At 33.9% G+C, this 288,358-nt stretch overlaps 20 protein-coding genes and 11 long non-coding RNA genes across 58 annotated transcripts in view; 15 read left to right on the top strand and 16 right to left on the bottom strand.

Annotated features, from left to right (window-relative positions):
• The window catches only part of LOC149491035 (protein zer-1 homolog), a 23,194-nt gene extending 20,768 nt beyond the window's left edge, over positions 1 to 2,426 (bottom strand). Inside the window, exon 1 of the mRNA XM_089698045.1 lies at positions 1,113 to 2,426. Coding sequence (XP_089554171.1) covers positions 1,113 to 2,126 — 1,014 coding nt within the window. The 5' untranslated portion in view covers positions 2,127 to 2,426. The remainder of the gene's footprint in view (positions 1 to 1,112) is intronic.
• A 6,528-nt stretch (positions 2,427 to 8,954) lies between these two features.
• On the bottom strand, positions 8,955 to 37,042 carry ltl (leucine-rich repeat-containing larval translucida). Its single transcript, XM_089695851.1, has 8 exons — positions 36,662 to 37,042; positions 18,098 to 18,266; positions 17,096 to 17,302; positions 16,591 to 16,779; positions 11,264 to 11,494; positions 10,714 to 10,935; positions 10,420 to 10,618; positions 8,955 to 10,033 (listed from the first exon to the last, which is right to left on the bottom strand). The coding sequence occupies exons 1-8, from the start codon at positions 36,985 to 36,987 to the stop codon at positions 9,684 to 9,686; spliced, it is 1,893 nt and encodes a 630-aa protein (XP_089551977.1). The 5' UTR covers positions 36,988 to 37,042; the 3' UTR covers positions 8,955 to 9,683.
• LOC149491034 (uncharacterized) lies at positions 11,793 to 12,928 on the top strand. The gene is made up of 2 exons (XR_016315944.1): positions 11,793 to 12,420; positions 12,775 to 12,928. It is a non-coding gene; the product is annotated as an uncharacterized LOC149491034 (long non-coding RNA).
• Positions 22,910 to 36,494, bottom strand: LOC149491033 (uncharacterized). Its single transcript, XM_089700055.1, has 4 exons — positions 36,418 to 36,494; positions 23,921 to 24,154; positions 23,733 to 23,794; positions 22,910 to 23,658 (listed from the first exon to the last, which is right to left on the bottom strand). Exons 1-4 carry the CDS (start codon positions 36,492 to 36,494, stop codon positions 23,618 to 23,620), a joined length of 414 nt encoding a protein of 137 aa, XP_089556181.1. The 3' UTR covers positions 22,910 to 23,617.
• A 24,382-nt stretch (positions 37,043 to 61,424) lies between the features above and the next one.
• LOC149491031 (uncharacterized) lies at positions 61,425 to 69,421 on the top strand. The gene is made up of 2 exons (XM_089697880.1): positions 61,425 to 61,467; positions 66,766 to 69,421. The coding sequence occupies exons 1-2, from the start codon at positions 61,453 to 61,455 to the stop codon at positions 69,352 to 69,354; spliced, it is 2,604 nt and encodes an 867-aa protein (XP_089554006.1). The 5' UTR covers positions 61,425 to 61,452; the 3' UTR covers positions 69,355 to 69,421.
• A 7,247-nt stretch (positions 69,422 to 76,668) lies between these two features.
• On the top strand, positions 76,669 to 138,053 carry LOC149491026 (ras-related protein Rab-21-like). 4 transcript variants are annotated; one of them, XR_016315746.1, is made up of 7 exons: positions 76,669 to 76,751; positions 76,849 to 76,890; positions 77,602 to 77,740; positions 80,046 to 80,213; positions 82,578 to 82,696; positions 84,444 to 85,180; positions 137,995 to 138,053. XR_016315746.1 is itself a non-coding variant. In XM_089696426.1 (5 exons), the coding sequence occupies exons 2-5, from the start codon at positions 77,609 to 77,611 to the stop codon at positions 84,652 to 84,654; spliced, it is 630 nt and encodes a 209-aa protein (XP_089552552.1). In that variant the 5' UTR covers positions 76,710 to 76,890; positions 77,602 to 77,608; the 3' UTR covers positions 84,655 to 86,332. The 4 variants fall into 4 exon arrangements, 1 of the variants encoding a protein (XP_089552552.1); XR_016315745.1 differs by having other exon boundaries at positions 76,707 to 76,751; positions 76,829 to 76,890; XR_016315742.1 differs by having other exon boundaries at positions 76,710 to 76,890.
• Positions 94,612 to 103,444, bottom strand: bor (ATPase family AAA domain containing bor). The gene is made up of 10 exons (XM_089695869.1): positions 103,130 to 103,444; positions 101,676 to 101,830; positions 101,255 to 101,367; positions 100,458 to 100,664; positions 99,540 to 99,697; positions 98,760 to 99,019; positions 97,917 to 98,040; positions 97,064 to 97,355; positions 96,561 to 96,759; positions 94,612 to 95,021 (listed from the first exon to the last, which is right to left on the bottom strand). The coding sequence occupies exons 1-10, from the start codon at positions 103,314 to 103,316 to the stop codon at positions 94,866 to 94,868; spliced, it is 1,851 nt and encodes a 616-aa protein (XP_089551995.1). The 5' UTR covers positions 103,317 to 103,444; the 3' UTR covers positions 94,612 to 94,865.
• Positions 106,526 to 109,945, bottom strand: LOC149491029 (LITAF domain-containing protein). Its single transcript, XM_089697780.1, has 4 exons — positions 109,768 to 109,945; positions 109,440 to 109,585; positions 107,532 to 107,685; positions 106,526 to 107,186 (listed from the first exon to the last, which is right to left on the bottom strand). The coding sequence occupies exons 2-4, from the start codon at positions 109,576 to 109,578 to the stop codon at positions 107,081 to 107,083; spliced, it is 399 nt and encodes a 132-aa protein (XP_089553906.1). The 5' UTR covers positions 109,579 to 109,585; positions 109,768 to 109,945; the 3' UTR covers positions 106,526 to 107,080.
• Positions 110,276 to 115,464, top strand: parvin (beta-parvin). 3 transcript variants are annotated; one of them, XM_089697550.1, is made up of 8 exons: positions 110,276 to 110,420; positions 110,512 to 110,631; positions 110,750 to 110,839; positions 111,327 to 111,598; positions 112,156 to 112,346; positions 112,945 to 113,059; positions 114,046 to 114,289; positions 115,181 to 115,464. In XM_089697550.1, exons 2-8 carry the CDS (start codon positions 110,514 to 110,516, stop codon positions 115,255 to 115,257), a joined length of 1,107 nt encoding a protein of 368 aa, XP_089553676.1. In that variant the 5' UTR covers positions 110,276 to 110,420; positions 110,512 to 110,513; the 3' UTR covers positions 115,258 to 115,464. The 3 variants fall into 3 exon arrangements, with proteins under 3 accessions (XP_089553676.1, XP_089553737.1, XP_089553802.1); XM_089697611.1 differs by having other exon boundaries at positions 110,283 to 110,436; XM_089697676.1 differs by having other exon boundaries at positions 110,288 to 110,310.
• LOC149491027 (uncharacterized) lies at positions 117,511 to 119,845 on the bottom strand. The gene is made up of 3 exons (XM_089697427.1): positions 119,611 to 119,845; positions 118,348 to 118,860; positions 117,511 to 118,090 (listed from the first exon to the last, which is right to left on the bottom strand). Exons 1-3 carry the CDS (start codon positions 119,651 to 119,653, stop codon positions 117,762 to 117,764), a joined length of 885 nt encoding a protein of 294 aa, XP_089553553.1. The 5' UTR covers positions 119,654 to 119,845; the 3' UTR covers positions 117,511 to 117,761.
• LOC149491025 (ecotropic viral integration site 5 ortholog-like) lies at positions 122,103 to 182,911 on the bottom strand. Of its 3 annotated transcripts, XM_089695770.1 has the most exons (17): positions 182,755 to 182,900; positions 165,825 to 165,879; positions 150,703 to 150,800; positions 144,715 to 144,882; positions 141,538 to 141,770; positions 140,831 to 141,022; positions 139,792 to 139,956; positions 139,258 to 139,452; positions 136,055 to 136,213; positions 135,541 to 135,774; positions 134,058 to 134,276; positions 133,597 to 133,704; positions 132,856 to 133,047; positions 131,638 to 131,805; positions 131,108 to 131,203; positions 130,447 to 130,545; positions 122,103 to 126,460 (listed from the first exon to the last, which is right to left on the bottom strand). In XM_089695770.1, exons 3-17 carry the CDS (start codon positions 150,776 to 150,778, stop codon positions 126,311 to 126,313), a joined length of 2,454 nt encoding a protein of 817 aa, XP_089551896.1. In that variant the 5' UTR covers positions 150,779 to 150,800; positions 165,825 to 165,879; positions 182,755 to 182,900; the 3' UTR covers positions 122,103 to 126,310. The 3 variants fall into 3 exon arrangements, with proteins under 3 accessions (XP_089551896.1, XP_089551903.1, XP_089551897.1); XM_089695777.1 differs by lacking the exon at positions 150,703 to 150,800 and having other exon boundaries at positions 182,755 to 182,911; XM_089695771.1 differs by lacking the exons at positions 165,825 to 165,879; positions 182,755 to 182,900 and adding an exon at positions 156,922 to 157,390.
• A 4,790-nt stretch (positions 182,912 to 187,701) lies between these two features.
• Positions 187,702 to 190,379, bottom strand: LOC149491024 (uncharacterized). The gene is made up of 3 exons (XM_089698851.1): positions 190,311 to 190,379; positions 189,046 to 189,558; positions 187,702 to 188,791 (listed from the first exon to the last, which is right to left on the bottom strand). Exons 1-3 carry the CDS (start codon positions 190,351 to 190,353, stop codon positions 188,463 to 188,465), a joined length of 885 nt encoding a protein of 294 aa, XP_089554977.1. The 5' UTR covers positions 190,354 to 190,379; the 3' UTR covers positions 187,702 to 188,462.
• A 1,194-nt stretch (positions 190,380 to 191,573) lies between these two features.
• On the top strand, positions 191,574 to 193,548 carry LOC149491023 (uncharacterized). Its single transcript, XR_016315867.1, has 3 exons — positions 191,574 to 192,123; positions 192,529 to 192,594; positions 193,533 to 193,548. It is a non-coding gene; the product is annotated as an uncharacterized LOC149491023 (long non-coding RNA).
• A 1-nt stretch (position 193,549) lies between these two features.
• On the top strand, positions 193,550 to 195,473 carry LOC149491022 (uncharacterized). 2 transcript variants are annotated; one of them, XR_016315876.1, is made up of 3 exons: positions 193,550 to 193,627; positions 194,276 to 194,415; positions 195,368 to 195,473. It is a non-coding gene; the product is annotated as an uncharacterized LOC149491022 (long non-coding RNA). The 2 variants fall into 2 exon arrangements; XR_016315875.1 differs by having other exon boundaries at positions 193,550 to 193,707.
• A 1,551-nt stretch (positions 195,474 to 197,024) lies between these two features.
• Positions 197,025 to 199,659, bottom strand: LOC149491021 (uncharacterized). The gene is made up of 2 exons (XM_089697140.1): positions 198,094 to 199,659; positions 197,025 to 197,839 (listed from the first exon to the last, which is right to left on the bottom strand). The coding sequence occupies exons 1-2, from the start codon at positions 198,461 to 198,463 to the stop codon at positions 197,511 to 197,513; spliced, it is 699 nt and encodes a 232-aa protein (XP_089553266.1). The 5' UTR covers positions 198,464 to 199,659; the 3' UTR covers positions 197,025 to 197,510.
• Positions 199,660 to 202,048: 2,389 nt separating this feature from the next.
• Positions 202,049 to 205,558, top strand: LOC149491020 (uncharacterized). Of its 3 annotated transcripts, none has more exons than XR_016315822.1 (4): positions 202,049 to 202,672; positions 203,611 to 203,712; positions 204,361 to 204,500; positions 205,453 to 205,558. It is a non-coding gene; the product is annotated as an uncharacterized LOC149491020 (long non-coding RNA). The 3 variants fall into 3 exon arrangements; XR_016315820.1 differs by having other exon boundaries at positions 203,611 to 203,792; XR_016315825.1 differs by having other exon boundaries at positions 203,611 to 203,792; positions 204,350 to 204,500.
• A 956-nt stretch (positions 205,559 to 206,514) lies between these two features.
• LOC149491019 (uncharacterized) lies at positions 206,515 to 208,388 on the top strand. The gene has a single exon (XM_089696904.1). The coding sequence runs from the start codon at positions 206,703 to 206,705 to the stop codon at positions 208,122 to 208,124; it is 1,422 nt and encodes a 473-aa protein (XP_089553030.1). The 5' UTR covers positions 206,515 to 206,702; the 3' UTR covers positions 208,125 to 208,388.
• A 720-nt stretch (positions 208,389 to 209,108) lies between these two features.
• LOC149491018 (uncharacterized) lies at positions 209,109 to 211,425 on the bottom strand. The gene is made up of 3 exons (XM_089698841.1): positions 211,360 to 211,425; positions 210,089 to 210,601; positions 209,109 to 209,834 (listed from the first exon to the last, which is right to left on the bottom strand). Exons 1-3 carry the CDS (start codon positions 211,400 to 211,402, stop codon positions 209,506 to 209,508), a joined length of 885 nt encoding a protein of 294 aa, XP_089554967.1. The 5' UTR covers positions 211,403 to 211,425; the 3' UTR covers positions 209,109 to 209,505.
• A 282-nt stretch (positions 211,426 to 211,707) lies between these two features.
• LOC149491017 (uncharacterized) lies at positions 211,708 to 215,649 on the top strand. Of its 7 annotated transcripts, none has more exons than XR_016315765.1 (5): positions 211,708 to 211,795; positions 212,698 to 212,763; positions 213,702 to 213,883; positions 214,452 to 214,591; positions 215,544 to 215,649. It is a non-coding gene; the product is annotated as an uncharacterized LOC149491017 (long non-coding RNA). The 7 variants fall into 7 exon arrangements; XR_016315794.1 differs by having other exon boundaries at positions 214,441 to 214,591; XR_016315778.1 differs by having other exon boundaries at positions 211,709 to 211,795; positions 213,702 to 213,803.
• A 1,546-nt stretch (positions 215,650 to 217,195) lies between these two features.
• Positions 217,196 to 219,604, bottom strand: LOC149491016 (uncharacterized). Its single transcript, XM_089698829.1, has 3 exons — positions 219,536 to 219,604; positions 218,265 to 218,777; positions 217,196 to 218,010 (listed from the first exon to the last, which is right to left on the bottom strand). The coding sequence occupies exons 1-3, from the start codon at positions 219,576 to 219,578 to the stop codon at positions 217,682 to 217,684; spliced, it is 885 nt and encodes a 294-aa protein (XP_089554955.1). The 5' UTR covers positions 219,579 to 219,604; the 3' UTR covers positions 217,196 to 217,681.
• A 710-nt stretch (positions 219,605 to 220,314) lies between these two features.
• LOC149491015 (uncharacterized) lies at positions 220,315 to 223,824 on the top strand. Of its 4 annotated transcripts, XR_016315744.1 has the most exons (4): positions 220,315 to 220,938; positions 221,877 to 222,058; positions 222,627 to 222,766; positions 223,719 to 223,824. It is a non-coding gene; the product is annotated as an uncharacterized LOC149491015 (long non-coding RNA). The 4 variants fall into 4 exon arrangements; XR_016315748.1 differs by having other exon boundaries at positions 221,877 to 221,978; positions 222,627 to 223,824; XR_016315741.1 differs by having other exon boundaries at positions 222,627 to 223,824.
• A 1,637-nt stretch (positions 223,825 to 225,461) lies between these two features.
• On the bottom strand, positions 225,462 to 227,781 carry LOC149491014 (uncharacterized). The gene is made up of 3 exons (XM_089698818.1): positions 227,713 to 227,781; positions 226,442 to 226,954; positions 225,462 to 226,187 (listed from the first exon to the last, which is right to left on the bottom strand). Exons 1-3 carry the CDS (start codon positions 227,753 to 227,755, stop codon positions 225,859 to 225,861), a joined length of 885 nt encoding a protein of 294 aa, XP_089554944.1. The 5' UTR covers positions 227,756 to 227,781; the 3' UTR covers positions 225,462 to 225,858.
• A 710-nt stretch (positions 227,782 to 228,491) lies between these two features.
• On the top strand, positions 228,492 to 232,001 carry LOC149491013 (uncharacterized). 4 transcript variants are annotated; one of them, XR_016315732.1, is made up of 4 exons: positions 228,492 to 229,115; positions 230,054 to 230,235; positions 230,804 to 230,943; positions 231,896 to 232,001. It is a non-coding gene; the product is annotated as an uncharacterized LOC149491013 (long non-coding RNA). The 4 variants fall into 4 exon arrangements; XR_016315733.1 differs by having other exon boundaries at positions 230,054 to 230,155; positions 230,804 to 232,001; XR_016315727.1 differs by having other exon boundaries at positions 230,804 to 232,001.
• A 1,637-nt stretch (positions 232,002 to 233,638) lies between these two features.
• On the bottom strand, positions 233,639 to 235,958 carry LOC149491012 (uncharacterized). Its single transcript, XM_089698806.1, has 3 exons — positions 235,890 to 235,958; positions 234,619 to 235,131; positions 233,639 to 234,364 (listed from the first exon to the last, which is right to left on the bottom strand). The coding sequence occupies exons 1-3, from the start codon at positions 235,930 to 235,932 to the stop codon at positions 234,036 to 234,038; spliced, it is 885 nt and encodes a 294-aa protein (XP_089554932.1). The 5' UTR covers positions 235,933 to 235,958; the 3' UTR covers positions 233,639 to 234,035.
• Positions 235,959 to 236,559: 601 nt separating this feature from the next.
• Positions 236,560 to 238,136, top strand: LOC149491011 (uncharacterized). Its single transcript, XM_089700492.1, has one exon. The coding sequence runs from the start codon at positions 236,560 to 236,562 to the stop codon at positions 238,018 to 238,020; it is 1,461 nt and encodes a 486-aa protein (XP_089556618.1). The 3' UTR covers positions 238,021 to 238,136.
• A 13,020-nt stretch (positions 238,137 to 251,156) lies between these two features.
• Positions 251,157 to 252,957, bottom strand: LOC149491010 (uncharacterized). The gene is made up of 2 exons (XR_016315757.1): positions 252,419 to 252,957; positions 251,157 to 252,320 (listed from the first exon to the last, which is right to left on the bottom strand). It is a non-coding gene; the product is annotated as an uncharacterized LOC149491010 (long non-coding RNA).
• On the top strand, positions 252,957 to 254,234 carry LOC149491009 (uncharacterized). The gene is made up of 2 exons (XR_016315752.1): positions 252,957 to 253,364; positions 254,129 to 254,234. It is a non-coding gene; the product is annotated as an uncharacterized LOC149491009 (long non-coding RNA).
• Positions 254,235 to 255,780: 1,546 nt separating this feature from the next.
• On the bottom strand, positions 255,781 to 258,189 carry LOC149491008 (uncharacterized). Its single transcript, XM_089698795.1, has 3 exons — positions 258,121 to 258,189; positions 256,850 to 257,362; positions 255,781 to 256,595 (listed from the first exon to the last, which is right to left on the bottom strand). Exons 1-3 carry the CDS (start codon positions 258,161 to 258,163, stop codon positions 256,267 to 256,269), a joined length of 885 nt encoding a protein of 294 aa, XP_089554921.1. The 5' UTR covers positions 258,164 to 258,189; the 3' UTR covers positions 255,781 to 256,266.
• A 338-nt stretch (positions 258,190 to 258,527) lies between these two features.
• On the top strand, positions 258,528 to 266,843 carry LOC149491007 (uncharacterized). Of its 4 annotated transcripts, none has more exons than XR_016315720.1 (4): positions 258,528 to 258,555; positions 265,084 to 265,265; positions 265,834 to 265,973; positions 266,738 to 266,843. It is a non-coding gene; the product is annotated as an uncharacterized LOC149491007 (long non-coding RNA). The 4 variants fall into 4 exon arrangements; XR_016315712.1 differs by lacking the exon at positions 258,528 to 258,555 and adding an exon at positions 264,099 to 264,145 and having other exon boundaries at positions 265,084 to 265,185; XR_016315711.1 differs by lacking the exon at positions 258,528 to 258,555 and adding an exon at positions 264,099 to 264,145.
• A 1,638-nt stretch (positions 266,844 to 268,481) lies between these two features.
• Positions 268,482 to 270,801, bottom strand: LOC149491006 (uncharacterized). The gene is made up of 3 exons (XM_089698783.1): positions 270,733 to 270,801; positions 269,462 to 269,974; positions 268,482 to 269,207 (listed from the first exon to the last, which is right to left on the bottom strand). The coding sequence occupies exons 1-3, from the start codon at positions 270,773 to 270,775 to the stop codon at positions 268,879 to 268,881; spliced, it is 885 nt and encodes a 294-aa protein (XP_089554909.1). The 5' UTR covers positions 270,776 to 270,801; the 3' UTR covers positions 268,482 to 268,878.
• Positions 270,802 to 271,768: 967 nt separating this feature from the next.
• Positions 271,769 to 275,028, top strand: LOC149491005 (uncharacterized). 3 transcript variants are annotated; one of them, XR_016315703.1, is made up of 3 exons: positions 271,769 to 272,142; positions 273,081 to 273,262; positions 273,820 to 275,028. It is a non-coding gene; the product is annotated as an uncharacterized LOC149491005 (long non-coding RNA). The 3 variants fall into 3 exon arrangements; XR_016315682.1 differs by having other exon boundaries at positions 271,772 to 272,142; positions 273,831 to 275,028; XR_016315689.1 differs by having other exon boundaries at positions 271,777 to 272,142; positions 273,081 to 273,182; positions 273,831 to 275,028.
• Positions 275,029 to 288,358: the final 13,330 nt, after the last annotated feature.

Genomic DNA, 288,358 nt, shown 5'->3' with positions numbered 1-288,358 from the left:
CTAAAACTTAACAAATTCAAATTATGTACTAAAACATTATTCTTGAGCCACTCTATCTACTAAAATTATTCCTATACTAAAATTATTTATCTTTTAAACTACACAACATATCAAAATCTGTTGTGTAGTTTAAAAGATTAAGACACAGGAAGGAACTTTGTTTTGTTTTATACTATGAAGTAAAGTATTAAGTTAATATTATCTATACTAATATTACAAAGCTGAAGAGTTTGTTTGTTTGTTTGTTTTTTTGAACGCGCTAATTTCAGGAACCACTGGTCCGATTTGAAAAATTATATTGGTGTTAGATAGCTCATTTATCGAAGAAGGCTATAGGTATAGAATATATAACATCATGCTAACACCAACAGAAGTAGAGTCAAGAGGGTGAAACTGCGGAGCACAGCTGAAGTTAATATTTATTGGTCCAAGTGATTAAAGAAATCATATAATAATCATGTGTAAAGGTTGACAAAAAAATCTACCTGTCATATTATATGATGGCCTGTAATATGTACATAACGAACATAATTTTATGATCAAAACCTTTTCAAATGTGATAATAAACAAAAAAAATCAAAAAACTTTCTTTTGTCATCTATATTTTTTTTAATCAATTAAATGCTTTTTTAATAAATATAGATTACTAGTTCACAACGAGTTTCTAAAACTGTAGGCTATTTAGGACTATGTACCTAATAAGTCAGTTCAATCTTTGGAAATTATTGAGTTCCTGGACGTGATTCTCAAACAAACATACAGAAAGATTGATTTTTGTTCACGTTATCATTTACATCTTTAAAAAGTTGACATTTTAGTTTTATAGCATTCAAATGCTTTATTTTATTTTAACATACTTTTCATCTAAGTGTGCTCAAAGTTGAAAGGTTATTTGATGGGTTTTGATAAACACAACTCAGATAATTGAGTTTTAAAGTTAAATTGTGGGTCCACCACCAGTACATAAAGCAAATACATAGTGGTTGTAGTTGCATGCCAAGTTGGTAAGTAAATAATTTTATATTATAATCATATTAATATCATACATAACATTGAGTACAGTGATTGCTTATAAAACTGAAATGAATTTGTATATAAAAAAGCATACTCACCACTTTAGCTGGGATGTCATGTCTCTTGCAAGCTCCATGATGAGTGCCGTACAAGCCGAGGAACTCCAGTGGCTTGTGCACGCGAGTCACGAGCCCCGGGATGTCACAGCGAGCCTGCACCTCCATGGATTCCTGCTCTCCATCTTTCACTATCGACACAGCAGCAGCTCCATTCCCAGCCAGATTTGTACCAGAAATATCAAGTGACTCCAGATGTGGCAGTCTGCTCACCAGCTTCAGCAATATCTCATTTGGATTGTAATATTTCCCATGTCTGTCATTAGAGTGTGATAAATCAAGGTGACGCAGATTGTGTAGCACGCAGATCCAGTCAATGATCTCTTTTGACCAGAGCACATTGTGCAATATCAGCGAGCGTAGACATTTCAACTCGCACAATGAGTAGGCTCCGGCAGATGAATATTCTGATAGATCGAGATGAGTGAGGTTCTTCAGTGGCTTCAATAGCATAAGCGGCATTATCAGCATACCTCTGCATTGGACAGTCAAACGTCGCAGCTTGTGTGCCTCCGGGCGGCGTTTGTGGTAGAAACTGTCCGACGAGTATGTTGGAGTGGGTGTAAAAGTGAGCGGGCCAAATTTCAGAGCCACTAGATTCTCATTATTTTCACTGATGATGTCTATGGATGCCTGCGACAAGTATTCGCACTGCACGAGCTCCACTGTGACCGGCTTGTGCTCCATCAAACATCGCAGGCCTTCATCTGTGATCCTCGCATTCCGCAGTTTGACGATTGTCAAGCGGGTGCGATCACGGTCACGAAATATATTCGCGACGTTGTCATTGACGCGATTCTTCTTCTGGTAAACTTCTAGAAATCGTTCACATATTTCAGCTGGCAGGATAATATTATCTCTCAACTTACGCCATCGACTGAGTTGATCTTGTGTTGTGATTACATCCAAGTTGTTGACCACATATCCCATGCAAATGTCGTAAAGGCTGTCCGGGGAGCTGTCGCACAAAGAAAACACTTCCTGATCCATCCACATTTTGATCGAGTTCTCGGTTATTCCTTTCAATTGCCAAATCAAAACACACGCAATTACACCATTTCTACTGCTTACTTGTCAGATTCTATGTACGTCGTTATCAATACAATACGGATCATAATTTTTACACAAGGTCGCGAAATATGTCCTTACAGGGAGGAGATCTGAACCGGAGTGATAAATGATGACTGAAAACGCAATATTTCACATTTCATAGATATAGTAAACTACGAATCTAGACGGCAACCTATTTTAATACCATTTATACAGAAGTTGGCCACAGTGCAGTGCGCTCAGCGCTGTGCGATGTACGTACGACTATTGTTGCCATTGAAACTTTCATTTTACCGAAAAAAACTAATTATAAAATTACAAATTTTGACACAATAATTATTAAAATAACTAAAAAAATTGGTCAACATATAGATGAAAATAAAGTTTTATTAAAAAATAATAAAGTGAATAAAATAAAAGAAAATCATATCTCACTATGCACATATCTTTACAATACATACTTTTATTACAACTTATGCTAGTCTAAAACTTGTACATATTACATCTGCGGCTTCACCCGTGTTGTCTACAACTTGATAAATTATAATATGTTTACAGCATTCCTCTTATTTAACTTTATAGTATAAAAAAAAATATTTATTTTTTAACAAAAAATAAGCCCCCTTTTATATATAGTATGTATATTGGTCGATTATTTTACATTTAAAGAGCCCACTATTTTCTATAAAAATAAAATAAGTATAAAACTTGTTTTAGTTTTTCTATAGCTCTTCTATATTTTATTTTATTTATAAAAAGCATTATAAATGTCCTGTGTCCTTCTCTTTGTTATTTTTAGTCGTGAAACCTTCTATTTTATCCAATCTTAAGATTAAAGACACATTATACACATAACAGTTTCAATACTTTTCAATAATCAAATTCCCATGCATTTCCAAAAATAGCGTGGTGATATGATTAAAACAATAAGGCACTGGTATGATAAAATTTCCTATTTTGGGGTAAAATCTTTAGTTGCTGGTAACATTGAAGCAGGGAAATGGAAATGACATTTGTAAGTGCTGTACGAATTGAAGCTTTTAACTCTACATTTCATTGTTAAACTTTGTTTATATTATTCCAATAATCATTTACATGGTATTTTGTTCAATTATCCAGTATTTTTTAAAGAATTTGGCCAAATATTGAACATATTTTTCGAATTGTCAATGTCATTCCGCTGACGTATACCATAGACTTAAAAACTTCTAGACGTGTTCATGAATTTCATACTCTATCTATCTCTTTCGTCCGATGTTTTCTATCTCGCCTCTATGTTACTCTCCGTCACAATAGCTGTGGTAATAGTCCGCCTCCCGCGTAAACTCTTGGAGTTTTACGTGCTAACTTTACGTACTAACTGCGACTTTGTACGTGATAATATTTGATAGAAACTATTAGTTATATTTTATTCTATTAATTCAATGAATAAAATATTAGAAAACAATAGAAGTTGAATTATATATATATTTTTTTTTTTTTTTTTTTTATTTATTTATTTATTTATTTATTGAAATTATTCTTACAAATTATTACAATAACTTAAGTCTAAGTCCCACAAAACTGCACATGCAGTTTGTCTGTGGGATCAATCCTATAACTAAATATATTATATAAAATATCTATATATCTATCTATAACTAAATATATTATATCATATTATTATCTGTTATAAAATATAATATTAAGTGAATAGGTATATCTATTTATGAGCTTGTGTTTTAGCATTCTATTGACTGAAGAAGGTGTTTCCTTAATAATCTTTTAAATTTGTGAATATTTGCTTCTTTTCGTATGTACTCCGGTAAGCTATTGAGAAAATATGGTAAACGTTTATCTAGAGTTCTAGATAAAACTGGTCCTAATGAATCAACATTTTAAACCTACAGATTCAAGATATTAAAATCACCTATCTTTCACTTAGCGTTTGCTACGTCTTGTTTGCTACGTACTATTTAGTATTCTGTGCTTATACCACAGATTAAGGGCGTGTCCACATGTACACGGCACGGCGCCGTCAACGCGCAACGATGCGATGTCGCGGCGCGGTGCGTTGCCGCGTCGTAGAAATTAACGTTGCCGTATCGTAAAAATTCACATCACTATGCCGCAACGTTACAGGGCACGGCAGCCTTGGCAGAGAAGTGGCAGTCTGTAGCACAGTGTGATCAGATTTAACAAAATTCTGCGATTTTAGCAGAATATGACCCCCGCAGAAATTCTGCTAGTTGCTTGGTTAATCTGCTAAAATATGCTAAACATTTAAAAAAATCCTGAATTTCTGCTCTGCTGAAGGGTGGCCAAGGCAAACACACCAACAAAAACGTTACATAAAATGGAAATGATCGATTTTTCTATGTTTCTAGCACAACTATTTCAATGAAACCTAGTTAACTTACAATAAATGTTGAATTATGTTAAGATTATTAAGATTCTGCTAAAAATTGTCAACTTTATCTATTGTGCGGCGTATTATGCTAAGCCCTAAATCAGGGTTCATATTCTGCTAAAATCACAGAATTCTGGTAATTCTGATCACACTGTGCTACAGACTGCCACTTCTCTGCCAAGGCTGCCGTGCCCTGTAACGTTGCGGCATAGTGACGTGAATTTTTACGATACGGCAACGTTAATTTCTACGACGCGGCTACACACTGCGCCGCGACATCGCATCGTTGCGCGTTGACGGCGCCGTGCCGTGTACATGTGGACACGCCCTAATAAATAACTAATTACTCTTACACCGGATAATATGCGTAAACTTTCCGAGTCTGAACCTGAATCTCGGTCCTATCTCCTAGGTGTTAACAAAATTAAGCATAAAAACTAAAAAGCTCTGATATTATTATTTTCAATTATGATCAATGAACGATTTTTCAATATAGAATATCACGAATAGTCGCCAAGATTTATTTTATATTTATGTCGTCATACCAGAAGAGGGAAAGACAATCTCTATTTAGCGTATTTCCATTCTATACATAGCGAACGCAACCATAGGAAACTGCTCGTGTATATTTTGTAATGCTGTTTTTAAGTCTGTGATTACAATATATACACGAATTTTGATCGTGTACCTATACTTTGTACCGAAGATGCTTGCGTCTTCGTTGCGTCTATAAAACACAAAAACTATACAAGGCCAGCACGCAACGGTGTGAAACTAATCACGTATAGATTGGAAATAACTTCTTACAAAGTTCTTCCAATGTACCTATACAATAGCAGGGTACGCAAATACTCTTGTATACTTTGTAGTGAAGTAAGTATGAATAGCGCTCCAAAACATACAGCGCCAGTACGCATGCGGACTAATTGTGGACTAATCGTGTATGTTTCGGAGTAAGCTCGGCGTCTTTCCATTGCTCGCGTATATTGTATTGCTGTTTTTAAATCTATGCTTACAATGTATACACGAATGTTACGTACTGATCGTGTATAGTTTGTATCGTGGATGCTTGCGTCTTCGTTCCCGACTATACTACATAGACCGGGAGATACTGACACAAAATTTCGAGTCATTTGTAACAAGGATGGCGGTTCTACAGGGGTCTTAGTACGCAATGACAAAAAGAAAAATGATGGTGTGAACGCTGGTACCGGTGGCTTAGTCGCGTGGGCGTTTGTCGAACTCGTCGGAAAAATAGCGAAAGTCAAACGATTTGTAACACAAAAATTTTAGAATTTACCGATAGCCCATAAAAAAGTAGTAGGCGGTAGTGTCATGCCATACTTTTCCGGTGTGACTTACAGCCCGCCATACCGACGCGAATGTGTTGATTTAAATAAAACAATCATTCAACCATTTGTACCAGGCTAACTTTTGCACAGGTAACTATCGTCGTGCAGCCATTTACGAAAATCGCCATGCCATACTTTTCGGACGATTCCAAATGGTCGCCATACCGCCGAAAATCTGCAAAAAAATTTTATTTCGCCAAACTTTTTGTACCAGTATTGCATTTGGATTTTTGGAGAGTATTTGATAAAATGTGACCATTATTATATTTGCCATACTTCTAGTAGGGGGAAAAAGTGCTGTTATACTTGAAAACTTAATTTATTATTAATTTATATAAGTGAAGATTTCCAACACTTAGATCTTTGAAATTTTGTATTTATATTTGTTGATCCTCAAACTTACAGGAAGAATAAGTGCCATACTGTTACAAATCGTTTGACTTTCGCTATTTTCCGACGAGTTCGACTAACGCCCACGCGACTAAGCCGCCGGTACCAGCGTTCACGCCATCGTTTTTAGGGTTCCGTAGCCAAAATGGCAAAAACGGAACCCTTATAGTTTCGTCATGTCCGTCTGTCCGTCTGTCCGTCTGTCCGTCTGTCACAGCCGATTTACTCGGAAACTATAAGTACTACAGTGATGAAATTTGATGGGAATATGTGTTGTATGAACCGCTACAAAAATATGACACTAAATAGTAAAAAAAAGAATTGGGGGTGGGGCCCCCCATACATGTAACTGAGGGATGAAATTTTTTTTTTCGATGTACATACCCGTGTGGGGTATCAATGGAAAGGTCTTTTAAAATGATATAAAGTTTTCTAAAAAACATTTTTCTTAAAGTGAACGGTTTTTGAGATATCAGCTCTCAAAGTCGTAAAAAGTATGTCCCCCCCCCCTCTATTTTTATAACTACGGGGTATAAAATTCTAAAAAAAATAGAGGTGATGCATGCTAATTAACTCTTTCAACGATTTTTGGTTTGATCAAAGTATCTCTTATAGTTTTTGAGATAGGTTGATTTAACTGTAATTTATTATATTTGCTGCTACGGAACCCTTTGTGCGCGAGCCCGACTCGCACTTGGCCGGTTTTATTCTTTTTGTCATTGCGTACTAAGACCCCTGTAGAACCGCCATCCTGTTACAAATGACTCGAAATTTTGTGTCAGTATCTCCCGGTCTAACACGACTTACTTACACTTGACAATAGTGCTATATAAATCTAATAAGTCCAGTAGGAGACGGTTGCGGGGCTCCTATTTTTGTGTAGTTAAAAAAAACACGAACCTAACCTAACCCACCCCCTTATCTGTTGTTTATTTGAGTACCTAAGCTTACCTAATAATATTTTTATTCCATGCTAGCTTCCGCCCGCGACTCCGTCCGCGTGGAAAAATTAAGATTTTTTTCTACGTATTTTTCCAGGATAAAAAGTATCCCATTTTATGCCCAGGATAATAAGGTATAATTATACCAAGTTTAATCGAAATAGAACTGTTAGTTTTCACGTGATGCCTGACAGACAGACAAAACAGACAGACAGACAGACAGACAGACAGACAGACAGACAGACAGACAAAAATTTTACACGCTTTATATTAGCTTCACCTGTATGTTTGTTTGTTTGTAACCGACTTCTTTGGGCGCGATTTTGACCCACTTTATACGGCCAGATTTCGTTCAAACTTTGTAGATTTATTGAGGACCGATGACAATACACTAATTTGATAAAATTATTCCATTTTTTTAGTTCGGTTTCTATAAAAAGCGTGTTTTTTAGTTTTTTTTTAACTATTATTATTTTTAAGCACATATTTGGGTTTGGTATCGATCCAGTAACACCCCCTGCTATTTATTTTTTCAATATTTTCAATGTACAGAATTGACCCTTCTACAGATCTATTATATTATGTATAGATAGATAGATTTTACTTGAACGAAATATATTTATAGGTAATCAAAGACTTGTATACAGCTATATCTATCTACTTTTATTCTTCTTTATTATTATTGATTAAGTAAAATATGAAATAAAAATATTATTAGGTAAGCTGAGGTAATAAATAACAGATAAGCAGTAAGGTTAGGTTAGGTTCGTGTTTTTTAACTAGTTACACAAAAATAGTCACCGTCGCCTCGTAACCGTCTTCTTCTGGACTTATTAGATTTTTAGCACTATTGTCAAGTGTAAGTGAGTCGTGTAGTATATTCGGAAAAGAAGACACAAGCATCCACGATACAAACTATACACGATCAGTACGCAACATTCGTGTATGCATTATTGATAATCAAAGATTTAAAAATAAAAACAGCAATTATACAATATAATATTATATATACACGAGCAATGGAGAGACGCCGCTGCCACGCCGCGCTTACTCCGGAACATACACGATTAATCCGCATGCGTACTGGCGCTGTATGTTTTGGAGCGCTATACTTACTTACCTACTTCACTACAAAATATACGCGAGTATTACTGTACTGCTATTGTATAGATTGGAAGAACTTTGTAAAAAAGTTATTTCCAATCTATACGTGATTAGTTTCACCACAGACTAATAATAATATACTACGTATACAAGTTTCACAGCGTTGCGTGCTGGCCTCACGCCTGTATAGATTGCCTCACGCGGTCACGCCTCTATTTAGTTGAACTATTAACTTCTGGTGTTTTTGTAAATATGAAACGGCTCGGCCATTATTAATTTAGTCTAGTTATAACGTGCCTTATTTAGAAGCTTTTAAACAATTTCGTGGATGGAACGAATTAGATATTTCGAAAGGACAGGATTTCTCTCGGAGATTATACAAGAAACGGCGTTTTATATTTTTTTTTTTATATGTATAGGTCGGCAACACTGCACGGTGGTTATTAAAAATAATAAGACTTAAAAAGTCTTTGCTTTTTGAGACACAGACTAGACACCTATAATATTCTTTTACTAGAAATAGGTATATTGTAATCAGCGGTCTTAGCCCTAGTGAATCATACGATATAATTTTATTCGAAGGATAAATAACAGATAATACTATTGGTATCATTTATTGGAAACAACAAATACAATCGTTATCTTTCGTACAGCTATTACGTAAAGCTAAATCTCCCGGTACATTCAACCGGGTCGTAGGATACTAAAAAAATCAATTAATATATTATTATAATAATTATATTGTAAGGAACTACGAATAAAATTAGTTCAGAAAATATTGGGCGTATACATTTTTATCTGTTAGTATTTTGAATTATAATAGGACAATATTTTTATATTATTACGTCAATAGCTTTGAGTATTGTTAATTGCCACATAAATTATTCTATGAACTACATAGTAAAATTAACAATTATTACGATACATAAATTATTTTAGGTACACCACAATCACTTAAAAATAAAGTCGAATAGGGCATTTAATATTCTACGGCTACCAGATATAATAAACAATATCGCGAATAATCATTACACATTACTCGGTTTACTAAAACCGTAAATTTGGAATTACAAGAGAAATACTTTCACATTCACACACTGACATTCGGCAACATCAAACATCTATATTCGAATTCTACGCTATACTTATATTATGTAGGTACACGGCACGTCACTATCGAGAGTGCCATATAAATTTGAAATATCGCTTTGGTATAGTAGTAACGATGGTCGCTATGTACATTGCAATGATAATATCATCCGATCCTCCGTGCTTGGAAGCGGCGGTCGCCAGCGAGGCACTAAGTTCGTGGGCGTCGGGCGCCGGCTCACTGCGGGGAGGCTTTGAGATCGCGCAGGCGGAGGTGGTCGGCGAGCGGGTGGGGCTGCTCGTCGGGCCACTTGACGACCACGTTGGAGCCAGCGGGCGGCACACCGGGCCCGAGCGCGCCGACCCGCTGGTACGCGTGCTGCGGCAGGCCGTCCAGCAGCCGCGCGCCGGCCACGCGGGCGACGAGCACCACGGGCGCGTCCGGCACGACGTCGTTGAGCGCGCGCATGAGCACCGGCGCGCTCGTCTGCGGCGCCACGCACGTCGCGTCGCCGCTCAGCCGCGCGTTCAGCCCCAGCAGCACCGTCTCCAGCTCGTACAGCCGATCGTCGCACAGCACTGGATTGTCTGCAACAAACGAGTACCGTCTTATCGATGTATGAAAACGAGGTGCGTATATTAATTACGATATACACGAATTTAGAAATTTTGTATTAAAGTATCACTGATAAAAAATGTGAGTATGGTATGACATGTATGTATTTATTTCGCAGAGCAATAACACACATATTTATATGTATAAAATCATAAAGCATTGCATTAAGTAAATAGATAGTTCATCTCCAATATGCGCAAATATGTTAAAAGAAAAATTTGCTAAACGTTCACACAAAGTTTATAAAAATATTAAAAATCGCTTCGCTCAATTTGACACAAGATCGCATAGCCTATACGTATAATAATACGATAAATAAATTGGACATTATCCATCAAGTAATAGAAACCGAACCAACCTTGAAGATAAATCTTCAAAATACTGGGCACTCCGTTGATGGTACATCGCGATTTGGACACGACTTCATAATTCACAGTTTGAATTTTATTATACGAAAGATCAGCCGTGCAGAGAGACGGGAGGCCGTGGAAGTCCTTGTCGAGCGCGGTGATGTTGTTGTGGTGAGCGATCAGCTCCTCCAGATACGGCAAGAAAGTCTGAAAAAAGCACGTTCGTTAAACAATAGAATTAGTTGGCTCGCAATTTTAGTTGGTGCAATTCGCAGCCGCTCGCTAGCATAACAGCAACAAACCTTCGATGTTTCTTCGAGCGTGGTTATGTGATTGTAGGACACGTCGAGTAGTCTGAGTTCCTCCAAGCCGATGAGATCGTCAGGCGAGATCTGTTGTATTTGGTTATTGCTCAAGTTCAGTCGCAGCAAGCCATGCAGGCCCATGAGCGCGCCTCCAAGGTTGTGGAGGTTGTTGTGATCGAGACGCAGTTCTAATACCCTTGTTTCTACGTCAACGAGATTCTGGAACAATATCTTTTTAAATTACATTTTTTTTATTTCTAAGTTTTATCGTGCGTATTTTTCTCTTCTTCCGAGTATATATAATATACCAAATATATATTATATAATAAACCAAACTTGTAATTAAGTAAAAATTGAACGATAAAAATATAATATGTTTGATTAAAGTAATTATTAAACTAATTACTAACATATTTACAAGCAATACCTTTAATGAATTATATTTAGTATCATTACATTCATAAATTACGCTACATGTTATCTAAGATTAATTAAACAACAACTATAAAAAATTGATATATTTCAGCGAAATGATTATAAGGGTTACCTCCATATTTCCAGTGATGAAACTAATTTTATTATGGGACAGATCGATAACGGACAACCGTTTAAGGCCCTTTATCTCTTGCAAGGAGAACTCTGTGAACGCGTTATGTGTCAGGTTCAGATACCGAAGGGATTTGAGACTCCTTAACGAGCCGTTTAGCGATCTTAACTGGTTGTATGCTATATCTAGATCTGCTAGTATTTCCGCTTCAGCGAAGTCATCTTCGGCTAGCTGTAAACAATGGGATTGTGGCTTTATATTGTTCGAAGTTTTGTGTTCGTGGTAAGCATTTGTCGAGCGACAATTGATTAACAATGTTGCTGGAAACTTTGTTGCCGCTCCTCGGGGCACTTTTTCAACATAACGTTAACTCCGCAACTTAAAATGATGCCAGCAATAATAATTATTAATTATGTTAACAGCGATTATACAACTATTTGAATCAACTTTGTTTCTAGACAAAAGTTTACCATGAACTCAAGACTTAAGAGGCAGGAAAGCTTTTTTATTTGTAATCCTGTAAAATAATGTTAATGGGTAAAACCGCGAAAAATTGTACATGAATTATTTTTTCAATGTTCCCATTTTATTTCTCATATGGCATCAACGTTTTTTGACAACAAGTGTTTTGTTAGATATGTAATAAAAGGTATGCTTGTGTTCTTTTAGATTATTTCATAAAACTCAATCTATCTCTTGCAGAAATATTTTATTTTATATTTTTTTACTGGCTCCACTTTTCTGTCCATATAAAAAATATTTGTCCACCTAACACCCTTGTGACAAAAACTGATAACCCCTACGAAATGGTATGACTGACTCGCATTTTTATGAAAAATTTAAGTTATTCGGTTCTTATTCAACATGTACATAAAAATCTTTTAATGCACAAGGCCTTAATCTTTTTTTTATTATTATTTAAAAAACTGTCCACTTTTTTTATACGTGTGTAACGTCACGTATGTAACGTCTCTAACTGCCATACTATAAGAATTATCAGAATCCTTCTCTTATTTTATTGAGTGGCAACACTATTTGGCATGCTGGCAAAATTTAAAAAACAAAAGCAGCCATTTTTTCTTTGAGAGAAATGGTGTTTTGTATTGATGTGAGATTTGTCGCTCGAAAAAAGGGTATTTAAAGTGTTCGATTGCGAGGTAAGTATATATATTCTGTCTTATTATTATAAATCTTTACGTAGGTTTACTATAAAACTAAAGAATCAGACTACTTCGTGGTTCTTAGCATTCACAATCGAGTAGTAATTTTAATTTAAGGTTATGTCGCCCGCATTTTTTGTCATGATTGTAACGATGTGTAACGAAATGTGTTACGTTACAGTCATGACATATTGTTAGGCTTAGAACACATAGGTCTATTAAAAAATTGCGCGAAAAAAGGACGATAATATTTTCAAATCTAAATGGCTGAACGGATTTTGATGTGCAAGATATCATTGGATTATATATATATTATTAATTATTTTTTCAAATGAGAAAATCAAATTACAGATGGCGTTGACGAATGCCGAAAGGCAAAAAAATATCGAGAGAAGTTACAAGTTCAAAATCCCGAGAAATATAAAGAACTACAAACGAAAAATGCAGAAAGGAATAAAAAGCGGAAAAAATATCAATTTTTTTCAATACAATTTTGATTTATGCATCATTTTGTTTTAATTCATTATTTTATGATATGAATTGGTTTTACCTACCTATATCTCCATTTTTTCCTGTCGTGTGAGTGTAAGACACCGTGTCGACGTTAACTTTTTAATGCTAGGAAGAAAAGATAACTGATATATGTACTAAGCTTTATAATGGTCATGTAAGTAACATTCAGTCATGTATGTAACGTTTGTTATGATGTCATGAATGTAACGGTACAATTTTTCGCGGTTATACCCTAATAACTAAGAAACTGACAGAAGTAAAAAAAAATATAAAACAGGTACAAAATCTATATTGTAACATTTTAGTTTACTACACAACGGATAGATAATTAGGCGCGGGACATATACAAGCGGCGCGGCGCGCATCGGGCGCACCGCGGGCGCGCCAGCCGGCGCGCCGCGGGCGCGCCAGCCGGCGCGCCTCGGGCGCGCTGCCGGCGCGCCTCGGGCGCGCTGCCGGCGCGCATCGGGCGCGCTGTTGGCGTCCGAAAATGATATTTATATAGAGAGGTTAAATGCATTTTCTTCATGCATAATTTAGTAAAATTATGTTTTTTGTGCTAAAAGAGATTTGAAAGTAACGTTAATTTGAAAGTAACGATTTTGTTTTGATAATTCCTTGTAAGTAAATAGCGAGGATAACCCCACGATTGCAAATATATCTTTGTTGGAAATGTTGGAATTTACTTGGAAAATTTTATAGTACTTTTAAAGTAATTTTAAAGTAGTACTGGTGTAATGATGGAAGAAAAGAAGGTTAAAATAACACAAAATTTATATTGTACTAGCGGTCCGCCCCGGCTTCGCCCGTGGTACATATTTCGCAATAAGAGGTAGCCTATGTTCTTTCTCAGGGTCTAAAGATTATCTGTGCCAAATTTCATCAAAATCGGTCCAGTACCTAGTTTATGCGTGAAAACCATACATACATACATACATACATACATACATACATACAAACCTTTCCTCTTTATAATATTAGTATAGATAAAATATGGTTTTCAAACACAGGTTTACATTTAAACCATATAAATCTTATCATTAAAATCTCAGTTCAAAAGTATATTACAGTACTGATCATTCCACAATATTATTACAATTACAAATAAATAAAAAACACAATCAAAATCAGGATTATCTTTATTTCTGACATTGTAAATACATGGGAACTTTCATTATGCTCTTCTTCATTTTCACTTTCCCTACTGCCATCACCTGTGTAAATCATTTCATCGATTAATTCAATTCACCTTTAAAAACAAAACGAAGAAGGGTATGTAATAGCAGCTCTATATAATTCCACACAGAGAGAACACATTTTTGACTGACAGGCTACCGTCTCCTACTATAGACCGGGAGATACTGACACAAAATTTCGAGTCATTTGTAACAGGATGGTGGTTCTACAGGGGTCTTAGTACGCAATGACAAAAAGGAAAATGATGGTGTGAACGCTGGTACCGGTGGCTTAGTCGCGTGGGAGTTAGTCGAACTCGTCGGAAAATAGCGAAAGTCAAACGATTTGTAACAGTATGGCACTTATTTTTCCTGTAAGTTTGAGGATCAACGAATATAAATATAAAATTTCAAAGATCTAGGTGTTGGAAATTTTCACTTATATAAATTAATAATAAATTATTTTTTTAAGTATGACAGCACTTTTTCCCCCTACTAGAAGTATGGCAAATATAACAATGGTCACATTTTATCAAATACTCTCCAAAAATCCAAATGCAATACTGGTACAAAAAATTTGGCGAAATAAATTTTTTTGCAGATTTTCGGCGGTATGGCGACCATTTGGAATCGTCCGAAAAGTATGGCATGGCGATTTTCGTAAATGGCTGCATGACGATGGTTACCTGTGCAAAAGTTAGCCTGGTACAAATGGTTGAATAATTGTTTTATTTAAATCAACACATTCGCGTCGGTATGGCGGGCTGTAAGTCACACCGGAAAAGTATGGCATGAGACTACCGCCTACTTCTTTTTTATGGGCTATCGGTAAATTCTAAAATTTTTGTGTTACAAATCGTTTGACTTTCGCTATTTTTCCGACGAGTTCGACTAACGCCCACGCGACTAAGCCACCGGTACCAGCGTTCACACCATCATTTTCGTTTTTGTCATTGCGTACTAAGACCCCCGTAGAACCGCCATCCTGTTACAAATGACTCGAAATTTTGTGTCAGTATCTCCCGGTCTATACCACCCGATTTGTTTTTGATTGTGTATGACCGTGAATTGACCTCTATTTGGATGCGATGGGGGAAGCGCGCCTGCGGTACGCCTGCGGTACGCCCGCGGCGCAACCGTGGCGTGCCGCCTCGTCGCCTTTCCAAAATTCTTTCATACAAAATGTATAAGAAGGACGTGGTGCAAAACAGATTCAAGAGGTGCGCTTATGGCACGCCCGCGCCCGCGCCGCTTGTGTTTGACCCGCGCCTTAAACAGAAGGTAAGTGAATAACTATGAGAAATACTCGAAAGTTCGTGATGATACTATAAACAACTCCGACGCAAACAGTCTAGCGTAGCTAAATTATGCAAACAAGTAACTATCACGGTTAAAGTTCTAGAGCTTTCTATCAAAAAGTTTGATGAGTTATGAAGCGTATTATAGTAAACACCGAGATACGGTGTAAGGAGGTATTAATTAATACAAGAATTATACAAGAAGATAAGTTTTAATAGTCTGGTGTTTTTATTTTATGAAGCGCTTAAGAGCGCTTATTCAATTTAACGCAAGTCAAAATCTCCGCGATCTATTACGATAGATCGCGGCTTGCGCTATCCTTTTACTATGAACAGCATAGGTCCACAGGAGAGCGCCGAGCAACATGTCCTCTCTCTGGAAAGGCTCGCTGCCGACTGATTTGAATCGGGTCGCGCGCAGTGTTTTATAGTACTTTAAAAAAAATTGTAGAAAAATAATAGAGGTACCTTAGTTGATTTTTTAAATTTAATCCTATAAGTAAGACATTCTTTTATTGCAATATGTATAAATTATATTCAATTAAGTCAAATATCTTGGTGAAAATAATCATTTTGTCGACTATAATTTCTAAAAAAATTCACATTGTTCGGATTTTAATTTCGTAAGTTAGGAGTCCAAAATAAAAAAATCTTTTAACTAACTATTTTAATAAGGATTTTTGCAGTTAGTTAAAAAAAATTGTGTGTTAGATCTGTCAGCAATTTCGGATATTTTTAGCTTCGAAATTGACACTAAAAGTGAAATCAAGTAATCATCGGCTCAGTTATCTTGATGGTATTCACAAATACTGTATTAATTGAATAAAACTCTTAACTAACTACATAGACAATAAAATTTCCTAAAATTATTAGTACTTAATTCATATGTTTGTAAGATAAGTGGTTGATGGACAATCTGGTTTGAAAAATCACATATTTGAGCCAAACAGCGCACGGACCGCGTACACGGCCTTAAGTTTAAAATTTAAGTATATTTATCAAGGGAAGTCATTGTTTTATAAGCGAAATATGTTAACAGCTAGAGCTTTTATGTTTTCAGTTTAAGTAATATTATGTAGGTACTACTTAGTTATGTTATTTCGGTTATACCAAAAAATCCTTTTTTTTAATTTATTAAAAAACGACCATTCATTTAATTAACATGAATTATACCTACTTACCATCTCAATTTTGTTGAAAGATAAACTAATAGTCATCAACCGTCTCGACTTTTGCAAAGCGCCGTCCAGTGATTTTATGTGATTGTCGTAGAAATAAAGAGACTGTAGTGAAGGCATCTGTTGTAAGTCTTTTGGTAAACTCTGCAACTCATTGTGCGCGGCATGGATAAGTACTAGCTTTTTGGCTTTCTGGAAATAATCCGACAGAACAATTATTTGTAGAAAAATATTATGAAATACATAAATAAATACATAACTCGATTACTTGAAAGATCCTAATATGATGCATATTTATGTTGTTTGTCAATTTGTAATACTTACATTTAAATACTGAACCGACTTTGATAAAACATTGCATTATTAAACTTATATAAAATGGGATAACTGAGATAGGTTTTCAATAGCGATGGAACCATGGAACCGTCTTTCACTCGATAATTAAAAGGTAAGGACATTAAAATATGCTCTTTAATAAGGCTCTTTGTAGCTAGGAAAGTACTCCTACCACAGGCAGTTCATTGTCAATTGACTTGAGATGGTTGGCGTTGATAAAGATCCACTCCAAATCATTGAGATCCCTTAGGGCTCCGTTGAGACTGCTCAGTTTGTTGATGCCCAAATGCACGTGGATCAGACCTTTGGGTACTGCGTGTCTTTCGATCTTGGATATCTGATTGTCAGCTACCAATAGATGCTCTAAGCCTTGAATATCCTGGAAAATGAAAATATTTAGTTCCTTATCACGTTTTTCAAATAATCTAACGATTTTCTTGAACTTGATCATTTGATATCCTACCTATATTTTCTTCATTAATTCATTATAATGAAGAACTACATTCCCTATCAAAGCTCTATTGAAGTTATGTACATATTATTAAAAAAACTTTAGCATTTTTAAATTCCACTCCTCATTTTGAACTAAGATTTTAACATAAACCTCTTTCTTGTTTATTTACTAACATTGTTAGAGCAGAAATAGATTAACATTGCATAATTGATTATAAATTATATGTAAGCTCCATTAGGATTCAATCCATTAGCGTTTATATTGAAGACATTTTTTGCTGCTTGTAGAATACGTTTAAAATTAATTTTCTGGTCACTAAGTATAAAAACCAGGCATATTAAAAGTTAAATATTAATTTGAATACTACCTACTAAGCTTTTAGGCTACTACCCTCAAAATATATTTGGATACAATTTTCAAAATAGTTGGTAAAGGGTAGCCTACCCTTTAGGGTTTGATTTTACAAAGTTTTAGCCCTTGTTTTTTTACCGCGAATAAATACGTTAACCAAATTGTTATATATATTTATAAAAAAACTCGTGAATTAACGATAAACACGAAATAAAGAGATAGTAATACAAATTACAATATACGTTATACTTATATTAACGCACAGAATTAGTTCATACTTTGTACAAGGATAGGAGAAAAAACAACATGAGTTTATCTTCTTAAAGCGTGTTTTTTAAGTTTTCTTTTACAATATATGTTTGTACCTACCTTAAAGTCTTCCTCTGTAAGCTTAGTGATCTTATTCCTGCAGAGGTCCAGGGTCAGCACATGCGGTAGATGCCTGAACACGTGACGCGGCATTTCCGTCAGCGCATTGTCGGCCAGGCTGAAGAATTCCACAAGGTCCAGTTTGGTGAACACACTCTCTTTTAATTCACTGCAATTTAAAGAATATATTTATTTACATGCTTATATTAGCTTCGTATGTTTGTACACAATCGATTTTTTTAGCGGCAAGATTGAAATTAAACTTTGTACATATAATTTCATGAGTTTACGTGATTTTGCGTCATTATGCCTTATAGTTTTTATGTAAGTTCTATTTGGAAAGTTACAACGTGAATTTCTTTGTCCTGCCATAAATAGGTAAATTGAATTGTATGTGAGTCAGGTATGCGTATGGCAGTCGCCCTTGCGCTGCTAATCTAATGAATTGCACTTGGTTTTGCCAAGAAAATTATCTAGAGATTAAGTTGCTACGAAAAACCAATGAACGCATACGTTCGATAAAAATTAAAAAGTTAGCAAAAATTATGGATCCGTAATAGGTATTGTGAAACCCCTCATGCAATTTGAACATCAAGAATCAATAAATAAAATTGGATGATCAATTTGTTCTATAACAAGCTTTTTATAAGCGTTGCTCAAATAAAAGGTTTTAATTGTGAATTAAAACGAAAATGAAATGGTATTTAATCATTTTTATCCATTCATTAATGATTGACCGAAGAATATAAGTACATATTATTTATTTATTTAGTTTCTGGGCGCAACAAATAATAGAGTGGCTTATATTGTTAGTAAAATTTTGCATTTCAGTAAGTCATCAGTAAGTAAAGTGTACATCGAATACTCGTATACTTCAATATCGATACACACGTATGTATTTACATAATTTAGGGCTGATTTTTCAATCCTTGGTTACAACTTAATCGTCGAATCACTACATAGTATAAAACAAAGTCGCTTTCTCTGTCCCTATATCCCTATGTCCCTTTGTACGCTTAAATCTTTTAAACTACGCATCGGATTTTGATGCGGTTTTTTTAATAGATAGAGTGATTCAAGAGGGAGGTTTATATATATAATAACATCCATTAAATAGTGCAGAAGTACTGTTATTTTTGAGGTTTCTAATGTGATGTCGTAAATAATTACATTTTTTCCGCTAACATTGCAAACGCAGGCTGAACCCTACGTGTTTTATCAAAATAATGTAGTAAGTATTGTACACATTGATCGCGGTCTACAGAAAAGTCCGCGATGGTATATGTCTATCTCTTATGGATAACCCACAATAACTTTTTTTTTTGTCATTTACTTTTTACGACAAATTTTCTAAGCGATTTTAACCAATACAGCATTAATCCTTAACCAATTAAATACCTTGAATACATTGTTCATTTAATATAGATCTATATGGCCCTATACACCGTATGATTTAAGTGAATATTTTCGAAATATTACAGATTTAAAAATTGCGGGATGTAGCGTTTGCGGCGGTACCGGCCGGCCGCCATTGCACCCGTGCGAAGCCGGGGCGGGTCGCTAGTAATGTATAAAACTACGATTTTATAAACGTATTCTAATTGCCCGTATTTGACAGTTTACGTAACATTTTAATATTATCGTGTTTAGGGCCGATTTTTCAATGCTTGGATAAAACTTATCCGTCCAATAAAGTATTACATGATAATATTAAAATGTCACGTAAACTGTCAAATACGGGCAATTAGAATACGTTTTTAAAATGGTGGTTTTATACATTATTCGACGAATAAGTTTTAACCAAGGATTGAAAAATCAGCCCTTAAGGGGGCGCATAAAGCAAAATAACCAATCTTCTATTAGATGATACGTGTAATATGCAAGACCAAATCTAAAAAATAAAATATATATCAAACTAGATGATATGTTCAACGATTCTGTTTAATCAAAAACATAAAATATTAAAATTGCTCGATAAAAAAAAATCACCAAGTTAGCTCTAATTTTCACACTTTTACGTTTTCTACTTGACATGGTAATACTTATTATGATTTTTTTTTCATAAACAATTATATTAAAACATTTGCAAGATATTTGGCGCTCTTTTTTTCTCGAGATAAACGTTTGATTTTGTCACGATAAAAGTGGTTTATCGCAGATAAAACCAAAACTAAAAGTAATTACACAAAATGCTCTGACAAATATCTTGCAAATGTTTTAATATAATTGTTTATGAAAAAAAAAATCATAATAAGTATTACCATGTCAAGTAGAAAACGTAAAAGTGTGAAAATTAGAGCTAACTTGGTGATTTTTTTTATCGAGTAAATTTTAATATTTTATGTTTTTGATTAAACAGAATCGTTGAACATATCATCTAGTTTGATATATATTTTATTTTTTAGATTTGGTCTTGCATATTACACGTATCATCTAATAGAAGATTGGTTATTTTGCTTTATGCGCCCCCTTAAATAACTACTTTATTGGACGGATAAGTTTTATCCAAGCATTGAAAAATCGGCCCATAATATATTATATAAACGTATCTAGTATTCCTAGTATAAAATATTTTCAATCATTTCACCAAACAAAAAACAAGAGGAAAAGTATTTTTAGACTACACTATAGATAAGGTATAAATTAAATAATTTAATGTCCGTCGAGTTTTATTTAGCTTCAGATAAACGTAATTGTTGAACGAAATACAAATGAATTAGAATGAGACGGCCGAGCCAGCGTAAACAACGAGATAGGTATGTATGAGTTATCATTGTGATGAGTACATTGTTGAAATTCATTTATTGTATGGCTCTATTCATTATCGTATCGCGTAGAAATTAAAATGCAACTTGTATCATGTACGCTAGCTTCCAGACAGTATTGTTATAATAGGAGGGTACTTGTTAGGTTGTGTAGGTTTAGTAAAAGCTCAGTTTCCGCGAAGTAGGTAAGTAGTAAGTAGGGTTGTATTTTTTTCAGTACTTTGTGTAGAGATTTGTTAGATATATATAATAATTGACGTTTTTAGAACAATAATAATATTATTTAGAATTGATATATTATTTTATATGATAATTTATATGTATTTATTGACCATGTGAGAAAGATAAACTACATTCACTTTTAATGAAAACGTAAATGTAGTTTATAAAAAGCAAATGAAATATAGTTTATGTTTTATTATTGTATTTATAATATTAGTATGGATTATAATATATTGTTTATGTTTCATTAACCTATTTTACTATCTATTTTTTCATTTATAAAAAAATCGTTATCGAAATTTGCCGTCAAAGTAGAGATATAATAACTAATATTTAATTTCTTATATTATATTATATAGGCTTCGCTGATGATTTTATTTATAATTATCTATTTACTCTTTATTGTACAAGATCTTATAAAATAAAAGTAACACAAAACCAGTCAAAATGTTCAAATGGCGGCCTTATGGTTCTAAGCCATCTCTGCCATTTATGATAAACTTTTTAGGTAAAAAAAGTATAAAAAGTGCCAATAAGTAATTTTTACCCATATTTTTTAGTAAAATAATTTAATTAGAAAAGTACAGGTTCTTAAATATTGTATAACAAGGAAAAAGGTTGAAACAACCAAGCATTCGTTACAGAACAGAACTATCGAATAGGTATAGATAGACTATCTACACTCGAAGAAGCTTATATTGTTGTAATAGATCCAAACACAAAATTAGGTTGACTATATGGTGATATATTCATTATTATCAATTCATAAGTGATAACTATAAAATGTAATTGAAATATTGTCTTTACAATTGATAAAGAATTACAAGTAACATTTGTAGTTACAAATTAATAAGATATTCTTCATACTTTTAAGTGTTTAAATTAGGCACTTACACTTTTTAAGAAAATTACTTTAGATACATAGGTATTAACCAAATTTGAGTGAAAATTACATAGTATGATAGAAATAAGGAAAAATAAAATAAGTGTTTATATATGATGACATATTTGAGTCTTCATAACCCTTTGACCTTAACCTGAATTCCAATTATATTATTTATATGACAGGAGATCAATATAAGACAGTGGAGGTATTGGCCTTGAATGAACGAGCGATGTTCTTAAGACGATACACAAAAAAAAATCTACTGCTTGGCGGGCGGAGTCTAATAGCTCGCTATCGCGAACGCGGGTGTGCGCGAAGTCATTCTTGCAAACTCGCCGCGCTGCCGCTGGCTGACTCGGGACAAACATGTATGGAGTCGTCATACAGTTATAATATTCTTTTATACATATATTTAATTGTTGATTTATTGGTTTTATTTTCTTGCTTATAAACAAATAATCTTCTTTTTAACAACTACTTAGACATTATTAATAATTATTATTATTTGGTAATGTTTACTTTATTACAAAATAATACAGGTTATAAATAATCTTTAAAATAACAAAAAATATTGTTACTCTGAAAAAATGAAATGGTACTCAATAACGCGGACTACTGAATGGATTTAGATAGAATTTGATGCTGACGTAGATATTACGTCATGCCCAGAAATGAAAGGTAATATTTCTGAAAAAAGTTATAAACCCTAATTCTTCTCAGTCAAAGTCAAGAGTGGAAGATATCACTAATACAGTAAAACTGATGCGAAACTTTGGATGTTAATTTGTATATTTTTTTGTTAGTTGTTACTTAATCACGTCAAGACTACATTACCAATTTTGATAAAATATAGCTAATTGCCTGGATTTACACATAGGATACTTTTTATCCGAACTGAACACTTCTGTGGGATAAGACAGGATTCACGATATAATCTAATTCCACGCGGGCAAAGCCGCGGTCGGAATGATATTTTTTTAAATAAAAAAATTGTTTAAAAAAAACACAAAATATATTGACGCATGTATTTATTTTTTGCACTCTATTATAATTGTAATTATTCATTACAAATAATCAAAATAAAATAGCCAGAACAAAGTTAAGCCCTGGTAGGGTAGGTAGGCAGGTACAGCAATGTGAGACAAACACTGGCTTATTTATACTAATAATAATGTATTATAAACATTAAATTAAGTTTACTTTCTAACAACAAAAATACATAATATTAGCTAATGTGAAAGCGAATCAACCAATCATCCCACAAAAATGAAATGTGCACACAAATATTCATCCAAATCGGTTCATGTCATTAGGAGGAGTGACTGCAGCGCCATCTTCCGGGCCCAATTGTGTTTCCAGATCACCCAGGAACTCAATTTAATATACTTACACAAAATTTTTCGAAATGAAAACTCACATTACTATATGTAAATATGAATATAAACCTGTTTTATTACTAAGCAATTTCCCGCACAGGTGTAGTAAGTATAAATGAAATAAATATCAACATCAAATTCTTTATACAACATACTTATCTACCACCTTCTAAGAAATGTAATTCTTGAAATTATTTCGTATTTTTTTTAAATATAATACTACTCCAATGAGCTCCTGTTCCATATTATATCCACCATACTTCCACTAAGTTCACCATGATTTTTTATTTCTTTGCACTTTGTTGCTTTTTGCTAAAAATGGAATCATGCGATAAAACCAGTAGAGCTTTGATAACATACATTTTTGACTGAATAAAGGTACTTACGAAGGAGTGGGTTCACATTGTGAACAATCAGTGGGTTTATTTTCCTTCTGGATTCCGGATTTCTGAACAGATTATTTATGCTATAAATGATAAAATCTTACACATTCGTTATGTACTTAAAACAGGGGTACATATCAAACATCGTCTATAATACAATTATCATCAAATTTAAAATAAAACCAACTTACTTCATTAATTTGTTCCAATTGTAAGCATTCTTTTTCCTCCAACCTTTATGTTTCTTCTTCTTATTTTCTTTATTGTCCCCATTTGTCTCATTTTGTCTTATCGTGTTGTCACCCTTTTTTACGATTGCGCGAGCGACACAAGTTCCCCGTGTGACGGCCGTAGCGGGAATGACTCGTGCAGCGATCGGGGTAGGAAGGTACAGGGCGGCTCTCGCTATATTGGTTGGTCGCGCGCTAATTTCAAGTATTTCTTGTTTATTTCAAAACCATCGCATATTTCAAAATTCTAACACGGTAGACGTATAGGTTGTATATTTTATAGTTAATATCCAAAAAGTCGTAACTTTACGTTTGTTATTTTGAAGATGCCAGAGATTAAAAAAAAATAACAATGATAACTTTGTATTTTTTTTCTATCGAGAAAATATCATGGAATCATGTTTCTAAAACGGTAGACGTATTGTGTTACTATTGAACTTTCTTGTCAAGAATTTTCATCACGACAACTTTAATAATATAAAAATTAAGAAGGTTTGAAAAGGGCCGTAAATGTTAGAAAAATTAATTCATCACCTTAACGTATTTAATCATTTTATACATTTTTATATTTGTTCTTGTCTTGCAGCCAGCTCTGGGATAAAATAAGAAAAAGTAAGATTTTTTTAAATATATTGTTAGATTAAAATATGTCCTCATGCCCGAAAAACATCTAAACTACAAAAATGCAACTGTTCCGATTGGTCAAAAGCTCTGCTCATGTGACGTAAAAAAGTTTGCACACAGATGAAAACAATCGTTATTTTTTTAATCTTTTGACAGTTTGTTTTTTTTTTGTCTATAGTTATCTATAGAAAGTACACGATCGATGTAAGTGCATGTAGTTTAGTACACAAACGTAAGAGGTCAACGTTCCTGGGTTATCTAGAGGGCCGGCGCCAAACGGTCGTAGGGTCGTCTCGACAACCCTGCACGGGGAAATGTGTGCATTCGAAGTGTAAATATGATGTATTATGCAACTATTAGGTACTTGGTTTGGTTAGTAATTTTTGTTCTATTTAGACATTAACGAGAAATAGTTTTAAGTGGACACGGTTGTTGTGTCAGGTCGATTCTGTAGTGCGATTTCTTTTTGATAATACTTATGTGGTATTTTTGTAATAATATCTAAGGATTTTTTCTTATTTACGTAAATAGAAGTAACTAGATAGACGGCGGAAGAGTTCATGAAATAATAATAGAATTTTAAATAATATTGTCGTGCCCTTTGCGACATATGTAAGTAGGTTAACCAAAATCGAAAGTATAAGTACATAGTAAAAGTATACTAACAAACAGAACGTATTATACTCTGGATTTTTATTGAAAACGAAAATATTCAACTCCCATATATTATGTTATATACATTTTATTTAGAAAACGTTTCCGAAAACTATTGTATACTTAACTAAGGAAATACACTATCACTTATCAGTTATTCGATAATTCCGCAATCAGACATTACAAATGAAACCATTTTTTAAATAATTAATTCCGATTTTTAATATGATTATTTATATACGTTACAGTCAAAACCCTAAACCAGTCAATAACCTTATTGACCGGTAAAATTATTCAATAAGGTTATTGGCTAAGACTTATATGAAAAACGTTTATCTAGTAGGTAAGTACGTAGTAGTGAACAAGGTTAATATTGTATCTATCAGTCAATTAGTCTTTACTAAATGGCAGATAGTAAACAATGCTTTTATTGTAAAAATAAACAATTAACTATGTAGTATTGAATATATATTTATTTATAACGATAACCAGATGGAATAACACGACGGATCGGACATAGCCGTTGGCAAAACATTCACAAAGCTTTGTGCTATCTGAGTCGGAATATTTATTCAAAAATAAATTTGAAGACACACTTTGTGTAATAAAAATGCATTTTGATATAAAAGTAAATGTATATACCAAGAAATGTTAATTTTATTTGAAGACATATGAACTATTCAACAAATTACTTTACGAGTATGTGGAAAATTAGTAGTTAGGTTGCCAGCAAAATGTAGAGCTACCTTTGCTACGATGAAACGTGGACGAAATCGCAGGCATCATCTACTTAGGTATTTTCTTTAAACGCTAGATTTCTTAATTTAATACTAATTTATTATTTCATGATGCGTTATTTTAGTACAAAAGCTTTTTACAAATTACCAGAACCTATATTTTTTGTATTAAAAAAATTATCATTCGTATCAACTAATAGACCGGGAGATACTGACACAAAATTTCGAGTCATTTGTAACAGGATGGCGGTTCTACAGGGGTCTTAGTACGCAATGACAAAAAGAAAAACGATGGTGTGAACGCTGGTACCGGCGGCTTAGTCGCGTGGGCGTTAGTCGAACTCGTCGGAAAATAGCGAAAGTCAAACGATTTGTAACAGTATGGCACTTATTTTTCCTGTAAGTTTGAGGATCAACAAATATAAATACAAAATTTCAAAGATCTATGTGTTGGAAATCTTCACTTATATAAATTAATAATAAATTAAGTTTTCAAGTATGACAGCACTTTTTCCCCCTACTAGAAGTATGGCAAATATAATAATGGTCACATTTTATCAAATACTCTCCAAAAATCCAAATGCAATACTGGTACAAAAAGTTTGGCGAAATAAAAATTTTTTGCAGATTTTCGGCGGTATGGCGACCATTTGGAATCGTCCGAAAAGTATGGCATGGCGATTTTCGTAAATGGCTGCACGACGATAGTTACCTGTGCAAAAGTTAGCCTGGTACAAATGGTTGAATAATTGTTTTATTTAAATCAACACATTCGCGTCGGTATGGCGGGCTGTAAGTCACACCGGAAAAGTATGGCATGACACTACCGCCTACTTCTTTTTTATGGGCTATCGGTAAATTCTAAAATTTTTGTGTTACAAATCGTTTGACTTTCGCTATTTTTCCGACGAGTTCGACAAACGCCCACGCGACTAAGCCACCGGTACCAGCGTTCACACCATCGTTTTTCTTTTTGTCATTGCGTACTAAGACCCCTGTAGAACCGCCATCCTTGTTACAAATGACTCGAAATTTTGTGTCAGTATCTCCCGGTCTATAATACTAGATACTTATTGTTTAATTACACTGAATAAAATTGCTATTTACTATGTACAATTAAGCATTAGAAACAAATAATTCCGTGTTTTCCGTAATCCCACACATTATCGATAATCGAATATCCGTAGTTTATAACGATACAAAACAACATTTAACTAACATTAATTCACCTAATGAAATGTAATCTTAAACATACTCTAGCCTTCGTTTGACTTTCTTCAAAACTTACACAGTATCAATGACACAAGTTCTATGAGAGTATAAACCTTGGTATAAACTATAACCCAACATTTAAAGTTCGGAAATGTCTCACGTTATCAAAGCTTTTGAAACATTCTAGTCTCATTAGAAGTTTCCACTAATGATCGGAGCACCATGGATAATATGCATACTATTTGGAGATCAAGTGCCTCAAACAATATGAAGGTCTTCAAGAGAAGAGTGAACAGGTTCTAGGGAAGCACGCTTCCTTCTTAGTCCACATCTAAGCTACCATCAAGCGAGATCGTGGTAAAGAGCTTCCCTAACTTGCCTGCCTAGCACACGTATCAGAAGAAACTTTGACAAGATTCCAAGATACCTTGAAATTTTACTCTCAACGCGGCTGAAGGTTCACTTAAAAAAAATCAACGCATCAACATTGATTACTGTTGGATGCCGGAACCAATGCAAGAGATGGATCTACGACTCGGAAAACTTAACATTAAACAACGTTATTGAAATTGCAAATCCAGCCTATAAATAATATCTTCAAGTAGTTGAATATGAGTCGAGTCGATTCGTAATTGTCGTTGGCCCGGGCCATAGGGTTAATTAAATTACAAAATGGGACCAATTACCCGTTGGGCCGAGCTCGCGCGTGTCTACGCGTTTTTACGTGTTCTACGTCAAAACTGAAAATGTGTGAATTTCACATTTGTAATAAAAATACAGGTCACTTGTTTTTGATAACTGTTTCTTTATTTTTTTTAAAGGGCTTTTTTAATTTTGACGATGAAAATGTAATACTTTAAAACGAAATATTTAAAACTACTATATACAATATTCAAATATTTATCAAATATAATTTACATAACCGTAGGAATTTTTCAGATTTTTGAAAACTTTAATTACGTTATGAACCATGTTGTAAGTACTTAGGTAGGTACCTACATACTAAAATAAATAAGTATTGTACCTATCGATTTAATCTATGCATTTACTGTTTTTAACTATATTATCGATAACAAAAAAAAAATTTGATGGCAACCCTACAGTCGGGGAATTCTAAATAGCCCTCCACAAACTATATCGTGAACAAGCTATCAGGGTGCAGTTTAAGGTTATTAGACTTGAATAAGTAAAGCCTTCATAGAATTTAGAAATTATTAATCAATAGTATCGACAAGGAAATAAAGAAATCAACGACCTTTATGTCGTCATTGTATATAAAATATATGATTTACATAGAAAAAAAAAGGTATTTAAAGAAAATCTCAAATTAATTAACTCTTTAATGTTGCTATGAAAATTTATCGTGAGAGAGAACGATTTGACTAAAAATCAGGCTCATAAATTATTATATATTAAATACTAGCTTTCCGCCCGCGGCTTCGCCCGCGTTTTCAGAGAAAATCCCGTTCCCGTAGGATTTCCGGGATAAAACCTATCCTATGTCCTTTCTCGGGTATCAAAATATCACTATACCAAATTTCATGCAAATTGGTTCAGTAGTTCAGGCGTGATTGAGTAACAGACAGACAGACAGAGTTACTTTCGCATTTATAATATTAAGTATGGATTTGTAATTTTTTTCTTTTTAATTCTATAATCTTTTACTTTTCTCATGAAAGACACAATTTCAATGATTGATGGAAAAAATGTCACATATAATTTACATTCTTTACATCTTAGCTTTACATCTTATTTTAATTTTAATTTATTTTTCAGGAAAAACCATTACGAATCAAATTAAATTCACTATTCATTCCTGTTTAAACCACTTTAATACCTATAGGTACATTATCTGCAGTTGTCCCGACTTCGCACGCGTGGTTATGAAGATCAGTGAACTATCAAGATGTCTTTAACACAAGCTAATTGGCCTCATCGTCACTCATTTCATTCTTTTGTAATCCTGTGATGTTATAGCGCCAACATTTTACATTAATATTATCGAATTGAAATGTGGATTAAAAGTAAAAAATTATATATCTATTATCTTATTCTACCTCTATATCGTATTTGGCTACAGTAAGAGTTTTAAGTTCATAAAAATACTTTCAAATCTATACTAATTTTATAAAGCTGAAGAGTTTGTTTGTTTGTTTGAACGCGCTAATCTGAGGAATTACTGGTCCGATTTGAAAAATTCTTTCGGTGTTAGATAGTCCATTTATCTAAAGGCTATATTATCATCACGCTAAGACCAACAGGAGCGGAGCAATGCGGGTAAACCGCGGGGAACAGCTAGTGTTTAAATAATTTTAAATAACCAAAAATTCTAGTAAGAACTTTATATTTATAAAAATGTTAAGAATACTAGAAGATTAGAAACGCAATAGGTAGATGCTGTTGGCGGGAAATGAAAACGGAAAGCAGAATTGGGAATGCTTGAAAGCATGTTATGTATTACATTAGGAGATTGCACTGAAGCGAATAAATATAAAATATTCTTTTCCATTTTTCTCAAACATTTTATTTCAATTTTAAAGTTACAATAAATGTGTTCCCAACATGAAGTACATATAATGTAGACATAACACGGCGATTTCAAAACATCTTGCTTATCATAACCTACTCTACTATATACCGGACTGATGTTTATATTATGTACTATGTAAGTATATGATATAACTGGAGTTTTGATTATTTATCATCTATTCGCGCAGGACTTTACAGTTCTATAAGGTTAGATTGGATAACTGTTTATATCAATCTTTAATATATGATTTAATACAGGCCCATACGTAAATTTTGTGGGTAGGTTTATAAATGGGTAATATTATTAACGACAAACTAATATATAAGTTTGTCGTTAATAATATTAGTTAATAGTTCCGTTGTTGTAATTGCACTTTTGATCTTATTAAAATACGCCATTTCGAAAGTCATTAATAACAAAGAAAAAACACTGATCAAAATAAACACGTAGTTTAAAGGGAAAACAAATCTCTACATAAACAAGACATAAACACAATTTATCACGCATTATTTTTTCTATCCGTGCTTATACTAAGTAAATAGGATCTGAAGTGAACAAAATAATATTTTTGCCCAGAACAGTCCACCTGCACCGTCGCGCTTTTTACGAATTGTTTTTGCTATTTCTGAGCATAACATTTTCTCTGTTCCTTGGATATTTTTCATATTATTATTTTTTGTTTTTTCCCTTTTTTTTAAGTGGGGTAATCTTCCAAAGATACCCACAACCCCGGGGAAGGAGCCGTGGGTTATGTCGGATTCTTACCGACTAAAACCCCACTGTGTTCCGTCGAGCCGCTTTAATGATGGGGCCGCGGGTATTGGTTGGAATTCCTACAAAAATTTATAACTATAAAAATTTTACTTTGTAGGTACATTCACTGATCCGTACAGCTTTTTTGGCAAGGTTATTGGAATCTGATAGAGCTTGGTCATTCCAAGCCTTCTGTCTGTTCTTTTAAATCAACACGGGAATAATATTATCACAAACAATATTTGATGATTATTTATGAAATGAATTATGAAAATTAAATATTCAATTACGAGCATATATAGGTATATAAATCAGCATACTGTATTTATTTAAATAAAACCTAAACCAATATGTATTTGCATTTTGCATCAAGTAACTTATAAATTGGTACTAAGTGACTACATAAGTGGTCAGTATAACAATGAAACGGCTAACTAGGACTCATAATTAACGTTGTAATTAAACGTGTGAATTAGTAATCAGCTGTTATATTGGTATAACTCCGAATTGATCCGGCTCTTAGGAGCAAAGGGTAAGTCTCGCGTCGCGTTGCCAATAGCAACCAGAAATGTGATACTCACGCTGATTATTATATTAAACAGTTGTTTTCAACAAACTTAAAGTTATAAAGTTAGAGAATTTCTTTTACTGTGTGTTTTTAAAGTGATTCTTAGCCAAATTGGATTATAAAGTGTTATTTTCCATTCTGAAGTATTTCAAAAACAACAGGTACCTAAGTATTTGTTAATTAAAAGGTTTCCTTATGCTTAATAATAAATAAGAGTGACTGATTTGTACTAAATCTTGCACACACCCACACATACAAACTCATAAACACACACCCGTATGTATAAGATATATGCTCAATGCTCATGCTACGCAAGCTGTTACGAGTAATTAAATCACTTCAAATGTATGGAGTGTCGTCAGTGTAATATGACGATACTTGATGACAAACTCCACTCATCATTTAATTAAGGAAACGATTATTTCACAGTGGGTTACGAAGTTCAAAAATTACGTCTTCACTAGTCCAAATATTCGATGAGCACAGAAGCGTCCACAAGTTAGTCCAAATAATATTTTTCCTTACGGTCTACTTATTGACTTTCACGAAGCTTTCACCCAACTATTTCACGAGAATCTATATATATAAAACTCAAAGGTGACTGATATAGTGATCTATCAACGCACAGCCCAAACCACTGAACGTATCGGGCTGAAATTTGGCATGCAGGTACAATAGATGTTAGGACGTAGGCATCCGCTAAGAAAGGATTTCCCGAAATTCTTGCGGGAACGGGGAAAAACGGGGATGCACGTACAAAGTCGTGGGATGCTCGATCGACTCATATACGCATTTTTGGTTTACCATATTATGAAAATGAGCAATATAGCAATATAGGGCGACCGACTTAGGAAAAAAATGCAAGAGCGAATTTTTATAAGTGGGTAAACAAATTGTCTGGTTGTAAGATAAGTTTGCCGCCCTAAGATTTAAAGTTTCTTATTTGACAATTTCTCTTTCCCTTCCTATAAAGAGGCCCTTCTGCAATGGTTGTAAATGTTGCGGTGGGCGGTAATCGTCCATCAAGCAAACCATCTCTATGACCCGCTTAAAAAAAAGAAATAAACACAACAGCTACCCGGAATTATTGTTCCCTCACATAAAACCATTTCAATTATCTCAAGAACTAATAATAAATAAACAAATTATAAAATTGTTTACGTCAGTACACTTGCTTCGATAACGTTATCTATTCACCCATTAGTGTGCGACAATTGCAAAAGCATGTTTATTTCAATTACACGGTAAATTGCTGAATCGATATTGATGTGTAATTACAGAGGTGGTGCTTGTATTTTATTTGATAAAGGTAAAAACTTAAACCTATATTAAATTTACTTTTTATATATGGTTTTAATTGTTATAATATATGAACCAACGAATATAAAATAGTTAGGTATGTTACTGGGGGTAACGAATGCGACTTTATTTTATTTTACAAGCTTTTCGCCCTTGGCTTCGCCGTATAGGAAAACTCGTATAGTTCCTGTTCACGTGGGATTTACGGGATAAAACTTATCCTATGTCCAATAGGTGCAGTGGTTTAGGCATGGAGAACAGACAAGCAGATAGACAGAGTTACTCTCTCATTTATAATATTAGAATGGATAGATATAGAAGTTCTACAACAAAATGTTGAAATAAATAATGACCTTCTTTCTCAGAACAGCATCATTAATTAGATCATTTTAGTAAAATTATTTTATCATTTTAGGTTATTCCTTGCGCATTTAAAACGATTCAAATTATTTGTTACTCCAACAAGGAATATTCCTCGAAGCTCGATTCCTAACAACTACAAAGGCAATACAGTGCAGCAATTTGGATTTACCAGAGCTCTAACCGGGTTATTTCGCGCTATGCAGTTGTAATCCTCACTCCAGCGCACTATTGGAAATTCCTCCATACGCTGTGCCATAAAGCATTGTTTGAACGCCACAGAACATACCTTTGCAAATCCAATTTATTAGCCAAGCAATGCTGGAATTTATTGTACTTGCATTACTCCATTTAATTTTATAATTGATTTAGTTAGGCTTATTACGTCTCTCTAAGGTCTCTCTATCTCTCGATTTTCGTCAGGAAACAAATTCATCATCGCTATCGTTATTTAGAAATAATGACTTTATTGTATGTAATTTGAAAAGATGGAGATCATTTAAACACAGTAACAACGATCACAGTAATAAAAGATATTGAAACCAAATTAAGCACGGTGAAAAATGAAAAAGGAAAGAAAATTCAAGCAATTCGGCAATATTTTTATTTCGATAGTTTGTAGACGATAGTTTATAAGAAATAATTACGTTATCATATCTATACGTATCTGGTAAAGCTTTTTTACTAATAGTAGACGACCTAGCAAATTACCTATTTTAGAACACTATAATCATGGGTATTAAAAAAAATTGACGATCCATTCTCAGACCTTCCGAATTCACATAAAAGCTTGTTTTCGATATTTATACAGAGGGTATGTTTTTTCTGACCGTTATCATGGCGAGATGGTAGTTAAATATTATTAAAGCCCTTGCTTCCAAAGCAATATTTCATTTAAATTCTCAGAATAGATTGCAGTTTTAATTACTTTGAAAGCTTTGATCGAATTACGCTGCGCTTCAATATGGATTCCAGATGAAACTTAATAGAGGAATATCACCGTTTCGAGCGAAATTTAATCCTTTGATAAATTCCCAGTAAACAAATAAATTGGAATCCATCTCTCGATATTAAAATTGGCTCTCCACTACTTTCCAAAGAACTCCGGTTCGTGTTACTGATACTTTCTCATAAAGTCTTCTTCATAGTGCGAAATAAAAATGTGAATATCTCTGGGCTCTTATTAAAATTAATGAGAGAATAATTTAAAATTAAAGACATAATAGAAAATTCTATATTCAGTTCCTTTAGTACAATTTAGATGTCTTGTTCAGAGGTCCATATTGAGGACCGTCATTCTGCCCCGTCACGTAGCAAAGTTCAGTTTTGTGTTCAGAAATATTATTCCTATGCGGATCAAGTTTGATACAACGCACGTCCTGTTTTAATGTCACGTTACAAATGGTTGCATTATAAGTAGGTAGATTCTTCCCCATCTATCGCTGCCTGATAAAACATATTCTCTCTCCCTCTTGGAGGATAGAACAGTCCATTTACTTACATTTATTGAGTTTACGTATTCATAAGGAAATTGAAAGCTTGTCGGAGGGATGGCGTCAATTTCGGACGCGGTTCTGGTCTATTAAAAGACAGGTGTATTTCGAATAGTTTTCTACCAATTTTCCACAGAACTGAGCGTTACCATAATATCCTATAGCAGGATGTTCCAGTGTGGGAAAGTAATGGCGCTAGCCGACCTATAGTGTAGTGGTATGCACGGGGCGTCAGCAAGTGTCCATCAAAGCCAGTAAATATGGCTTTCATATGATCTAGTGGACATAGTAGAGCGTTGCATATACGTTGTGATGGGTAGAGTCCTTTTAAGTTATAAGAAAAGCAAAGGCTCGTAATAAGTTTAAGGATATGAATATAAATTTTAAAGCTCAGAGAGCTATAGTACCCTCATAGGAGGTCCATGTCCCAGCAGTGTGAACATATACGGGTTGATGATGATGAAGCTCATTATGTATACTTTATTTGTTTAAAGTTTCAAAATATATTTGGAAATAATTGAGGTCGAAGTGAAAATATGCAGGGTATGCGATTTTTTTTGCACCCGTGTGAGGAATTTATTGCTCAATTAATTATTTGCTTACTCTTTCTCGTAATATAGTCCACCTTAATATTTTCAATAATATGTATTTGAATACGTTTCACGACTAATGTCTAATGTCCCGACAATAACGGCCGACACACCAATGAATTTACAAAAATATTAAATATGTAATTTGTTCCTTCGCTTACAGGATTTCCTTACTTAGGACAATGTTATGAGATGTGGTCATGACAACCTAGTTACTATACCACAATGTTAGCAATAAATGTAATTTTTAACGAACATAATTTTAAGAAATATATAATAGAAACAAAAGAGGAATACTTACTTAGACATAGATACAAAGGAGAAAATATATTGACATAAAATATATCGTTGTGACTTTGAAAAGCAACGCAGATTTGTTATTTTATAATATTCCTGATTTCTTGGAAGTCCTTTCGCTGCCGGATGCCGGTTCTTCGATACAATTTATCTTATTACACACAATATTATTCTGTAAACATCCCTCGGGAAATATATTGTAATATTATGTTCAGTGCTATAATCTAAGGCTATAATCTACCGAACTTCTTACGTTTCTGAGAAATAAAAATTATCTCCAGAGGTTTAGGTATTCCTTTGATTTTCCGTAAGTACCAACCGATGAAATAGGTACAGATTTGTGTTTTGACTGACAAGACGTAATAGTGATATTTTTATAATTCAAGAATTCTCTTCTCTCTCTCATCTTCCAAGCCAATTTATATGACTAATGGGCAAAAATTCTGTTCGAATTCAGTCCAACACAAAATAAAACAATTAGGTACAATACGCAATGATGCAAATAATTTGTAAGCGTTAATTATTGAGCTCTACAATTACGACACTTTACTGTGATAAGTCTAAAGACCCATCAATATGGGTTAAAATGTATCAAAATAGACTTTATGTACAAAAAATGTATATTTGATAAAAATCATACATTGCATTTAAGTATACTTTTTTGATAGTACTTTTTACAAAGTACATAAAGTCTTTTGAATATTGAAGTCGCATTAGCTAATTTTTCAAACGACCGCTGTAATTTGTTAGCATACCATTAAGGGTAAATGTAGTAAATACAACACGGCCAATGCGATATCATTCAATTTTACTGCTTTAGAAGCGACCTAAGATAACCCGGTAAACTATCGCACTGCCCCTCCTAGATGTTATCCCCAGAACGGCTATAACTGGAGCCCACACCAACAAATATACTCGTAATCCTTCACAAAAAACACATATTCGCTCAAACTTATCATCAATGAATTACTCCAATTGTACTTAAAGTTAAATAATAAAAACATTGTCACAAAAACATAAAGATCCACGAACGAGAGCGATAACTTTCTGATGATTCATTATTTAGCAAAATTTCATTGCGATTACGTTAAGGGGAAATTCAAAGTACTTTTGCCGATCGATTACTTTAAAATTTCGGATCAATTGTGGTCAACGAGGATCGAGGTGATGGGTCACGGGCGCCCTAATTGCTGACTATCGAAATTAAAAAAATCAACCGTATCTCGACAATATCGCTCGTAATTACATAGTCCGGGTTCCTCGTGTTTGCGTACACTAATAATAATTGTAGTTACTGATAAGCACAGCTCAATAATAAACTCATTCCAAAGGGAAATTTACTGGGAAAAAATTGTGTTAGAGTCACGCTTTCGACGCTCGCGTTCCGCGTAGCCGAGTTGGTCGATCAGCTGGGCCATGGCGAACCCTGCTGGAGCCGCCCACTGCGTCGATAACCGATCGCTGTCGCTCTTATCATGGACCTGCCGTTTCTCTCAACTCACGCACTGTTTTGTATTATCACGTTTTAATGTGTCGAAGATCATTCACACAAAGAGCTCGCACATACATTTCGCGTGAGACTTGCCTTAGGTTGTCGAAGTTGAGCTTTAGCCGGGTGATGGAGAGGCCCAGCTCGCGGAAGGTATGGTCTGCGAAGTCGGGCAGCTGGGAGTTGGCCACCTCGAGCACGATCTTGGTCTCCGGGTTGAACTTGTCGGTGAGCGCTCGGGCGATCTCCTCGTAGGTGCTGATGCTCTTGCAGACGACGACGATGGCGCCGGTGCCGTTGTCCTCGCGGCGGCAGGTGCAGGGCGAGATCTCGCGGCGCATGGCGCAGTGGAGGCTGGCGCCCGCGCCGGGGCGGGAGGACAGCGCGCACAGGGCGACGGCGGCGAGCGCGAGCGCAAACATCGTGCGTGCCAGGCGGGGCGGCTCGCGCTACTGACTGGCGACTGCGCGCTGCCCGCTGCCTCGCAGGCCGCGCTGCTCCCGGCGCGGCGCGCACGCACCCGCTGCCTCCTGGACTCCCTCCGACCCCTCCCGTGCAATTGCACTTCTAAGCTCGCCAAATTATTGATTACATCGACCCGTTTTATCGATCCGTTTCCGGCACTCGAAATGCTTTCGGTAGATACGGCGGTTCACTTTAAATTTTTGGCAACGTAAACACACTTGGGCTGAAAGCGAAAATTTGAACGTTAAGGTCGAGTGCGAGTTATGAATAAAGGTAACTACTTATTATGTTGATGTTTTATGAATTGAAATATTTCTGAATGGCTATTTATAAAATTTTTATGTGTGAGTATTTACGCAGCTTTGATATTTGGTTCATAGTAGTTTGATAGTAAGTCTGTATGATGAATTTTTATTTATTTATACCTAGTTACTTAGTTACCCTTATTTTAAAAAATAAACTGTGTGTAGGTGCGTCTCAATAAAGTGCTATAAAAGTAAGGGTATCATTTAAGCTATCATCAATTTAATTAGTTTTGTGTTTCTTAAATAATAGGGTTTGTCCTCAAAATAGTAGATCTGTCACCAAAATGTAGTCACCAAACAATCAAAAATCAGTTCCACAATAAATCACCTAAAATCCTGAGATATAAGGTCTAGTACCAAATAAATGTTTTTGTATGTATTATAATAGGTGTGTCCAAATAAGTATTTAAGCAAACTAATTTAAAGAGATCACCAATAAATCATATTATGTTACTAGAAAATAGCATTAAGTTCAAATAAAAAATTAGGGTTGTCATCATCGTTTCAACCAAAAGATTCTGCTACTTAACTAGACTCCCAAGTTTCTAAATTTACACTGGTAGTATAAATTATATTTGAATAAAATTTTTAGCAGTGCATAGTAGTAAATAAAACAATTATTATAGTCAAAATAATCAATTTTTATTGTTTAAAATAATTACCACTGAACAATCAGCGCTGGTTTAAAATAGCTGGCTTATGGCTAGCAGAATAGTAGATGAAACAGTTAAAATAATCAATATTTATTCTTAAAAATAATAACCACTGAATAATCAGCTCTGGTTTAATAGCTAGCTTATGGCTAGCATAATTGTAGCTAAAACACTTAATGAAAGTTAAATAATCAATTTTTAAAGCGCGCCAATTTGTCTCCGCCCTTTGATCATTTTTTCATTAAAATTATAAATTGATGTATTAAATTGGTAACGAATACAATTAATTTAATAACTGAACGAAATAAAATGTTACTACTGTATTGGTAAAAAAATATCAAATAAAAAGGAGTCGCAGTCAGGGATCGATAATCGATTTATTTGGTGACAGATCTACCATTCTGAGCACAGAGCTATTATTTAAGTAATAAAACTGTTATTATAAGAACGAAGTTTATATTCATGTAATGCAATATAATTTTATTGGTTATTGATCTCTTATTTTACACATAATATATTAACATTAATTTGATAATTCATACCTGGGAACAATTTTTGTTTATCTGAGAACGAAAATATTTCGTGGTGATAGATCTATTTATTAGGTGATACAACTTGATGACAAATATAAATTTTGGTGATAGAAAATAAAGTTCCCTAAAAGTAATATGTATTCATAACTTTAATAGTAGTATTAGTTTTCACAACCAAATCGAATAAAGATAGATCAATTAATTTTTAAACAATCTAAACAAGTTGAATACAAACACGGAAAATCAATCAACAATTATAATTGTAGAGAATAGGAAATGTTTTTAGTAGGTACTTACATATAAGGTTTTCTTATACCTAAGGCAACACATTTTTTACAATACAAAAAAATTGCCTTCTTTATACAGGGTGTCCCACTATTGGTATACTAAGCGCGAAGGGACTTGTAGTTTTGCATACACTGATCACGTAAAAAATACTTAAACAACAAAATTACGTCATAATTTTTTTGCTAAATTTTTCCTGAAAATCTATGTTTTCTTCTCTAGCTTCGCGCAGCCGGCATATACCGCTTCTCTAATGTGAGCATTTTGTCTATGAAAACATAATCTTAAACGATATCTCACGTGCGGATGGCAAATTTGGGCGTGTTGCTTGTTAGGGGTGTATACATAGAGTTTTAAGAATTCATCTATCCGAAAAAATAATGCGTCTGGAATTTTATAAGTATTTTTTACGTACTCAGCGTATGCAAAACTATAACCTCCTTTGAGCTTAGTATACCAAAAGTGTGACACCCTGTATACCTAAGGGCCGATTTTTCAATGCTTGGATAAAGCTTATCCGTCCAATAAAGTATTACACGATAATATTAAAATGTCACGTAAACTGTCAAATACGGGCAATTAGAATACGTTTTTAAAATGGTAGTTTTATACATTATTCGACGAATAAGTTTTATCCAAGCATTGAAAAATCGGCCCTTAATCAATTAATAATGATAGGTATAAACAAAAAATTGCGTTTATTTTATATGAGGAGTATTCTTTTTTTCTGAAATTCTTAATATTCATAAAGTACCTACATTACGATCTATTCTATTTGTAAAATATTATATTATATTTTATTTATATTCTCTATTTATAAAAATAAATGCCTTTTTGCTTGATAACGCTATCACGCATGAACATCTGGACCGATTTTAATAAATCTTTTTTGTTGTGTCCTATTTCACGCGTTTGACAGTTAGCGCGAATTCAGAATAACGTCTGTTGCGTCATGGTTGCGTCGTTGCGTCCACAGGTTGCGTCAACTTGTTCATCCGCACTCATTATGAAGAGCAAAGTATTTTTTGTTTGTTTTTTGTTTCCTTGTATGCTAATATACATAATAGGTACCAAAAGATCTACCGATTTTAGTGATTTTTTCACTAATAGAAAGCTACATTATTAGGAAGTAACATAGTTAAGCCTTATTTTAGAAGAAAGAAAGAAAGAAAGAAAAGACATTTAATTCAACACACACATAAAGACAAATAAAAATAAAACAGAAATTAAATAGAAAAACACATTGAAATTACGATATAAAACATAAATACATATTAATAAGGTGTGATCCTGTGTGCTGAACAGGGACCCCACTCAGGAATTCTGCGGCTTAAGAGCTGCAGCACTGATTTTCAGTGGTTCCCGTGTTCCCAAATGACGCCTATAGTGGCAGAAAATTAAAAATATGAATAAATTAAAATAGATACCTATACACATATATACACTACATAAATATCAAAACAAAACAAAATTCATCAAAAGAAATAATAATAATATGATTTATTAATAAATAAGTTAAATATTAATATACCTAAGGATAACAGAAAATAGCAGTATAAAATTAGAAAAATAACCATACGCTAACGAGCCAAGCAACTAGTGTTGATTGATTTGCCGATGTAAAATGGATTTTTTAAATTCATTACGGAAGCTTAGTACACTGCATTTATTACGCAATGGTGGAGGCAAATCATTCCAACACTTCGTTGCTCGGTACCGAAAAGCACCCCGGAAAGCCATGGTATGGTGTCGAGGCATAGCTAACCTAGTCAGTGACGCCCTGGTTCTGTACACAGTGTCAGAATTCCCCAACCATGATAGTTTTTCATAGAGGTAAGCGGGTACATTTGACCGTATAACTGCAAACAGCAAAACGGCAAAATGTAATCTTCGACGGTTCTCCATGTTTAAAATCCTCGCATTATTCAGGTAAGGTGTTATATGCGATCGGGGAGGTAGGTTTTACTTTTTTGGTATATTTCATTTCGTTTTTATCCTGGTCAGCCCAAACGGAGACGGGTGGAGCTGCTAGTATTAACATAAATTAATTCTAAAATCTATGGTTTGCTTTCCTTTAGATTTCTCTTCGCTCATAACATTTGACCAGTTGCGCAATTTCCTGAAGTAAATTGTGATGAAACTGAAAATTAAACATCCGTTATCCGACTTCTGAAAGCTTGTTAGCATGGGCGACAAATTTGTGACAGGCTCGTATTAATTCACGTTTGAGCATTATTTCGAGAACTTATCAAGTTTAGCGTGCTTTTGAAGTAAGGTTGTTACTACTAAACACTTATCTTAGGGCCGATTTTTCAATCCTTGTTTAAATCTTATACATCCAATGTCGTATTAAACAATCATATCACAAAATGTGTTAATTGCCCAATTTCGACATTTTACAGGTGACATCTGTATATTATTGTGTACCTAATACTTTATTGAACGAATAAAATTTAACGAAGGAAGGAAGAAGAAAGGAATGAATTTAGTCTTACGAATATCACAGAATACTTACTATAGTTGAGCCAATTTAATAGGCAACATTTGACGTCTATCAATTTTATCTTCATAGGGTGGTAACCTGCTTAAAAACATCGATTAAAGCGAATTAATCGATACGGACTTGAAACATTTGTCAATCGAACTTGAAACACATGTCAATAATTTATGATGATTTTTATTCCCAAGTAACCAATGCATTCGATTCTAGATGTCAGATTACGATTTTTAGAGTAACGTCTCTGGTATTTATAAAGAAAAAAGGTTTATTGACACAAAATTGTAGCGACGTCAGTTCTTTAAATAAGAAAATGTTTATTATGTTTAGAATGGTTTATCAGTAAAATCAAATCTTAAAATTAGTTGCATCGGTCATTATTATTATAAATATGTAATCGTAATTGAAAAAAGTTAAGCAAATGTGCAGTTCTAACAAAACGAAATATCATGTTATTCTATGTCGTCGTTACTAGGTTACGTTGTTGAATTTTGTTGAACTGTCAAATGTTGCCTATTAAAATGGCTCTACTTTAATATTATAAACGTCAAAGTATGGTAGGATGAAAAATTTCTGGACGGATTTTGATGATACTTGGCAGTGATATAGCTTATGTACCAGAATAACATAATATAACTACCTATAAACATACTTGCGTTTGCTCGCGGGTTTGTCTCCGAGTGAAAGCAAGTATAAATTAATGGAAATTATGAATAGGCGGTTTTTTTTGTAAAATAGAGAATTATAATATGATATTGACGCCCTATTTTTTTATTCCTCATACGAAACTAAAAGTTCTCGTTTCAGCCGTGGGACGTCCACTGCTGGACAAAGGGCTTCATATTTTCAGTGTAACTTAAATATTTTATAAATTATTTTATAAATTAAAAATTATAAAATCTTTATGTTACACTGAAAATGTTTTGTACAATCTACAAAATACCTACAAATATACAATATATAGGTACTTGACAACAGCTTCAATTAATAATTGTAATAATAATTGTATTGTATTTTAATAATTGTATTAAAAAAATACGTAATGTCCAGACGAACAGAAAGAGGAGGAGTTAAAAAAAAGAGCGTGTTTGAACACAATATATTATCAGAAGTCAAACTTCTTTGTCAAGATTCAAGGATACCTACCAATTGTCGCCTTATTTGATGACGGGACGGTATTGTCATGACGCGACCTTGAAATTTAAATCTCAACGCGCCTTAAAAATGAATAATTATAAATATGAAATAAATTAACACAAATATGAATAATTCTTATACTTAAACGCCTACAATAGCTGATATGAGCTAGCTTGATATATACAATGTTGCTATTAAGTTTTAGTAGGTGCTCTCAGTTTCTTTATTGCGCCTACGGCAACGGAACATGCATGAATCATGGGCAGACCTCATGGAAACTATATTGTTTTTTTTTTTATTTTAATAGATAAGTATGTATTATTATCTAGGTGCAAGAGAAAAAAGACAACATATTAATTTTTACAGGTAAATGCACTTATTGTAGTTAAGTACAAGTTTTTATAACAATCAAACTTGTACAATAAGTGCAGATTTTGTAAAACGAAAGCGTAACAGAAATTTAATTTAAAATGGAAATAATTATTCCATTTTCGCATTGTACCGATGAAAGGATTGAAATGCACTCAAAGTGATTAAGTTAATCTCAACTATAATATATCGAAATCGTAGGGCTGGCACACGAATTTTTTTAACTAAGATTCCTTGTATTAAATAACGTAGCGGAAATAAGAAAATTACCTTCGGCTCTCAATATAGGTTTGATAATAACTAGACATCGGATTATATACATTTGCATATTTGCATATGCAAATGCATAAAACTCTATAATTACGGCGTTAGTGCATATTTTAGCCTTTTTCCCCAATCGTGCATATTTCGTTAAGTAGCGGGAGTTTTGATTGGTCGACTAACCTTTATTAGCCAATCAGAACGCTCAGCGAGTAAACAAACCCTATTTTGGCTTGGTAAAATGGCAAAAAATTACAAAATGGGCTCCATTTTAATTAAATTTTGAGCCATTCAAAATAGGGCTAGATTACCTTTTTAGGGCTAAAAACTTAAAACACGGGTTGAATTCCAAAAAAGGGCTAGATTTAGCCCGGAAAGGTCTAAGGTGGCAACACTGGGCTCGCGGGTGACTAACGTCACAAATTTGCGCTCGAAAATTTAGTAAAAATGCTTAATAATTGTATATTGGCACAAAAACTATACTTAATTTCAAGAAAATTTTAGTTTTTGTACAATCTTTGATTTAAATATATAAAAATAATAAAGGTTTTTTTGATTTTGTATTGTGCATATTTTAGGCATATCAGTCGTTTTTAGTGCATATTTCGGCCTTTTTTAGTGCATATTTGCATGCATATTTTAGCATTTTGTTAGTGCATATAATCCGATATCTAATAAGTAATAACATTTACAGCCGGTACAGCAACCTTTTAAACAGCCCCGCACTACGATGCCCTAAAGCTGTCTTTTTTATTATAGAAAAATGGAAGCAGTCTATAATATTAAGTCTATATGTATAGGTAATCTAATGCTAGTTTTTATATCTACACTGTGTTTTTATACACCATGGCAACTCCCAAATAGCTATTCTAGATATTATATTCAGATCAATACGTCTACATAATTTCCGATTCATCTAAAATCGGAACTCCAAAATACGCTTTCGAAATAGGATTGTCTGTGACAGTCAATTTTGCAACGTCCAATAAAACCGCTTAAAATAGAGGCGGGAATATGTCTTTGTATTTATTTATTGTATTTTGTATATGGAAAGGTATAAGAAAAAAAAAATTGTTTCTTTCATCTACAAGTACTTATATAAATAATATATTAAATACATTAAACGAGTATACCTCACAGCTATTTGTATGTTGGACTAGGTTTAAAAAAATGTATGTTTATAAAGTATACACATTTTAATTGGAGCGCGAGCGTACTGTTCTTATAAAATAGAAGTCAATTGCTTGTTGTTTCTAATATTATGTTGTGAGTGATTAAATTATAATGTATAATTGTATAATTTGTGGAACTCAAAGGAAAGATTTAGGAACACTCATAAATTGATATAATTTATTGAAGCCATAGAGCTACGGTAAGTAATAATCAAATTAAAAATGTTATACATATAAGACTCCATATTTTGACCTTACTTTATTGCCCATTCGCCTACGCATGAGCGTAGAACGTGGATAGTAAATAAGGAACGTCGGTTCAATCCCCGGTGGGAAAATAATTTCCATCTAGCAGAACACAGAACGGCTCATGTAGGTACTTGTCCGTAAAGAAAATCGATCACTGAATCAAACGTATATTCCAACTATGCAATATCCCACTAAATGCTACGGGAATTCACTATAAGATGTACTTATGTAAATATTTTTAATACAAATTTGTACTTGCTCTACAGATCACTTAATTAAGAGGAAAACATTTATTGATCACATGGCTTTTACTTCTATTTATGAATTTTTGTGGGCGTCGATGGTCCCTTCTCCACGTGGGTGGAGATTGGAGATCACGTTATTTGTGAACGTGATTTCGGACAAAGAGGCGAGGTTTGTAAGACCCTCACGTGGACCCGATGCGCCCACGTCTTTCTGAGCGTCATCATCGTATTGCGGAAGTCGCGACCCGCTTCCTTGACGATGGGCGCCGGGGGATGGAACGGGGAATGTAATCTTTGAACAAAGCTTTGACCGCCGTCAAATATGCCCAATGAGCTTTTTAAGACTTTACGTGTCGCATTTTATGTTTGGTAATAGTGATATAAGGTACATTTTACTGCAGCAAAATATAAAGCACGTTACATCACGGTGACATAGGGTACCTATAGACCGGGAGATACTGACACAAAATTTCGAGTCATTTGTAACAGGATGGCGGTTCTACAGGGGTCTTAGTACGCAATGACAAAAAGAAAAATGATGGTGTGAACGCTGGTACCGGTGGGTTAGTCGCGTGGGCGTTAGTCGAACTCGTCGGAAAAATAGCGAAAGTCAAACGATTTGTAACACAAAAATTTTAGAATTTACCGATAGCCCATAAAAAAGAAGTAGGCGGTAGTGTCATGCCATACTTTTCCGGTATGACTTACAGCCCGCCATACCGACGCGAATGTGTTGATTTAAAAAAAACAATTATTCAACCATTTGTACCAAGCTAACTTTTGCACAGGTAACCATCGTCGTGCAGCCATTTACGAAAATCGCCATGCCATACTTTTCGGACGATTCCAAATGGTCGCCATACCGCCGAAAATCTGCAAAATTTTTTTATTTCGCCTATCTTTTTGTACCAGTATTGCATTTGGCTTTTTGGAGAGTATTTGATAAAATGTGACCATTATTATATTTGCCATACTTCTAGTAGGGGGAAAAAGTGCTGTCATACTTGAAAAATAAATTTATTATTAATTTATATAAGTGAAGATTTCCAACACCTAGATCTTTGAAATTTTGTATTTATATTCGTTGATCCTCAAACTTACAGGAAAAATAAGTGCCATACTGTTACAAATCGTTTGACTTTCGCTATTTTCCGATGAGTTCGACTAACGCCCACGTGACTAAGCCGCCGGTACCAGCGTTCACACCATCATTTTTCTTTTTGTCATTGCGTACTAAGAACCCTGTAGAACCGCCATCCTGTTACAAATGACTCGAAATTTTGTGTCAGTATCTCCCGGTCTACTACTTTTTACGCAGCAAAATTAATAGAATGCACATTACATCACGGCGACATAGCACAAGACAAATCTTTGACCGCCGCGGCCGTCAAATATGCCCAATGAGCTTTGTCTAAGCTAACAATATTAATTACTTACGAATAAATTGAATAAAATTAAAATTAAAATATTCAAAAAAATAATGTTAAAAAGTGAACACAGTAAGTTTTGATATACTATATATTCACTATGTAACTATTAACTATAACAATGTAAAATCTTTGACTATAACAAAAATGCATATGGTATGGTATATACCTTGGTATATACAATACAATACAGTGTGGGCAGTTGGGCACCCTTGTTATTTAGATTTCTATGGTGGGCAATAGACTTGCACTAGACGACCTATGACGCTGTAATTTTTCCACGCAGGAAATGATACTGTTTTAAGCACAGGTTTTAAGACATCATGGTACAGGGGAAGGCTGGAAGCTTAAAGGTGTCATGATTCATAAGAAAAGAAAATAACAAAAGTGAATACTCCATTGTGTACTTCAAACGACTTTTACATTGAATAAGAAGTGACAAAACACAATGTATTGAGAACCGGTTGAGTTCTATATACCTCAGCATTTTCATGAATCTTACTAATATTATAAATGCGAAAATGAGGTTGTTTGTTTGTCTTTCTTTCACGTCGTATCGGAACCGTTTTATGATTTAATTTTGGTGACGAGATAGAATACGTGGAACGTAGAACGTAGAACGTTTAACTTAAGATTACCACGGATTTGCTGCTCTAGTTGGGCCGCGGGCAGAGAGCTAGTGAATATATTTTATGTAAGCATCTTTTCAACGAAGATTAATTGGTAATTAAAATACCGACCATTTTTCTAATAAGTCGATCTTTGTAATACAGCCCCGTTTTACTTTCATGAAACCCAAAAAATTAATCCTTCTCTCAAAAGCTCCAAATCTTCCACCTTTATTTCAAACGGTAACGACATTGATTCCTACCCACATAGAGAGTATCAAAGGCCTTGACTGATCGTCCTCCCTTGTGTTTCCCCCTCATATCACCTACATTTGAGGTGCATTTCTGGGAACTCAATCTGTATGCTATCATGTGTGGATAATTAATTTCGAGCATCCACAGGACGCATGCGTTATTGTCATGCAGATATCGATCGGATATGCGATGCACGTTACTCAAATAGGTACCGAGAACGGATTAATTGCTTTAGTTTGGGACCTCTGTTGTCAATCAGTAACCAATAACAAGTACTAGAAGTTTAAGGTGTGAACTTTGTTATCTAATACAACGTAAATACACGAAAGGGGAACCTAAATTCCATTATTTGATCAGAATAATATAATACGCATAGAGTATGGACTCTATGTATTGGATGTCAAAATGACGTTTCAGCGTCCGCCATGTTGTATTGATGTGTTGCAAGGTTTAAAATGTAATATTAACGTGTACATTATTAAAATAAATCAAATAAATACTAGCTAACCCGATAACGGATAAACGTAGTCCTGTCTTCGCGCGACTATCTCGTGAACTTTAATTAGCCGTTTACTTGCAGTTAAGTTCTCTTTTCCCTTACTAATATATTTATTATGTAGAGCAGTTGAAGTTTGCTAACTGTTCAAGAATACCTGTAGTACTGTAGTCTGTAGTACCGACGTTATTAAAATGTACAACATGTTTTGCTTACCCGCTTTGTGGCGGTGTGTTTAGGTACTGAGGTAGAGTTCAAAATTATTTTTTAATAAATTAAAGATACAATCTAGATTAAGCATATTTATATAAGACTAGCAATCCCGGCGAACTCCGTTTCGCAACCAGAGACACCTTTTCTTTGCTATAAACCTCACGGAGCCCGAGATCTTTCCAACGAATGCAAAACCGTGGAAATCGGTTCGTGCATTCTGGAGTTATAGCGTCAGGAAGGAAAAAACGACTTATTTTTATATATGTACAAGACTAAGAGACTCACAAAATCCCAAAAATCGTATTTATTTTATTCTGAAATAAGTAGACCACGTACCTAAATATCGCAATGATATATATTATTATGTAAGTGTATTTTTAAAAATTCACATGAAAATAGAACACCTCACCTAAATACTATACATCACTCGGAACTTTCGAAAAAAACTAATTTATGGACATTAATAACATATAGAATAGATAAATGAATCGTTACCTACATTTAAAAATGTCTGTTTTTACAATTATTGAACTTTGACATTTCGAGAATAGAGGAAACCTGTGGAGGAAACATATTAAAATGTAAATTCCTTTGAGAAACTTTATATGTACCTATAAAGAAAAATTGAAACAATCAAGTTAAATAGTTATCATTTTCTTTCTTCATTTAAATATTACAAGCTACCTTCTTACTTATAATTTTTTGATATAAATCTATAAGCAAAGAAAATATAAATATTAAAGTTATGAAAAGCTCTTAATAAAAATCATACCAATTAAAAAGCATAAACAATCGTTAGCAGAAAAATATCATGCGAAAAATTAATCTTATGAGTTCTACCTACACGATTGTTTAATGTTTTCAACGTATTTTCTTAGTTCAAATAAACATCGATCATTCTGGAAAATTCTAGAGTAAATAAATAAGCAGAGTTTCTCGTGAAATGTAAACAATTACTAACGAAGGGTCAATTAGAGGATCGCTAATTACTATTGCATCCATTAGTCCCAAACTCCACGTTGACTATGTTGGACTTAATTAACTGCCATAAGGGAAGTCGATTCAATTATTATTACTGAGTAAATGTTAACTATAAATAAACATATTTTATTGACCTCTTTCTAATAGGTATCAGGACTCGATGTCCGTTTTGTTTCGTATTTTTTTTCTAGGGAAATTATGAGTTAAATTATATCCTGCTATATTAGCTTGATTATTATCAATGTTGTATTCGATATCATAATATATTTTTGATTATTTTTCATTGTAGTTAACTTTAAATTTTAAAATAAAAAAATAAATATAATTTTAGTTTGTTAGTAATATTATGTGGATGTGTTATAATATGTAGGTTCAATCAGTTTTAATTATAAAACACAAGATAAAAAGTAAAACAACTAAAACCCAACTACGACAAAAAACGACGCTGAAAAAGTATAAAACAAAAGTTAAATTGATGAACTAATAAAGAAGCTATGAACGAAAAGATGTGAATTATATGCAATCAGCCCATGAATACAGGTAAAGTCACAAGCAAATGCTAGTAATATATATATATTCAAAATGTGCAAGTAAAAAGCTTTCAAATGATACCAAACACGGCATATTTATCTTAACTTTATTTTTTTACTCTGTATGTTTTGTCCGCTAGAGGGCGCCACATTAGATTTTGTGAAACCCCATATAGCCTATAACCAGCGGACAATTAAGACGCTTCTAATGATATGTCATTTGTCGAATTCTGATAAGTAGTTTAGAAGTTACGAGGGAACAGATGAACATACATACATACATACATACATATATACATACATACATACATACATACATAGCCTGTCAAAATCATAACCCTCCTTTTGCTTTGCCGTAGTCGGGTAAAAATAACTTGCATGCAAATTGATATACTAAAATAAAGTTTACAATCTTAAATATCTATAATCCATTTTAATTATATTTTTCATTTAATAATTTCGTTACAAACTAGTTATAAGTATAGAAATATATCTTATATATTATATGAGTGTATTGACCTTGTTTTCGACGATCGGTGGCTCTATCAATATTTATAGGTTGGATACATTATATACTAAGAACGAACAAAGAAATGGGATTTTATATAGGCTAGCGTCAAAGATAATTAAGGGGGGCAGCGTACGCAGCGACCGAGTAACTTCTGGGAAATACATGACAATACGTGTTTTTAATATTTGTTTAAAATTGAAAGACAATGTGGTTCACAATGGACAAAGCTACTCAACTAATTGAGATTTCTATCCATTTAAATCATCATCATCAACCCGTTAGGTACTTTCCCACTACTGGGACACGGGCCTCTCTTAAGGGATCAGGCCATAATCCACCACGCTCGCCACGTGCGGGTTGGCAGATATCACATGTCGTTGAACTTTTGATTCATCGACATGTCGATTTCCTCACGATGTTTTCCTTCGTCGTTAGAGCAGCAATCTCATCTAATTAATGATTAATCAATCTACATCCATCATTAACCGCTTCTTCTTTTTGTTGCTTCACATAAAAATGTAGTGAGAAAAATACGCTAAAAGCCTGTTATGCCGCGTGTTTACCACCTTCCGAACAAAGGCAGTAAGACCTAGAACGTAAACAACAACGCATTATGTTTTGCACAAACATGGTGCAAACAAAAGAGGGATGAGAGTAAATCAATACTCCCAATTAACGATGTGAAAGCCGCGCTAATGGACGTCTGGGAAAAAATAATTTACAACTTTTATACTTCTTGTTCGTATGGTTTCCTAGAAAAAAGCAATCAATGTCAAATGTCAATGTTATGTGCATGGTGATATGGATTATAACACTATCTAAAAAACTTAACTAAAGGCTCGATTCACAACTTCTTTCTGTTGAAATTACACATAATATTATATGAAAATATCAGAAATTGGTGGTGGCCATATTTAATTACTAACCATATTTAATCATTTGTAATGATAATTCTTTTTTTTTGTATTTTTACTATTCCGCCCTTCTAAGCGCTTAAGCACTTCTAAGCGAAGTCTAGTTGAATAAATGTTTGAACTTTGAACTTGAGAATAACAATTGTTGCCCAATAGTTTTTCAATATCGCCTCGTTTGTAACATGCCTTATACTTCAGTGGAATAAAATCCACCCGGATACTAAACTAGTTTTTATATTACCGAGAACAGCTTTTGAATAAATTATAAGGAAGATGATAAAGAAAATAAAAAGTTACCTACTAATTTAAAATATTACCTAAGGTCTATTAAAAATGTCGTTTGCCAAATTAAGTAGGTATGGGTTAATTTCAAGTTTAGGACTGGTTTTATTATTTAATCGACTATACAATAAGTTATTTATTGAAACTAAAACCCAACTGAGGGAATATAAATATTTATTTATTTATTTAATTAAGGTCAGCCGACAGTTGTTTACATCAACACAAACATACAGAAACAAGAACACAAAATCACTTATATAAATGCAACAGCTACTTAAAGGCTAACACCACATGCAAAAACTTTTTTTTTAAATACTTAGTAGATGTTTTATTTCAAACTCTATCAAACTGTATCTAAGAAAGAATAGAATTTAGAAGTCACTTCTATAGAATGATTGGAAGAATTTTCGTTTAATTTAAAATAATGAATTATCAACAAACTTTACAATTTTATTTCTATAAAATTGTTTATATCTACAGGTATAGAACGTAAGTTATACGTGGATGTAAATCGGATCGCCTTCGCTTGAAGGCGGAAATCCGCCCTCAGAGACTCTGTGTTAATGAAAATTTCATGACTATTAGATAGATATTAGATAGTACATATTATAGACTAAATGAGTGTGCAAAAGCTTAATATTATTTATATATTAGCCGTCATATCAACATTTTTTATTTGGATTTTGATTTAGCTCTTGCCTAAAGCTCTTGCCCATTTGGCGGAATTGTAGCTAATTGGCCTAAACTGATGCTATGTTTATTTATATCATTAGTATCATTTACACATGTAAAGTGTACATATTTTTTAAGAGCCTGGTTTTATCGAATATTGCGTAACATTTTTTTTCTTTTAGTAATTAACAGACATAATATATTCAACACAAATTGACAATAAAAATAATACCAACTCTATTATATGAGTCGAACTTGATATCCAAATGAGCTGCCAATGATTATTAGATGCTCTAATAATAATAAAATAAACGCCGGGGCTATATAATTATCATATATTCGCATTATTTTAACAATCGTTTCATTTAGATCTCAAAATGGATAATTGAATTGGGGAAATTCCGATTGTTTGATATTTTCATTTCTTATTAATTTTGAAGAATAATAATTATAAAGGAACATGCAATATTGTGTACATTATAAGTCAAAAACTGTTGTGCCTTTAGCCAAACGTCAAAACGCAATGGAATAGAATCCGCTAGCGATACTTTTAGACCGGGAGATACTGACACAAAATTTCGAGTTATTTGTAACAGGATGGCGGTTCTACAGGGTTCTTAGTACGCAATGACAAAAAGAAAAATGATGGTGTGAACGCTGGTACCGGCGGCTTAGTCGCGTGGGCGTTAGTCGAACTCGTCGGAAAATAGCGAAAGTCAAACGATTTGTAACAGTATGGCACTTATTTTTCCTGTAAGTTTGAGGATCAACGAATATAAATACAAAATTTCAAAGATCTAGGTGTTGCAAATCTTCACTTATATAAATTAATAATAAATTTATTTTTCAAGTATGACAGCACTTTTTCCCCCTACTAGAAGTATGGCAAATATAATAATGGTCACATTTTATCAAATACCCTCCAAAAAGCCAAATGCAATACTGGTACAAAAAGATAGGCGAAATAAAAAAAAATTGCAGATTTTCGGCGGTATGGCGACCATTTGGAATCGTTCGAAAAGTATGGCATGGCGATTTTCGTAAATGGCTGCACGACGATGGTTACCTGTGCAAAAGTTAGCTTGGTACAAATGGTTGAATAATTGTTTTTTTTAAATCAACACATTCGCGTCGGTATATATCGGCTGTAAGTCATACCGGAAAAGTATGGCATGACACTACCGCCTACTTCTTTTTTATGGGCTATCGGTAAATTCTAAAATTTTTGTGTTACAAATCGTTTGACTTTCGCTATTTTTCCGACGAGTTCGACTAACGCCCACGCGACTCCCCCACCGGTACCAGCGTTCACACCATCATTTTTCTTTTTGTCATTGCGTACTAAGACCCCTGTAGAACCGCCATCCTGTTACAAATGACTCGAAATTTTGTGTCAGTATCTCCCGGTCTATTTGTTACGATATTTCGCTAAGGATTTGTTCACCCTACCAACGACGAAGACGACCACAAACAAAATTTTCATCTAGTCGCAATTTAACAAAATTGTGAAAAACACACTTAAAAATAAAATATTAAAAATTTCCTGTCGTTCTGGTGATTGGAATTTTTTTTTGAGCTCAACGAATGAAAAAATAGATTTTTCGTTGAAACGGTGGCTCCTAGATAAAAATGAATTTGAAGTTTTTTATAGATAATTTTATGAATTACAATTTTGGTAAAAGGTAATTATATGATTAACTTACTGTCTCGGCGAAAATCGCAAAAAACCTATTTTTATATTAACTGTACTCAATTTTTTTTTCTTTCTGAGTACCAGTATGACGGGAAATTTTAATATTTTATTTTGAACAAATTTCGGCAAGATTGGAATTTTGGTCGTGGTCGTCGTCATCGTTGGTAGTGTGACCGAATCATTACCAAAATGTCATGAGCTTATGTCAATAATTAGCGTTAGCAGTTTCTATTCCATGGCTTTAGGTACGTTTGTCTAAAGGCCCTGACCTGTTGCATGAAATTGGTCCAGACTAAAACTATAAAACTTGATCAATTTAGTAAAAAAAACATCAATTTTAATGAAATCAACAGACATTATAATCAGAATCGTAGCGTGCCTTGGCGGGGCCCCGTATAAAAATTTGTTTGGGGGCCCTTAGGAAGTAAAGATTTCTCACAAAAGCGCACATTGGGGGCCCCCTTGGCGCGGGGGCCCCGTATAATTGATACGGCAGATACGGCGGTAGCTACGCCCCTGATTATAATAGATCTGATAATGTTCAACTTTACCATTTGACTGCTATGTTTTTTTTTGTGTTGAAAAGAATGAGCAAGCGGCTTAACAGGTGCATTTCATAGCTTCCGTTTGACCGCCAAAATGCGGTCAAGATAACATATTTTTTATTATTATGATATTTATTAGAGATTCGTCATACTTTAGGATTATCAACGAATCATCCGGGTAGGATATAAGTTCGTAATTTACATGTATAATAAGGATAGAACGAGAATTACAAAATCGATATTATTCTTTAATATTTTTATGTACATTCAATGGTTGATATATTTCATAATAATAAAAAAAAATAAGAAGGAATCAATTACTCATCACACTTTACAGATTGATTAGAATAGAGAATAATAATTTTTCAAAGCAATTAACAAACATAGACATCGAGTATCGACATAACTTTTAATAAGCTCTACATTAGATTCAAGGGCAAAAAATATTTTCAAGAATGACGTATTTTATGTATATAGAGGGCAAAGCAGTTTAATATATTTACATACTACAATCCCACAAAAATATAAACTATTTAACAATGGTGTTCTTATCAAGGTAGACTTTTTAATACTTGAATTTCTGGTCTTTGAAATTTTAAAAGAAAAACTAAATTATCTTAAATAAAACATTAATTAATATAACGTTTCTGGTATTATTTCTTAGATATATATACATATTATTTATAAAGAATCACGTAATTTGATATTATATTAATGTCACATCGAAACCTTAGGCGTCCTCTAAAAACGACTCTGTGGGTTCGTAGACTTCCGTAGCGTTTATATTTTCTTTATACTTTATGAGTCCACATAGAAATATTCTTATCATATAAGTTTATAATAATAAAAAAGCTATATATTATGACCAATATGTATAATATGAAAGATATATTATATTTAAGTAAATATATAAGTATAAGTACATATTTTATCCCATTTATCTTTGAAAATTCTGTATTATTTTTAAACGAGGAAATATACTTTGAACAAACATTATAAAGAAAAGCAAAATAATAAATATAAAACAAGTTGATAATATAAAACTAATTAAGCAAGCACAAGAAATATTTTGCACTAAAATATGGGGTAACCTTTGTTTTGCACTCTATTAGATAAAATGCTTGCATATACAAGACTTCCGTGTGTATTTAAATAATAGATAAGTATATTATTAGACATTTTTATAAGTGATTTGTTATAAGATGCACGGTCTCATGAATTCTTAAAAGTTTTAAATTTGTTTTGTCAAAATCTTTTAAAAGCAAATGTTTGAAATAATTCAATGCTAGCTTTTTTGATTTCCTCGTGGGGTAAAGAAATTCACTATAATGACAAATGAACCTCTCTCCTTCTAAAGGTTAAATCTATAAATCGCCTTCACTCGACATCAAAATCCTACTAATATCGTAATTATGGGATAGTTAGAAAGGATTGATATATTTAATATATTTGTTACACTTTCACGGGAACTCACCACTAAACGGAAATAATACTCAATCAGAATGACACATAAGCTATATAAATACTTTCTTACCCCCCCCCCCATATTCGCTCGCAGGTGCAACCGCGCGGCACAGCTAGTAATCAAAATGAAAACGTAATGAAAAATCTTTACACCGAAATTGAACCATTATTTCAGTAAAAAGCAGCACGTGTTCTCTACAGCTTGGAGATTATATTATGTAATAAGATAAAAAATAGTAAAAACAAATAAACATTCAATTAATATATTTTTACTTAGTAGATATACACGCGTAAAGTTTGATGACCTCATATTGATGATTTACTAGTATCATCAAGCCTATGTGATATTCTCCACGTGATTATAATATTATAAAGCGTTGTTGTATGCTGTCTGTGCATTGCAGACATTCAAATGATTTTTTACGATTTCGTAAGGAAATCTTGCATTAATGCCCATGACCCCCGGGGGAGGACCGTGGGTAATGTCGAAAACACCACTGTGTTCCGTCGCAACGCTTTAACAGGAGTCACTGGGTCATTCAAAGGACCCCAGGCTATCATTCCAATTTTGTCGTATTAGATAATATTTAATCTATACCATATACATATAATATCTCGATGATCTATACTAATATTATAAAGCTGAAGAGTTTGTTTGTTTGAAGGAGGTAATCTCAAGAACTACTGGTCCGATTTGAAAAATTATTTCGGTGTTAGATAGCTTTAATGCTGTAAGGATAGCCCATTTATCGAGGAAGGCTTTAAGCTATATATCATCACGCTAAGACCAACAGGAGCAGAGCAAGCAATGTCTGAACCAATTATGTATATCTAAATCGTTTTTGGTTTTTGAAGTGAAACTTCTTTAGGCGTGTTGAGAGTAAAATTTCAAGGTCACGTCATGGCAATACCGTCACCTCATGGAGTAGGTTGACGATTTTGGTATCTTTGAATCTTGCCAAGGAAGTTTCACTTCTGACACGCTCGGCACACACGCTCTTTTTTTGTAACATTAGAGTGACTTAGGGCGGGTCACTAGTATCTGAATACATTAGAATTCGAGACTGTTTATTATCTAAGAGTGATTTACGCGCTTCACCTTTAGTTTTTTTTTATTTTTATTATGAAGTGGAAGAAGTAATTATAATTCCAAGATGCCGCCGGGTATATCTTATAAATAGATCGACCTTCAAAATTAGTGCATTTTCCGTCCTACTCATGTTATAAATGCGAAAGTTTGTGAGGAATTTCTTACGGGAAAGGAAAGTAACTGACAGACAGACAGACGGTTAAACAACATAAGCATATCATTTGTGTCTGATTCAACTATAAAATAATATTTAAAAAAATATGCATTGATACTAGAAAATATAAACTTATAATTAATTAAAGCAAGCTATAAAAAACCGGACCTTCAAAGGAAGCGTCTTGATATTTTTATTTCTTTTGTACTTCCATAAAATATTAGAATCTTTTTCATTCTTAGATATGCTTTTAAAGTCATATAATATGTTGTAGATTTTGCAATGAAAATAAAACCGGCCAAGTGCGAGTCGGACGGTTGAATATATTCGTGCGGCTGTTTGAGAAATATAAATCACTGCATTTGTATAACTATAAGCTTATTATGATGTCTATATCATAATAAGCTTATAGACAAATAGACAGACTGATGATGATCAACATAATGATTATTTCATAAAATGAAAACATGAAAATAGGTACAACATTATAAAAAATCCATTATATTTCCTCGTTATATTATTTACTGTCCCAATACTAATTGGCACTCCCGTTTCGCATAGGTACCTTTTAAGAACATTATTATATTAATAATAAAATATATATTGAAAACAAATTAATGAGTCAATCTCACACCGCATCTGTATCCGTATACTTGGACTGGACAACAAAAAAAAAACCCGCGAATAAGAAATATTATTAATATAGTTTGCTTCACAAATATTTGCCGCAGACGAACCAACCGGATCACTAATACTGCTCCATTCCTTGTTTCTCAGATTTTTTCGGTTTGTCCTCGCCGTAGATAATATCCATATTATAGAATTACTATTTTTCGAACTCACTCCTCTTTCGAGAATAAAGTAAAAAGTTAAACTTGTTTGAATTTTCATTGTTTTTTTTAATATCTATACTAATATTATAAAGCTGAAGAATTTGTTTGTTTGTTTGTTTGAACGCGCTAATCTCAGGAACTACTGGTCCGATTTGAAAAAATATTTCGGTGTTAGATAGCCCATTTATCGAGGAAGGTTATAGGCTATATATCATCACCCTAAGACCAACAGGAGCGGAGCAATGCGGGTGAAACCGCAGGGCACAACTTAGCTTATTTAATTTTAGCCTGTAAGTATGTACCTAAAACCAATGAAAATAATGTAATCTTCTATAATATAAAAATGAATCCCAAAATGTGTTGGTAAGCGCATAAGTAAATTGAGAACGGCTGAACCGATTTCGTTAATTCTTTTTTTATTATATTCCTTGAAGTACGAGGATGGTTCTTACGTAGAGAAAACGTAAATATGTACCACGGGCGAAGCCGGGGCGGACTGCTAGTAGGTAATAAAACAACTCCTTAATATTTTAATAGGACAGAATTCTCCTATTTTATCCATCTGGGACTCGCAAGATAATTTATAGCCATCAAACACAGAGTCAAAGTTCCAAATAACTGATATGCACCTTTGACCTATACGAGTTCTACACGTAAATTCACATGCGATCAGCAAAAAGTTAACAGAAATTAATTATATTCCGTGAGGATATTAACAGTTGCGTATTACGCGTGTCATATTATGCGAATATAAATTATAAGCGAATCGTTTCACCGACATTTATAAAGAACAAAAAGCTTCTGCCATAACGAGCGTGTCTCAGGGTCAATAGTTAGGTGCGGAGTGAATGAAAAAAGTAACAAAAGAACATCTATACCTACTCTATAGTAACTGTAATTTCCCCGGTTTTGATTTATGAATAAATATTGATTTTGGAGTAACATACAATTTAAGTACGGACTCCAGATTGTATTTACAAATAATAACAATTAAAAATGTACAATTTTTAAATTGTTAATTAAAATAATTTAAAATTGTTAATTACAGTACATTCCGGTCTGAAAATATGGTTTGCAATATTATATTCAATTTGAAATAAAATACTTTTCATCCTTTAACCGGGTGAAGGTCGTTGTATACCGGGATCCATATATTCTCTATTAATAAACAGATTAACTAGTGACTAGATAGATCATCACACTATATAAAATGGAATTAACAGATTACAATATGCTAATAATTTCAATATAATTCGTACGAACAAGTATAGGATTTCTTATGTAAATCCATAGAATAACATATTGAAAATCGATAACGTATTTTGTTAATTAATTATTTATCATCAAAGGTCATTGGCCGGATTAAAAATATTTAATAAAGGTAATAAATATTTCTTAATATTTTCTCGGCCTCTGACTGTTATTGAATTACAGGACAAATTAATACACTAGACTCTATAGAGTATTCAATTCAATACAAAAAAAATTGGACGACATTGAAAATTTGGATTTTCATTATTAAAACCAAATTTTATCTTTTCCAGCGCGTTGAATATTATAATTAACTAATATAGGGAATTAACGATGACTTCATATTTGTGACCAATTTGTAACTTATATATTTTGATATCTTTGCAAATCCGCAAAAAATGACGTCATAGTTTTTATATCAGAAACAATTTAATCAACTATAAAACGATGATGTAAAACAAAGATATACATATGTATGTATATTTTTTTTTTAGTTTGTAGTGTTTTTTAACATTTTTATAGTTTTTTACATCAATAGCAGGATTCATGCCAAGGATTGTTCGCGTTATCATGATAATTATTTGGTTAATTTGAAATTAAAACATTTCGGGCCATAACATTTTCTGACAGCCATTGGCGGGAAATATCGTTTTTTTATTAACATAATGACTATTAATAACATATTAGTTTAGAACCGAAGAGGTGTTTATAAGCTTTTTAAGGGGGCGCATAAAGCAAAATAACCAATCTTCTATTAGATGATACGTGTAATATGCAAGACCAAATCTAAAAAATAAAATATATATCAAACTAGACGATATGTTCAACGATTCTGTTTAATCAAAAACATAAAATATTAAAATTTACTCGATAAAAAAAAATCACCAAGTTAGCTCTAATTTTCACACTTTTACGTTTTCTACTTGACATGGTAATACTTATTATGATTTTTTTTTCATAAACAATTATATTAAAACATTTGCAAGATATTTGTCAGAGCATTTTGTGTAATTACTTTTAGTTTTGGTTTTATCTGCGATAAACCACTTTTATCGTGACAAAATCAAACGTTTATCTCGAGAAAAAAAGAGCGCCAAAAGTGGTTTATCGCAGATAAAACCAAAATTTAAGGGGTTCTGGGTTCGAATCCCAGAGAGGACAAAAAAAATTAGTCTGGCAGGATCGTAAATAAGTCGATCAGTAATCAGTATACAGACTGCGTAATATACAGGTGTCCCACTATCGGTATACTTAGCGCGAAGGGACTTGTAACCTTGTAATTGTTATTGTGTTATTGTAGTTTTGCATATTCTGATCACGTTAAAAATACTTAAACAACAAAATTACGTCAAAAAAATTTTCCTTACAATAAAATCCATGTTTTCTTCTCTAGCTTCGCTCAGCTGCCATATACCGCTTCGCTAATGTGAGCATTTTGTCTATGAAAACATAATCTTAAACGAGAGCTCACGTGCGGGTGGCAAAGTTGGGCGGGTTGCTTGTTAGGGGTATACACATAGAGTTTTAAAAATTCATCTATTTGAAAAAAAATGCGTCTGGAATTTTATTAGTATTTTAACGTATTCAGCGTATGCAAAACTATAACCTCCTTTGAGCTTAGTATACCGACGCGGACGGTGAGACCCTGTATATGCCCCACCCCCGCAAGCGGTCATAGGAAATCACTCTAAGGTTACGTAGAAGAGGTGGCTTATTAGAGAGCCATAAAGCAGCTCTTTTTGTGCACGTATGTTTCATTTATTTAATAAACGGATTAGGATGTGGATGATCAAAAAATAAGGCATTAGAACCGAAAAGTATTGTATTATGCATGTATTTTATTTCTATAATATGTAACGGTCAGAAACTGTACCTACATTCATGATATAAAATTTACGTCATATGCGTGAGAGTTAACTTAAAGCTCAAATATCATTTCGAATACTACTTTTTTTTTTTTCAAAATATATACGTGTAAGTATTATAATCTATAGTCACACCAAGTGCTTTAAATATTTTGGAAATACATATTTTGTGCAAATGCCAAATAATATTTTCATCTCAAGTCTATAAAATATATCCTATTTTATAAATCCTAAAAAATAATAAGCACTTAAAACAAATGTTCCGTGTTCCACTTTCGAATAAGATCAATAATTAGTATTTGGACTATAGGTACATATTATGAGTTAAAACAAATGCGAAGAAGTCACCTTGATGAATATATACAGAATATTCCTTTTTTATCGAAAGAATATTTTAAAATCTCTCACAGATGTTTGGTCTAACTCAGGCTGTGGTATTACGAAGATTAACTGTAATAGGTACCCAATAATTTATAAAATACCAATATTATTATTTTTATTATCTTTAAAAACTATTTATTAATATTTTCAAATTTCTTATATTAAGTAATGATTAACTTATTTTATTATTTCTATAAAATTTCAAAGATTCCGAAACTTTAATCGTCCATACTACATTTTATCAATAACAATGTAAAGCTCAGGCTTCACCATATCAGTACCTATGGTCCTGTCTAAAGACTAAAATATCTAACTTCTAACCTATCAACAATGCAAAGTTATAACATAACGAAATAATCTCCATTGCGTAATTGCCTATAGCACAGTGTTAGATAATAGATGACACTTATTTCGTTGCATTTTCACGGCGAGAGCTTTCGTTACCGGTTCCTCATGACCTTGTACTTGAGATGAGCACCAGATCTCTATATAAGTTGGATTTCGACACACAAACAACATTCACGGGTCGGTATTCGTCTGTGACCCTCAAGATGTTTACTATCTGGGTGCGTAACTATTATTTTCTCAGTTACATACTAAATATTATCTGTGGTATTGTGTTTGACATTTGACAATTACTTTTATTTTCAATATTTAATCTGCGCTAACTTTGTAGTGTTTATTTTTTAAATTAACTGTCGGTTGTGTGTTTCAGTGTTACCAATTTATGTACCATAGATAATATTTAGCGTGCATAATTTAGTTTAAGTTTAGATATTATGTAACAGTTTTCAGTGATATATTTCATTTGTGATCGAACCGCGACGGTTATTGCTAAGCGAATTTAATTTTGTTTTTTTTTTTCTAGCTGTAACAATAATATAAATGTTACCTGCTTTAAAATTTTTGTTTCACTGATAAAGAACTAAGATATTTTTTTTGGGGTTACCTACTAATGGTTTAATTTTAATAATTATTTTAAATACATGATATGTGAACTATTTAACCGATTTGATAAAGAGGCAATAATACATATGTGCTATTAAGAAAATCTGAAAATCTCGTAACAGTGTCTTAGTTTAAAATACCTACACCCGATTTAGATTATGGATCCTTATCACTAACATCTAATTGTAATTATGTGATTGTTTTTTAAACGTGCTTTTTATATCTTCACCTGTATTTTTATAAGTTTGTATGCAAATATAACTGACTCCTTTAGACTCGATTTGGACCCATGAAATATGAACGTTTAAAACGTTCAGATTTAATCAAACTTTGTGCAGTTATCAAGGATCGGTGACAATATAATAATTTCATTAGTTATCTTAACAAGGCGTCAGTATTTACAAAACTAATTTTATTTCAAAAATTAATTTTGCTGCGTTGATTGGTAGGTAATTGAAATTAATCTAGAGGAGCAATTTAAAAATTTCGCTGATTTTTATAGTGTGATAAAAATCCGAATGAAATTTTAATCGTAAAAAAACTAAATACTAATTGTAAAATTATAACAAAGAGGTTGACTTAATTAATTTTTTAGTTTAAAAAAATTAATAAAATAAAACTAAAAATTATGTAATTTGCGGAAATAATTATTGTAATAAAACCCACCCTAACTAAAAATAGACTAAGCAGATCTAGCAACAAAATACCGACCGATAGTAATTTGCATTTACCTACCACGGCGGTCACTATAATTGCTCAAAAGAGCTAAAGCTTACTAGTCTTAAAAACTGGATCACGGCAAAATAAACCACTTCTAAGCTAACCTACCGCGAAAATATAAAAAAATGCTGTAAGATACGATAAAATAAAAAAATTATATATAAAATAACCCGATTACGAAATAAGGGCGTTCAAGAAAAGAGCATAGCTACGATTTTAAGTCTACAAAAGATCGGTATCTAATTGGTAATTGGGGTAGTGGCCACCATAGAGTACATTATTACAAATGGTGGCCACTAAAGGCTTTGCCAGATAGAACGCGTAGCGCGCATCAAAGCGCCTACGTGATGACGCACTATGACGCGTAGTTGTGTACTACGCGGTACTAGGTATAACTTCATACAGCTCGACAACGTTCTGACGCACGCTAAGTACGCGTTCTATCTGAGAAAAGGCTCGATAGTAGATAATTTATTACCTTTTATTATCCAAACGAAAGAATTACAAACAGAAGAAAAACCCGCATAGTTCCCGTGGGATTTCCGGGATTGCGTCATTTTACCGGGATAAAAAGTAACCTATGTCCTTTCTCGGGTATCAAAATATCTCCATACCAAATTTCATGAAAATTGGTTCAGTGGTTTAGGCGTGATTGAGTAACAGACAGACAGACAGAGTTACTATCGCATTTATAATATTAGTATGGATTGTAAAAGTTATTATCACATAAAGAGTAAAGAAACTTTTTCACTATGTATCATTATATTTTTTTTTCTAGTATATGTTCTGGGAAAAGCAGTGAATTTTATTGTAATATTTACTATTATTGTAATATAACTTTGTGAATAAGAGGAGAAAAATTACAAAAAATGTATAGATGTATTATGCTACGTAGATTCCAAAAATCGCATCACATTAAAACTAAGGTAATAGCAGTTATTCTCCGGGGACGGCGAAATATTATTGTGAATAATCTATTTAAACTTGGACTCAGGCTAGGGAAAGATGCCCATAAAAAGTAAGTGGCCCAGAAAATTCCTAGCTACATTTCGAAAATCTCGAAGTGTCAGGGTAAATAATAAATCAAAAATTAACCATCAGGATCATAGTAAACTTCCTAATATTGCAGTCTACAGTCTGACACACGAGAATAATGTACGTTTAACAAGCTTCATAATATATAATATCTATTTCCTATTTAATTTCCGCCCGAAAACACGAAAACATTTTGCATATTGAGACAGCAATAAACTTAATGAATTATTAAATTGGCCTTGGTCACATTGTTGTTGAAATATTTAAAATTTCGGAAATCCCCGATATGGTTTATACTTTATGGCGGCATTAAATATATTGTCTGTGGTAATTGCCCGATAAATAATTGTTGTCTGTGGTCACTTAGCCCTTTTGAGAATGGGGAAAAACCTTTATATAAAATATCAACGACGTTCTTTTATTATAAATTACTTCCGCATGAAACTCCTTCCCTTAAATTTTCACAGTGTGTGTATAATCGTGTAAGTGCATAAAACTATAATATTATTCGTAAGATATATATTTCAAATGACTGATGAAATTACATTTATATACTCAATCGATTGGACGAAACGTTAGAGTTTGGCATAAGATTTTAATTTAACTTAAATAATGGGGATAATAAAACATTGTATAGATTTTCAGAAAAAAAAATCATTACCATCAATAAAAAACATGCAGGGTCAACCGGTTAGTTTTTAATGAAAAAAAACACAAACGAAAAAAAACACGTTTAAAAATATTTATACAAAAATTGAATTAATCCTTCCTTATATAGACAAATTTATAGCTGCATGTTAGATAATTATGCGTGGGTGCATAAAAATACTAAATAAATATATTTCTTGGGCAAGAACAATCATAAAAATCTTTACAAATTAATATTATGTTTTGATTGCGAAATAATTACATATAAAATTGCAATAAATTATAATCAATATTCGTATACATATTATAATAAGATACATTTGGCATTTGGTAACTTTAATATCAATTATGGATAAAAATTATTGTAAAACCAATGTAAAACTTAACAACAAAATATACATACGTAGTAAGTAAGAATAAAAAACGTAACTATTAGAGTTTCCGATTCTTTAATAAATTTATAATCGCCGTAAACAAAGAAAACGTACGTAACCTTTGTTATAATTTCAATTAACTAGGCTGTAACTTTAAGAAAGTACCTAGAATCTAGATATTATGTAGTTCAAAATTCCATCTATCTTTATAAATCACAAACATTTTCCTACTATGACAAAAGGAGGTAATGCCAATAACATATGTACATAAACTATAGGTTTCTGAACGTAAAGGAAAACAAGACATTAATTTACGTATTTTAACTCGCTTAAATGGAGCCGTAATTTAGCCCATGTTATTACAGTGAAGTTCAATGCTCTGAGACATGGGTTGTGCAATGTCCAAACCTCACCGAGACCCACCTTGAACTGACCATAAACAAACACATCTTTTACCACAGATAATATAACACTATACAATATGCGTTTTTAAATACAGTGCGTTTTTTGAAATGAGATTTACAAGTGCACGCGTTAGGTACGCAATAGGGGTATAAAAATAATTACGTTAAAAACAACCGACTTCAAAAACGGAAAAGTGAGAAATAAAAAAGATTTGATATTATTAATTACTACATATTACATATTTAGATGTGCTATTTACTAAAAAGGTTTGATGTCGGTGCACGGGCTTAATACTAAGTGCTTATTGCTTGGCACCGACTTCAAACCAATTTAATAAATAGCACATCTAAATAATATGTAGTAAGTAATTATATCAAGTCCTTTTTATTTTTGAAGTCGGTTGTTTTTAACGTTTTATTTAATACTTTTTAGTGTATTTTTCAACACGAATCAAACCAAACTCGATAAAGTTGAGTCAATATATTACTGAGTTCCTATGGCCACCTTCCGATTCCATCATCAAATCAGCTCTATGTCATGATCATGTTTTATCGCAATCCAATTTATATACGTATACAAAATTTCAGCTCAATCGGTTACCGGGAAGTGAATCAAAGTTACTTGCTACATTTCAATTAAGTCATCGAGATCAGACAAAAATGCTCATAAAATAAAAACTACTGGGCCTATCCGAATAAAATTGTTATGGGACCAATTCGATACCATTCCGCATCAAACAAAAAAAGAATCACGTAAATCGGTTCAGAAACCTCGGAGTGATCGGTGTACATACATTAAAAAAAAAGATATACCGGCCGAATTGATAACCTCCTCCTTTTTTTTGAAGTCGGTTAATAAAATGATGCATTTTAAACATATCGACATTAGATTTTTAGGTAGTGGTGACACTTATCCGGTTCTGACCTAGGACTTATATGTAAAAATAGTGTAAAAAAATAATGTTAATTAGTTAATGTCCTATGTCCTATTTAATTGATTTTTAACAAATTGATACAATTTCAATCGGAACAAAACAGTGTACTTCGAGGACAAAAAGTCAGGTGTGAACAATCACAGTGAACAAAGGTGTGAATCGATTCATATTCACAGGAACTCATTGACACTGAATTTTATTTCAATCCATACTAATATTATAAATGCGAAAGTAACTCTGTCTGTCTGTCTGTTACTCAATCACGCCTAAACTACTGAACCAATTTTCATGAAATTTGGTATGGAGATATTTTGATACCCGAGAAGAGACATAGGCTACTTTTTATCCCGGGAAAATGACGTAATCCCGGAAATCCCACGGGAACGGGAACTATACGGGTTTTTCTTTGACTGCGCGGGCGAAGCCGCGGGCGGAAACCTAGTTAATTATATCTTCAAAAAATATACATCCGTGACATTTGCGGTTGTATTCATTGTTAAAAATTTAATTTGCCAAAAGATACGTGAAAACGTAGTTACATATCTAACTAGTTATCAAACGAATAAAAAAGGATATGTATGAATATCCCTTAATTAAATTCAATATTTGTAGAAGAGATATATCTGGAACATAAGCGCAAAATACAAACTAACTTATTTAAAATGTCAGTAATTTCTCCAATATAATAATAGAAAAGTTCCATTGATATTTTTATACGGGAATTACCTTATTCCATACCTGCATCACAATTGACAGATATCTTAACGTTATTATTTTAATTGTCCTTTTCGTTGTTTCAGGTGCTCGCGGTCGCTCTTGGAGCTGTGGTTGCTGATGTCAACCAAGGCTACCAATACAAAGCGCCGTCGTTCGGCTTGCCTACATACCAATTAGGAAGCGGTCAATACAACAGCGGGCTGTCCGGCTCTGGCTACCAGTCAGGCTCCAGCTACTCGAGTGGCTCGAACTCCTACAGCTCCGGAGGCAGCGGCTCTTTGGGTGGCATCGGTAGTGGCTACCAGAACGGCTACGCCCTCGGCCTCAACTCTGGAAAATACAATGCAGGCAATGCCGCCGGTTCTGGTTATGTTCAAGGCTCGTCCAACAGCGGCAAATACAGCTCAAGCAGCTCCTCATCTGGTTTAGGATCTGGTGCATTAAACAATCGCTACCAGTCAGGAGCTTACCTTACTGGATCTTCCGGCAGCGGCTCTGGAAATGGTTTCGGATCATCTGGAGGCAGCAAATATGCCTTTGAATCAAACTCCGGCCAGTACAACTCTGGTTATTACAACAATGGTGCTTCACAAAGTGGTTCTGGATATAACGTTTTCGGTTCCGGCTCAAACAGTGGATCCAACTACAACGCTGGATCAGGATTGAATTCCGGTTATTACAATGGTGCACAAAGTGGTTCAAATTACAACGTTTTAGGAAATGTACCCGGAGCTGTCAGCAGTGTGGGATCTTCAGGTCATCAACTAACTGAATATCAATCTACTTTCCAAAGTACATCTGACACGAGTGCTTTAGACAATGTTGGTAGTCACTATGAAGCTGCAAGTAAATACCAACATCAACATTCGACAGGCGTGAAAAACGAATATTACATCCAAAATTCGAACCAACCAACACAAGTGTTTAAGCACTTCTACGTATGGTCAGCACCCGAGGAACCAGAAATTGTCCAACGTAAACCTATTGTGCTGCCACCACCACAAAAACACTACAAGATCATTTTCGTCAAGGCCCCAACACAACCCGCTCCAGCTCCACAAATTATCACAGTGCCAGAACAGAAGGAAGAAAAAACTATTGTATACGTATTGGTTAAGAAACCAGAAGATGCTAAGAACATTGCTCTTCCTCAATTCGAATCAAAGGCACCATCCAAACCTGAAGTATTCTTCGTTAAATACAACGACAAGGCCGAGTCTCAAGCTCTTATTGATAACATTGTTAGTGATTATAACAAGGGTGGTATAAAAGCCTCCTTTGAAAACTTCAACATAGGTTCCGGTCAAGGATCCCCGTACACCATCGTAGGCTCGTCTAACCAGGGTATTGATGAATCCAGCTCTGGATCACTTGACTCCTTGATCGGATCGTCCCAATCATCCGTAAGCAGCTCATCAAACTCAGGTGCAGTATCCTCTTCTTTTGGAGATAAATTTTCTTCAGTAAGTGAATCGCCATCAGCTGTCAGTCTTCAATCAAACTCAAATAAAGGATCCGGGTTAATAACTGTAAACAAGTTATCCTCTAATAATATTGATTCTAGTACTGGTTCCGCTTCTAGCTTTGGATCTTCATTGTATAATAAGGAATCTTCCGTAATCAGTGTAACACCCAGCTCAAGCGTTTCAACTGTAGCTAGCGTCGTCAGCTCTAGCGAGGACGAAGAAGATCAAGAGAAGATTAACAACAGATTTGGCGCAGAATCAAACACTAATGAAAATGATTCAAAAATTTCAAGCAGTTCCTCTGTAGCTGGGTTGGAATCTAGTTCAGGAAGTGATGTAGAAACCAGCACAGCAAGTGGTTTAGAATCTAGCGCAGGAAATGTTTTAGAATCTAACAAAGCAAGTGGTCTAGAATCTAACTCAGGATCTGCATCGGACTCCAAGAGTGGTTCTAGCTCTGCGTCAAGCAGTGAAGACTCAAGCTCATCCTTTGTTTCAGGTTCAAGCTCAGGATTAGGATCAAGTTCAGGTGCTTCCTTTGGGTCAAACAGCGGAACTGGATCAATCAGCGGTGAGAGCGCAAATCAAGGTAGTAACTTCGGCTCTGGTTATTACACTGCTCAACCCGCTGTATCTTTCGGCGTCAACAGCGGTTCTGGATTAAATAACCTGGGATCATCATCAGGATCCAACAAATACTCATCATCATCAAGCTTTAGCTCTGGAAGTGGATTATCTGGTGCTAGTGGAACTGGCAGTGGATCAGTATACAACTATGACTCTTCTTCAAAAAAGAGTTCATCTTACTATAACACAAAGCCACTTGTCTACTCTGGTTCTTCATTAGGTTCATTAGGTTCAGGCAGCAGCTTTGGATCATCTAAATATTCTTTCGGCAGCAGTGGTCAAGGCACAGGTTCTTCCTACTACACGCCAAAGCCAAGCGTAAGCTTCGGTACTTACACTGGTAACGTTGGATCTGGATTAGCTTCCAACAGATTTGGCTCAACAGTCTCCTTCGGATCTGGAAGCGGTGTTTCTGGTTCAAACGGTTTATCATCTGCCAGCGGATCCTCCTTAGCCGATTTATACGAACCAACTACAGTGAGCAACTTATCTGCCAACCAAGCTGGATCAAGTTTAGTCTCTACTAGTCAAGGTGTTCCCCACGAAACTTACGGAACACCTCAGTTCAAAGTATTGTAAATTTAACGCTATGTAACGACGACTGTTACTTTTAATTTTGGATGCAAATAAATGACTATCCAAAAAATCATGTTTTGTTTAAATATTGACTCATAATTTATTTAAAAATCTAATCATTTACAACGTTCTGACACTTATCAATTGACTTGAAATTATGCACTTATTTACTTTAATTGCATTGTTTCGTTATTAGTTGTCCTATAAACATTCATAGATTAATCATATTATGAAACAATTAATCATATTTAAATAGTTAAGATGTTTTTATAAAAGATTTAATGTTAAGAATCTTAAAAATTCAAGAATTTACACCATATAATGATTTTAACTATCACAATAAATTAACTCTGACTTGGAGTAGGTATTCATTAACCTTGCTTTATATATTCATGTCTATTCATGAATTCATATAAGTTAAAGACGAGAACAGAATATTAAATAGACGTTTACACATTAAACCATTCGATATACACTTTAAATACCATTTCCACATTACCACAGATGATATAATACTAATATTATATATTATAGTAATACATATATAATACTATCTATTAAGTATTACTATAACGTAAATTACTGTTTTTCCTGTGTGTGTACGTAATTATGTAGGTACACAGATTCCATAAATTAAAGAGAAAAAAATTAATTATAAAAAGGTGAATAATATTAAAGAATGAAGATGATTACTTTAACTTATATGTATATATCTCGATGAATTTCGTATCACCTATTTATTTTTGTTTCACACCTTTTCATTCCCGTAACTTCCTTGAATATTTCAATAGTAAAATCAGCCGTTAAGCTATTCGTGATTCAAACGAACAATAATCAATCATTAGGTACCCTAATCTAAGCTGTGACGATTTCAACGAACCAGAAATAATTATAATACCTGTTCTTGAGTTATAATATGTGTACCTGAAATTCATTTTTTTATTCTATAGAAATAAAATAAACAATTATCACTAGCCCATGTCTAGTACCCACTACCATACAGACATCATACACAGGGACTGTCTCAGTCTGCTGAGAATACAAATTCCACCAAACCGGCCAAGTGCGGGTTAGTGTAAATCATAATGAACTCAATCATTAATTATTTATTCAACTAGACAAATTATTGTAGAAGCATTTTTCAACCAAAATATAGAAAAATAATATAATTTACCTACACCCAGTTATATTATGTCAATAATCATAATATGTTCAACCGATTGAAACAGCGATCTAGTGAATTATTAATTGTAGTAAAAAAGTGAAAAATATATAATACTAGTGGTCCGCCCCGGCTTCGCCCGTGGTACATATTTTGCAATAAAAGGTAGCCTATGTCCTTTCTCGGGTATCAAATTATCTCCATACCAAATTTCATGCAAATTGGTTCAGTAGTTTAGGCGTGATTGAGTAACAGACAGACAGACAGAGTTACTTTCGCATTTATAATATTAGTAAGGATTTTAGTAATTACGAATTGCTATGATTGCATGCTCGTCTAGTCTTGAACAGAACTTTTTCGACTGAGCTCTGTGGCTAACCAATGCAAAATATTACTAAAAATTAATTTCTTAAATTAATTTATCCCTTTACCCAAAAAAATATAAAACACACATTGTACACGGCAAAAATAACACCAATAAAATACATAGATACGTTAACAGAAGCCAGAATCACATCTTTCATAAAATATGTAACTGCTTAATCATTTATAAATATTTCTGACTCTCAAAATATATCGATCATTTCATTGAGGAACATCGTTATAAATAAACTCTAATCCGTACATTACGTGTACACTGTACAGAGTACGTACAAGATGAATGGAGGCATAATATCAGTTGTGGAATGTACAGCAATTTCACCTGTTTCCAATACGCAAAAGCGACGTCAGATGCTTCTTAATATAACTATTAGCTGATTGCAAATGAAGTTGGCACATTACTGGCATTTTAATGTTGCCCATCCGCATGCTCGATCTGTGTTATCTTGATTTATCGAATTGCGAGCCATAATATCGAATTCCCGAGTAATTTAACTGTAATGCGTTGATGCTAGGGCTGCGAGATGCATGTTTTAAATATTATAAACCTAGGTATGCCATAATATACTGAACAATTGATGCGTTGCAGTCTTGTAGGTACAATATTCTAACCGTAGTATGTGACAAACGCTATCCCATTACGCACTTGCCATTACAATTGTTGTCAACAATCAATAGCATTAGATCTCAGTCAGCTTTATCACAGACTAATAATAATATAATAATATACTACGTATACAAGCTTTATGTTGCTCTCTCTTTATTGGTATTACTTTTGAAGTCCAGAATAGTTAAAATCTAGAATTCAGACAGCAAGACCAGCACAATAACATAGCAAAACAACAATTATTAGTTATATGCCTTTATGAAAAATGTCTAATTTAATTATTCACATTACAGTCCATTTATCTTTAAATCAAATAAACTTCCTATTATTTGATAACATTAAAAATATCTATAACTGCAAAGTTGCAATTGTTGGAATTCCAACAATTGTTTATTGTTTATGGAACCTAAATATACGAATATTTTGTAAGGAAAAGTCTGCGAGAGACAGCCCTAATGACGACTGATAGTAAGTTTGATAGGCATTGTTTATGAATGAAATGCCTCTATTTCGAGGCAAGCGCGCGTGACGTCTTAATGCTTATGCACTTTTCTTAGGATTGCTTGGAATGTTCACGGCGCCGGCGCCGAGCGCTAAGGTCATTACACATTGGCACAATTTCAATGTATTTAACTAATAACGTATTTAACGTTTATGTCTATAATTTATAACTCCTCGATTTAGGTTAGCGTCAATCGGATGGATTTGGAATTGATTCCTGTTTGAATATCGCTCTTCTGTAATCTGTTCTTTGATCTTTCATTGTTTATTTTTGTTTGCCCTTTACGAAATCTCACTTTAGTGAATGTACAAAATCAATTTGCTCGTAACTAAAGTGAAGGGAACACAATTGTTAAAGTTGATGTTTTTTTTGTACATAAGTATATTTTCAACATTGCCGTACCTATGTCCTAAAAAATAAAACTTGTATACATTATTATCACAAACATAAATAGTAACTATCTATCTGTATTTTATAATAAATGAATAAATAAGTTCAGTGTGACTAGTCTGAGCAAAATTCGCAATAAGAAGAAATTCACATTCAACTAAAAAAATATTCTCCTAGCTGAATTTAATAGCAATTTCTAGCAGGGTTTATATCTTACCAAAATAACTACTATGGGCAGTTTGTATGCTAATTTAAATAATTTCTTTACGTTTTCTAAGTAGATATATTAAATGAGATAATATTATATTAGAAAAATATATCAGTATAAACTTTGATGTATAAACAAGTACATTACTACGTTATTTTTAACAAATGCAAAGAAATACAATATTACCACTTCACTAAAGACTAGATATGTAAAAAATGTATACCTACATATTAAATAAAGGCTAAAAAAAGGTTATGTACAGATCAACCAGCTTAATGTATTTAAACATAAATCAAAAATAATTTGTCTAACTAGTAATAATCAACACAATCGCAAAATAATAACTAAACAACTCGATTCTATGGGTAGATACATAGAAATATTACGTAATCATCTGCACAAAACATAATAATACGCTATAAAAAATAAATAACTTCAATCATATTATATAATAATTTATGGCTTAAATAAATTGAAATGTATTTTGTGTATTGTGCTTTATTTTATTTATATTTGGAAGTCGGATTTGGGATTCACCCAAACTCAATAGTCAATTTATATTGTAACGAAACAAAGAAGACTAATTGTTTCGGGGCCGTTTTAAATAACCACAATATTTTGACAACATCGTCTTGCGCTAGATCCTGCGAATCTATTATAATTAACAAAACCAAAATCGGTATCGTAAAAGTATTCCAATATCCGCATGTAAAATTTTTTATCCAAATAAATAAACCTCAAGCTAATAAAATTGCGATATTGAAAATACATTCAAATACATATTTTAATAAATATGTGAGATTGCTGGCTGTCGAAATGGAATCCGTAATAGGATTAAAAACATCAATGCCTATTGTGACAGGAGGAGCATATTATACGACCCAAGACATGATATTAAAATTCTGTGAATATGAAATGAAAAATACGGGAGGATATTATATTTGTACATCTGTAATGAAGAGCACCAACTGCGCATTCGAGGGAATACCATTATTTATTGGAGAAAAGGTCATAGGTATTTCTGATAAACAAAATATTTGTAATTTGCAGAGGGTATTTATATCGGTTGGTCCAGTGATCCCTTGGATAATGTCAGTTATGAGGTACGATAAAGTTAAGTTTATCAAAACGAAATCACAACTGAAAACTGCTACATTAACAAAACGAAAAAGAGCTTTACACAAACAAATACCATTTCGAAGTAAAACGAAAAGACTAACACATAAATCCAACAATTTACACTCCTTAAAAAATATTGCAAGGCAAAATAAAGAGAAGACTTTGAAAAATACAAAAAATAAAACAAGTATTAACAATAAACTCAGTAGAGAATTTAAGGCAACTAAAAATAAACAAAAGGCGACTACTAAATCATCAAGTAAAAAAGGAAATAGTTCGTGTAAGCATAATTCTAAATCGTGCTCAAGATACCAATCCAAAGTTATTACAACAAAAACCACAAACATCACAGCGAGGGTACAAAATATATCAATAGGGACAAAACGATTTAAAACAAAATTAAAATTAAAATTATCATCAAAACTATCAGTATCACATACAAGTCCCACGCCGAAAAAGATACTTCCAAAAACCAAACCGACGACAAGCAAAAAAACTAGCACAACAAAATTTACAAAACCACCGAAAATAATCAAAGCTTCATTTAAAACGACGAAAAGAACAAATCCAAAGATAATTACTACGAGCCGTAGCACCTTTTCGACGGTAACTGGAAAACCAAACAGAATTTTATCGACGAAGGATTCGACTGTCGTTGTCAGTTTTAAAACTGTTTCATCACCAAAACCTACCACTATCCAATTTTTGAACTTAACAACAAGCTATGATAATATAAGATTAAGAGAAGACAACATTAATGATGGAACATTAAATGTGTCTGTATCTTCAGATGAGAGAAGTCAGTTGAAATTATCAACGAATGCAGTAGACTGGTTCATGAAGAAATTCAGTGATAGACTCAAGAAAGGTCCTCCGCCGATTCTTATACTAACTACACAAATGACCACGGAATTTATAGATTTAACATAACTATATAATAAAAAGTAAATTCACACTGTACGGTCTACGTTATACGACTTCTTAATATAATATAGCCTTAGGTATAAAACTTATGACGTAACCAAATTCCTCACAAACGACTGGACTATTTTTTAGGAAATTTTGCGTGTATATCAGGAAGGTCTGAGAATTATTGGCTAATGATGAATTATTAGTAAAAAGGTGTACAAAAGTTACTGACGCTTCGGAGTGGCACGTTGAAATCCATACTAATATTATAAATGCGAAAGTAACTCTGTCTGTCTGTCTGTTACTCAATCACGCCTAAACTACTGAACCAATTTACATGAAATTTGGAATGGATATATTTTGATACCCGAGAAAGGACATAGGCCACTTTTTATTGCGAAATATGTACCACGGGCGAAGCCGGGGCGGACCGCTAGTGTGGCTATATAGCCGTTGCAGTCCTTTGACACTATAATTTAATCATGCTTCTTTGTCATGTCATAACCTAATCTACAAATTTTTACTTGCCTACTATTATTGCCCCTAGATGACATGGGGTCGAAGGCCGAAAAACGTTTACCGTGCAATGTTTTTCTAGGTTTTTCCATTGATTTACTCGATGATAATAATGAACCTTTTTTTACGTTGGGAGATGCCTTATTACCATCGACCACACAACCACTGTGTGGTCGACGCTTATTACGCATCCCCCTCTACAGTTTTACTGCACGAGGAGGTATGTGGGACTCGCTTGAAGCCATACCCACTAAAACCCAACGGTGGTCACCGTTCATCTTCGGCGACAGGGGTTAACAGCCAGGCCTTGTACCCCGCGTGAGTGCCGCAACTTGGCAACTCGCCCAAGCCCATAATGTGGCAATAGGCGACGGTATCGCATATTATAACGCCGTCCTTTTACTGGGCTATCTGCCTTCTGTCGCAGGAGGGGCCGGTTTACTTGCAGCGAGCATATCTGTAGTATGCTTGTCTCTACGTAAACCTCCCCCTGATCTAGTTTGTTGGCTCTTGTTTCAGGGCAGACGCAGGACATACTGACGCCTGCGTCTGCCAGGTCTAAGTCAATGCAGGGTTAGCTCGTTGTTCGCTCCCAGCAAGCCCTCGAGAGGCCTTCTTTCAGATGTCCAAGCTGGACATGATAATAAAGAACCTAATGTACCTATATGAAAACATATAGATGTTTCAAAATAGATCTCCACTGGGCAATGCCTAGTTAAGGCCGTGTACGCGGTCCGTGCGCTGTTTGGCTCAAATATGTGATTTTTCAAACCAGATTGTCCATTAACCACTTATCTTACAAACATATGAATTACTAATAATTTTAGGAAATTTTATTGTCTATGTAGTTAGTTAAGAGTTTTTTTCAATTAATACAGTATTTGTGAATATCATCAAGATAACTGAGCCGATGATTACTTGATTTCACTTTTAGCGTCAATTTCGAAGCTAAAAATATCTGAAATTGCTGACAGATTTAACACACAATTATTTTTAACTAACTGCAAAAATCCTTATTAAAATAACTTAGTTAGTTATAAGATTTTTTTATTTTGGACTCCTAACTTACGAAATTAAAATCCGAACAATGTGAATTTTTTTAGAAATTATAGTCGACAAAATGATTATTTTCACCAAGATATTTGACTTTATTGAATATAATTTATACATATTGCAATAAAAGAATGTCTTACTTATAAGATAAAATTTAAAAAATCAACTAATAGAGGTACTATTATTTTTCTACAAATTTTTTTTGAGTACTATAAAACTCTGCGCGCGACCCGATTAAAATCTGTGCCCACTTGCCAAGTTAGGTGTGAAAGGGATAAAAAAACATACAGGCGTCATTCAAGGTCATATTTTCTTGTTACAAGTTAATGTTCATACTGAAATCTCCAGTATATTAGATATAAGCTTCTTGGTATTGAGGCAACTCTAAAGACATTATACTGGCAACTCATGTATGCAACTTTTATCTACTGTCTATGACTTTCGATGAAGACCGTATGTCAAAATCAAAAATGCAAGATGACATCTTTGTAAAAAATTTCAATGTCACCTGTCATATCATATCAGGAGAGAAATATTGACATTGCTCTAACTTGTAGCCGTAGGTATTAATTATTATTGTAGTTGGCAGCAGCTATTGATTTTTATGTAGATTATTACATGTGTTTTTAGACTCGAATTGTGGGTTTCAGAAGTTACCAAGGTTTCCTTTACGTACCGGTTAATAATTGTTGGTAAGTATTTTTCAGTATAATACAGTCTCTACTTTCTAGACGGTAAATAAAAAATCGTTTGCGTATAAAAAATATAGTGTGGCGTTAAAGGCGGACATATAAAATCGAATATTTGCTAATATCATAACTTCGTGTATGCATTGTTTTATCTTGGACTGTCAAAAGCAGATCCTTGATACAATGTAGATTATTGTAAAATAGTACCTACATAATATCTTGTTTTGACTGAGGTTCAGTAATAAATTTGAATGTTTCTCAATATTACACAAGGTTATTAGGTCTACCGTTTTCAAACTAAGTACATCAATTCAAATCATTTAAACATTACTGAGGAATGTACACATTTTGTATTTTCACATTTTGTATTTTTTAACAGGTTCCTTGGTATTACAAATATATCTTGCATATTCTACTTTGTAAATATCAACAGAGAATGCCTTTTCTAAGACAATTTATATGTCAATACACAGCCAAAAGTCGTATTTAAAATCAAAATTGTTATATTTTCCTATATGACTAAACAAAAAGAAACAAACAGTCTAAAAGAAGCTTTACTTAATATTCAATAGACCATTCGGAATGGTTTATTAAAGTCATTCTTTTCTTGATTCCTAGAAACTGATTACCGCACCTCATTTTCTCTTTCACGCGAAATAAGAGCTTGTTGTGGATTTGCATTTACTTTTATGTATATTCAAAGGTTTTTTTTAGATTGAGAATGGCAAACTCACCAAGTGGAATCAACAATTTCAAAGTAGTTTTACTGGGCGAGGGATGTGTCGGCAAGACGTCCATATTGCTGCGGTATATTGAAGACAAGTTTAACGACAAACACCTGACTACACTTCAGGTAATTTAAATTATAAGTTTATTTATAGTTAAATATGGTGATTTGCAAGTTAATTCTATAATCTTCAATATATAGTCAGTAGTATTATTAAAAAAATACAGATACTCTGTCTTTAAACATAATCATAGAAATAAATCATGAAATAGGTTCAATGGAGGAAGAAAACACTTAAAATTATGATGATACTAGCTTTCCGCCCGCGGCCTTGCCGCATTTTAAAAAGAAAACCCTGCATAGTTCCTGTTCCCATGGGATTTCCGGGTAAAACCTATGTGTTAATCCAAGTTACCCTCTATATGTGTGCTTAATTTCATTGTAATCGGTTCAGTAGTATTTGTGTGAAAGAGTTGTTGCTTTACCTGTATTTTTATTATTTGTTGTTATAGTGGCAATACCTCTGGGTACGGAACCCTAAAAAGCAGTTTACACATGAAGATTACATTTCTAATTTCTTTGGTTAAAATATATAAGTACTGATGACATAAAATACTGTATTTCGTAATTAAACATAACTTAATTGTAGTTGTAAAATTAAATGCAGCTAAGGAAACTGTAACATTCCCTCGATAACACAGCAAAACTTTGAGCAAGTATACAATTATGAGGATTAGTTTCCTAATTATAATTATTTTATGTTCAATAATTTCAATGTTTGAATTTTATTAAGTACAGCTTTGCATGTCAAAATAGTGAAGTTAAATTGGTATACTGAACACCTACAATAATTACAGAAAATATAACTACTGTCTCGTAATTATGCGGACTGGTAGCAGTACTATTATATATTCTGTGCTGGTATTCCGATTAACGCATTCAAACAAACAAAGAAACTTAAGTAGGTGTGAAATAAAGGTACAACAAATTTAATAATTTACACTGAAAATAGCATACGTATAGTTTCAATTGAGCAAGTATGTCCTTAAAGGTCAGTTGAGCATCCATCAACTTTTGGTTGTTGCTGATGTTCATTGATATTTTTATTTTTTTTAATAGTAAAATATAATGTTGTTTAAAAATCATGTTCAGTGTCAAGAAAGCTGAAATAGATTGAAAAAAAAATCAATAGTCATTTGTAAATATTTAATCTGAAATTATTTTATTCAAGAGAAATTATTTCAATACCATGAATTATTGAATAAATACTATACAATAGAAGTAGAAAAACATACAATTTACAGTCAATAATATTAAGGTTGATGAATACCAATAAAATTTTGTCTTCAAGATAATTACTAAAATTTGACTAAGTACTGAGCAATAAATAAAATATACTTCCACGTATTGTTAAAATATTATGTCTACAGTAATTTTCCATTGGCTCACAAATCAATACATCAACCCACATAGACTAAAACGGTCTCTGCTTACCAAGAAATTAATTTAATTACCTTCTGCATACTTATCATCCCACTTATGTATAAGTAGCTTTTCAACAGAACTCAAGGAACGTTCTAGAAAAATTACGGGCGGGGAACAAGTGGATAGTGTTTACAATTTTATTGGATTTGTGAATGCTACACAAATATTTGCGAAATGTTGAGATGAAAAAATAACTAATAGCCGCAACACCGCGGCGTAGTCAAAAGAAATTTCCACGGGAATAAGGTGTTTCACTGCGTTAAAAGTAAACACCTCTCTGTATATTTTGCAGACACAAAAATCATACAACCCAATCGCATCATTGCGTCGTGAAACAAAGATAAACATAGCATGTAGGTATAATATAAAGTGAGGATTCTTATCCTCTAATCTACACTAATACAGGAAAACTTGTTTGTTTGTTTGTTTGTAATTAATAGGCTCATAAACTACTGGACCGATTTTAAAAATTCTTTCACCATTCGAAAGCTACATTATCCACGAGTAATACAGGATAGGTTTTATCCCGGAAATTCCACGGGAACGGGAACTATGCTAGTTTTTCTTTGAAACCGCGAGCGGAGCCGCCGCGCCGGCAGAAAGCTAGTCCAATAATAAAATGGAATGAATAATGAATCAATTCTTTATTTCAGGGGAATAGTGTCTATAAATTATTGCGTGGTACGTCAGGGTATTCCAAGGGTATTCCTTGATGTATCGTTATGATTTAATTATGTTGTTGTTTTCGTACTCAAATGAAGTATTGCAGATTAGGTTCATGGGCATATGTAAAGCGTAGCTATCATCATCATTTATAAGATAATGTCGAATGTCCAATTTTTTGAGATTTAAAAATGTTATTTGTCACGTATAGTTAGTTACAATAAATAAACAAGGAAATTTTTTATTTATTTATTTTATTATATTTTAATTACTTGTCTCACAGGCGACGTTCCTCAACAAAAAGCTGAACATAAACGGAAAAAGGATAAATCTCTCGATCTGGGACACTGCCGGCCAGGAGAAGTTCCACGCTCTAGGACCAATCTACTATAGGAACTCGAACGGCGCCATCCTCGTGTACGATATCACCGATGAAGACTCCTTTGGAAAGGTAATGTTTCCTTATCATTGTAGTTATTTTAATATAGGATAATAAATTGTCAAATGGACCGCCCCCATGGCACAGTGGTGTTAACCATGTTGAGCGTAGAGCCGAGGCGTATTTCCAAACTATACAAGGCTAGCACGCAACGGTGTGAAACTAATCACGTATAGTTTGGAAATAACTTTTTTACAAAGTTCTTCCAATCTATACAACAGTAGTACGCAAATACTCGCGTATAATTTGTAGTGAAGTAAGTAAGAATAGCGCTCCAAAATATACATCGCCAGTACGCATGCGGATCGTGTATGCTTCAGAGTAAGCGCGGCGTCATTCCATTGCTCGCGTTTATATTATTGTATTGCTGTTTTTAAATCTATTATTACAATGCATACACGAATGTTGCGTACTGATCGTAAATATTTTATATCGTGGATGCTTGTGTCTTCTGTAGAAGTATCCTATAGGAAGGCCTTTTTTTTGTTTACCATTATGATGACTGCCTCGTGACTTTGATGTCTTTTGAGATTTTTTATTTCAAATATGAATTAAAATTTATTTCTTCACAAGAAACAGGTACTTACAATGTAAATATGTAATGTGTAAACCCTGACCTTCGAACTAGTGGCTAACTATGAAAGACAGTTTCTTCAGAATCTTTATATCGAATTTATTTGTATTTAACTTATAAATATCGTTAATTAAAAAAATTGCTTAGTTGCTCAAATTAAATTGAAACAGTAGTTATATAGTTATCACAAATATTATACGGTTACGGACATGAGAATGTGTATAATAACAATCCAATGCCTATTATTAGATCCGAGCGAACTGTTATTCCCTAGTGGGATACGGGACAAATGCATTCTATATCTGCTTCGATGCTCTATTTCTTTGATACTTAACGCGTGAGCCAACAATCGAGGAGGCCTCTTTAGTTTAGCATAGCCAGAAAAAACAAAAGCACTAAAGATTACTTTTTACTTAAATTTTAACCACGAGTTTATACGATAGATATAAAAACCTGGCTATTCTTATTCAGTACCTAATAACATTTTTTTTGACGAGCCCTGAAAATATTTTCTACACATTACTTCTATGGCGAAGATGTTCAAAAGCAGACGCCTTATAAGTTAAAAGGCTGAAACGAGTTTACGTTATAGTTGTAGAAAGATCGAGATTTTCAAATAATAAAATTCTCGCGAATGGTAAAGGTATACATTTCAAAACACAATGCATATCGACATTGTTTGAAGCTTTTATTCTCCGTGTCCTACATAAAGCGAAAATTTATAAATAACACACGTACAATACAGTTCCTTTGAAATAGTTTTATAATACTTGGCTACAATTCCTTTATGAACTATAAACTTGCAATAGAAAAATACTAAGTTTCATTGTTGCGGTGACTGCTGAGTGGCATTATACAATTACAAGTTTACAATAACAAGGTAAATAGCGAAGACTTACGCTTTCTTGGTAAAGAAATGTCGGTAGGTTTAATCAGCTAGATGTTTTCAAAGGGACAGATTTTAATTAGCAATGTTTTCAAAGAAACGAGAATGGTTGTATTTTATAGGTCGTTTTTTCCGCCTCTAATTTTTCATCAGGTGGGCGGTATTTTTCATTTAGCTGAATTTGAAGGAAAGTAGACGTTTACTATTACTATACATATATATATATATATATACAGGGTGGAAATTTTCTGTATAATGGTAATATACGTACAATTTAATTGTATTAAGTAACATTGATAAAGATCTGTATATTCAGCCTTTGAAAAGCCGCAATTGAATTCGATAAAATATATAATAGAAATATATAATAGATTAAATATTGGATTTCTACAATGAACTTTAAAGATAGATTTACCCTCGTATTATATGTATAACGTTTCATGTATGTACTTTAAAACGCACTGAGGATTGTACTCTATACATTCGCAATTGGTGTCATCCTGTTTGTGATATGTGAAGACTTTTTGTATTCACTCGGCACATTGTATGCATTTTATATAACCAATACATATTATTTATGCTAAGGTAACTACTATGCATCTCATATTAAATTAAAGTTATTAAAGTTATTCTTCAAGTTTTTTGGAATGGAAGGGGACAGTAGAAGCATAGAATGGGGACATCATAGTGATCGGGTTACGTCTCCAATTAAAGTATACAATAAACAGATGAAGTTAAGCCCCGTGTCTACTGTCCCATTGAGCAGATGCATTATAAAAAAATTGTTTAAACGTATTGTTAATTTTTGTCCGAATGAACTGATAATTTTTCAATAACAATTCGCAGTATCTCAAGAAAATTTTAAATAATGATCTATAAAAAATACACTTATAATTATGAAGTTTGGTAATTCCAGGTTAAGAATTGGGTAAAGGAGTTGAAGAAGATGCTCGGCTCGGACATTGTTCTGGTGATAGCTGGTAACAAAATAGACTTGGAGCATGAGAGGACGGTGCCGCTTGAAGAAGCCGAAAGGTAAAAGTAAAAGGAAATATAAAAGTAAACTATTGCCAAAAGATTTGCTGCCTCCTTGGTACAGTGGTTGATAGGGTCCTGGGATCGATTCCCGGTGGAGACGAAGAAAAAAAATGTCTCTGTCTGACAGGTCACAGAAGGCTGATCACCTACTTGTCTCCTAAAATCGATCAGTGAAACAGATGAATAATACATCTGTTTCACTGATCCCTTACCCCACTAGGGGACATGGGAGTCATGGGACTCCACTTATTGCTAAAAAAAAGTATAACTTATTAATAATAATTTATAATATTTAATTACAAGCAAGCACTGAAACACTAAATAAAGAATTGAAAGTTAATTTGTAATAGTCATGGTCTGAAAAATATTATTTTCAAGAAGTTATTACATAATTTAATAAATCTCTAAAAGACTTTTCTCGTCGGTATTCGTGCGTGCATAAAATGAAATAGTAAAATTAAACCAACAATTATTATAAATCTTTAAGTACCTCACCAACTGACTATTTAAAAAAAACACAGGTGAAAACTGAAGAAAGATAAAAATCTTCTAGATTGGACAGCACCTTCGTCTAATATAATATTTTTAAATTAATATCTTGCTATTAGTGATCTCTTTACGCGTTGTATTCCGACTCAGTGGTTATGTCGGTCGAGTGCTTAATCGAATATAAATACTACAATCTAAAAACATTTCATTTTAACTAGTGATCGCCCACTTGTCAAATTTTAACTTTATTATTTATATATTAAATTTTTCTTATAAATATATTTTTCATGAGTCAAATGGACACAAATTTGTAGCCTATAAAAATTGTTATCTCTAAAAAAAAACTTCGTGAAAATTCAGAGGACCTCTTTTGTTTTCTGCAGCTATTATACTTCAATGTTAGGAAAAAATATTTAATAACAATACGTTAACATAATGTGTCGTTTTAATAGGTTTTACTAGCCTTGAAAGAAATGTAAATGTTTGTTGTTTTGACAAATTCGTGCATCAGATAAGATAATATGTGGCTTTGCTTATCGTTATATGTTAATAATATGTTGACAATATTTTACTTTTATGAGATATCTACATTCTAGAGTAAGTCTAAGTTTTGTACGGATAAAATCTGTTTAGAAAATCTTTAAATATGATCACACGAATGCGGAGCATGCATTTGGGTTTTAGGAGCCGTAGAATTTGAAACACTTTCTTATGTCAGAACAAGCAAAGGGACAGATGGGCCACCTGATGTTGAATGGTCACCACCGCCCATAAACACTTGTAGCATTGGTAGTGTTACAGGTGCTTTGGCAGTTTGGGACAAGTAAGCTCTTTTCTTGAAGGCCTCAATGTCGTAGTAGCGTAAAACTTTCTTTCTAAATGATGCTTAATAACTCAGGCCCCGGAATCACAGACAATAGAAAATCTATTGAGTCGTGGACCGATCGGGCCGTTCGGGGCTCAATGGGTTAACATATTATTTTAATAACTATTAATTTTTCATTTAACTTTAATTATGATTAATTCTTACTCATCTAATGTTCACGCTCATTGTTTATCTGATAGATGTGATTGTTAATGCTTGGGGGCCTGGTGACCCGTAACACAACTACTTACCCGTAACACAAGTATTTTATACTTATCGCGGGCACCAGTCTCTTACAAATGTTAGTGTTAAGATATATAGATTAACAATGTATGTGTTGATTGTACATTTGTGATGAGAAAATAAATAAATTTAATTTAATATTTCCAGCTATGCGAACACGGTGGGAGCGAAGCACTACTACACGTCCGCGAAGCTGAACCAGGGCGTGGAGGAGCTGTTCCTGGAGCTGACGCGCGAGATGGCGGAGCGGGCGGAGCGCGGGGCGCGGGCGGACGCGGGGCGCGGGTCGCGCGTGCTCGTGGTGGACGACGAAGCGCCCGCGCGCGGCTCGTGCTGCGGGGGGGCGAGGAGCGCGTAAGTGCGGCGCTATACCCACCGGTACCTCGCCACCAGTGCCGGCGTCAGGGCGGGCGAGAGGGGGCGATGGCCCAGCCCCCCTAGACAAGTGGCTTTCTATTAGCGTAAAGTTTAATAGAATAGATTATGGATGTATGAGATTGACGTTTGATTACGACGACGACGACTTTACGCTAATAGAAAGCCACTTGTCTAACCCCCCAGGGTTACAAATTCTGGGGGGCGCTGAGATCTGAAGTTTGAGTCTCTTGCCTCTCCTGGTGCAAACCTTCAGAACACGACGTGGGCGCCACAATATTTTTGCCTGGGGTGTCAGTGGCCCTTACACCGGCACTGCTCGCCAGCTTCTACCTTATGGGCGTTCGTTGACTCGCGACCAAGAAGCTTATATCTAATACACTGGATATTTCAGTATGAACATTAACTTGTAACAAGAAAATATGACGTTGAATGACGCCTGTATGTTTTTATCCCTTTCACACCTAGGTAGTTAGTTAGGTGTGAAAGGGATAAAAAAACATACAGGCGTCATTCAACGTCATATTTTCTTGTTACAAGTTAATGTTCATACTGAAATATCCAGTGTATTAGATATAAGCTTCTTTCTCGCAACCGTCTCTAGTGGCCCCGATCTACGCAGACGTACACTGTATGATCGGTGGGCGCGTTCGGACTCGCGATCTAGCTACAATTTCTTTAACCTACGCAAACGTACGCTACGTTGTATGACGGGGCTTTGTCGATCATAATATCGAGGTTTCTTAAGAGTCCTTATCGATTTTAGAGTGATTTTTACTTGTTTCTGTAATTCTTCAGAAGCTCGTTTAACAACACTAAAATAGTAACAATGTGTGATGATATCTTAAATTAAAGATTCATTCAATATCTAAAATACGTTCGAGACAATTTATTGATATTCATTGTCCAGTTTGTTTAATAGCCAATAACCTAAGGCGTGTTTCAATTTTTTCCATGCGGGACGTTCGTGTCTTTGTATTTTACACGGAATTTAATAGAAGAAGTTTTCTTATAAAATATACTACAGTAAAGACACTGAGATATCCTAAAATATGTTCGAGGCAATTTATGTACTTTTATATTATTAAAATCACTCTTAAAATCGATACGGCCCCTTAAGCGCTACCACAAATTACGCAGTACGTTACGTTGTATTGCGGGCGCGACAGTCACCATGCGCAGAAATCCTTTGCGCATTTCACTGAGCACTATAGTTACGTGCCAACTATTATACATCTGATCTTAGTCTACATGCATTGTGCATCTTATTCGTCGGTCGTTCTAGTGTTCGCTGTTTCTAGAACTTCCGCTTTCGTAAGTGCATCTTTTATTTCGGCTTGAAAGAATCTAAATAGTACTACACTTTTTGTACTATAACATCACTTTTTTTTTTTCATATATATTTTATTATATTTTCAGTTTATACGTATATTCAAAATGAATGAATATTTCTTATTTGCGTTAAATTTAAAAAAATAACATTTTATTATATTGTTAGTCTTAATTAGATATAAGGTATTCATATTGTCTATTATTCGAAATTGCTATTTGAACAAAATTTAACAACGAAGTGTTTGGTCGTCATCTTATATTTTGTCAAAGGGTTCTTAAACTGTAATAATTCTATTTTTTAACCGACTTCAAAAATAAGGAGGAGGTTCTTTATACAGGGTGTACCAAAAAGTAGTGATGAACGGAAGCTGAGAGGTAGAGGACCTAGAGGGCTATCCGAATCACCCCCATGTATGTAATGCGATTTTTCGTATTTTCGGAGTTATGACGATTTTTTCAATTTTTCACCTATCGCCGAGTACGATGATATTTTCACTCATGCTGACGTCAATGATTGCGGAAGATGCTTGATTTTTTTTGTGTGCTAAGCTGAAAGATAGGCCAATTCAGTATGGTAACATTTACTATCGTTAGATCTTTGAATGGAATAAAAAAAAGAATGAAATGGCAAGAAAGATAAAATTACCCAGTATGTTCACCACTTCAAGGGCCCGTAAAAAAATAAAATCACATAAAAAAAGTTTTCCGTTTGACTTTTAAAAACTTGCTCTATCTATCAGATAGCTACCCTGAAAATTTCATTTTATTATTCAGAAGGCTTCAATCGAAAAATTTGAATCTAAATGTGGTAAGTGCAAAAATTGAATTAACATGATGATCATTAAAACCAATAAATAGGTGTTTAATTACCAGAAATTTTTAAAATAACCCCGCTGTTGCTCAATGCAAGTGCGACATCACCGTAAAAAGTAGTCTTTTAAATGTCTGAATGCCCTTTTATCATTTTTAATGGTTTCTTCTGCTACTATGAATTTCCGGGTTATTTCGTCCAAATTGTGGCAGTCTCTCGTCTTTGTAGTATCCCCACGGAAAATAATCAATAGGGTTTATGTCCGGGGACCGTGCAGGCCAGGCTAAAGGGCCAAGATACCCTGAAAGATGGATTGGTCGTTGCAGCCTGCGCATGCGCCGGTGAAGCCTGCCTTAAAGCCTGGCCTCCACGGTCCCTCGACCTAAACCCCATTGATTTGTTTCAATGGGAATATTAAAAAGACTTCGGCTACTTGAGAGAATGCCACAATTTAGACGAAATAACCCGGAAATTCATAGTAACAGAAGAAACCATTAAAAATGATAAAAGGGCATTCAGACATTTAAAAGACAACTTTTTACGGTGATGTCGCACTTGCATTGAGCAACAGCGGGGTTATTTTAAAAATTTCTGGTAATTAAACACCTATTTATTGGTTTTAATGATCATCATGTTAATTCAATTTTTGCACTTACCACATTTAGATTTAAATTTTTCGATTGAAGCCTTCTGAATAATAAAATGAAATTTTCAGGGTAGCTATCTGATAGATAGAGCAAGTTTTTAAAAGTCAAACGGAAAATTTTTTTTATGTGATTTTATTTTTTTACGGGCCCTTGAAGTGGTGAACATACTGGGTAATTTTATCTTTCTTGCCATTTAATTATTTTTTTTATTCCATTCAAAGATCTAACGATAGTAAATGTTACCATACTGAATTGGCCTATCTTTCAGCTTAGCACACAAAAAAAATCAAGCATCTTCCGCAATCATTGACGTCAGCATGAGTGAAAATATCATCGTACTCGGCGATCGGTGAAAAATTGAAAAAATCGTCATAACTCCGAAAATACGAAAAATCGCATAACATACATGGGGGTGATTCGGATAGCCCTCTAGGTCCTCTACCTCTCAGCTTCCGTTCATCACTACTTTTTGGTACACCCTGTATATAATATACATGAATAATTAGTAAATAGAACGAATTAAATATTTTCCATGCTTTACGACTTCTAAAAATGTTGTCCAGTCAACTTTTATTCTAAATGTTATCGAAATGAAAATTTTGTATCGCTCATTTAGTAACGGTGTTAATAGTTAGGTATATTTAATTATAAGATATGTCTTTTATAAATGGTAAAGACATTATTAGGAATTAAAATTAGTTCTCATTTTAGGTAAGGTGGATTGTAAATTGTAAATCTACTTTTTCTCCCGATGTCGGTTGAAATCATTAAATTATACATGTTTCCATGTTACTTTGGGATAATTTCTCACTACTACTGTGTTCATTGTTTATCCAATTTTACTGAATAAATTCATCTTTTTATGTTAGCTGTAACGTGTTACTACATATATCGAAACTAGGCCACACTAATCTAGGTATTTTCTAAAAATAAATAGAGGATATGAATGACGTCATAACGGTATTTAGGGCCGATTTTTTTATGCTTGGATAAAACTTATTCGATAAAACGTATAAAACTACCATTTTAAAAACGTATTCTATACCCGGCGCGGCGTAAGATGATCCCTATGACAGTTCGTCTTAGTGATTGCTCGTATGATGGATCGTGTCGATACTTTACTATTTTATAGGCAAAGGCGTGGTTTGCATTCAGCCACGTCGGTAAACATGTTTTTACAAATATTATAAAATGAATTTTTATCGTCTATTATGTAAACGAAACGGTAAGTAAAACGAAAGTTTTCCAAAACATAAAAATGCACCTTATCATTTTCTCGTAATTTTTAACCCGTTTAACACAGTGTAAGTATATTATTTTATCATGAAAATGGAATCCCCCATTTAATTTTTCTAAAAAACTTATATTATCATAGGTAAGTAAATTAACGCGAACGGTAATTAATTAATTAATTATGCTGCGATCTTCTGTTCCATTCAATAGTGAATGAACTATAGCTTAAGCATGGAAAAAATGTGAACTCGTTTCCATTATCGAAATTTGTTTATCGATACTTTCCGCACTAGTCGATAAATGCCAACGATGTAAGTTTTGAAGGACGTAAACGTAAAGTCAGATTGATATAATTTCTCGTAAATGTTAAGAATTGTTATAATTCCAACGGAATATCATTGTAATGGCATAAAGCTACGTAAAAATTAATAAATGCCATTTTTAGACGCCTCCAATACGTTTCTAATTTAATAGTGACGCCATTACAAGTTTGTCTCTTGAAAATAACTGTCAGTGTCATAGGGATCATCTTACGCCGCGCCGGGTATAATTGCCCGTATTTGACAGTTTACGTGATATTTTAATATTATCGTGTAATACTTTATTGGACGGATAAGTTTTATCCAAGCATTGAAAAATCGGCCCTTAGTGATATTAAATGTTATAAATGTGGTCTTCTTACTTCGGACCAGTAAGCTTGTGATATATGAATAGATGTGAATATATATTCAGGTAAAGATAATTTTCTCTTTAACGAACGTCATGATAACGTGACGTGATATTTATATGACAACATTTGAAACAATTCAAATATATTTTAAAGGGTTTTTAAATGTTATTCAATTAACTTTATATTGTTCGATTGTAACTAAAGTTTTTCTTATTATTCGTTAATGAAAAGGACTGTATTATTTTCGATATATATTTCATATTGTGACTGTGTGTGGGCCCATTGGTGTATATTGATTGGTCCGAAGGTAGCTATGCGTTATAAGTTTTAAAATATATAGATGTGCATTTGTCATCGATTAGATTAAACATTAAATTTTAATTATTATTATATACATTTACGGTACTTTAGTAATGTTAATTAGGATTAAATACTGTTTCTATATAAATATAGGGTTATAATTGTATATAAGGTCAAAAAAAAAACAAAGACCTATGGAACTTTTTTAACGTATAGTTATACTTATTTGTACTGATAATATTTTGACTATGATTTGTCTAATAATATATTATGTATTATGAATACCTTTCATATATTATATATAATTGAAGTATTTTCATTGTTAATCTATTTTGCTGCATAATATTTTGTTGGATTAACTAAATTAACTTTATTTTGAATATTTATACAATAAATATTATTTTATGTATTTGAATAATGCATGTGATTAAAAGATATAACTTGGCATAATAATATAGTAGGGGAGCCCAAGAGGGGATTTTGGGATTTACTCGAGCGCGTCAGATTACTATAAGGGACGGAACCTTAGCTATTCATTAGTACCTCTAGTCAATATGAGCAGTTATGGTTGGTGGGTGCGCTCAGGGGCCCCGCTGGAAAATTTGAATAATCCATAATTCCCTAAGGTTGAGCTCGAATCGTCAGATTAGCGAAATGGGGACTTCTTATATTGTAATTAACCCCCCCATACATTAATCTGACGCGCTCGAATAATATTACTTTAATTTTTTACCCTTTCTTCATAGCGATTAAATCGCCACTTAAATCGTCAGATTAACGTATACTTTTTTTCAGTGACGTCCTGGAGCATGCAAAATATCAATATCTAACGCGCTTGAGTATTTCCAAGCCAATTTTTTTCTTTTTTAAATTAAAAAAAATCAAAAAACCCTTCCCCACCGCTAAAAGTGAAAACATTATAGGACCTTTTTTTCTCGCTATGGTCTAATCTACCAATTCTAATAGGTTCCCGTGACGCTCGAGTAAATCCACATTTAGCATCCTGGGCTCCCCTACTATAATAATTGATGTTTAAGATTTTAAATATCAAATTTTGGAAGAACTTTCGATGGTTGTTTCTGTTTCAACATCGGCTATTTTAATTTTATTGAGATGGAAATTTAGCTTTTTGAATATTCTTATGGGGAACAAATTTTTATTATTTTTTTTTATTATTATTAAATTATAACATCGTGTGGTAAAGTTAAAATATCTTGTATTGTAGTATTCTGTATAAAAAGGGTGATGAAATTTGAGATTCATTTAAATATTGTAAGTATTGATTATTGATGTTATCTATTAATAAAATGTTCGCTTAAAAAACAATAATTATGTCAACATTTTCTATTCAAGTCATTCTTTTCTTTATAAACATAGGAGAGAGTTATTAACGTTATTATAATACCTATAACATCGGATATAGGTACATATTATAATAACGTTTAATTTTTTATCGTATTTGCTCATTCTTTAGTGCCTATTTTACTGACATAATTTTATCAAGTAAAGCAACGCATTTCTTTTTATGATATTTCTTCTAGGGTATATAGAATATAAATGCCTGAAAGAAAATTTCCTATTTAGATTGTGCTATTGAGAGTAACTATAAATGTTGTTCTTTATTATAATTTTTAAACAATTCAGAATCGTTTACAGATATTTAATTAGACTATCATTCATCAATAACGCATTTTAGATTTTCACGATGTTAAAAAATATCTAATATAGATATTAGATATTATTAAATATTGGGAAATTTTTTGACAACATTATTTTTCTGCCTGTTCGATTTTTAAGCTTGAAACACTCGCATCTGATTAATTTACGACTCATTAGTGCAAATGGCTTTTTAATTTGCAGATACATATTACATTTGCCATTTTTACTATGTTTTAATTAATAATTAATAGTCGGCATTAATTAATTATTTATGCATTAAGTGTCGTAGAAATTGTTTACCACATATCTTAAAAGATAATTTATTTTTAATCAATTATCTTGCATCACTATTAAATAAATTCAAAATTAATCACATAGTAGCGTACATACTAGATAGTTTAACCTTAGTTTTGTTAATAATTAAGTATATTTATGTATAACTTATAAAATATAATGTTGGTGATTATGTATCTCAATTTTAAGCTGTGGTCTATTTATTTAATTTGTAATTAAACTAACATTTGTTTTACATAGTATTGTTTTAATACTTTCATTTTAGTATCGGTTAAGATTAATTAATGTTTAGACCACAGCCTTATAAATTATATTTAGTATTTACTAGTCTTTTTTGTATAATTTCTTAGGACTTCACACACGAGTCATATGTTTCGAACATGCAGTAGTTTATATTCATTTAATAATCATTTAATATTTAAATTTAATTTAATCGCATAGCATTGTGTTATTCAAAATATTATCTATACTTACTAATATTAAAAAGCTGAAAACTTAAAAAAAATATTTAACCGGCATTTGCGGTAATTTTTTGCCATAATCTACAATATATTATAACTTCATATTACATATTATGTCATATTATTTTTTTTTTAATGGAGACTCGTGTGTGAAAAGCTTTAAATTATGTTATATTATGTAGATGTTCGTAAACTCCGTGGAATATTATTTAATATCTACACTACGCTTTAACAAGGAATTGTGTTATTTCAATTTGAATTTATTGTAATGATTATATTGTAACATTAATTATTAAATGTAATAAAGGTTTTGTTAAAAATTCGTTATTTTATTTGTATACTAACTTTCCGTCTGCGGATACGTCCGCATTGTCTAAAACTAAAAAAGAATTATTAGAATGTTCCTATATCACTATATCTACTATAAAACCCGGATCAAAAAATCCCTTGCGTAGTTTTTAAGAACTAAGCATAGATAGGGAGATACTAACGGGAAGCGACTTTGTTTCGAACTAAATAAAAACGAATACGATAGCGATACATATAAAATTTTAATTTAAAACTAAAAAGATAATTTCGCAGATGCAATTAAAAATGGATATATCGTTTCGCTGAGCAAAATGCCACATACACCGTTAAACTATGGATAGCAATGTACTTTAAATAATTAAGCGCTTACCAGACCGACATTTTTTTCAATCTCTACCAAACTCTTTCTAATACAGCTCGGTATAGCTTCATCCCTCTTTAACCAGAATAAAAACTAAAAATATGTAACCTTTGTGCCTCAGAGATACTTGTGTTAAGTTTTTAACTCGGTTATGTAGTTCTTGAGTTAAAATTCATTATAAAAATTCATAAATATCGGTATCTCTTCCTTCAATTTTACATTTATGTAAACAATTTTTCAACAACACACTCGCTTTGCCAATACAATCGCATGCACAACAATTGATTGCAATATATTTAAACAACATTCGCAAAAAAATCAATAAAAATAAAACAACAATACGTGATAACAATATTTTATTTATTTCTACTGAATAGCAATCCGAACACTATAACAAAATAACGTACCCCGACTTTTACCAAAACTTATCATAAAGTCGTACAGAATAATCATATAATATATAAAATATATATTTACTTCAAACAGAAATACATCATGTGAATTTTTGATAATGGTCTCCTTAAAGCATAATATGATTTTATTTGTTCTTACCTATTATATTATTAACGATTATTTTTTTTTTGAATATTAAAACATGAAATTTGAATTCGGCTGTCGCCAAATGTAACATGCAAAAATAATAACATAAAAAGTAAAATACAAAACGACCAATTTATGATTGATATAAAAAGAATGTTATATCACTGCTTAACATGTATACATATTTTTCATCCAATATATTGAATAACATGTAATATTTTTTCGCAGTATTGTAAAGATAATTAACCACTGAAGTTCGCGCAGGATTCATAAAACCACCAAATCGAATAATCCCTCAACTATATATATTATCGCTACAATCTAAATTTCTACAGCCTTAACAAAATTCATTTAAAATAACATAGTATAAATAGCATAATGCTTTTGCAATTCACAACAATACCGAATTTTAAACAGCATGCAACATATTAGGGATACACTTAAGTTGCACTTTATACGTTACATCAGTAATTTAAGTTATTTTCACATTTATATGAATCTATAAATATATTTTTTTCATTAGTTGTAGAGATGGTTTACACAAAACATTATACACATGTAATATAACATATATATTGTACTTTTAATATCTTTTTCACATCCCCAAGTGATAAGACTAAGGCAGAACAACGAAAACCCGGTACAATTACTAGTCACATGTAAAATTTATAATTGGCAATAATTACCCAAGAGCATGGGTATCCACAAGATTCATTCAAGAATCATACCTTATATTTATAAATATTAAAAGCACATATTTTCCTTACATATTCGATACACTCACACAGTAATAGTGAAATTTTATAAGCAAATACATAAACTTCGTACTTAAGGCTACAGTCTAAAAGCCAAAGTGGTTGCATAATATTCACAGTTTCTAGTGTGCGTTTATACGCAGTAAAGAGAAATGCTCTATAAATGTATCAAAAACTTAGTGGCAGTGATTCCCACTGTTCATTCTAAATGCCTTTGTACAACAATTATTGCTATAGATTTGAATAACACGTTTCATAAATGTAGTTTTAATATTCTATAATAGAGACATTTCTATTGGCATCACTTAATTCCTCAGTAACTTGGCACTAACGCGAACTGAAAAAAATATTTGACATTAGTGCCAAGTAATGTAGTCATAAAACGAATGTAAGCATATTTAAATTCAATATAGAATTTAAATTTAAATAGTTTTATGAATGGTGATTTTGGAACAAATATCATCACCATGCATTTAGCTGCATTACGTTTTATGACATTGGTCTTATACAAACACACCATGTATTCATTTGAATTTGATATTTTTGTTTTTATGGCATTCAAATGCTTTATAAATATATATGTATTAATTTGCTAGTTTTACATAAGACCGGTGAAAAAAAAAAGTGTAACCAAACAACAATAACATAGAACCAATTGCGCTAAACACCACCTATAATCTATGGAACTTATTTGTTAACACGGGTAGCCAACGTCCTCAACACTATCATATGACTATCTGTGAGCGTGATAAACTTTTTTGGTCTGGTAACAGTGAAGTCGAAAGTTCTATCACAGTCTATGGTTGTATTTTTTATCTGTGGTCACTTGTCCTGGTCGACGTCTTTCTTTGATCGCTTATTCTCTGGCAACTCCTTGATTGTGGCTTTTTTTGGTTCATCCGTTGTATCTAGAGGCGGCAAGTCAAGTAGATACGGCATCATGCTGCGAGATTTCTCCTCAGCGGATAGCCATTCCATCTGAAATTTTCGGGATATTAAATATTAATATCGACATATTGCTTTTGTCATCAGTACACACACGCATTGTTCAACATTATTACATTCATCATGTATATACATCACGCAAATAAAGTTTACGTTAGTGCGTATCTTATCTTACGGTACAGGGTACTAATATAATAAATGTGAAAGTTTATCAAGCTATGCTCATATATGTATGTATACATACAAGGTACGAACGAGGCCATACTTAAGTCACAGAATACATAATAGTAGCTAAACGCTACAGAACGGACACTCTCCGCCTCCCGCCAAAATTAAACACTTACCTCACCCCGCACGATCAGTCTAAAAATGGTCCACATTTTTCTACAAGGACGATACGCAACGAAGATTGACAACATTAATCAAATTGACTTAAAGTAATTTTACTATTTTGGATTTGTGATTATCGTTTTTCGTAGAAAATGGTTAGATATTGTGCTGTTTACGGATGTATTTCATCAGAAAAACGCGAATTTTTTTTTACGCTAGTCAAAAATGTGCCGTCACACACATTTGCAGTCTCTACAGTGTGACTGTCAAAACGATAATTTTGTATGGAGTGTCCGGGGTGTGGTTAAGTGCGCTGGACTTAGAAGTGGCGAGCAACATACCCGTGACCCGGCTGCGTGTCGTCGTGTATGTATATACATACCTCACTACTGACGACCCCATGTTAACCGCCTTGTGAGCATGAACTGCAAGGTTTTCTCAGGGAGTCTCGTTCTTGAAAATAACAATCTAGCGACATCGCCACTCTACCTCCTTTCTTTAAAATCTTATTTCACTGCAACTTTAGAGATCTATCTGGACCGCCCTTCTCAAAAAGTTTAGCCTATTATTTCCTCGTGACTCGAGACTGCCTTTTTCCAAGTGACATTTGTGTTGCGAATTGCGGTACGATATCAAACTCAAACTCAAACATTTATTTATTCAATTAGACTTCATAAAGAAGCACTTTTGAAACGTCATTACATATTTTTAACATTTACCACCGATTCGGAAAGCAGTATCTACGGAGAAGAACCGGCAAGAAGCTCCATAGTTGCTCTTTTAAATCATGTCAGTTTTACAATTTTATTTTACAAATTGCCCGCAGCTTCGCCTGCGTGGAAAAGATAAATAAACATGATACAAATTTTCATCCGCTATTAATTTATCCCCTTGGGGGTGGAATTGATCAAAACCCTTTCTTAGGGGACGCCTCCGTCCTAATATCTACCTGCATGCCAAATTTAAGCTCGATCCGTCCAGTGGTTTGGGCTGTGCGTTGATAGATCACTATATCAGTCACCTTTGAGTTTTATATCTATACTAATATTATAAAGCTGAAGAGTTTGTTTGTTTGAACGCGCTAATCTCGGGAAATACTGGTCCGATTTGAAAAATTCTTACGGTGTTAGATAGCTCATTTATCGAGGAAGGCTGGCTATATACCATCACGCTACGACCAACAGGAGTGGAGCCACGGGGGTGAAACCGCGCGGAGCGGCTAGTATATAGATAATGGTATACCTTCTGGCGGTGGTCGGCCACCGCGTCGTCGCAGATGGCGATGCACATGCGCTCGGTGAGCCGTCCGTCGTCGGACGCGTAGGCCGCCGCCTGCCACGCCACGCCCAGCTTGGACAGCGCGCGGCCCGACATGCCCGCCGTGCGCGCCGCCAGCGTGGAGCACAGCGCGCTGTAGTCGAACTGCTCCACGCTCAGCCGCCTGCGCGAATTGCAAACAAACACACTCTAAATAAACCATTGAGATATACATATGGAGACGACACCGCCTACATCACTTATGTTCTCAACATACGCCATATGGCGTAACTGCACGCTCATTTTTTATTTGTTTTAAAGTGAAACGCATCAAATATGCCTTCGTGTGTGTTACGATATTGCACAAATAATACAAATAATACGGAAAAGTGCAATGGAATAACTTTTATCGGTAAGTACCTTACTAGCTGATAATAATTTTTAAAACTTAGTTAGAGCAAAAACAACTTAATCAACTAAATCCTCACCTCTTGCCCTCCGACGCGGGGATCAGCACGAACTTGTCAAAGTAGAGCCTAATCAAGCGTTCCCTTTCTTCTAATCCGGGCAGACCAAACTCGATCATCTTATCGAGCCTATCATTGATAGCCGAGTCGAATTGCTGCGGGGTGTTAGAGGCTAACACTAGCATGATCCTGCTGCTTTGGTCTGATGTTCTGTAGAGGAACGCGTTGAGAGCCGCACGGAGGTCTTCGCTTATGTGCTCTGAGGAACGCTTGCGGAGGAACGCGTCCGCCTCGTCAATGAATAGAAGCACACCTGTAAAGTAATGTGTCACTGTCTACTAAAACTTCTACGTACTTTCGGACACGAAACTCTTAACATAAGGTCGCTCCGTTGCATCGTCATAGAAAAACAAACACATTTTTGCATTTCATTATAATTTCTTTATAGGTTTAAAATTGAAATAGTAAGAAATATGCTGAAAACTGTGTCTAATTTTTTTTTCTAATAGGAATACTTCCATACCTAATAATCCCATCCCATCCCTTACTTTTTGTTTAATTTTATTAGTATAGAGTTATCAGTTTGAAAATATAAAACAACAACTATTGTAACAACGTAATTACTTTTATATTTACAATGCTAAATATAAAGTCCTAATAGCTTAGTAATCCATACTAATATTATAAATGTGAAAGTAACTCTGTCTGTCTGTCTGTTACTCAATCACGCCTAAACTACTGAACCAATTTGCATGAAATTTGGTATGGAGATATATTGATACCCGAGAAAGGACATAGGCTACCTTTTATTGCGAAATATGTACCACGGGCGAAGCCGGGGCGGACCTCTAGTGAATTATCAATTTAACTATACCTTTTCTGCTAGTGTTGGCCCAGTCGAATACTTTGTGAATGGCCGCAACTGCATCTTTGCCCATCGGAGCGACGTCACCGCCCGTCATTATAGCGTACTCCATGCCCGAATGTTTCGCCAATTTCTATAATCAAATTTATTCATTTTATATTGAATACATATTCTCACGAGACAAAATCACATAAGGAATACATAATTATTGTTTGGTACATCAATATATTTGAATTTATTACATTTGTGTACGTAAACGGTTTTGAATTATAAACAAAATATTAGGTGGTTATTTTTACATAATAATCTTATATACAAAAAGTAACAAAAATGATATACAATTTGATAATATTAACTACATACTATGATACTACAAGTCATACCACCACTAAAATCAGGACATCATGGGCTGATTGTTGATGATTGATATTTTGTGTCAAATAGTTATCGAGTACACTGAAGCCAGACACGCTGAGCACGTCACAAAGGAATAAGAAATAAAAATAACATTTGATGATTTGTTTAAGTTCTGTTTGATTAAAATATATGACGCAAATGTGTGACTCTTGATTTTTTCCTTTTTTAAACTTCTAAGATATAAGACGCAGAGAGAGAATATAAGAGATCGAATTAATAAATAATAATGTTTAAAAAAACTAAAAAACACGCTTATAGAAAACCGAACTAAAAAATAGAAAATTTTATCAAATTAGTGTATTGTCATCGGTCCTCAATAAATCTACAAAGTTTGAACGAAATCTGGCCGTTTAAAGTGGGTCAAAATCGCGCCCAAAGAAGTCGGTTACAAACAAACATACAGGTGAAGCTAATATAAAGCGTGTAAAAACGAACCTTCGAGAACAGCGTTTTGCCCGTCCCAGGCGGTCCATACATCAGCAGATTCCTATAAAAGCCGCGATTTAGGCGCGTATTCTTCGTTGCTATGGCGATATCTCTCAGTCGTCGTTCCAGGTTCGGTGCCAGTACTACTCCGGATAGTGCGTCGGCTGGTTTCCGAAAACGCGCCACGGCTTTGGAAGCGCTCAGTATCGGGTGCTTCGCCGCTTCTAGTAGCGAGAACCGGGATGTCTCGTTCACGAGTGTTGGCTTGCCTATATCGATTTATATTATTCGATAATTCAATCTTTAGATCACAGATATAATGCTACACTTTAAAATTATTTTTTGTTAAACTTAACCACCTTCAAATGGTTAGAATTGAACCAAATTATCTGAAAGGCTTTCAAATAAGTAAGAATCATCTGACGATCGACAATCTGACATCTGTTAGTTACGTATATATATAGCACGAAAGTTATTTGCTGCTTATTTTATTTTTGAAGTAGGCTCTCGAGTCGTGGCCTCGCAACTACATATTTGTTTTTCTTATACCATAACACCAAATAGACCAATAAATCGCCAATGCGCAGCTTAACCGTCAGCGTTCTTTTTACATGACGCGACCTATACTGCCCCCCTAGACAACGTTTGTTTACGTTTACGTTTGATTACGACGACGACGACGTTTGATTACGTCAATCTCATACATTCATAATCTATTCTATTGAACTTTACGCTAATAGAAAGCCACTTGTCTAGGGGGGCTGGTATGTTAATCATGTATACACTCACCAATCCTAGCCTCAATGAACCTAGCGGTGACCGAAGTAGCCCCCTTAGCGGCATACACCCCCAGCGCCAGTAGGGACAGTCCCCCGGCCGCGGCCAGTGTCTTGTCCCAGTCAGTTAGGAGGGCATTCACCCCCGCGCCTATTACGCTCCCAGCCGTTCTGCATGTTTCAAGTGTTTATGAGTAACACTATAAGTCGCAATAAGTGTGTGCCCTATGTATGCTTGAATCTATAAAACTATGCAAAGGATTTTGATGCGGTTTTTGTAAATCTATACTAATGTTATAAAGCTGAAGAGTTTGTTTGTTTGAACTCGCTATAATCTTGGGAACTACTGGTCCGATTTGAAAAATGATTTCGGTGTCAGATAGCCCCTTTATCGAGGAAGGCTATAGGGCATAGGCTATATATCATCAGGCTAAGACCAACAGGAGCGGAGCAATGCGGGTGAAACCGCGGGGAACAGCTACTACATAGATAAAAGGCGGGCGGCACAATTAATTGAATTATGTGGGTTTCCAAATGAAATAAAAAGTAGATAAATTTTAAAAAGAAAAAGAATACAAAACCATTACAAATAATATAATTTAATTACTAATAACACAAATAAATACAAAGTCGCTTTCTCTGTCCCTATGTATGTTTAAATCTTTAAAACTACGCAACGGATTTTGATGCGGTTTTTTTTAATAGATAAGAGTGATTCAAGAGGAAGGTTTTAGTACATATGTCATTTATTATGTTTTAGACAAAGCGGGCGAAGCCGCGGGCAGAAAGCTAGTTTGTAACTAAGTTGTGTAAGTGTAAGTGTGACACTTGAAATTATTCATACATAATCCAGTATTAGTGCTAAATTTCATTTAAAATAAAGAGGAATGCAAATATGAATAAAAATCACTAAATGAAACCAAATACATACTGTATGCTCTCCAAAATGGTAGTCCTGTTCTCCGTGGCCTTCAGTCTGATCTGCTCCAGGTTGATGTCTCTGTTCTCTCTGTCGGCCTTCGCCCTCGCCCTGGCCTCTGCCTCTATGGCCTTGAGTTTGTTCTTTTCGCGCAACTCCATTTCGTGCTCTATGGTCGCGCGGCGGAGGGCCTCTTGTTTCGCTACACTCTCTTCTTGTCTGGCCACAAACAAAACAAGGTTTAAAACAGACTTTTGCCTAGTCGGGGTCACCAATTTGCCTATTTCGTTGCTGGTTGTTGCAGAAAGAAAAGGCAATTAGAAGAATATATATTTTTTTATGTGTAGATGATATTACATTGATTATTGACGTGATTACATTTGGTTGGTTGGTTAGCGACTGGCTGCTGTATGCCATGTTAAGATTCGCAGATCGGTTTCGCATCCTAATATGGTTACACAAATATTGCTGACATATCTAAACATTATATTGGTAGGCACAGATTTAATAACACATAATAAAAAAACTGGATAGTTAAGCATTAATATGTGAGTTTTCAAGTAATAAAAAAAACGCACATGTTATTTTGTCGTGTGTTTATGTATTTATTTAGACTTCTTTATTGACCAATGAAAAATTTGTGGAAAATAAATGAAAAATACAAAAAAATGTATAGCAGAAAAAAACCATTTGCATAAGAAAGGAAATATGGTATATTATGCTATGAATTTTGTAGTTACAGATAAAAGGTGGAGATAAGGGATTTTTATTTGGGATAACATTATAGTGGAATACTTGTGATAACTCACTTCCTCAATATTTCTTCTTGAGATCTCTGCTGTTGTACCAATTGTTCCTCATAACGCTTCTTTGACAGCTGATCTTGGTACTGGGCGCGAATTTGATGCTGTTTTGTTTCTTCCTAAAATATAAATAATAAAACCAGTATTAGATATATCCAAATATAAAAATAAATCCATGTTTCCCTGGTCATGGCATTACGGATCAGCTAAACCAACTTTAATCATTCTTCTTTTAATGTCACATTTATTAACAGGAGCAGGCTCTTATGAAATAAAATCTTAATAAAATTTACACTAACAAATAAAAAACTCAATGGATCAATAAGCATATAAGATTTTATAGAAAGAAAAGAAAGAAAGAAAGAAGAAAGAAAGATAGAAATACAATAAAGATGAAAGAAGATACACATAAATTTGAAAAACTTACTTGCAATGTCTTTCTTCTCTCCTCATGGTCAATCCTCCTCTGCTCCACCTTGGCTTGTTCTATGGCAGCCTCATATTCCTTTATCTTGGCCATTTGTTCTTGCTGCCGAGTGGCTTCTTGCAGCTTGCTTAGTTCAAGTGCTTCCTTGGAATGTTCTGAACAAAATTATAAATGTGATTATTCCTGGACACTCTTTTATGTTCCCTCTGTAGTTACTTTTGTTGATGGTAACATCTTGTTAAATAATACTCATAACTTGGATGAAATGTGTGTAGAGGATGGGAGTGTTTAGTGTAACTTTTTTGGATATTTCCCGTTTCATTTTTTAAAAGTTATTATTGTAATTTTACTCATTAGGTATAGGGCTTTCAATATCAGTTTTTAAGTTTTTTGATATGTGCAATGATTACGGAATAATCGCCTGTGCACACTTAACAATTACACCCTGTATAAGACTACTTACTACTATGGAAGTAACAGTGGTAAGTACACATCGTGTAGTATCTGGATCTATAAGATAACTAATCCTCCTAAGAGCATAGGCAACAGAGCTGAGCTTTGCCATAGTAGCAGCTATATAAGCATTTCATTAATTTTTGACGTGATAACGTTTTTAAAATCGTTTTAGTCGGGTGACATATTCAGAAACTTGTGTCACACCAAACCTCACGAGCGCGATCGCAGGTATAACGAGAGAGAGACGGACCGATCTCCCGTCTCATCTCGAGCGCTGCCACCAATAAGACGTTATCACGTAAACATCTCGATTGTAAACCTACTTTACAAACAACCAATTTTTTTCATAACATTATCTACAGTGGATTGCACCAGACTATCCATGGTAGTTTTAAGACTACAATATTTTTTGTATTTATAGGTAATGAATACAAGTGAAGAATGATCAACATTTTTTATTAATATGTATTACAATGCCTGAATATATTATATTCATAGAATAATTAATGATTTTTTTTTTATTTTAACCTCATTTTTGTACTTTTTAGTTTTAAGTTGGTGCACAAATAAATTATTTCTTTCTTTCTTTTTTTCTAATGACCATGATTCAGTAATGATAAATGAGTTATCAGAAATATTGTCTGCTTGGTTGCATGTTGTCATGTATTGGTAGATGCATTTAAAATAAGGTACCTATGATAAGTGATAACAAAAGGGGAATATTCAGAACAACTTTTGTGACCCGACCTAATTAAAGTACTCAAGTTTTAATAAGTAAGTACTTGTATTCTTATAAGTAATTCATATTCAATATCATACATTTTCAGACAGTCTACTTAATTTGTAGAATGCATAAAATGACTTTCTCGAAAAAGTATTTTTATATTAGCGTTTGTTTTATTTATTAATTCCATCAAAGTTAAAATGTGAAAGATAGGTTAGGCGGTCGCATTATGCAATACTTTGAAATGTGCCTGATAAGTAATGTCTGCACTTACTCGACCGTTCCAGCTCTCGAGCGGCTTGAGCAGCCCTTTCTAGGGCGCTAGAATCAAATCTATAGGCTTCCATGGTTTTCTTCTCAGCTTTTGTTAGATTTGGAGGAGCTACCGCAGCCTCTCCATCAGGAGGGGGTCCTTCAGGTGGAGGCTGAGACGGTCTGGAATATCCAAATAACCACGACATTTTATTTTACACGTATCTTAATCCATACAACTCTTAGAAACAATTGTTAAATCGGTCTAATTTGTAGTTTTCAAATTAAAGCACGCTGCCGCACGAATGACCGAATGACAACCTAGTGAACCATAGAGCAGAGAATAATATGTAGAACAGAAAATATATCAAAATTCACAGATCAACCGTAACTTAGAATAGACCACGTATAGACCATAATATTATTTTGTGTTTTTACCAGAAAATACTTTGATACGTCCACACCTAAGCCCTAAGATCTTTTATCAAAAATATATACTTAACACCAAAATAAATTAAACCTAAAAAAATAATAGTACCAGCTGTTTTATTCACGACTGTAGTTCAAATTGTATCTGAGGGTCGAGGGACCAAAAAAATAAATGTAAATGATCACAAAATTTTTTGCGAGCAAATTAATGTGCTATATTTTTGCCCGGTTAAACCACTACGATTGCCAAAAAACTTGATCGCATTACCAAATCTATACTAATATTATAAAGCTTGTTTTGTTGGAGTTTGATTGAAGGCGCTAATCTCAGGAACTACAGGTCCGATTTAAAAAATACTTTCGGTGTTAGATAGTCCATTCCTCAGGTCCATTCATCCGGGAAGTCTACCAAGTATTTTATAAAGATTTTATAGTAGAGAATTCGCCACGAATGAAGGCTCAGGGACGTAGATGCGCGCAGTTCGGTCGGTGCCTAAATTAGGTATCAGTATTGGCCGCGGGTTTACATTTTTCCAGTACCTATGCAATCCAGTACTGGACTGGAATAATGTAAACCTGGCATATAATTTTATTCTAATCACCCCAGGGCCCAGATTTTGGGAAAATACATGGTTGGCGAAAAAATACCGCTTCATTATTTGCTTTGATTATCCAGGGACCAGGGTGTCTTATTTTTATATGTAGAATGATTACAATTTACAATGTTATATACATATAAAATATATATATGTTTAAAGGATTGTGTGAAGTCAGTTCATTCAATGAGGCTAAAGCATAAGACAAATCATAAAATGTTATAAAAAAAAAACTATATGACCGCTATTTAATGGCTATTGGCTACACAAATGATTATGCATTCTTTAGAGGGAGATTAAGGGTGCACTCACACACATCAGTCACCGTCACGGCACGTCACCGGACAGGATTAAAAAAAAATATGTATCAATAGTTCTAGTATGACTCTGTTCCCACACGACAGTCGCCGGCACGAAATCTATCAGTGACGTCACCGGTCAGGCACGTCAAATAATCTTTCCATACATGTATCATACTTTTATCCCCACTCACCCGGTGCCGTCACGTCTCAGTTCAGTCAGCGTCGTGCTACCGTCAATTGCTACATGTTCTCTAGCGTGACACACGTCTAATCACTGACTAACCTGATGTATGTGTTCAATGATTCAGTCAAACCGGCGACGTGACTGACGGACAACATGACGGTGACTGGTGTTTGTGGATACGTACACGAACCGTCACCGATCAGTCATCGGTGACTTGACGGTGACTGATGTGTGTGAGTGCACCCTTATAATTATTAATTATTACAGTCCTTAGTACACACATCAACAAAGTCTACTGTCTAGGGATATTATAATTGTACTTGGTACGAATATATTTTTGATATTCGTAGGCTGTACGAATCTATGAAAAATTTTGTCATATTGTAAATGGAAGAATTATAGATAATTGTAAGGTCATTAACATTTATAGAATAGAATAGAATAGAAAAACATTTATTCCTAAAAAATGATACAGTAAGTACATTAAATTACAGACAACACTATTATATACAGACAACACAATTTCGTGATCTTTTATTTTCATTGATAATGTTAATGACCTAAGTTATTGATTTGATGTTTGATTTAAATAAATAAATTTACCAATCGGTTTTCTTACTTAAAATTTAATATAACTCAATCTAGAGTCTCGAAAACATAACAAAATCGTAAAGACTCACGAAATTTTTGAGACCGAACAAGGTAAGGAATAAATAAAACGGCATAGTTTTCTTTAATCACTGTTTTAATCAATGATGCATTTGCGATGTAGTAAATACCATTAATGGTTTTAAAAATGTAACATCAAAAATAAACCTTATAACAAATTTGTAAGTATATTTTTGTAAATCAGTTTTAAGCAGTTAATTTAAGTAGTACATAGATCGAACTTAAAAACTAAGTAAAAATATAAGTTATAAACTATGAGATTGTTAGAAAAATTACTTAACACTAAGACAAGTTTTTGTAAAGGTGTAAAATAATAGATTTTATCACGCACTAGCTGCGCTCCGCGGTAGGTATTCCGCTTGCGTTATAAAAACGACACAATAAAAAACACCTAAGGTTTATAGTACTCCGAAGTAGATTGGAACCTTCAATACTCATAGAAATGTTGCAACTATATAATTGATATGACTGGGTACAAAAAAATGATTTTTATTAGATTCTTACGTGGATTGAAGAAGCCAATAAACTTACCGCACTTTAAAATTTTCATAAATTAATAAAAAACGGTAACGAAAAATCATTGTTGAAATATCTAGCCCAATTTAATTTTATGTCATAAAGTATGACAAAGTTTCAAAAATTTCAAAGTGATTCCTTTTTGTTTTATAACTTCATTTTTAATAGAAACAAAGTTGTAGGCAGTTCCATTCACAACAAATAATGTCCCATAAGATATTCTGAAGGATTTAGATAATAGGAGATAGAACTTGAAATCCTTTTTTCAAGATGGCGGCCGCGGGACAACACACCCATCAAATAAAATTGCATCCTCTGAGAAACGCGACAATCCATGTAACTTAAATGGACTAACTACAAATTCTTAGACCTATATGTGAATAAATGACATTAAATTGTTACATATTATGACTTATACCTATTGTGATATGGTATTATAATTTACTATAGTTGCCCTAATTACATGTATATTTGCAAGTTATATATTATGATTACTGAATTCTGAATTTCATTCAATACCATACAAAATGTAACTTACTATTTAGTTTGTACGTAATAGTAAAGACGGTTAAATCTAATTAAAATAGACATAAGTTATCAATACAAACATATAAGCAGAACTTAGTCCAGTGGGAATCGGCGCCTTAGAACTATTCTACCATTTTTTTATGCGAAATTTACTGATGATATAAATGCATGTCGCCATGTGGCAACCCCGTGTCATATTGCTTAATAAGAAATTTGTTAAGAATTTCTATTGTTCAACCGGACAATTATAGTGCCGATTCCTTATTAGTCCATTAAAAAGTTACATTTGGAGTTGCGTTTTTTAGAAGACACAATTTTATTTTTTTGATGTGTAGGGGAGATCCCAGCTACACACCAAAAAAATAAAATAGCGTCCTCTAAAAAACGCAAGGTTGGGCCTATAAAATTTAACTTTCCAATGGACTATATGGACTAACTTGTTTTTAGGCCGTTCACTGGGCTTACGTATTTCTATTATTACTTTTCGACAAAGAAATAACAACTTATAACAACACTGATTATATATGAAAAATATATTGCCGACACCTGGAATTTAAAGTTAATTTTTCAAAAGTAAAAAAAATAATAATAAAGAACTTGAAACCAATGCGGTCATCATAACTGAGCATCGTTGTGAAATCGTTATTAACAAAGAACAACAAAAACAAATACTGGGTAAGTCATTTGTCTGCACTAGATCAGTCTGGAAGGCAGTTATTATTGTCAATGTTATTAATTAGGTTGTATGCTTATCGTCTATACCGTCCGAGATAGGCGCCGCAGTTCGGGCACTTGTGATGCACGTCCATGCAACTGTCTATACAGCACGGTATTAAACAGCAACCGCAGAAGAATCTGCAACAAATCAAATTGAAGATAGCCCATTTATTGAGGAAAGCTGTAAGCTATAATATTTATCATAATGCTAAGACGATTGCAATGCCGTCACAATATTATGTTGAAAATGTTGTCATTAATATTCTGAGAAAGTAACAAATGCGAATGATTGTTATTTGTATTCTATGTAAATGCTTAATTCATGGATCATCTGGGGTTAACCTAAACAAAATATAGCCTAGATGACACAGGAAAAATGTAGCTTTCTATTGGTGAAAGAAGTTTTAAAATCGCATCCATAGTTATCAAGTATCATTCAACATTGCTCTAACAAAGGCCTTATTTGTTCAGAACTTTGCTTACCCTAAAATGCATATAATAGAACCAGCTATATAAGCAATGAGGCCCGGTTTCGTCTGCGTCGCCGTGTTAATCTCTCCGTGGCAACTGGGGCATATCATGTGCGTCGCTTGAGGCCCCAGGGGCACCACAGTCGTCACTATTTGGGGCTCTGTTGCTGTGGAATTCAAACCGCATTATTGGCACACTAAAATGATGATGTTGTGACAGACAAATATTTTTTATTCATTTAGCACTATAGTCCGTGATCAGGCACGGAAGATGGCTGTAGATGTAAAGTGGAACGTACGATATGAAGTGGATTACACATCACATTTTATTAATAGATACAATGTAGGAATCTGAAAGGTAGGCGTAATCGACTTTATGATTATCATAACTCATAACCATAGTCGTTATATTTATTTAAGCGCCTATAAGGTATGATGTCTTTAATATGTGTGGAGGAAGGAAGGTGGAATTCTTTCATCATGAAAGGGAAGATCCTTGACAGGTCTATGCGGCTGGTTGGCTCATTAACACTCAATAATGTAGCTCTTTTAAAGTGTTTAATAAAATGATTGTATTTTTGTTCTGTTGTGGACTGCGGCCTGTTTATTCATTTATTTATTTATATTAAATATTTATATGGCACACCAACAATAATATATACATTTGTCATTGATACAATAATCATTATAAATTCATTAATATTATGCATTTATCAATAACAGGTGTACACAGCATTCACAACAGTTCTTGAAACTATATATTTAAGTACATTAAAAAATTATGTAACTAATTACAATACATATTTTGTTTTTATATTTTAAAGTTAATAACCATTTTTTACAATTATTATTGATTAAGCAATGAATAATTTTATGTTTAAATTAAATCTTTTAAAATACAAAGTACTAAAATCAATAAATTTAGAAGCCAAAATTGTTTGTTTCATTCAATTTTTTTCAGGTTTACATTTGCATATTCTGTATTGGTTTAAGGTTCTGTAAGGTGAGGTTTTAAGCTTTATTGTCAATGACCTATTATACTAGTAGACGCGGCATACGCCAACATCATTGCACTAAAAAACAGCGTAATTAATACATACCTACTTACTAACGCATTATCACCAATACAGTTGTTCTCTCTTTCACTCTCACGCACGAGACATAATACATGTCTCACTCATGTACTTCGTAATAACAACTGCCGATTAAAATATAAAAAGAACGTCCAGCCACAACGCTGAATGGTGCGTGACTAAGTGAAACTCGGGCACTTAGCTGAGTTTTTTCTTGCCAGAATAGAGAGCGGGTAACGTATCTAGCTTTTTTATATATCATAGTTTATTGTACTAATCATTAATATTTGTAGGAAGATTTTGGTTTAGTAAGGTTCCCATTATAAACTGAAAATTGGTGCTATTGTTGACTATTCTACCCTACCCTTATTTTGAAGTTGTAGACAGAGAGAGAATAAAAAGAGAATGGTCTAAACCTAAAGTTACTGTTCAATAATAAATTTATTTCCACATTACACTAGATGTACAATGATGATGCTATAGAAAATTTTCTATATTACCTAAGTGGTCTTAATTTTCTGTTAAAACTATGTTATGTGTTATCATAGTAACAAGGAGTAAAAACACTGTAAAATTATAAAACTACCCTCAATTAGCTGTAAAATTAATGTTCAAACAATTAAAGTTTATATAAAAATAAATCTAAATTGACCTTTTGACCATTATTAAATGTCAAGATAGGGTCATTTATTTGCATTTTCCAAACATATGACAAAAGCAAGATTAATTATTTCGATATAACAGTCACCTTCACTTCGACTATAAATTCGAATTCGTTACAAGGACATTTATTAGTCATATCCATAAATAAAATTAAGGTCACCTATTTATTTTACGTGGGTACTTACTAGTTCGATATTGTGGGGTATAGGGGCTGGAAGGGCCCACACCCCCTACAGCTTGCGAATAACTCGGCGGAGCCGCGGGAGGAGCCTGCATGTGGCCGTTACTCCATCCGTACGGCGGCGGATTTCCATTCTTCTCCATTTTGAACCTTTAATATTAAACACTAATTAAAGCTAAGCGCATCTAATTTCTACGCCTCTTGTGATGCAATATAGTCCACTAGCTATTTTTAGGCATGATTCCATCAACCAATCGAGCGCAGATGTTAGCAGTTTTGTAACAACACGCTTGTTTACAGTTAACAATGTGCGATAAAAACAATATACTAACAGAGATGGGTATCCTCTATATACAAAAACACAATGTTTCAAAATGGATTTTCGGTTTGAATGTTAAAAATTCAACGTTGCTTCAAAATTAGAAATTAATTAAAGTGGATATTTTTGCACTGTCGGTAGTTGGCTACCTGCTCCCCACAAAAACTTACGAACTCTGACAAATGACAATTGACAAAGACAAAGATGAAAGATGACAGCGACAGATTACGTTGAAATGACCACAGATCAATGAAAGTAGAAAATAAATGGACAACATTACATAATACCGAGACATATATACATATAATATAATTTATTCAAACTCGAAAACATTGGTGCATTTAGAGTACTCGCAAAGTTTCGCAATCATAAGTGCTAATTATACATTGTATTTTTAAAGACCAGGCATTTTAAAGCAATGCTCTAGAGACTAGATTTTCTCCACAATATTCTCTCATTTTTAACCCACAGATTTTACCGAGTAGGTACAGACCATAGATAATAACTGGTATAGACTACAATTTACTATTTACGTCATTCTCGTACTCGCCTCTCGGTGACTCTTTCTATTTGTTTTTATTTGATTTTGAATGAATTATTTTATTTTTATTTACTTTATAGTTAGTTAGTTATACCTTCCTGTTTTTTTGATAATTCTAAAGTGAAGTGTGTATTACATAAAGTATAAACCTATTTCTTAAATACTGGTATACATTCTAAATGCTCCTGTGATTCATATGAGGTAATTTTTCCTCAGAAATGTCGTCGCCACGCCCGAAATCCCCTCGAACGCCCGTTTTGCCTAAAAAAGAAGATAAAGAGGAGTCATTTTGGGATAAAATTGGTACAATTGGTCGCAAGAAGCGTATAAAGGAAGGTGTGTTATATGACCAAAATATTTTACGTGGGATGCTAGAATTAGAACATGATTGGGCCATGTGTGCCTTGTGAAGGGTGTTATTGTTTTTATTATAGAATGTTTTTGTTGGTTTTAGTGCAAGAGGTTCAGGCGGAAGGTAAATTTGCTATAGATTCGCCAGGAAGTCCGACAGCACCAGAAATTCCGCCAGAAGAATACAGTTTACGTGAGTTGCTTGTACTATAATTTATTGCACCCTTAAATGATTAATCATTAAATTTTAAGTGTTCATTTTTATTCAGTTCAATTTAAGTTTTTGCTTTTTTTGGTCCTAAGATTTTTAATGTAGTGTAAATAAAAGATATGGTCCATAGATGTAAAATATATAATATATAATATGTCAACATTATATTATAATATGAATTCCATTTAGTTAATCTCATAACTATATGTTACCGAGATGACATGTTTGTACTAATGTATTACATTTTCATTTAATGTATTGAGATATATTCATATAACTTCCCAGTTATATACATTGGGATCTTACAGTTGACAAGTCAAATAAACTGGCTGATTCCCTTCATGCACAACCAATTAATCATTGGTTTAGAATTTAGATTATCCATAATACAGCTCAAGTTACTTTTAATTGCCTTTAAATGATATTTTCCAAGTATAAATGATCTTTTGTATTTCATACCTTCCAATAGATGACAACGAAGAGAGAGCAATAATCGAGCCCAGGTCTCTCGAGGACCCCAGAGTCAAGGAGTTGATCCAAGTCCTCATCGACTGGATTAACGACGAATTGGCCGCACAGAGGATCATCGTGAAGGACATTAGTGAGGATCTGTACGATGGACAAGTGCTGCAGAAGCTTCTAGAGAAACTGACAGAGACGAAGCTAGATGTGCCTGAAGTGACACAGAGCGAGGAGGGGCAGCGACAGAAGTTAGCTGTGGTTTTGAGAGATGTCAACAGGGTATGTTCTAGCTTGCTTTCATAATGACAAAATTACTGTGAATAATTGTTAAATTTTTTTATCCTTTTAGTTTGTGTTTTTTTGTGTAAAGCAAGGATAAAGTCTTGTTAAATTTGGCATATGATTTATTTATACTGAGCGGCATTTTATCTTAAACTAGCGGTCCGCCCCGGCTTCGCCTGTGGTACATATTTCGCAATAAAAGGTAGCCTATGTTCTTTCTCAGGGTCTAAAGATTATCTGTGCCAAATTTCATCAAAATCGGTCCAGTAGATGCGTGAAAACCATACATACATACATACAAACCTTTCCTCTTTATAATATTAGTATAGATGAGGTGTTTTGGATAGGAAAATCACTTTGAAAAAAATTATAATAGGCAGGGTATAAAAATTTTATCAAATTACTCTTGTTTACTTTATTTTGTCGCTTAATCAAAATCATACTGCTTATCAAGGATCAATACAATAATTTCATGAGTTTAAGCGTGTTTTTGTTCTTTCACAAACTATATAAATTTGTATTATTAACCAATGTAATATATGACGATACATCAGGTCCTGTACGGTTCGCCGAAGCCAGTGCAACAGTGGAGCGTGGACTCAGTGCACTCTAAGAATGTAGTCTCGATACTGCATTTGCTTGTGGCACTCGCGAGACACTTCCGCGCGCCTATACGCCTGCCCGAGAACGTTAGTGTCAACGTCGTTGTCGTTAAGAAGGATGCCCCCAATCAGCTGTCACATCGGTGAGGATTCTATTTATACATTTTTTTCAAATCCTCACTCCACTGTTACTTATAATTGCTATCTATCTGTATCTTTTCACGCCTAAACACTCACGGCAGGGGGTTTATTTTGACAACGCGGCTGAAGCCGTCTGCTTTGTTACTCTTGAACGCAAATACTGCTGAACCGATTATAATGAAATTTAGCACACATATAGAGGGTAACTTGGATTAACACATAGGAAAGGCTATGCGGGTTTTTCTTTGAAAACGCGGGCTTAGCCGAAGGAAAGTTAGTAAAGTATATATAGCTATTAAGTATAGCTAGTGTATAAACAGTTCCATAAATGATTTTTTGAAGTGAAAACTTCTTTAGCGGCGTTGGGTATAAAATCTTAAACTCGCGTCAGGACACGTGGCCTGATCGAAAAAGCGTAAGACGGATGTTTTTTTTTTTTTAGCCCTTATATTCCATGCGTAAGACGGATACCATTCCAAAATATCAAACATGCTGAATGTTAATAATCAAGTTTTCACTTCTGCCGGCACTCCCGGAGTGCAACCCGTCTTTTTTTTTATTGTGTAACAATATAACTGATGTATAATAATGTATGTACAGCACATACATCGAAGACATAACAACGACGTACGACGATCTCGGCATGAAGTGCGAACGAGATGCCTTCGACGCTCTGTTCGACCACGCGCCTGATAAACTGCAAGTTGTTAAAAAGGTATTTTAGTGATGTATTATGTAATTGTATCTGTTAAGTGTGGAATTTTAAATATAAATAATAAGATTAGTGTTAAAATGAACATTATCTATACTTATAATATTAAACACGCTAATCTCAAGAACTACTGGTCCGATGTAAAAAAAATCTTTCAGTGTTGGATAGACCATTTATTGAGGAAGACTAGGCTATATTTCATCACGATAAAACCAACAGAAGCCGAGCCACGCGGGTGAAACCGCGGAGCGCAGCTAGTATGGTATAGTTGGTCATTTGTACCCAAATAAAGTGTTTGAAATAGCCACTCTTTACTAATTGCACATTGTGATATTTATATGCAAACTAGTGGTCCGCCCCGGCTTCGCTCGTGGTACATATTTAGTATGTCCTTCTCCTGGCTCTAAACTACCTCCCTGCCAATTTTCAGCTAAATCGGTTAAGCCGTTCTTGAGTTATAAGTGGAGTAACTAACACGACTTTCTTTTATATATACAGGGTGTCCCACTATTGGTATACTAAGCGCGAAGGGACTTGTAGTTTTGCATACACTGATCACGTAAAAAATACTTAAACAACAAAATTACGTCAAAAAATTTTTGCAAAATTTTTCCTGAAAATCCATGTTTTCTTCTCTAGCTTCGCGCAGCCGGCATATACCGCTTCGCTAATGTGAGCATTTTGTCTATGAAAACATAATCTTAAACGATAGCTTACGTGCGGGTGGCAAAATAGGGCGGGTTGCTTGTTAGGGGTGTACACATAGAGTTTTAAGAATTCATCTATTTGAAAAAATAGTGCGTCTGGAATTTTATAAGTATTTTTTACGAACTCAGCGTATGCAGAACTATAACCTCCTTTGAGCTTAGAATACCAACAGTGGGACACCCTGTATAGATGTAATGTAAGGTGTATTTTTGTTAAATTCATTTTAAAATCAACATTATTTTGACTTAGCAGAACAAAACTAAATAAATTCGATTTCTCAGTCGCTGATCACATTTGTGAACAAGCATCTCAGCAAGGTGAACTTGGAAGTCCTCGACTTGGACTCGCAGTTCCACGATGGGGTCTACCTGGTGCTGCTGATGGGTCTACTCGAAGGTTTCTTCGTGCCACTGTTCGATTTCCACCTGACCCCGCAGGACTTTGACCAGAAGGTCCACAATGTCTCGTTTGCGTTTGAGCTGATGCAAGACGTGGGTTTGGCCAAGCCCAAGGCCAGGCCTGAAGGTTGGTATATCTTGCTAATAATTTTTTTTTTTTTTTTTTTTTTTTATTTATAAAAAGATACCTTACAGCTTATAATACAATAAATAGTAAATTAATAATTAAGTACGCCAATAACAAGGTACACCAATTATCAGTTCAACTTAAGTGACAAAAATAGAAAACAGTGCTTAAAGTACTTAAAACTATACAAATTGGAATTGGTTATTATAATTATATAGCAAATTTCAACCCAAAACCGGTATGTGTGTATGTGTGTGTGTGTGAATGTGTGTGTTGTGTGTGGGTGAAAGAGTGTGTATGAGTGGGTACATTGAATGTAGATATAGTTCAACTAAGTATGCAAATTATTTTTTATATTCTAAATTAATCAAGTCAAGGATCGCAGTTTTAAATTTAGCGCGAGATAAGTGGAAAATGTCGACAGATGAGAATTAATGTTATTTTTATTCTTGATATCATACTACATATTATATTGTATTATTTCAGTAGGTTACTAGTGGTCCGCCCCGGCTTCGCCCGTGGTACCTACATGTTTAAACTATCCTATCTCTCAAGTTGGATCGAACTGCACATGGTGTGCGAATTTTATTATAATCGGTTAAGTGGTTTAGGAGTCCATTGAGGACAAACATTGTGACACGAGATTTATATATATAGGTTATATATTTTTTATTAGTTTACATACATTCACATACAATACTTATTAGTTTAACCCTGTATCCCCTTGTGAGCCACCTGTTTCACTTGAATGATTTCTTCACGGATAATTATTATTAGTAATGTTCGACCCTCTGTATCTCACGCCGAGACATTGTTAACTGCAGCACCAAGGAGGCAGTCAACTCTTTAAATGTTGACATTTTTATTTAATATTTTATTTTCCTTTTCCAGATATCGTGAACCTCGATCTGAAATCAACACTCAGGGTTTTGTACAATCTGTTCACAAAATACAAGAATATGGCGTAACTTACATCACTTTGAAATGTGCCATCATGTTATTTTAACTTTATCTAATATACTTAATGAAATTAATTTTATATTGTGTTCAATTTTATTAACATAAATGTAACTGCTTACGCTAACTATACAATTATGTAAATGTTTTATTGAAAATGTAATTTATTAACAATAGTCATAGTTAAGTGCCTTATGAAATATAATAACTAATAATAAGTTTTGCGTTTTATTTCTAGATTATTAAGAAACCAAATATTATGTTGATAAAATGTTTTTATTATAGTAGAGCCATTTTAATAGGCAACATTTGACAGTTCAACAAAATTCAACTCTTGAATCACTCCATCTATTAAAAAAAACCGGATCAAAATCCGTTGCGTAGTTTTAAAGATTTAAGCATACAAAGGGACATAGGGACAGAAAATGCGACTTTGTTTTATACTATGTATAGTGGAGCCAATTTAATAGGCAACATTTGACGTCTATCAATTTTATCTTCATAGGGTGGTAACCTGCATACAAACATCGATTAAAGTGAATTAATCGATACGGACTTGAAACATTTGTCAATCGAACTTGAAACACATGTCAATAAGGGCGTATTCAGAAAGAAAGCTTGAAAATTATAAGCGCTTATCGGCGCTTGTCATGTTCATATATTTTCCTGCGCGGGTTGACAGCACTGACAGGAAAATATATGAACATGACAAGCGCCGATAAGCGCTTATAAGTTTCAAGCTTTCTTTCTGAATACGCCGTAATTTATGATAATTTTTATTCCCAAGTAATCAATGCATTCGATTCTAGATGTCTAATTTCGATTTTTAGAGTAACGTCTCTGGTATTTAAAAAGAAAAAAGGTTTATTGCATGGACGTATAAAAAAAGACGGACGCCGTATTACGAACAAACAACGTGAAGCCACCATAGTAAGCTAGCGATCGTGTAAAGACAATAAACACGCACGCACTCTCACCATAGTAAGCTAGTCGGCCGCCATTACGTCGTGAACTACCGACTGATTAACTGCGTCACTGTTTCACAAAAAATATTTAAAATGCCGTCTTGCATGGTTAAATGGTGTCGCAACAGTACAATTTTAAATAACAAAACACAAGGGATTACATTCCACAGGGAAGCAAGTTATTTCTTTTATGTTTTAATGACAAAATTATTACGGCAAAATTTATAGAAAAAAATACAGCCGCCATTGTTATCAGGACAGCTGTTGCCATGGCAACATGGCACACACAAATGGATGTTTCGCCGCCATTACTAGGCTTCACTCAATGTTTAGGCGATATACCGTCCGTCTTTTTTTATACGTCCATGGTTTATTGACACAAAATTGTAGCGACGTCAGTTCTTTAAATCAAAAATTGTTTATTATGTTTAGAATGGTTTATCAGTAAAATCAAATCCTAAAATTACTCGGTCGGTATCGGTCATTATTATAATAAATATGTAATCGTAATTGAAAAAAGTTAAGCAAATGTGCAGTTCTAACAAAACGAAATATCATGTTATTCTATGTTGTCGTTACTAGGTTACGTTGTTGAATTTTGTTGAACTGTCAAATGTTGCCTATTAAAATAGCTCTACTATAGTGAAGAAAATCAACTTTAAAACACTTAAGAACAATAAAAATCATATTAATTTTCGTTTTTTTTATGTATAACCGAACACACAAACACAACTTTTTGTCCCTTTCACACCAACTTGCCAAGTTAGGTGTGAAAGGGACAAAAATACAACCAGGCGTCATTCAAGGTCATACCTTCCCGTGACAAGTAAACGTTCATAGTGCAATCTCCAGTGTATTAGATACTTGATTAGATATAAGCTTCTTGGCCGGGTGACACTTCAAGAAACTGCGTTACGCTTGAAAAATCAGGATGTTTTGCGCGAAGTGACAGTAGTACCCACCTCAACGCTTCGCTTATGAGGCGTGCAATAGTATATTGGTATACAAAGGTATACGATATACATTACTAAGTAATTATGAATTGAAACTCGGATTATTTCAGTTGTTAGTTGTTACACATTTGAAAAAGCACATTTTGTTCCGGTCAGGTAAACTTAGATCAAATAAAGAACGATATACTTTATTTATTGTTTACTTTATTGATTTTTAATTAAAAATTGGATGTAGGTATGGTATGGGTGATATGATTTTTTATAATTACGTTATTATTATACAAATTTGTATAGGTAACTAACTACCTAGTTACAATTAAAATATGATTAACATTTAACATTTTTAAAAGATGATAAAAGCATATATCTTAAGGATATAATATACTCTTGTTATAAGATTTTTAAGGCACACACGATTTATATCATGTCATACATAATCTATACGCAATAGAAATCTATTAACATGATCGACATCAAATATTAATAATTAAGAACACACGTGATCATTACACGTACACAAATTGTATACAATAGGTTTGCCAACAAAAAAGTTATTTCAAATATTCATTCATTTTCATCATTGTCAGAAAAGCTTGTTTAAGCTGTCTTGCTTTTCTTTATTGTCGATGAAGATATCTTCGAAGTTTGCTTTCGTTTTATCCCCCTAGCCGAGATATCAATTTTCGGAGTAGAACACATACTATTTTGGGAGGTAGAGGATTCTATACTATTTTGTGAATCAACTTCCGAATTAACTGATAATTCTGAAGCAGCATGACTCAATGAAGTGGGATAACCAGTGGACGTATTTTCTTGTTCACTAATATATTTGGATACGTCAGTAGAACGTAGGACACTTCGTTTCTTTCTCATGATAATATCTGGTTTTGGTACAGAGTCACCATCAGATTTATGTTCACTTGCATCTGAAACAAAGTTATCATTGATTAAAATACAGAGCATTCGAAAACATTTCTATACTTATAATAATTTATTATTAACTTCGTGATAATAATGATTTAAAAATATCTACTGGGGTTTGCCTAATTTTATAACCTGACTTTACTGTATTATTAATAATTGATACTAATACACAGAGGCCGTAAGTACCAAATGTAGATTGTAGACATACAATTAACGTAAATATTTGGACTATGGCTTTCAAATATGTGTTTTTTTGTACCTTCGGTGCTAGCAAGCTTAGGCAATTCAATAGATGGCGTTCTAGACCTAAAGGAGGAACAAGGTGCTGATATTATTTCGTCCTCACAAAGCTCTTGGTCAATGTCACGTGCATCAGGATTTTTTTTACGTGATTTATTCGTTTCTGACGTTTCCTGTTCCACTATCACGCTTAACTCTTCATTTTCGACGCAACCGCTGGTTCCTGAAGACCATTCCGTAAAATTATTATAATTATATAAACTTCGGAGATCATATATCTCTGGACTACTGGGTTTTTCTACTGCATTTAATTCTACTGATTCTTTGTCAATAGTATCAGATTTCGGGGCATCACACCCTCTTCGATCTGCCGATATAATTTCCTTCATTTTTTTCTCTAACTCCTGATAAAACTCTTCTGGGTCATCGTCATCTTTTCTTTTAGGTACCACTTCAATAATTAGCTCTGGTAAAGATTCACTCGAGTCAGTACTGCTGCGTCGCTCTCGCGATTCTGATGTGGGAGATAACCCTGAAAGTAAATGAACAATGATTTAGTTATTATACCTTTTTTTATTTTTCCGATCGCATTGGAATCACTACGTATAGTATAAAACAAAGTCGCTTTCTCTGTCCCTATGTCCCTTTGTACGCTTAAATCTTTGAAACTACGCAACGGATTTTGATGCGGTTTTTTTAATAGATAGAGTGATTCAAGAGGAAGGTGTATATGTATAATAATTAAATTAAATAGTGGAGAAGTACTGTTTTTTTGAGGTTTCTAATGTGATGCCGTAAATAATTACATTTTTTCCTCTTACCTACATTGCAAACGCAGGCTGAACCCTACGAGTTTTATCAAAATAATGTACTAAGTATTGAAAAAGTCAACAGAAAAGTCCGTGATGGTATAATATAATATTATGTCTATCTCTTATGGATAACCCACAATAACTTTTTTTTGTCATTTACTTTAAAAATTGCGGGGCGTAGCGTTTGCGGCGGTACCGGCCGGCCGCCATTGCACCCGTGCGAAGCCGGGGCGTGTAGCTAGTTTATATATAAAGAATAGTTTATGAGCAAACATAAACTACAAGTATCTTTTGCACATGATATCCCTCATAGAAGTGGACTTCATCACAGGGCCGTAGCTAGTCGAATTTGAGGTAGGGCAGCGGTTCATCATCATTATCTCCAGCAAAATTAGCCATAAGAGGTTAAAAAATACTAATAGCTAAGTACAGGCTTCTATTTTGATAAAATAAATATTGTCTCAACTTACTTGGTTCCTCCTCAGAATATTCTTCATTACTTGAGCGCGACATATTTAATTAATAGAGTTTTGTTTGATTTAACAATTAAATGAGATTATCGTGTTTAAAAAAATACTCTTGAAGAGGGTAGACGTGAAATAAAAGAATTCTAATTACGATGATCTGGGATCAGGAGTTGCCATTTGAAAAAAAAAAGAAGAAGAAAAAGAATTACGATGATAGTCATGGCTAAAGTGTGAACACGAAATGAAATGAGATAACTAAATAAACATTTAATTAAGTGTACAAATTGTATTTATCCATATAAAAATTCGCCAGTGTGATTCGTTTTTGGTTCAAGCAGTCACAAAATTCATCGATTTACCTATACTTTATAATATAATTATCTGTGTTCAGAGTATTCGGCCTGATTACTGTTTGGCATGGTTTTGACAGTTGACTGTTGAAGATTAAGAAAACGAAAATAATAACTTCGACATAGATTGACATCTTATTTCCTTTTGTTAGAACTGCACATTTGCTGAACTTTTTTCAATTACCATTACATATCTATAACTTCTATAATATAAAAATGAATCCCAAAATGTGTTGGTAAGCGCATAACTTGAGAACGGCTGAACCGATTTCGATAATTCTTTTTTTTTATATTCCTTGAAGTACGAGGATGGTTCTTATGTAGTGAAAACGTAAATATGTACCACGGGCGAAGCCGGGGCGGACCGCTAGTTTATAATAATAATGACCGATACAAGTAATTTTAAGATTTGATTATACTGATAAACCATTCTAAACATAATAAACAATTTCTGATTTAAATAACTGACGTCGATACAATTTTGTGTCAATAAACCTAAAATAAACATAATATACCATTCCCATCAAACATCAAGTACCAAGTAATACAGTATCTGAGTTCTGACCCGAGTTATAGTTATTTTCACCTAAGATGATTTCTGTGGCAAATCGATTTTTGACATATGTAGAGATGTCGGTTACTGAAATCGTATCAGTTGTTTCCGATAATCGATAATATTTTATGTATATGGAAATAAAATCGATTTGAATAAAGTACCAAAATTAGTTTTTTCGGCATTTTGCCAACAATTAACTAAGGAAACTTAGCAAACAACAGCAACAAAAAATCAACAATAATAATTAGTAACAATAACAGAATATCACGTAAAGTATCAATATAAAAATGCATGCATGCTTGTATACAAGGCTGACGCATACGTACAGGCGATTGACGCGATTGACAAACGATCACAAGATGGGCTCCGATTATATGATTTTCCAACTCTATAATTAAAGTGAAACTTTTATTACATCGTATCAAACTTTTTGGTCTGTGTAGCGCATGTCGCATTTTTTTCAACGTTCCATTTCATGTACACGAATTGCTTAGGTATTATTTTTTTGTGTTATATTATTTTATTTTTCACTAGCGGTCCGCCCCGGCTTCGCCCGTGGTACATATTTACGTTTTCTCTACATAAAAACCATCCTCGTACTTTAAGGAATATAATAAAAAAAGAATTATCGAAATCGGTTCAGCCGTTCTCGAGTTATGCGCTTACCAACACATTTTGCGATTCATTTTTATATTATAGATTATATTAAACTAAACACTAAACTTTTTGTTTTATTAGCTTAAGATGTTTCATTTTTATATTTTTGGTAATAATGCCACCATAAAATAAAAAAAGACGTGTTGCACTCGGGGACTGCCGCGGCAAAGCTATTGCATGCTATGCCTTCAAGCCACACCTCCGCGCCCGTCGGAGTGGGGTGCATGAGAATAATGTTTGATTATATTTTTGTTAATTTACAAAATAAAACTAATAATATCATATATATGTTTTATTTTAAACTTGCACCCAAAATGATTCTTACAAAACTTTTATCTCTTAACATCTACATAGTAAATAATATCTGAAGAATGAAGCTATGAAGTATAATATATGATCAAACGAACACTCAAGAGATTCTTACAAAACTTTTATTGAAAAAGGGAATTACATAGTAAATAATATCTTCGAATGAAGCGATTCATATAAAAATGATGGAACTTCACTCTGAAGTTCGTTTGATCATATATTATTCTTATAATCAGAGTGCATTATTAATTATAAATTCATAAGAAACAATCACAGCTGACATTGATTTGAGTAAAGTCAAAAATTAAATTCCGCTGCCATTCATTAAATGTAAATCCATGTCAGCAATGAAGCATTAGCAGCATCAGTATAAATCCAAGAAGCAAATGTTCGTACAAAACACTTCACACTTAGTCTTGCCGTAAATATTGATACAAAAAAAATAGTTGCATAAAACTGTAATTGTGTTATGAAGAGATTGTTTGTTCTCTTTTTCTCTGTATCTCCTAATTTCATTGAAGTTTGAACACCGATTGACTTCAAAATTGTAACATTACTTACGACCAGACTAAGTATATCATATAAAATTCGTTACGTCTAAGATCCACGCTTGGCTTCGTTAATATAATAATAAAATAATACAAACAATGATTTCGCTATTGCACGCTGGTTGTCCCTCGTATGCTGAGCGATAATATATTAAAATAATTACAATTATTATGTATATCAAAATATTAAATCAATAAAACCTAATCTATTTACAAATACATTATACACCTGCAGCGCTTGATCTGCAGTTATTGAGTTAAAGCAGATCAAGCGCTGTTGGAGAAAATATAATTTCTAGGCGTGCTGAGCAAAACAATAATAAATATACTTATTATAAAAAAGTTGATTACATTTAAGTCATTATACATATAATATAATAAATTAAACTTTTGCACAGGTCAAATAATTTTAAATAATGTGTCAATTAATATATTAATAGTTTTTTTATCATTGAATAAAATAACTAACATTTATAGCTGCTCAAATTCCTTAAACAAAAATAAAATTCAACTTAATAATAACAAAACTAACGATATATTAAACTTTATTTGCAGTTATACAAAACATTTAAACCGCTGTGCGTGAGGGGTATCTACATAATTATTATATTATATTACTGTGAATGTCCAAGTGAATATTAATGCATCGATACAGTTATGAAATTTAATATAATATATTTTGTTTCTTATTCTAATTTACTTGTTTGATAATAATTAATTGACTGTTACTGTTAGGTCTCGCGATAAAACCAGTTAAATAAAGGGGAAAAACTTATGTAAATATAAACCATTGCACTGCAGCTCGCCAACTCAATGATCACATAATATTAAGCTCATTAACAAATACTTTAGTAGCTGGAATAAATACTGTTCTCCAATACGAATAACATTTAAGTCCGTAAGCATAATAAAACAACACAAACACACATAACATACAATAAATTTCCCGAGTACTACGAGTACGCGCACATTCTTACTTTAATTTAAAGCCTAATCAACTAATTTCGTGTAATACATTGAATAAAGTTTAAGCCTTATTGAGATTGTGTGCCGGTACTCCGAATTGACGTTTTTTTATCTCACTTATAAATTCGTGCCAATAAATGAAGGTATCATAATTTCCGACTATAGTTTCTCGCTTGCACTCACACATTTTGTTATATTGCTATCTCGCTCGCACTCGCCCCACTTATGACTCGTTCATTCATTTGCGCATCACATGCTTGTATACAATATACATTTAGTGTCAAGGAAGTGATGTCTTTAGAAGTGATTTTAAGCTCCTTATATAAATTATTGCTCCAGTAACAAGCGTAAGCCTAATTAAGAATAAAATGGAATGTACGTTAATTATATTACATGATAAGTAAGTGAAATTTAAAAAATACTCTCAGAAGATTTGAAAAAATATAATGTATTTGAGATCAAAGGTTATTTAGTTTGGCATATAGTGATCACAAGGGTTTGATGAAAGGGTACGATTAGTAGACGGTGAAGGTTCAAAACCTGTTTATTCTACTCACTTATCGGTTACGTCAGCCGTATTCGAAGCTTAATTGCACTTTAACACTTTAACAATGCTGCGTGCACCGAGACGAGGTAGCCCCTGCGCGAGTCACACGGTACCAGCTCTATACTATGATATAAGTAAAAAGTTGCAGATCAATCAAATAGTCCAGGATCCTTCGCCCATTTTTGCAAGTGATTACTATCAAGCTAATTTTCCGTGAGTAGCTTTATTTTGATGAGACACTCAATAATTTCCTATACGAAACTCTCGATTGTGGTAGCTAACAGAGGTAACAAGGATAAAATTTTTTGATTTGATGGTTTTCAAATATTTATTACGCAATTTGTATGACAATATGTCTGTTGAATTATATAAATATTAACTAAGTGAAAACAAAAAAATCAGCTGGTTAGTAATCATTTATGATGACCTCGTTATCGATACATATTGGAAAGAGGGGACTCTTTGATCAAACCATAGATTTTGTAGGACAAATATTTTTTCGAATAATTTAGCTAATTATCTTGAGATTGAACAAAAAAAATTCAGTTATAAAATTAAATATTTGAGAACCATCAAATCAAAATATTTTATCCTTGTTACCTCTGTTGGCTACCACAATCGAGAGTTTCGTACATGAAATTATTGGGCGTCTCATCAAATTAAAGCTACTAACGGAAAATTAGCTTGATAGTAATCACTTGCAAAAATGGGCGATGGATCCTGAACTAAAAGTCGACCCTCAAAAAGGAATAGACGTGAAATTATTGTGAGCGATACAGACAACTACGTGCCACTCCCGCGCTATTACCATATCTATACCTGCCCCCCTAGACAAGTGGCTTTCTATTAGCGTAAAGTTCAATAGAATAGATTATGAATGTATGAGATTGACGTAATCAATCGTCGTCGTCGTCGTCGTAATCAAACGTCAATCTCATACATTCATCATCTATTCTATTGAACTTTACGCTAATAGAAAGCCACTTGTCTAGGGGGGCTGTTCACTTATCATTTATCCGTTTCGTGTAACTTGTATCGAACGCGCGGGACTATCGGCGAGTGTCCGCCGGCAGCCGCGCCCCCGGCTCGGTGCAAACCACACAAAGGCGAGGAAACGCAAAACACTAAATACGTAAATTCGTTGAACCCTAACTATTTGATTGGCATCGAGACGCTCTTGACAGAGATAAATCCTAATGAACTACCGACCTACTGCGCATATTTAGATATTTATCCTTACGAGGCCGCGGCGTCCCACTCTAGCTAAGTCGCAATAATAAAATTATTTTGGTTGGTAAGTGTATAAATCTGTCAATATAATTAAAATAGTCATGTCAATAAATTAACAAAACATCGATGAAAGTTAGAAATGAACATACTAAAACTTATTTTTATTCATTTTAGTCATTAGTTATAACATAAAAGTACGAAATTGTTTTTAATAAAATATTAATTGTTAAGATTGTGTGCCGCGACCGACTATTCTGTACCAAACAATTGACTATCCCAATACCTAGTTAAAAATACGCTACAAAACCTCTAGAGTAGTGATATAAAATCTACAACTAATTGTCTAATTTAGTTTATATTAATAATTATCGTAATATGTAATGTAAAAGGCATCCACTCGGTATATCGTTGTAGTAAATTCTGTGCGAACGGGACCAACTTACGGGGCCTGGTCGTTAAAAAGACGTAATTAATGCGAAACAATGAGTTATAGATGATGAATCTTGTATCTTATTGTGAATGCCAAAACCACACGAATGAAATGTGATAAATGTGAATATTTCCAATTCCTTATGTGAATAACATACAGTTGGCATTAAATGAATGGAACTAGCCGTGGAATACTTATGGTCTAAGATCCGAATATAGGTCGACCTTCACCGACGTGATAATAGAATGAGACCAATTTTATAATAAATGTAGTCTATTAAAAAATCTATTAAAGATGGGTTGACCGAAAAAATCCTGGACAGGATATTTTAATTAATTAAAAAAAATATTTTTTTTTAATTAATTGCAGTAAGTACTTATCAAGATAATAAAAAAAAATTATAATAGACTTGCATGAGCGCTGTTTTATAACAAAATTGTTTATTGTCTCAACACTGCACAATAAAAAAAATAAAAAGATTTTTTTAAATAATTAACTAAAAATATCCTGTCCAGGATTTTTTCAGTAAACCCATCTTTAATAGATTTTTTAATAGATTACATTTATTATAAAATTGGTCTCATTCTATTATCACGCCGGTACAGGTCGACCTATATTCGGATCTTAGACCATTAATGAAAAAGCTACAAAACACGAGATCAAGGTATAAACAAATATACAGAAAATAAGATTATAATATGAAGATTACATACACAAAAAGAGTTGAAAAAGAAAAAAGATTGTCTCCTTGCTTAATAGACTGAATCCACCCGAAATATTAGTATTTATAAGGTCGTGTATGACAAATAACTCTAGAACCACCACTCTGGTTCCACCCATAGCATGTATTATCTGTGCATTAAAAACAATCAGAAAGGGAAGAAACGATTCCAAATACAGTTACACAAAGTCAATATCAACACACTAAACATTAGCCTATGTCGTTTTCACGATCCGACTCCGTACAAATCTATAATTGCTTACAAGTGCACATATTACACAAGTTTTATTATACGTACAAATAAATTTTGAAACGGTACCCTTTACAAGGAACCGGAGAGAAAGTGTGTATTCCCGCTTTACAGGAGAACGGAGAGTATAGAGATATCGCTACGTCTTGTTAGAGTGGAGGGAGGCGGAGGATTCCCTCCGCAGCACGAGCTTCAGTTTGTCGTCCTCCTCCAGGTCCTCGTCCAGTGACTCGCTCCTCGTGAGCGTGAGACCGAGTGCGCGCGCCTTCCACGCTTCTAGCCTCATGACCTGGAATTGTGTACATTGTAACGATTAGTACGTTCTTTTGTACGCTACAACGTATACGTACGTACGTACACGTATGCGTGCGTACTGCGTATGTAAGTAATCGTATATGTATGTACGTTACTACGTGTTAAGTATGTATACGTTGTTATAGGTGCATACAGAAATTAGCGCAAGACTAGCTCATATTACGTTGTTGGAAAACATATAACGCCATCTTGGCTTAAACTAGCATATATTATAAAAACTAGGCAACACACAACACATTTAAATGTTTATGATTTAAAATTGGATTACTCAGATATAAGACAATCGCAATTATTTTTCTTTACTTCTTGCTATTTTTATACATAATATAGAAAAACTGCGTCTGTGAGTTATTTTTAATAATAAATATTGTTAATACTAACTACTAGACATATCACAAACAAAGCAATGCCAAACACTAACAAAAATATTATACAAGTAGGTACATATATTAAGATATAGTAATTTGGTTTAAATAATTTAATAATTTTATATTGTTTTAAGATATTCTTATACATATTATATTATATGTTAAAGTTATGGGGACATAGATAACTTCTATATTATTGGCTTACGGTAATAAAAGGGTTTTAACAAAGACTTAATGATGATAAAATATAATTTGAAGATGATGCAAAATATTTTAAAACATACATAGAGATACGCTCATCTTAACCATTGTATATTTTATTTGCAATCTGAAACTGGTCTTGAAATCTGATGCTGATTCGAGGACCATAACTACAACATAAAGATGAAAAATGAATACGGTTGTCATTTTAGCAAAACACGTGCATTTTCTATCTAAACATAATATAGGACGAATTTTTTACAAATGTACATAAACAAGAAGGCACTACAAAACACACCATAAACGCCGAATAAGCAAGGAAAAAGAAAAAAGCATGCTACTATTCTAAAATATTCACTATCAGTAAGTACTTCTTGGGACACCCAAATTATTTTGTACAAGGCAAGTGCAAGGCTTTCAAAGGGTATTTCAATATTAAAATATTCAGAAATATAGAGATTGCCTCTCATTGAGTATTGTGTGCCTGTACCTGCTCTCAAATGACAGTCTAAAGTGATAAAGACTATTTGAGAGAAAGCTATCGTTATGTGTACTTTTACATCTTTTGACGATAAATGCAACACTATCATACATGCTCGAAGTTATTTGAGTAACACGAAAAGGTCTCAACCGTGCATAATATTATATTAAGTATACTGAATTCAATGATTATGAATTGGGAGCTAGATTATTAAGATAAACTACGCTGCGGTATGTTTTTAAACCATATTATTATTTATTTTTATTATTTATTTATTACAATTTAACATTTTCTTTCATATTTATTTGGTATGGGTTGGGCAGTGCATTCGTGAATGGATAGAGTATAACCTCGAAATGGAGTAGTTACTACATTTGGAAACTTGTATTAATTTAGTATTATATATTAATTTTATAAATGTTAGCTAAAATATTAATAATTAGCATTAAATATTAAGTTATTTATTTACTCTTCAATAAAACTATACATGGGAAACTAATTGGTAATAAGTATACAAAACAAAAAACAGTATGGTTTAGTATGCGGCCTTATCACTTAGAAGTGATCTCTTCCAGGCAACCTGGGCAAAAGGTAACAAGCTTTCTAAATGACAATGGAAGGTAGAAAAAAAGGCAAGGATAAAGAAAAAACAAAAAAAAAATACGTGTGGCACTCGAGGACTGCCGCGGTAAATCTATTGCATAGCATCGCATCGCTGTGCCGGTTGGAGTGGGGGTGTAAGGTCTAATGTTGTTACTTATGATGTTAGCTATCTTGTCCTGCGAGGTTGCTGGTATTTTACAAGTAACCCTGTATAGATAAATATACTGCACTGCTAAGTTAAATTGAAAGTTCCTGGTTCTTGTTACTCCTTTTGTCTGTTCATTCAATAATATGTATTATGGGTTTATAAGCATGGATAGCATATCTTATTCAAGTCTAGATTTGTTATAAATCATAAGAATATTACCTACTTACATAGTTGAGGAAGAAAACTTCATGAAAGCACCACTTTTGGTAGTATGTATTATAATAAGGTTGAAATATTGAAATCCTAAAACAGGAGTCTTTTTCTTTCTGACTTACAATACAACCCGAATAATTCATTATTATTGACCAGTATCACAAAAATCATACCGCAACAAAGTTCCACTTCACTAGCAACAAAAATCTTAGAATTCCGCTTTTCAATAACAGAACTCGAATGCTCGCAATCACCACTGTAGTCTCATATTCTTGAATGTGATTATTTCCAGCGTTTATCAAAATACTTAGTGAATCTTCTATCTAAATAAAGTTAAAAATTATCAGCGTACGACGCTCGAGAAAAATACACCGATAGTCCTACTAGACTTACAATTTCAGTTACAGTTATAAATTGCAAGTATCCAGCAACACTATCCAAATCAATAGGTATATCAGAAAAGTAATCAACTAAAATTCCAAAACGACAGTCTTTGAGTTTTATTTTAGTTTTTGTAAAGCATTATTTTCTATACGAAACTACAGCGAGTGAAAATGGATATTTCGACGGCGTATCTAGTCAATACTACTACACACACACAAGCTACGTAAACTTACTCGAGCCATTTCCAGGGCTCGGAGTCCGGCGTGGTGATCGGTGTTGGGAACTGTGCAGTGAATGTTCACGTTAAGCCAATGTACATTGTGGAACAACGGCGTTTTGTTGTTCAGTGTGCACTGCCCCTTATCTTGGTTTGACTTTTAAGGAAGTTGTGGGGAAAAAATCATATTTTTATGGAAATACTGGACAGAAGTTTTAGATTTTTTTTATAGTGTGTATTCTGAGGATTTTATACATTACATATTTTACATATTTTTCATGCGAATTGGTGAGACACTGGACTGGAACTGACTCTAATTGAATTTTCATTGTGTTTTCGAAATTAAAATGTGAGAACTGGTAATAACATAGAGAAGTTTAACAAAATAAGATTATGATTATGGTCTTGCCGGTAGTTACTATTGCTTGCTTTACCACCAATAGATAATCTATTCAGGGTTGTAGAGCCCGTACAAAATCAATATATTTTGATGATGAAATTGTCAACACAAACGGAAAAGGAATTTCAAGGAAAATTAAGAGACTAGGAGCAGTGCACGGACGTTGTTAAGACACTGCGTGTATAACACGGTAATTTTAGACAAACACAAGTAACACAGTTTTATTTACATATAAGTTAATTGAAGAATCCTGATCCATTGTTAGTAAAAGCCATGTGGTAGGCCTATTAGTGACGCTGTGCATATAATGATGCGCTGATTTCTTATAATTGGAATAATTTAAAGATAATTTTCAGTTTTCTTATTTTATTATCAATTTTAGTTTATATGCAGCGCAACATTACAATTTACAATATTAATGAACACATGGTTTTTTAATAAAGCATATTTTTAATGGTGCTATATCGGGTTACATTTCTCTATGATATTAAAGTTTTTAGTCTTAAAAAGTCTTAGTTAGAGTATACTTAAATAACAACAATAAGCATCCTAGGTACTAAATTTACCTGTATGTTAACTTTAGATGGTTATGTCAATTTTTTATACTTACTAAAAATGCATTTAATTAAAATTTGCTATCATTTTCTCCTAGATTTAATATGGAAATTATAACTCGATGTAGCACCAAGCAAAGCGTCAATGTTAGTGACTGTTAGTCGGCCTGTTCTTTTGATGACATATTTTATACATAAAAGATATTTTATATAGAATAATTATTGAAAAATCGATTTAAATACTAAACATTAAAATACTTCAATATTTAAATTATAAATTAAGGTATAATTCCAAAAATCTATCAAAATTATTAAGTAAAAAAGGGGCATTTCATCTAGTTTTGAGGGCATATTGAAATTGTCGGTAAATATTTTCTATTGGTATATTTACCTCGGCCTTTAATTCCGCCACTTGCTCTTGAAGTTCGCGCACTCGGTCCGAGTCATCTATATTGCTTCTTAGCTCACCTTCAGTCGCCATTACCTCATTCTGAAATATTCAATGTTTAATTGTTTAACCGTTATAATAATTATAAATAAGAGGTTCATTAAAGAAGTCATTTTTATTAAGGTACCGTATTGATATTATTAGGCCGGGAGATACTGACACAAAATTTCGGGTCATTTGTATAGGATGGCGGTTCTAGAGGGGTATCGGTAAATCCTAAAAATTTTGTGTTACAAATCGTTTGACTTCAGTAATTTATCCGACGAGTTTGACTAACGCCCACGCGACTGGGCCCCCGGTACCAGCGTTATGACCATCGTTTTTCTTTTTGTCATTGCGTACTAAGACCCCTGTAGAACCGCCATCCTGTTACAAATGACCCGAAATTTTATGTCAGTATCTTCCGGCCTATATGAATGTGAAAACGTGTTTGTTTGTTTATCTTTCTATTTCGTCGCAATAGGAACAGATTTTATGATATAGTTTTTGTGACTGGAGTTAGTTACTCCTTTTTAGTCTTTTTACACAGTAAAATATGCCATTCTCATGGGATTTTTTTTGACTACGCGGACGAAGCCGTGAACAAATAACTATTTGTTGCTACCTTTAGTTTATATTCAGAGACTTCATTTTCCAATTCGGCTATTCTCTGCGCGTCTTCCATGTTTCTGATGTTGGCCTGCATGGACTCGTACTTAGCCTATGAATATAAGAAATTCTCTGTAGAATAAAACATTTTAAAACTAACAAAATTTCAATATTATCCTATTTAAAAATCGATTTTAATACACAGCTGAAGAAGATTAGAAGCAGATTTGCACACGGTTGCGTAATGGGAAGTTACCGTGATGTTTAACAGCAGTATTATTTCCAGTGTGGAAAATGACGCTAAGTCGCTTCCAGTGGAAGTAGAAATTGCAGCATGTGCTGTGGAAGGTTCGAGAATATGGCAAAAAGTCCTCGCTGGCGCGTCTCGTGGCACTTGCACCGTGAGCTAGAAGGAATGGAATGTTCTAGAACACGGTAGAAGGTCACCTTGATCTCCAGGTCGCTGAACCGGTGCTGGAACTCGCGCTGGCACGTGCACCGTGAGCTAGAAGGAATGGAATGTTCCAGAACACGGTAGAAGGTCACCTTGCTCTCCAGGTCGCTGAACCGGTGCTGGAACTCGCGCTGGCGCGTCAGCAGCGCGCGCTCCCGCTGCAGCGCGCTGTCGAGCGCCTCGCGCAACTCGCGCAGCTCCTCGTCCTGCCGCCGCAGCTGGTTCGTAGACACTTGCACTTGGGTGCGCAGCTCCATTTCCTTAAACGATAAACAAAATGAAAGATACAAAACCGACAGAAAATGTTTTGAACATATCCATACTAATATTATAAATGCGAAAGTAACTCTGTCTGTCTGTCTATTACTGTATCACGCCTAAACTACTGAAACAATTTTCATGAAATTTGGTATGGAGATATTTTGATACCCGAGAAAGGACATAGGCTACTTTTTATCCCGGGAAAATGACGCAACCCCGGAAATCCCACGGGAACGGGAACTATGCGGGTTTTTCTTTGACTGCGCAGGCGAAGTCGCGGGCGGAAACCTAGTAGGTATATTTTGGAAATACGTTCTGTATGAAATGTACATTCTGAGCTTTCTATAAGACCACTTTCACATTTAAGCCACTATAGCATTGGCGGCTGCGTGAGATCGACGATGTCAAAATTTCATAGTATAATCAAAAGCGCGGCAATCGCGCCACCGCGTGCGCTTGAGCCAGTGTTGTAAGCGCACGTAAAATATATAATAGTTCTGCAAAATGAGCGAGTGGGATATCGATGCGGATGTATATATCTTGGAAATTCACATACGTCCTGTTTTCTGGGACTCAAGGATCAACGTGAGACAATTATAACCCTGAATAAAAAATTTAAAAAAATACCAGCCGAATTGAGAACTTCCTCCTTTTTTTGAAGTCAGTTAAAAATCCGAAAAGAACTGTATACTTTTCAGGATTTTTCGAAATAAACAATAAACAATTCACATGAATTCTTGATTTCGAAAAATCTAATGAGTATTAATGTTGTGAAAAAGTAGGAGCAACAATGGAAATTTTGAAATTAAATGTGTCAATGAGGTTTTTAGGGGCTTCTGTCGGTACCTACTTAGGAAATTCATACACATAAATAATAAATAAATAAATAAATAAATACACTTTATTCAGCACCAAGTAAATACACGTAAAAAAAAAGAAACAGACAATATGTTATAAAGCTAAAAAGGCGGCCTTATCGCTACTAAGCGATTTCTACCAGGCAACCTATGGGTAGGATACATACTACATTCAAGCTGTAAAAAAGTTACCTTCAGCCTAAGTTCCTTGAGCTCCGACAGAGCCTCCACCTCCCGGATCCTGGTGGTCATCAGTTCTTCCTCTAGCTTCTGCGTCTCATTGGTCCTGCCCTCCCAGGCTCGGAGTAGCTTCTTGGGTGTCGCCATTATGTCGGATACCATATTCGACTGGACCGGCGTAGATGGTGCTTCTTGACGATGCTCCTATTAAACATATTCATTATTCATACATTCTTCAATGGACACTTAATATTTTTGACGTGATAACGTCTTATAATTCGATAAAGCCGGCTGCACGCACGAAAAAATATGACTCATGCGGGGTTACCTCGCTTTGAGGCGTTCCATGTAAGGCTTGAAGTGCAAGCGAGAGCGCGGAACGAGCGACAAAGAAGCACAATCGGACGTTGTCACTTTTTCACAATTATTTTTTTAAAGGATGCATTACACTTATCGATGGATACATTACACTTATTTTTATTCATATGTTTACAGTACTCCAAAATTAATAATGCGCATGCAGATCTGCGGAACAAACTGTCTATTTACGAAGTATTTTAATGTTTAACGTTGCAATTATTTTTGTTGAACTATAAATCAGTATCCGTTTTTAGGATTGACATTTTTCAACGAATTTTTTAATTTGTGGAATAGCGTAGTTGAATCACCAAGTTTAGTTCACAACTAAAGTAATGAAAAGATTTTTAAATAAATTACAAAATGATATTTAGACTAAAAGGATAATTAACTTACTTGTAAATGCCTCTGCCAAGACTCTGATAATTCAGTGACGCGTTGTCTGAGATCTTTTAATGATAGGTTCGCCTCGGCTTCGCGCAGTTTCACTGCGATTAACTCATCCTGTTTACAACCAAATACATTAAATTTAACGTAACATCAAAGTGGATTAAAATATTGTATAATTACTACGAGCGACCTTATTATTATACGATACGATACACCTTTTTATTATATTAAAAAACATAATCATGTAAAACGTTGATTCCCCATAACCTTCAAGAGAACATTGAATACAACTAATACGAAAACTGAGAAATGATTTAATCTACACATATTCCAATACTATAATTTTTCCATAAAATACTTAAATTAATTATCATGAATTCCTTGGAAAGTAATTCAGAAGTTTGGTCAATTTGATAACAATAATTTTCAGCTACACTGGTTATTTTTAATGGAACATTCGAAGTTACCTGCAAGTGAGCCACATTATTGTCAACACGCTGTTTCCTGAGCATCTTATTTTCACTCTCGAGCTCTGTTATTCTAGCTGTGAGCTCTCGTTCTGCAGCCTCCCTCTCCGCCGCGTGCAGTCTCGCGCGAACCAACTCTCGTTGAAGGCAACGAGTGAGTTCCTCTTCTTTCGCGTCGTTGCCCTGTGTGCCTTCGAGGGACGATTGGCGCGAGTTGTTCTGCTCGAAACGAATAGTAAATTAGTAATTTGGTGTTCAAAATGAGTAGGAATATGCATAAAATTTGAAATGGCCTAAAATATTTTTTTCTCGAATATTTACTATCGTAATATTATAATGAAAAGGATTTTTTTATTTAATTATTATTTAAACCCCTAAAACAATATACAAAAAGTGCAAAATAAGGAAGCGAAATTCAAACTTCCAAAACCACTGGTCAAACGAAATGTGACGTCATCTGACAAGAGTCAAGACATTGTATTCATCACTCCACAGTAAACACTGATGAACACCCACTGGACGTGTCATGTGACGTCACGCAAAGCGCACGCAAAATGGCAGCGTTTGAATAGGCATGACGACAGTATCCATAAATGATCGAATTAGTGTTTTTAAGGGAAAATGTATAATAAATAAATTAAAAATAGTGACTTAGAAATATTAAAAACATTAAGATTAATGAGATTATCAATAAAATAAAACATTGAAATTCTGCAGTCGGCCATATTGACTGAAACATGCGTGACGTCACGTCTATGTAAACAACTTCGCGTCAGGTGTATTTTGTTGTTATGAATATGTTGAGAATACGCATTTTTATTTATTTTCTATTTTTTCACGTATGCTTTATCGACTCAGAACAGAAATATAATTGCGAATTAACGAATATGTGGTTCGGGTTTCTCTGCGTCAAATTTATACAATCATTTCATATTATTTTCTCGCTTTAAACTATTACTAACACTTTTTTGGGTATTATTTTTATGTAGATTCACATTGCAATACTGCACAGGGCACACCACTTATAAACTTTGAAATTAGATTCTATAACACTTAATAATTAAATATTTGTTTAATTTTGCTTCGCTATGCATACAGATAATTACGTATTTACGTAAGAGTGACGTCACGCCTACGCCATGATACCTGTGAGCTGTTTTGGCACAGTTAATAAATATTTTTTGAAAAATGGCTTTTATCTTCGTTAAATTTAAGTATATTAGCGAAATATAGGGTTTTTCTTGTTTAATAAACGTATACACACATTATGGAAGAGGTTTTCAAAATCTTTCGTCATGCCTATTGCTTAAATTTTTTAAAAGTTTTAAATTTCATTTATAAAAATATCTATTTGTAATAAGTATTTTGAAGCCCATTAATATTTTTTCTACGTTATAGAATAGTTATTAATTTAAGACAAAAAAGAAAAACATGACTATCCCCCATTGTTTATCGAGAATGGGCGAATGAGCGTGGCGCCCACCTCGGCGATGGTCATCTCGAGCGAGCGGATCTCGTCCTGCGCCAGCGCCAGCCGCTGCTGCACGGCCACGTGCTCGCGGCGCAGCGCCTGCAGCTCGCGGGCCAGCGCGAACGTCTCCTCGGCGCCCTCCGCGCGGTCCACCTGCCCGCGCACCAGCCGCTCCGCCAGCGCCGAGCTCTCCTTCTCCAGCAGCTCTACACGCTGCTTGAGCAGGCGATTCTCTTGCCGGAGACACTGCGGACGATAGCGTTGCGGCGTTATGTGTTGTTAGTGGCTCCGCACGTATCCGCACGACTGCCACTCTCCACACCGGGCAGCATCGCGCAAATGCGTCATCTATTATACTCTACTGAATGTACTAAAAATCTGTTCAATGAGTTTCTTAATTTTTCAAAAGCAAAATCGTTATTTAATATTTAAGATGCATAACAATTGCTTTTATTGACCACGCAGCACCAAGCCGCGGGCAATTTCTAGTATTTAATAAAAAAAGAAAACAAAAATAAATACTCACTCTCAACACGGCGATATCCCCCTGCTCCTTCGTCTTGATCACCGTGTACTCTTTTTCCAATTTTTTCATCTTTCGTTGCTGAACTTTTATGGTATACGCCAAGTTCATTAATGCATCTTGGTCAGCCTCGGCCTTCGCTGGTAACTCTTTTTGTATGTACTGTTAAAAATACCCAAAACATTTTAAGCAATTACTGTTATTACGATCTGTATAGGTCTACCAGAATCTGATGGCATACTTATATTTTAGAAATAAAAGATTTTCATGTGGCAACTTTATTTGACAACTATCAAATTGGTTGTCAAATTATTTGTTTTCTTCGCAGTTGATGAATAATTTTTAAGATTATGTATAAAAAATGTTGTTTAAATAATGTGTATAAAAAAAAAAATATTCGATGAAGAAGGGTCAAACACATCACAATTTTCAATTTTGAAGATTTAATTGGTAAATTGGATTTACCCGTTTTGATACTTTAAATTAAAAATATTATACTCCTCGGTTTTCTGTATAATTTGCCGCAGCGTGTAAATATGGTTCATGGTGCTAAAGCCTTTACGGAAACCGGCTTGTTCGGGAGGCTGAAGTCATCTGACCTGCGTTCGAGACGATTCGTAATAACCCTTAAACACTGCTTATAAACATGACTCAAGAGTGATAACGGTCTGTAGTTAATCAATAATGTCTTATATCCCTTTTTGAAGAACAGAAAAGTCTTTAAATTTTTTTTTTGTCTTTTAGCACAATTTCATCGAAGTGAATTTGTACAAATGTACATTAGTACATTTGTACACACATTAGTGTAGGATTAGTGTAGGATGTTGAATAAATTATTCATAACTAGCTTCCGCCCGCGACTCCGTCCGCGCGGATGTCGGTCTTCGCGTGGATGGTTTATTTCTCCATTTTGAGTAACTCTGACAATGACATCTTATAAATATCTATTGGACCCAAATACGGCTAGGCCTATAATAATACGCAAAGTGTTTTCGCGGTTCTACAGAACAACGTCTATGGATAAAACTGAAAAATTAAGATTATTTTTTTTTTACGTATTTTTCCAGGATAAAAAGTATCCTATTTTACGCCCAGGATAATAAGGTATAATTATACCAAGTTTCATCGAAATCGAACCGTTAGTTTTTACGTGATGCCTGAACATACAGACAGACAGACAGACAGACAGACAGACAGACAGACAAAAATTTTTTTAATCACATATTTGGGTTTGGTATCGATCCAGTAACACCCCCTGCTATTTATTTTTTCAATATTTTCAATGTACAGAATTGACCCTTCTACAGATTTATTATATGTATAAATTTATAAGTTGTGATGTAGTTTGTTTTCTTATATCATATCTTACCTATGTATATAATTACTATATTTTCAATGCCTGAATATAAACAAAACTGAAAAAATTAAAATTATTTTGATGTTTTTTTCACTATCAAATCACAAAATCACCAATGCACACTTGAACGTGGAATATTATAATAAATAACACAATAATGATAATGCGATAAAGCAATTATCGGTTACTATCTCGTAATTATGATTTGTATGATAAGCTGTATAAGTGTGAAATTGGCTGAAGCATCTGGACATCTGGATTTGAGACAAAAAAATATTGATAGAATGAACTAAAACTACATCTTTTATTATTCAGAATAATAAGATAAAATCATGGTTGTTTTTACGGTAAAAAAGCTGCTAGATTCAAGATGAAAAGTCGAGATGTGTGATTTGACATCAGACTGTATATATAGTAGAGCCAAGAAGCTTATATCTAATACACTGGAGATTTCAGTATGAACATTAACTTGTAACAAGAAAATATGACATGGAATGACGCCTGTATGTTTTTTTTTTATCCCTTTCACACCAACTTGCCAAGTTAGGTGTGAAAGGGATAAAAAAACATACAGGCGTCATTCAAGTTCATATTTTCTTGTTACAAGTTAATGTTCATACTGAAATCTCCAGTGTATTAGATATATAATCTTCTTGAGTAGAGCCATTTTAATAGGCAACATTTGACAGTTCAACAAAATTCAACAACATAACCTAGTAACGACGACATAGAATAACATGATATTTCGTTTTGTTAGAACTGCACATTTGCTTAACTTTTTTCAATTACGATTACATATTTATAATAATAATGACCTATACAAGTAATTTTAAGATTTTTATTTACTGATAAACCATTCTAAACATAATAAACAATTTCTGATATAAAGAACTGACGTCGCTACAATATTGTGTCAATAAACCTTTTTTCTTTTTAAATACCAGACTTACGTACACGTTACTCTAAAAATCGAAATTTGACATCTAGAATCGAATGCATTGATTATTTGTGAATAAAAATCATAATAAATTAATAAATGCGTTGTGTTTTTAAGCTATTGCATAGCTTCTATCCCGGGCCTTGAGCGCGGGGACCGAATCCAGAAATTCCGTAACGAAAAAACCTCACGCTCCCCACTCCGACGGGCGCAGAGGTGTGGCTTGTAGGCACGCTCTGCAATAGCTTCACCACGGCAGTCCCCGAGTGCCAAACGTCTTTTTTATTTTAATTATGTATTATACATACTTGTCTTATTTTGCTTCTTAAATTTACGAAAGAAAGTATATTACTGGGACAGGGATTTGCTTGATGAATTTTAAAATTGACATCTGTTTCAAGTTCGATTGACAAATGTTTCAAAACCGTATAGATTAATTCATTTTAGGGCCGATTTTTCAATGCTTGGATAAAACTTATTCGTCGAATAATGTATAAAACTACCATTTTAAAAACGTATTCTAATTGCCTGTATTTGACAATTTACGTGACTTTTTAATATTATCGTGTAATACTTTATTGGACGGATAAGTTTTATCCAAGCATTGAAAAATCGGCCCTTAATCGATGTTTTTAAGCAGGTTACCTCTCTTCGAAGATAAAATTGATAGACGTCAAATGTTGCCTATTAAATTGGCTCGACTATAAGTTGTTTCTTTATTCTGTTTATAGAAAAAAAAAATTGCTGCTTGTAATCAAGCAAGACTTTTGTTTTTATAATAATAAAAGAAGTTAAATTTTCAAGAAGTGTATTAATGCTACCCTTGCTATCAATACATTGTTCTTTTAGTACCCTTATTTGTACTTTTTTCTGAGGTACACAAAAAATAAATTTAGATTTTTTTACCCCCACCTTCAAAATATTCTCCATATCCAGCGACAGCATGTCATCTTTGCCCAGGGTGAGCATGGCTAGGGCCACCTTAAACACAATCTCTATCCCTTCAGACAGGAACACGTCCATGACTCGGCAGGCGAGAGGCAGCGATAGGGTGGTCGTGAACAACGTGAGGAACCAGCTGCTGGCGTACATTGATGTGCTGAAATTCTGGAATGATAACGAATTAAAAAGGAGATTATCAATTTGACTGTGGAGATATTTTGAAAGGAATGGCAGGATCTCAATTTGACGGGATGTGAGATTCTGTGGAAACATTTAAAAATCGACTTTAAAAAAGGCAGGAGCTTCTCAATTAGACCATATTTCTTTCGATACCCACAGCGCATGAGAAGAGCCGTAGGTTATGATTACAGTAATGGGTTAGTTTCGAAGCTGAATAACAATCATTTTTCACACAATGTTTAGTATTATGGAAGTGACATATTTGTAAGACAAAACGGACAAATTTTTATCTCTTTTAAAAAAGCAGTTCAAAACGTAATATACCTGTGACTGGAAGTGCAAATACAGATCTGGCAGAAGTTCCTGCACCAAGTTCTCCAGTTGGAACATGCACAGCCCCAGCTCCGCCATGCTTGGCTTGAACATATCTCGCATTCTGTGCTGCTGCATTATCTTTACAAGTACTGCGAACGCTTCTTCTTCTGGCATCTGTAAATAATATTTGTTGCAAATCTTAAATTTGATTTTATTACAAGTTAAAGATTTTAATTAATTTTTATAATATTTCTTTTCTTTGCTGTGCACAATAAAGCATTCATTAATACAGTCATTCAACGAGAACTATGCGTATCTTCTTCTGGCATTTGTATATATTTATTCTTGTTATATGTGTCTTTAGTTTGATTTAGGGCAACACCTTAGAAGTTACTATAAATAGAGCACCAAGTGTCTCTTCTTCCGGAATCTGTATACAACATTGCCTTGAGTTTGATTTTACGGAAGATCTTATGATATTTATTTTTGTTGTTGGGCAGAGAATTAAAACACGGTTACTAATTCACATCGTATATTGTTTCACAATCGACAGCCATATTGAATACAAGAAAAAAAGTAAAGCGCGAGCTATACGTTTACAAACACAGATAACAAAAATAGATTTAATCTGTAAATGACGCGCGAACTTCGTTTCACACACCAACACTTGTAATGTGTCTTGAGTTTGATTTGACAACATAATATAAAAGTTAAAGATTTTAACGCCCTCTTAAGTGTCTGTCCATGACTACGCTTGTTTTGTAGTGTTTGAAACATCCACAAAAATGAAACAGTACCACAGAATACTTAATAGTAGCTAACGCTAACAGTACATAAAAATCGTTAAATACCCATTAATTTGTAATCTTTATTTTTATTTAATTATTGTTGTTGTTTATTGGCATCCATATTCCATAGGTAAGCGACTACTTAAGATATATATGACCCATAATTCCGACTTTTATCTTAATGTCCCATGTCCTTTATAAAAATAATTTCCTTTATGTTTTAATTGCTGTCTATATGAATGCATTAAAAGATGATTTACCTGCATCAACAGCAGGCCAACAATGAACCCGGAACCTTGGCAGTACCCGACTTCCCTGTCGTGCAGCGAATACGCCTTCATAACGTTGAACAGAGACTCCTGTCCCAAGCCATCTTTCTCTTTGAAGAAATCGTGCTCAGGATACGTGCGTGCTATGTCACGACGTATCACCTTCTCGCACGCTGATTTGGCCTGTTGAATAAAATTATATAGTTAAAAAAAAACATGCTTTAATAATCTTATTACTGCCCCCCTAGTCAAGTGGCTTTCTGTTAGCGTAGCGTTCAATAGAATAGACTACGAATGTATGAGATTGACGTAACCTGTAGATACGTTTATCTACAGCCTACGTCAATCTCATACATTCGTAGTCTATTCTATTGAACGCTACGCTAACAGAAAGCCACTTGACTAGGGGGGCTGTTATCGTTTAGATAAACTCATTAAATTGTTGTATCGTCACCGATTCACCGATAGATGTACAAAGTTTTAATTAAATCTGTCCGTTGAAAGTGGATCATTAGATTCAATTAACTCTTAAAGGAGTCGGTTACAAACAAACATACAGCTAATATAAGCGTGTTAAAAATAGTAAAAGAGAAATTTAAGAGGGATGTGTTTAGCTATTTACTTTTATCTATTCAATCATTATAACGCACAACATCAAAGCAAGTCCTTCGGAATATCAGATCAAGATACATAATTACCTTAATATACGAAGCATATAACTTCTTTTCTGGCGAGGAGTCCACTCCCGCCAGCAACTGCCACACGATGCCTCTAAAATGATGTGGCACTCCCTGCCTGACGAGATCACGCACGAACTGGTTGCGTCTCCTCCATTCTGTCTCCCAGTTGGTGACCAGCCGGCCCCAGAGGCCCCAGAGATCCTCCTCTTCATTGCCCCCAACTCTGGATTCTTCATGGCTTGAACTCGTCGCTTTAGTGGGTCGTAAAATATAGGTATAGTTTATGTTATTTATGTCGATGAAAACTGACTGTAGCAATCGCAATTGTATAATAAATAAATAAAATATAATAATTATATTAGACTAGTTTACCGCCCGCGGCTTCGCTCGCTTTGTCTAAAACCTAATAAATTATATACTAAAACCTTCCTCTTGAATCACTCCATCTATTAAAAAAACCGGATCAAAATCCGTTGCGTAGTTTTAAAGATTTAAGCATACAAAGGGACATAGGGACAGAAAATGCGACTTTGTTTTATACTATGTAGTGAAGAAAATCAACTTTAAAACACTTAAGAACAATAAAAAACATAGTAATTATCGTTTTTTTTTATGTAAATATAAATTTAGAGAACAGGGCAATATCAGTCAGACACAAGCAAGAGCAATAACATGACAACATGTGTATGTTCCAATCCGTACGGATTTAGAATAGTAACTAGAAAACTTATTTGATGGGAACGAAGGCTTTCAATTTAGGGCCGATTTTTCAATGCTTGGATAAAACTTATCCGTCCAATAAGTATTACACGATAATATTAAAATGTCACGTAAAATTAATTAGAAATTAGAATACGTTTTTAAAATGGTAGTTTTATACATTATTCGACGAATAAGTTTTAACCAAGGATTGAAAAATCAGCCCTAAAAGAACTACATACCTAAGACATTATTAATAACATTAGATATATAAAATTCAAGCACACTAGTATTAAACCCGTAGTTATTGTCACTCATGCTTGACTATGAAATATTAAGATGAGACATCGTCCTATCTGTAGCTATCTAAAGATAAAAGATAACCAATTGCGTTATTTTTAAGTCATGACAATATCGTGATCATACGTGAGAAATTAGAAACGGGCTCGGTATTGTGACCCATTGTCCCATTTTCAGAAAGCTTGAAAACGCGAAAATTACATGATTTCATATTTTAACGTGGATTTGATACAAAGTGAGGTTAAACAAAAAAAGGTGCAGAAATATTCCTCATGCCCTGCAGCCTGGTTTTAATGTTTTAGATTTAATTGCGGTGAACAAAGTGTACTTCAGATTCAGATGTTGGAAATGTTTATTGCATTTATTCTAGTTCAGGATCCATCGCCCATTTTTGCAAGTGATTACTATCAAGCTAATTTTCCGTGAGAGTTTATACTTTATTTTGATGAGACGACCAATAATTTCATGTACGAAACTCTCGATTGTGGTAGCTAACAGAGGTAACAAGGATAAAAATTTTTGATTTGATGGTTCTCAAATATTTATCTTAATCTTAATCTTAATACTATTATAAAGGCGAAAGTTTGTAAGGATGTATGGATGTATGGATGTTTGTTACTCTTTTACGTAAAAACTACTGAACCGATTACAATGAAATTTAGCACACATATAGAGGGTAACTTGGATTAACACATAGGACAGGTTTTATCCCGGAAATCCCACGGGAACGGGAACTATGCGGGTTTTCCTTTGAAAACGCGGGCGAAGCCGCGGGCGGAAATCTAGTTATTATATATAGTAATCACTTGCAAAAATGGGCGATGGATCCTGAACTATTCGGAATATAGTCTATAACTTTCTTATTATACTTTCTTTGTTTAAAGGTTGAAGATACAATTAAAATAAAGTATGGCATGGCGATTTTCGTAAATGGCTGCACGACGATGGTTACCTGTGCAAAAGTTAGCCTGGTACAAATGGTTGAATTGTTTTTTTTTTTAATCAACTCATTCGCGTCGGAATGGCGGGCTTTAAGTCACACCGGAAAAGTATGGCATGACACTACCGCCTACATCTTTTTTATGGACTATCGGTAAATTCTAAAATTTTTGTGTTACAAATCGTTTGACTTTCGCTATTTATCCGACGAGTTTGACTAACGCCCACGCGACTAAGCCGCCGGTACCAGCGTTCTGACCATCATTTTTCTTTTTGTCATTGCGTGCTAAGACCCCTGTAGAACCGCCATCCTGTTACAAATGACCCGAAATTTTGTGTCAACTGTCAGTATCTCCCGGCCTACTAACACCCAAAAGAAGCCGCGGGCGGAAAGACTATAAAACGATGAAGGTTCATTGACACTTTATGTGACTGCAGGCATATTAGTCGTGGTCTGATCGATATTCCATTTTGACTTCAGAACAGCATTTTCCACCAAAACATAGGAGTAGTAGTCTACTCCTTAATTAGCTCTGCGATTCAGATTCTTGGGTTCCTAGTTTCGACCCGAGTTTACGCCATTTTCCTCATTCATTCCAATTTCATCAAAACATAGTGTCTATTTAATACCAATAATTTGTATAGTGTCGTCAATCGCACACTGTTTAAGTTTAAACTACACGCATCGCGTACCACGATGAGGCAACGCGGTGGGAAAGCAACATATACATAATAATTTCATTATCTTTTAAAGTATTATAATTATGGCTCGGACATTCACTGTACGGACTATGGAATTTCATGTGCGTGTTTTGAAAAACTGCTCGGAATTGGAATTGTGTAACACCAATAAATTTTCTTAGTTGAGGACTGAGGTCAATATCACTCGTTAATAAATAAAAAGTTTAACTAAATTTTATAATTTCTTAAATAATGTATGAATAAAGTACAGGGTGAAGACAAATATTTCTCCAACAACAACAACTGCAACTTTATAAAAATAATGAAAACCTAGTAGCAAACCCAGTAGTGGTAAATAGAATAAGAGCCGGCGCTTGTTACTGTTTGATTTTGAATTTTATTTTAATAAGATCAATGTCGATAATAGTTTAACAATGGAAAATGGGCGGCGCTGCGCCTCGCCATATCTGCGCCGCCGTTCCTAAAGCTTAAAGCCAACTGTAGTAGGTACACAAAAAACCAGTTTTAACGAATTGTCTGCCTACTGCCATCTCGGGTATTGATCTAAAATCTTACCAGAAGTCAAGGATATTTGTGACGACGTGTCCGAGTTCTTCCTACTATGCACCGCGGTCAGCGAGGGGCACTTGGCGTCCGCCTCGATCTTCTTGTTCTCTGCCTCCAGCTTGGCGAGCAGCGCCCGGTCGGGCGTCGGTAGGCTTTCCGAAACGGTCTCACGGAAATCTGAGGATACGGATCGGGTTTAAGATTCGACATCTTAATGCAGTACTATTTGTGATGATGGTTGAACGACCTTTACAGTTCTGTATTTTCTCACACTGGAATAAGCACTGCTTTAAGACGTCGACGGATTGTAAATTTGATTGTGTTGAATATAAGAATAATAAACTACATTTAATTTTCAAGCTTATACACATTAAAGTAACAAGACAATACAAACAGATATTCATAAAAAATATCTACACATAGTTAGTAAATAATATCTACTATAATATTATACATTAGCGTAGTGCGATGTTAGTGCAGGTGCAATTTATTAGTTTATCCGGATTCACCAAATTTTTTCTTTTTTTTTAGTTGAAGGATCTTAATTCATAATATCTGCATCGACTTGAATCTAAATAGAAAATGTTTTTAATTTTATTACTGCCTTCCATATGAAGACGTAGAAATTTAAACTTTGAAGTTCTTCTGCATCCTTCTGTATCAGGCATATCATTAAGTAGGTATGTTTTGTGCAACAGGACTTTTCTTTAAACTGATGATAATATAAAATAGTACTGGTTAATAATATAATTCGTATTATGTCAATCTTATAAATAAAAAATAAATTTGGAAAATCCAAAAGTGCACGCCTCATAATTTTTTTTTTAATAAATATTTATTAATTATTATTTTTGTTTATTTAATAACAATTAAACCACATCGAATCAGACCCTGAAAAATGAAAGGGTTCTATTCCTGAGCATACTCAAGCGTAAGAGAAAAAAAAGACTCGATTAGTAAAGTGTTTCGGTCGCTATCGTGTTAACAAGAAAATCCTCCGCACATACAGACACACGGACGTCCAAGACAGAACTTTTTTAAACTGTTTTTTAACTAGTTTAAATAACAAAAATGATATCAAAAATATCATGAATGTTAAAAATAGTGTTTTTTCTTAATATGTGTGTGTAAGTATGTATTATCTTACAAGTGCAATGTATGATACATAAAGACATTTTAAGTTTGAAAAATCAGATGTTTTGCGCGAAGTGACAGTAGTACCCACCTCAACGCTTCGCTTATGAGGCGTGCAATAGTTAATGTTGAGATACTTATAGTAGTCTCTCATGTTTTAGTTAAGTTCTTACAGAAGAACGGCAAGTTGCGAACGGCAGAGGCTACTTCAGCCGTAGCCACCTGTCGACGGCAGTCGCCAACGCGTGGAAGTATAAAGTAATATTACCAATCTTCTATTAGATGATATGTATGTTCAAGACATTTGGCTTTCTTTTTTCTCGTGAAAAAATGTTTGGTTTTATCTCGATAAAAGTGTTTTCTCTTAATAAAACTAAATGCTTTGACAAAGTCCTCGATGTTTTATTATAATTGTTTATGAAAAAAAAAAACATAAAAGTCATCAATACTTTTTGATCAAACAGAATCCTCCAAAATATCATCAAGTTTGATACATTGTTTATTTTTTAGATTTGGTCTTGAATATTAGACGTATCATCTATAAGAAGATTGGTAATTTTGCTTTTGCTTAAATGCTCTTAAGCTTCTTTCTCTAAAGCTTGCTTTTCCCTTTTTATCCCTAACAGAACGTTCGAGTTTCACAAGGTAAAAACGTAAAATGGACAACATAATCCGTCGAAATCAACAAGGTATATTAATTCGAGTTTATAATGAGTTTTCTGTTGTGCTACAGCCACGGTATCAGCCGTATATTTCGTTTTGAGTTTAAAAATCCATTAAAGCAGTACGTAGCAGATAGTCTGCGGGGATTAATTTCGATAAAACGATCAAACTTTGCTGAGTTTTCAATTTGAGGACTGGATGAACGTAGAGCTTCCAGACTATAAAAACCTATTGCGACCAATTATTATACTTATTTTGATGTAATATTCTATGACTGCAGACGTTCTATGGAATTTAGAACTAACTCAATTACTTTCTAAACACGTGTAACTATTTTTTTTAGTTAAAATAAACGGTAATAGCATTTAAACATATATTAGTTACAAAAGCAAATACATATATTAATTTAAACTAGGTGTTTTCTTATTGTTATGGTTATATAAGTGATCGACGATAAGAAGTACATAATATTAGTAAAATATACATTATTAATAAAATATTATAATAGAGGAGCTGGAGGGAATCAAGTACCTATGCAATATGTGAGGACGACATACTAAAAAGCAGTACTTTTTAGATAGTTGCGTTTTGTGGATTATATCCAAATCACCCTTTTCAATATAATACATAAACGATTTTTCATTTAGTTTTAGTTTATTCACATTTGTCATGCAGCGAGAGTTTCGCCGTGTTTGTTTCAAACTAAATAGAAGTAAACAATAATTTAGATAAATATAAAACAACGTGAACTTCCACCTCTTCCACTCAAGCGACAGTCCAAGCCGAGGTTCGTGATTCCCGTCAAGGGGGGACGCCCTTGCGAATGTCGCTACCAGGGTGAACCTTCTATTCACACACGCGTCCGCATTAAGATATCTCAGTCCTTCTGGCTAACGTCGAGAGCCTCCACACAAAAAAAGCATCGACGCATAGAGTGGGGTGGACCAAGGAAAAGGTTCCAACATAGTTGTTGGCCGCACGAGTTTTCCTTTTTTTCAGGTGAGTTAGGATCTCAGGTAACAGAATTTGAGCGAAGTTGCCGGTCCTCACATTTTGCATATTTAACTTCCTTCATCCCCTGGTCTATGTGAGTTAGCACAGCCAATGAGCTTAGTAATGTTAGAGTTGAAAATGTACTGTTACAATAATGACATTTGACGCTAATTATTGTATCATTACAATTTGCAATTATGTTTACCCTACATTATGTGATGCAAAGATTTCACGCGAATAAGCATTCCAACCATTATGTTTATGATTATTTGAGTGAGGAATAGATGTTAGTAGGTCAGGAAGAAAGGCCTACTACGAATAAAAGGTGTACGTGTTTTATGGCAGTAATATTGCTGTGCTTCTGAGATTATTATTTTAAATGTGTACAATCAATGTAACTTTTATCCCTTATCATCATATTAACTTACACACAATGTATTCCATTAAAGTGTATTGTAATCCAGTAAAGTGGGCGTTTATGAATATTGTAATTCAGTGGTTAAATGTACCTAATGAATATTTAGCGATCGCTATGGATCCTGCTAAACCATTTGAAATATTACCTAAACAATTATCTATATACAGATTATCAGTATCATACTCATATATTATATTCATTAAAATCAGAGAAATAATATACGAAACATATAATGAATACTTTCAGAAAATGAAACACCGTATTAACTATTAAGATTGGAAGAAGATATTTTAATTAAGATTTGCATTCAAAGAAATACTTAACGAGTGTATTTTCTTCCATTAAAAGGATCGTTCTTGTTGGTAGGTAAAATAAATCAAAAAGTAATAATATAACTTATCAATTCAAGTCCATCACGTTCGATACTGAATTATATATAGGAGGCAGTTATCTTCTTCTTATATATAAAAATGAATCGCAAAATGTGTTGGTAAGCGCATAACTCGAGAACGGCTAAACCGATTTCGATAATTCTTTTTTTATTATATTCCTTGAAGTACGAGGATGGTTTTTATGTAGAGAAAACGTAAATATGTACCACAGGCGAAGCCGGGGCGGACCGCTAGTAATGAATAAATGTTATATGAAACCCATGCAGTTTGCTCACAACATGCGATAACTGCAACAAAAGGTTATAATAAAAATAGACCAGACTTTTTAATAAAATATGAGAGTCAGCACCCATTTGATGTAATGAAAATAACATATATTATATAAACGAAATAAAGAGAATATAAATAATAGTAACTGTGACGCAAAAAGAAATGCAATGTGCATATACATTATACAAGTTTTGAATCCAAATGAATTCGTCCAGAAATCCACAAATGACACATCTATTAAGCGCTCTAGTCCCGCATTTGTTACATAATCAAAATCTAGCAGTGGTCTTTTTAACAAAACGTTATTTACTGCGTGTTTTCACGTATTCTACTACAATATCATGCGACAATTTTACTACAGTTACCTACTGCGTCTAAAGATAGGATGGTCTTAGATAGTATTATGAGAAAAAAAGTAGTTTCAGTAGTAGTGAGCTCGAGCATTGTGAAAGCTAGCTACATTAGAATATATTAAACGGCTGCACCGTATCTTTGCAGACATAATGATTAATGCAGCACTTGAAACTGCTTTGATGCATGTTCAATTCGGCTTTACTTGCACTTGAAAGCGCGATACCCTCTATAGTACCTACGCATTTAGCGGAGTGCAGGAACTCCGATGTGTTTTGAGCCGATCGGATCAAAGTCAATGAACCCTACCTTTTTATGAACAACGATACAACTTTATATAATAGGCGTTACAGTTACGCTCATTACGCAATATATTTAGACTAGTAATGACTCATGTGCCTATTGCTTTTACGAGCCTCATATTCATTCATTTTAGGTGGAAAACTAAGAGATAAAAAAACCAGCCAAGTGCGAATCGGACTTGCGTACGAAGGGTTCAGTACAATGGGAACCCTCCTTAATATTTTATTTTTATTAATTTTTAGTATTTGTTGTTATAACGGCAACAGAAATACATCATTTTTGAAAAGTTCAGCTTTCTAGCTATCACGTTTTATAGCTAAACGTATTTCCAAAACATAGTATTTGAAGCATAATGAAACCGTTCTATAGCAGCAAGCAGAATAATCGTAGATATACCTAAACTATAGCGTGAATGGTAAATTTATGTGGTTGGAATCAATGACATAAAAACTAAAAAGGTGTAGATAGATTATCAACAGAGCGTTGAGACAAACGTCAAAACGCAAAGGAATAGAATCTGCTATTAAGCGTATGATGTTTTGCTAAGGATTTGTTCACCCTGCTAACGACAACGACGACAACGAACAAAATTTTCATCCAGTCGCAATTTAACAAAATTGTGCAAAACACAATTAAAAATAAAATATTAAAATTTCCTGTCGTTCTGGTGATTGGAGTTATTTTTTTTGAGATCAATGAATGAAAAAATAGTTTTTTCGTTGAAACGGTGGCTCCTAGAAAAAAATGTATTGGAAGTTTTTTATAGATAATTTTATGATCTGCAATTTTGGTCCCAGGTTTATTGATTATTATATATGATTAACTTACCGTCTCGGCGAAAATCGCCAAAAACCTATTTTTTATTAATTGACCTCGAATTTTTTTCTTTCCGAGTACCAGTAAGATGGGAAATTTTAATGTTTTATTTTGAACAAATTTTGTCTGGATGGGAATTTTGGTCGTGGTCGTCGTCGTCGTTGGTAGTGTGACCGAACCATTATAGGCCGGGAGATACTGACCCAAAATTTTGGGTCATTTGTAACAGGATGGCGGTTCTACAGGGGTCTTAGTACGCAAGGACAAAAAGAAAAATGATGGTCAGAACGCTGGTACCGGGGGACTAGGCGCGTGGGCGTTAGTCAAACTCATCGGATAAATAACGGAAGTCAAACGATTTGTAACACATTAGATAGATAGCAGTTTCTATTCCTTAGCGTTATTCTACTTTCTGACATTTGTCTCGGCCTGCAGAACATTCGATCTTCAAAAACAGAAAACGCACACACGATTAGACGTCAAAGTGAGATGGCATGATTCCACTATCGTAAAAAATTAAGTAAATTGTTAAGTAAATTGTGGCTTATTAGTCACACTTCGGCGTCCCAGTGCGCCAATAACCTATCTACACCTTTTTGTTGGACCTATTGGTTGGAATACTTAGCGCACGTGTTAGTGTGTTGGTATGTAACAAACCGTCAAGTGAAGACACGGGCGAGTCAGTATTGATCGAAGCGTAGGCAGCATCTCTTCCTTCCACGTCCACCTTCATGGCAGCGCAACCATAGAGCGATCTGGACGAAGACGACACGTCAGTACCGGACCTTTGTGGCCTTTTTGGTTTGAAAGTTATATACTATCTATGGCTGAGTTGCTTTGACACTATAGTCATTTTTGATCTTTGACCTTGAATAAATTTTTTTACATGCATTGCAATGATTGGTAATTTCTAAATTTTATTTATGATTGTATTTTGAACAACTTTACTGATTTTCAGCTTGTTGGGAATTAATGTATTGACACGGAATGTTTAGATGATCGGATTACACGTATTCGCTAGTGTATATTTTATCATGAAAACGGATGTCCCCATTTAATTTGTCATTTTATATCATGGATGTAAAATTGCAGAAATCAATTTCACAATTACGTTTAATTTTTTGTTATATCGTAATAATTTACCTCTTATTTTTGCAATAACATTTTGATAGAAATACTCAGTATCTTTTACCAAAAAATAAACAATTCTTATAACTAATGCCTTAATGTGGGAATTGAGCACGCCTCGGCACGAATTGGGCCAGCTCATAACGAAGTGGGGTTTTGTGAGATGAGGAGTTGGAGACGTATTTGCATTTCTCTCACCCTTTCCGTCAACTCTCTTATACCCGTCTTCAATCTCTGCCTTATCCGGGCAAAGCATTTGCAGAGGACATCTCATAGGGGGTTTGCATCAGGTGAACTACCAGATCGCTTGAACGCTCTAACTCTCCTCCTTCATACCTCATAGCTTCATATCTTTAGGACAGGGTTCAGACCGTTGTTGTTAATGGAGAGAAATCTTGCGGTGCGCCAGTTGACATTGGTGATCCACAGGGATCTTAGGACCGTTTTTGGTCTTCATGTATATTAATGACATACCTTTTTATCTGCAGGATATGTGTGAAATAGTACTGTTTGCAGATGATACCCCATTAATTTTTAATGTGGATAGACATGACACAAATGTTGACGAAGCAAACTCTGCTCTTTTACGCATATCCAATTGGTTCAATGATAATAATTTACTATTAAATGCAAAATAAATAAAAAACAAATTGTGTAGAATATATACTTTCAAATGTAAAAAAGGTGAAAAGGGATTTATTTTAAACGGGGAGGTATTATACCCTGTGAAATCTACTGTTTTTCTGGGTTTGACACTAGATGAGAAGCTGCAATGAGGGGCCCATGTTGCCACCACCGCTGCTAAGCTCAGCTCAGCTGCATATGCAGTTCGAAGAATAAGGCATCTCACCGATGAAGATACAGCTAGATTGGTTTACTTTAGCTACTTTCATAGCAATTTCCTATGGAATGTTTATGTCCTATGGAATTCTGCTATGGGGCAGGGCTGCAGATATAGAAACTACATATATTTACATTATAGAAAAGAGCCATACGCTCTATATATAATTTACGTGCTCGGGACTCACTAAGAGATCTCTTTAAGAATACTGCAGGTATCCTTATGTATACCAGTATATATTTACAACAGAATTCCTCATACTATTAAAGAGTTTAATAGTGCTAAATTTAAAAATTATGTAAAATACGTATTAGTTCAGAGAACCTATTAAAAACCACAGGACAGTTCTTTGCCATATTACGATAATATACAGTTACATATTTTATAAATTAAATTGTCATACTGACATGGTTTAAAAGAGCAACTATGGAGTTTCTTGCCGGTTCTTCTCCGTAGATACTACTTTCCGAATCGGTGGTAAATGCTAAAAATATGTAGTGTCGATTTAAAAGTGGTTCTCGAAGAAGTCTTAGGCGCGGGTCAAACACAAGCGGCGCGGGCGCGGGCGTGCCATAAGCGCACCTCTTGAATCTGTTTTGCACCACGTCCTTCTTATACATTTTGTATGAAAGAATTTTGGAAAGGCGACGAGGCGGCACGCCACGGTTGCGCCGCGGGCGTACCGCAGGCGTACCGCAGGCGCGCTTCCCCCATCGCATCCAAATAGAGGTCAATTCACGGTCATACACAATCAAAAACAAATCGGGTGGTAGTAGACCGGGAGATACTGACAGAAAATTTCGAGTCATTTGTCTGTTACAATTTTTACAAAAAAAAAATTTGCAGATTTTCGGCGGTATGGCGACCATTTGGAATCGTCCGAAAAGTATGGCATGGCGATTTTCGTAAATGGCTGCACGACGATGGTTACCTGTGCAAAAGTTAGCCTGGTACAAATGGTTGAATTGTTTTTTTTAAATCAACACATTCGCGTCGGTATGGCGGGCTGTAAGTCACACCGGAAAAGTATGGCATGACACTACCGCCTACTTCTTTTTTATGGGCTATCGGTAAATTCTAAAATTTTTGTGTTACAAATCGTTTGACTTCGCTATTTTTCCGACGAGTTCGATTAACGCCCACGCGACTAAGCCGCCGGTACCAGCGTTCACACCATCGTTTTTCTTTTTGTCATTGCGTACTAAGACCCCTGTAGAACCGCCATCCTGTTACAAATGACTCGAAATTTTGTGTCAGTATCTCCCGGTCTATAGGAGACGGTAGCCTGTCAGTCAAAAATGTGTTCTCTCTGTGTGGAATTATATAGAGCTGCTATTACATACCCTTCTTCGTTTTGTTTTTAAAGGTGAATTGAATTAATCGATGAAATGATTTACACAGGTGATGGCAGTAGGGAAAGTGAAAATGAAGAAGAGCATAATGAAAGTTCCCATGTATTTACAATGTCAGAAATAAAGATAATCCTGATTTTGATTGTGTTTTTTATTTATTTGTAATGGAGAATGTTCACTAATTTTGATTATTAGCACTCCATATTCTCTGTCAAAAATAAATAATACTAGTGAAAAAATTACTTCGATACGTCAATTATTTTCCGATTTAGAAGTAAAACAAGTTGTAAACGCCCGGTGATGGTGTGACGTCACACCACAACACGCTCAATCTGGCACTCAGTCCGCTAGCGATCGCGCGCCCGCGCCGTCGAAATTATAATTAAATACTTTTAAAAATGTCCAATCCAAATACCAGAAAATCATGTGTTGTTCCTAAATGTAAAAATACAACTACCAATTCGCCGGATAAGTTGTTTTTTATAGTTGCAAAGGAAGTAAGCTACATATTATAATATTTTGAGAACATTGCAGCTGTTTTGCGTTATCCTTTGTTTTCTATACAAGTTTTAATCTATACTAGACTGTGCTTCTGCTCTGCTCGTATGGGCTAAGTATAGGTAGATGGCTAGTAAGATTTTTTCTTGTTTTAAGTTGAGAATGATATGGAGAACTATACTAAAATATAAGTTGGTCGGGGGAAGAATTAAACAAAAACAGGGTATAGTTCCACACAAATTCAAATGTCAACAGGAAAATGAAGATAAACCTCAGAGATCAGCAGTGCAAAAACGCAATCGTATAGAATATTTTGAGAAACTATTAAATAAAGATGAAACTTTGGCATGACTGTTATTTTATTAAACGAATAATAATTACTATTATTGGACTATTAACGAAATTCGCGGACGAAAACCCATCAAAATACTGCGCAAGCTATAACACTAATACTTTTAGTTTTGGTTTTATCTGCGATAAACCACTTTTATCGTGACAAAACCAAACGTTTATCTCGAGAAAAAAAGAGCGCCAAAAATAAAACCAAAACTAAAAGTAATTACACAAAATGATCTGACAAATATCTTGCAAATGTTTTAATATAATTGTTTATGAAAAAAAATCATAATAAGTATTACCATGTCAAGTAGAAAACGTAAAAGTGTGAAAATTAGAGCTAACTTGGTAATTTTTTTTTATCGAGTAAATTTTAATATTTTATGTTTTTGATTAAACAGAATCGTTGAACATATCATCTAGTTTGATATATATTTTATTTTTTAGATTTGGTCTTGAATATTACACGTATCATCCAATAGAAGATTGGTAATTTTGCTTTATACACACCGCGCGGGGACGCGGCCGCGCGGTGCGTTGTGACGTGACGTCACAAGCGGTCACGTGACTATTAGCGGGACTCGATATTTTTCGAAACTTTGAATGCGTATAAAATCAAAACTACTTGGTATTTTTGACTACGACAAAAACTAGTGTATTTGTATACATACAGGCTTTACTGAGACACAATTTCAAGGGATTTGGCATACCTAGTAACATTCTTCATTGTAATAATATTGTGGAATGATCAGTACTGTAAATACTTTTGAACTGAGATTTTAATGATAAGATTTATATGGTTTAAATGTAAACCTGTGTTTGAAAACCATATTTTATCTATACTAATATTATAAAGAGAAAAGGTTTGTATGTATGTATGTATGTATGTATGGTTTTCACGCATAAACTAGGTACTGGACCGATTTTGATGAAATTTGGCACAGATAATCTTTAGACCCTGAGAAAGAATATAGGCTACCTTTTATTGCGAAATATGTACCACGGGCGAAGCCGGGGCGGACCGCTAGTACAATATAAATTTTGTGTTATTTTAACCTTCTTTTCTTCCATCATTACACCAGTACTACTTTAAAATTACTTTAAAAGTACTATAAAATTTTCCAAGTAAATTCTAACATTTCCAACAAAGATATATTTGCAATCGTGGGGTTATCCTCGCTATTTACTTACAAGGAATTATCAAAACAAAATCGTTACTTTCAAATTAACGTTACTTTCAAATCTCTTTTAGCACAAAAAACATAATTTTACTAAATTATGCATGAAGAAAATGCATTTAACCTCTCTATATAAATATCATTTTCGGACGCCAACAGCGCGCCCGATGCGCGCCGGCAGCGCGCCCGGGGCGCGCCGGCAGCGCGCCCGAGGCGCGCCGGCTGGCGCGCCCGCGGTGCGCCCGATGCGCGCCGCGCCGCTTGTATATGTCCCGCGCCTTATACAATAAATAAATGTTTTAGTTTGAGTTTTGAGTTTAACATAAAACAATGCTTTAACAATTGAACCGAAGTGTCTCCACTTTCAGTGATATATGAATAGCACACACAACTGCAGTAAGAATGCTGAATCAACGAAATTATATTATTGAAAACAAGGGAAACAAAACATGCAGATGCTATATTGTTCAACATTAAATACTGATTATAGTTCTCGTCAGACTTCTAGTCTACTCTGATGATGCTGAGAGACGATGGGTAATAAATAATAATAATTACAAAATACGTGTGGCACTCGGGGACTGCCGTGGTAAAGCTATTGCATGCTATGCCTTCAAGCCACACCTCCGTGCCCGTCGGAGTGGGGAGCGTGAGGTTTTTTCGTTACGGAATTTCTGGATTCGGTCCCCGCACTCAAGGCCCGCGATAGAAGCTATGCAATAGCTTAATAAGTTTTGCACTACGAATTATTTACTTTTTAGTCGTGTAGGTACTTGTACGTGCGCTTTTTTTAATCTTTTCAGAGCGGACTAGACGATTGGCGAAAACTGTATAAAAGATTTGTTTTTACATTCGAACACTTCACAGCATAGCACAATAGAATACGTGTATAACATAAATGTGATCAGGGAGGCTGGCTGTGGCCATCTTGACGGGGGATAAAAAATTGTTAATTGTGAACTACCTCTGTTCTCCACCTATTTCTATGTTCACTGTAAAGTGTTCGAAACTAACGTTTAAAATCCGTTAAGAAGCATATTCTTGTATCCGTTAATACTTAATAGCGTTTGTGAATAAAGACCAAAAAACATGCACAAGGCTAGACAGTTCAGTATTGATCCTTAATCTCCATTATTTTTATCAATATATTTTTTTGTTAAAGAAAGGCGCCAACGTATTTAATTTTGAAAAATCATTTGGATACCATTTTTCTATGCATTTTCTTTTTTTTCAGGTGGATGAAAATGTAAACTTTCATGTTTGTCCTCGTTAACACATAGTCATTATAAATCGCACTGCTTAATTAATCTATGCTAAGTAATAAACGCATTGTAATACGATTCACTACCATTGTAATTTGTAAATGACAATGGTAGTGAATCGATTTATTCATTCGTCAATATTTGAGGAGTAACATTTCATAGGCAGTCCTGGTGTCAGCGTGACCCAAACAAGCCATCACACTAACACGAGGAGACAATGTTGTGGTCATAGTATATAATATATATTATGTGAAAGTTATGAGCTCAGTCTGTCCGCTTACAGAGCGTGAAGGCCGCGCCGCGCCGACACGTGAACTACTCTTATGTGTGTGTCCTAATCAGCAAAGAAACAAAAATTTCACTTTAAATTTGCACCACAGATTCTAACAATGTGTTTTATATAAAGTATTATAGTAGGTACACAAAAAAATTATCGTTGTCAAAATATAATTTTTACAAACACTTTTTTTAATTTTTATAAATATGGCTTAACACTATGAAAAAGGAATGTCATTTGCAAGACCATTCAGACAAAGTACAGTCACGTAGAGTTCTATGGACAAACCGATATTTTTAAAGAACAAACTCGACAGTTTCGTATCGTACAATTTTTTTGCAATTAATGACACTGTATTCTGGACCAGTGAGCTGTGCAAGCTACCCTATTTGTTAAGATTTTATTAATCCCAACGGTACACGCCGGCATTCGACACGCGGCCGGCGCGACTGGAGTTTCCGAGTTAACTAACGTTATTACTTGGCAAAAATGCGATTTTCACATTTATATCTACGAGTCTCGATAAGTTTTTTGTTTATTTTTTAATGAACTTTTCGAAAAACATGTTATAAATACAACAAATAAAAGTATCTGTAACGGATTAGGACATTTAATATATTTAATGTGTATCTCAATTGATATTCCTATCACAAACAAATATAATATACCTACGCCAACACTAAAGGGAATTATTATATCTAAATAATCATTGATACAGAGAAAAGTGTTATATAAATCAATGCATTCAGACACGATCTGAAAGCAGTTAATCTGCAAGTACGTTCGAAAAGCACGATCGTAATTGCTCCAGATAAGTCCATAACACCGAAATCATTGAGGTATTATTACGTACGTACGTAGTACATGTAACTCAATGACCAAAATTGCAGTAATTAATAGAATTACGAGTTGTATTCACGTGAAGGTAAATAATAATACACGAGCTTGTTCACTCTAAGCAGAGATCTTGCATTACCAGATTCATTTGAATAAGTAGCAAAATTATTGCGACCGGTGCATATACTGTAACAATTTCATAAAATGTACGCTCAAATACCTTAATTCGAAAAGTAATTCCCTCGGGAAAAAAAGTTACTACCAATAAATATTTCAATTGAGTTTCAATTCTAATTTTAAAATTATTTATTAGATAGAGGGCCGATTTTTCAATCCCGAGATAATATATAAATATATCCCGAGATAAGATCTAATATCTACCCGTCGAATAGATTTATTCAATTATTTATCTAACTCATAACGGCTCGCCTATTTTTCAATCGTGATTTATTTGATGAACAACTATCTGACCAAATATTTCCATATTGGCAGCTCTGCTCTCGGAGTGGCGAAACAAACATATTAAATTAGTCAGGTTAGAGCAGGATAGAGTCAACTCTTGCAATTTGTCAACAACCGTCATTATGACTCACGTCTTGTATTGCTCTTGTCTTCTATGATTGTTGATTGTTGTTTTGATTCGAGTAAAGAGTTTGGTTAAATTTGTGTTTCAATTTATATATTTTACGATGGAAACGACATACTTAAAGGCAGCGTTCGGCAAATTTTCAATGGCATGGTCATCAGTACTATCAAAAACATCAATTTCAATAAGATTTTAATTGATAATAATTAGATAGAAAGAGGTTTAATTGTTAATAATTCTACGCTCTATGTTAATATGACATACGAAAATATCCCAAATTTGACGCATCAGTTGTCAACTCAAACGCCTAACCGTCGAATAGCGCGCTATCTGGCCGTTGGAGCGGCAAATAGATTTATTCCTCAAATAACGTAGTTATTCGATAGATACGTCCTATTCGTCTGTTGAAAAATTGAATATTTTGTTAACTGAAGAATAAAGTCTATCTAGATGTTTATCTGGGCATTGAAAAATCGGCCCAGAGTGGAATGGGAGATAGGAAGGTTTCAGTATATAATTTGTTAAGTTTTCTACAACAAACAAGCGGGCGAAGCCGTACACGAAAGGTAGTACCTAAGTAGGTATATCATAATTAATAAAGTTTTCCACCATTCTACAATCTCACAAAACAAAATATTTTTTTTCACGGGTAACACGATAAAACACTACAATTAAGCATTTCTATGCCAAGGACGAATGTGTAATATAAGAATTTGCATTCAGTCAATAAGTAAATTTATAGGCCCGTAATATTGTGGGCGTGGCCTAGACAGGGCGAGCCCGGGTGTTTTCAGTGCTAATTGTTACTCTTGGGATTTAATAATTAGTATAGTTTATGCACCTTAGGGTTTTTCAAAAAGGGTGGTTTTAACAAACAAGGATAAGCCTTACTCCAGAGTATAACAGCAATAATTATTCTATGATTAAACTATGTATAAAGTTTTTAGTTTTTTTCATAAACTTACTTATTAGAAAAAAATATATCTGCTCAAAAACCATTAGTTTATTGAACACAAAAGTTATCAAGACACGTCACCCAACAAAACAATGCATTCCAACCGTAAAAAATCATTTATACGAGTTACATCACTAGTTTAGATAATATTCAATACATTTCGTTCTTTGTGTTTTTTGGCAACGGTTTCTGTTTATTTCTACTGTAATCAGTAATTTATTAGTATATTAGTATTTAAACAAAGTTACACATATTTCAATTTTTTAAGGATATCTATAATATAAAAATGAATCCCAAAATGTGTTGGTTAGCGCATAACTTGAGAACAGCTGAACCGATTTCGATAATTCTTTTTTATTATATTCCTTGAAGTACGAGGATGGTTCTTATGTAGAGAAAACGTAAATATGTACCACGGGCGAAGCCGGGGCAGACCGCTAGTTTATTATAACAATATCTACTATACTCGGCACAGCGAACCTTGTTCCCTATGACAGTTTATCTTAGTGATTGCTCGTATAATGGGTCGTGTCGATACTTTACTTTTTTATAGGCAAAGGCGTGGCGTGCAAGGCTTGCATTCAGCTACATCCGCGTCGGTAAACATGTTTTTACAAATATTATAAACTAAATTTTTTAACGTCTATTATGTTGTTGTTGTGATAAATTTTTTAGCATAGATTAAGTAGGTAAGTAAAACGAAAGCTTTCCAAAATAAAAATGCACCTTATCATTTTCTCGTAATTTTTAACCCGTTAAACACGTTTGCGCTAGTGTATATTTTATCATGAAAATTGATGTCCCCATTTGTCTGAAAAACTTTTGTTATCATAGGTAAATGGATATTTTTCAGGTATAGTCTCACTGGTTAGAGCTGGTTGGCTCACAATTTGTTTTGGCCTGGCGACGGGCAGCCGCTGACGGGGTCACGGAAGAATTCTACCATACCCGTGGCCCCGTCGTTGATGCGGCTTTACGGAACACAGTGGGGTTTTGGTCGGTAGGAATCCGACATAACCCACGGCCCCTTCCCCGGAGGCCGTGGGTATCTATGCAAGATTTCCCCACTTAAAAAAAAAAAGGTATAGTCTCACTATTTGGTTTGATTTTTCGGTTTTAAAAATATGTACTCATTTCCATTGCCGACATTTGTTTGTCGATACTTCCGCACTAGTCGATAAAAGCCAACGATGTAAGTTTTGTAGAACGTAAACGTAAAGTGAGATTGAAATAATTTTTCGTAAATGTTAAGAATTGTTATACATAATTCCAACGGAATATCATTGTAAAGGCATAAAGCTACGTAAAAATTAATAAATGCCACTTTTAGACGCCTCCAATACGTTTCTTATTTAATGGTGACGCCATTACACGTTTGTCTCTTAAGAATAACTGTCAGTGTCATAGGAATCATCATTCGCCATACATAGTTTTACTTCAGAACATTTTACAGTATTATAATATCAAAAAAGAGAGAAGAAAATCTATGCCATTTTTGAAGAATTCGGCTTCCTTAATCTTGGGTTTTTGGCTTTTTTATTTTCAATAGCCAGATTATAGTTTACAGATAACTATGCAAACTGTACCTCTCTATATGGGAACTGCCTAGAACTGATCAAGGCGAACACAACACAAATCTTGCAATGTCTAAAACTTTAAAAGTCATTGCGGAGGTGTACCGGACTAATGAATATGAGTCACAACTCACAGACCTGTTTTGTGATGTAAACATTACATGAAAATATGAATGTAAATCATATGGCAGTTTCTTTGGAGTTTAATGAGAGCAGAACACGGTTTGCCACGAATGTATTCCATCCACACGAACTCTAATGTATTCCATCGGGATTCCGGACCACACACTTTAAGCTCGAATTCTCACAGGTGTAAGTTTGCAATCGGCAAGCTAAATAGTACTCTAAATATTCAAGCATAGAATAGGTTTCTAGTTGGATTTATAGAAAAAATCTGCAACTAATTCAAGTGGATGATAATTGTCTGAACGTTACGCTGATCACTAGAGTTGCTGGATTACTTTCTCGATAATTTAAAATTAAAGGCCAACACACTAAAGGTGTCGAAGAATTTTATCGAAATGTCTCCATCCTTTCTTCGGTAGGTGATTGTGAGTCGGAAATGATGTCATAAACGTGAAGCTTGTTTGCGTGATTACGTAAGCAGAATGCATTTAAAGCATGACAAAATAATCTAATGAACGGGAGGAATAACATCTAGTATCTCAATACGACTTGTGTTGAGCTAAACGCAATCGCAAAAAATATCGCGTAATAATCATGTAAGAAGAAAAAAGTCATTTTATAGATATTGCATACACCAGATAAAGTTTCTTTTGCTGTTCAAAGGTAAACAATGGTGTAAGTTTATGCAAGGTTATACAAAACCGTTGTCCGTCACTGCTGTTGATGACGCTTAGTATTTCTTGACATTAAAATATTAGAAAACTAAGCTAAAAAAGCAATATAACCACACCATAGAAATCTAAATAACAAGACACATAGAAGTGCTCTAATGTCATAATTCGTATGAAAACCGCTGTCGCCAAAATCAACACATTCAAACCGAAAGCTAAACAGTACACACAAGTAAACTATGCCTTTTATTGGACAGCTTGATTTTAGTGAAAACTAACTTATCTATTAAATTAAGCTTTTGAATATGTATCCTAACGCACGAATTTACGGTTTATTTTAGAATAACATCCCTAAGTATATGAGACTTTTTGCTCCAATACGAACAAACGTGATAATAAGAATGGTCGACTGTGTCATTCATTGTTATTTCGATTACTATGGTGACACTCGTAATACTTGTAAATCTTCTTATATATAAAAATGAATCGCAAAATGTGTTGGTAAGCGCATAACTCGAGAACGGCTGAACCGATTTCGATAATTCTTTTTTTATTATATTCCTTGAAGTACGAGGATGGTTCTTATGAAGAGAAAACGTAAATATTATATACCACGGGCGAAGCCGGGGCGGACCGCTAGTATTCTATAATTTTAAGGAAAAACGGCATTATTTCTAAAAAATATATTTTCCGATGAAATATTATTCCTTTATAAGTATAATTACAACTTGTGGAAGAATTTCCGCAATGGGAATTGCTGAAACACACCATGTATACACTCATACGTCTCCAGAGCAACTGAACAGTGACGAATGCACTGGTGATGTGCAAATCACCTGAGTGGCGACAAGGTCACGCACGCTTACGACTTCTAGTGTCTTGTTATTTAGATTTCTATGAACCACACCAATTTTTCTTACCAACACAACCTGAAATCTGAATGTATGAAAATAAATAACAGGTGACTGACAGGACATGCCCTATGACGTCACGTTTCATTTCGACCATTTTACAAAGGAGAATGGTGAAACTGGGACTAACTGTTACAGAAATCATAATATTATGTTTATTTAAAATTCATTATGTTCATTTTAATAATTATTTGTAAAATATTGACTTCTGATTCATATTCTCTATTTTACGACACAAATTGATAACCGACGCCAATAGTTGCATACCTACTGAAAGTTCAGAGCTATTTTCAATATCCTGATATAGAATGCACTCGTCGTTTATATTTTTAAAAGAGTGCCTCTTGAGGACTGCGAACAGACCTCCGAGCTGGGTTGTAGAAGATAAAATAATGTAACAATTTTGAGTAGGTATACTTATCTAATATTTTTGAAGGCCGATAAACGTAACCTGGCGCGTTCACAGTACTCACACTTATGAAATTTCACTATACAGGGTGTCCCAAAAAGTAGTGATATACTGAAGCTGGGAGGTAGAGGACTTAGAGGGCTATCCGAATCACCCCCATGTGTGTTATGCGATTTTTCGTATTTTCGGAGTTATTACATTTTTTTCAATTTTTCATCTATCGCCGAGTACGATGAGATTTTTATTTATGGTGACGTGACTTATTGCGCTAGATGCTTGATTTTTTTTGTGTGCTAAGCTGAAAGATAGGCCAATTCAGTATGGTAACATTTACTATCGTTAGATCTTCGAATGGAATAAAAAAAAGAATTAAATGCCAAGAAAGATAAAATTACCCAGTATGTTCATAACTTCAAGGGCCCATAAAAAAATAAAATCACATAAAAAAGGTTTTCCATTTGGCTTTTAAAAACTTGCTCTATCGATCAGGTAGCTACCCTAAAAATTTCATTTTATTATTCTGAAGGCTTCAATCGAAAAATTGAAATCTAAATGTGGTAAGTGCAAAATTTTTAGTAACATGATGATCATTAAAACCAATAAATAGGTGTTTAAAAATGATTTTTTTTTTAAATAGCCCCGCTGTTGGTCAATGCAAGTGCGACATCACCGTAAAAAGTTGTCTTTTTAATGTCTGAATGATCTTTTATCATTTTTAATGGTTTCTTCTGCTACTATGAATTTCCGGGTTATTTCGTCCAAATTGTGGCAGTCTCTCGTCTTTGTAGTATCCCCACGGAAAAAATTCAATAGGGTTTATGTCCGGAGACCGTGGAGGCCAGGCTAAAGGGCAAAAATACCCTGAAAGATGGATTGGTCGTTGCAGCCTGCGCATGCGCCGGTGACGCCTGCTTTAAAGCCTAGCCTCCACGGTCCCTCGACCTAAACCCCATTGATTTGTTTCAATGGGGATACTAAAAAGACTTCGGCTACTTGAGAGAATGCCCCAATTTGGACGAAATAACCCGGAAATTCATAGTAGCAGAAGAAACCATTAAAAATGATAAAAAAGCATTCAGACATTTAAAAGACAACTTTTTACGGTGATGTCGCACTTGCACTGAGCAACAGCGGGGCTATTTAAAAAAATTCTGGTAATTAAACACCTATTTATTGGTTTTAATGATCATCATGTTAATAAAAATTTTGCACTTACCACATTTAGATTTCAATTTTTCGATTGAAGCCTTCAGAATAATAAAATGAAATTTTTAGGGTAGCTACCTGATCGATAGAGCAAGTTTTTAAAAGCCAAATGGAAAACCTTTTTTATGTGATTTTATTTTTTTATGGGCCCTTGAAGTTATGAACATACTGGGTAATTTTATCTTTCTTGGCATTTAATTCTTTTTTTTATTCCATTCGAAGATCTAACGATAGTAAATGTTACCATACTGAATTGGCCTATCTTTCAGCTTAGCACACAAAAAAAATCAAGCATCTAGCGCAATAATTCACGTTACCATAAATAAAAATCTCATCGTACTCGGCGATAGATGAAAAATTGAAAAAAATGTAATAACTCCGAAAATACGAAAAATCGCAAAACACACATGGGGGTGATTCGGATAGCCCTCTTGGTCTTCTACCTCCCAGCTTTCGTTCATCACTACTTTTTGGGACACCCTGTATAGTAATTTCAAAAATATTATATATATATATCTTATATATAAAATTCTCGTGTCACAATGTTAGTCTGCATACTCCTCCGAAACGGGTGGATCGATTCTCATGAAATTTTCTGTGCATATCGGGTAAGTCTGAGAATCGGCCAACATCTATTTTTCATATGTACCACGGGCGAAGCCGGGGCGGACCGCTAGTATATATATATATATATGTGTATTATGTATATCAAAAATTGGCGGCCGGCCGGTGCCGCCGCAAACGCTACGTCCCGAAATTTTTAAATCTGTAATATCTTCGAAAATATTCATTTAAATCATACGGTGTAAAGGGCCATATAGATCTATATTAAATGAACAATGTATTCAAGGTATTTAATTGGTTTAAGGATTAATGCTGTATTGGTTAAAATCGCTTCGAAAATTAGCCATTATTTGTCGTAAAAAGTAAATGACAAAAAAAAGTTATTGTGGGTTATCCATAAGAGATAGACATATACCACCGCGGACTTTTCTATAGACCTTTTCAATGTGTATAATACTTAGTACATTATTTTGATAAAACTCGTAGGGTTCAGCCTGCGTTTGCAATGTAAGCGGAAAAAATGTAATTTTTTACGACATCACATTAGTAACCTCAAAAATAACAGTACATCTCCACTATTTGATGGATGTTATTATAAATACATACCTTCCTCTTGAATCACTCTATCTATTAAAAAAACCGCATCAAAATCCGTTGCGTAGTTTCAAAGATTTAAGCGTACAAAGGGACATAGGGAAATAGGGACATAGGGACAGAGAAAGCGACTTTGTTTTATACTATGTAGTGATATATATATATATATCTTTATATATAAAAATGAATCGCAAAATGTGTTGGTAAGCGCATAACTCGAGAACGGCTGAACCGATTTCGATAATTCTTTTTTTATTATATTCCTTGAAGTACGAGGATGGTTCTTATGTAGAGAAAACGTAAATATGTACCACGGGCGAAGCCGGGGCGGACCGCTAGTATATATATATATATATATATATTTTTAAGAGTACATTATTTTGTGTGATGTCGTCCGAGGGGTGTATTTTAAAGTATACTATCTATATAAATGGTTTAAAAGCTATTATTACTAACAAAAGTTATATATTTTACCTCTAATTGCTGTGACCCTAGTGCACGTTGCGACGGCCGCCGGCTCGTTCATTAACTGCAAGAGAAATAGGTATATTTAAGGTGATTTATGCATGAAAAAGCACGAGAATATTTGCAGCGAGTTGATGTTGAACGAAATCAACTCGTGTACACAAAGACAATATTTTAAAATGGCGATGGTTGACGGTTCTTGGTTGGTTCCCGTAGATGAAAGAAAAACTTAAATTATATTTATTTGTTATGAAGAAGATTATTCGTAATGAACAACTCATACAATGAATCAATAATCCCTTTTTCTAAACTTGAAACAGTATTATTTCCTCTTTTGTTCTACAGAGATGCAATAATTTAAGGGCCCTTAGTAGGTGAAAACGGCAAAATGGACTGTTATCTTTGAGCTATAATTGAAAATATTGAAGTTTTTTCGCACTGAAACTTGTATGTGTAACGCGATGACTATTTCCAAAACACGATTGGAAAAATTTTTCTCGATAAAAAACTCTAAAATCTAATATTTATATAAAACTCAAAGGTGACTGATATAGTGATCTATCAACGCACAGCCCAAACCACTGGACGTATCGGGCTGAAATTTGGGATGCAGGTAGATGTAAGGACGAAGGCATCCGCTAAGAAAGGATTTCCGGAAATTCTTGCGGGGACGGGGAAAAACGGGGATACACGTACAAAGTCGTGGGCGGAAGCTAGTATCCTATAAATGCTCATTACAACCGTATTTTACGATAATAATTCGTATAAAATCATAAATACATAGGTATTTACCTTCTCGATTTCTTGACTATTTTAGATTTAGAAAATACTAAAGATAAATTTATAAAGAATAGAAGAAATTCGATCACGAGGCGGGACTCGAACCCGCATCCTTTCGCGCCATTCCGGGGCGGATGCCTGACCAACTCAGCCAGTCGTGACCCGCCAGAGCGATCGAATTTATTCTATTCTTTCAGTTTTGTGTCTAAGGGACACACCGCGCGCCATCTATTGATAAATTTATATTTATAAAGCATTTGAATGCCATAAAACTAAAATATCAATTTCTGATACAAAATTTTTTCATTCACTTTTTGATAAAAATGTGAATGGCGCTTCCGATTTTTAGTTTCGAGCACGTTGATTCCATACTTAGCGCGGACCCCCTCACCCCTCACCTTAGGCGCGAATAGCTAAATTTTCGCTGACCGCCTAACCCTTCTTAATGATGAATTCAGTAAATTTTTACTTCCCGCATTCATTGCATAGTGTGCCAGGAAATAAATATACAGGGTGTCCCAAAAAGTAGTGATGAACGATAGCTGGGAGGTAGAGGACCAAGAGGGCTATCCGAATCACCCCCATGTGTGTTATGCGATTTTTCGTATTTTCGGAGTTATTACATTTTTTTCAATTTTTCATCTATCGCCGAGTACGATGAGATTTTTATTTATGGTGACGTGAATTATTGCGCTAGATGCTTGATTTCTTTTGTGTGCTAAGCTGAAAGATAGGCCAATTCAGTATGGTAACATTTACTATCGTTAGATCTTCGAAAGGAATAAAAAAAAGAATTAAATGCCAAGGAAGATAAAATTACCCAGTATGTTCATAACTTCAAGGGCCCATAAAAAAATAAAATCACATAAAAAAGGTTTACCATTTGGCTTTTAAAAACTTGCTCTATCAATCAGGTAGCTACCCTAAAAATTTCATTTTATTATTCTGAAGGCTTCAATCGAAAAATTGAAATCTAAATGTGGTAAGTGGAAAATTTTTATTAACATGATGATCATTAAAACCAATAAATAGGTGTTAAATTACCAGAATTTTTTTAAAATAGTCCCGCTGTTGCTGAATGCAAGTGCGACATCACCGTAAAAAGTTGTCTTTTTAATGTCTGAATGCTCTTTTATCATTTTAAATGGTTTCTTCTGCAACTATGAATTTCCGGGTTATTTCGTCCAAATTGTGGAAGTCTCTCGTCTTTGTAGTATTCCCACGGAAAAAATTCAATAGGGTTTATGTCCGGAGACCGTGGAGGCCAGGCTAAAGGGCAAAAATACTCTGAAAGATGGATTGGTCGTTGCAGCCTGCGCATGCGTCGGTGATGCCTGCTTTAAAGCCTGGCCTCCACAGTCCCTCGACCTTAACCCCATTGATTTGTTTTAATGGGGATACTAAAAAGACCTCGGCCACTTGAGAGAATGCCACAATTTGGACGAAATAACCCGGAAATTCATAGTTGCAGAAGAAACCATTAAAAATGATAAAAGAGCATTCAGACTTTAAAAAGACAACTTTTTACGGTGATGTCGCACTTGCATTCAGCAACAGCGGGGCTATTTTAAAAAAATTCTGGTAATTTAACACCTATTTATTGGTTTTAATGATCATCATGTTAATAAAAATTTTCCACTTACCACATTTAGATTTCAATTTTTCGATTGAAGCCTTCAGAATAATAAAATGAAATTTTTAGGGTAGCTACCTGATCGATAGAGCAAGTTTTTAAAAGCCAAATGGAAAACCTTTTTCATGTGATTTTATTTTTTTATGGGCCCTTGAAGTTATGAACATACTGGGTAATTTTATCTTCCTTGGCATTTAATTCTTTTTTTTTTATTCCATTCGAAGATCTAACGATAGTAAATGTTACCATACTGAATTGACCTATCTTTCAGCTTAGCACACAAAAAAAATCAAGCATCTAGCGCAATAATTCACGTCACCATAAATAAAAATCTCATCGTACTTGGCGATAGATGAAAAATTGAAAAAAATGTAATAACTCCGAAAATACAAAAAATCGCATAACACACATGGGGGTGATTCGGATAGCCCTCTTGGTCCTCTACCTCCCAGCTATCGTTCATCACTACTTTTTGGGACACCCTGTATATTATGTAGCGATCTGCCCCGGCTTCCATACGCCTAGTTACCTACGCGACGTGTTACAAGGTATCTCCCGAGATTAAGTTTTTAGAAATCCACAGCTAAGTTCCTGTGATTAGCGTTCAAACAAGCAAGTAAACAAACTCTTCTGCTTTACAACATTATACTATGATTAGCCACTACTGTGCTCAAATTAGTGCGGTATTTATGGACGTGCATGCGAAGCAATTACGTAGAAGTTGAGTTCCATAATGCGACAATTACGCGTGATTACTGAAATTGTTAACTGCTCAGTCCTGCTAGTTACTATTCATACTCTATTCGTCTCATTCATAAATGTTGCTTATTCGAGATTTAAATACTTCATAATAAAAAAAAATGTTGTGTGGTTTTATGAAACCACGGTAAAAGTGAAACTGTTCGAACGGTTCCGAACACTGCTTTGTGTAGCGCATGTCACGTGTCGGTCGGCTGCCGAGTAGGTATACCTACTCGGCAGCCGCGATACACGCGACATGCGCAACACAGACCAAAAAGTTTGAGACGATGTAATAAAAGTTTCACTTTAATAAATAAAATAAAAAAGCCATTTATTTTCTACTAAACACTAACATTTTACATGTTACAATCATTTAAGACTATTTTTATTTGTACGTTATTCATGAAAATGATCTCTACATAGTGGAATATTGCATACTTCAGAATAGTATTGTATGACATTATTGTCAATTTACAACGAAGGCATCTTGGTAGAGTCTACTGTGTCCATTTACTTGCAACTACATTAGCAACTTTGTTCAGTTCAGAATTCTGAAAATCTTGTTTTATACTTTTTCAGCGCCGTTTGTTGTCGTTGTTTGGTTTTTTGTTGTTTTACTTTTTATTATTTGTACTATTTTGGTGTTAAAAGTGTATTTGAAGCGCATAATATTAACAAAAGTAAAATTGATGAACTAAAAACTAGGTAGTTGACATACGACATCTTTTTTGACTTAGATATCCTATTGAACAAAATTTCAACAGTATACCGAAGTAGGATGGCTGTGGTTGCTTCCCTGCGTTACTGGATACACAACGACACAACGAATAGGCAGATAGACACACGCACATATAACATAAGCCCGAAGGCATAATATATTGCAGAGGACATTTTTATGGGATATTTAGACAGTGAGCAGTGGTGGCTCAGTGGTGAGTCCTCGGACTTCGAATCGATAAGTCCGGGGTTCGAGACCAGGCGATCGCACAGGAAATAAATTGATTTTTCAATTTATCTGCGCATGTTGTAACATCACCACTGCTCGAACGGTGAAGGAAAACATCGTGAGGAAACCGACATGTCGAAGAATTAAAAAGTTCGATGACATGTATCATCCGCCAACACGCACTTGGCCAGCGTGGTGAATTATGGCCTGTACCCTCATAGGAGGCCCGAGTGGGAACGTATATGGGCTGTTGATGATGATGATTTAGACAGTTATCAAACTGTTTCCGCCTTCACCGCGTGGAGGTACTCCCAGTTTATGTCGTTTTCATTAGTACATTATACAGGGTGTCCCAAAAAGTAGTGATGAACGCAAGTTGGGAGGTAGAGGACCTAGAGGGCTATCCGAATCACCCCCATGTATGTTATGCGATTTTTCGTATTTTCGGAGTTATGACGTTTTTTTTCAATTTTTCTGCTATCGCCGAGTACGATGATATTTTCACTCATGGTGACGTCAATTATTGCGGAATATGCTTGATTTTTTTTTGTGCTAAGCTGAAAGATAGGCCAATTCAGTATGGTAACATTTACTATAGTTAGAACTTTGAATGGAATAAAAAAAGAATTAAATGCCAAGAAAGATAAAATTACCGAGTATGTTCACCACTTCAAGGGCCCGTGAAAAAATAAAATCACATAAAAAAAGTTTTCCATTTGGCTTTTAAAAACTTGCTCTATCTATCAGGTAGCTACCCTAAAAATTTCATTTTATTATTCAGAAGGCTTCAATAGAAAAATTTAAATCTAAATGAGGCAAGTGAAAAAATTGAATTTACATGATGATTAATAAAAACAAATTAAAACCAATAACAAGGTGTTTAATTACCAGAAATTTTTAAAATAACCCTGCTGTTGCTCAGTGCAAGTGCGACATCACCGTAAAAAGTTGTCTTTTAAATGACTGAATGCCCTTTTATCATTTTTAATGGTTTCTTCTGCTACTATGAATTTCGGGGTTATTTCGTCCAAATTATGGCAGTATCTCGTCTTTGTAGTATCCCCACGGAAAAAAATTAATAGGGTTTATGTCCGGGGACCGTGGAGGCCAGGCTAAAGGGCAAAGATACCCTGAAAGATAGATTGGTCGTTGCAGCCTGCGCATGCGCCGGTGACGCCTGCCTTAAATCCTGGCCTCCACGGTCCCTCGACCTAAACCCCATTGAATTGTTTCAATGGGGATACTAAAAAGACCTCGGCTACTTGAAAGAATGCCACAATTTGGACGAAATAACCCCGAAGTTCATAGTAGCAGAAGAAACCATTAAAAATGATAAAAGGGCATTCAGACATTTAAAAGACAACTTTTTAAGGTGATGTCGCACTTGCATTGAGCCACAGCTGGGTTATTTTAAAAATTTCTGGTAATTAAACACCTATTTAATAGTTTTAATGATCATCATGTTAATAAAATATTTGCACTTACCACATTAGATTTAAATTTTTCGATTGAAACCTTCTGAATAATAAAATGAAATTTTTAGGGTAGCTACCCAATAGATAGAGCAAGTTTTTAAAAGCCAAATGGAAAACTTTTTTCATGTGATTTTATTTTTTTATGGGCCCTTGAAGTTTTGAACATACTGGATAATTTTATCTTTCTTGACATTTAACTCTTTTTTTTATTCCATTTGAAGATTTAACGATAATAAATGTTACCATACTGAATTGACCTATCTTTCAGCTTAGCACACAAAAAAAATTAAGCATCTAGCGCAATAATTCACGTCACCATGAGTGAAAATATCATCGTACTCGGCGATAGCAGAAAAATTGAAAAAAACGTCATAACTCCGAAAATACGAAAAATCGCATAACATACATGGGGGTGATTCGGATAGCCCTCTAGGTCCTCTACCTCCCAACTTGCGTTCATCACTACTTTTTGGGACACCCTGTATATACTATTAACGTTCACACTGCTCTATAAATAAAACGATTCACAGTTCCCGTGATCCGCGCTTTCGCTCATATTTGAAATCATTAAAGTATTTTTGTAATTATGTATAAGCATAAAATACTCGTGAAGCTCTTTCAAGTGATACCAAACACGGTATATTTATTTTAATTTTATATTAACATAGAACTTTTTGTCCGCTAGAGGGCCCAATACTAAATTTGGTGCCAAGCTTTATATAGCTAAGTCATAAGTCATAACCAACATTATTCTGATAATTAGTAAAGAAGCTATGAACGAAAAGATGTGAACTATATGCAATCAGCCCATGAATACAGGTAAAGTCACAAGCAAATGCTAGTAATATTATGTATTCAAAATGTACAAGTAAAGCGCTTTCAAATGATACCAAACACGGCATATTTATCTTAATTTTATTTTTTTACTCTGTCGCTAGAGGGTGCCACATTAGATTTTGTGAAACCCCATATAGCCTATAACCAGCGGACGATTAAGACACTTCTAATGATATGTCATTTGTCGAATTCTGATAAGTAGTTTAGAAGTTACGAGGGAACAGATGAACATACATACATACATACATAGCCTGTCAAAAGCATAACCCTCTTTTTGCTTTGCCGTAGTCGGGTAAAAATACATTGGAAGTTTAAAATAATATGATATAAAAGCATGGATTATTTGCAAGTTTATACGAACAAGGCAGTTGAGATTGGTCTCTATCAAAAATAACTAACCAAATTTAAAGGCTTATTAGACCACCCAATTTTTAGGGACCCTAACCCTAACTAAGAGTGGTGTAATAAGACTTAGGGAGTTAGTGTCCCGATTTAGGGCGATCGGGTCTGCCCGATCTGCCTAGCTCCCTAAGCGCCCTGCAGATTGGGTGATGTAATAACGTTTAGGGCGGTTAGGGAGCTCAGTTGCCGCGCGACTGTTGCGTGGAGTGGCTGCTTTTGTATGTAAGGTGTCACCAAACTTCCCTACTACAGGTTTATATAACTTAAAAGGGAAGTTCCAAATGTTTGTGATCACACCGCCATGTTAACAAATAAATAAATTGTTTAAATCAATTGTTTATTTAATTGTTTTAAAACTCAACAAGTGTTCAAATTGTTCTGCACCTACTCTAATTAATTCATTAAAACTCCCGGTTCAAGCACGCTTAGTATTTGCATATTTGAAAGCTTTTCACGTAACCGCAAATACTCTTTCACCCAGATCTTTCTCTTCTTTTTTAATATTTGTTATTGCGTCAACGGTTGCCACTGCTACAGCAACTTTTTGAAGTTTCGATACTGACGGCGGCATAATGTAAAATGCAACAATACGTTTATCTCTCTAGACATTCGCGTATAAACTGAGTTAGGGCCCAATTCGCAGAGAAGTGTAATAAGCGCCACACTAAGAGCGTATACGCACTATGCGGGTAGCCGCATTGCGGGTAGCCGTCCGGCTGACCGCAAGCACAGTTATGTACGTAATATTCATTTCTATGCGCACTGTGCGGTCTGCGGTAGCCGCATCGCAGTGCGCATAGAAATGAATATTACTTACATAATTGTGCTTGCGGTCAGCCGGACGGCTACCCGCAATGCGGCTACCCGCATAGTGCGTATACGCTCTAACTAGGGAACACGCCCACCCTAGATGCAGGGCCCTTCATATCGGGTAGTGTAATAAGCCTTTTAGGTGAAATTTGGTATGTACAGGGATTATCGAACACATTTCTAATTAATAGCTCTATATTAAACGAGAAAATATTATAGCAGCGAGTTGAAGCCAGCTATAATTAGTGAAATGAACATTCATGAATTTATTCCGCAGTTTCATCTGCATTGCTTCGCTCCTGTTGGTCTTAGCTTGATAGCCTATAGTTTTCCCCGATAAATGGGCTATCTAACACCGAAATAATTTTTAAAATCGGACTAGTAGTTAGTGAGATTAGCGCGTTCAAACAAACAAACAAAACTAAACTCTTCAGCTTTATAATATTAGTATAGAAATGTATACAAAATAAGGAATTGTTATACACATTCGCACAGCTTCAAATAACAAAAATAAAAAAAAAAACAATCGCAACTTAAACATTATATTCTTCAAATTGAATTAAGACAGTATCTACGTAAATATGATGATGTACGTAATGCCAGTATTATTTTAAACACAACTTAGTCATAGCTAGGTCCTGGGTTCGAAATCTTTTGAAAATCTTGAAACATGGCCCTGTGAAATAGTCGAGTAATATTATAATACAATAGCAAAACAAAATCGCAAAGCAACAGGAACATAATAATATTATGGTAACACAAAAACAAAGAAAATAAAAATAATATTGCAATCGCTGCGCAATTAACTCGGTGTATGTAACTAATGTGTTATTGTGTAAAATAAAAAATTGCATTTTTATTACTTTTCTAATTAAACTATGACTAATTTTAATTAGTGGAAGCATGAGCTGGTCGTGTTTTCAAGGGCTAATTTGAATTCTAGTTGAATTCCGAAGGGAGTGAAAGTAGAACGAACCAGCGAACAGCATTGCTCCGCTGCGGTTTAGTTTATGCAAATATAAGTTAATACAACTAACGCAGTTTGAAATATTCACATTTGATTATGGGGTCTCGTTACAAACTGCACTTAAGGCTGCAGTCTAGCAAAATTGCGTTTTCAACAAGTTATTTGACAATTTTTTCCCGGCTAATGAAATGATAAACTGAATTTTTTTTTCTTGTTTATCAATTAGTGTTATATACGCAATGCGCGTGAATTTTTTCACATTTATAAAGTTACTTTATGTTACCTTAATCAGGCCTTCAAGATAAGTCTCTTTCCCCCAAAGACATTTCGAGCTAAGTTTGTGCACTCACTACGTTGCAACCGATTACAATTTACACAATCTGATCAGCGCATTATTATCCTTATATAGTCGTTATTAAAAACTGCTGAATACAATTGCCGAAAAACTTATGATTTTCTTAATTAGAACGTTATAAATTCATTAAATTTCCCATTTTTTGCCTTACAAAATCTATTGATAAATACTGCTAAAAGTTATTTTTTCCATTAATTTATTCGAGTTGGTTGAAGACCAATGAGTATTAATCCTTTAAAAAACATTTTTTTTTAATTTTGATAATTCTTTAAATATTAAAAAAATATTTAAAATAATTAGGAAAAATTCTAGCGAATTTCTTTAGTCGCGCTCCTTGGGCCGGAGCGTTCTGACGTGTGCTCTACGCTCGATTTTCCTTCATACCGAAGTGAAAGTTGCTCTACTTCATTAAATTTAATATTTTTGTTAATTGATTATTTTTATCTTAGTTTTGTGCAAATATTCGTATTTTTAAACATTTGATTTCGATATGGAAAATAAACGAAAAAAATACGCGTGTAACTACTAGAAAAAAAATTATCTTCGAACATAAAGTTAATGAAACCAAATAGATTGCAAAGGTGATTGGCAACAATTTCTTTATTTTACGGGGTGTCAGTAAAGGGATGTATATTTCTTTAAAACTAAAGTAAGCTCATAAATTTTCTTATAATATAATTTTTTTGAAGTTCCAAAAATGTTTATTTTTCGTTTGAGAAATACGAAATATAATATAAACTTGTATTGAGAACTTGAACTTCCCAAGTTCATCCGGGGAAATCCCCATACGGGGAAAATGATTTGTTTACTCCAAAATTGATCCGAGGTGTTTTAATTTTTTCTTCTAGTCATTTTCAACGTAGCGGCATTTTGTTTGATTATTAATTTTGTAACTTAAATACAGGATGTTGGTTTTATATTCTGATCTTACAGACGCGCTGACAAATTTAGTCCGCCATTTCTAGTTTAGTCTACCAACTCTAAGTACCAATATTAAAACGAATGGATTATCATCACATCATCAAAACTCAGATGTAATGGAAGATCACAATAACATAGAAAATTCAGTGGGTGTTGAGAACTAAACAAACAGAAGTAACAGAGACGCGAAGAATAAAAGAAGAGGACGAAAACGATAATTCGTTGATGCTTTCCCTTTTCGACGTATTGTTAGGGTACATCACCAATCTGCAAAAACAAAACTGATGATTCCCAATTGCTGATTAAAAATGAAAAACAAATAATCGACAACAGTGGTGAAAATTTGCTGATCACTATGAAACATCCTTCAGTGGTAGCAGATTTACTCATTTAAAATGTATCGGTGAACAGCGTAAAGGAGAGGAGGACAGGAAAACATTATGAATGTGGATGGTGGATTGTATACAGGGTGTAATCGATAAGTATGTGCAGGCCATTATGACGTTATTATTGCAGGTATCAAAAAACTTCGAATTACTTTACCTGATGAGCAAAATGACAATAATAGCTTTTGCACGCCTCATAAGCGAAGCGTTGAGGTGGGTACTACTGTCACTTCGCGCAAAACATCTGATTTTTCAAACTTAAAATGTCTTTATGTATCATACATTGTACTTGTAAGATAATACATACACGCACATATTAAGAAAAAACACTATTTTTAACGTTCATGATATTTTTGGTATCATTTTTGTTATTTAAACTAGTTAAAAAACAGTTTAAAAAAGTTCTGTCTTGGACGTCCGTGTGTCTGTATGTGCGGATCCTTTTTCTTGTTAACACGATAGCGACCGAAATACTTTACTAATCGAGTCTTTTTTTTTTCTCTTACGCTTGAGTATGCTCAGGAATAGAACCCTTTCATTTTTCAGGGTCTGATTCGATGTGGTTTAATTGTTATTAAATAAACAAAAATAATAATTAATAAATATTTATTAAAAAAAAATTATGAGGCGTGCACTTTTGGATTTTCCAAATTTTTAAAAGTATAACGAGAAATATCTAAAAAATTTACTTTATACACTCCCATATCAAAAAGGGAAAATGGGACTAGTAGAAGTTAAATGTCTAATGCCGGCAAAAGACATGAATGCGGAAGATGCGGTTAAAAAAAAAATTAATATTTGAAATACAATGCAAAAAATAACACTTTTGTCATAGATAAGAATCATGACTATTTTTTCCAAATTCAGGGACAACTAAACGTTGCAGAAGCAGAAGTCTGCTTATTTGCTGTTTGGACTGGAGTGAATCATTCGTTAAAAATAGAATTTATAAAAAAGTATGTAACGTTTAGGCAAAATAAAATGATGGACCATTATCAAGATTTTACATAAATTGCCTACTGTCAGAATTGATTGATTCGAGACTTCAGCATTTATTTATTTATTTTATTTATTTATTTATTTGGAGATCTTACAGAAACAATTAAAGGCGTATACATAAATTAATGACATAATCAATAATAACATTAACAATTGTTTCCTCTACGTCTCACAGTGAACATAATAGAAAAAGTAAAAGAAAAAAAAAACACAATACAAATATTATCTGTTGCAAGGTAGCCAAATATTTAAAACTAATACAGACTTCTGAAATATTAAACCGGGAGAAAAAGCATTAATTTAAGCATGTAGATACTTATTCAAAGTTAAAAGGTTTATACATATAATTGGTTTATTGAACATTTGAAACTATATCGGGAGCATGAAAACAGATCTATTTCATTTAGTTTGTCATTGTGTAAGACACACATTCTGTGAAGTGGCGCGCGTTGTCCTGCGTTGGTTCTGGTATGTTGTATGTGGAAAAGACATTTGGAACGAGTTGGTCGCGAAGGCACACGAAAGGACAAGTCGGCTAGTAAGTTCGGAGAATCAATTTCACCCACACAAATGCTTCTTAAAGTGACAGCATCAGTTACTGAACGTCTGTTGGACAAGGACATCATGTTATATTTTTCTAAGAGTTGATTGTATGAGCATCTGGGAGAGCATAAGCGATAGTTAAGTGTGCGCAGAAACTTCTTCTGTATCATTTCCAATTTATTTATATAGCAATTATAAAATGGATTCCATATAGGAGATACATAATCGAGGTGTGATCTAACTAATGATTGGTAGAGGCAAATAAATGTCCATCAAGGACCCATCCTATATCATTCAAGCGATTGAAAAAAAGAGATAAATCCAGTGCAACCGATAAAGCATCAGAATGCTAGCAAAAGATTTATTAGGTTTATCAATATAAATCTATATATTATACATAATATGTATAATAAATCTGTAGAAGACGCGAAGACTGACATCCGCGCGGACGGAGTCGCGGGCGGAAGCTAGTCAGAAATAAATATCTTTTGTTTTCATTTGTGTATTTTTCTATTTAATAATTTTTTAACACAAACATTACATTTAATTTTTTAAATACAAAATTTGTTTATCCGTTTTATTAGTTAAACTGAACAACTTTCACTAAGAAACTTAGGTCGAAAAAAATGTATAGAGTTATGCATTTTGTATGGAAAGCTTATTTTTTTTTTATATTTCGTCCAAATTTCTTTGTAAAAGTTGATCAGTTATATAAACATGAAGTTGAAGATATCAATAGAAAGTATTCGCAAATTTTGTGTACTGATAAAAAAAAATCACCCGGTGTAATTTTCACGAAAATTGTTTCAAATTGTCATTTTTGGTACTTATTACGAATATTAAATTATGCATACGAATGATTTAATTTTTAAAAATTAAGTGGAGCTAATTTCCCTTAGTACATTTGTATTATTTACATATAGGATGACAGGATGCATTTGTTTGCACTACTAGACCAAGCCCTTAAACATTAAAAACAGAAATGTTTAGTATATACATAGTAGATTTATGCCCGTTTTCAATTAAAGTGTCATCTAATTAAATTTAGGGGATACCTGACGTGAAATTTGCTTTCACCGACAGATAAGTATCACCTAAATCGTTAGGTAGCCCTTAAAATTTAGGGGTTGAATATTCGAACCCCATACGTTTAAATGCCAGATATTTATCCTATACAACTTATTAAAAATGGATAGCGACGACGATGTATACAAAGATTTAGAATCAATTGAAGATATAGAATTACGTAGTACGACGCGCTACTCACGCGCACCCGATTTCGGTCGCCGCGCCGGGTTGCCGGCCGCCCGCCGCAGGGCGCGCCACCGACACGCTCGCGCGGCACGCAAATTTCGTCAACCCAAAATCTGTTTCTTCTTTTCAAGTAATGTAATTAATAACATGTCCCAATCCATCATTTTAATTTGCGAATGTACACGTGTATCTATCGACAAACTACAAAACGAATTACGACGAGCGTGACGAGTAAGCGCAGTGTCCGCGCTTGGGCGCGGGTATTCGCGGGCATGCGCTGCGCTGTGCTTCCGGCTTCGCTATATCTGCGCCAGTCCTTATACTAATATTTTAACATAATATGTTTTCGAATACACATCACAGAAAATATTCCATATAAAAAGTATTAAGACATATTCCTATAAACCAATTAGACATCAAAACAAAAACTAGTGACTTTACTTTGATACTAATAATCTTAATAATACTAAACTAGATTATCCACTTGCTGATTATAAATGTGAAAGTAACTCTGTCGGTATGTAACAGAGCGGCCCCGTTTCTGCAGGAATCTGGGATGAAGATTGGAACTTATCATATTTATGATACTTCACACGGTATTGGATTTCAAATTCATTTGAGTCACACGGACACGTATGGTGCTATCCAATATTTCGCTCTGGTGGGTTTTCAAGGCTAAACGGGTGACCTGAATTTAATGACACAATGAATAAGCTAACATCCTAGGTTGGGAAGCGACCACGCAGGCAAGCCTTCGCTATAATTTTCTTTTCAACATTACTTAGGTGAATCGAATTTTTCAGCAAATTATAACAATATAAGTCGGTTATACACAAAAAAAAATTGGGTAAGCATTGTAATTTATAGTTTAAAAAACAATATCCCACATCCATCGTATTAATTCATTCACTATATCTCTAATCTGAGGTTTTACGGTTTTTAATGCTACAGGCACTCCACTACTGGTCTGCTCGTTAAATCATATAATTTTTGAGTAAACTCAATAGTGAACTTAATTTATATTCTATTCTTTATTAATTTATATTTTAAAAGCATTTGAATGCCGTAAAAACAAAAATATCAAATTCAAACTCAATATTATTGATAATTTTATTTCGACATGGTAAAGTACATTTGATCCGTTAAAAGCAACCGATACTCAACAATAAACGTAGGTCTAAACACATTACTTATTTATTTTTTACCACCGAATAGTTTTGCACGAACGCTCGAGCGCGGTGAGATCGCATCACTCATGCCGTACATCGACCTGCCACCGTGCATCCCTTTCACACTTGATATCATCCACGTTGTATGTGGCGTTCCCGTCTCTTTCTAGCCAATTAATTTTTCGTAGCTTTTTCTCTGATCTATTTCCGCTGTAGCGTTATAAAATTACGCGAACTCAATTTATAGCAGTGGATAGACTTCGACACATTCAAGCGTTATCCAATAATATCGAACTGGATGCATTTTACCTTATTTGCTCTTCAATTTCAGCAAAGGCTTTAATTACACATAAAATTACACATAAAATAATGCTATTCTAAATGATTAGATCTCATGTTATAAAATATTAAAAAAGAAAACATACTAACTAGGACAATAATATCTGAGCATTGCTTTCATCTGTATAAAATAAGTAAAAGCATATTATACATATTGCACGCCTCATAAGCGAAGCGTTGAGGTGGGTACTACTGTCACTTCGCGCAAAACATCTGATTTTTCAAACTTAAAATGTCTTTATGTATCATACATTGCACTTGTAAGATAATACATACACACATATATTAAGAAAAAACACTATTTTTAACGTTCATGATATTTTTGATGTCATTTTTGTTATTTAAACTAGTTAAAAAAAAGTTTAAAAAAGTTCTGTCTTGGACGTCCGTGTGTCTGTATGTGCGGATCCTTTTTCTTGTTAACACGATAGCGACCGAAATACTTTACTAATCGAGTCTTTTTTTTTCTCTTACGCTTGAGTATGCTCAGGAATAGAACCCTTTCATTTTTCAGGGTCTGATTCGATGTGGTTTAATTGTTATTAAATAAACAAAATAATAATTAATAAATATTTATTAAAAAAAAATTTAGAGGCGTGCACTTTTGGATTTTCCAAATTATTTATAATTGTTTTTATTTTTATTTTATTTATTTACTCCATTACATTATAGCCAAAGGCTTCTTTCCTTAATTTTAATGTCATTTCTTCTATTTATCCAAGTGCTCATAAATAAATCAATCGCAATCAATGATTATCTATGCATCTATATGAGTATTTTTATTTACGCCCTATACCAACTTATCCTACGAATCGAAAAACCTGCAACTTGAACTTCCGCAACAGTGCAAGCGAGAGAAGCGCGTGCTGATCGGCGCAATCGTGCAGAATCGGCCACGTTCGGCCTATCTACATCAAGCGAAGTAGCGTCAGCAATCAGTAAACAAATAGAAAATAATAACACAGTCCAAGTTTTTAATTATTTAATAATTCTAACGGTTACCGAGATTTTTACATTAAAAAAAATATATATTTCATAAAATATTGTTTTTTGAAAATATTTCAGTTGGTACTAGTTTTACATTAATGAATCTTAGGAATCCAATAATGTTTATTTAATTATGTTTCAATTGACACCCCTTTTAAGTAAATCGGTCCAGTAGTTATCTAGATATACCACACAATAGAAAGGCCCGACGGCCACCTCTGCAACGTTATAGCTACCCCCTCCATACCCCTAGGTACTGCACTTTTTGTGTTCATTTTTGATATCAGTAGTCCGTACGGTGGAGGTGAGTCCCACGCAAATGAATTTTATTTGAATTGGGGACTGTACTAATTGGAAAATTATCTAAAGGGTAAATAGTTTCTTGTCAAAGAAGACCAAAGTTCTAAAATTGTCCTAGAACTTTTTTGTAAATTCCCTGAAATTGGCACGTATTGGGATTATTATTATATCAACCTTGTCTGCGAAAGCTGAAACGCTCCAAAAAGTAGTTCTAAGAGATCTTGACTGAGTTGATATGTAGCAATATATTTTAAAGCATTTGTTTGCACCAATGTTGAAAATTGATATTATAACTCTCTATGCAAATAATAGATTGACTTTATGCAGACAACACGAGCTTGCATTGTGTAATTGTCATTGTCACTGAATGTCTCCGTCTCCTCTTGACATAGATTTTCAAGGAACAAATATACTCTTTCATCTTATTTAAAAATTTGTTATCAAGACAAATAGGATTATTAAAACCAAAACGATCATGTTTTCATAATATCAAGCAAATTTTTTAAATTTTATAAATACCTGAAAACAAGGTGCAGATCCCTCTAGAAGTTTTCTTATTCCACTTGGGGTCATATAGATATCCTCCTGTTTAAAGTGTTGTGAACATATAACACTACTTGTATGAGGTTTCCAGTAATTATCAGAAGTTTTAAAAGTTCTATATTTTTATTTACGACTGACCGGTTGGCTTCGTTGGTAGTGGCCCTGCCTTCCAAGTCAGAGGTTGTGGATTCGAATCCCACCCGGGGCAAATATTTGTGTGATGAACATAGTTGTTTGCTGTGTGTCTGGGTTTTACATATTAATATCTATATAAGTATTTATTTAAAATTATATATGTATGTTTATCAGCCATCTGGTTTCCATAACACAAGCGAAAGCTTAGTATGGGATTAGATCGTGCCGTGTGTGAAAATTGTCATGAAATATTCATTTTATTTATTTATTGTAAAAGTATAGAAATCGATTTCATATTGTATTGACATAGTTTTTACTACAGCAGGTACTGTTAGTCTTGTATGTACTTTCATTTATGATCACTATCGACAAACCACAAAAGCATCTATATTTATCCATAAAACAATTGGTACTCACATATTGGGGACACAGCACGTACCGATAATTAAAAATTTAGCACGATGTTCTATAGTAATAACAAAATTTTGATAAAATCGGAACCGCCCAGCTGGCACAATTTAAACGCACACTAAATGACACCACACAGTGAATGACATTATAAATACTAATATTACTTGCTCTGTGACGCACACACTACACAGATTAAAAACAGTGCTGCCACTTGCCAACAGATCTGACCACCAAGAAGCTTAATACACATTACACTGGAGATTTCAGTATGAACATTAACTTGTAACAAGAAAATATGACGTTGAATGACGCCTGTATGTTTTTTATCCCTTTCACACCTAACTTGGCAAGTTGGTATATGGACTATAGGTTTAATTTGGGTTTAATTTTTAATCACATGAAAATCACCTTCACCCCGTTCCAGTAGCACAGAATACATAATATAGTAGCTAAACGCTACAGAACGGACACTCTCCACCCCCCGCCAAAATTAAACACTTACCTCAACCCGCACGATCAGTCTAAAAATGATCCACATTTTTCTACAAGGACGATACGCAACGAAGATTGACAACATTAATCAAATTGACTATTATTTTGGATTTGTGATTATCGTTTTTCGTAGAAAATGGTTAGGTATTGTGCTGTTTACGGATGTATTTCATCAGAAAAACGCGAATTTTTTTTTACGCTAGTCACAAATGTGCCAACCATAAAGCGTTAAACACACACATTTGCAGTCTCTACAGTGTGACTGTCAAAACGATAATTAATTTGTATGGAGTGTCCGAGATGTGCCGGTAGATTGACTTTTAAAAATTCGTTATATCTTTTGAATGGAATATCCAATTTTTTTTAATTAAAAAAGTATTTTGCTGGTATTGAAACAGACTATAATAAAACATCATTTAATGGGATAAGGATTAATTATTATATGTGTACTAGATTTCCGCCCGCGGCTTCGCCCGCTTTTTCAAAGGATAACCCGCATCGTTCCCGTTCCCATGGGATTTCCGGGATAAAACCTATCCTATGTTTTTATCCAAGTTGCCCTCTATATGTGTGCTTAATTTCATTGTAATCGGTTCAGTAGTATTTGCGTGAAAGAGTAACTGGTGTGAGTTGGCGTGATTTGGGGTGAGGCGTGAGTGAGCGTGAGTTGACGTGAGTTGGCGTGAGTGGGCGTTAGTTCGCGTGAGTTAGCCTGAGTTAGTGTGAGTTAGAGTGAGTGAGCTTAAGTTGGCGTGAGTGATCCTGAGTTAGCGTGAGTGATCCTGAGTTAGCGTGAGTGAGCGTGAGTTAGTCTGAGTGAGCGTGAGTTAGCGTGAATGAGCGTGAGTCAGCCAGAGTGAACGCGAGTGGCCCCGAGTTAGCGTGAGTTAGCTTGAGTGAGCGTGAGTGATCCTGAGTTAGCTTGAGTGAGCGTGAATGAGCGTGAGTTAGCCCGAGTGAGCGTGAGTGGTCCTGAGTTAGCGTGAGTGATCCTGAGTGATCCTGAGTTAGCGTGAGTGAGCGTTAGTTAGCCTGACTGAGCGTGAGTGATCCTGAGTTAGCGTGAGTTAGCCTGAGTGAGCTTGAGTTAGCGTGAGTGAGCGTGAGTGATCCTGAGTTAGCGTGAGTTAGCCTGAGTGATCCTGAGTTAGCGTGAGTGAGCGTGAGTTAGCCTGAGTGATCGTGAGTTAGCTTGAGTTAGCCCGAGCTAGCGTGAGTGAGCGTGAGTGACCCTGAGTTAGCGTGAGTTAGCCTGAGTTAGCGTGAGTTAGCCTGAGTGAGCGAGAGTTAGTCTGACTGAGCGTGAGTTAGCGTGAGTTAGCCTGAGTTAGCGTGAGTGAGCGCAAGTGATCCTGATTTAGCGTGAGTTAGCCTGAGTGAGCGTGAGTGAGTGTGAGTGAGTGAGATTGAGTTAGCGTGAGTGAGCGTGAGTTAGCCTGAATCAGCTAATTGGCTGGTTGGCTGGTTAAAGTAAATGCAATTTTGTCTGACGATAAGACATTATTAACCAAACTTTGACATGATCATGAAAGTGAAATCAATAAACAATTTTTCTTGTAGATGTAGTTAATCATTTCATTTGACTTATAATTTTTTGACGTGACAACGTCTTATAATTCGATAGAGACGGCTGCACGTGCGAAAAAACATGACTCATGCGGCGTTACCTCGCTCTGAGGCGTTCCATGTAAGGCTTAAGTGCAAGCGAGAGCGCGGATCGAGCGACCAAGAATCACAATTGGACGTTGTCACGTTCAACTATCGTCAGCAAGAAGCTTATATCTAACTGGAGATTTCAGTATGAACATTAACTTGTAACAAGAAAATATGACGTTGAATGACGCCTGTATGTTTTTTATCCCTTTCACACCTAACTTGGCAAGTTGGTGTGAAAGGGATAAAAAAACATACAGGCGTCATTCAAGGTCATATTTTCTAGGTATGTACTGATGGATAACATGGTTTGAATACTGTCGCCACTTCTATTTATATATATATATATGTATCGCGGACTTTCTTATTGATTCATTCTTTATTACCGTATAACATTTTTTTGTTCTGTCTTCAATAGATTCCGCAGCGCACGCGATGACAGAATTTTTATTAAGGAATTTTTTACACCTTGGGTTACATTATTGCATTTTTGGTAAGGATCTCTCATTTTTTTGAAAATGCAATAGAACCTATGTTGCTCAGTAAAGATGCAGCTTTCTAATGGTGAAAGAATTTTTGAAATCGGTCCAGTAGTTTATGCGTGAAAATCATACATACATACTTATTACTTACATAATTACAAACCTTTCCTCTTTATAATATTACTTAGTATAGAAGTATAGATAATGAAATTAAAGTTAACATTTCAAGTAAAGTAATAAGATAAACATATCTAGAGAGCAGAATAATAGCGACAAATTCAGAGTCACATTAATTATTATGAACAAATGTGCAGCCTGGGATGCACTCTAATTAACTCTTTTCGTTCTTTAACTGGTGTCGACCACAAATCGTTTCCTTTCACTTTAATTATGATAGTTCTACTTCTACCACTATCATCGGGCGACCGACGATGATACAGTGGGTAACCATCGTTGCCTGTGATGGTCTTTGCCGTCAATTTTCGTGGATACCTTTTGGAACACTCGCTGTCAACCATGCATGGTGATTGGCGGTTGATGGTGCCACACGGTCCATGAATCATATATTCGTGATTAGAACATCATGTCATGTCGTTCTGGATCGGTTACAGGATTAGCAATCCCGCACATACAATTTTCATCCGCCCGAATTCTTTCGACTAACCAAATTAAAATGTGTGCATGCTGCAAGCCTTATTTTTGTCATTCGATTGAATACATCCATCATTGAATAATCCCAAAGATGTGTTGCTTTTGTAACTCATGATCGGATTTTTTGCTTGAAAACATGTGTGGTAATATCAAGTCGATCACTTGATATCTGTCCGGGAAGCAGCAGTTGAATAATTTCCATCCATTTCGGATTACATGTAAATGTAATGAATAGATCTGGCCGACCATAACGACGAAAATATGGTACGGGAGCCAGCAGCAGATTTTATGACCAAGTTCCTCTCAAGCGGTAATTAGTAAAATGCATCAAAGTATAGTATTATGAAGCCTCGTGAACGTCAGCTGGAGCTCGGTTGGGGGGAAGAGCGGTTGTAGCCTCCCGTATCAGCTGACGGTTTTTCCACCAAGATACAGCCAGCTGACATATATATTTATCCACAGTTACATATAAGCTATCATCAGGTAAATTTTTGTTTGAGAGGAAATGACGGAAAATAAATTTTTCTTTAAATTTAACTTTCATGTTCGAGACACCAGCTGACGTATAATACACCATGTTGTAACCAGCTGACTATTTTTTTTCGTTGAGATATTGGGTTAGCTACAATTTGACAAATTTTTAGCTGAGAGGAAATGAATGAATGAATGTATTTTTTTTCCTATGTGCGTGGGAGGCTACAACCGCTCACCCCCCCAACCGAGCGCCAGCTGACGTTCACGAGGCTTTATAATACTATACTCTCATGCGTCTGACGAATTATCTCTTGAGAGGAAATAGTTAACCAAATTTGCACCTGGCTCCCTAACCAATATCATGTATGTCATTGCATCTTGCGCATATTCACTTGGGCTACCTGTGTATGTCGCCGGTAAAATAATCAATAGACCAACACTTTCTGCACCTTCTTCTGTGCTAATTGCAATTTGCATCGCATAAATGGATGTAATCTTCAAAACGCAATTTAGCTTGTTTATAGCAATTTGATAGCAATATTGTAAATTGTTGACACAGTCGACGAAATCGCAACAAATAATTGTAAGAATTTTTAAGAACTAAACTTCTTGGTTAGTTTCCCCACCAAAAATACCTTATTAATTTCTGAAAACACGCGTAAACACAAACATTTGAGGAATTTTTATGTATCTGCTTTTATTGCACTTTTTAATAATTGATTTTAAAATAAATACAAACAATATTTATGCACCCTTTTTAATTTTTTATTATTTTACACATAGTACATTTTTGAACGCATGAATGTCAAAAATTATTTTCCGTATTTGACAGGATTGACAACTAATGATTGACATGTACGAAAATCAAAATTTTGGGAAAATATTTATTCGTCTAGTTTTTGTTGTTTTTATGATTTATTCTTCTATTTTGGACGGAGACAAATCCAACGAATCTAAAACCATGAAAATTGGTTCAGTAGAACTCGAGTTATAAGTGTTGGAACATACAGACTTTCTTTTATACAATAGATTGTTTAAACCATGTTTAAACAAATATTATATTGGAAAAATCACGTTACTAATAATAATCTTTTTCCTCTATATATAATCATCAATTACCTACCACTCAATTTGCTTATTATTCAATTCTGATTTTAGTGAAGAGATTATAATATTTAATAAAGAAGCTGTGCCCCGCGGTTTTACTCCGCTACTGTCGCGTCGCGTCGGTCTTAGCGTGATGATATAAATTATAATAGCCTTCCTCGATAAATGGGCTATTTAACACTGAAAAAATTTTTCAAATCGGACCAGTTGTTCCTGAAATTAGCGCGTTCAAACAAACAAACAAACACTCTCAGATTAATTATAATATTACAAAATACAAAATACATAGGTATATATTATAAATAGTATATTGGTATACAAGGGTATACGATATACATTACTAATTATGAATTGAAACTCGGATTATTTCAGTTGTTAGTTGTTACACATTTGAAAAAGCACATTTTGTTCCGGTCAGGTAAACTTAGATCAAATAAAGAACGATATACTTTATTTATTGTTTACTTTATTGATTTTTAATTAAAAATTGGATGTAGGTATGGTATGGGTGATATGATTTTTTATAATTACGTTATTATTATACAAATTTGTATAGGTAACTAACTACCTACAATTAAAATATGATTAACATTTAACATTTTTAAAAGATGATAAAAGCATATATCTTAAGGATATAATATACTCTTGTTATAAGATTTTTAAGGCACACACGATTTATATCATGTCATACATAATCTATACGCAATAGAAATCTATTAACATGATCGACATCAAATATTAATAATTAAGAACACACGTGATCATTACACGTACACAAATTGTATACAATAGGTTTGCCAACAAAAAAGTTATTTCAAATATTCATTCATTTTCATCATTGTCAGAAAAGCTTGTTTAAGCTGTCTTGCTTTTCTTTATTGTCGATGAAGATATCTTCGAAGTTTGCTTTCGTTTTATCCCCCTAGCCGAGATATCAATTTTCGGAGTAGAACACATACTATTTTGGGAGGTAGAGGATTCTATACTATTTTGTGAATCAACTTCCGAATTAACTGATAATTCTGAAGCAGCATGACTCAATGAAGTGGGATAACCAGTGGATGTATTTTCTTGTTCACTAATATATTTGGATACGTCAGTAGAACGTAGGACACTTCGTTTCTTTCTCATGATAATATCTGGTTTTGGTACAGAGTCACCATCAGATTTATGTTCACTTGCATCTGAAACAAAGTTATCATTGATTAAAATACAGAGCATTAGAAAACATTACTATACTTATAATAATTTATTATTAACTTCGTGATAATAATGCTTTAAAAATATCTACTGGGGTTTGCCTAATTTTATAACCTGACTTTACTGTATTATTAATTGATACTAATACACAGAGGCCGTAAGTACCAAATGTAGATTGTAGACATACAATTAACGTAAATATTTAGACTATGGCTTTCAAATATGTGTTTTTTTGTACCTTCGGTGCTAGCAAGCTTAGGCAATTCAATAGATGGCGTTCTAGACCTAAAGGAGGAACAAGGTGCTGATATTATTTCGTCCTCACAAAGCTCTTGGTCAATGTCACGTGCATCAGGATTTTTTTTACGTGATTTATTCGTTTCTGACGTTTCCTGTTCCACTATCACGCTTAACTCTTCATTTTCGACGCAACCGCTGGTTCCTGAAGACCATTCCGTAAAATTATTATAATTATATAAACTTCGGAGATCATATATCTCTGGACTACTGGGTTTTTCTACTGCATTTAATTCTACTGATTCTTTGTCAATAGTATCAGATTTCGGGGCATCACACCCTCTTCGATCTGCCGCTATAATTTCCTTCATTTTTTTCTCTAACTCCTGATAAAACTCTTCTGGGTCATCGTCATCTTTTCTTTTAGGTACCACTTCAATATTTAGCTCTGGTAAAGATTCACTCGAGTCAGTACTGCTGCGTCGCTCTCGCGATTCTGATGTGGGAGATAACCCTGAAAGTAAATGAACAATGATTTAGTTATTATACCTTTTTTTTATTTTTCCGATCGCATTGGAATCACTACGTATAGTATAAAACAAAGTCGCTTTCTCTGTCCCTATGTCCCTTTGTACGCTTAAATCTTTGAAACTACGCAACGGATTTTGATGCGGTTTTTTTAATAGATAGAGTGATTCAAGAGGAAGGTGTATATGTATAATAATTAAATTAAATAGTGGAGAAGTACTGTTTTTTTTGAGGTTTCTAATGTGATGCCGTAAATAATTACATTTTTTCCTCTTACCTACATTGCAAACGCAGGCTGAACCCTACGAGTTTTATCAAAATAATGTACTAAGTATTGAAAAAGTCAACAGAAAAGTCCGTGATGGTATAATATAATATTATGTCTATCTCTTATGGATAACCCACAATAACTTTTTTTTGTCATTTACTTTAAAAATTGCGGGGCGTAGCGTTTGCGGCGGTACCGGCCGGCCGCCATTGCACCCGTGCGAAGCCGGGGCGTGTAGCTAGTTTATATATAAAGAATAGTTTATGAGCAAACATAAACTACAAGTATCTTTTGCACATGATATCCCTCATAGAAGTGGACTTCATCACAGGGCCGTATCTAGTCGAAATTGAGGTAGGGCAGCGGTTCATCATCATTATCTCCAGCAAAATTAGCCATAAGAGGTTAAAAAATACTAATAGCTAAGTACAGGCTTCTATTTTGATAAAATAAATATTGTCTCAACTTACTTGGTTCCTCCTCAGAATATTCTTCATTACTTGAGCGCGACATATTTAATTAATAGAGTTTTGTTTGATTTAACAATTAAATGAGATTATCGCTCAGAGCAATAAACCTTTATTCCTCTGAGGATTATCGTGTTTAAAAAAATACTCTTGAAGAGGGTAGACGTGAATCAGGAGTTGCCATTTGAAAAAAAAAAGAAGAAGAAAAAGAATTACGATGATAGTCATGGCTAAACTGTGAACACGAAATGAAATGAGATAACTAAATAAACATTTAATTAAGTGTACAAATTGTATTTATCCATATAAAAATTCGCCAGTGTGATTCGTTTTAGGCATGACGAAAGATTTTCAAAACCTCTTCCATAATGTGTGTATACGTTTATTAAACAAGAAAAACCCTATATTTCGCTAATATACTTAAATTTAACGAAGATAAAAGCCATTTTTCAAAAAATATTTATTAACTGTGCTAAAACAGCTCACAGGTGTCATGGCGTAGGCGTGACGTCACTCTTACGTAAATACGTAATTATCTGTATGCATAGCGAAGTAAAATTAAACAAATATTTAATTATAAAGTGTTATAGAATCTAATTTCAGTTTATAAGTGGTGTGCAGTATTGCAATGTGAATCTACATAAAAATAATACCCAAAAAAAGTGTTAGTAATTGTTTAAAGTGAGAAAATAATATGAAATGATTGTATAAATTTGACGCAGAGAAACCCGAACCACATATTCGTGAATTCGCAATTATATTTCTGTTCTGAGTCGATAAAGCATACGTGAAAAAATAGAAAATAAATAAAAATGCGTATTCTCAGCATATTCATAACAACAAAATACACCTGCCGCGAAGTTGTTGTGAGTTGTTTACGTAGACGTGACGTCACGCGTGTTTCAGTCAAAATGGCCGACTGCAGAGTTTCAACGTTTTATTTTATTGATAATCTCATTAATCTTAATGTTTTTAATATTTCTAAGTCACTATTTTTAATTTATATATTATACACTAGCGGCCCGCCCCGGCTTCGCCCGTGGTACATATGAAAAATAGATGTTGGCCGATTCTCAGACTTACCCGATATGCACAGAAAATTTCATGAGAATCGGTCCACCCGTTTCGGAGGAGTATGCAGACTAACATTGTGACACGAGAATTTTATATATAAGAAGATTTTCCCTTAAAAACACTAATTCGAACATTTATGGATACTGTCGTCATGCCATAATTATCTGTGTTCAGAGTATTCGGCCTGATTACTGTTTGGCATGGTTTTGACAGTTGACTGTTGAAGATTATGAAAACAAAGAAAATAATAAGGTTGATGGTTCATAATAAATTCATATCGCCGATCTTCTCATTAGTTCATTACAGAAAGTGCTTAGATTGCTATTAATTATGTTCAGTCTTGCAAGGTGTGCGGGTGGTTTATTGTGGCCAAATCTTAATCTGTTGATTGTGGTGATAAACTCACGACTAGCTACATCCAGCTCATCATACCAAGGTCTTCTCTGTAAATCTTCTTGAATATTTCCATACCATTTTCCTTTAAATTTCTGATCCTCCTTCCAGAATTCTAACCACGTACTATTTAACGAGACATTTACATCGCAATAATAATCAGTCATAGGAACATGTATCACATTTCTGACGTCAATAAAGCAGTTTTGAAGCAGTTTTGTCCACAATTTCGTTGCCCAAAATACCTTTATGTGAGGGAGCCCACATAAACGCAGCTGTAGCTCCTTTATTATGCAACTGCCATACAAAATCCTTAATAAAATAGATAATATAATTAGCCGTTTTAAAAGTAAGATTCATCAGTTTTAGACTATTTATAAGACTTAAAGAATCTGATAAGATAAGAAAATATGTACAGTTATTTACACAACTAATCAATTTTAAAGCTTCAAAAACTGCATATGTCTCTGCTGTATAAATAGAGCACTGTTGATGTAGAACAAAGCTTTGAGCAGTAGGTTCTATTCCTTTGGGGATCATGCACTGCCCTTCTCACATAATCTGTACTTTTACTACCATCAGTGTAGACTGTATAATAGTTTTGGTTCTCTTCTAAGAATGCTAGAAAATCAGAATTGTTATCAATTGTCCTAGATAAAATTGAGATTGGATGTATAATACTATTAAATGAATGAGTGTAACATGACCAGCGAGATTGTTCTTTGACATTTGAACATTGAGATTTTATTTCCAGGAAAATATGGCACAAAGTTGGACATATACATTTTAGCCAGCTAGGACCATCTGCTAATTAAATGAGGTGAGGTGATTTTATTTATAATAAGAAGTTTTTTTGATGATAGTAGTTTTAAGCAATATCTTTTCGCAAGTTTGATTGGTCTCAATAACAGAGGCATAATATTTGTTTCAACTTCCATGGCCCTTATGGGAGTAGAACACATTGCCCCTGATATGATCTTCAAGGCTTTGTTCTGTATTATATCCAGTTTATGAGTGAGTGCTATTTAAATATGCCAAAGAACTATAATCAAAATGACTCCTGGCTATGGATTTTTAAAAAATTTTGGGAAAGTATTTTGGGATCAGCACCCCATGCGACACCTGCTAGACATCTCAAAATGTTAACACCATTTAATGCATTTCTAGATATTATATGTTTAATGTTCTTTTTAAGAAAGCTTGTGATCAAGTATTATACCCAAGAATTTGTGGGACAATACTCTTGGAATAATATCACCATTAAAAAACAACATTGATTAGTGATGAATCCTTACCAAATAGCATTACACTACTTTTAGCAGCATTTATTTTTAAATTTAATCAGTGCTGATAGTAGTTACTCAATTGCCTTAAAGCAATGTTAACATTACTAATGGCTATGGTTAAATCACATCTGAACTGTACAATGCTAAATCATCTGCAAACTGAAGTATATTTACATTTTTAGTATTTACATATTTGCTATCTCACAAGTATATAAATTATATAATAAAGACAATAAAATTGTACCCTGCATAGTACCCTTTGACACAGCTCTGGGTCCATGTAAATGTTGTTATGCTTAACATATAATATTCTATTATTAAGAAAATCATGAATCCATTTACACAATTGTCCAGGTACACCTGCATTGCTTAAAACCTTCACCAGTATGCCAGGATCTACATTATCAAATGCACCTTGCACATCAAGAAATACACAAACTGTGTGTAATCTCTTGTCTTTTGCATTTTTCAGATCACTTATAAGAGACTGTCAGCACAACTTCGTCCTCTGCGGAATCCATATTGAACATAAAGAATAACACTGTTTGATTCTGCATACCAATCAAGGCGAGTTTTCACCATGTTTTCAAATATCTTTCCAAGACATGATGACAGTGAAATTGGACGATAGGAACAAGCCTGTTCAGGTGGTTTATCTTGTTTAAGTATAGGTAGAACACATTGAGTTTTCCATGAACTTGGTGTTAACTTTTTATGCCAAAGATTATTAAGAACATTCAAAAATAAATTTTGTATTGATTCAGGTAGATGTTTAATCAATAAATATGGAAAATCATCTAAACGAGGATTTCTCCTAGATTGTAAACTCATTAAGAATTCAGACCATGAAAAAGGATCCAACAAAAACCGTGATTGCGGATTTTCATTATTATTATTAAAATGATTGTCTAATTGAACCCGGTCAGTCAAATTGGTGCTATCTGATAGTCTATCCAGTAGTGGTTGTATAAATCCATCTTTATATGACTTACTAATTCTGATATTCTTAAATCTTTTAAACACAATCCAGATTTGACTGACGGGAGTATTTCTATTGAAACTGTTACAGAAATTATTCCTGTTAATTCTTTTTTGCTCCTTGATAGTCCTTTTTTTAAAACATATAATTTTTTATAGTTAATGTAATTACTAATGGTTGGATCATTTTTTTACAATTTCAATGCTTCATAAGATTTAATAATAGATTGTTCACAGATGCTGTTCCACCAGGGAGCTGGTGGTCTACTCCTGAAGTTGGTCCTGGTGAATCTAACCGAAGCCGATTACAGAACTCCTCATGAGATTTCTTCGGGTTCTCTGCACTGACTATCATGTCTTGGAAGACTGAATATGAGGTTTCTGTATAATGAGTCCAATAATAAGTTTTGTTATATAAAATTTTTTTAACATGTTTCTTGATTATGTATCTTTTCATGGCATTATTTCGCGCCATTCCCGGAATGGCGCGAAATTATGCGGGTTCGAGTCCCGCCTGACGCGAAAGTCCCGCCTCGTGAACGAATTTTTTCTATTCTTTATAAATTTATATTTATAAAGCATTTGAATGCCATTTGTAACATTGTTGTTGAGGAGGAATATAATCAAAAACTCTGTATGAGAATAAATCATATTGTACGTTCTCCAGTAAGGAATTTGTCAGAAATGTGATACTGATAGTTTGTGTTCCTACTAACTCGTGTCCTACTTTTTTCATAAATCGTCTAACTGCAATTATTTCATATGTATACTGTAAACAATTTAACAATGTTACTTAGTAAACAATTCTTTATTTGATAAATTGGTTGGTACAAATTTGATTATACTAGTTTTTGACGTGACAACGTCTTATAAATTGGTTTGCCGGGTGCAAGAAGCTTATATCTAATACACTGGAGATTGCACTATGAACGTTTACTTGTCACGGGAAGGTATGACCTTGAATGACGCCTGGTTGTATTTTTGTCCCTTTCACACCTAACTTGGCAAGTTGGTGTGAAAGAGATGAAGAAACAACCAGGCGTCATTCAAGGTCATACCTTCCCGTGACAAGTAAACGTTCATAGTGCAATCTCCAGTGTATTAGATATAAGCTTCTTGGCCGGGTGACACTTCAAGAAACTGCGTTACGCTCCGCTCACGTTATGCGCTCACAATGAGAGTGAGTGAGAGTCACGCGGGCATGGTTAGCCCGCCTAAGAGCGAGAGAGACAGACATAAAAAGTCGTTGTCACGTAAAACTTTCGCCCGTATACCGACTTTACAGGCAACCAATTTTTTTCTATTTATCATATTATTGTATCATTCCAGAAAGTTGCTGTGATTGAGAAAATTATTAGCGGTATTGTGCTGGTTGAAGATCACAACTTCAGTGCCATCACACCTTTAATATTACTAAATATATGATTTAAATAGACTGGACTTTTATTTCCTATTCTTTCTTCTTTGTTTTTACTTTCCACAAATACTTTGAATTGCATGTTTATGTTAGTGTCCGGATAAAGTATTTTATAGTTTGGTTTACGGAAAGGTAGAAAAGGGGAGTCACTCTCACCACCGCCGCCAGTACCTGAAACATCTCGATCTTCTGGATGTCGTGGTCTCTTCTTAGATTTGGGCGGGTTATCGCCGCCCCCCTTCATTTCCATCCATTTTTTATGAATACGCTATATTAATGTTCTAATTTTTAACTTATTTACACTTATTTATGAAGAAATTGTATTTAATTTAATTTAAATTTCAAAACTATGAACCGCGCTTTTTCAAATTCCCGCCACTATATTTTTCTATAGATTGACACTTTTAAAAATTCGTTATATCTTTTGAATGGAATATCGAATATCCAATTTTTTTAATTTAAAAAGTATTTTGCTGGTATTGAAACAGACTATAATAAAACATCATTTAATGGGATAAGGATTAATAATTATATGTGTATGGGTAACATGGTTTGATTAGGTACTGTCGCCACTTCTATTTATTTTGAAAACGTAAAAAAGTTGTTGTAGTAACATACCTACTGAAGATGGACATATGGTATCGCGGACTTTCTTATTGATCCATTCTATAATACCGTATAACATTTTTTTGTTGTATCTTCAATGTTTGAGTTTGAGTTTTAGATTCCGCAGCGCACGCGATGACAGAATTTTTATTAAGGAATTTTTTACACCTTGGGTTACATTATTGCATTTTTGGTAAGGATCTCTAATTTTTTTGAAATGCAATAGAACCTATGTTGCTCAGTAAAGATGCAGCTTTCTAATGGTGAAAGAATTTTTGAAATCGGTCCAGTAGTTTATGCGTGAAAACCATACATACATATACTTACATAATTACAACCTCTTTATAATATTAGTATAGAAGTATAGATAATGAAATTAAAGTTAACATTTCAAGTAAAGTAATAAAATAAACCTATCTAGAGACTTATATTTAAGCAGAATAATAGCGACAAATTCAGAGTCAGTAGTCACATTAATAATTATTATGAACAAATGTGGAACAAATCGTATTACACTCTTTTTTAACTATTGTTTAAACAAATATTATATTGGAAATATCACGTCACTAATAATAATCTTTTTCCTCTATATATAATCATCAATTACCTACCACTCAATTTGCTTATTAATTATTATATTCAATTCTGATTTTAGTGAAGAGATTATATTTAATAAAGAAGCTGTGCCCCGCGGTTTTACTCCGCTACTGTCGCGTCGCGTCGGTCTTAGCGTGATGATATAAATTATAATAGCCTTCCTCGATAAATGGGCTATTTAACACTGAAAAAATTTTTCAAATCGGACCAGTTGTTCCTGAAATTAGCGCGTTCAAACAAACAAACAAACACTCTCAGATTAATTATAATATTACAAAATACATAGGTATATATTATAAATAGTATATTGGTATACAAGGGTATACGATATACATTACTAATTATGAATTGAAACTCGGATTATTTCAGTTGTTAGTTGTTACACATTTGAAAAAGCACATTTTGTTCCGGTCAGGTAAACTTAGATCAAATAAAGAACGATATACTTTATTTATTGTTTACTTTATTGATTTTTAATTAAAAATTGGATGTAGGTATGGTATGGGTGATATGATTTTTTATAATTACGTTATTATTATACAAATTTGTATAGGTAACTAACTACCTACAATTAAAATATGATTAACATTTAACATTTTTAAAAGATGATAAAAGCATATATCTTAAGGATATAATATACTCTTGTTATAAGATTTTTAAGGCACACACGATTTATATCATGTCATACATAATCTATACGCAATAGAAATCTATTAACATGATCGACATCAAATATTAATAATTAAGAACACACGTGATCATTACACGTACACAAATTGTATACAATAGGTTTGCCAACAAAAAAGTTATTTCAAATATTCATTCATTTTCATCATTGTCAGAAAAGCTTGTTTAAGCTGTCTTGCTTTTCTTTATTGTCGATGAAGATATCTTCGAAGTTTGCTTTCGTTTTATCCCCCTAGCCGAGATATCAATTTTCGGAGTAGAACACATACTATTTTGGGAGGTAGAGGATTCTATACTATTTTGTGAATCAACTTCCGAATTAACTGATAATTCTGAAGCAGCATGACTCAATGAAGTGGGATAACCAGTGGATGTATTTTCTTGTTCACTAATATATTTGGATACGTCAGTAGAACGTAGGACACTTCGTTTCTTTCTCATGATAATATCTGGTTTTGGTACAGAGTCACCATCAGATTTATGTTCACTTGCATCTGAAACAAAGTTATCATTGATTAAAATACAGAGCATTAGAAAACATTACTATACTTATAATAATTTATTATTAACTTCGTGATAATAATGCTTTAAAAATATCTACTGGGGTTTGCCTAATTTTATAACCTGACTTTACTGTATTATTAATTGATACTAATACACAGAGGCCGCAAGTACCAAATGTAGATTGTAGACATACAATTAACGTAAATATTTAGACTATGGCTTTCAAATATGTGTTTTTTTGTACCTTCGGTGCTAGCAAGCTTAGGCAATTCAATAGATGGCGTTCTAGACCTAAAGGAGGAACAAGGTGCTGATATTATTTCGTCCTCACAAAGCTCTTGGTCAATGTCACGTGCATCAGGATTTTTTTTACGTGATTTATTCGTTTCTGACGTTTCCTGTTCCACTATCACGCTTAACTCTTCATTTTCGACGCAACCGCTGGTTCCTGAAGACCATTCCGTAAAATTATTATAATTATATAAACTTCGGAGATCATATATCTCTGGACTACTGGGTTTTTCTACTGCATTTAATTCTACTGATTCTTTGTCAATAGTATCAGATTTCGGGGCATCACACCCTCTTCGATCTGCCGCTATAATTTCCTTCATTTTTTTCTCTAACTCCTGATAAAACTCTTCTGGGTCATCGTCATCTTTTCTTTTAGGTACCACTTCAATATTTAGCTCTGGTAAAGATTCACTCGAGTCAGTACTGCTGCGTCGCTCTCGCGATTCTGATGTGGGAGATAACCCTGAAAGTAAATGAACAATGATTTAGTTATTATACCTTTTTTTTATTTTTCCGATCGCATTGGAATCACTACGTATAGTATAAAACAAAGTCGCTTTCTCTGTCCCTATGTCCCTTTGTACGCTTAAATCTTTGAAACTACGCAACGGATTTTGATGCGGTTTTTTAGGGTTCCGTAGCCAAAATGGCAAAAACGGAACCCTTATAGTTTCGTCATGTCCGTCTGTCCGTCTGTCCGTCTGTCCGTCTGTCACAGCCGATTTACTCGGAAACTATAAGTACTACAGTGATGAAATTTGATGGGAATATGTGTTGTATGAACCGCTACAAAAATATGACACTAAATAGTAAAAAAAAGAATTGGGGGTGGGGCCCCCCATACATGTAACTGAGGGATGAAATTTTTTTTTTCGATGTACATACCCGTGTGGGGTATCAATGGAAAGGTCTTTTAAAATGATATAAAGTTTTCTAAAAAACATTTTTCTTAAAGTGAACGGTTTTTGAGATATCAGCTCTCAAAGTCGTAAAAAGTATGTCCCCCCCCCTCTATTTTTATAACTACGGGGTATAAAATTCTAAAAAAAATAGAGGTGATGCATGCTAATTAACTCTTTCAACGATTTTTGGTTTGATCAAAGTATCTCTTATAGTTTTTGAGATAGGTTGATTTAACTGTAATTTATTATATTTGCTGCTACGGAACCCTTTGTGCGCGAGCCCGACTCGCACTTGGCCGGTTTTATTTAATAGATAGAGTGATTCAAGAGGAAGGTGTATATGTATAATAATTAAATTAAATAGTGGAGAAGTACTGTTTTTTTTGAGGTTTCTAATGTGATGCCGTAAATAATTACATTTTTTCCTCTTACCTACATTGCAAACGCAGGCTGAACCCTACGAGTTTTATCAAAATAATGTACTAAGTATTGAAAAAGTCAACAGAAAAGTCCGTGATGGTATAATATAATATTATGTCTATCTCTTATGGATAACCCACAATAACTTTTTTTTGTCATTTACTTTAAAAATTGCGGGGCGTAGCGTTTGCGGCGGTACCGGCCGGCCGCCATTGCACCCGTGCGAAGCCGGGGCGTGTAGCTAGTTTAAAATATATTATAAAGAATAGTTTATGAGCAAACATAAACTACAAGTATCTTTTGCACATGATATCCCTCATAGAAGTGGACTTCATCACAGGGCCGTATCTAGTCGAATTTGAGGTAGGGCAGCGGTTCATCATCATTATCTCCAGCAAAATTAGCCATAAGAGGTTAAAAAATACTAATAGCTAAGTACAGGCTTCTATTTTGATAAAATAAATATTGTCTCAACTTACTTGGTTCCTCCTCAGAATATTCTTCATTACTTGAGCGCGACATATTTAATTAATAGAGTTTTGTTTGATTTAACAATTAAATGAGATTATCGTGTTTAAAAAAATACTCTTGAAGAGGGTAGACGTGAATCAGGAGTTGCCATTTGAAAAAAAAAAGAAGAAGAAAAAGAATTACGATGATAGTCATGGCTAAACTGTGAACACGAAATGAAATGAGATAACTAAATAAACATTTAATTAAGTGTACAAATTGTATTTATCCATATAAAAATTCGCCAGTGTGATTCGTTTTTGGTTCAAGCAGTCACAAAATTCATCGATTTACCCACAGAACAGTAAAAACATATAGAAGTGCTGTAATGTCTAATTAGTATGAAAACCAGTGTCGCCAAACCCACACATTTAAACCGATAGTTATACAGTACACTACAAGTAAACTATGCCTTTGATTGGACTGCTTAATTTGAGTAAAAACTGACTTAGGTTATAAATTCAGCATTTCAATATGTACCCTAACGCACCATGTTACGGTTTATTTTAGTATAACATCTCTAGGTATATTAGCTGTTTTGTTTCTCATTGCACAGAAATTCCAAATTCGAAAAACATTCAGCTACTCCACAACAGAGGGCGTTAGTTTTCAATAGATATAACTTTGAACCTCAACACATAGAGATAAGGTTGAAATTTGTGTCACTCAACATTAATGACATTAACTTGATATTTATCTGATGCTATGCCCTGAGGGATGTCAGCCTTGTTATCGATATCGAGATATCGATAATTCACAAATAAATATTTTTTGTGTATTTTTTTTTTCTTTCTATTATACGAGTATAGTATAATGTGTCACATTTTGGAGTATGTTTATTACTACTAAGTACGTCTTTTTATATTATTATTATTAAATAAAAAACGGAATAGAATAGTATTAATCTATATTTACAAAATACAAACAGAAAATATGCATTATTTTAAATCTTGGTACTACCGTAGGTTTGCTGTATCGGTGGCCTTTGTTAGACTGCTTAGTGCTGTTCGGCATTCAGTTAACTCGTCACGTTGCATTTATCCATTTCTCTTTTAAATTAGCCTCTTTGGGAAATCTGTAAATAAATTGGACAAATGAAAGCTAAGGAAAAATAAAATAAAATTTAATATTTATAATGTTTGTCTTTTCTAAAGTATCGATACTGTCGATATGCGCCACAAGCATCACTAAAGCGACATTCATTTGTTTATTGCAATAATATTCCAGAAATTCTTGTTTGCTGTTCAATCTATAATAGTACTAATTTCTTACGGATTAAGGTTCATTTTGACTAGATATTTGTATACAATTTTGACAAATTACAAGCGAAGATATAACATAAAATATTATATGTAAAATAAATAAAAATAAGACTTACCGATGGTATGAAATGCCTCCATTGCTGATATTATTTCGTCTGCTATCATTTTTGCACTCTAATACCGAACAACACGTCCTAATTAATGAATAAATACGGAAAAAAGGTTTGACAGCTGACAACCGACTCGAATATTTTTCTGCGCACAACTGAGAGCAAGTTAGGTGATCTTACCTTACAAGTGACACGTGGGCCACGCCCACATCACACTTCTATCTACTTTACTGTTCTGTGGATTTACCTATACTTTATAATATAATTATCTGTGTTCAGAGTATTCGGCCTGATTACTGTTTGGCATGGTTTTGACAGTTGACTGTTGAAGATTATGAAAACAAAGAAAATAATAAGGTTGATGGTTCATAATAAATTCATATCGCCGATCTTCTCATTAGTTCATTACAGAAATTAAGTGCTTAGATTGCTATTAATTATGTTCAGTCTTGCAAGGTGTGCGGGTGGTTTATTGTGGCCAAATCTTAATCTGTTGATTGTGGTGATAAACTCACGACTAGCTACATCCAGCTCATCATACCAAGGTCTTCTCTGTAAATCTTCTTGAATATTTCCATACCATTTTCCTTTAAATTTCTGATCCTCCTTCCAGAATTCTAACCACGTACTATTTAACGAGACATTTACATCGCAATAATAATCAGTCATAGGAACATGTATCACATTTCTGACGCCAATAAAGCAGTTTTGAAGCAGTTTTGTCCACTATTTCGTTGCCCAAAATACCTTTATGTGAGGGAGCCCACATAAACGCAGCTGTAGCTCCTTTATTATGCAACTGCCATACAAAATCCTTAATAAAATAGATAATATAATTAGCCGTTTTAAAAGTAAGATTCATCAGTTTTAGACTATTTATAAGACTTAAAGAATCTGATAAGATAAGAAAATATGTACAGTTATTTACACAACTAATCAATTTTAAAGCTTCAAAAACTGCATATTATGTCTCTGCTGTATAAATAGAGCACTGTTGATGTAGAACAAAGCTTTGAGCAGTAGGTTCTATTCCTTTGGGGATCATGCACTGCCCTTCTCACATAATCTGTACTTTTACTACCATCAGTGTAGACTGTATAATAGTTTTGGTTCTCTTCTAAGAATGCTAGAAAATCAGAATTGTTATCAATTGTCCTAGATAAAATTGAGATTGGATGTATAATACTATTAAATGAATGAGTGTAACATGACCAGCGAGATTGTTTTTTGACATTTGAACATTGAGATTTTATTTCCAGGAAAATATGGCACAAAGTTGGACATATACATTTTAGCCAGCTAGGACCATCTGCTAATTAAATGAGGTGAGGTGATTTTATTTATAATAAGAAGTTTTTTTGATGATAGTAGTTTTAAGCAATATCTTTTTGCAAGTTTGATTGGTCTCAATAACAGAGGCATAATATTTGTTTCAACTTCCATGGCCCTTATGGGAGTAGAACACATTGCCCCTGATATGATCCTCAAGGCTTTGTTCTGTATTATATCCAGTTTATGAGTGAGTGCTATTTAAATATGCCAAAGAACTATAATCAAAATGACTCCTGGCTATGGATTTTTAAAAAATTTTGGGAAAGTATTTTGGGATCAGCACCCCATGCGACACCTGCTAGACATCTCAAAATGTTAACACCATTTAATGCATTTCTAGATATTATATGTTTAATGTTCTTTTTAAGAAAGCTTGTGATCAAGTATTATACCCAAGAATTTGTGGGACAATACTCTTGGAATAATATCACCATTAAAAAACAACATTGATTAGTGATGAATCCTTACCAAATAGCATTACACTACTTTTAGCAGCATTTATTTTTAAATTTAATCAGTGCTGATAGTAGTTACTCAATTGCCTTAAAGCAATGTTAACATTACTAATGGCTATGGTTAAATCACATCTGAACTGTACAATGCTAAATCATCTGCAAACTGAAGTATATTTACATTTTTAGTATTTACATATTTGCTATCTCACAAGTATATAAATTATATAATAAAGACAATAAAATTGTACCCTGCATAGTACCCTTTGACACAGCTCTGGGTCCATGTAAATGTTGTTATGCTTAACATATAATATTCTATTATTAAGAAAATCATGAATCCATTTACACAATTGTCCAGGTACACCTGCATTGCTTAAAACCTTCACCAGTATGCCAGGATCTACATTATCAAATGCACCTTGCACATCAAGAAATACACAAACTGTGTGTAATCTCTTGTCTTTTGCATTTTTCAGATCACTTATAAGAGAAACGAAACTGTCAGCACAACTTCGTCCTCTGCGGAATCCATATTGAACATAAAGAATAACACTGTTTGATTCTGCATACCAATCAAGGCGAGTTTTCACCATGTTTTCAAATATCTTTCCAAGACATGATGACAGTGAAATTGGACGATAGGAACAAGCCTGTTCAGGTGGTTTATCTTGTTTAAGTATAGGTAGAACACATTGAGTTTTCCATGAACTTGGTGTTAACTTTTTATGCCAAAGATTATTAAGAACATTCAAAAATAAATTTTGTATTGATTCAGGTAGATGTTTAATCAATAAATATGGAAAATCATCTAAACGAGGATTTCTCCTAGATTGTAAACTCATTAAGAATTCAGACCATGAAAAAGGATCCAACAAAAACCGTGATTGCGGATTTTCATTATTATTATTAAAATGATTGTCTAATTGAACCCGGTCAGTCAAATTGGTGCTATCTGATAGTCTATCCAGTAGTGGTTGTATAAATCCATCTTTATATGACTTACTAATTCTGATATTCTTAAATCTTTTAAACACAATCCAGATTTGACTGACGGGAGTATTTCTATTGAAACTGTTACAGAAATTATTCCTGTTAATTCTTTTTTGCTCCTTGATAGTCCTTTTTTTAAAACATATAATTTTTTATAGTTAATGTAATTACTAATGGTTGGATCATTTTTTTACAATTTCAATGCTTCATAAGATTTAATAATAGATTGTTCACAGATGCTGTTCCACCAGGGAGCTGGTGGTCTACTCCTGAAGTTGGTCCTGGTGAATCTAACCGAAGCCGATTACAGAACTCCTCATGAGATTTCTTCGGGTTCTCTGCACTGACTATCATGTCTTGGAAGACTGAATATGAGGTTTCTGTATAATGAGTCCAATAATAAGTTTTGTTATATAAAATTTTTTTAACATGTTTCTTGATTATGTATCTTTTCATGGCATTATTTCGCGCCATTCCCGGAATGGCGCGAAATTATGCGGGTTCGAGTCCCGCCTGACGCGAAAGTCCCGCCTCGTGAACGAATTTTTTCTATTCTTTATAAATTTATATTTATAAAGCATTTGAATGCCATTTGTAACATTGTTGTTGAGGAGGAATATAATCAAAAACTCTGTATGAGAATAAATCATATTGTACGTTCTCCAGTAAGGAATTTGTCAGAAATGTGATACTGATAGTTTGTGTTCCTACTAACTCGTGTCCTACTTTTTTCATAAATCGTCTAACTGCAATTATTTCATATGTATACTGTAAACAATTTAACAATGTTACTTAGTAAACAATTCTTTATTTGATAAATTGGTTGGTACAAATTTGATTATACTAGTTTTTGACGTGACAACGTCTTATAAATTGGTTTGCCGGGTGCAAGAAGCTTATATCTAATACACTGGAGATTGCACTATGAACGTTTACTTGTCACGGGAAGGTATGACCTTGAATGACGCCTGGTTGTATTTTTGTCCCTTTCACACCTAACTTGGCAAGTTGGTGTGAGAGAGATGAAGAAACAACCAGGCGTCATTCAAGGTCATACCTTCCCGTGACAAGTAAACGTTCATAGTGCAATCTCCAGTGTATTAGATATAAGCTTCTTGGCCGGGTGACACTTCAAGAAACTGCGTTACGCTCCGCTCACGTTATGCGCTCACAATGAGAGTGAGTGAGAGTCACGCGGGCATGGTTAGCCCGCCTAAGAGCGAGAGAGACAGACATAAAAAGTCGTTGTCACGTAAAACTTTCGCCCGTATACCGACTTTACAGGCAACCAATTTTTTTCTATTTATCATATTATTGTATCATTCCAGAAAGTTGCTGTGATTGAGAAAATTATTAGCGGTATTGTGCTGGTTGAAGATCACAACTTCAGTGCCATCACACCTTTAATATTACTAAATATATGATTTAAATAGACTGGACTTTTATTTCCTATTCTTTCTTCTTTGTTTTTACTTTCCACAAATACTTTGAATTGCATGTTTATGTTAGTGTCCGGATAAAGTATTTTATAGTTTGGTTTACGGAAAGGTAGAAAAGGGGAGTCACTCTCACCACCGCCGCCAGTACCTGAAACATCTCGATCTTCTGGATGTCGTGGTCTCTTCTTAGATTTGGGCGGGTTATCGCCGCCCCCCTTCATTTCCATCCATTTTTTATGAATACGCTATATTAATGTTCTAATTTTTAACTTATTTACACTTATTTATGAAGAAATTGTATTTAATTTAATTTAAATTTCAAAACTATGAACCGCGCTTTTTCAAATTCCCGCCACTATATTTTTCTATAGATTGACACTTTTAAAAATTCGTTATATCTTTTGAATGGAATATCGAATATCCAATTTTTTTAATTTAAAAAGTATTTTGCTGGTATTGAAACAGACTATAATAAAACATCATTTAATGGGATAAGGATTAATAATTATATGTGTATGGGTAACATGGTTTGATTAGGTACTGTCGCCACTTCTATTTATTTTGAAAACGTAAAAAAGTTGTTGTAGTAACATACCTACTGAAGATGGACATATGGTATCGCGGACTTTCTTATTGATCCATTCTATAATACCGTATAACATTTTTTTGTTGTATCTTCAATGTTTGAGTTTGAGTTTTAGATTCCGCAGCGCACGCGATGACAGAATTTTTATTAAGGAATTTTTTACACCTTGGGTTACATTATTGCATTTTTGGTAAGGATCTCTAATTTTTTTGAAATGCAATAGAACCTATGTTGCTCAGTAAAGATGCAGCTTTCTAATGGTGAAAGAATTTTTGAAATCGGTCCAGTAGTTTATGCGTGAAAACCATACATACATATTATACTTACATAATTACAACCTCTTTATAATATGGAAGTGTTCTGTCAGGCGTTTGCCGACGACATAGTGTTAGTGTTCGATGGAGATACGGGTTTAGAAGTAGAGGTCAAGGCAAACCGAATATTAGCAAAAATTGACGAATGGGGTATCAGAAACAAGCTGAAATTCGCGCCACACAAGACATGTGCCCTGCTCTCGACACGAAAACTAAAATATGACAAGCCACGACTTACAATGGGGAGTGTGGACATCCAATATTACGATAATATTAAGATACTGGGCCTAATTATTGATGGCGGCTTGACATTCAACGACCATGTCGGGAGCGTTTGTAAGAAGGCAATCGCCCGCTACAAGCTGTTAGCGAGAGCAGCCAGAGTAAGTTGGGGGCTTAACCCCCAAGTAGTTAAGACCATATATATCGCCGTTATAGAACCGACTATCTTGTATGCATCAGCAGCGTGGGCGCCCACAGCGGAAAGGATGGGGGTCCGAAAGAGGCTCAACACCGTTCAACGAGGTTTTGCCCAGAAGATCTGCAAAGCATATCGGACTGTCTCTCTGAACTCTGCGTTGCTGTTGGCTGGGATACTCCCTCTTGATCTCAGAATACTCGAAGCTTCGAGGCTTTATGAGATCAAGAGGGGCGTGTCGCACCCGGCGGTGATGAGGGACAGGGAGGTGGAACGAATGGCACCCGCGATTGAGGACCCACATCCGGCAGAGCAGGTAGAGCTGGGGTTCGTCTTGGTAGATGAGGGCACCTATGCCGACGTGGTTGACAGCCACGTCCATAGGATCTATACGGACGGCAGCAAGATTGAGGGTCGAGTCGGAGCCGCCCTTTCTGTATGGGAAGGTGCGATCGAGACAAAGGCCATCAAGCTTGCGTTGTCGCCGTATTGTACCGTCTATCAGGCTGAGCTCCTTGCGCTCAAAAGAGCAGTAGATATAGCCTGCAAGAGTGGAGCGGCAAAGGTCGGTGTCCTCAGCGACTCCAGATCGGCGCTCCAGGCGGTCACCCTGAGTTCCCCTCATCCCCTGGCTATGCAAACACGGGCGGCCCTCCGAAAAGCTGCATCGCAGAGGCGGGAGGTCTCCCTGTTTTGGATCAAGGCGCACGCAGGGCTGAAGGGGAACGAACGGGCAGACGAGTTAGCCAAGGGGGCCGCTCTGGGGTTGAGGAGGAAACCGGATTACGATCTGTGTCCTGTTTCATTCGTCAAACGTATCTTGAGACAGGATACGATTGGCGAATGGGATAGGAGATACGAAGTAGGAGGAACGGCCGGAGTCACGAAGCTCTTTTTCCCAAGCGCTGCTGCTGCATACAAAGTAGTCGGAAAAATAGACATCACACACCACATCACACAAGTACTGACTGGTCACGGCGGATTCGCCTTCTACTTGAACAGATTCAAGCTGAAGGAGAATCCGTCGTGTCTATGTCAGCCCGGAGTAGAGGAGACGGTTCCTCACCTGTTACTCGAGTGCCCTATTTTTGCAAGCAATAGATATGCTATTGAACAAAAATTAGGCATGGCGATGACGGGTGAGAATCTACCTTCCGCCCTGGGGGATAAGTTTAGGGATACTTTCTTTAAATATTGTAAATATATTGTAGAAGTAGTCAATAAGCGAAATAATGGGGTGTGATGTGATTCTGTGATATTAGGGATAGTTTCAATTGTTGTAGAATTTATTTTATTTATTTTATTTACCAGTATTTTAATATTTAATTTTGTATTTGTAATATTTTTATTTTGTAATAATTCTATTTTTAATTTATTATGTGGATATAAATTGTGATTGTAAATAAATAAAAAAAATGAAAATAACGTCTCTGGACAATATTCCAGAGGTGGCGCGAACACCCTGTGATGGCGGGTGCCTTTTAAAAAAAAAAAAAAAAAAAAAAAAAAAAAAAACCTCTTTATAATATTAGTATAGAAGTATAGATAATGAAATTAAAGTTAACATTTCAAGTAAAGTAATAAAATAAACCTATCTAGAGACTTATATTTAAGCAGAATAATAGCGACAAATTCAGAGTCAGTAGTCACATTAATAATTATTATGAACAAATGTGGAACAAATCGTATTACACTCTTTTTTAACTATTGTTTAAACAAATATTATATTGGAAATATCACGTTACTAATAATAATCTTTTTCCTCTATATATAATCATCAATTACTTACCTACCACTCAATTTGCTTATTATTCAATTCTGATTTTAGTGAAGAGATTATATTTAATAAAGAAGCTGTGCCCCGCGGTTTTACTCCGCTACTGTCGCGTCGCGTCGGTCTTAGCGTGATGATATAAATTATAATAGCCTTCCTCGATAAATGGGCTATTTAACACTGAAAAAATTTTTCAAATCGGACCAGTTGTTCCTGAAATTAGCGCGTTCAAACAAACAAACAAACACTCTCAGATTAATTATAATATTACAAAATACATAGGTATATATTATAAATAGTATATTGGTATACAAGGGTATACGATATACATTACTAATTATGAATTGAAACTCGGATTATTTCAGTTGTTAGTTGTTACACATTTGAAAAAGCGCACATTTTGTTCCGGTCAGGTAAACTTAGATCAAATAAAGAACGATATACTTTATTTATTGTTTACTTTATTGATTTTTAATTAAAAATTGGATGTAGGTATGGTATGGGTGATATGATTTTTTATAATTACGTTATTATTATACAAATTTGTATAGGTAACTAACTACCTACAATTAAAATATGATTAACATTTAACATTTTTAAAAGATGATAAAAGCATATATCTTAAGGATATAATATACTCTTGTTATAAGATTTTTAAGGCACACACGATTTATATCATGTCATACATAATCTATACGCAATAGAAATCTATTAACATGATCGACATCAAATATTAATAATTAAGAACACACGTGATCATTACACGTACACAAATTGTATACAATAGGTTTGCCAACAAAAAAGTTATTTCAAATATTCATTCATTTTCATCATTGTCAGAAAAGCTTGTTTAAGCTGTCTTGCTTTTCTTTATTGTCGATGAAGATATCTTCGAAGTTTGCTTTCGTTTTATCCCCCTAGCCGAGATATCAATTTTCGGAGTAGAACACATACTATTTTGGGAGGTAGAGGATTCTATACTATTTTGTGAATCAACTTCCGAATTAACTGATAATTCTGAAGCAGCATGACTCAATGAAGTGGGATAACCAGTGGATGTATTTTCTTGTTCACTAATATATTTGGATACGTCAGTAGAACGTAGGACACTTCGTTTCTTTCTCATGATAATATCTGGTTTTGGTACAGAGTCACCATCAGATTTATGTTCACTTGCATCTGAAACAAAGTTATCATTGATTAAAATACAGAGCATTAGAAAACATTACTATACTTATAATAATTTATTATTAACTTCGTGATAATAATGCTTTAAAAATATCTACTGGGGTTTGCCTAATTTTATAACCTGACTTTACTGTATTATTAATTGATACTAATACACAGAGGCCGTAAGTACCAAATGTAGATTGTAGACATACAATTAACGTAAATATTTAGACTATGGCTTTCAAATATGTGTTTTTTTGTACCTTCGGTGCTAGCAAGCTTAGGCAATTCAATAGATGGCGTTCTAGACCTAAAGGAGGAACAAGGTGCTGATATTATTTCGTCCTCACAAAGCTCTTGGTCAATGTCACGTGCATCAGGATTTTTTTTACGTGATTTATTCGTTTCTGACGTTTCCTGTTCCACTATCACGCTTAACTCTTCATTTTCGACGCAACCGCTGGTTCCTGAAGACCATTCCGTAAAATTATTATAATTATATAAACTTCGGAGATCATATATCTCTGGACTACTGGGTTTTTCTACTGCATTTAATTCTACTGATTCTTTGTCAATAGTATCAGATTTCGGGGCATCACACCCTCTTCGATCTGCCGCTATAATTTCCTTCATTTTTTTCTCTAACTCCTGATAAAACTCTTCTGGGTCATCGTCATCTTTTCTTTTAGGTACCACTTCAATATTTAGCTCTGGTAAAGATTCACTCGAGTCAGTACTGCTGCGTCGCTCTCGCGATTCTGATGTGGGAGATAACCCTGAAAGTAAATGAACAATGATTTAGTTATTATACCTTTTTTTTATTTTTCCGATCGCATTGGAATCACTACGTATAGTATAAAACAAAGTCGCTTTCTCTGTCCCTATGTCCCTTTGTACGCTTAAATCTTTGAAACTACGCAACGGATTTTGATGCGGTTTTTTTAATAGATAGAGTGATTCAAGAGGAAGGTGTATATGTATAATAATTAAATTAAATAGTGGAGAAGTACTGTTTTTTTTGAGGTTTCTAATGTGATGCCGTAAATAATTACATTTTTTCCTCTTACCTACATTGCAAACGCAGGCTGAACCCTACGAGTTTTATCAAAATAATGTACTAAGTATTGAAAAAGTCAACAGAAAAGTCCGTGATGGTATAATATAATATTATGTCTATCTCTTATGGATAACCCACAATAACTTTTTTTTGTCATTTACTTTAAAAATTGCGGGGCGTAGCGTTTGCGGCGGTACCGGCCGGCCGCCATTGCACCCGTGCGAAGCCGGGGCGTGTAGCTAGTTTAAAATATATTATAAAGAATAGTTTATGAGCAAACATAAACTACAAGTATCTTTTGCACATGATATCCCTCATAGAAGTGGACTTCATCACAGGGCCGTATCTAGTCGAATTTGAGGTAGGGCAGCGGTTCATCATCATTATCTCCAGCAAAATTAGCCATAAGAGGTTAAAAAATACTAATAGCTAAGTACAGGCTTCTATTTTGATAAAATAAATATTGTCTCAACTTACTTGGTTCCTCCTCAGAATATTCTTCATTACTTGAGCGCGACATATTTAATTAATAGAGTTTTGTTTGATTTAACAATTAATATGAGATTATCGTGTTTAAAAAAATACTCTTGAAGAGGGTAGACGTGAATCAGGAGTTGCCATTTGAAAAAAAAAAGAAGAAGAAAAAGAATTACGATGATAGTCATGGCTAAACTGTGAACACGAAATGAAATGAGATAACTAAATAAACATTTAATTAAGTGTACAAATTGTATTTATCCATATAAAAATTCGCCAGTGTGATTCGTTTTTGGTTCAAGCAGTCACAAAATTCATCGATTTACCTATACTTTATAATATAATTATCTGTGTTCAGAGTATTCGGCCTGATTACTGTTTGGCATGGTTTTGACAGTTGACTGTTGAAGATTATGAAAACAAAGAAAATAATAAGGTTGATGGTTCATAATAAATTCATATCGCCGATCTTCTCATTAGTTCATTACAGAAATTAAGTGCTTAGATTGCTATTAATTATGTTCAGTCTTGCAAGGTGTGCGGGTGGTTTATTGTGGCCAAATCTTAATCTGTTGATTGTGGTGATAAACTCACGACTAGCTACATCCAGCTCATCATACCAAGGTCTTCTCTGTAAATCTTCTTGAATATTTCCATACCATTTTCCTTTAAATTTCTGATCCTCCTTCCAGAATTCTAACCACGTACTATTTAACGAGACATTTACATCGCAATAATAATCAGTCATAGGAACATGTATCACATTTCTGACGCCAATAAAGCAGTTTTGAAGCAGTTTTGTCCACTATTTCGTTGCCCAAAATACCTTTATGTGAGGGAGCCCACATAAACGCAGCTGTAGCTCCTTTATTATGCAACTGCCATACAAAATCCTTAATAAAATAGATAATATAATTAGCCGTTTTAAAAGTAAGATTCATCAGTTTTAGACTATTTATAAGACTTAAAGAATCTGATAAGATAAGAAAATATGTACAGTTATTTACACAACTAATCAATTTTAAAGCTTCAAAAACTGCATATTATGTCTCTGCTGTATAAATAGAGCACTGTTGATGTAGAACAAAGCTTTGAGCAGTAGGTTCTATTCCTTTGGGGATCATGCACTGCCCTTCTCACATAATCTGTACTTTTACTACCATCAGTGTAGACTGTATAATAGTTTTGGTTCTCTTCTAAGAATGCTAGAAAATCAGAATTGTTATCAATTGTCCTAGATAAAATTGAGATTGGATGTATAATACTATTAAATGAATGAGTGTAACATGACCAGCGAGATTGTTCTTTGACATTTGAACATTGAGATTTTATTTCCAGGAAAATATGGCACAAAGTTGGACATATACATTTTAGCCAGCTAGGACCATCTGCTAATTAAATGAGGTGAGGTGATTTTATTTATAATAAGAAGTTTTTTTGATGATAGTAGTTTTAAGCAATATCTTTTCGCAAGTTTGATTGGTCTCAATAACAGAGGCATAATATTTGTTTCAACTTCCATGGCCCTTATGGGAGTAGAACACATTGCCCCTGATATGATCTTCAAGGCTTTGTTCTGTATTATATCCAGTTTATGAGTGAGTGCTATTTAAATATGCCAAAGAACTATAATCAAAATGACTCCTGGCTATGGATTTTTAAAAAATTTTGGGAAAGTATTTTGGGATCAGCACCCCATGCGACACCTGCTAGACATCTCAAAATGTTAACACCATTTAATGCATTTCTAGATATTATATGTTTAATGTTCTTTTTAAGAAAGCTTGTGATCAAGTATTATACCCAAGAATTTGTGGGACAATACTCTTGGAATAATATCACCATTAAAAAACAACATTGATTAGTGATGAATCCTTACCAAATAGCATTACACTACTTTTAGCAGCATTTATTTTTAAATTTAATCAGTGCTGATAGTAGTTACTCAATTGCCTTAAAGCAATGTTAACATTACTAATGGCTATGGTTAAATCACATCTGAACTGTACAATGCTAAATCATCTGCAAACTGAAGTATATTTACATTTTTAGTATTTACATATTTGCTATCTCACAAGTATATAAATTATATAATAAAGACAATAAAATTGTACCCTGCATAGTACCCTTTGACACAGCTCTGGGTCCATGTAAATGTTGTTATGCTTAACATATAATATTCTATTATTAAGAAAATCATGAATCCATTTACACAATTGTCCAGGTACACCTGCATTGCTTAAAACCTTCACCAGTATGCCAGGATCTACATTATCAAATGCACCTTGCACATCAAGAAATACACAAACTGTGTGTAATCTCTTGTCTTTTGCATTTTTCAGATCACTTATAAGAGAAACGAAACTGTCAGCACAACTTCGTCCTCTGCGGAATCCATATTGAACATAAAGAATAACACTGTTTGATTCTGCATACCAATCAAGGCGAGTTTTCACCATGTTTTCAAATATCTTTCCAAGACATGATGACAGTGAAATTGGACGATAGGAACAAGCCTGTTCAGGTGGTTTATCTTGTTTAAGTATAGGTAGAACACATTGAGTTTTCCATGAACTTGGTGTTAACTTTTTATGCCAAAGATTATTAAGAACATTCAAAAATAAATTTTGTATTGATTCAGGTAGATGTTTAATCAATAAATATGGAAAATCATCTAAACGAGGATTTCTCCTAGATTGTAAACTCATTAAGAATTCAGACCATGAAAAAGGATCCAACAAAAACCGTGATTGCGGATTTTCATTATTATTATTAAAATGATTGTCTAATTGAACCCGGTCAGTCAAATTGGTGCTATCTGATAGTCTATCCAGTAGTGGTTGTATAAATCCATCTTTATATGACTTACTAATTCTGATATTCTTAAATCTTTTAAACACAATCCAGATTTGACTGACGGGAGTATTTCTATTGAAACTGTTACAGAAATTATTCCTGTTAATTCTTTTTTGCTCCTTGATAGTCCTTTTTTTAAAACATATAATTTTTTATAGTTAATGTAATTACTAATGGTTGGATCATTTTTTTACAATTTCAATGCTTCATAAGATTTAATAATAGATTGTTCACAGATGCTGTTCCACCAGGGAGCTGGTGGTCTACTCCTGAAGTTGGTCCTGGTGAATCTAACCGAAGCCGATTACAGAACTCCTCATGAGATTTCTTCGGGTTCTCTGCACTGACTATCATGTCTTGGAAGACTGAATATGAGGTTTCTGTATAATGAGTCCAATAATAAGTTTTGTTATATAAAATTTTTTTAACATGTTTCTTGATTATGTATCTTTTCATGGCATTATTTCGCGCCATTCCCGGAATGGCGCGAAATTATGCGGGTTCGAGTCCCGCCTGACGCGAAAGTCCCGCCTCGTGAACGAATTTTTTCTATTCTTTATAAATTTATATTTATAAAGCATTTGAATGCCATTTGTAACATTGTTGTTGAGGAGGAATATAATCAAAAACTCTGTATGAGAATAAATCATATTGTACGTTCTCCAGTAAGGAATTTGTCAGAAATGTGATACTGATAGTTTGTGTTCCTACTAACTCGTGTCCTACTTTTTTCATAAATCGTCTAACTGCAATTATTTCATATGTATACTGTAAACAATTTAACAATGTTACTTAGTAAACAATTCTTTATTTGATAAATTGGTTGGTACAAATTTGATTATACTAGTTTTTGACGTGACAACGTCTTATAAATTGGTTTGCCGGGTGCAAGAAGCTTATATCTAATACACTGGAGATTGCACTATGAACGTTTACTTGTCACGGGAAGGTATGACCTTGAATGACGCCTGGTTGTATTTTTGTCCCTTTCACACCTAACTTGGCAAGTTGGTGTGAAAGAGATGAAGAAACAACCAGGCGTCATTCAAGGTCATACCTTCCCGTGACAAGTAAACGTTCATAGTGCAATCTCCAGTGTATTAGATATAAGCTTCTTGGCCGGGTGACACTTCAAGAAACTGCGTTACGCTCCGCTCACGTTATGCGCTCACAATGAGAGTGAGTGAGAGTCACGCGGGCATGGTTAGCCCGCCTAAGAGCGAGAGAGACAGACATAAAAAGTCGTTGTCACGTAAAACTTTCGCCCGTATACCGACTTTACAGGCAACCAATTTTTTTCTATTTATCATATTATTGTATCATTCCAGAAAGTTGCTGTGATTGAGAAAATTATTAGCGGTATTGTGCTGGTTGAAGATCACAACTTCAGTGCCATCACACCTTTAATATTACTAAATATATGATTTAAATAGACTGGACTTTTATTTCCTATTCTTTCTTCTTTGTTTTTACTTTCCACAAATACTTTGAATTGCATGTTTATGTTAGTGTCCGGATAAAGTATTTTATAGTTTGGTTTACGGAAAGGTAGAAAAGGGGAGTCACTCTCACCACCGCCGCCAGTACCTGAAACATCTCGATCTTCTGGATGTCGTGGTCTCTTCTTAGATTTGGGCGGGTTATCGCCGCCCCCCTTCATTTCCATCCATTTTTTATGAATACGCTATATTAATGTTCTAATTTTTAACTTATTTACACTTATTTATGAAGAAATTGTATTTAATTTAATTTAAATTTCAAAACTATGAACCGCGCTTTTTCAAATTCCCGCCACTATATTTTTCTATAGATTGACACTTTTAAAAATTCGTTATATCTTTTGAATGGAATATCGAATATCCAATTTTTTTAATTTAAAAAGTATTTTGCTGGTATTGAAACAGACTATAATAAAACATCATTTAATGGGATAAGGATTAATAATTATATGTGTATGGGTAACATGGTTTGATTAGGTACTGTCGCCACTTCTATTTATTTTGAAAACGTAAAAAAGTTGTTGTAGTAACATACCTACTGAAGATGGACATATGGTATCGCGGACTTTCTTATTGATCCATTCTATAATACCGTATAACATTTTTTTGTTGTATCTTCAATGTTTGAGTTTGAGTTTTAGATTCCGCAGCGCACGCGATGACAGAATTTTTATTAAGGAATTTTTTACACCTTGGGTTACATTATTGCATTTTTGGTAAGGATCTCTAATTTTTTTGAAATGCAATAGAACCTATGTTGCTCAGTAAAGATGCAGCTTTCTAATGGTGAAAGAATTTTTGAAATCGTTCCAGTAGTTTATGCGTGAAAACCATACATACATATACTTACATAATTACAACCTCTTTATAATATTAGTATAGAAGTATAGATAATGAAATTAAAGTTAACATTTCAAGTAAAGTAATAAAATAAACCTATCTAGAGACTTATATTTAAGCAGAATAATAGCGACAAATTCAGAGTCAGTAGTCACATTAATAATTATTATGAACAAATGTGGAACAAATCGTATTACACTCTTTTTTAACTATTGTTTAAACAAATATTATATTGGAAATATCACGTTACTAATAATAATCTTTTTCCTCTATATATAATCATCAATTACTTACCTACCACTCAATTTGCTTATTATTCAATTCTGATTTTAGTGAAGAGATTATATTTAATAAAGAAGCTGTGCCCCGCGGTTTTACTCCGCTACTGTCGCGTCGCGTCGGTCTTAGCGTGATGATATAAATTATAATAGCCTTCCTCGATAAATGGGCTATTTAACACTGAAAAAATTTTTCAAATCGGACCAGTTGTTCCTGAAATTAGCGCGTTCAAACAAACAAACAAACACTCTCAGATTAATTATAATATTACAAAATACATAGGTATATATTATAAATAGTATATTGGTATACAAGGGTATACGATATACATTACTAATTATGAATTGAAACTCGGATTATTTCAGTTGTTAGTTGTTACACATTTGAAAAAGCACATTTTGTTCCGGTCAGGTAAACTTAGATCAAATAAAGAACGATATACTTTATTTATTGTTTACTTTATTGATTTTTAATTAAAAATTGGATGTAGGTATGGTATGGGTGATATGATTTTTTATAATTACGTTATTATTATACAAATTTGTATAGGTAACTAACTACCTACAATTAAAATATGATTAACATTTAACATTTTTAAAAGATGATAAAAGCATATATCTTAAGGATATAATATACTCTTGTTATAAGATTTTTAAGGCACACACGATTTATATCATGTCATACATAATCTATACGCAATAGAAATCTATTAACATGATCGACATCAAATATTAATAATTAAGAACACACGTGATCATTACACGTACACAAATTGTATACAATAGGTTTGCCAACAAAAAAGTTATTTCAAATATTCATTCATTTTCATCATTGTCAGAAAAGCTTGTTTAAGCTGTCTTGCTTTTCTTTATTGTCGATGAAGATATCTTCGAAGTTTGCTTTCGTTTTATCCCCCTAGCCGAGATATCAATTTTCGGAGTAGAACACATACTATTTTGGGAGGTAGAGGATTCTATACTATTTTGTGAATCAACTTCCGAATTAACTGATAATTCTGAAGCAGCATGACTCAATGAAGTGGGATAACCAGTGGATGTATTTTCTTGTTCACTAATATATTTGGATACGTCAGTAGAACGTAGGACACTTCGTTTCTTTCTCATGATAATATCTGGTTTTGGTACAGAGTCACCATCAGATTTATGTTCACTTGCATCTGAAACAAAGTTATCATTGATTAAAATACAGAGCATTAGAAAACATTACTATACTTATAATAATTTATTATTAACTTCGTGATAATAATGCTTTAAAAATATCTACTGGGGTTTGCCTAATTTTATAACCTGACTTTACTGTATTATTAATTGATACTAATACACAGAGGCCGCAAGTACCAAATGTAGATTGTAGACATACAATTAACGTAAATATTTAGACTATGGCTTTCAAATATGTGTTTTTTTGTACCTTCGGTGCTAGCAAGCTTAGGCAATTCAATAGATGGCGTTCTAGACCTAAAGGAGGAACAAGGTGCTGATATTATTTCGTCCTCACAAAGCTCTTGGTCAATGTCACGTGCATCAGGATTTTTTTTACGTGATTTATTCGTTTCTGACGTTTCCTGTTCCACTATCACGCTTAACTCTTCATTTTCGACGCAACCGCTGGTTCCTGAAGACCATTCCGTAAAATTATTATAATTATATAAACTTCGGAGATCATATATCTCTGGACTACTGGGTTTTTCTACTGCATTTAATTCTACTGATTCTTTGTCAATAGTATCAGATTTCGGGGCATCACACCCTCTTCGATCTGCCGCTATAATTTCCTTCATTTTTTTCTCTAACTCCTGATAAAACTCTTCTGGGTCATCGTCATCTTTTCTTTTAGGTACCACTTCAATATTTAGCTCTGGTAAAGATTCACTCGAGTCAGTACTGCTGCGTCGCTCTCGCGATTCTGATGTGGGAGATAACCCTGAAAGTAAATGAACAATGATTTAGTTATTATACCTTTTTTTTATTTTTCCGATCGCATTGGAATCACTACGTATAGTATAAAACAAAGTCGCTTTCTCTGTCCCTATGTCCCTTTGTACGCTTAAATCTTTGAAACTACGCAACGGATTTTGATGCGGTTTTTTTAATAGATAGAGTGATTCAAGAGGAAGGTGTATATGTATAATAATTAAATTAAATAGTGGAGAAGTACTGTTTTTTTTGAGGTTTCTAATGTGATGCCGTAAATAATTACATTTTTTCCTCTTACCTACATTGCAAACGCAGGCTGAACCCTACGAGTTTTATCAAAATAATGTACTAAGTATTGAAAAAGTCAACAGAAAAGTCCGTGATGGTATAATATAATATTATGTCTATCTCTTATGGATAACCCACAATAACTTTTTTTTGTCATTTACTTTAAAAATTGCGGGGCGTAGCGTTTGCGGCGGTACCGGCCGGCCGCCATTGCACCCGTGCGAAGCAGGGGCGTGTAGCTAGTTTAAAATATATTATAAAGAATAGTTTATGAGCAAACATAAACTACAAGTATCTTTTGCACATGATATCCCTCATAGAAGTGGACTTCATCACAGGGCCGTATCTAGTCGAATTTGAGGTAGGGCAGCGGTTCATCATCATTATCTCCAGCAAAATTAGCCATAAGAGGTTAAAAAATACTAATAGCTAAGTACAGGCTTCTATTTTGATAAAATAAATATTGTCTCAACTTACTTGGTTCCTCCTCAGAATATTCTTCATTACTTGAGCGCGACATATTTAATTAATAGAGTTTTGTTTGATTTAACAATTAAATGAGATTATCGTGTTTAAAAAAATACTCTTGAAGAGGGTAGACGTGAATCAGGAGTTGCCATTTGAAAAAAAAAAGAAGAAGAAAAAGAATTACGATGATAGTCATGGCTAAACTGTGAACACGAAATGAAATGAGATAACTAAATAAACATTTAATTAAGTGTACAAATTGTATTTATCCATATAAAAATTCGCCAGTGTGATTCGTTTTTGGTTCAAGCAGTCACAAAATTCATCGATTTACCTATACTTTATAATATAATTATCTGTGTTCAGAGTATTCGGCCTGATTACTGTTTGGCATGGTTTTGACAGTTGACTGTTGAAGATTATGAAAACAAAGAAAATAATAAGGTTGATGGTTCATAATAAATTCATATCGCCGATCTTCTCATTAGTTCATTACAGAAATTAAGTGCTTAGATTGCTATTAATTATGTTCAGTCTTGCAAGGTGTGCGGGTGGTTTATTGTGGCCAAATCTTAATCTGTTGATTGTGGTGATAAACTCACGACTAGCTACATCCAGCTCATCATACCAAGGTCTTCTCTGTAAATCTTCTTGAATATTTCCATACCATTTTCCTTTAAATTTCTGATCCTCCTTCCAGAATTCTAACCACGTACTATTTAACGAGACATTTACATCGCAATAATAATCAGTCATAGGAACATGTATCACATTTCTGACGCCAATAAAGCAGTTTTGAAGCAGTTTTGTCCACTATTTCGTTGCCCAAAATACCTTTATGTGAGGGAGCCCACATAAACGCAGCTGTAGCTCCTTTATTATGCAACTGCCATACAAAATCCTTAATAAAATAGATAATATAATTAGCCGTTTTAAAAGTAAGATTCATCAGTTTTAGACTATTTATAAGACTTAAAGAATCTGATAAGATAAGAAAATATGTACAGTTATTTACACAACTAATCAATTTTAAAGCTTCAAAAACTGCATATTATGTCTCTGCTGTATAAATAGAGCACTGTTGATGTAGAACAAAGCTTTGAGCAGTAGGTTCTATTCCTTTGGGGATCATGCACTGCCCTTCTCACATAATCTGTACTTTTACTACCATCAGTGTAGACTGTATAATAGTTTTGGTTCTCTTCTAAGAATGCTAGAAAATCAGAATTGTTATCAATTGTCCTAGATAAAATTGAGATTGGATGTATAATACTATTAAATGAATGAGTGTAACATGACCAGCGAGATTGTTTTTTGACATTTGAACATTGAGATTTTATTTCCAGGAAAATATGGCACAAAGTTGGACATATACATTTTAGCCAGCTAGGACCATCTGCTAATTAAATGAGGTGAGGTGATTTTATTTATAATAAGAAGTTTTTTTGATGATAGTAGTTTTAAGCAATATCTTTTTGCAAGTTTGATTGGTCTCAATAACAGAGGCATAATATTTGTTTCAACTTCCATGGCCCTTATGGGAGTAGAACACATTGCCCCTGATATGATCCTCAAGGCTTTGTTCTGTATTATATCCAGTTTATGAGTGAGTGCTATTTAAATATGCCAAAGAACTATAATCAAAATGACTCCTGGCTATGGATTTTTAAAAAATTTTGGGAAAGTATTTTGGGATCAGCACCCCATGCGACACCTGCTAGACATCTCAAAATGTTAACACCATTTAATGCATTTCTAGATATTATATGTTTAATGTTCTTTTTAAGAAAGCTTGTGATCAAGTATTATACCCAAGAATTTGTGGGACAATACTCTTGGAATAATATCACCATTAAAAAACAACATTGATTAGTGATGAATCCTTACCAAATAGCATTACACTACTTTTAGCAGCATTTATTTTTAAATTTAATCAGTGCTGATAGTAGTTACTCAATTGCCTTAAAGCAATGTTAACATTACTAATGGCTATGGTTAAATCACATCTGAACTGTACAATGCTAAATCATCTGCAAACTGAAGTATATTTACATTTTTAGTATTTACATATTTGCTATCTCACAAGTATATAAATTATATAATAAAGACAATAAAATTGTACCCTGCATAGTACCCTTTGACACAGCTCTGGGTCCATGTAAATGTTGTTATGCTTAACATATAATATTCTATTATTAAGAAAATCATGAATCCATTTACACAATTGTCCAGGTACACCTGCATTGCTTAAAACCTTCACCAGTATGCCAGGATCTACATTATCAAATGCACCTTGCACATCAAGAAATACACAAACTGTGTGTAATCTCTTGTCTTTTGCATTTTTCAGATCACTTATAAGAGAAACGAAACTGTCAGCACAACTTCGTCCTCTGCGGAATCCATATTGAACATAAAGAATAACACTGTTTGATTCTGCATACCAATCAAGGCGAGTTTTCACCATGTTTTCAAATATCTTTCCAAGACATGATGACAGTGAAATTGGACGATAGGAACAAGCCTGTTCAGGTGGTTTATCTTGTTTAAGTATAGGTAGAACACATTGAGTTTTCCATGAACTTGGTGTTAACTTTTTATGCCAAAGATTATTAAGAACATTCAAAAATAAATTTTGTATTGATTCAGGTAGATGTTTAATCAATAAATATGGAAAATCATCTAAACGAGGATTTCTCCTAGATTGTAAACTCATTAAGAATTCAGACCATGAAAAAGGATCCAACAAAAACCGTGATTGCGGATTTTCATTATTATTATTAAAATGATTGTCTAATTGAACCCGGTCAGTCAAATTGGTGCTATCTGATAGTCTATCCAGTAGTGGTTGTATAAATCCATCTTTATATGACTTACTAATTCTGATATTCTTAAATCTTTTAAACACAATCCAGATTTGACTGACGGGAGTATTTCTATTGAAACTGTTACAGAAATTATTCCTGTTAATTCTTTTTTGCTCCTTGATAGTCCTTTTTTTAAAACATATAATTTTTTATAGTTAATGTAATTACTAATGGTTGGATCATTTTTTTACAATTTCAATGCTTCATAAGATTTAATAATAGATTGTTCACAGATGCTGTTCCACCAGGGAGCTGGTGGTCTACTCCTGAAGTTGGTCCTGGTGAATCTAACCGAAGCCGATTACAGAACTCCTCATGAGATTTCTTCGGGTTCTCTGCACTGACTATCATGTCTTGGAAGACTGAATATGAGGTTTCTGTATAATGAGTCCAATAATCAGTTTTGTTATATAAATTTTTTTTAACATGTTTCTTGATTATGTATCTTTTCATGGCATTATTTCGCGCCATTCCCGGAATGGCGCGAAATTATGCGGGTTCGAGTCCCGCCTGACGCGAAAGTCCCGCCTCGTGAACGAATTTTTTCTATTCTTTATAAATTTATATTTATAAAGCATTTGAATGCCATTTGTAACATTGTTGTTGAGGAGGAATATAATCAAAAACTCTGTATGAGAATAAATCATATTGTACGTTCTCCAGTAAGGAATTTGTCAGAAATGTGATACTGATAGTTTGTGTTCCTACTAACTCGTGTCCTACTTTTTTCATAAATCGTCTAACTGCAATTATTTCATATGTATACTGTAAACAATTTAACAATGTTACTTAGTAAACAATTCTTTATTTGATAAATTGGTTGGTACAAATTTGATTATACTAGTTTTTGACGTGACAACGTCTTATAAATTGGTTTGCCGGGTGCAAGAAGCTTATATCTAATACACTGGAGATTGCACTATGAACGTTTACTTGTCACGGGAAGGTATGACCTTGAATGACGCCTGGTTGTATTTTTGTCCCTTTCACACCTAACTTGGCAAGTTGGTGTGAAAGAGATGAAGAAACAACCAGGCGTCATTCAAGGTCATACCTTCCCGTGACAAGTAAACGTTCATAGTGCAATCTCCAGTGTATTAGATATAAGCTTCTTGGCCGGGTGACACTTCAAGAAACTGCGTTACGCTCCGCTCACGTTATGCGCTCACAATGAGAGTGAGTGAGAGTCACGCGGGCATGGTTAGCCCGCCTAAGAGCGAGAGAGACAGACATAAAAAGTCGTTGTCACGTAAAACTTTCGCCCGTATACCGACTTTACAGGCAACCAATTTTTTTCTATTTATCATATTATTGTATCATTCCAGAAAGTTGCTGTGATTGAGAAAATTATTAGCGGTATTGTGCTGGTTGAAGATCACAACTTCAGTGCCATCACACCTTTAATATTACTAAATATATGATTTAAATAGACTGGACTTTTATTTCCTATTCTTTCTTCTTTGTTTTTACTTTCCACAAATACTTTGAATTGCATGTTTATGTTAGTGTCCGGATAAAGTATTTTATAGTTTGGTTTACGGAAAGGTAGAAAAGGGGAGTCACTCTCACCACCGCCGCCAGTACCTGAAACATCTCGATCTTCTGGATGTCGTGGTCTCTTCTTAGATTTGGGCGGGTTATCGCCGCCCCCCTTCATTTCCATCCATTTTTTATGAATACGCTATATTAATGTTCTAATTTTTAACTTATTTACACTTATTTATGAAGAAATTGTATTTAATTTAATTTAAATTTCAAAACTATGAACCGCGCTTTTTCAAATTCCCGCCACTATATTTTTCTATAGATTGACACTTTTAAAAATTCGTTATATCTTTTGAATGGAATATCGAATATCCAATTTTTTTAATTTAAAAAGTATTTTGCTGGTATTGAAACAGACTATAATAAAACATCATTTAATGGGATAAGGATTAATAATTATATGTGTATGGGTAACATGGTTTGATTAGGTACTGTCGCCACTTCTATTTATTTTGAAAACGTAAAAAAGTTGTTGTAGTAACATACCTACTGAAGATGGACATATGGTATCGCGGACTTTCTTATTGATCCATTCTATAATACCGTATAACATTTTTTTGTTGTATCTTCAATGTTTGAGTTTGAGTTTTAGATTCCGCAGCGCACGCGATGACAGAATTTTTATTAAGGAATTTTTTACACCTTGGGTTACATTATTGCATTTTTGGTAAGGATCTCTAATTTTTTTGAAATGCAATAGAACCTATGTTGCTCAGTAAAGATGCAGCTTTCTAATGGTGAAAGAATTTTTGAAATCGGTCCAGTAGTTTATGCGTGAAAACCATACATACATATACTTACATAATTACAACCTCTTTATAATATTAGTATAGAAGTATAGATAATGAAATTAAAGTTAACATTTCAAGTAAAGTAATAAAATAAACCTATCTAGAGACTTATATTTAAGCAGAATAATAGCGACAAATTCAGAGTCAGTAGTCACATTAATAATTATTATGAACAAATGTGGAACAAATCGTATTACACTCTTTTTTAACTATTGTTTAAACAAATATTATATTGGAAATATCACGTTACTAATAATAATCTTTTTCCTCTATATATAATCATCAATTACTTACCTACCACTCAATTTGCTTATTATTCAATTCTGATTTTAGTGAAGAGATTATATTTAATAAAGAAGCTGTGCCCCGCGGTTTTACTCCGCTACTGTCGCGTCGCGTCGGTCTTAGCGTGATGATATAAATTATAATAGCCTTCCTCGATAAATGGGCTATTTAACACTGAAAAAATTTTTCAAATCGGACCAGTTGTTCCTGAAATTAGCGCGTTCAAACAAACAAACAAACACTCTCAGATTAATTATAATATTACAAAATACATAGGTATATATTATAAATAGTATATTGGTATACAAGGGTATACGATATACATTACTAATTATGAATTGAAACTCGGATTATTTCAGTTGTTAGTTGTTACACATTTGAAAAAGCGCACATTTTGTTCCGGTCAGGTAAACTTAGATCAAATAAAGAACGATATACTTTATTTATTGTTTACTTTATTGATTTTTAATTAAAAATTGGATGTAGGTATGGTATGGGTGATATGATTTTTTATAATTACGTTATTATTATACAAATTTGTATAGGTAACTAACTACCTACAATTAAAATATGATTAACATTTAACATTTTTAAAAGATGATAAAAGCATATATCTTAAGGATATAATATACTCTTGTTATAAGATTTTTAAGGCACACACGATTTATATCATGTCATACATAATCTATACGCAATAGAAATCTATTAACATGATCGACATCAAATATTAATAATTAAGAACACACGTGATCATTACACGTACACAAATTGTATACAATAGGTTTGCCAACAAAAAAGTTATTTCAAATATTCATTCATTTTCATCATTGTCAGAAAAGCTTGTTTAAGCTGTCTTGCTTTTCTTTATTGTCGATGAAGATATCTTCGAAGTTTGCTTTCGTTTTATCCCCCTAGCCGAGATATCAATTTTCGGAGTAGAACACATACTATTTTGGGAGGTAGAGGATTCTATACTATTTTGTGAATCAACTTCCGAATTAACTGATAATTCTGAAGCAGCATGACTCAATGAAGTGGGATAACCAGTGGATGTATTTTCTTGTTCACTAATATATTTGGATACGTCAGTAGAACGTAGGACACTTCGTTTCTTTCTCATGATAATATCTGGTTTTGGTACAGAGTCACCATCAGATTTATGTTCACTTGCATCTGAAACAAAGTTATCATTGATTAAAATACAGAGCATTAGAAAACATTACTATACTTATAATAATTTATTATTAACTTCGTGATAATAATGCTTTAAAAATATCTACTGGGGTTTGCCTAATTTTATAACCTGACTTTACTGTATTATTAATTGATACTAATACACAGAGGCCGCAAGTACCAAATGTAGATTGTAGACATACAATTAACGTAAATATTTAGACTATGGCTTTCAAATATGTGTTTTTTTGTACCTTCGGTGCTAGCAAGCTTAGGCAATTCAATAGATGGCGTTCTAGACCTAAAGGAGGAACAAGGTGCTGATATTATTTCGTCCTCACAAAGCTCTTGGTCAATGTCACGTGCATCAGGATTTTTTTTACGTGATTTATTCGTTTCTGACGTTTCCTGTTCCACTATCACGCTTAACTCTTCATTTTCGACGCAACCGCTGGTTCCTGAAGACCATTCCGTAAAATTATTATAATTATATAAACTTCGGAGATCATATATCTCTGGACTACTGGGTTTTTCTACTGCATTTAATTCTACTGATTCTTTGTCAATAGTATCAGATTTCGGGGCATCACACCCTCTTCGATCTGCCGCTATAATTTCCTTCATTTTTTTCTCTAACTCCTGATAAAACTCTTCTGGGTCATCGTCATCTTTTCTTTTAGGTACCACTTCAATATTTAGCTCTGGTAAAGATTCACTCGAGTCAGTACTGCTGCGTCGCTCTCGCGATTCTGATGTGGGAGATAACCCTGAAAGTAAATGAACAATGATTTAGTTATTATACCTTTTTTTTATTTTTCCGATCGCATTGGAATCACTACGTATAGTATAAAACAAAGTCGCTTTCTCTGTCCCTATGTCCCTTTGTACGCTTAAATCTTTGAAACTACGCAACGGATTTTGATGCGGTTTTTTTAATAGATAGAGTGATTCAAGAGGAAGGTGTATATGTATAATAATTAAATTAAATAGTGGAGAAGTACTGTTTTTTTTGAGGTTTCTAATGTGATGCCGTAAATAATTACATTTTTTCCTCTTACCTACATTGCAAACGCAGGCTGAACCCTACGAGTTTTATCAAAATAATGTACTAAGTATTGAAAAAGTCAACAGAAAAGTCCGTGATGGTATAATATAATATTATGTCTATCTCTTATGGATAACCCACAATAACTTTTTTTTGTCATTTACTTTAAAAATTGCGGGGCGTAGCGTTTGCGGCGGTACCGGCCGGCCGCCATTGCACCCGTGCGAAGCCGGGGCGTGTAGCTAGTTTAAAATATATTATAAAGAATAGTTTATGAGCAAACATAAACTACAAGTATCTTTTGCACATGATATCCCTCATAGAAGTGGACTTCATCACAGGGCCGTATCTAGTCGAATTTGAGGTAGGGCAGCGGTTCATCATCATTATCTCCAGCAAAATTAGCCATAAGAGGTTAAAAAATACTAATAGCTAAGTACAGGCTTCTATTTTGATAAAATAAATATTGTCTCAACTTACTTGGTTCCTCCTCAGAATATTCTTCATTACTTGAGCGCGACATATTTAATTAATAGAGTTTTGTTTGATTTAACAATTAAATGAGATTATCGTGTTTAAAAAAATACTCTTGAAGAGGGTAGACGTGAATCAGGAGTTGCCATTTGAAAAAAAAAAGAAGAAGAAAAAGAATTACGATGATAGTCATGGCTAAACTGTGAACACGAAATGAAATGAGATAACTAAATAAACATTTAATTAAGTGTACAAATTGTATTTATCCATATAAAAATTCGCCAGTGTGATTCGTTTTTGGTTCAAGCAGTCACAAAATTCATCGATTTACCTATACTTTATAATATAATTATCTGTGTTCAGAGTATTCGGCCTGATTACTGTTTGGCATGGTTTTGACAGTTGACTGTTGAAGATTATGAAAACAAAGAAAATAATAAGGTTGATGGTTCATAATAAATTCATATCGCCGATCTTCTCATTAGTTCATTACAGAAATTAAGTGCTTAGATTGCTATTAATTATGTTCAGTCTTGCAAGGTGTGCGGGTGGTTTATTGTGGCCAAATCTTAATCTGTTGATTGTGGTGATAAACTCACGACTAGCTACATCCAGCTCATCATACCAAGGTCTTCTCTGTAAATCTTCTTGAATATTTCCATACCATTTTCCTTTAAATTTCTGATCCTCCTTCCAGAATTCTAACCACGTACTATTTAACGAGACATTTACATCGCAATAATAATCAGTCATAGGAACATGTATCACATTTCTGACGCCAATAAAGCAGTTTTGAAGCAGTTTTGTCCACTATTTCGTTGCCCAAAATACCTTTATGTGAGGGAGCCCACATAAACGCAGCTGTAGCTCCTTTATTATGCAACTGCCATACAAAATCCTTAATAAAATAGATAATATAATTAGCCGTTTTAAAAGTAAGATTCATCAGTTTTAGACTATTTATAAGACTTAAAGAATCTGATAAGATAAGAAAATATGTACAGTTATTTACACAACTAATCAATTTTAAAGCTTCAAAAACTGCATATTATGTCTCTGCTGTATAAATAGAGCACTGTTGATGTAGAACAAAGCTTTGAGCAGTAGGTTCTATTCCTTTGGGGATCATGCACTGCCCTTCTCACATAATCTGTACTTTTACTACCATCAGTGTAGACTGTATAATAGTTTTGGTTCTCTTCTAAGAATGCTAGAAAATCAGAATTGTTATCAATTGTCCTAGATAAAATTGAGATTGGATGTATAATACTATTAAATGAATGAGTGTAACATGACCAGCGAGATTGTTTTTTGACATTTGAACATTGAGATTTTATTTCCAGGAAAATATGGCACAAAGTTGGACATATACATTTTAGCCAGCTAGGACCATCTGCTAATTAAATGAGGTGAGGTGATTTTATTTATAATAAGAAGTTTTTTTGATGATAGTAGTTTTAAGCAATATCTTTTTGCAAGTTTGATTGGTCTCAATAACAGAGGCATAATATTTGTTTCAACTTCCATGGCCCTTATGGGAGTAGAACACATTGCCCCTGATATGATCCTCAAGGCTTTGTTCTGTATTATATCCAGTTTATGAGTGAGTGCTATTTAAATATGCCAAAGAACTATAATCAAAATGACTCCTGGCTATGGATTTTTAAAAAATTTTGGGAAAGTATTTTGGGATCAGCACCCCATGCGACACCTGCTAGACATCTCAAAATGTTAACACCATTTAATGCATTTCTAGATATTATATGTTTAATGTTCTTTTTAAGAAAGCTTGTGATCAAGTATTATACCCAAGAATTTGTGGGACAATACTCTTGGAATAATATCACCATTAAAAAACAACATTGATTAGTGATGAATCCTTACCAAATAGCATTACACTACTTTTAGCAGCATTTATTTTTAAATTTAATCAGTGCTGATAGTAGTTACTCAATTGCCTTAAAGCAATGTTAACATTACTAATGGCTATGGTTAAATCACATCTGAACTGTACAATGCTAAATCATCTGCAAACTGAAGTATATTTACATTTTTAGTATTTACATATTTGCTATCTCACAAGTATATAAATTATATAATAAAGACAATAAAATTGTACCCTGCATAGTACCCTTTGACACAGCTCTGGGTCCATGTAAATGTTGTTATGCTTAACATATAATATTCTATTATTAAGAAAATCATGAATCCATTTACACAATTGTCCAGGTACACCTGCATTGCTTAAAACCTTCACCAGTATGCCAGGATCTACATTATCAAATGCACCTTGCACATCAAGAAATACACAAACTGTGTGTAATCTCTTGTCTTTTGCATTTTTCAGATCACTTATAAGAGAAACGAAACTGTCAGCACAACTTCGTCCTCTGCGGAATCCATATTGAACATAAAGAATAACACTGTTTGATTCTGCATACCAATCAAGGCGAGTTTTCACCATGTTTTCAAATATCTTTCCAAGACATGATGACAGTGAAATTGGACGATAGGAACAAGCCTGTTCAGGTGGTTTATCTTGTTTAAGTATAGGTAGAACACATTGAGTTTTCCATGAACTTGGTGTTAACTTTTTATGCCAAAGATTATTAAGAACATTCAAAAATAAATTTTGTATTGATTCAGGTAGATGTTTAATCAATAAATATGGAAAATCATCTAAACGAGGATTTCTCCTAGATTGTAAACTCATTAAGAATTCAGACCATGAAAAAGGATCCAACAAAAACCGTGATTGCGGATTTTCATTATTATTATTAAAATGATTGTCTAATTGAACCCGGTCAGTCAAATTGGTGCTATCTGATAGTCTATCCAGTAGTGGTTGTATAAATCCATCTTTATATGACTTACTAATTCTGATATTCTTAAATCTTTTAAACACAATCCAGATTTGACTGACGGGAGTATTTCTATTGAAACTGTTACAGAAATTATTCCTGTTAATTCTTTTTTGCTCCTTGATAGTCCTTTTTTTAAAACATATAATTTTTTATAGTTAATGTAATTACTAATGGTTGGATCATTTTTTTACAATTTCAATGCTTCATAAGATTTAATAATAGATTGTTCACAGATGCTGTTCCACCAGGGAGCTGGTGGTCTACTCCTGAAGTTGGTCCTGGTGAATCTAACCGAAGCCGATTACAGAACTCCTCATGAGATTTCTTCGGGTTCTCTGCACTGACTATCATGTCTTGGAAGACTGAATATGAGGTTTCTGTATAATGAGTCCAATAATCAGTTTTGTTATATAAATTTTTTTTAACATGTTTCTTGATTATGTATCTTTTCATGGCATTATTTCGCGCCATTCCCGGAATGGCGCGAAATTATGCGGGTTCGAGTCCCGCCTGACGCGAAAGTCCCGCCTCGTGAACGAATTTTTTCTATTCTTTATAAATTTATATTTATAAAGCATTTGAATGCCATTTGTAACATTGTTGTTGAGGAGGAATATAATCAAAAACTCTGTATGAGAATAAATCATATTGTACGTTCTCCAGTAAGGAATTTGTCAGAAATGTGATACTGATAGTTTGTGTTCCTACTAACTCGTGTCCTACTTTTTTCATAAATCGTCTAACTGCAATTATTTCATATGTATACTGTAAACAATTTAACAATGTTACTTAGTAAACAATTCTTTATTTGATAAATTGGTTGGTACAAATTTGATTATACTAGTTTTTGACGTGACAACGTCTTATAAATTGGTTTGCCGGGTGCAAGAAGCTTATATCTAATACACTGGAGATTGCACTATGAACGTTTACTTGTCACGGGAAGGTATGACCTTGAATGACGCCTGGTTGTATTTTTGTCCCTTTCACACCTAACTTGGCAAGTTGGTGTGAAAGAGATGAAGAAACAACCAGGCGTCATTCAAGGTCATACCTTCCCGTGACAAGTAAACGTTCATAGTGCAATCTCCAGTGTATTAGATATAAGCTTCTTGGCCGGGTGACACTTCAAGAAACTGCGTTACGCTCCGCTCACGTTATGCGCTCACAATGAGAGTGAGTGAGAGTCACGCGGGCATGGTTAGCCCGCCTAAGAGCGAGAGAGACAGACATAAAAAGTCGTTGTCACGTAAAACTTTCGCCCGTATACCGACTTTACAGGCAACCAATTTTTTTCTATTTATCATATTATTGTATCATTCCAGAAAGTTGCTGTGATTGAGAAAATTATTAGCGGTATTGTGCTGGTTGAAGATCACAACTTCAGTGCCATCACACCTTTAATATTACTAAATATATGATTTAAATAGACTGGACTTTTATTTCCTATTCTTTCTTCTTTGTTTTTACTTTCCACAAATACTTTGAATTGCATGTTTATGTTAGTGTCCGGATAAAGTATTTTATAGTTTGGTTTACGGAAAGGTAGAAAAGGGGAGTCACTCTCACCACCGCCGCCAGTACCTGAAACATCTCGATCTTCTGGATGTCGTGGTCTCTTCTTAGATTTGGGCGGGTTATCGCCGCCCCCCTTCATTTCCATCCATTTTTTATGAATACGCTATATTAATGTTCTAATTTTTAACTTATTTACACTTATTTATGAAGAAATTGTATTTAATTTAATTTAAATTTCAAAACTATGAACCGCGCTTTTTCAAATTCCCGCCACTATATTTTTCTATAGATTGACACTTTTAAAAATTCGTTATATCTTTTGAATGGAATATCGAATATCCAATTTTTTTAATTTAAAAAGTATTTTGCTGGTATTGAAACAGACTATAATAAAACATCATTTAATGGGATAAGGATTAATAATTATATGTGTATGGGTAACATGGTTTGATTAGGTACTGTCGCCACTTCTATTTATTTTGAAAACGTAAAAAAGTTGTTGTAGTAACATACCTACTGAAGATGGACATATGGTATCGCGGACTTTCTTATTGATCCATTCTATAATACCGTATAACATTTTTTTGTTGTATCTTCAATGTTTGAGTTTGAGTTTTAGATTCCGCAGCGCACGCGATGACAGAATTTTTATTAAGGAATTTTTTACACCTTGGGTTACATTATTGCATTTTTGGTAAGGATCTCTAATTTTTTTGAAATGCAATAGAACCTATGTTGCTCAGTAAAGATGCAGCTTTCTAATGGTGAAAGAATTTTTGAAATCGGTCCAGTAGTTTATGCGTGAAAACCATACATACATATACTTACATAATTACAACCTCTTTATAATATTAGTATAGAAGTATAGATAATGAAATTAAAGTTAACATTTCAAGTAAAGTAATAAAATAAACCTATCTAGAGACTTATATTTAAGCAGAATAATAGCGACAAATTCAGAGTCAGTAGTCACATTAATAATTATTATGAACAAATGTGGAACAAATCGTATTACACTCTTTTTTAACTATTGTTTAAACAAATATTATATTGGAAATATCACGTTACTAATAATAATCTTTTTCCTCTATATATAATCATCAATTACTTACCTACCACTCAATTTGCTTATTATTCAATTCTGATTTTAGTGAAGAGATTATATTTAATAAAGAAGCTGTGCCCCGCGGTTTTACTCCGCTACTGTCGCGTCGCGTCGGTCTTAGCGTGATGATATAAATTATAATAGCCTTCCTCGATAAATGGGCTATTTAACACTGAAAAAATTTTTCAAATCGGACCAGTTGTTCCTGAAATTAGCGCGTTCAAACAAACAAACAAACACTCTCAGATTAATTATAATATTACAAAATACATAGGTATATATTATAAATAGTATATTGGTATACAAGGGTATACGATATACATTACTAATTATGAATTGAAACTCGGATTATTTCAGTTGTTAGTTGTTACACATTTGAAAAAGCGCACATTTTGTTCCGGTCAGGTAAACTTAGATCAAATAAAGAACGATATACTTTATTTATTGTTTACTTTATTGATTTTTAATTAAAAATTGGATGTAGGTATGGTATGGGTGATATGATTTTTTATAATTACGTTATTATTATACAAATTTGTATAGGTAACTAACTACCTACAATTAAAATATGATTAACATTTAACATTTTTAAAAGATGATAAAAGCATATATCTTAAGGATATAATATACTCTTGTTATAAGATTTTTAAGGCACACACGATTTATATCATGTCATACATAATCTATACGCAATAGAAATCTATTAACATGATCGACATCAAATATTAATAATTAAGAACACACGTGATCATTACACGTACACAAATTGTATACAATAGGTTTGCCAACAAAAAAGTTATTTCAAATATTCATTCATTTTCATCATTGTCAGAAAAGCTTGTTTAAGCTGTCTTGCTTTTCTTTATTGTCGATGAAGATATCTTCGAAGTTTGCTTTCGTTTTATCCCCCTAGCCGAGATATCAATTTTCGGAGTAGAACACATACTATTTTGGGAGGTAGAGGATTCTATACTATTTTGTGAATCAACTTCCGAATTAACTGATAATTCTGAAGCAGCATGACTCAATGAAGTGGGATAACCAGTGGATGTATTTTCTTGTTCACTAATATATTTGGATACGTCAGTAGAACGTAGGACACTTCGTTTCTTTCTCATGATAATATCTGGTTTTGGTACAGAGTCACCATCAGATTTATGTTCACTTGCATCTGAAACAAAGTTATCATTGATTAAAATACAGAGCATTAGAAAACATTACTATACTTATAATAATTTATTATTAACTTCGTGATAATAATGCTTTAAAAATATCTACTGGGGTTTGCCTAATTTTATAACCTGACTTTACTGTATTATTAATTGATACTAATACACAGAGGCCGCAAGTACCAAATGTAGATTGTAGACATACAATTAACGTAAATATTTAGACTATGGCTTTCAAATATGTGTTTTTTTGTACCTTCGGTGCTAGCAAGCTTAGGCAATTCAATAGATGGCGTTCTAGACCTAAAGGAGGAACAAGGTGCTGATATTATTTCGTCCTCACAAAGCTCTTGGTCAATGTCACGTGCATCAGGATTTTTTTTACGTGATTTATTCGTTTCTGACGTTTCCTGTTCCACTATCACGCTTAACTCTTCATTTTCGACGCAACCGCTGGTTCCTGAAGACCATTCCGTAAAATTATTATAATTATATAAACTTCGGAGATCATATATCTCTGGACTACTGGGTTTTTCTACTGCATTTAATTCTACTGATTCTTTGTCAATAGTATCAGATTTCGGGGCATCACACCCTCTTCGATCTGCCGCTATAATTTCCTTCATTTTTTTCTCTAACTCCTGATAAAACTCTTCTGGGTCATCGTCATCTTTTCTTTTAGGTACCACTTCAATATTTAGCTCTGGTAAAGATTCACTCGAGTCAGTACTGCTGCGTCGCTCTCGCGATTCTGATGTGGGAGATAACCCTGAAAGTAAATGAACAATGATTTAGTTATTATACCTTTTTTTTATTTTTCCGATCGCATTGGAATCACTACGTATAGTATAAAACAAAGTCGCTTTCTCTGTCCCTATGTCCCTTTGTACGCTTAAATCTTTGAAACTACGCAACGGATTTTGATGCGGTTTTTTTAATAGATAGAGTGATTCAAGAGGAAGGTGTATATGTATAATAATTAAATTAAATAGTGGAGAAGTACTGTTTTTTTTGAGGTTTCTAATGTGATGCCGTAAATAATTACATTTTTTCCTCTTACCTACATTGCAAACGCAGGCTGAACCCTACGAGTTTTATCAAAATAATGTACTAAGTATTGAAAAAGTCAACAGAAAAGTCCGTGATGGTATAATATAATATTATGTCTATCTCTTATGGATAACCCACAATAACTTTTTTTTGTCATTTACTTTAAAAATTGCGGGGCGTAGCGTTTGCGGCGGTACCGGCCGGCCGCCATTGCACCCGTGCGAAGCCGGGGCGTGTAGCTAGTTTAAAATATATTATAAAGAATAGTTTATGAGCAAACATAAACTACAAGTATCTTTTGCACATGATATCCCTCATAGAAGTGGACTTCATCACAGGGCCGTATCTAGTCGAATTTGAGGTAGGGCAGCGGTTCATCATCATTATCTCCAGCAAAATTAGCCATAAGAGGTTAAAAAATACTAATAGCTAAGTACAGGCTTCTATTTTGATAAAATAAATATTGTCTCAACTTACTTGGTTCCTCCTCAGAATATTCTTCATTACTTGAGCGCGACATATTTAATTAATAGAGTTTTGTTTGATTTAACAATTAAATGAGATTATCGTGTTTAAAAAAATACTCTTGAAGAGGGTAGACGTGAATCAGGAGTTGCCATTTGAAAAAAAAAAGAAGAAGAAAAAGAATTACGATGATAGTCATGGCTAAACTGTGAACACGAAATGAAATGAGATAACTAAATAAACATTTAATTAAGTGTACAAATTGTATTTATCCATATAAAAATTCGCCAGTGTGATTCGTTTTTGGTTCAAGCAGTCACAAAATTCATCGATTTACCTATACTTTATAATATAATTATCTGTGTTCAGAGTATTCGGCCTGATTACTGTTTGGCATGGTTTTGACAGTTGACTGTTGAAGATTATGAAAACAAAGAAAATAATAAGGTTGATGGAGGAAGCGCGGGAATCTTCGAACGAGCCGGGTGTAATTTTTGAAATTTAACTTGGAAAAAATTTAAATTAATGTTCAATTGAGTTTGGCTTTGTATATATCTTTTGTTTCCTATATATAAACTTGTAAATTAGTGTAGTTAGTAGTTTTTTTTATTGGTAAGTCTATTTTATTCTGATTTATAGTATGTAAAAAAATTTTTGCACTTAAATTTTGGCGGGCTGATCGATGAACGATCCTCCCGACCCTATAGCTTCAGGACCAAGTTTCCAACTTGGTCCTGAAGTAGCTAGTTATATTACGATTCCAAGTATAGAATGTGAAAACGATTTTGCATTAAAAAATAGTTGGGTGGAAAGCACTCCTAAAAAACGCAGGCTAAGGAAACAGGACAGTGATAGCACTGAGCCTAATAAAAAGTCCAATTCTGATGTTACTTTTAATGAATCCTTTAAGAATGATAATAATAATATGAATGACCAATCGGCTTTACCAAATTTACGTTCAGAATACCTATCTACTGACTCCTTCCCTTATATTGTTCATGTTCAGCGTACAGAGTCAACACCTGGCGATGGAACAACATTGCATCCCATTACTTTTGGTCGATTTTTAAAAAATAACAATATTAAAAATATAGTATCTGGTAGTGTTAAAAAAATAGGGAGAAATCGTTGTATTGTAGCATTTTCAACGCCAAAGGATGCTAATGATTTTATTAAAAATAAAAATTTAGAATTAAATAAGCTAAGTGCAAAAATACCAACATTTAACATAAGTCGCATTGGTATTGTTAAAGGAATACCTTCTGAATGGTCCCAAGAGGAAATAATAGAAAATATTTCAACTCCAGCTGGCTGTGGAAAAATTATAAAAGTTAGAAGGATCAATTATAAGGTTATTATTGATGGTTCCATATCTTGGAGACCAACACAATCTGTTGTTCTTACATTTGACGGTCAAGTTCTTCCTGAACGTGTGTATGCCTGTTATAACTCTCTGCCAGTTAATCTTTACATTTTCCCTACCATCCAATGTTTTCAATGCTGTAGATATGGTCATACTAAAAATATATGTCGTTCAAAACCCAGATGTTATAAGTGTGGTCAAGATCATTCTGGCGACACTTGTACAGTCGAAGAAGATTGTGCATCATGTTTGTTATGTTCAGGCTTCCATTTCGCAACTAATAAAATCTGTCCAGAATTTAAACGCCAAAAGGATATTAAAATAAGTATGTCTGAAAAAAATATATCTTACGGGGAAGCAAGTAAACTTTACCCAAATGTATCAAAGTCTTATGGGGATGTATTAATGTCTTCATCTGCTTATTCAACCACAAATAGATTGAATGTAAATAGTTCAAATTCAACCTACAAAAAGACTTATTTTTTAAAACCAAAATTGCCTCCTAAGACTAATAAGGGTTTTGATAAAAATGCTCATAATGCTATTATTAGGGAAGCTCAGATTCCTACGCCTGAAAATGGCTGCGGTTATCAAGTAGCCCCTAATGAATCTGAAACTTCCCAGATAATGGATATAATTACTTTACTAATCAACACTCTATTGAAAAATAACACCCTGAAACCGTCCAACGTTGCCTCTTTACATAAAGTAATTGATAGTTTATTTAGTAATCATGGATTCCAAAATAATACAGTGGAACTGCAGAAGCGTGATACCTAAAAAGTCAGATCTAATTCACATAATAAATAAGCACAATCCTTTTTTAATTGCTCTAAAGTCTAAATGAGACTTGGGTATAACCAAATCTCTTCTTTCGAATTCCAATTTCCATTATGTTTGTATTTGTGATGACAGAATTGATGAATTAATAATTAATAATTTATTCATGACAGAATTGATGGGTATGGTGGTGCTGCCATACTTATTAAAAAGTCAATACAATTTAAACGTCTAATATTACCAGCGCACAATAATAAATATGTAAATAGTGTTGGCATTAGTTTTAAAAATATTTCAATCATTTCAATTTATATATCCACGGAAATGATAGGGCTGATAGCTTGGCCAAGGATGCAGTGCAGTGTAGAGATATGTAATATGTATCCATACATTAACTACTCTCATGATCTCTTAACATTATGGAAACGATTTCTCCTTGAAGCGTGGAATACGGTCTACGGTGGACAGATACAGCATAAGGGAAGGAATTACTATAGAATTCAACCGGTGATCCCCATAAAACCTTGGTTTGTTGGTGTTGAAGCAAATAAATTAGTTATATCTACAATAAGTCACATGAGAATAGGACATAATATGTGTATTCCTAGTCATTTAGCCAGAATAGACGTATTAAATAGTGAAGTTTGCGAGTGTGGAGAGGATGAGGGAAATATAGACCACATATTTTTCTCTTGCTCTTTATACGATCATTCTTCCTTTTATAATTTATTAATTTCTTCAAATGTTCCTCTTCCTATTCGTATGTCATATCTATTTATGTATCCTAAAAAATATTATAATAATATATGTATATCTACTTTTATATAACGTCAAATTGTAATGTTTTTTAGTTTATATTTAATCTATTTAGTTTATGTAAATAATATGTAATATAATAATGTAACTTGTATTAATTTTGGCCTAACTCTTCTGATCACCTTGAAAAATATCGTACTATCCTATTTTCCCGTGTATGGATTCCCTACCTTTTACTTGACACTGGCAAATAGTTTTAGCTTCTTGCCATAACAGAAAAAAAAAAAAAAAAAAAAATAAGGTTGATGGTTCATAATAAATTCATATCGCCGAATGCCGATCTTCTCATTAGTTCATTACAGAAATTAAGTGCTTAGATTGCTATTAATTATGTTCAGTCTTGCAAGGTGTGCGGGTGGTTTATTGTGGCCAAATCTTAATCTGTTGATTGTGGTGATAAACTCACGACTAGCTACATCCAGCTCATCATACCAAGGTCTTCTCTGTAAATCTTCTTGAATATTTCCATACCATTTTCCTTTAAATTTCTGATCCTCCTTCCAGAATTCTAACCACGTACTATTTAACGAGACATTTACATCGCAATAATAATCAGTCATAGGAACATGTATCACATTTCTGACGCCAATAAAGCAGTTTTGAAGCAGTTTTGTCCACTATTTCGTTGCCCAAAATACCTTTATGTGAGGGAGCCCACATAAACGCAGCTGTAGCTCCTTTATTATGCAACTGCCATACAAAATCCTTAATAAAATAAATAATATAATTAGCCGTTTTAAAAGTAAGATTCATCAGTTTTAGACTATTTATAAGACTTAAAGAATCTGATAAGATAAGAAAATATGTACAGTTATTTACACAACTAATCAATTTTAAAGCTTCAAAAACTGCATATTATGTCTCTGCTGTATAAATAGAGCACTGTTGATGTAGAACAAAGCTTTGAGCAGTAGGTTCTATTCCTTTGGGGATCATGCACTGCCCTTCTCACATAATCTGTACTTTTACTACCATCAGTGTAGACTGTATAATAGTTTTGGTTCTCTTCTAAGAATGCTAGAAAATCAGAATTGTTATCAATTGTCCTAGATAAAATTGAGATTGGATGTATAATACTATTAAATGAATGAGTGTAACATGACCAGCGAGATTGTTTTTTGACATTTGAACATTGAGATTTTATTTCCAGGAAAATATGGCACAAAGTTGGACATATACATTTTAGCCAGCTAGGACCATCTGCTAATTAAATGAGGTGAGGTGATTTTATTTATAATAAGAAGTTTTTTTGATGATAGTAGTTTTAAGCAATATCTTTTTGCAAGTTTGATTGGTCTCAATAACAGAGGCATAATATTTGTTTCAACTTCCATGGCCCTTATGGGAGTAGAACACATTGCCCCTGATATGATCCTCAAGGCTTTGTTCTGTATTATATCCAGTTTATGAGTGAGTGCTATTTAAATATGCCAAAGAACTATAATCAAAATGACTCCTGGCTATGGATTTTTAAAAAATTTTGGGAAAGTATTTTGGGATCAGCACCCCATGCGACACCTGCTAGACATCTCAAAATGTTAACACCATTTAATGCATTTCTAGATATTATATGTTTAATGTTCTTTTTAAGAAAGCTTGTGATCAAGTATTATACCCAAGAATTTGTGGGACAATACTCTTGGAATAATATCACCATTAAAAAACAACATTGATTAGTGATGAATCCTTACCAAATAGCATTACACTACTTTTAGCAGCATTTATTTTTAAATTTAATCAGTGCTGATAGTAGTTACTCAATTGCCTTAAAGCAATGTTAACATTACTAATGGCTATGGTTAAATCACATCTGAACTGTACAATGCTAAATCATCTGCAAACTGAAGTATATTTACATTTTTAGTATTTACATATTTGCTATCTCACAAGTATATAAATTATATAATAAAGACAATAAAATTGTACCCTGCATAGTACCCTTTGACACAGCTCTGGGTCCATGTAAATGTTGTTATGCTTAACATATAATATTCTATTATTAAGAAAATCATGAATCCATTTACACAATTGTCCAGGTACACCTGCATTGCTTAAAACCTTCACCAGTATGCCAGGATCTACATTATCAAATGCACCTTGCACATCAAGAAATACACAAACTGTGTGTAATCTCTTGTCTTTTGCATTTTTCAGATCACTTATAAGAGAAACGAAACTGTCAGCACAACTTCGTCCTCTGCGGAATCCATATTGAACATAAAGAATAACACTGTTTGATTCTGCATACCAATCAAGGCGAGTTTTCACCATGTTTTCAAATATCTTTCCAAGACATGATGACAGTGAAATTGGACGATAGGAACAAGCCTGTTCAGGTGGTTTATCTTGTTTAAGTATAGGTAGAACACATTGAGTTTTCCATGAACTTGGTGTTAACTTTTTATGCCAAAGATTATTAAGAACATTCAAAAATAAATTTTGTATTGATTCAGGTAGATGTTTAATCAATAAATATGGAAAATCATCTAAACGAGGATTTCTCCTAGATTGTAAACTCATTAAGAATTCAGACCATGAAAAAGGATCCAACAAAAACCGTGATTGCGGATTTTCATTATTATTATTAAAATGATTGTCTAATTGAACCCGGTCAGTCAAATTGGTGCTATCTGATAGCATGTCTGGTGCACTACATACAAAAGACGATTAATGCCATCCGTCTACCAATAGATGCCGCTAAGTGTATCATTTTAACCAGCAAAAAATAAAATTAGATTTAATTGCAATTTCATTGCTTTTTATAATTTTTTACATACTTTTGTAAATGGAACCTACCTATTTAATTTAATTTTCACTCGATTTTAACTAATTTTACAGAAAAGTTTATATTCAAAACAACGCCATCTCATGAAACTACTATAAACAAGTTATTCTCCTCCGATTTGGCGATGCTAAACGAATACTAGATGGCACTACAGACGTTTTTACGTTACTTTTCACGTTTTTAACACAGACTAATAATAATATCACAGACCACAGACTAATAATAATATACTACGTTTTTAATACATAACCTCATTGCCTTTGCAGTACCTATAAAAAATATTGTAAATGGGTTAAAGCCGTTATTAATTATTACTAACTGCGTTCCTGTAGCGGCTTATATTTGGTAGGTACCTAGTGTATTGATCGTTTTCATACGAAAAATGAATTGTCGGAAAACTTGCGAGATTGTGTGAATATTTGATTGCAAGATCTCATTACAAAATAATATACATAATACAACCTATACTTAAACCGTAGTAAGTATATATTATTTCTAGTCACATTTAATTATAAGTATATAAATTATAAATAAATATTAAAGGACAATATTACACAAATCGACCTAGTCCCACAGTAATCTCAATTAAGGCTTATGTTGTGGGTACTAGACGACGATAAATATAATTTAATATTTTATAAATACATATATAGATAACACCCAGACCCAAAAACAAATAATCAAGTTCATCACTCAAATATTTGCCCTGACCGGGGATCGAACCCGGGACCGTCAGCTCAGTAGGCAGTTACTTTACCTCTGCGCCAACCGCGTCGTTAAGAATATCAAGAATTCATAATGAAAACATCATAATGATAATAAATCGAAACTAAAGTTAAATATCTACCTACGTCATCTTGTTTTATTTTCTAAATAATCCTATCAGATTACCTTTATAATTTATATGAAGTATGAACCAAAAAGTTTTGAGATTTAAACCGTAGAAAAGGTTTTGAATGATCCTTTGCGTTTTTTTTCTTTATGCGCCTAAAATTAAATATTTCGACATCGATTCCCATAAGAATGAAGTATTTTCCCGTTATAAAAAGTAGCCTATGTTCATCAGGTAGGTATAATTTTTGCTTCGAATGGTGAAATAATTTTTCAAATCAATCCAGTAGTTTCGGATCCTATCCAATACAAACAAACAAACAATCAAATCATTTCTGTTTTGTAGATAAATACGAAAGTTACTCCGTCATAGTAGGACAAAATAGAAAATAGTGGGACCACAAGAAAATAGGTATTCCCGCACGCGTCTGAACCGATTTAGACGGAAATTTCGATATACATACACGGTACATACCTACGTTGAAAAAGGACATCTCAATTTTGTTGCATAAATAGGATTCAAGGTGTAGGAACAGGGATTGAATAAGGCACACGGTTGAAGCCGTAGAATGAAAGTTGGTAATTTATAAGATTAATTTATCTATACTAATATTATAAAGAGGAAAAGTTTGTAAGTATGTATGTATGTATGTATGGTTTTCACGCAAAAACTACTGGACCGATTTCAAAAATTCTTTCACCATTAGAAAGCTGCATCTTTACTGAGCAACATAGGCTATATTGCATTTTCAAAAAAGTTAGAGATCCTTACCAAAAATGCAATAATTTAACCCAAGGTGTAAAAAAATCCTCAATAAAACTTCTGTCATCGCGTGCGCTGCGGAATCTATTGAAGATAGAACAAAAAAATGTTCTACGGTATTATAGAATGGATCAATATCTACAAGAAAGTCCGCGATACCATATGTCCATCTTCAGTAGTTATGTTACTACAACAACTTTTTTACGTTTTCAAAGTAAATAGAAGTGCCGACAGTAATCAAACCATGTTATCCATACACAATACACATATATTAATCCTTATCCTATTAAATTATGTTTTATTATAGACTGTTTCAATACCAGCAAAATACTTTTTAAATGAAAAGAATTGGATATTCTATTCAAAAGATATAACGAATTTTTAAAAGTGTCAATCTACAGAAAATAGTAGGTATACTGTTCGAGCAAAAAAGGCCGTAGTGCGGGGGTCACGGTCCACGGAGGAATTCTACTAATATGCGTCTTGACGGAACACAGTGGGGTTTTGGTCGGTAGGAATCCGACATAACCCACGGCCCCTCCCCCGGAGGCCGTAGGTATCTATGAAAGAATTCCCCACTAAAACAAAAAAAAAAGGCCGTAGTGCGGGACGGGGTAAAGGTGATTTTCATGTGATTAAAAATTAAACCTATAGTCCGACCTATAGTAGACTTTTCACTGTAACAATATCGCTATCTATGCGGGTGAAACCGCAGGGCATTGCTAGTTGTAAAATAAACTACTTCATTTTACTTAAACATATTCTATTTATCATTCATTGACTTATCATAAACTTTTGAGTCTAGTTAGGTACTAGTACCTATTATGTGAAAATTTTGAAAAAAATGTTTTCTTTAGGAAATTATTAGCATTAATTACCTTGTCTTGTCATTAATTTATTTACCTACTTGGTAATAATCGGTCGAACACTTGTTTAAAGTTTATTTTCCTTGTCTTTTCCAGGTAATCTAAATTATTTAATTTTTGCAGTAGGTAATTAATTCATTTCGGCTTGAACAGACAAGGCCATTAGGTGAAGCGAGATTGCCAAATATGGGTGATCTGTAGATTGCCGTCTGCTGTCGAGCGTTCGCGGTACGGACGCCGCGCTGTTGCCGCACTGTGCATTTTGTATAAAAACAAACGACCGGCCGTGCCGCGTGCGCCGTACGACAAACGCACAGCTTCGGCACTGTAGCGACTAGCGGTCCGATACGAAACGCATAAATTGAAAGAGCCATAAGTGTTGGAACAACATTCCACCACCATTTAACCAGTTTGACAAATATTAATAATTTTCGTTTCCAATACCGGAGACATATTTTAAAATCCTGTTCTAACTTCTAATATTTGGGTACCGTCAAATCAAAAATTTTTATCCTTGTTACCTCTGTAAGCTACCACAATCTAGAGGGTCGTACATGAAATTATTGGGCATCTCATCAAAATAAAGCTACTCACGAAAAATTAGCTTGATAGTAATCACTTGCAAAAATGGGCGATGTATCCCGGACTATTACTCAAATTTAGGTATTTAACGTCGCAACGTGGTTCGCGGTAGGAATGGGTCGTCGACGCATTTTTCATCAACGAGACTAGACCGTTAAATGTCGTTCATCAACTAGTCGATCAACTAGTTAAAATCTTCGACTAGTCGATGTGTAAACTGAAACGAATTGACACGGTGGACCGACGCGCGACGGTATTGGTAATCGAACGTTCGTTACCTTGAACAGCTACACTCTACATGTAAAATTCCACATTCTTACCACGAAGTTATTACGAATTATAGATTTTCAAAGAATTCAATGTCAGGGTTGTCTCTAGTAAAGAAGAAGTCAAAGCTGTTTTTTAACAATTATATATATCACCTATCTATTACCAAGTTTTTGTTTATGTTTTAACTTGTCGTTTTAAGTCGTTAGTTATAGTCGATATTTTAACATTATTCAATATATTATTATAGGTAGGTAATCCTTATGATATGTAATAAATTAACTGAATAAAAAAAATATCTTAGATTTTTAAGACAATTCAATAATATCAAATTAATACAAATTAATCTCCTTTTTTTTCAATATTTCGAGCATTTATCATAATAATCTCATTAAAAGTCAAAGGGAATTAACGGTAAAAATATTGAACTATCAACGGTAGTTGATACAAACGTGTCGACTGACGAGCCGTCTACGACGAGTCGTTTAGCCGTCTACGGTGGACTATTATACGGCCACGTCGAAGAGTTAACCGTCGCGGACGCGTTGACGAGCGTTTCGACTCTTTTGTTTAGTCGTTGAATTCAACTAGTCCGTTGATGAACGATGGACTAGTCGAATCGTTGAGTGTACATAGACGGTTAATTTAACTAGTCCGTTGATTCAACGCCCATGCCTGGTACCTTAGATCATTAAGTAATGGATGGAGCACGCTGGCAAATGTTCTAACTTTCTGCCGGTTTTGGTGCGGGGAGGGTAACTCACACTTTGAAACACAATCACACATTCACAAAAATAATTTGTGTCTTTACAAACTCAAACTATTACAAAATGGACAGACTAGCATGTTTTTGCACACATACATCGATTACACAGAAAAATCTCTATACATATACGTAATAATACAATCGCTCTAAAGGGATGTAACCATATCGATATTACAAAAATAATAATTTTGTTGAAATTAGAAATAACATTAATATTATATTCATAAAAAATACTACACAGGTCATTTGTAACGTTTTCATCATTATTATATGCATACGAAAAAACAATAAAACGCCATTTTATTTGTATTTGAATATGTATTTATTCAACACATCACATATTATAAATTCAAATTCAAATTCAAATTCAAATTTCTTTATTTGCAGAATGTACATTTACAAAGATGTTAGGTAGATACATATTACATAGGCTCTTAAACATTCTGGCTCTTAATTGAGCATGCAAATATATTATAAATTACAATAAACAATTTTATATTACACAACACTAGATCCCATTAACATTATATATATATTAAATTATAGCAGCTATTATAAATTTTTACAAACAAATATTTCGGTCGAATATTCGGTTCGGAAATTAGTTTTTTTTACATAATATTATTATAATAAATAAAGATACAAAAGTCAATACAATATTTAAGCCTAAGCCAAGTCCTCGTTCATCTTACATGTCAGAAATTCATTCACCGTATAAAAGCATTTTTGTTTCAGAAATGAAGTAATCCTCCATTTAAATTTATTAAGATTACAACTCCTTATATTTGGGGGAAAGTGATTATAGATTTTTATAGCCATTCCTTGACAATTGGCACAAAATAATTTTGATTTACACATGGGGAAGCGTAGTCGGGTGGGATCCCTAGTCTGAAACAGGCAGTCTTTTTCAAAAGTAACAAAATGATATGTATGTTTTTTTACGAAAAGAGCTATCTCGAGAATATAAAGGCAAGCTACAGTCAGGATCTGTAACCTTCGAAACATCGGTCTGCAACTATCGAGGGGTCCTATTCCTGTTATAGCTCTGACACACTTTTTTTGAGCTAGAAAAGCTTGGTGTACGTCAGTAGAATTACCCCATATTAAAATACCATATCTCAATATAGAGCCAACATAGCCGTGGTAAGCAACAATAGCGGCCCCTTCTGAAACCACATTACGTAATTTTCTTAGAGCATACACGAATCTATGAAGTCGTGATGCAACTGTTTGAATTTGCGATTTCCAATTACAATTCTTGTCAATAATAACACCTAAGAACTTAGTTTCTGCAAGCTCGGTCATTGATGTTCCGCGAAAAGTTAAATGTAGTGGGGTTGTTTTATTTTTATGATTGTGAAATTGAATAAAGTTTGTTTTACCTATATTAATGTTTAAATCATTAGTTTCTAACCATTCTATTACATTTTTAATTGTGTTATTAATAACGGATTGGTAGTCAGTAAGTTTGTTATCGGCAATAATAATTGATACATCATCAGCAAACAGTACACATTTATGCGGTGTTATATTGGGCAAATCGTTTATATATAGGAGGAATAATAAAGGTCCAAGGACGCTTCCTTGCGGCACTCCACTTCTGTTATATTTAGGAGCGGATCTGTGCATTCTAACGTTTAGATCCGAGTGTGCGTGGGCTATTTCTACGTATTGTTGACGATTTTTTAAATAGCTTTCGAGCCAATCAAGTGCTGGTCCTCTTATTCCATACAGATTACATTTATGGAGAAGAATATTATGATTAACAAAATCAAAAGCCCGACTCATATCCAAGAAGATCGCTGTAACCTTTTCTCGCTTGTCCATATGCTCGATCAATGTTTTTACTAAATAGAATGTAGCCAATGACGTTGATTTGTTTCTTTGAAACCCACACTGCTCTTCTTTAATTATGTTAAATTTTTCTAAAAATGAATTTAATTTCCTATACATAGCTTTTTCAAATACCTTCGCTAGAATCGGGATCAGAGTTATGGGTCTGTAATTGTTAAGCATCTGTTTATCACCTTTTTTATAGACAGGCTTAACTATAGATATCTTTAGGCAGTCTGGAAAAGTGCCCTGATATTCAATAAAATAAATATCGGTCCAGAAATTTTTATTATTTCTGTACCGAGGTGTCCATTCTGATTTTCTCCCGCAGCATTCAATCCACCTTAGCCTAAAAGCAGGATTTTTTGTAAATCTGAAATATACGCAATATTCGTACATACTAACATACATATAAATAAAGTAGCTGCTCCGCGCGGTTTCACCCCCGTGGCTCCACTCCTGTTGGTCGTAGCGTGATGATATATACCTTCCTCGATAAATGGGCTATCTAACACCGAAATAATTTTTCATATCGGACCAGTAGTTCCCGAGAATAGCGCGTTCAAACAAACAAACAAACTCTTCAGCTTTATAATATTAGTATAGATTACATAATAGAAAGGTTACAAGATTAACATTACAAAAAAAACGGCTAAATGCGAGTCGGACTCGCGCACGAAGGGTTCCGTACCATTAACATGTTCTGCCAGTTAAAAGTAACCGAGCGTAAATTTTAATAAATATATACAAGACTTACAAAATAAACATTATACTCCTTTTTATGCAGTTGTGTAAAATTTTAATATAATAAAGATTAATTCTCATCTCATTTCAAATTATACTTAGAAAAATATTTTTTTATCGACGTTCAAGTTAAAAGCAGTCCGTCACTAAGAAAGTCGTAAAAATTAACGACCTTTTAAGCGACGAGTTTTTAAATTCAACTCTATCACTAAGTTCATAAAGATTAAATTTGAATTTCTCTTCAAGATAGTCTCGCTACATCACTTTATAGTCTCGTGGGGAGTGCGGTTCAATATCGCGTTCTAAATTCAACTTTATCGCTTAGTTCATAAAGATTAAATTTGTATATTTTCTCTTCAAGATAGTCTCGCTACATCACTTTATAGTCTCGTGGGGAGTGCGGTTCAATATTGCGTTCTAAATTCAACTTTATCTCTTAGTTCATAAAGATTAAATTTGTATATTTTCTTTCCATGATAGTCTCGTGAGGCCGCATCAATAATCGAGTACACACATGACTCGATTATTTGTCTTGATCATATCGCTAAACGATACATCGACGATTATTAGAAATTGCATTTAATTAGAAATGTACGTTAAAAAAATAAAAAAATATACACAAATGAAAGGTTATTCCATCTTTTTTAATATTCGACATGTTTGAATTGCTTCTGCAAGACTTGACAGTGCAAAACGGCATTTTTAGCGGAGCACTCGCAGACGTCCTTTCGATGTTTTACGAATACGCAGAGTGTTCGTAATCGATTACGCAAGTAGTTTTTATGAAAGCATAAGATTTTTCGATTCGAATAATCTTATACCTCGGCAAAAGGGGAAACGCCTGCGTGTGTTATCCATTACTTAATGATCTAAGCCTGGTACACTCAACGATTCGACTAGTCCATCGTTCATCAACGGACTAGTTGAATTCAACGACTAAACAAAAGAGTCGAAACGCTCGTCAACGCGTCCGCGACGGTTAACTCTTCGACGTGGCCGTATAATAGTCCACCGTAGACGGCTAAACGACTCGTCGTAGACGGCTCGTCAGTCGACACGTTTGTATCAACTACCGTTGATAGTTCAATATTTTTACCGTTAATTCCCTTTGACTTTTAATGAGATTATTATGATAAATGCTCGAAATATTGAAAAAAAAAGGAGATTAATTTGTATTAATTTGATATTATTGAATTGTCTTAAAAATCTAAGATATTTTTTTTATTCAGTTAATTTATTACATATCATAAGGATTACCTACCTATAATAATATATTGAATAATGTTAAAATATCGACTATAACTAACGACTTAAAACGACAAGTTAAAACATAAACAAAAACTTGGTAATAGATAGGTGATATATATAATTGTTAAAAAACAGCTTTGACTTCTTCTTTACTAGAGACAACCCTGACATTGAATTCTTTGAAAATCTATAATTCGTAATAACTTCGTGGTAAGAATGTGGAATTTTACATGTAGAGTGTAGCTGTTCAAGGTAACGAAGGTTCGATTACCAATACCGTCGCGCGTCGGTCCACCGTGTCAATTCGTTTCAGTTTACACATCGACTAGTCGAAGATTTTAACTAGTTGATCGACTAGTTGATGAACGACATTTAACGGTCTAGTCTCGTTGATGAAAAATGCGTCGACGACCCATTCCTAGAGTGTACATAGACGGTTAATTTAACTAGTCCGTTGATTCAACGCCCATGCCTGCGATACACCCGTCCTTCCAAGAGCGCTTCTGAGCGCGGTCTGACGACCCGCGAGAGCAAAATGTATGAGGAAATCGACAAGTATTTTTAATTTAGCTAATAATTGAAATAAAATTTTGATTTAGATACAAAAAAATTATCAGAATCTATAAAGGACTATATGTATATCCCTCAATAATTTATAGGTAAGAAGATAGATTAGGCTTTTAATTTTCTTAAAATTGTACCGTTTTAGACCCCATTTTTTTGCATTTTATGCGATCATTGTGCTGGGAAAATCGTATTTCAGCGACAATTTTGTATGACGTCGTACAATTTTTATAAGATGATCGTAGATCTGAATATATTATCTTTAAATTAAGATATTACTTTGTTCTCACGTGTAATTGCTTTGAGTTAAAATGGTACCGTAAAATAGCGTTTTTTGTTAAAAATCGGTAATAGCACCCTTAAATACTTAAATGAAAATTTGATTTGATTGAATATAAGTTGATTTAAGAAATGTTAATTAGTAAGATAATATGAACATAATATTATTATTATTTTACGGTAAGACTGTTACCCGATTGTCTCAATAAGTGCTATAATAAAAAAAATAACAACGTGTTTTATTACAGAAATCATTTACTTTATATACATTTCCTAATACGATATTGGAATTATATATAATTCCAAGGAAGATTATACATTTACTAGGATATATTGTATGCATTAAATAGTTTATTAAACAATATTTTATACATTTCCTAAGTGGCATCGGCATTGTACACATTTCCTATTAGTTTGAGACCCATTCGTTAAAAAGTCTTCAAATAACGTTTGTTTTATTATCTCGAAACTGCAATTAATAAAAAATGAAAATATTTTTTTTTTTATAATTAATAAAAAATATCCTGTCCAGGATTTTTCCAGTCAAACCATTTTTAATACACTTAATTTATTATCAAATTGGTCTCATTCTATTATCACGCCGTTGCATTTCGACTTATATTCGGATCTTAGACCACTAGGATTTGTATACAATTCCTTGATTTCATACATTTCCGGTAACATATACATAATTTAATTTTATTTATTTACATTAAGTATATACATAATTACATACTGATATTATATCTATCTATACATAATATATATATGTATATATATATGTATATCATGTTTTAACTGATGTATTTATTTATTAGTATTTATCATATTAATAGAAATATATCTTTCACATAATATACTCATGTTAAATTATCATTATATACAATTCTAGACTGAAACTCCAATAGTCACTTGGGGTCACTGAAAATCAGTGGTGGTGAGGTATTAATCACCTTGCCATCATATACTGAGTTGGCTCCATTTGTCAGGTCACTCACTGCCACATTACAGTTCTTAGGAATAAGATTATTTTTATTTAATTATTTTTCTTTTTATTTCTTTTTGTTTTTCCTTCGTTTATAAATGTATCTCGTGTTGTGATCTTGACAATAAATGTGTTTTATTTATTTATTTATTTAATGTCCCTTACTGCATGCTTTTCATGCAGTTGTCCGCACCATATGTATTGTGGTCTTTGTCCATACACACTTTCTCCAAAGCCCTGCTTTGGTCTTGTTTGATGTATAAGCTCCTGTATATTAGTAAAAGTTAATCAAATATTTAATTCTTATTTCTTGAAATTTGGTATAGTATTCTTTGTGTGATACAAATCAAAACCAACAGTCAGGTTAGGTAGACTACAATTTACAAAACTGGCAGGGTTGCCATGCAATGGTTGGTGGTTAATGAAACACTTGACTCGACTGTAAGCTTGTATTGAACTGCTTAAACTGTAGAACAACAGGACTATATATTCTAGACGCACACATACAATAGATTACACACTACACTGTAAACTGTAGAATAAATATTAAAGACATAGTTCACTATATATTTTGTAGTCTTTGATTATTTATACAACAGACTAGAAATAAATACTATGTATGCGATTATACCTATTCTAGCCGTCCATTTTAGTGTTCCTTAAAATTAAGTACATCTTAGTCAAAGGACAACTTATTGTGCCCTTGCCCGTAATGCACTCATAATAATTTTAAGTTGAATGTTTGTCATTCTTTATGTACCAAACACAGTCACGGCCACGGCGCTCATTCCATTTTACTGGTATTAAAACAGATGAAATCCTTCATGATCCCATATCCTTCTTAGTAGCAAATGTAGAAATCCCTTTCTTGTGTCTACAATGTTTTTGTGGAGAATCGTATTTACATTTGGGATGGATTAATTCTTCTCCTCTCTTGAACAAATTTGTTATTGCGAACGTAAGCAATAAGTCTGTAATAAAACAATCTTATATTGGGTTACAAATCCATAAACCAATCATTAAAAATCATGTTTGTAAAAATTTATGTTCAGAGAAAATATCAGTTTACCATATAAAGCTTATTTTCTGCCGTTTTTCTGCCTGTAGATTCTACATAACCTCACAGTCATTCAATCATATTTAGCACTTATTTTTCAACAATTAAAAACGAAAACAAACAAAGCTTCTCGTTTTGGTTTTGACAGAATCTCGTAAATAAACTGAACTAAATACCAGTCATAATAATGTAGGTACTATGTAGGTACTCTGTGAGTCAGCTTTGTCTAATTAAAAATCCGAGTAGGTACAAAATATTATGTTGACAGTTGACAGTTGACACTTGACGCCAAAGACTTGAAAATAAAAGGTACGTGTACATATATTTACATTAGTGCCATCTAGTGGCTCTGGAAGAAAAAGAACATCAAGTCTGTGTTTAACGTGCCATCTAGTGTGTTAAAAGCAAAAGACTAAGAGATATAATCGAACACGTAGTACGTTATTTCCCCACTGGCGCTTTAATTGCGTAAATTCATAGTGCAACTTTTTTTGTATGGAGTGCACCGTCTGTTGTATACGTAGTATATTATTATTAGTCTGTGCTGATAGTCTATCCAGTAGTGGTTGTATAAATCCATCTTTATATGACTTACTAATTCTGATATTCTTAAATCTTTTAAACACAATCCAGATTTGACTGACGGGAGTATTTCTATTGAAACTGTTACAGAAATTATTCCTGTTAATTCTTTTTTGCTCCTTGATAGTCCTTTTTTTAAAACATATAATTTTTTATAGTTAATGTAATTACTAATGGTTGGATCATTTTTTTACAATTTCAATGCTTCATAAGATTTAATAATAGATTGTTCACAGATGCTGTTCCACCAGGGAGCTGGTGGTCTACTCCTGAAGTTGGTCCTGGTGAATCTAACCGAAGCCGATTACAGAACTCCTCATGAGATTTCTTCGGGTTCTCTGCACTGACTATCATGTCTTGGAAGACTGAATATGAGGTTTCTGTATAATGAGTCCAATAATCAGTTTTGTTATATAAAATTTTTTTAACATGTTTCTTGATTATGTATCTTTTCATGGCATTATTTCGCGCCATTCCCGGAATGGCGCGAAATTATGCGGGTTCGAGTCCCGCCTGACGCGAAAGTCCCGCCTCGTGAACGAATTTTTTCTATTCTTTATAAATTTATATTTATAAAGCATTTGAATGCCATTTGTAACATTGTTGTTGAGGAGGAATATAATCAAAAACTCTGTATGAGAATAAATCATATTGTACGTTCTCCAGTAAGGAATTTGTCAGAAATGTGATACTGATAGTTTGTGTTCCTACTAACTCGTGTCCTACTTTTTTCATAAATCGTCTAACTGCAATTATTTCATATGTATACTGTAAACAATTTAACAATGTTACTTAGTAAACAATTCTTTATTTGATAAATTGGTTGGTACAAATTTGATTATACTAGTTTTTGACGTGACAACGTCTTATAAATTGGTTTGCCGGGTGCAAGAAGCTTATATCTAATACACTGGAGATTGCACTATGAACGTTTACTTGTCACGGGAAGGTATGACCTTGAATGACGCCTGGTTGTATTTTTGTCCCTTTCACACCTGAGAGTCACGCGGGCATGGTTAGCCCGCCTAAGAGCGAGAGAGACAGACATAAAAAGTCGTTGTCACGTAAAACTTTCGCCCGTATACCGACTTTACAGGCAACCAATTTTTTTCTATTTATCATATTATTGTATCATTCCAGAAAGTTGCTGTGATTGAGAAAATTATTAGCGGTATTGTGCTGGTTGAAGATCACAACTTCAGTGCCATCACACCTTTAATATTACTAAATATATGATTTAAATAGACTGGACTTTTATTTCCTATTCTTTCTTCTTTGTTTTTACTTTCCACAAATACTTTGAATTGCATGTTTATGTTAGTGTCCGGATAAAGTATTTTATAGTTTGGTTTACGGAAAGGTAGAAAAGGGGAGTCACTCTCACCACCGCCGCCAGTACCTGAAACATCTCGATCTTCTGGATGTCGTGGTCTCTTCTTAGATTTGGGCGGGTTATCGCCGCCCCCCTTCATTTCCATCCATTTTTTATGAATACGCTATATTAATGTTCTAATTTTTAACTTATTTACACTTATTTATGAAGAAATTGTATTTAATTTAATTTAAATTTCAAAACTATGAACCGCGCTTTTTCAAATTCCCGCCACTATATTTTTCTATAGATTGACACTTTTAAAAATTCGTTATATCTTTTGAATGGAATATCGAATATCCAATTTTTTTAATTTAAAAAGTATTTTGCTGGTATTGAAACAGACTATAATAAAACATCATTTAATGGGATAAGGATTAATAATTATATGTGTATGGGTAACATGGTTTGATTAGGTACTGTCGCCACTTCTATTTATTTTGAAAACGTAAAAAAGTTGTTGTAGTAACATACCTACTGAAGATGGACATATGGTATCGCGGACTTTCTTATTGATCCATTCTATAATACCGTATAACATTTTTTTGTTGTATCTTCAATGTTTGAGTTTGAGTTTTAGATTCCGCAGCGCACGCGATGACAGAATTTTTATTAAGGAATTTTTTACACCTTGGGTTACATTATTGCATTTTTGGTAAGGATCTCTAATTTTTTTGAAATGCAATAGAACCTATGTTGCTCAGTAAAGATGCAGCTTTCTAATGGTGAAAGAATTTTTGAAATCGGTCCAGTAGTTTATGCGTGAAAACCATACATACATATACTTACATAATTACAACCTCTTTATAATATTAGTATAGAAGTATAGATAATGAAATTAAAGTTAACATTTCAAGTAAAGTAATAAAATAAACCTATCTAGAGACTTATATTTAAGCAGAATAATAGCGACAAATTCAGAGTCAGTAGTCACATTAATAATTATTATGAACAAATGTGGAACAAATCGTATTACACTCTTTTTTAACTATTGTTTAAACAAATATTATATTGGAAATATCACGTTACTAATAATAATCTTTTTCCTCTATATATAATCATCAATTACTTACCTACCACTCAATTTGCTTATTATTCAATTCTGATTTTAGTGAAGAGATTATATTTAATAAAGAAGCTGTGCCCCGCGGTTTTACTCCGCTACTGTCGCGTCGCGTCGGTCTTAGCGTGATGATATAAATTATAATAGCCTTCCTCGATAAATGGGCTATTTAACACTGAAAAAATTTTTCAAATCGGACCAGTTGTTCCTGAAATTAGCGCGTTCAAACAAACAAACAAACACTCTCAGATTAATTATAATATTACAAAATACATAGGTATATATTATAAATAGTATATTGGTATACAAGGGTATACGATATACATTACTAATTATGAATTGAAACTCGGATTATTTCAGTTGTTAGTTGTTACACATTTGAAAAAGCACATTTTGTTCCGGTCAGGTAAACTTAGATCAAATAAAGAACGATATACTTTATTTATTGTTTACTTTATTGATTTTTAATTAAAAATTGGATGTAGGTATGGTATGGGTGATATGATTTTTTATAATTACGTTATTATTATACAAATTTGTATAGGTAACTAACTACCTACAATTAAAATATGATTAACATTTAACATTTTTAAAAGATGATAAAAGCATATATCTTAAGGATATAATATACTCTTGTTATAAGATTTTTAAGGCACACACGATTTATATCATGTCATACATAATCTATACGCAATAGAAATCTATTAACATGATCGACATCAAATATTAATAATTAAGAACACACGTGATCATTACACGTACACAAATTGTATACAATAGGTTTGCCAACAAAAAAGTTATTTCAAATATTCATTCATTTTCATCATTGTCAGAAAAGCTTGTTTAAGCTGTCTTGCTTTTCTTTATTGTCGATGAAGATATCTTCGAAGTTTGCTTTCGTTTTATCCCCCTAGCCGAGATATCAATTTTCGGAGTAGAACACATACTATTTTGGGAGGTAGAGGATTCTATACTATTTTGTGAATCAACTTCCGAATTAACTGATAATTCTGAAGCAGCATGACTCAATGAAGTGGGATAACCAGTGGATGTATTTTCTTGTTCACTAATATATTTGGATACGTCAGTAGAACGTAGGACACTTCGTTTCTTTCTCATGATAATATCTGGTTTTGGTACAGAGTCACCATCAGATTTATGTTCACTTGCATCTGAAACAAAGTTATCATTGATTAAAATACAGAGCATTAGAAAACATTACTATACTTATAATAATTTATTATTAACTTCGTGATAATAATGCTTTAAAAATATCTACTGGGGTTTGCCTAATTTTATAACCTGACTTTACTGTATTATTAATTGATACTAATACACAGAGGCCGCAAGTACCAAATGTAGATTGTAGACATACAATTAACGTAAATATTTAGACTATGGCTTTCAAATATGTGTTTTTTTGTACCTTCGGTGCTAGCAAGCTTAGGCAATTCAATAGATGGCGTTCTAGACCTAAAGGAGGAACAAGGTGCTGATATTATTTCGTCCTCACAAAGCTCTTGGTCAATGTCACGTGCATCAGGATTTTTTTTACGTGATTTATTCGTTTCTGACGTTTCCTGTTCCACTATCACGCTTAACTCTTCATTTTCGACGCAACCGCTGGTTCCTGAAGACCATTCCGTAAAATTATTATAATTATATAAACTTCGGAGATCATATATCTCTGGACTACTGGGTTTTTCTACTGCATTTAATTCTACTGATTCTTTGTCAATAGTATCAGATTTCGGGGCATCACACCCTCTTCGATCTGCCGCTATAATTTCCTTCATTTTTTTCTCTAACTCCTGATAAAACTCTTCTGGGTCATCGTCATCTTTTCTTTTAGGTACCACTTCAATATTTAGCTCTGGTAAAGATTCACTCGAGTCAGTACTGCTGCGTCGCTCTCGCGATTCTGATGTGGGAGATAACCCTGAAAGTAAATGAACAATGATTTAGTTATTATACCTTTTTTTTATTTTTCCGATCGCATTGGAATCACTACGTATAGTATAAAACAAAGTCGCTTTCTCTGTCCCTATGTCCCTTTGTACGCTTAAATCTTTGAAACTACGCAACGGATTTTGATGCGGTTTTTTTAATAGATAGAGTGATTCAAGAGGAAGGTGTATATGTATAATAATTAAATTAAATAGTGGAGAAGTACTGTTTTTTTTGAGGTTTCTAATGTGATGCCGTAAATAATTACATTTTTTCCTCTTACCTACATTGCAAACGCAGGCTGAACCCTACGAGTTTTATCAAAATAATGTACTAAGTATTGAAAAAGTCAACAGAAAAGTCCGTGATGGTATAATATAATATTATGTCTATCTCTTATGGATAACCCACAATAACTTTTTTTTGTCATTTACTTTAAAAATTGCGGGGCGTAGCGTTTGCGGCGGTACCGGCCGGCCGCCATTGCACCCGTGCGAAGCCGGGGCGTGTAGCTAGTTTAAAATATATTATAAAGAATAGTTTATGAGCAAACATAAACTACAAGTATCTTTTGCACATGATATCCCTCATAGAAGTGGACTTCATCACAGGGCCGTATCTAGTCGAATTTGAGGTAGGGCAGCGGTTCATCATCATTATCTCCAGCAAAATTAGCCATAAGAGGTTAAAAAATACTAATAGCTAAGTACAGGCTTCTATTTTGATAAAATAAATATTGTCTCAACTTACTTGGTTCCTCCTCAGAATATTCTTCATTACTTGAGCGCGACATATTTAATTAATAGAGTTTTGTTTGATTTAACAATTAAATGAGATTATCGTGTTTAAAAAAATACTCTTGAAGAGGGTAGACGTGAATCAGGAGTTGCCATTTGAAAAAAAAAAGAAGAAGAAAAAGAATTACGATGATAGTCATGGCTAAACTGTGAACACGAAATGAAATGAGATAACTAAATAAACATTTAATTAAGTGTACAAATTGTATTTATCCATATAAAAATTCGCCAGTGTGATTCGTTTTTGGTTCAAGCAGTCACAAAATTCATCGATTTACCTATACTTTATAATATAATTATCTGTGTTCAGAGTATTCGGCCTGATTACTGTTTGGCATGGTTTTGACAGTTGACTGTTGAAGATTATGAAAACAAAGAAAATAATAAGGTTGATGGTTCATAATAAATTCATATCGCCGATCTTCTCATTAGTTCATTACAGAAATTAAGTGCTTAGATTGCTATTAATTATGTTCAGTCTTGCAAGGTGTGCGGGTGGTTTATTGTGGCCAAATCTTAATCTGTTGATTGTGGTGATAAACTCACGACTAGCTACATCCAGCTCATCATACCAAGGTCTTCTCTGTAAATCTTCTTGAATATTTCCATACCATTTTCCTTTAAATTTCTGATCCTCCTTCCAGAATTCTAACCACGTACTATTTAACGAGACATTTACATCGCAATAATAATCAGTCATAGGAACATGTATCACATTTCTGACGCCAATAAAGCAGTTTTGAAGCAGTTTTGTCCACTATTTCGTTGCCCAAAATACCTTTATGTGAGGGAGCCCACATAAACGCAGCTGTAGCTCCTTTATTATGCAACTGCCATACAAAATCCTTAATAAAATAGATAATATAATTAGCCGTTTTAAAAGTAAGATTCATCAGTTTTAGACTATTTATAAGACTTAAAGAATCTGATAAGATAAGAAAATATGTACAGTTATTTACACAACTAATCAATTTTAAAGCTTCAAAAACTGCATATTATGTCTCTGCTGTATAAATAGAGCACTGTTGATGTAGAACAAAGCTTTGAGCAGTAGGTTCTATTCCTTTGGGGATCATGCACTGCCCTTCTCACATAATCTGTACTTTTACTACCATCAGTGTAGACTGTATAATAGTTTTGGTTCTCTTCTAAGAATGCTAGAAAATCAGAATTGTTATCAATTGTCCTAGATAAAATTGAGATTGGATGTATAATACTATTAAATGAATGAGTGTAACATGACCAGCGAGATTGTTTTTTGACATTTGAACATTGAGATTTTATTTCCAGGAAAATATGGCACAAAGTTGGACATATATGACGGCGCCACCGTCGAAGCTTTAAAAAATAACGAACGGCGAACCGATAAAAAGCAGCGCGCGCGCACGACTCGGGTCATTCGTTCGCCGACCGTGGCCGAGTGCACATCTATTACGAGCTTACTATAACTTATTTGTGATATTTATTTTATTAGTGGTCATAATTGTAATACCAAGTGATTGTATTAGAAACGACTGTATTGTAAAAAATGACATGATTAAAAGGAGCAACTATGGAGTTTCTTGCCGGTTCTTCTCTGTAGATACTGCTTTCCGAATCGGTGGTAAATAAAGAAATGTTTGAGTTAGAGGTGTTTCTTTGCTCGATTACCCAACGCAACGCCCACAGCTTGAAAATAGATCCACATTCTACATCTTCGCCGACATCAGAATTGGGATCAAATCGAGCAAATGAGAAAGCACGTGGCGATAACCTGGATATAATTAATGCGTGCGCTGATTAGAAAAAGCTGATTGAAAAGACAAAATGCCGCAACCACGTGGCACTTCGATCCAGTTTCAACGGGAAGAGGCATCCTACAGATCTACGAGCATACGTGTCACTGAGCAGCCGGTGACAAAGGGAGAGCTCGTTATGTGCGGGCAGGGTGGCAACTTCGCCTCGCGCTGCGCGGATGCCACTGCCGCTCGCACCACCGCGTCAGACCCCGTATCATCGAGAGCAGCGCTTCATCATGACTTCACAAGTCTGGCATCGCAGCGTTATCGCAGTAGCAGTGGCGCGGGCGGTGCGCCTACAAGCCGTGTGGTTCATGGCAGAGGAGGGTTATGGTGTAACGAAACGACGCGTTGGCAGCTACCACTCGGCACATGTATGAGGCTAAGTGCTGGTGAATCTGGTCAGTCGTACTATTTTTATTACTATGTTTCTGATGTTCTCTTGTAAGAAATCGGTCAGTAGATAACATTTCACTTTGAGTGTGCAATTAGATAAAGAAAGTAAGGTTTTTAAAATGTAGTAACTTATTTGAAAGAAAAAGAAATTTATTGCCAAAAACAAAATTTATCTTAAAATTAATTGAGGAAAATCGTCACAGCCTCAGCTAAATGCTGCATAAAAACAGCGCTGATTTACAGGCCGTACAGATTTTGTTAAAAGTTGTAACCTACAAGACCAGTGTATAGTTAAATCTTATTGCATTTAACTCGACTTATTCACGCAGTGATGTTATTATTAGGTCGTGCGATATTGCTTTACGGTTTTGTAGTTAGTTAAATCTTATTCCATTACATTTAGCCCATCTTAGTTACGCAGTGATAAATTATTATCAGTACCTAGGTCGTGTGACTTGTGTTTCACTTATTCAGGGACACGTTTACTTGAGTAGGTAATTCACGTTATTTAAAAACAAAAAAAAAAAACACTTCGCGGCGTAAGCACTGACTTCAAGATGAATTAAGTAACGACTTGCTTTAATGTTGGTTAGTTTGTGAAGCTAACACTAAAGAAAGAAAGCGCAATAATTTGTACACTGCATCCAGATACTTCAATCGAACGTAAACAATAAACATTCACTTGTCCGTGTATCGGAACAAAAAACAGTATGCGAATTACTTTTAAATTAGTTTCTTAACTACCCGCGTTAGTTTCTTGACTACCCGCATTCATTTCTTGAACTACCTGCGTTAGTTTTTATTTAGACTATACCCTTGACAAATAGCAATTAATTGCTACACAAAGACAGCCTTATTGCCATTCGATTAAAAACGAAAAGCAATGCGTTAACTAGTGCTTAGAGGTTTAATAAACTTTTCGTAGGTTTTATTTAGGGTGATATTTGAGGTCATTTCTTTATAAAAAAAAAAATAAATAAAAAAAAATATTAAGTCGTGAACAATTCACAGTACACAGTACACAGTACAGTTTTTACAATATGCAGTTTTATGAAATGTGGCAGACTTAGTTTGATCGAATGAAAGATAAATCGAGGCATTTCGTTTTGAATTTTTACTTAGAAAATTTATTAAGGCCCTATTTAGGCAGTTCATAATACAATGTCACAGATAATTATCGTGTGTTCAAATAAACATCTGGCGTAAGATAAACGTTATGATTGGAGTACGGGTCTAGATTCGGTTTTAGTATGTAATTTGATTGCTTTAAAAAAAAAAAAAAGAAAAAAAAAAACTTAACTATCCCATCAACGTTATTACGATAGTTTAAAAAAAAGATAATAACCGAAAATAATCTCAAGGTTAATCGCGCATTTACAGTTTACATACTGTCGTCAGAATATAATGTCTGTTTAATTGAATAGAGAAAAGAAAAAAATCCATCCAGGTTTTCTGAAGGTTATTTTGTAGCTTCAAAATATAAGAACGCAAATCCTAAACGTGGAGTATTCGATAGTATAATCGATTTACATTGTGTGCATTTAATGTAATTCCTTGATAATAGTTTTTGTGACTAGCTGCAGTTTGACATCAACTGAATACATCAATTAGGAAGTTGTACAGTAGTTGTTGAGCAGTACATTCTTATTTACGTTGAAACTAAAATTTGGCTCAGCCCTTTTACCGTTCGATATGAGATTCACAGATGAGTTTAAGCCTACACTTATCAATTGTTTTAAGTTGAGTTTTCAAAAGTTAACATACCGTTAAGGAGTTTTAACCACATTTGAGAACAAGCTTTTGCCACTTTTTGAGTTAGTCGAAATTTTGTGTTTTTTTGCGGTTAAGTTACGAATTATTCGTTTTAAACTTTTTAGATATTGTAATTTTTGCGCTATAGTCAATGATCATAATTAACGACAGGTAATGTCAGATTGATTTTAATTAGCTAAATTACAGAGAGCGTTTTACGACACAGCGTTTAGAAGCGAGGCAGTTAATAGTACGGCGCAGCGGTTGCGTAGCATATGGAGCAACGTAGCATCATCAGCGGCCAATGGTACGGCTCGATGACGCGATGCCAGGATGACGCAGCACAAACGTTGAGGATACGGTCGCGTACCGTTGATTTGCTGCGGCAACACTCTGTTTTCAGTTTTCATAGTTGACCAGTAGCATACTGACATCTGTTTACTCGTACGCTGTACGAAGTAAATGTGTGTTGTGCCCACACAACACACATTTACGTAATATTCCAATATTACTACGGTAATGTCGTTTATTAGAAGAAAGTGATATGCTATCTGGCATGAGGTCCAGGATAAAACATGTGTGTTCTGGCCGGTCAGTAGGATCGGGGCAGTGTAGGCTGAGGCAGGATGGATGTTATTTTGACAAAAAAAACAAAAAAAATGAAAATGAATTATCGTAGTAATGTAGTGTGAGATGTTATGGCGTACGAGGACGCAAGTATGACTGTATCGGATATAACTTGTGTAAAGTAAAAGTTTGTAACGTGGATTATTGTAACGGTAATGATTTAATTGCAGGAATTGTGCGTGCTATCTGGGTTGCAGTCCACGGTAGTTGAGCCTTCATTTGTGGTGAGCGAGCGTCGTGTCTATGTTATGTGGATGTTGTTGGTGTTCTGTAAGGTCAGTATGGCCGAGCGGTATAGTTGTCTAATCCCGGGATGAAATACCGTAGTGCTGTAAAACAAGAAGGGACGTACGAGGACGTACGATTGTCAGTATGGCCGAGGAGTGGAGAGAGTCGTGAGTTTGGATTTAATATTGTTGTGTAAAAAAAAAAAGAAAAGGAAAAAAAATAATCCTTAAAAAAAATTATGCAAAAAAAATTATTCAAAAAAATTATGCAAAAAAAAATGATGCAAAAAAAATGATGCAAAAAAATGATGCAAAAAGAATGATGCAAAAAGAATGATGCAAAAAAATGATGCAAAAAGAATGATGCAAAAAAAAGAGAGAGCGAGTTATTAAAGGGAGTCCGGTCCAATAACTCGGCTATAGGGATTGCAGATCCGGTCTAGCACGCTATAGGGAAATCTGGTCTAGCGCAGTAAGCTAAAGAGATTTCCGGACTGGCACGCTAGAGGGAAATCTGGAGAGATTTCCGGACTAGCACGGTTGCTGAAGGGCTTGCCGGACCAGCACATTGTTTTAATTGTCTTGTTCCCAGGTGTTCAGAAGTCGCTCGAGGACGAGCGTATGTCAGAATGGCCGTGACGGCGCCACCGTCGAAGCTTTAAAAAATAACGAACGGCGAACCGATAAAAAGCAGCGCGCGCGCACGACTCGGGTCATTCGTTCGCCGACCGTGGCCGAGTGCACATCTATTACGAGCTTACTATAACTTATTTCAAACTCAAACTCAAACTCAAACTCATTTATTTGGCACCACATTATACAGAAATAAGGTAATTACAAACAAAAAGAAGAAATACAAAATAAAAAGAAGAAATACAAAATAAAATTAAAATTAAAAAAATATTTGTGATATTTATTTTATTAGTGGTCATAATTGTAATACCAAGTGATTGTATTAGAAACGACTGTATTGTAAAAAATGACATGATTAAAAGGAGCAACTATGGAGTTTCTTGCCGGTTCTTCTCTGTAGATACTGCTTTCCGAATCGGTGGTAAATAAAGAAATGTTTGAGTTAGAGGTGTTTCTTTGCTCGATTACCCAACGCAACGCCCACAGCTTGAAAATAGATCCACATTCTACATCTTCGCCGACATATACATTTTAGCCAGCTAGGACCATCTGCTAATTAAATGAGGTGAGGTGATTTTATTTATAATAAGAAGTTTTTTTGATGATAGTAGTTTTAAGCAATATCTTTTTGCAAGTTTGATTGGTCTCAATAACAGAGGCATAATATTTGTTTCAACTTCCATGGCCCTTATGGGAGTAGAACACATTGCCCCTGATATGATCCTCAAGGCTTTGTTCTGTATTATATCCAGTTTATGAGTGAGTGCTATTTAAATATGCCAAAGAACTATAATCAAAATGACTCCTGGCTATGGATTTTTAAAAAATTTTGGGAAAGTATTTTGGGATCAGCACCCCATGCGACACCTGCTAGACATCTCAAAATGTTAACACCATTTAATGCATTTCTAGATATTATATGTTTAATGTTCTTTTTAAGAAAGCTTGTGATCAAGTATTATACCCAAGAATTTGTGGGACAATACTCTTGGAATAATATCACCATTAAAAAACAACATTGATTAGTGATGAATCCTTACCAAATAGCATTACACTACTTTTAGCAGCATTTATTTTTAAATTTAATCAGTGCTGATAGTAGTTACTCAATTGCCTTAAAGCAATGTTAACATTACTAATGGCTATGGTTAAATCACATCTGAACTGTACAATGCTAAATCATCTGCAAACTGAAGTATATTTACATTTTTAGTATTTACATATTTGCTATCTCACAAGTATATAAATTATATAATAAAGACAATAAAATTGTACCCTGCATAGTACCCTTTGACACAGCTCTGGGTCCATGTAAATGTTGTTATGCTTAACATATAATATTCTATTATTAAGAAAATCATGAATCCATTTACACAATTGTCCAGGTACACCTGCATTGCTTAAAACCTTCACCAGTATGCCAGGATCTACATTATCAAATGCACCTTGCACATCAAGAAATACACAAACTGTGTGTAATCTCTTGTCTTTTGCATTTTTCAGATCACTTATAAGAGAAACGAAACTGTCAGCACAACTTCGTCCTCTGCGGAATCCATATTGAACATAAAGAATAACACTGTTTGATTCTGCATACCAATCAAGGCGAGTTTTCACCATGTTTTCAAATATCTTTCCAAGACATGATGACAGTGAAATTGGACGATAGGAACAAGCCTGTTCAGGTGGTTTATCTTGTTTAAGTATAGGTAGAACACATTGAGTTTTCCATGAACTTGGTGTTAACTTTTTATGCCAAAGATTATTAAGAACATTCAAAAATAAATTTTGTATTGATTCAGGTAGATGTTTAATCAATAAATATGGAAAATCATCTAAACGAGGATTTCTCCTAGATTGTAAACTCATTAAGAATTCAGACCATGAAAAAGGATCCAACAAAAACCGTGATTGCGGATTTTCATTATTATTATTAAAATGATTGTCTAATTGAACCCGGTCAGTCAAATTGGTGCTATCTGATAGTCTATCCAGTAGTGGTTGTATAAATCCATCTTTATATGACTTACTAATTCTGATATTCTTAAATCTTTTAAACACAATCCAGATTTGACTGACGGGAGTATTTCTATTGAAACTGTTACAGAAATTATTCCTGTTAATTCTTTTTTGCTCCTTGATAGTCCTTTTTTTAAAACATATAATTTTTTATAGTTAATGTAATTACTAATGGTTGGATCATTTTTTTACAATTTCAATGCTTCATAAGATTTAATAATAGATTGTTCACAGATGCTGTTCCACCAGGGAGCTGGTGGTCTACTCCTGAAGTTGGTCCTGGTGAATCTAACCGAAGCCGATTACAGAACTCCTCATGAGATTTCTTCGGGTTCTCTGCACTGACTATCATGTCTTGGAAGACTGAATATGAGGTTTCTGTATAATGAGTCCAATAATCAGTTTTGTTATATAAAATTTTTTTAACATGTTTCTTGATTGTGTATCTTTTCATGGCATTATTTCGCGCCATTCCCGGAATGGCGCGAAATTATGCGGGTTCGAGTCCCGCCTGACGCGAAAGTCCCGCCTCGTGAACGAATTTTTTCTATTCTTTATAAATTTATATTTATAAAGCATTTGAATGCCATTTGTAACATTGTTGTTGAGGAGGAATATAATCAAAAACTCTGTATGAGAATAAATCATATTGTACGTTCTCCAGTAAGGAATTTGTCAGAAATGTGATACTGATAGTTTGTGTTCCTACTAACTCGTGTCCTACTTTTTTCATAAATCGTCTAACTGCAATTATTTCATATGTATACTGTAAACAATTTAACAATGTTACTTAGTAAACAATTCTTTATTTGATAAATTGGTTGGTACAAATTTGATTATACTAGTTTTTGACGTGACAACGTCTTATAAATTGGTTTGCCGGGTGCAAGAAGCTTATATCTAATACACTGGAGATTGCACTATGAACGTTTACTTGTCACGGGAAGGTATGACCTTGAATGACGCCTGGTTGTATTTTTGTCCCTTTCACACCTGAGAGTCACGCGGGCATGGTTAGCCCGCCTAAGAGCGAGAGAGACAGACATAAAAAGTCGTTGTCACGTAAAACTTTCGCCCGTATACCGACTTTACAGGCAACCAATTTTTTTCTATTTATCATATTATTGTATCATTCCAGAAAGTTGCTGTGATTGAGAAAATTATTAGCGGTATTGTGCTGGTTGAAGATCACAACTTCAGTGCCATCACACCTTTAATATTACTAAATATATGATTTAAATAGACTGGACTTTTATTTCCTATTCTTTCTTCTTTGTTTTTACTTTCCACAAATACTTTGAATTGCATGTTTATGTTAGTGTCCGGATAAAGTATTTTATAGTTTGGTTTACGGAAAGGTAGAAAAGGGGAGTCACTCTCACCACCGCCGCCAGTACCTGAAACATCTCGATCTTCTGGATGTCGTGGTCTCTTCTTAGATTTGGGCGGGTTATCGCCGCCCCCCTTCATTTCCATCCATTTTTTATGAATACGCTATATTAATGTTCTAATTTTTAACTTATTTACACTTATTTATGAAGAAATTGTATTTAATTTAATTTAAATTTCAAAACTATGAACCGCGCTTTTTCAAATTCCCGCCACTATATTTTTCTATAGATTGACACTTTTAAAAATTCGTTATATCTTTTGAATGGAATATCGAATATCCAATTTTTTTAATTTAAAAAGTATTTTGCTGGTATTGAAACAGACTATAATAAAACATCATTTAATGGGATAAGGATTAATAATTATATGTGTATGGGTAACATGGTTTGATTAGGTACTGTCGCCACTTCTATTTATTTTGAAAACGTAAAAAAGTTGTTGTAGTAACATACCTACTGAAGATGGACATATGGTATCGCGGACTTTCTTATTGATCCATTCTATAATACCGTATAACATTTTTTTGTTGTATCTTCAATGTTTGAGTTTGAGTTTTAGATTCCGCAGCGCACGCGATGACAGAATTTTTTATTAAGGAATTTTTTACACCTTGGGTTACATTATTGCATTTTTGGTAAGGATCTCTAATTTTTTTGAAATGCAATAGAACCTATGTTGCTCAGTAAAGATGCAGCTTTCTAATGGTGAAAGAATTTTTGAAATCGGTCCAGTAGTTTATGCGTGAAAACCATACATACATATACTTACATAATTACAACCTCTTTATAATATTAGTATAGAAGTATAGATAATGAAATTAAAGTTAACATTTCAAGTAAAGTAATAAAATAAACCTATCTAGAGACTTATATTTAAGCAGAATAATAGCGACAAATTCAGAGTCAGTAGTCACATTAATAATTATTATGAACAAATGTGGAACAAATCGTATTACACTCTTTTTTAACTATTGTTTAAACAAATATTATATTGGAAATATCACGTTACTAATAATAATCTTTTTCCTCTATATATAATCATCAATTACTTACCTACCACTCAATTTGCTTATTATTCAATTCTGATTTTAGTGAAGAGATTATATTTAATAAAGAAGCTGTGCCCCGCGGTTTTACTCCGCTACTGTCGCGTCGCGTCGGTCTTAGCGTGATGATATAAATTATAATAGCCTTCCTCGATAAATGGGCTATTTAACACTGAAAAAATTTTTCAAATCGGACCAGTTGTTCCTGAAATTAGCGCGTTCAAACAAACAAACAAACACTCTCAGATTAATTATAATATTACAAAATACATAGGTATATATTATAAATAGTATATTGGTATACAAGGGTATACGATATACATTACTAATTATGAATTGAAACTCGGATTATTTCAGTTGTTAGTTGTTACACATTTGAAAAAGCGCACATTTTGTTCCGGTCAGGTAAACTTAGATCAAATAAAGAACGATATACTTTATTTATTGTTTACTTTATTGATTTTTAATTAAAAATTGGATGTAGGTATGGTATGGGTGATATGATTTTTTATAATTACGTTATTATTATACAAATTTGTATAGGTAACTAACTACCTACAATTAAAATATGATTAACATTTAACATTTTTAAAAGATGATAAAAGCATATATCTTAAGGATATAATATACTCTTGTTATAAGATTTTTAAGGCACACACGATTTATATCATGTCATACATAATCTATACGCAATAGAAATCTATTAACATGATCGACATCAAATATTAATAATTAAGAACACACGTGATCATTACACGTACACAAATTGTATACAATAGGTTTGCCAACAAAAAAGTTATTTCAAATATTCATTCATTTTCATCATTGTCAGAAAAGCTTGTTTAAGCTGTCTTGCTTTTCTTTATTGTCGATGAAGATATCTTCGAAGTTTGCTTTCGTTTTATCCCCCTAGCCGAGATATCAATTTTCGGAGTAGAACACATACTATTTTGGGAGGTAGAGGATTCTATACTATTTTGTGAATCAACTTCCGAATTAACTGATAATTCTGAAGCAGCATGACTCAATGAAGTGGGATAACCAGTGGATGTATTTTCTTGTTCACTAATATATTTGGATACGTCAGTAGAACGTAGGACACTTCGTTTCTTTCTCATGATAATATCTGGTTTTGGTACAGAGTCACCATCAGATTTATGTTCACTTGCATCTGAAACAAAGTTATCATTGATTAAAATACAGAGCATTAGAAAACATTACTATACTTATAATAATTTATTATTAACTTCGTGATAATAATGCTTTAAAAATATCTACTGGGGTTTGCCTAATTTTATAACCTGACTTTACTGTATTATTAATTGATACTAATACACAGAGGCCGCAAGTACCAAATGTAGATTGTAGACATACAATTAACGTAAATATTTAGACTATGGCTTTCAAATATGTGTTTTTTTGTACCTTCGGTGCTAGCAAGCTTAGGCAATTCAATAGATGGCGTTCTAGACCTAAAGGAGGAACAAGGTGCTGATATTATTTCGTCCTCACAAAGCTCTTGGTCAATGTCACGTGCATCAGGATTTTTTTTACGTGATTTATTCGTTTCTGACGTTTCCTGTTCCACTATCACGCTTAACTCTTCATTTTCGACGCAACCGCTGGTTCCTGAAGACCATTCCGTAAAATTATTATAATTATATAAACTTCGGAGATCATATATCTCTGGACTACTGGGTTTTTCTACTGCATTTAATTCTACTGATTCTTTGTCAATAGTATCAGATTTCGGGGCATCACACCCTCTTCGATCTGCCGCTATAATTTCCTTCATTTTTTTCTCTAACTCCTGATAAAACTCTTCTGGGTCATCGTCATCTTTTCTTTTAGGTACCACTTCAATATTTAGCTCTGGTAAAGATTCACTCGAGTCAGTACTGCTGCGTCGCTCTCGCGATTCTGATGTGGGAGATAACCCTGAAAGTAAATGAACAATGATTTAGTTATTATACCTTTTTTTTATTTTTCCGATCGCATTGGAATCACTACGTATAGTATAAAACAAAGTCGCTTTCTCTGTCCCTATGTCCCTTTGTACGCTTAAATCTTTGAAACTACGCAACGGATTTTGATGCGGTTTTTTTAATAGATAGAGTGATTCAAGAGGAAGGTGTATATGTATAATAATTAAATTAAATAGTGGAGAAGTACTGTTTTTTTTGAGGTTTCTAATGTGATGCCGTAAATAATTACATTTTTTCCTCTTACCTACATTGCAAACGCAGGCTGAACCCTACGAGTTTTATCAAAATAATGTACTAAGTATTGAAAAAGTCAACAGAAAAGTCCGTGATGGTATAATATAATATTATGTCTATCTCTTATGGATAACCCACAATAACTTTTTTTTGTCATTTACTTTAAAAATTGCGGGGCGTAGCGTTTGCGGCGGTACCGGCCGGCCGCCATTGCACCCGTGCGAAGCCGGGGCGTGTAGCTAGTTTAAAATATATTATAAAGAATAGTTTATGAGCAAACATAAACTACAAGTATCTTTTGCACATGATATCCCTCATAGAAGTGGACTTCATCACAGGGCCGTATCTAGTCGAATTTGAGGTAGGGCAGCGGTTCATCATCATTATCTCCAGCAAAATTAGCCATAAGAGGTTAAAAAATACTAATAGCTAAGTACAGGCTTCTATTTTGATAAAATAAATATTGTCTCAACTTACTTGGTTCCTCCTCAGAATATTCTTCATTACTTGAGCGCGACATATTTAATTAATAGAGTTTTGTTTGATTTAACAATTAAATGAGATTATCGTGTTTAAAAAAATACTCTTGAAGAGGGTAGACGTGAATCAGGAGTTGCCATTTGAAAAAAAAAAGAAGAAGAAAAAGAATTACGATGATAGTCATGGCTAAACTGTGAACACGAAATGAAATGAGATAACTAAATAAACATTTAATTAAGTGTACAAATTGTATTTATCCATATAAAAATTCGCCAGTGTGATTCGTTTTTGGTTCAAGCAGTCACAAAATTCATCGATTTACCTATACTTTATAATATAATTATCTGTGTTCAGAGTATTCGGCCTGATTACTGTTTGGCATGGTTTTGACAGTTGACTGTTGAAGATTATGAAAACAAAGAAAATAATAAGGTTGATGGTTCATAATAAATTCATATCGCCGAATGCCGATCTTCTCATTAGTTCATTACAGAAATTAAGTGCTTAGATTGCTATTAATTATGTTCAGTCTTGCAAGGTGTGCGGGTGGTTTATTGTGGCCAAATCTTAATCTGTTGATTGTGGTGATAAACTCACGACTAGCTACATCCAGCTCATCATACCAAGGTCTTCTCTGTAAATCTTCTTGAATATTTCCATACCATTTTCCTTTAAATTTCTGATCCTCCTTCCAGAATTCTAACCACGTACTATTTAACGAGACATTTACATCGCAATAATAATCAGTCATAGGAACATGTATCACATTTCTGACGCCAATAAAGCAGTTTTGAAGCAGTTTTGTCCACTATTTCGTTGCCCAAAATACCTTTATGTGAGGGAGCCCACATAAACGCAGCTGTAGCTCCTTTATTATGCAACTGCCATACAAAATCCTTAATAAAATAAATAATATAATTAGCCGTTTTAAAAGTAAGATTCATCAGTTTTAGACTATTTATAAGACTTAAAGAATCTGATAAGATAAGAAAATATGTACAGTTATTTACACAACTAATCAATTTTAAAGCTTCAAAAACTGCATATTATGTCTCTGCTGTATAAATAGAGCACTGTTGATGTAGAACAAAGCTTTGAGCAGTAGGTTCTATTCCTTTGGGGATCATGCACTGCCCTTCTCACATAATCTGTACTTTTACTACCATCAGTGTAGACTGTATAATAGTTTTGGTTCTCTTCTAAGAATGCTAGAAAATCAGAATTGTTATCAATTGTCCTAGATAAAATTGAGATTGGATGTATAATACTATTAAATGAATGAGTGTAACATGACCAGCGAGATTGTTTTTTGACATTTGAACATTGAGATTTTATTTCCAGGAAAATATGGCACAAAGTTGGACATATACATTTTAGCCAGCTAGGACCATCTGCTAATTAAATGAGGTGAGGTGATTTTATTTATAATAAGAAGTTTTTTTGATGATAGTAGTTTTAAGCAATATCTTTTTGCAAGTTTGATTGGTCTCAATAACAGAGGCATAATATTTGTTTCAACTTCCATGGCCCTTATGGGAGTAGAACACATTGCCCCTGATATGATCCTCAAGGCTTTGTTCTGTATTATATCCAGTTTATGAGTGAGTGCTATTTAAATATGCCAAAGAACTATAATCAAAATGACTCCTGGCTATGGATTTTTAAAAAATTTTGGGAAAGTATTTTGGGATCAGCACCCCATGCGACACCTGCTAGACATCTCAAAATGTTAACACCATTTAATGCATTTCTAGATATTATATGTTTAATGTTCTTTTTAAGAAAGCTTGTGATCAAGTATTATACCCAAGAATTTGTGGGACAATACTCTTGGAATAATATCACCATTAAAAAACAACATTGATTAGTGATGAATCCTTACCAAATAGCATTACACTACTTTTAGCAGCATTTATTTTTAAATTTAATCAGTGCTGATAGTAGTTACTCAATTGCCTTAAAGCAATGTTAACATTACTAATGGCTATGGTTAAATCACATCTGAACTGTACAATGCTAAATCATCTGCAAACTGAAGTATATTTACATTTTTAGTATTTACATATTTGCTATCTCACAAGTATATAAATTATATAATAAAGACAATAAAATTGTACCCTGCATAGTACCCTTTGACACAGCTCTGGGTCCATGTAAATGTTGTTATGCTTAACATATAATATTCTATTATTAAGAAAATCATGAATCCATTTACACAATTGTCCAGGTACACCTGCATTGCTTAAAACCTTCACCAGTATGCCAGGATCTACATTATCAAATGCACCTTGCACATCAAGAAATATACAAACTGTGTGTAATCTCTTGTCTTTTGCATTTTTCAGATCACTTATAAGAGAAACGAAACTGTCAGCACAACTTCGTCCTCTGCGGAATCCATATTGAACATAAAGAATAACACTGTTTGATTCTGCATACCAATCAAGGCGAGTTTTCACCATGTTTTCAAATATCTTTCCAAGACATGATGACAGTGAAATTGGACGATAGGAACAAGCCTGTTCAGGTGGTTTATCTTGTTTAAGTATAGGTAGAACACATTGAGTTTTCCATGAACTTGGTATTAACTTTTTATGCCAAAGATTATTAAGAACATTCAAAAATAAATTTTGTATTAATTCAGGTAGATGTTTAATCAATAAATATGGAAAATCATCTAAACGAGGATTTCTCCTAGATTGTAAACTCATTAAGAATTCAGACCATGAAAAAGGATCCAACAAAAACCGTGATTGCGGATTTTCATTATTATTATTAAAATGATTGTCTAATTGAACCCGGTCAGTCAAATTGGTGCTATCTGATAGTCTATCCAGTAGTGGTTGTATAAATCCATCTTTATATGACTTACTAATTCTGATATTCTTAAATCTTTTAAACACAATCCAGATTTGACTGACGGGAGTATTTCTATTGAAACTGTTACAGAAATTATTCCTGTTAATTCTTTTTTGCTCCTTGATAGTCCTTTTTTTAAAACATATAATTTTTTATAGTTAATGTAATTACTAATGGTTGGATCATTTTTTTACAATTTCAATGCTTCATAAGATTTAATAATAGATTGTTCACAGATGCTGTTCCACCAGGGAGCTGGTGGTCTACTCCTGAAGTTGGTCCTGGTGAATCTAACCGAAGCCGATTACAGAACTCCTCATGAGATTTCTTCGGGTTCTCTGCACTGACTATCATGTCTTGGAAGACTGAATATGAGGTTTCTGTATAATGAGTCCAATAATCAGTTTTGTTATATAAAATTTTTTTAACATGTTTCTTGATTGTGTATCTTTTCATGGCATTATTTCGCGCCATTCCCGGAATGGCGCGAAATTATGCGGGTTCGAGTCCCGCCTGACGCGAAAGTCCCGCCTCGTGAACGAATTTTTTCTATTCTTTATAAATTTATATTTATAAAGCATTTGAATGCCATTTGTAACATTGTTGTTGAGGAGGAATATAATCAAAAACTCTGTATGAGAATAAATCATATTGTACGTTCTCCAGTAAGGAATTTGTCAGAAATGTGATACTGATAGTTTGTGTTCCTACTAACTCGTGTCCTACTTTTTTCATAAATCGTCTAACTGCAATTATTTCATATGTATACTGTAAACAATTTAACAATGTTACTTAGTAAACAATTCTTTATTTGATAAATTGGTTGGTACAAATTTGATTATACTAGTTTTTGACGTGACAACGTCTTATAAATTGGTTTGCCGGGTGCAAGAAGCTTATATCTAATACACTGGAGATTGCACTATGAACGTTTACTTGTCACGGGAAGGTATGACCTTGAATGACGCCTGGTTGTATTTTTGTCCCTTTCACACCTAACTTGGCAAGTTGGTGTGAAAGAGATGAAGAAACAACCAGGCGTCATTCAAGGTCATACCTTCCCGTGACAAGTAAACGTTCATAGTGCAATCTCCAGTGTATTAGATATAAGCTTCTTGGCCGGGTGACACTTCAAGAAACTGCGTTACGCTCCGCTCACGTTATGCGCTCACAATGAGAGTGAGTGAGAGTCACGCGGGCATGGTTAGCCCGCCTAAGAGCGAGAGAGACAGACATAAAAAGTCGTTGTCACGTAAAACTTTCGCCCGTATACCGACTTTACAGGCAACCAATTTTTTTCTATTTATCATATTATTGTATCATTCCAGAAAGTTGCTGTGATTGAGAAAATTATTAGCGGTATTGTGCTGGTTGAAGATCACAACTTCAGTGCCATCACACCTTTAATATTACTAAATATATGATTTAAATAGACTGGACTTTTATTTCCTATTCTTTCTTCTTTGTTTTTACTTTCCACAAATACTTTGAATTGCATGTTTATGTTAGTGTCCGGATAAAGTATTTTATAGTTTGGTTTACGGAAAGGTAGAAAAGGGGAGTCACTCTCACCACCGCCGCCAGTACCTGAAACATCTCGATCTTCTGGATGTCGTGGTCTCTTCTTAGATTTGGGCGGGTTATCGCCGCCCCCCTTCATTTCCATCCATTTTTTATGAATACGCTATATTAATGTTCTAATTTTTAACTTATTTACACTTATTTATGAAGAAATTGTATTTAATTTAATTTAAATTTCAAAACTATGAACCGCGCTTTTTCAAATTCCCGCCACTATATTTTTCTATAGATTGACACTTTTAAAAATTCGTTATATCTTTTGAATGGAATATCGAATATCCAATTTTTTTAATTTAAAAAGTATTTTGCTGGTATTGAAACAGACTATAATAAAACATCATTTAATGGGATAAGGATTAATAATTATATGTGTATGGGTAACATGGTTTGATTAGGTACTGTCGCCACTTCTATTTATTTTGAAAACGTAAAAAAGTTGTTGTAGTAACATACCTACTGAAGATGGACATATGGTATCGCGGACTTTCTTATTGATCCATTCTATAATACCGTATAACATTTTTTTGTTGTATCTTCAATGTTTGAGTTTGAGTTTTAGATTCCGCAGCGCACGCGATGACAGAATTTTTATTAAGGAATTTTTTACACCTTGGGTTACATTATTGCATTTTTGGTAAGGATCTCTAATTTTTTTGAAATGCAATAGAACCTATGTTGCTCAGTAAAGATGCAGCTTTCTAATGGTGAAAGAATTTTTGAAATCGGTCCAGTAGTTTATGCGTGAAAACCATACATACATATACTTACATAATTACAACCTCTTTATAATATTAGTATAGAAGTATAGATAATGAAATTAAAGTTAACATTTCAAGTAAAGTAATAAAATAAACCTATCTAGAGACTTATATTTAAGCAGAATAATAGCGACAAATTCAGAGTCAGTAGTCACATTAATAATTATTATGAACAAATGTGGAACAAATCGTATTACACTCTTTTTTAACTATTGTTTAAACAAATATTATATTGGAAATATCACGTTACTAATAATAATCTTTTTCCTCTATATATAATCATCAATTACTTACCTACCACTCAATTTGCTTATTATTCAATTCTGATTTTAGTGAAGAGATTATATTTAATAAAGAAGCTGTGCCCCGCGGTTTTACTCCGCTACTGTCGCGTCGCGTCGGTCTTAGCGTGATGATATAAATTATAATAGCCTTCCTCGATAAATGGGCTATTTAACACTGAAAAAATTTTTCAAATCGGACCAGTTGTTCCTGAAATTAGCGCGTTCAAACAAACAAACAAACACTCTCAGATTAATTATAATATTACAAAATACATAGGTATATATTATAAATAGTATATTGGTATACAAGGGTATACGATATACATTACTAATTATGAATTGAAACTCGGATTATTTCAGTTGTTAGTTGTTACACATTTGAAAAAGCACATTTTGTTCCGGTCAGGTAAACTTAGATCAAATAAAGAACGATATACTTTATTTATTGTTTACTTTATTGATTTTTAATTAAAAATTGGATGTAGGTATGGTATGGGTGATATGATTTTTTATAATTACGTTATTATTATACAAATTTGTATAGGTAACTAACTACCTACAATTAAAATATGATTAACATTTAACATTTTTAAAAGATGATAAAAGCATATATCTTAAGGATATAATATACTCTTGTTATAAGATTTTTAAGGCACACACGATTTATATCATGTCATACATAATCTATACGCAATAGAAATCTATTAACATGATCGACATCAAATATTAATAATTAAGAACACACGTGATCATTACACGTACACAAATTGTATACAATAGGTTTGCCAACAAAAAAGTTATTTCAAATATTCATTCATTTTCATCATTGTCAGAAAAGCTTGTTTAAGCTGTCTTGCTTTTCTTTATTGTCGATGAAGATATCTTCGAAGTTTGCTTTCGTTTTATCCCCCTAGCCGAGATATCAATTTTCGGAGTAGAACACATACTATTTTGGGAGGTAGAGGATTCTATACTATTTTGTGAATCAACTTCCGAATTAACTGATAATTCTGAAGCAGCATGACTCAATGAAGTGGGATAACCAGTGGATGTATTTTCTTGTTCACTAATATATTTGGATACGTCAGTAGAACGTAGGACACTTCGTTTCTTTCTCATGATAATATCTGGTTTTGGTACATAGTCACCATCAGATTTATGTTCACTTGCATCTGAAACAAAGTTATCATTGATTAAAATACAGAGCATTAGAAAACATTACTATACTTATAATAATTTATTATTAACTTCGTGATAATAATGCTTTAAAAATATCTACTGGGGTTTGCCTAATTTTATAACCTGACTTTACTGTATTATTAATTGATACTAATACACAGAGGCCGTAAATACCAAATGTAGATTGTAGACATACAATTAACGTAAATATTTAGACTATGGCTTTCAAATACTTATGTGTTTTTTTGTACCTTCGGTGCTACCAAGCTTAGGCAATTCAATAGATGGCGTTCTAGACCTAAAGGAGGAACAAGGTGCTGATATTATTTCGTCCTCACAAAGCTCTTGGTCAATGTCACGTGCATCAGGATTTTTTTTACGTGATTTATTCGTTTCTGACGTTTCCTGTTCCACTATCACGCTTAACTCTTCATTTTCGACGCAACCGCTGGTTCCTGAAGACCATTCCGTAAAATTATTATAATTATATAAACTTCGGAGATCATATATCTCTGGACTACTGGGATTTTCTACTGCATTTAATTCTACTGATTCTTTGTCAATAGTATCAGATTTCGGGGCATCACACCCTCTTCGATCTGCCGCTATAATTTCCTTCATTTTTTTCTCTAACTCCTGATAAAACTCTTCTGGGTCATCGTCATCTTTTCTTTTAGGTACCACTTCAATATTTAGCTCTGGTAAAGATTCACTCGAGTCAGTACTGCTGCGTCGCTCTCGCGATTCTGATGTGGGAGATAACCCTGAAAGTAAATGAACAATGATTTAGTTATTATACCTTTTTTTTATTTTTCCGATCGCATTGGAATCACTACGTATAGTATAAAACAAAGTCGCTTTCTCTGTCCCTATGTCCCTTTGTACGCTTAAATCTTTGAAACTACGCAACGGATTTTGATGCGGTTTTTTTAATAGATAGAGTGATTCAAGAGGAAGGTGTATATGTATAATAATTAAATTAAATAGTGGAGAAGTACTGTTTTTTTTGAGGTTTCTAATGTGATGCCGTAAATAATTACATTTTTTCCTCTTACCTACATTGCAAACGCAGGCTGAACCCTACGAGTTTTATCAAAATAATGTACTAAGTATTGAAAAAGTCAACAGAAAAGTCCGTGATGGTATAATATAATATTATGTCTATCTCTTATGGATAACCCACAATAACTTTTTTTTGTCATTTACTTTAAAAATTGCGGGGCGTAGCGTTTGCGGCGGTACCGGCCGGCCGCCATTGCACCCGTGCGAAGCCGGGGCGTGTAGCTAGTTTATATATTATAAAGAATAGTTTATGAGCAAACATAAACTACAAGTATCTTTTGCACATGATATCCCTCATAGAAGTGGACTTCATCACAGGGCCGTATCTAGTCGAATTTGAGGTAGGGCAGCGGTTCATCATCATTATCTCCAGCAAAATTAGCCATAAGAGGTTAAAAAATACTAATAGCTAAGTACAGGCTTCTATTTTGATAAAATAAATATTGTCTCAACTTACTTGGTTCCTCCTCAGAATATTCTTCATTACTTGAGCGCGACATATTTAATTAATATATAAATTTTACCTTAAAATAAAATTTGTATTATGTTTCCTAAGACGTCCGTAGTCCATTATGAGAGTACATCGCCTTTTTCCCCGTGAAGTCGCTAGATGGTGCTAGTTTTAAGCCCGTCACGTGGTACCGCCGCCAGCGCCGCGAGTGGTGGGGGACAAAACTCACCACAGTCCCAGCAAGCCACCAGAAATATTCTCATTGTTCGTCTCATAAATGATACGGAATGAATGGTGCAAAAATAACACCAGGAAGACCTTATCTGGACTACGGACGTCTTAGGAAACATAATACAAATTTTATTTTAAGGTAAAATTTATATATTATGTGTTCCGTTTGACGTCCGTAGTCCATTATGAGAGAGTTGTTTGATATCTCCTGGTGGCTTGATAAATAAGATGCAACAATGTGATAGAGTAATGCCCCAAAAAGCTTATATACATCCTATAAACAAAGTATATAATGTATAAAATCATGACTTTGATAATTATTGAAAATTTGTCTCAATACCATGCATAAAATACATCCATAAATATACTACAAGTATATCTTGTCAACATTTTAATCAGTATAATATGCACATAAACCTGAGTAGGCTGAAAAATCTCGATTGTGATTACTAATGACTTCTATTTTGATTAGTATTAGATACACTACGACAATAATATAATAATAATTCCACCCTGTGGCGGAAAGACGGGGGTTCGAATCCCACCTTGTGATCGAATTTATTATATTCTTTAAAAATTTGTAAGTAAATAATAATGTTTATAAACATATCTAGATATAACTAGATATTTCTCCAAACAGATTGATGATGCTACTATAACTATGTAACATTACCCAGATTTCAAACTTGACTCTAAAAGAGCTCACTTTACCCTGCCACCTATGATAGCCACTGTAGCTGGTCTCACCGGATGCTGTGTAGTAATAAACAGATTAGTCAGAGAACCTCTTATGGATTGGAAAATGCGCTTGAAACTGGATTCATATTTACATAATATGTGACAATAATTTAGCTAACTTGCAGAATGCGAGGTAAACGCGTCTTCACTCTCGACCCATTGTTTCGAATTGCAATGTAAACAGGAATAAATAGAGAACACGTCCAAAAGCTAATAACAGTATAGTAGCGGCGCGTTAATAAATGCAAACAATTTTTTATTAATTTTATAAATCACAAAGTTAAATAATTATTTTTTTATTATGCTGATTTATTTTAAAAATATCTCGATAAGAGTTTTTGAATAACCTTCCTTGCCTTCCGGATTTGTAATTTTGAAAGATTTGTTCTAGCTAAGGAAATACCCTAAGGTAATGTTTGCTTAAATGATCAGATGAAATTTTAATATAATTTTATTTTAATACAAACCGACTGATTTTATGTATAAGAATAGTGTACTAAACCGTCAGTTATACATAATTTAGCTAAGTATTTAGCATCCTTTTATAGCCTGGTCAGTGGCCACCAGCAGTCTATGTATGTTTATTTTTTTTAAGCTGTCCATCAAGGTGTACAACAGGTTGACCTATTCAAAATGAGTCATACTTTCAGCTGTAGGTTCTGTATTTGCGTTGGAGCTGAACCTGTGCGTGTTTGTCAGTGAACGATTAAGAGGACTTATCCTGATAGTAGCACGCCTCTTGGGGTCTGGGTGCAAAGAGGGTTTCTTCCACTTGGGTACTATTATAATGAACTCGAGGCAATAGAGCCGGTTGTTTAAGACTGTCTTACTTGAAATAACGTAAGCTGTTTGAGCTGTGATTAAAATTTATTTGTAGAATTCCCCTCTGAATGGAAATGTTTGTGTCGACTGTTCGAGCACGTTGTAGTAGGAGCCGGTGCAATTGCGCGAGAATTCGACTTCCTAGCTGTACAGCCCTAGAAGGTTGTGAAGTGTTCAAACGTTCAAACTAATAACTCTTGTCAAAGAGATTTCGTTCTGCCTTTGAATGAAATTTTTTACTACCTCGACAGTCAAGATTAGGAAAGCTATTACTGCAAACATTTCAATGGCACTGGGTCCAAGGTCCTTTCATTCACTGCCAAGACTATCCTGTGAATTAGGTACGGCTGGTAGATATTATACTTGTTTTTTTTTTTTTTCACTTACTTGCTTTTAAAAGATGTTTTTGAACTAGATCTTTAACAAGAGCGGCAGTTCATTCTTCCCCGGAGGGAGACAAAGGTTTCAAAGTTGATTAGCCCAAAGAGGCGTTCCTGAAGCGCTGTGGCGTGTGTCAGTACATCCTTCCCCGGAGGGTAATAAAACTTGCAACGATGTCAAACCTTGATAGGCGTTCCTGTGGCGCTGCAGCGTGCGTAAGTGCTTCCATCCCCGGAGGGTGATGAAGGTTTCAAAATAAAAGGCCTGAGAGGCGTTCCTGTACCGCTGCAGCGTGCTGCGCCACTGCATCCATCCCCGGAGGGTGATGGAGGTTGCAAAAATAATAAGCCCGTGGGGCGTTCCTGTAGCGCTGCAGCGTGTTCCAGTGCATCCTTACCCGGAGGGTGATAGAGGTTGCAAAAGTGATAAGCCTGTGAGGCGTTTCTGTAGCGCTGCAGCGTGCGCCAGTGCATCCTTCCCCGGAGGGTGATGAAGGTTGCAAAGGTAATAAGCCCCGAGAGGCGTTCCCTTGGCGCTATAGCATGCGGCACTGCATCCTTCCCCGGAGGGTGATGAAGGTTGCAAAGTTGAGAAACCCTAAGAGGTGGTATGCCTGCTTGAGGGACCAACTGCCTGCTATTAAGCCTGTTTTTAGGCACTGACACTTTCAATTTAATTTCCATCGCCAATTTCAAATTTGCTTCCGTGCTCCAAACCATTCGTAGAAAATCTTAGCAACGCTCGGGTGTCAGAATAGATTCTATCGGATTGATATTCCAAAGTAGGTTAGAGACGAACTTTATTTCGAATTGAATTGAGTTGAATTGCAATTCCAAAGTCTCTGCAAGCCAATCAATTGACGAATTGTGCGGAATAATGAAACAATATAACATATGTAAATTTTTCACATTTCTTGCAAAATAAATCATTTCATTTCATTTCATTTCGTTTCAATGTGGTGTACATGCTGTTCTGGTGAACGCAAATCATTGCCCATGTAAATTACCAAGTAAAGGCCACAGTCCCTTGGTTCTTCAGCAGTTCAGTTTGTGACTGTTGCAAACATTCTTTGAGCTGACGCTAGCCCGAAGGGCTGATACGTTATCTTAAGTACCTAATTGACCTTCGTTTATGATGTATTTATAGTAATTATAATATCGATATAGTATACAATAGTGATACAAGGATATAGGAGGCGTCGATACGTACGGGTAGTCGATAGCCTCGCAAATACAAAATTTTTTGTTGAGTATGTCATGTCACAGTTAACAGTGGGTGTGAAATTGAAAATTACTCTGTATTTGCAGAACTTGCTTTTCTTAATTATGAAAAGGGGTGATTAACAATAGTCATGGTGTTCGTTTGACGAACCCCTGATTTTCAATAGTGACTTGAATCTTCAAAGACATAAAGTATGATGTGAGAGTTAAAGAATAAATAAGTATTATTACTTCTTAAGTGAAAACTATGGCTGGTTTTCGAATTACATGGTAATTGAGGGTGACGAGATTAATTTGAGCTTTTATTTGTTGAAAATCTCCCCCCCCCCCCCTTTTTTATTCTTTTGGTGTTTCCTTTTGTATTCATGAAATGATTTGAAACGACTTAAAAAGTCGATCTTAACGGTTATTGAATGTACTGGTAAAAACTGATTGTGACGAGTTTTAAACCAACTTATCAAATCTGCCTATCTGCATATGCTACTAATCATGTTAGTAAGTTAAAAATTCTTTCCACAGCGGGAGGAATTTTATATGACTTTAAACTTATCAATAATCCCCTTCAAAGCATCTCTATTAATTCTTAAGTTTATTTGTATAGAGAATAGAAGTCGCATTTAAATTTAGCACTAATTAGGCACAGAGTCGCGGACTAATTTAATGCGTCAGGCAAAAATTATTAATAAATTTGTAAGAATTCGTAATAATTTACCTATTTCTATTGTGCTTACAAGATATAGGCTACTACATTCTACTTGATTCGACTCGTATCGGATGAATTTTCTAATCCAACGAGATTAAGAATTCGTTTTTGATATTTACCCTCAATTCGGAAAAGGAAGGCACAATTCACAAACATTTAGAATGTCCGCGTAGCGAATACGATTCAAGGAGGAATAAAATCAAAGGATCGAAACACGTTTCGAATCTGCTTTCGGCAATTAATATACTATCTTAAAACCGATATTTGTGAAAATAGGTTATCTAACGCGTAACATCCAGTAATAACCATGAACGTTGAAAGATTTTTATTGAAATCATCGTAAATCACGTATAATGTATTAATAACATGACTCACCGTGTTGAGACAAAATCTCAAACCTGCACACGAGCGGCTGAACGCGCGCTGGCGGCGCCATACACGCTGCGGCGGCTCCTCGTCGTCGCTGGACCCCGAACAAGAAGAACTCAGCTCGAAACACGTAGAAAACGCGCTGTTAAGACGCTCGACACGATTCAGTAGGCCCTTGGCCTGCGCTATAGACTTATGGTCGCGATGCCACGCTCGTGGTTGCAGATTTATACTTCAAATAAATCCGATTTTCGTTATTCGTTTGAAATAACGATAACGCAGGTAACACTTGAATATTCATTTCACTATGAAACGTAACGGACTTAAATAAAAACTATTTAAAAAGAAAAAACTGAACTTTCTACTTCAATCTCGAAAGTTCGTATAAAATTATTATTTAAATTTAAATTATGTATATATGTAATTTAAAATACAGTATTTTAAAATTACATATTATAATCTAACGACTTGCGTACGGTTTGAAAAACGACGCAACAATGAGAATATTTCTGGTGGCTTGCTGGGACTGTGGTGAGTTTTGTCCCCCACCACTCGCGGCGCTGGCGGCGGTACCACGTGACGGGCTTAAAACTAGCACCATCTAGCGACTTCACGGGGAAAAAGGCGATGTACTCTCATAATGGACTACGGACGTCAAACGGAACACATAATAGAGTTTTGTTTGATTTAACAATTAAATGAGATTATCGTGTTTAAAAAAATACTCTTGAAGAGGGTAGACGTGAATCAGGAGTTGCCATTTGAAAAAAAAAAGAAGAAGAAAAAGAATTACGATGATAGTCATGGCTAAACTGTGAACACGAAATGAAATGAGATAACTAAATAAACATTTAATTAAGTGTACAAATTGTATTTATCCATATAAAAATTCGCCAGTGTGATTCGTTTTTGGTTCAAGCAGTCACAAAATTCATCGATTTACCTATACTTTATAATATAATTATCTGTGTTCAGAGTATTCGGCCTGATTACTGTTTGGCATGGTTTTGACAGTTGACTGTTGAAGATTATGAAAACAAAGAAAATAATAAGGTTGATGGTTCATAATAAATTCATATCGCCGATCTTCTCATTAGTTCATTACAGAAATTAAGTGCTTAGATTGCTATTAATTATGTTCAGTCTTGCAAGGTGTGCGGGTGGTTTATTGTGGCCAAATCTTAATCTGTTGATTGTGGTGATAAACTCACGACTAGCTACATCCAGCTCATCATACCAAGGTCTTCTCTGTAAATCTTCTTGAATATTTCCATACCATTTTCCTTTAAATTTCTGATCCTCCTTCCAGAATTCTAACCACGTACTATTTAACGAGACATTTACATCGCAATAATAATCAGTCATAGGAACATGTATCACATTTCTGACGTCAATAAAGCAGTTTTGAAGCAGTTTTGTCCACTATTTCGTTGCCCAAAATACCTTTATGTGAGGGAGCCCACATAAACGCAGCTGTAGCTCCTTTATTATGCAACTGCCATACAAAATCCTTAATAAAATAGATAATATAATTAGCCGTTTTAAAAGTAAGATTCATCAGTTTTAGACTATTTATAAGACTTAAAGAATCTGATAAGATAAGAAAATATGTACAGTTATTTACACAACTAATCAATTTTAAAGCTTCAAAAACTGCATATGTCTCTGCTGTATAAATAGAGCACTGTTGATGTAGAACAAAGCTTTGAGCAGTAGGTTCTATTCCTTTGGGGATCATGCACTGCCCTTCTCACATAATCTGTACTTTTACTACCATCAGTGTAGACTGTATAATAGTTTTGGTTCTCTTCTAAGAATGCTAGAAAATCAGAATTGTTATCAATTGTCCTAGATAAAATTGAGATTGGATGTATAATACTATTAAATGAATGAGTGTAACATGACCAGCGAGATTGTTTTTTGACATTTGAACATTGAGATTTTATTTCCAGGAAAATATGGCACAAAGTTGGACATATACATTTTAGCCAGCTAGGACCATCTGCTAATTAAATGAGGTGAGGTGATTTTATTTATAATAAGAAGTTTTTTTGATGATAGTAGTTTTAAGCAATATCTTTTCGCAAGTTTGATTGGTCTCAATAACAGAGGCATAATATTTGTTTCAACTTCCATGGCCCTTATGGGAGTAGAACACATTGCCCCTGATATGATCTTCAAGGCTTTGTTCTGTATTATATCCAGTTTATGAGTGAGTGCTATTTAAATATGCCAAAGAACTATAATCAAAATTACTCCTGGCTATGGATTTTTAAAAAATTTTGGGAAAGTATTTTGGGATCAGCACCCCATGCGACACCTGCTAGACATCTCAAAATGTTAACACCATTTAATGCATTTCTAGATATTATATGTTTAATGTTCTTTTTAAGAAAGCTTGTGATCAAGTATTATACCCAAGAATTTGTGGGACAATACTCTTGGAATAATATCACCATTAAAAAACAACATTGATTAGTGATGAATCCTTACCAAATAGCATTACACTACTTTTAGCAGCATTTATTTTTAAATTTAATCAGTGCTGATAGTAGTTACTCAATTGCCTTAAAGCAATGTTAACATTACTAATGGCTATGGTTAAATCACATCTGAACTGTACAATGCTAAATCATCTGCAAACTGAAGTATATTTACATTTTTAGTATTTACATATTTGCTATCTCACAAGTATATAAATTATATAATAAAGACAATAAAATTGTACCCTGCATAGTACCCTTTGACACAGCTCTGGGTCCATGTAAATGTTGTTATGCTTAACATATAATATTCTATTATTAAGAAAATCATGAATCCATTTACACAATTGTCCAGGTACACCTGCATTGCTTAAAACCTTCACCAGTATGCCAGGATCTACATTATCAAATGCACCTTGCACATCAAGAAATATACAAACTGTGTGTAATCTCTTGTCTTTTGCATTTTTCAGATCACTTATAAGAGAAACGAAACTGTCAGCACAACTTCGTCCTCTGCGGAATCCATATTGAACATAAAGAATAACACTGTTTGATTCTGCATACCAATCAAGGCGAGTTTTCACCATGTTTTCAAATATCTTTCCAAGACATGATGACAGTGAAATTGGACGATAGGAACAAGCCTGTTCAGGTGGTTTATCTTGTTTAAGTATAGGTAGAACACATTGAGTTTTCCATGAACTTGGTGTTAACTTTTTATGCCAAAGATTATTAACCCTTAATTACTCGCGTGGGGTATATCTAACCCCACGGCGTATTTGAAGCGTCGTATCTCCGCCATTTTTAAAGCTACCTGCGTGCCTTTCTTAGTAGCTGCCTAAATACCTTCCCCTGCCGTGAATCACTCGCGAGCGCCGCTCCATGTCATGTGGTTGTGCCAGGAGATCGTGTCTGGGGTATATATTGCCCCACGCGAGCATTCGTGCAACTTTTTTGGACGAGTGAGTATGTGTATTTTTATTTTATAATGTGCAGTACATATACTAAATGGTTCGTTTTTTTACTTATCTTTGTTTTATGTTTATTTGTTTTAGGTAAGAACGCCTAAAATGGCAAGTAAGCGTCTTTCTGACTACCAGATTGTTGAGCGTTTGGAAGACGACGAAGAAAGCATCATAGATAGTTCCGATGAAGATGAGGTAGACGAGGACGTGATCCAGAGTGACCACAACTCAACCAAATGTGTGCTAACTATAACGTCGGCAGAAGAACAAAAAGATGGCCTATGGTTATATTTACCACACTGCCTAGGGCCATACGAAAACGGCTAAAAAAATACTCAAGTTCAGGATCCTAGCCCCACTTCCAGAGGTCGACAACTTATAAAAGGTGTCATATCTGTCCAAGGTCAAAGGATAAAAAAAAAGATTTATCTGTGCCAAATTCCACCAGCAAGTTTGTCACGACCATTCCACTATGATATGTGATAAATATATTGAATAAAAAGGTCCTAAATTTAAAGTTTCATCTTTAAAAGTTTATTATATTTATATTGATTAAAGATATTATTATAATTTAGAACAATGTTGTCTCTTTCTAATTTTTATAATAAAAATAAAAGTATGTCATTAAAAATATGTTTTATTGTACCTTTAAAATTGGGGTTAAATATACCCCACGTGAGCGTAAGTGTAACTAAATGGACGCGAGTAATTAAGGGTTAAGAACATTCAAAAATAAATTTTGTATTAATTCAGGTAGATGTTTAATCAATAAATATGGAAAATCATCTAAACGAGGATTTCTCCTAGATTGTAAACTCATTAAGAATTCAGACCATGAAAAAGGATCCAACAAAAACCGTGATTGCGGATTTTCATTATTATTATTAAAATGATTGTCTAATTGAACCCGGTCAGTCAAATTGGTGCTATCTGATAGTCTATCCAGTAGTGGTTGTATAAATCCATCTTTATATGACTTACTAATTCTGATATTCTTAAATCTTTTAAACACAATCCAGATTTGACTGACGGGAGTATTTCTATTGAAACTGTTACAGAAATTATTCCTGTTAATTCTTTTTTGCTCCTTGATAGTCCTTTTTTTAAAACATATAATTTTTTATAGTTAATGTAATTACTAATGGTTGGATCATTTTTTTACAATTTCAATGCTTCATAAGATTTAATAATAGATTGTTCACAGATGCTGTTCCACCAGGGAGCTGGTGGTCTACTCCTGAAGTTGGTCCTGGTGAATCTAACCGAAGCCGATTACAGAACTCCTCATGAGATTTCTTCGGGTTCTCTGCACTGACTATCATGTCTTGGAAGACTGAATATGAGGTTTCTGTATAATGAGTCCAATAATCAGTTTTGTTATATAAAATTTTTTTAACATGTTTCTTGATTGTGTATCTTTTCATGGCATTATTTCGCGCCATTCCCGGAATGGCGCGAAATTATGCGGGTTCGAGTCCCGCCTGACGCGAAAGTCCCGCCTCGTGAACGAATTTTTTCTATTCTTTATAAATTT

The sequence above is a fragment of the Colias philodice genome, chromosome 1 (genome assembly GCF_061535455.1).
Source record: "Colias philodice isolate Cphi_HAF_F1 chromosome 1, ilColPhil1 Martin Lab GWU primary, whole genome shotgun sequence".
NCBI classification, from domain to species: Eukaryota; Metazoa; Arthropoda; class Insecta; order Lepidoptera; family Pieridae; genus Colias; species Colias philodice.
The sequence above is the reverse complement of the archived record's forward strand: the minus strand, read 5'-3'. Positions and strand labels throughout refer to the sequence as shown.

Excerpts from the sequence above, each read along its gene's own strand:
- LOC149491033 (XM_089700055.1), bottom strand. The coding sequence starts at position 36,494 with ATGGCCCAGCTGATCGACCAACTCGGCTACGCGGAACGCGAGCGTCGA. Across the intron at positions 24,155-36,417 it reads TCTAACACAATTTTTTCCCA|CGCGCGACCAACCAATATAG; the intron begins GTAAATTTCCCT and ends ACTTGAAATTAG. Across the intron at positions 23,659-23,732 it reads CAATGTGAACCCACTCCTTC|CAAAAAGCAACAAAGTGCAA; the intron begins GTAAGTACCTTT and ends TTCCATTTTTAG.
- ltl (XM_089695851.1), bottom strand. The coding sequence starts at position 36,987 with ATGTTTGCGCTCGCGCTCGCCGCCGTCGCCCTGTGCGCGCTGTCCTCC. Across the intron at positions 16,780-17,095 it reads TTGACAATGAACTGCCTGTG|AAAGCCAAAAAGCTAGTACT; the intron begins GTAGGAGTACTT and ends GATTATTTCCAG. Across the intron at positions 10,936-11,263 it reads TCATCACTGGAAATATGGAG|AATCTCGTTGACGTAGAAAC; the intron begins GTAACCCTTATA and ends ATATTGTTCCAG.
- LOC149491026 (XM_089696426.1), top strand. The coding sequence starts at position 77,609 with ATGGCAAACTCACCAAGTGGAATCAACAATTTCAAAGTAGTTTTACTG. Across the intron at positions 80,214-82,577 it reads ATGAAGACTCCTTTGGAAAG|GTTAAGAATTGGGTAAAGGA; the intron begins GTAATGTTTCCT and ends TGGTAATTCCAG. Across the intron at positions 82,697-84,443 it reads CCGCTTGAAGAAGCCGAAAG|CTATGCGAACACGGTGGGAG; the intron begins GTAAAAGTAAAA and ends TAATATTTCCAG.
- bor (XM_089695869.1), bottom strand. The coding sequence starts at position 103,316 with ATGTCGTGGTTATTTGGATATTCCAGACCGTCTCAGCCTCCACCTGAA. Across the intron at positions 101,831-103,129 it reads TCGAGAGCTGGAACGGTCGA|AACATTCCAAGGAAGCACTT; the intron begins GTAAGTGCAGAC and ends AATTTTGTTCAG. Across the intron at positions 101,368-101,675 it reads AGAGAAGAAAGACATTGCAA|GAAGAAACAAAACAGCATCA; the intron begins GTAAGTTTTTCA and ends TTTATATTTTAG.
- LOC149491029 (XM_089697780.1), bottom strand. The coding sequence starts at position 109,578 with ATGGAGAAGAATGGAAATCCGCCGCCGTACGGATGGAGTAACGGCCAC. Across the intron at positions 107,686-109,439 it reads TACCCCACAATATCGAACTA|CAACAGAGCCCCAAATAGTG; the intron begins GTAAGTACCCAC and ends TGAATTCCACAG. Across the intron at positions 107,187-107,531 it reads TCTATTATATGCATTTTAGG|ATTCTTCTGCGGTTGCTGTT; the intron begins GTAAGCAAAGTT and ends GATTTGTTGCAG.
- parvin (XM_089697550.1), top strand. The coding sequence starts at position 110,514 with ATGTCGTCGCCACGCCCGAAATCCCCTCGAACGCCCGTTTTGCCTAAA. Across the intron at positions 110,632-110,749 it reads CAAGAAGCGTATAAAGGAAG|TGCAAGAGGTTCAGGCGGAA; the intron begins GTGTGTTATATG and ends TGTTGGTTTTAG. Across the intron at positions 112,347-112,944 it reads CCCAATCAGCTGTCACATCG|CACATACATCGAAGACATAA; the intron begins GTGAGGATTCTA and ends ATGTATGTACAG.
- LOC149491027 (XM_089697427.1), bottom strand. The coding sequence starts at position 119,653 with ATGTCGCGCTCAAGTAATGAAGAATATTCTGAGGAGGAACCAA. Across the intron at positions 118,861-119,610 it reads ATATTCTGAGGAGGAACCAA|GGTTATCTCCCACATCAGAA; the intron begins GTAAGTTGAGAC and ends ATTTACTTTCAG. Across the intron at positions 118,091-118,347 it reads TAAGCTTGCTAGCACCGAAG|ATGCAAGTGAACATAAATCT; the intron begins GTACAAAAAAAC and ends ACTTTGTTTCAG.
- LOC149491025 (XM_089695770.1), bottom strand. The coding sequence starts at position 150,778 with ATGAAGGTGGACGTGGAAGGAAGAGATGCTGCCTACGCTTCGATCAAT. Across the intron at positions 141,023-141,537 it reads TATATGCTTCGTATATTAAG|GCCAAATCAGCGTGCGAGAA; the intron begins GTAATTATGTAT and ends TTTATTCAACAG. Across the intron at positions 139,453-139,791 it reads ATTTGCACTTCCAGTCACAG|AATTTCAGCACATCAATGTA; the intron begins GTATATTACGTT and ends TTATCATTCCAG.
- LOC149491024 (XM_089698851.1), bottom strand. The coding sequence starts at position 190,353 with ATGTCGCGCTCAAGTAATGAAGAATATTCTGAGGAGGAACCAA. Across the intron at positions 189,559-190,310 it reads ATATTCTGAGGAGGAACCAA|GGTTATCTCCCACATCAGAA; the intron begins GTAAGTTGAGAC and ends ATTTACTTTCAG. Across the intron at positions 188,792-189,045 it reads TAAGCTTGCTAGCACCGAAG|ATGCAAGTGAACATAAATCT; the intron begins GTACAAAAAAAC and ends ACTTTGTTTCAG.
- LOC149491021 (XM_089697140.1), bottom strand. The coding sequence starts at position 198,463 with ATGAAGGAAATTATAGCGGCAGATCGAAGAGGGTGTGATGCCCCGAAA. Across the intron at positions 197,840-198,093 it reads TAAGCTTGCTAGCACCGAAG|ATGCAAGTGAACATAAATCT; the intron begins GTACAAAAAAAC and ends ACTTTGTTTCAG.
- LOC149491019 (XM_089696904.1), top strand. The coding sequence starts at position 206,703 with ATGGGGAGTGTGGACATCCAATATTACGATAATATTAAGATACTGGGC.
- LOC149491018 (XM_089698841.1), bottom strand. The coding sequence starts at position 211,402 with ATGTCGCGCTCAAGTAATGAAGAATATTCTGAGGAGGAACCAA. Across the intron at positions 210,602-211,359 it reads ATATTCTGAGGAGGAACCAA|GGTTATCTCCCACATCAGAA; the intron begins GTAAGTTGAGAC and ends ATTTACTTTCAG. Across the intron at positions 209,835-210,088 it reads TAAGCTTGCTAGCACCGAAG|ATGCAAGTGAACATAAATCT; the intron begins GTACAAAAAAAC and ends ACTTTGTTTCAG.
- LOC149491016 (XM_089698829.1), bottom strand. The coding sequence starts at position 219,578 with ATGTCGCGCTCAAGTAATGAAGAATATTCTGAGGAGGAACCAA. Across the intron at positions 218,778-219,535 it reads ATATTCTGAGGAGGAACCAA|GGTTATCTCCCACATCAGAA; the intron begins GTAAGTTGAGAC and ends ATTTACTTTCAG. Across the intron at positions 218,011-218,264 it reads TAAGCTTGCTAGCACCGAAG|ATGCAAGTGAACATAAATCT; the intron begins GTACAAAAAAAC and ends ACTTTGTTTCAG.
- LOC149491014 (XM_089698818.1), bottom strand. The coding sequence starts at position 227,755 with ATGTCGCGCTCAAGTAATGAAGAATATTCTGAGGAGGAACCAA. Across the intron at positions 226,955-227,712 it reads ATATTCTGAGGAGGAACCAA|GGTTATCTCCCACATCAGAA; the intron begins GTAAGTTGAGAC and ends ATTTACTTTCAG. Across the intron at positions 226,188-226,441 it reads TAAGCTTGCTAGCACCGAAG|ATGCAAGTGAACATAAATCT; the intron begins GTACAAAAAAAC and ends ACTTTGTTTCAG.
- LOC149491012 (XM_089698806.1), bottom strand. The coding sequence starts at position 235,932 with ATGTCGCGCTCAAGTAATGAAGAATATTCTGAGGAGGAACCAA. Across the intron at positions 235,132-235,889 it reads ATATTCTGAGGAGGAACCAA|GGTTATCTCCCACATCAGAA; the intron begins GTAAGTTGAGAC and ends ATTTACTTTCAG. Across the intron at positions 234,365-234,618 it reads TAAGCTTGCTAGCACCGAAG|ATGCAAGTGAACATAAATCT; the intron begins GTACAAAAAAAC and ends ACTTTGTTTCAG.
- LOC149491011 (XM_089700492.1), top strand. The coding sequence starts at position 236,560 with ATGAACGATCCTCCCGACCCTATAGCTTCAGGACCAAGTTTCCAACTT.
- LOC149491008 (XM_089698795.1), bottom strand. The coding sequence starts at position 258,163 with ATGTCGCGCTCAAGTAATGAAGAATATTCTGAGGAGGAACCAA. Across the intron at positions 257,363-258,120 it reads ATATTCTGAGGAGGAACCAA|GGTTATCTCCCACATCAGAA; the intron begins GTAAGTTGAGAC and ends ATTTACTTTCAG. Across the intron at positions 256,596-256,849 it reads TAAGCTTGCTAGCACCGAAG|ATGCAAGTGAACATAAATCT; the intron begins GTACAAAAAAAC and ends ACTTTGTTTCAG.
- LOC149491006 (XM_089698783.1), bottom strand. The coding sequence starts at position 270,775 with ATGTCGCGCTCAAGTAATGAAGAATATTCTGAGGAGGAACCAA. Across the intron at positions 269,975-270,732 it reads ATATTCTGAGGAGGAACCAA|GGTTATCTCCCACATCAGAA; the intron begins GTAAGTTGAGAC and ends ATTTACTTTCAG. Across the intron at positions 269,208-269,461 it reads TAAGCTTGCTAGCACCGAAG|ATGCAAGTGAACATAAATCT; the intron begins GTACAAAAAAAC and ends ACTTTGTTTCAG.